This window comes from Megascapheus bottae, chromosome 22 (genome assembly GCF_031878675.1).
Source record: "Megascapheus bottae isolate mThoBot1 chromosome 22, mThoBot2.hap1, whole genome shotgun sequence".
NCBI classification, from domain to species: Eukaryota; Metazoa; Chordata; class Mammalia; order Rodentia; family Geomyidae; genus Megascapheus; species Megascapheus bottae.
This window is the reverse complement of record NC_143530.1, coordinates 30,487,361-30,775,718: the sequence shown is the minus strand read 5'-3', so window position 1 is coordinate 30,775,718 and position 288,358 is coordinate 30,487,361. Positions and strand designations below refer to the sequence as shown.

The window sequence follows — 288,358 nt, the reverse complement described above, 5'->3', positions numbered from 1 at the left end:
GTATTTAGACATTACCTTTGACTAGTAGTTCTCATCTGATGTTTTCTGTTGTTTTGTACCAGTACCAAGGTTTGAACTTGGGACCTGAGTGTTGTCCTTTAACTATTTAACAATTTTGGTCAATGTCAATTCTACCACTTGAGCTTCAACTCTCCTAGCTTTTTGCTTGTTAATTGAAGATAAGAAGCTTGTGGACTGCCTGGGCTGGCTTTGGACTGGAATCCTCATAGCTCAAACTCCTAAGTAGCTAACATTGTAGGCATGAGCTACCAATACCAGGCCATCTGATTTTTTTTTTTTTGATATCTTGAGGAAAAAGTTGAGAACAATCATGTGGTTTTTACAATGCTGACTATAAAGCTGTGATTGGAACTTCTAGCAGTTCTAAGTTTCATTTGAATATTTGTGTTGATCAAATAAATATAATATCGTGTGTAAGTGTCCCAAAATGGGACATGGAGCCAGAGTGAAGATAAACTTGAGACAGTGCAGTGTTTCTTAAGGAGACTCTGCAGACGGACTCTGTCTTTCCATAAAGAGACTTTTCAGTCTACTTAAGTATCGTTGCATATCTTTTCATTTTGATTTGCCAGAATCAACTATCAGATATTGTCTCTAAAGAGATAAGTCATTTCTAGAAGTACTGTGTGACACTGATATCTAGAAATGTATATTTCTGATTGTGCCAGAATCAGATTGGCCAGTTCTTCCTAAGTCCTGGAAATAATTGCTGTGTTTTGGGTATGCATCACTGGATACACCACGTGCTTCTTAATGGCTTGGTTCCCAGTCTTGCACGTTGATTCCCTGAAGGTGGTGGGGCCTTTAGATGGCAGAACCTGATGGGAGGTTAGGTCACTGAGGGAGTGCCATCAAAAGGGATAATGGATCCTGATCCCTATCTCTTTGTCTCTTTTGCCTCCTGGCCATGGAGTGGGTACTTTTACCCCACTGTTTGGTCCTGTGGTAAGTCAGCATATGATGGTGGAAGGAAGCAAAGTGACCAGGTCAATTAATCATGGACTAGAACCTCCAGAACTACAAGCCAAGATGGGCCTTTCTTTTTATTTTATTTTTGATTTATTTTTGCCAGTCCTGGGCTTGAGCTCAGAGCTCTAGCCTTGAGAAAGTCCAAGGACAGTGCTCAGGCCCTACCATTTGAGCCTCAACACCACTTCTCAAGGCTAGAGCTCTACCACTTAAGCCTCAACACCACTTCTGGCTTTTTTCTATGTATGTGGTACCAAGGAATCAAACCCAGGTCTTGGTGCATGCTAGGCAAGCACTCTACCACTAGACCAAACTCCCGGCCCTAGTCCTTTCTTTTTATAAATGAATTATCTCAGATATTTTGTTATAGTGACAGAAAACTAATGAAGAAACTTCAGTTTAACTACGGTGTTAAAGATCTCTTCATTTAGGCAGCCTCTTCCTGATCTAACCCTGGCTACTTCAAGTCCACAGAAGAGAATTCCTCCCCACTTGATACTTTGTGACTCCCATAGGCTCTTCTCAACCCAAGAAACTCAAATTGAGAAACTGTAGGCAGAAATGGACCAGTTTGATTTGCTTATGAACAAGTGCTAGGTAGACTTGAGAACATCTGAAGAGTCAATGACACACTTTAAACCCAGAAGTAGATTTTTTATGACCACACATGTTTGGACAGAAGGTAGTTAGTTCTGGGATCATGATTATAGTAGTCCTTCAGGGTGGTGAACAGCCAGACCCAGAGTCTTGGCCTAGACCACTGAAGCCTGGGTCCAACATATTCCATAAACCAAGTGAAATGCTGAGTTAAAAACTTGAAAATTAACTGCATCTGGAGTGTTAACTCTGTTGTCATTGTTTGGCTATCATTTGCATCATCTGGAATCAGTTTTGGATTTCTTACCTTGTTTCCAGCATTGGTTTAACAATAATTAGCCCTTTCTTTATATTATAAACACCTTAGTAACTGTATGGATAACTTTATAAGTTAACCAAAGGGAAAATAATCAATATGTCTATGAAACTTAAATATGCTGTCGTGGTTTAGACATTACTTTCAGAACAGACATTGCTTTGTGAATGATATAGCAATTTAATAAGATATAGTACAGCTTTATAAGTAAGAGCAAGAGTCTGCTAGTCTTAAGTAACTAGGTACATCACCGGCAAGAAAGATGTTTTTCCTCATGCTTAATTCATTTTTACTTTTTCTGAGTAGATACTGTACTACGCATCTGTATTTACCATACACATAAGCATTTTTAAACACAGGATGAAATTTTTCTAAAGAAGTCATTTTTGGCAGGTGCCAGTGTACATGTTTATAATCCTAGCTACACAGGAGACTGAAATCTGGAGAATCACAGTGTGAGAACCGCCTGAGAGGAAAACTCCATGAGATACCCTCTCCAAAATAAACATGAAAAACCGGTTTTAGAGGGGTTCAAGTAAAAGAGTGCTAGCCAAACAAGCATAGGCCCTGAATTCAAATTCCCATACTACCCCAAAAAAAGGAGTATTTTAAATTTCTGTTTTAGTGATTGAGCCCCTTAAATGCAAACATTTATCTGGTTCTACTGTGTACTTTTCAAAGCACAGGCGACATAAATGAAATAGGACATGTGGCTGCTGGTTGATCAAACACCTAGTTGAGGAAGCAAAGGGTAAAACTTCAATGAGATAGTTGGAAATCAATCTAAAACTAAATCACAGTAGGCTAAAATAGGTCATTGAAGATATTTTAAAAAACTAGTGTCGTATAATGGGTAGGAATGAAAGGAGACAATGCATTTCACTGATAGTAGCTTTATATACATGATTTTATTAATTCTGCAGCATAGACATTCGTATTTCTGTTCATCCTTGAGACATCGAACGATCAGAGAGATCAAGCAGTTTTCTCAAATTCAGGCAACTAGTAACGTTAATAAGTAACCATTAATGTTAGTGACTCTGGACTGGTGATATAGTTCAAGTAGTAAAGTCCTTAGCTAGTATACCAAAGACCTTGGGTTCAATCCCCACAACAGCAAAGTAAGAAAGTATTATGGATTGGTTCTGAATTCTTCATAGTTTGAGACATGAAGCACAGCCAAGTCAGAAGAAGAGCTGGATTCATTTGTTAGTGCTTTTTTAAATCTGTACATTAGGAAAAACAATAAATGCTGTTTTGGGTTGAACAAATTGTGCCAATTCTTTGTTTTATGAAGCAGTTTGTTCAACCCAATGCCTGTGAGGCAACAGTCTGTAGCCTACAATAACCATTCAATAATTGTTGAAAATAATTCACATAAGAGAAAATCTGCTTAAGAGGCAGAGCTCTGTCATGTCTAGCCCCCTGTCTATAAACTTTCTTTGTACTGACCGTACAGAGGGAGAAGTAGAAGGTTCTAGACAGGAGAACAAGAACAAGCAGATGGTCTTTCCAAGCCCCCTTCATGTGTGACATGGGGTTGGGCTGGTGAGGTTATGAAAATTGCTTAGCTGATGCGGATGGCAGCTAATTCTCGAGCACCATGACACAAGAACTTCAGTCCAGGTGCCCAAGGGTCCAGGCAAGCCAGCTGGCTCACTGCTATGGGCAGCTATGTGACTACACAGAATGATGTCTAAGACATGTTCTTAAATGAAAAAGCAAGACATGCTGGATGCCAGAGGCTCACATTTTGTAATTCTGGCTTCTTGGGGTGCTTGTGAATGGAAGGATTGCAGTTTGAGACCTACGCAGGTAGAAAAGTTCAAGAGACTATCTCAAAAAAAAAAAAAAAGAGGTGGAAGCCAGACAGGGGGGCTCACACCTGTAATCCTAACTACTCAGGATGCTGAGATCTGAGAATCGAGGTTCAAAGTCAGCCTGAGCACTGAAGAATGTGAGAGTCTTATGTCCAGTTAACTACTAGAGAACTAGAAGTGGCACTTTGGCTCCAGGGGTAGGGCAGTAGTAGCCTTGAGTTGAAGAGCTCAGGGACAGCACCGAGGCCCAGTCCATGACCAACAACAACAACAACAACAAAATGAGCTGGAGGCATGGCTTAGTGGTAGAGGGCTTACTTGATATGGACCAGGTCCTGAGTTCAAACCTCATTATTGTCCACAACAGGTGATTTAAAAAGAGAAATGAACACCTAGGCTTGGATATTGGTACTGACTGTCTCAGGGTAGAGCCTGGGGAGCCACAGATATATAGATTTGTATTGGGAGCAATATTGTTTATCAGATTGTCTAAATATTTGGAGTCAGATCTTGTACTACTTGGCCAGCTATTTTTTTTAAAACTAGTTTTGAAAAGGGGTTACTTGTTTTCATTACTATGTGGTCTAGAGGGTTAGATTAAATTAGCTAACTGGAAGAGGATGATGCAAAATGAACAGACTTTTTCCTTGTTTCCTTAGTCTCTCTGATGTGAGCACAAGGGGTCCCTAATGGAGTTAAAGCTGGCAAGTGAATTCAAAGGGCCAAGCTTTTGCTCCCAGTGTGCTGCTTGTCTGTGGAATTTACCATCACAAGCAGTCAAATCTTGTGGCTGCATTTTTTTTTTTCTTGGAAGTCTGGTGGCTCTGACCAGTCATAACATTTGTAGGTATGCAAGAAAAGATAAAGCTAATCAAATCTGGTGGTACAGCAAGTCTGTCAATGGGTGGATTGCTGTCGTGGAAGGAATTTCTCCCCATTCTCTTCTTTTTTGGCTTCTCCCGCTGCCTCAGAATAACATTACACAATGAGTTAGGCCTGCTTTGAAGAGTTGACAGTCCTTGCTCTGAGTCACTAGGTGTGATCCACAGCCAAGGGAAGAATTCCAGACCTGCCCCAGCAGCAGAGCTCTCGCTTTTTCAACCTTCAGAGTTCACTCAAGAGTGATGGCCGCTTCAGTTCAGAGTTGAGGATGGAGTAGGACGGTCCTCCCACTACTTGGGGTCCCTCCGCCACTCCTGAGAAATATGTTCTAAGTAAAACAACGGGTTTCAGTTCTCCTGTTGAGCTGGCACTATTATACAAACAACAGTAGATTACTAGGGGACTGAACGGACATTCAGGAAGTTAATTCATGCTTCTCTGTCTTTCTTTGACTCCCATTAGTAATGACTCTCTCCACCAGGGGGTAGACAGAAGACATAAAAGAAATGAACCAGTACATACCAATCTCATTTAGCCCCATCAATAGTTCTGACAGGGTGTCAGGTCTCTCATTCCTGTAACCCAAGAACTACACCCATGTACTTGTATCTTCTATTTGGAGGAAGTATCTGATTTGGATTTGAACAAGTAAATGGAGCAGAGATTAGCATATTGTTAGCAGCACCAAGCTTACCCTCACTGCAAATTGACTGCCTTTGTGCCTTCCATAACATGACCAAGCCAAGAGAAAACCTTGAAGTGCCCCACATGAATAAAAGGACTATTTTTAGAAGGATTTCTGCATAAAATGGAAGCCAGATTTGGATCTTGGTGGTTCATGCCTGTAAACCTAGCCACTCAGGAGGCTCAGGTCTGAGAATTATGGTTCAAATCCAGCCCAGGCCAAAAAGTCTGAGACACTCTTATCTCTAACCACCAAAAAGCCAGAAGTGGAACACCAGCCTTGAAGGAAAACAAAAGTAACATAAAACTAAGGGACAGTGCCCAAGTGCTGGGGTGGGAACCAGTGGCAGATGGACAGGCATGTTATATGCATGCAAATGTGCGCAGAATGTACCATGTCCTCTTTCTGTGTTCTGCTGTGCAGAATCTTTTCTTCAACTAGCAACTAAAGACAGGGACAATACAGTTGTCTCTGGCTGCCCTGCTAGTGGCTGGAAAGCATTTTGAAAGTCTCACATTCGTGATTCAAAGCAACCATCCTAATACACAAGTGCTAGATTTTTTTTTGTGTGTGTGTATGTGTGTGTGTGTGTGTGTGCGTGCGTGCATGCATGCTGGTACTAGAACTTGAACTCAAGACCTAGGCATTGTCCCTTAACTTTTTCATTCAAGGCTGACACTACCACTTGAGTGGACACATCTACTTCTAACTTCTTTGGTGGTTAATTGGTGATAAGAAATCTCATGGGCTTTCCTGCCCAGGCTGGCTTTCAATTTTGATCCTCAGAATCAGGAGGTTGAGATCTAAGCGTGAGCTATCAGTGCTTAGCTTGAGTTCATCTGACTTACTGCAGTTTTTAAGTGCATTTTTAAAGCAATCTCTTACATTTAGCTATAGAATTCATTACAACTTCTCTTTTGCTGTGTAAATCTATTGTGTCTGTGTCCAGTGAGTTTGCATTTTTTGAGCAGATCCATTCTGCTACCAGGTTATTGCCTAGATAGGGATATCCATAGCTGATGGGATGGCCCCCATCGTGTATCACTGAGGAGTCCTTGGGATGCAGCTGCTGTGACCAATGAACAGAATGTCTCAGAAGGAATGTGAAAGCCAGATGGCATTGCTGTTAACCAATGAATTAGCATGCAGTCCCTTATCACCAACCCAAGTGACCAACATCTAGCAAACATTCAGAGATGACATCATATTCTTCTTGACAGAACATTGTCCATTGTCTTGAAATATCGTTTTGCTGCTCTCATTCTTAGGAAAAATGACACCACCTTTTCATTCTGTATGGGAGCAGTTTCTCAGACACTGTCCTGATACCCTGATGACAACCTCACTCTGCAAACAGAGAGATCTTTTCCTCTAAGTAATATAACCTAAAATTTTTAAATCTAAATTTTACAAAGCCAAGAGCAACATACATGGGTTACCAGGAAATTCCAACAGTAGGCCAAACAACTTCTTGGCAGTAGAAATCTTGTCCTTTATCTATTTCCTTCGTTCTTATTGGAAATTTTAAAAGTGCTTCTCTCTCCCTCCCTCCCAGTACTAAAGCTAGAGCTCAGAGCCTCATGCTCTTTCAGATCGTGTTCTTGCTCATGGCCGATGCTGATGCTCTACCACTTAAGTCACAGCCTAGCTTTATCTTTAAAATAACTAGCATAGAGTCTCGTAGGCTTTTTTTTTAAATCCTGAGCTGGCTTTGAACTGCAATTCTCAGATCTTAGCTTCCCAAATAACTAGGATTACAGGTGTGAGCCTCCACCACTGAGCTAAGCATACTTGGGAGACTGAATTAGTAGCTCAGAAGGGAAGCTAGTAATAGAATAGAGACTTCTCTCCTTAGAGTTACTGCCCTCCTGGCAGTTTTCTTTATGAGCAGATACGTTATACAACATATAATACATATAACAACGTCTTGGACTTGTAGAAAAACAAAATAAGTGTAGCTCACTGACTATGAATGGGTGCCCTGTGTTTGTGAAGTCAGTGGGTCCAGACCAAACTCTCTCTTTTCCACAATGCATTTATTTGCTGCATAGGGCGCCATCTTTTTCATGCCATTTTTTTCCCATCTTGTGGCTGCCAGTGTCATGGTGAGATGCAGGACACGACATAGTCAGCTGCCTCCCTCCCTTACTCAAGACATATGAACATAATACTACAGTGACTCCTGCACTTAAGTGACACCCCCTCCCAATCTTTGACAAGATGAAGAATGTAGATAGGAATAGGAAAAGTCATCACTTGCCAAAATGGCCCATGAGCCTCTCCACTGAGGGTCAAATAGGTATATGTATCAACCAGACTAAAGCATGGCATATGCAGGTGGGAGATAACATTATGGGAATTGTCCATTATACTCCACAGTTTACATATCATATAAATTAGTAAGTTGAAACCTCCTAAAACTACTGTGGGTATCAGTGAGGGGGTGGATACACAGAGTGGAAAAGAAGATGAGTAATAATATACTCTGTGTATATGTGTGAAAATGGAACAAGGAAACTTGATGAACCTGGAAAGGGAAAGCAGGGAGAAGAAAGAATGGTGGAGGGATAACTCTGATCAAGATGTTTATACATAGATGAAAATGTTAAACCCCATTTGCACAACTACTTCATGCTAATAGAAGGAGGAGAAGAAAAAGAAGAGGAGGAGGAGGAGGAGGAGGAAGAAAAGGCAGAGGAAGAGGAGGAGGAGTGAGGGACATGGAAGAAATGATGGGGAGGGTAAAGTTGGTAAGGTACATTGTATGCATATATGGAAATGATACAATGAGACCCCTTTGTAACTAATGCATTCTAATCTTACAAATTCTATAGAAGATTAATTTAAAATATAACAATTTTATAAGTATAACTTGGCACATTTTTGAAAAAAGTTGGCATTTTTATTAAGGTTGAACATAGGTATCCCCAGAGACTTAAACACTGTTTCCAACAGAAATGTGCACCCATGTTTGTGCCCATGTGTGCTATAAGACACTTATGCTATTATAAGAGTTCATTTGTAGGAACTTAGAAAACAACACACATATCCATCAGCACTGGAGTGGAAAGATACACTATGGTGCAATATTCTATAGCCTCCCAAATGACATTACTCAGCCACCTGCAACAACATTGATGATTCTTACAATCAATGTTAATTTTATTTTGGGGGGTGGGCAGATTAACAACGGGATGAACTTGGAGTCCCAAGCCTAACACCCACGAAGCGCTACCACTTGAGCCATATCTCCCTTGCCCCCCCCTTTTTTTTTTGCTGGTTCCTTTAGATATGGAATCTAGAAAACTTCTCTGCCTGAGTTGGCCTTGAACCTCAGTTCTCTGTGTTCAGCCTTCTGAGTTCAGCCTTCTGAATAGTTTGGATGCTGGTGGCTTACACCTATAATCCTTATAATTTTTAACTTCTTTCAACATTATGATTCTATGATCTGGGCCGGTAGAGTGCTTGCCTAACATGCACGAAGACCTTGGTTCGATTCGTCGGTACCACATACATAGGAAAAAGCCAGAAGTGGTGCTGTGGCTCAAGTGGTAGGAACTCTAGCCTTGAGAAAGCCCTCAGTGCTCAAGCCTCAAAGTCCAGGACTGCAAAAAAAAATATATTATCCCCTTCCACTTTTTTTGTTCCAGTATTAGCACTTGAACTCAGGGTCTGGGCACTGTCGCTTATCATTTTTACACATGGCTGGCACTCTACTACTTGAGCCGTAACTCCACTTCAGGCTTTTTGTTGGTTAGTCTTACAGACTTTATTGTCCAAGATGCCTTTGAATCTTGATCCTCAGATCTCAGCCTCCTGAATAGCTAGGGCTGAGTAGCTAGGATGACAAGTATGAACCACCAGTGCCCTGCAGATTCAATTTATGTGATGGTTAGAATAGAAAGTCTAAACCCTGTTGTTATAGAAGTAAAAATAGTGGCTACCTTTGGGAACGTGGAGGAACCTCAGGAGAGACTTCCTAAATGCATGTCCTTTTCTAATTTGTAAGATCTGGTGACAAATACATAGGTGTGTTTATTCCAGGTAAGTTACTGAAAAATACTCCTTTTGGAAAAGATGCAAAAAGAGTATGATTGTTTGTGCCAACTAGTATTTAACAGGGCTGGAGTTGTGGCTCATGTAGGAGGGTGCCTGCCTGGCAAACTCGTGTTTAACATTTCCTCTACTAAAGACTGGAACTGGGAATTTGAGTCATTAATGGTGGGGTGTCTGGGAACTCAGTGTAGCCATAGACTTGTGATGCAAAAACAAGCTTCTATAATATGCAACTAAAGGCCTTATGGGTCAATGCCTGAAGTTGGACTCATTTTCAGAGGCACAGGATTGGTTTGTCTTAACAAGTTTACATGTGAGTTGGGTCTTTATGATTAGCCCTTTAGAAAATGGAGAGAAGGATGTTTTAGGTAGAAAGTGGATGAAGATAAAGTTAGTAGCGCAGGCACATCCACTTAGCCACTCTATAAATCATGAGAGAACTCAACACACATTACATCAGTGTTAAGAACTACTGAGAGATTGCAGGGAGCCTGGCCAGCTTCCAGCAGACACTCCTACGTAGACATAGAATCATGACGTCTTCCTTGTTAATCCTAAACTCCAAGTTTAGTGCCTTGAGCCCCAGTTTCTGCCCTCCACCACTCACATGTTCAAATCCTAACCCCTATGATGATACAGCCAGGAAGAAGGAGCTTTGAGAGGTGATTTGGTCATACGTGTGGATCCCCCGAGAATGGGATTAGTGCCCTTGTAAAAGAAAAGACTCAAGGGGTTTCCCTTCCACTTGTGAGAATGTAACACGAAAGCTCCTCTAGGGTCCTGGAAACAACCCCTTACCAGACACCAAAATCTGCCAGTACCTTCATTTTTTTAACTTCCAGCCTCCAGAACTGAAAAATCACTTTTTCAAGTATTTTGTTCTGGCAAACCTGAAAAGACTGGAAATAGTTGGATCTTAATCTTATTAGCTACTTTTACATACATGGTATCTAGAAACTAAGTATTTACATTGAAAACTGTGCCTCTCTTTAGAAGAAAGCCCACTTGTTCCGGGCCCTACAGAGACTGACTGTGCTTCTTGAAGTGTAGAAAGAAACAGGCCTTCTGCTTGGCATGATGGATTGCCCTCACTGCCAATGCTATCCGGTAGTAAACTGAGAATGCCCCAAGGGGAAATCCCAAACTGTCATAAAGGAAGGCACTGGGGGTTCATGTACCTACTTATTTTTGTGTATTCTCTATGGTTCTGATCACACAACCTTGTAATAATCTCTGCTTGCCTAACTTCACAAGTGATATCCATCACATTCAGCGCACAGGCTGATGCTTCATGACACTGACAAGGGTTTGTGGAAGTCCTATTAAGTGCAAGCCCAAGTGGGTGGTGAGCGTCCCACCTAGTGCAGCCATCTGTTGATGAAGGTCATCTTAGCTCCATGAGGGTATGGGCTCATTGATCATCTCTGTGAAGACATGATTATGAAAGTGTGTTACCAGTATGTATCCATGACATAACCCTGGCCATGGATTCTGGTTTCTAAGATGTTCTTGAGTCCCCTCAGCAGTCTCATCTCGTCCATGACCAGTCTCAGGTCAATGTCACAATGCATTGCTCTGACATGTTCTTACTCTAGAATGATACTCAGACCCAGGACCCATATTTCAGAGGGCACATCTTGCCCTCACCTCCATCTTGGCATCTTAATAGATGAGACTTTTCACCCAGTTTGGGAAAGTGCACAGGTGGTCAAGCTCCAGGGAGTCTTGCTCCAGGGAATTCTTGCCTTGAGTGCCTGATTGTCTCACCTAGCTTCCTTTGCTTCTGTAAACATGATTTTGCTAGGTTCAGGTTCCTCATACCAGTCGTGTGGGTTTTGCCTTTATAAGCTTTGTATCAACTGTGTTCGAGTCTGCATGGTTTTTTTGTAGTCTCCAGCTTTGTAATAGACTCTCCTGTTAGGCCTCTCAGTGTTGTTTCTCTGTATCTTACTGGTGGAATTCCTATATAACACTGCTCCCTGCATTTTTGCAAGACCCTCAACAGTGGCACTGCTTTTTCATCTCATGAGGGGCCCCTTGGGTCTTGTATTTGACCCTCCTACTGTGGCCAAACCAGTGGCCTGCAAGGCTGAGCAGCAGGATGCTGCAGCTGCAGGTCCCAGGTGTTTACCAGGACCCAGGCTTGGTAGAGTGGCTCCCCACTCCACCCACGGTGTCTGGTGTCTGCTTTGGAGCCAGAGCTTCCTGCCCAGCTGGGCTCTGTGAGTGTTAGGAGAGAACAGTTTCCACTGTGAAAACTGTACATACAGCAGGTGCTGGTGGATTGTGCCTGAATTCCAGCTGCTCCAGAGAGAGATCTGAGGATTCCAGTTCAAAGCCAGCTGGGACAGAAAAATCCATGAGATTCATCTCCTGTCAAACAGCACAAGGATGGAAATGGAGGTATGACTCAAGAGGTAGAGTGCCAGCCTTGAAGTGAAAAAGCCAAGCAAGAACATGAGGCCCTGAGTTCCACCCCACAAGAAGGAAGGAAGGAAGGAAAAGAAAGAAAGAAAGAAAGAAAGAAAAAAAGAAAGAAAGAAAGAAAGAAAGGAAGGAAAGAAAACGAAGGAAAGAAAGAGTACCTTTTGAAGCCTTGGGGAAATGACAAGGGGGCACTTACTTGAAACATCTGGACAGAGTAGGGATTTCCTAGAATATAAAATCTGACAGAAAGAGAGATGGATGACAAAGATGGAAATTTGCAGTGAATGAAAACAGTACCCCCAAACACCAAAAAATACTTTCCGTGCTATGTCAGTCAAGCATAAACAGAATCGAAAGTGAATTGGCTGTACTATCAACTTCCCCATTCTCTGATAGGAAGGCTGTGGAGTCTGATAAAGACAAGCCGAGTTGAGCTGCAAAAGACAAATACCGTGGCATCCAACAAACTTCAAAATGTCTCTTTCTTTTCTTTGCAAGATTGGTTGCTATTTCCTCCATGCCTCTTGTTTATTAACATGTTGGCTCCTCTAGCATCCAGTGCCCTGTTTCCACACTCCAGAGATGGACTTGCATCTCTGCCAAGTCGAGTTGGGGCAGGAGATAACATCCAGCCACAACAATGGTCTTCCTCATCCTCCATCCCTCGGCCAAGAAAACTCTTGGCACAGTAGCGGAGAATAACTTATCATCGGTGCCCTGGAAGATTCTGAAGTTCTGGATGCAGAGAGTGATGGCTTGCCAGACAGAGATAACAGGCAGGGTGCCCAGAGAGCCAGACACACTCTGAAATTAGGGACCTCCCCCCCCACACACACACACAACTCCTTCCCAGCAGACAAGGAAAAGGAGATGGAGCAGCCCCAGCCCCTTTGCACATGATTTCCTGGTCATCCAGTCCATGCCATCAACAAAATAGCCTTAAATTAGCCAGGAGGAATTCCTTTATTTTTGGATGATGTAGAGAATGCTTAGCATTTTTTTAAATTAGTACAATCACCTCATCTTGAGAAAATGATTTGTTTTCTATCACTCTTAGAAAACAAACATGTGATTGTGTGGCAGGGAAAGATTTGACAGTCATATAAATCATCCTCTCAGTGCTTGATCCCGTCTTGCTCTTCAAAGGATAGGTCTGGTAATTCAGAAAGGCAGATTAGAACAGCCAGGCAACTGGACTTGTTTTGAACATCTCCCAGTGAAATGAACTGTTCCACTGTGCCTTTCAGTGAACAGGAGGCACTGTGGTTTGAATCTGGAATGTTTATCAAAGTCCTCTATGTTAAAGGCTAAGACCCCAGAGTGGTGGATGCTATTAGAAGATGGTGGAGACTTTAAGAGGTGGGACTTATTGAGAGATTTTAGGCCATTGGAAGTGTGGCCTTGTAGAGGATTGTGGGGCCTTGGCTTCCTCATTCTTTTGCAATCCAGAATCCGCATTATAGGCTTGAAAGCAATGGGTCCACCTGCTTATGAACTAAAACCCCCAAACTATGAGCCAAAACAAACTCATTTTCTTTATAAATGAATCGTCCCAGGCATTGTCATAGTGAGAGGCACTGACAAACCATATACAGAGCTTCTGTTGTAAGGACTTAAAGAAATCTGCAAAGCAATCAAAGATGATGCCTATGATTTTTAAAAATGCCCTGCCTGCAAACACCAATGTTTAGTCCTATAATGCTAGCTAGTCAGGAGCTGAGATTCGAGATCACAGTTCAAAGCCAGTTTTGCTAGGAAAGTCCATGAGAATCTTGTCTCTAATTGCCAAAGAGCTAGAAATGAACTGTGTCTCAAGTGGTAGGGTGCTAGCCTTGACACACAAAAAAGCTCAGGAACAGCAACACTTCCATACCCTCAGTGCAAGCTCAGAACCAGCATAAAAAAGGTGGGGGGGAACTCATTCCTGCTTCAGTTACTATCTAGAAAGTTCTATGAGACATGAGACCAGGCAGACTTCCAGAAGAAGAGAAAGAAACTGAGTCACAGACCTTATTCTTCAGCAGTATCTCAGTATCACAGATTGCTGAATTACTGGAATTTTGATGCACAATTAGTATTTACATACTGGGGATTCAACATGGAAGCATCCATGGCAATAGTAAGTCATTTAATTATGGTGTATATAAATACAGTGTGTTCTTACCTTGTCTGACACCTATTCATCAGCCTGCTGGTATCACTATAAAATAATCAGCACCCAGGCATCTAGCAACGTCTGACATCTTTCATCAAGAAAGGCAGATCATTCCTTCAAATTCTTCAGAACTCTTTTTAAAAACTATTTAACTTTTTTGTGTGTGTTTTGTTACTGGAGCTTGAATTCAGGGCCTTGTGTTCTTGCTTAGCTTTTTCTGATTAAGGCTGATGCTCTGGCACTTGAGCTATACTACCATTTTGATTTTTGCTGGTTATTTGAAGATAAGAGACTCAGACTTGTCTGCCAAGGCAGACTTCAAACCTCAATCTTCAGATGTCAGCCTCCTAAGATTATAGGCATAAGCCACTGGTTCCTGTATAAAACTTTTTTTTCTCAATTGGTAGATAGGTTTCTGGAAGAACCTAAATGTGAGTCTCACCTCAATCAAAGCCAAATGTACAGCTTTTGTACAATATGTTTATTGCACATTTCTTCTTGCAAGTTACAATGAAGCTTAGTTCAATTGCTTAGGCTTGTTACCCAAGACAGTTTCTTACACTGATTTTATAGACATAAGAGAACTTCAAGATCACATAGTCATAAAGCCAACTTATGACAGCCTTCTGAGTGGCTATGATTTCAGGCATGAGCCACCAGTGCCTGAGATCTAAGGGTTACAGCTCAAAGCCAATCTGAGCAGGAAAGTCCATGAGACTTTTATCTCTAACCACCACAAAACCAGAAGTGGCTCTGTGGCTCAAAGTGGTAGAGTTCTAGCCTTGAACAAAGAGCAAGGACAGCGCTCAGGCCCTGATTTCAAGCCCCATAACTGAAGGTTGCGGAGGGGGAGCGGGGGGGGGGGGGTGGAACCAGCTTACTTTGGCCTAAAGCAGAGACTGTCCACAATCACCCTAGAGGACAGTAGGAAATGATAGAATTGTGTAAGTAGCCCTGTGATTTCAGAAGACTGCTGTCAAGTGGACATGCTGTCCACCTCGTATCCATTCTCTTTCACCATTGGTCTCTGAATGCTTTCTGTTCCTGAATATTTAGAACTGAAACTAGGTTTCTGGTCCCAAGTCCTGGAATCCCAATTTAGGTCTGGCCACTCACTCCCACATGCCTAATAAAGAAACCTGGTGAAGGCCAGAAAAAGGAGATTACATGGAAGGCATGAGAAGAGAGCATTTCCCTCCATCTTCAGCCCATCTTCATGGATACAGAAGTAGTTTCGGGTTAAACAGGGAGAATTGGGAACAGGGAATGAGGAAGGTATGCAGAGTTAAAATGGTACCAGATCACACGTGTGGCCTGGTTGACCATTATCTTGGTTTTTGTCCCAGGGAACTGAACTGTTATCACTTTGTTTCTGGAACAGAAACCAGATGGTTCCCAGAATTTTTGACTGTTTTTCTTTTCGAGAGGATAAGAAGAGGTTGCTTGTTTGAAGGTCACTTTGCCTTCTACTCAAAGCTGTCTGCAATCACAGTGGGCTCTTGGAAGAAAGTGCAGATGGTCTGACAAAGTGATTGCAGCAGATAATAGATCAAAGAGCACAGAAACTAAGTTAGGGGACAGTTTGTTCATTCACAGGACCCAGTAGAGATTTTCTTCTAAAAAGTTGTCTCTTGCCAGGCACTGGTAGCTCACACCTGTAATCCTAGCTGCTCAGAAGGCTGAGATCTGAGGATCACAGTTCAAAGCCAGCTCAGGCAGGAAAATCCCTGAGACTCATATCTCCAAATAATCACCAGAAAAACTGGAAGTGGAACTGTATAAGTCTTAGAGTGCTGGTCCTGAGCAAAAGAGTCAGGGACGGTTTGCAGGCCCTGAATTCAAGCCAACAACTGACAAAAACAAAAAACCAACCCCTCTCACCCAACAACAAAGTTGCCTCTTACAGAATGACTGATTTATATGTCGTTTATATTGTGTCAGGTATTAGAAGTCCTGCAGAGATGTTTTGAAGCACACAGGAGGAGATTCACAGATTCCATGCAAATACTACTGTATTATTTTGAGAGAGTTGATAACATGAATCTATGAGAGTCCTATGAAGAGAGCACTGTATTTAGGATTACAGTTTTTCTTATAGAAAGATACAAGTCAGGACTTCAGTCTTTGTACCTAGGCATTCCCAGACCTCTGAGTCCTTCCAATTCCCATACCCTCTCCTTGTCCTGGTCCTAGTACCCACACTCCTGGTGTTCAGAAGGTTTTGTTTTTAATCTGAGGTTTTATTATATTGATATAATGGATCAAATCTGTAGTCACAAAGTCTTACTTAATCCCTGCCCTCTGTGGAGATTAGATTGGTCCCAAATTCTAACCCTCTAAAGCACAAGGTTCTTTCCAGTGCTCAGCCCCCCACCTCCAAGCTGGGGACAGACTCTTCACTGTCTGGGGTTGGAGCGTGGCTCAGTTGGGCAGAGTGCCAGCTAATGAGCAAAAGCATCTGGTGCCGAGTTCGAGTGCCTGTTTCAGACCAAGATAAAAAAAAATGTCAGTGGTTTTTGAAGTTCTGCATCTGGACTTGGGAACAGAAACTAAATATGTGTTGTCTGTTACAGCACAGTGTAGAACCCAGACTTTTTTGTAAGGTTATCATTTGTGTATCTCTCATCTTCTGCTGACTTGCACCATGCTGCAGCCTCTGTGGGATAGCTTGTTATCTGAATCGCAGTGGGGTCAGAGCTATGTTTAGCACTCGGGAGTAACTATCTACCGTCCCCCTTGACACTAAGCTCCAAATTCCAGGCCCATCCTTCCCTCTCTCTTTTCCTTCCCTTCTTTTCCCTCTCCCCCTACTCTCCCCGCCACTTCTCTCTCTCCTCTCCCTCCATTTTAGGCTTCTCATTTGCACGTCTATGTTGCTTTGGGATTCTGAATACTTATTGGGAGCGAGCCTAGCCTGAAAAAGGCTGAAAAGTGATCCAAATAATGTGACCAGATAATTAATATCTCCATTTATATTTTAGAATGCTTACCTGAATTAATATACAAAAATATTTAAAAATCACTTATGTGTGCTGGTCCTGGACTTGAATTCAGGGACTAGGCAGTATCCCGGAGCTCTTTCTGCTCAAGGCTAGCCCTCTACCACTTTGAGCCACAACTCCACTTCCAGTTTTCTGGTGATTATGTGGAGATCAAGACTCTCATGGACTTTCCTGCCTGGGATAGCTTTGAACCCTGACCCTCAGATCTCAGCTTCCTGAGTAGCTAGCATTTGAGGTGTGAGCCACTAGTACCTGGCTCCATTGACTTTTTGACTGGTTCCAGGGTTTGAGCTCAGATGCTCATACTTGTTCAGTTGGTGCTCTGCCACTTCAACAAAAAGCCAGACTGGAAGCATGGTTGGTTTTGTTTTGTTTTTGCCAGCTCTGGGACTTGAACTCAGGGCCTGAGCACTGTCCTTGGGCTTTCTAAAGGGTAGAGCTTTACCACTTGAGACACAGCACCACTTCCAGGTTTTTTTCTCTTTAAATTAATTTATGTTATCATAGAGGTGATGGAAAGGAGGATTACAATTACATGAGTCAGTTAACGAATGCATTTCTTTTTTTTTTTTTTTTTTTTTTTTGCCAGTTCTGGGCTTGAGCTCAGGGCCTGAGCACTGTCCTTGAACTTTCTCAAGGCTAGAGCTCTACCTCCTGAGCCTCAGCACCACTTCTGGCTTTTTTCTATGTATGTGGTACCAAGGAATCGAACCCGGGTCTTCATGCATGCTAGGCAAGCACTTTAACCACTAGGCCAAACACCCGGCCCCACGAATACATTTTCTTTTTAAACAATGCCTTCTGGTCCCTCATTCCACATCCTTCCTCTCATCTTCACCCATGAGTTGTATAGTTCATTTTCCTTGGTGTCCAGTGAGCTCCACTGCTACACTTATTCACCTTTTTCCTTTCGAGTCTAATACCACTTTTAAAAATAAGCAATATGCATAAAAAGACATAGTCCTTGTTCTCAAGCAGCTGAATGAACTGAGATCTTGGAAGTTAACAGAGAGGAGAAAATATCCCAAAGGAAACTACAGATTTGAGAACAGGTATAATCAAAAGAAGTAACCCCTCTATACAATTTTAAAAAGAAATACATGTAAAGTTATCATTGAGATGTAACCATTTGCACTCCTAGAAAGCCTCTGAATTACAATGTTTGGAGTCACTGACCTATCACATATATACAACACATTGTGAAACAATTGTCACATTCAAGTTAATTAGCATGTCTATCACCTCCCATAATTTCCTTGTGTGTATCCGAGTGATGAGAATTTTTGAGATCTACTTGTAACAGATTGCAAGTGTACAAAAAAAAATCAATTCTAGCCCCTCATATACATTTGATCCTCCAAATTCATCTTACAACTTGACGTCTGTATCCTCTAACCTACCTCTCCCCATCCCCCACTCCCAACCTCACTTACCTCCCTCCTGCTCTCAGTTTCTCTGCCTTTGAAAACTAGAAACACTACTATTCAAACCCTAACAGAGGGCTCAAACATTATAAATAGATTCCCTTACTTGTGGATTCTAAAAAAAAATCAGTTATGTTTCTTGAAGGCTAAAAAATGTTATTTCTGGTCACTGGCACATCCTTTGATCTTTAATGAAGAGACTACACAGAAAAGTCTTAAGAGAACACGTATTTCCCACAAAGATTCTTTATATATGCTAAATATAAGGGCTTTCTCAAATTCATCTGTGATGGATCTTTTCTCCTAGTTTATTGCTTAGCCTTAAATTTTTCTTCATATGTATTTTTTCATGTTTCTAAAAGCTCTATGTGGTTGTCATGATATCTTCATTGCAATTTCATTGATAAACCACATGTGTTTAAAATTTAAAATATTTCTTAAGTTTTGGCTTATGTGCAGCTTTCTAACCATCATTATATAATAATGAACGTTTCTACTTGTTCCAGTTTTTAGTTTCTTTTTTTGTTGGTATTGAGGCTTGAACTGAGGAACTGGATGCTGTCCCTGAGCTCTTTGGCAGAGTACTAGCCTTGAGCAACTCTCTTCCCTCACCAAAATAGGAACTGTGCACGCAGCACTATGGCTGAGAGTTTTTGTTCTGTTTTGTTTTGTTAATATTAGAGTTTGAATTTAGGGCCTCTGCTTGCTAAGCAGCCATTTGAATCATATCCCCACTTCACACACACAGAGTTAACATTACAGACAGTTACCACCATGCCTTTCTTATTTGCAATATAAAGTTTCACTGATTTCTTTTGCCTGGGATGAACTTGAATTTTGACTCTCCAATTTCTGCCTCTAATACAGCTGGGATTATAGATATGAGCCGCCATGCCTGACCAGGACAGATACGTTTGAGGCACAATTTGCCAATTTCTTTTTTTTTCATATATTTTTATTGTAATTAATAGAAGGGTTACATTATATTCGCCAGATAGAAGGTGCATTACTTTATATACATTGATAGCCTTTCTCATGTCTTGGTACCCATTTCCCTCCCCCCACCCTCATCTTGTTTTCCCCCCTTCCCTATCCAATATGAAATAACCAAATACGCATATATCCAATATATCAGATAACAAAGTGAAATAATGTACTGTTATCTCTCATCTCTTTTGCTGTCCCTTGGTTATCTCATATTGTTACAGTAAGGACAGTTCTATTGCAAATCTCTGCTAGGAGAGCCCAAGGTTTCTACTGATTATGACAAATGAGGGAAACCATTGAGCCTATGTTCCTTTGAGTCTGTCTTACTTCACTTAATATGATTTTTTCTAAGTCTTTCCATTTCCTTACAAATGGGGCGATGTCGTTCTGACAGCAGCATAGAATTCCATTGTGTATAAATACCACATCTTGTTGATCCACTCATCAAGTGAGGGACATCTGGGTTGGTTCCATATTTTTGCTATGGTAAATAGTGCTGCAATGAACATCATTGTGCTAGTGGATTTAGTATGCCCTTGTTTCTCGTGGGTTGTGTAAATGCCAAGTAGTGGAATTGCTGGGTCATAGGGGGGCTCCATGTTTAGTCTTTTGAGGAACTGCCATACTGCTTTCCATAGTGGTTGAAAGAGTTTGCACTTCCACCAACAGTGTAGTAGTGATCCCTCCTGGCCACATCCCCTCCAGCATCTGTTGTTATTAGTTTTCTTGATACTGGCCATTCTAACTGGAGTGAGGTGGAATCTTAAAGTTGTTTTGATTTGCATTTCTTTTATGACCAGAGATGTCGAGCATTTTTGTTTCTTCTTCAGAGAAGACTCTCTTAAGTCTTTGGCCCATCTTTGGCCCATCTTTTAATGGGATAGTTGTTAGTTTGGAGATTAGTTTTGGAGTGATTCAATTTTTTTGAGCTGTTGATATATTTTAGATATGAGGCCTTTGTCCGTTGTATGGTTAGTAAAGATCTTCTCCCATTCTGTAGACTTCCTTATTTACTAGCTATGTCCTTTGCCTTACAGAAGCTCTGCAGTTTAATGCAGTCCCACTTATCCAGCCTTTCTCTGATTTGTTGCGATTCTTGGTCCTTAAGAAAGTTTCGACCTGTGTCAAGGAGACCTAGTGTGTCTCCTATTCCTTCTTGTAATGTTTTCAGTGTGTCGGCTTTTACCTCGAGGTCTTTGATCCATTTGGAGTTAATTCTAGTGCAGGGTGACAAAGAAGGATCCAACTTTAGTTCTCTGTAGGTGCTTAACCAGTTCTGCCAGCACCACTTGTTGAAGAGGCTGACAAGGGAGCCAAAAAAATAGAATGGAAGAAAGACAAAGATTAGGTGGCCATAGGTCTGTGGTTTAATATCTGGGTCCTCAGTTCTATTCCATTGGTCTTCAGGCCTGTTGTTGTGCCAGTACCATGCTGTTTTGACAATTATAGCTCTGTAATAGAGTCTAAAGTTTGGAATTGAAATTCCTCCTGCGCTCTTCTTTCTGCTAAGAAGTGTTTTTGCTATACGGGGTCTTTTATTATTCCACATGAAATTTTGGATTGCCTCTTCTATTTCTTTAAAGAATGACATTGGGATATTGATGGGTGTTGCATTGAATTTGTAGATAGCCCTTGGCAAGATTGTCATTTTCACGATGTTGATTCTTCCAATCCAGGAGCATGGGAGGTTTTTCCATTTCCTCAGTTCTGCTTTAGTTTCCTCTTTCAGGGTTTTAAAGTTTTCATCAAAAAGGTCCTTTACATTATTAGTTAAGATAATTCCTAGGTACTTTATTTTTCTTTGGCTAATTTGCCAATTTTTCTTACATGAGAAGGATTACTATATTTTCCAAAAATCTGTGAAAGTTTGTGCCTAAGCACAAATTAGTCTCTTACACTTTCCTTTAGAAATTTTGTGGTTTTGGACTGTACATTTAGGCCAAAGAACCATTGTAAATTAATTTGTGGTTACAGAGGCAAAAGTCAAGATTTCTCTCCTATGTGAATACCCAGTTGTTCAAACATTATGTAGTGAAGATACTCTCTCCTCTCCCCCTCTATTGAACTGCCAGGGCAGCTGGCCTCTATCCATGTTGATCAACAGGGTAGAATGATTTTTTTTGATGCACAGCCAAGGACTAAAGTCAGCTCCTTGCATTTGCCAGTCACCTGTTCTTCCACTGAGCTGAATCCCCATCCTCTCAAAACGGATAATCAACCCGTGCCTTGCATCAGCACCTCATTGTTGGCCACTATAGCTTTGTGATAAGTCTTAATTGTGATTCATTTCTGGATATTATATAATGCTAGATTTGACCTATTAATGTTTTTTATAATCCTGTGGTCAGATCTTGATGTATATAATAAGGGCAAAATTGTTCTGGTGAGTTGAGAAACTTGCCGTATTTTTCTGAGTTTAAGATTGTGATTTCTCTCGTAAGGTATTTTGAAGTAGAATCCATCCATCTTAACATTTATGTCTGGAGTCGTCTTTCTGATTTAATCATTACTGGGTTGTTTAGAGGAAACAGGAACCATACATAGTCCTAAACTTATTAGAGTCAGCTTTGGAGCTGTGTGCTTTCAACTCTCTTCGGTCAGTTCTCTCCGGTGAATCTTTTGTAGTATGCCTGCTGGTTTAGACCTACTCTTGGCACAGAACCTTCAGGACACTCTCATCTCCCATTTTCTTGTGGTGCTGGGGATGGAACCCAGGGCTGTGCGTGCAAGGCAAAGGCTCTACCACAGAGCCACAGGCTCAGCCCCTCTCTTGGCTCTTCATGGACCATCGAGGCTGACGTTCCAGCTCCTCAGGGTTCTTGCATCTTAGGCATAAGCCAACATTTTTTGCTTCCCTTCTCCTAATTAACACATGCTCTTCCCTTAAAACTTAAAAGGATTTCTAAGTGTTGGTGGCTCATGCCTGTAATCCTAGCTACTCAGGAGGCTGAGAGCTGAAGAGCCTAGGCAGGAAAATCTGCAGGACTCTTATCTGCAGTTAATTACCCCCCAAAAAAAATCCAGAAGTGAAGCTGTGCCTCAAGTGATAGGGTGTTATCCCCGGGCAAAAGAAGCTCACAGACAATGCCTAGTCCCTGAGTCCAAGCTTCAGGACCAGCATACATACATACCTCAAAGAAAGAAAAAAAATGGAGACCCCTTCTTTGCTCTTTAATCTTAGTCCAATCAGAATGAACACAGCACATTAGAATTGTCCTTTTTCTGCCCTTGCATCTTTTCATGGGAATTAACTACTTATTTGTTACCAAATGGATAGACATCAAGAAGGAACCTGCCACCGAGGGAGTTCTTAGTATTTGCTGAATGAGTAAGTGTTTGCTGAATGACTAATGCTATAATACCACTAATGGGTACTTCCACCTGAGGCTTATTTTTGTTTTCCTGTATAAAATTAGCATCATTACATTGTCTTATTATGCTAGACTATAGAAATAGAACTACAGTTCTTGGCATCCAGCTCTTACACAATGCTGACTCACTGACGTTGAAGGTTGTGTCTGTGTGTCTGTATGTGTGTGATGGGTTTAGCCCATACACATACATACTAAAACAGCCTAGAATGAGATCTGGAATGAGATTTTGTGACTTTCAACTTTTCTGTTCATTTAAGCTCTTTTATGATCTGTGTTGGTTTTTCTTTGGGTCTGACAGGTCACCTGGGAATCTGGTTACAGTGATATTCCTGCAAAGTGTCCTGTGCCCCCAGTGACAGGGTAGGCACTGCCCTCTGGAGCCTCTGTTCTAAACCTTCCACAATGGCTCCTTCCCTTGCCAGACAAAAGCCATCAGACATCCAAATGACAAAATGAAAATCAGGGCTTTTATTTTCCCAAGACTCCATTTGGTTGTATTCTAGTTTAGTAGTAGTCTGCCTTATTTTCTCCTTGTTCTTCCATTTGAGAGGGTGTGATTTCTTTAACTGAACTACTTTCTGCTTTATATAAACTTTCTACTTTATATAAACTTTCTACAAATGACTGGAAGGCTCCGAATTCAAACTCCAATGCTGCAAGAAAAAAAGAAAAAATAGTTCTTATTCAACAAGTGCTCAGCTACTTGAGCCTTGCCTCCTGGCCATTTTTTGTTTTTGTTCAGGAACATTCTTGTGTTTTTCTTCATCTTGTGTTTTTCTTCATTTTGTATATCTTTCTCCATTTGTACAGAGTAAGAGCTAGAGATCTAGTTTTGGTCTCTTACCAGTGGAAAAACCACATTTCTCCGCACCATTTAAAATGTTGAAAAGATTGTGTGGCTGTGGCTCTGTCTCTCTCTCTCTCCTTTCGGATTTTTGGGTAGTTTAGTGGAGGTAAGTGTCTCACAGATGTTCCTGCCTTTGCTGACTTTGAACCGCCAACTTTAGATCTCAAATCTCCTGAGTAGCTAGGATTACAGGCATGAGCCATTGGCACCTGGCTTGGGAGATTCTTTATTACTGCTCCAAACTCATTACACTTCAGACTTATTCTTTGGGTGTTTTATATACTCTTTGTTCAATTTTGATAGCTCAATTTTATCTAGAAAATCATATTCAGCCAAATTGGAAAATGGATAGATTTTCTAAATATTCCCTTTGGAGTTTTTGTGGTATTTCTTATCCCTTTTCTATCTCTAATTTGTCTTGTCCTTTGAAAAAAAAAGATTTATAATTTGATCCAAAAAAATCAACTTCTTGGGGCCGGGAGTTTGGCCTAGTGGTTAAAGTGCTTGCCTAGCATGCATGAAGACCTGGGTTCGATTCCTAGGTACCAAATACATAGAAAAAAAAGCCGGAAGTGGTGCTGAGGCTCAAGTGGTAGAGCTCTAGCCTTGAGAAAGTCCAAGGACAGTGCTCAGGCCCTGAGCTCAAGCCCAGGACTGGCCAAAAAAAAAAAAAATCAACTTCTTGTTTCATTGATTTGTTGTATAGTTGTGTTAGTATCCATTTCACCATGTAGTAATATTATATATTTGTGCATTATAGTTTGTTCCTTTTACAGAGTAGGAAGATTGTCTCAATATGTAACCCAGGCTGGCCATGAACTCGGTCTTCCAGTCCTGCTGGGATCACAGGCAAGCCCCCCACACCTTGCTTCACTTCTCTTAAATCAGTGATGAGCAGTCAAAGTTCTTTGGCCTTTTGAGGAACCATCGAACTGTTTTCCAAAATGTCTGTACTATCTTACCTTCCCACCCGCTATGTGTGAGAATTTGAACCCTCCACATCTTTTCTAGTGCTTGTTAGCATCTTTATTTGGTTATGTAAGTATATTAGTATCTCATTGTCATTTATATTTGCAATTCCCTAATAGCACAGATGTTAGATGCCCCTGTTATCTATCTTTACAGAACTGGCCCATCAGATACATCGACAGTTTTAGAACTGGCTTTTTGTCATTTTGAGTTGCAAGTGTGCTTTATTATGTTTTTGATACGGGCCCCTTATTAGATGTGACTTACAATTGCTTTCTCCTATTCTATGTGTTATATTTTTATTTTTATTTATTTTTTTGCCAGTTCTGGGGCTTGAACTTAGGGCCTGAGCACTGTCCTTGTGCTTTCTCAAGGCTAGCACTCTACCACTTGAGCCACAGCACCATTTCCAGCTTTTTTCTATGTATGTGGTACCGAGGAATCAAACCTGAGTATTTGTTCATGCTAGGCAAAGCACTCTTACCAATAGGCCGAAGTCTCAGCCCCTTTATTTTTACTTTAGTTTTTGTCAGTCTTGAGCTCAGGAACAATACCCAGGCCCAGAGTTCAAACTTCTTCAGCTCAAGGTTATTATTCTACCACACTGAGCCACAACAACATTTTCTGTGTCATCTTTGGGGATATTGTTTTCTGAACTCCTTTGATTTTTGGCAAATTCCAGTTTATTTTATTATTTTGGCCTGCTACTTTGCCTTGTTATCATACAAACGTGAGAAAACACTTGCCAAATCCAACCCACCCATGAGAACCTATGCCAAGACTTTCAGAGTTTTATAACTTGAACGCTTACATTTAGAGCTTGGATTGTGAATTTGAAGATGGTGTGAGAAGCATTCAGCTTAAATCTTGAGTATGAAAATCGAGTCATCCCGGTATCATTTCTTTCTTCTTTCCTTTGGCAATACTGGGGATTTGAACTCAGGGCCTCATTCTCGCTCGGGAGGTGCTCAACCACTTGAGTCACTCTCCCACTATTGTATGTTGATTATTTTTAGGATAAGATCCTGATTTCTATCTAGACTGGCTTGTGTTGCTTCCCCATTCACTCTGACTGGCATATGCCACTATCCCAGCCATTAATTGGAATGAGTCTCCCCCATTTTTTTTCTAGACTAGCCCCCCAAATCATTGTCTTCCAAGTAGCTAGCTAGCAATACAGGCTTGAGCCACCTTGCCTGGGCTTGGACTGTGATCCTTCTACCTGGACTGTGATCTTTCCATGCATGCTCCCTACCAAAGCTAGCTGGATGTGTTGGTGCCTATTGAGATAGAAATCTTGCAAGCAAGAATTTTTCTTTTTTTGGAGGGGGGTAGCTAGGGTTGGCTTCAAACTTGTCCTCCTGATCTCAGCCTCCAAAGTAGCTGGATTGATAGGCATCAACTACCACACCCAGCTTTTGGTTAAGATAGGGCTTAATGAACTTGAACCACAACCCTCAGTTTCCTCCTGAGTACCTGGCGAGTATAGCACCAGTGTCTGGTTCAATGCTCCCCCCCCTTTCTTTTGGAAACGCTATTCTTTTCCCATTAGTTTGAAATTTTAGAAAAGGTCTCTAAGGCAGTCTTTGCCACAATGAGGAGATCACTTCTAGAGTCTCTTCTCAGTTGCTGTGTATAACCTCACATCATACCACAATGTGATTTTTTTTTTTTTGCTTTGGTCTTTTTTTTCCTGCTAGTCCTGTGGTTTAGGCTCAAAACAAAATTTAAATTTGGTTTGAAAGTAAAGCCCCTCCCATTTTGAAAATCATTTGCATCATATTTTTTACCTTTTCCTTTTTTTTTTTTTTGCCAGTCCTGGGCTTGAACTCAGGGCCTGAGCACTGTCCTTGGACTTTCTCAAGGCTAGAGCTCTACCACTTGAGTCTCAGCACCACTTCCGGCTTTTTTCTATATGTGGAATCGAACCCGGGTCTTCATGCAAGCACTTTAACCACTAGGCCAAACTCCCGGCCCTTTACCTTTTCCTTTTTAACATATTTCAGAGATACATTTTAGATTCAAATATATAAAGACAGCATAGATCTGGACTATAATTTTGTTTTTATATATTCTGCCACTTTTGAAGTTATATTAAAAATAAATGTTATGCAATAATTTCTGGTAAGGGAAAGTTCCATTTTCTATTAGTTTTTTTATAGAATGCATATATAGTATGTATCCTCATCTATTTTAAATTTCACTAATTCTACATCCTCAGATTGCCTGTCAACAATCCTCAAATAAATAATCCTCAAGTATTTGTCTTTGATATTTTTTCATTGAGATATCATGACTAAGAATGAAACAAAAGTATGAAAATGATTTCATTCTTAATCATGATTTCATTCTTTAAGTATATTTTTAAAGCCTACTTAAAAGCCTTTGTCTAGACTAGTACATCCAACATCTGGGTTGTCTCAGAGACAGTTTCTATTGGTTACAATTTTCCTTCGGATGGACCTATAGTCTTGTCTCTTTAGAGGTCTCATTTTTTGTTGAAAATGGGATATTTAAATAATATGTGGCATCTCTACTCCCCTGTTATGTGTATTTGTTCTTATTTGTCTAGAGATTTGGTTTGTTTTATTGGTTTGGTGGTGTTGGTGGTGATGTGTGTGTGTGTGTGTGTGTGTGTGTGTGTGTGTGTGTGTGTGTGTGTATGCGCGCGTGTAGATTGAACTCAGCAAAAGAGCTTTAAGATAGTGCCCAAACCCTGAGGGATAATGCTCTACCACTTGATCCATAGCTCCACTCCCAGATTTTGGGTGGTTAATTGGATGTAAGAGTCTTATGGACTTTAATGTAAGGTCTGGCTTTAAACTGCAGTCCTCAGATCTCAGCCTGCTAAGTAGCTAAGATGGCACCAAACTCTAGAGATAGTCTTATACTTGTTTAGTAGATCTAGTTCTTGTCCATTAAATCTGTACATCTTGTCTGTCACTGATCAGTTCTTAGCTGACAATTAAAATAAGTGAGCCAGGACAGATACTTCTTTAAGCACTTACTCTGCAAAGACTGAAGGACACACATTGTCTCTGAGTGTTTGAAGGAATGCAACAGCCTCTACATAGACAGTTCAACAGTCTGCCTTGGTTTCCCACTCAGGCTTCTTCAATGCTTCAAGATTATTCTCAGGTATGGTAGAAAACAAGGCTCAAGTGAGAAGCAACAAATTCAGTGTACTACAAAATAACAGTGTAGGTTCTTGCCTATTTCTACACTTTTCTCAGGTTTTTATTGAATAAAATTGTGAGACACCAGAAGGCTGAGCATATATTAATCTCAAAATGTCCATGCACATTTAGTTCTCCACCTTTTCCCCTTTTTGGTCTACTTTTCTCTCACTATTATCAACTCTAAAGCTACTGATTGTTTTCATAATTCATAAATCCTCTCTGGAAAAAGCCTTTTAATGGGACACTAGAGATTATAGACATGAGCCACGACTACTCAGGAGGCTGAGATCTGAGGATCATGGTTTGACGCCAGCCCAGGCAGAAAAGTCCATGAGACGCTGATTTCCACAGAAGTGGTGCTGTGGCTCAAGTGGTAGAGCATTAGCACTGAAGAGCACTAGCATTGAGCACAAAGAGGCTCAGGGACAGCACCCAGGCCCTGAGTTCAAGCCTCAGGACTGGCTTTTGTTTTTGTTTTTGCATGTTAATAGTTGGTGAGCCGAGTCTCAAAGACAAGTAACATCTGCAGGATCAGGTGGTGGCTATTTTCTAGAATAGGGCTTTGAAGAAGACTCAGTGCCACATGATTGCCTAGCTGCTGCTTTTCACTGGGATTTGGGGCCTGTGTGTTTTCAAGGAGACTTAGGAGTATAGTGAGAAGACATGGTTATACAGTATTTGACAAAGGAACCAAAGATATACAGTGGAACAAACACAGCCTATTCAATTATTGGTGGTGGCAAAACTGGGCAGCCACATGCAGAAAACTAAAAATTGAGTTAATGCTTGCGCATGGCGAAAGGCTAGGATCAAAGTGCATCAAAGACCTCAGTGTCAGACTGGAAACCTTGAAACTTCTACACGATAGAGTAGGAGAGACTCTGGAACTGATAGGCACAGGCAGAAGATTCCTGAACAGAATCCCAGGGTCACAACAGATTGGAGAGAGACTCGATAAATGGGACTACCTAAAAATAAAAAAAGTTTCTGCACAGAGCAAACCATAGCCACAGAAGTAGAGAGATAGCCAACCAACTAGGAAAAGATATTTACCTATATTACACCTGACAAATGCTTAATATCCAGTATCTACAGGGAACTCAAACTAATCCCCCCCCAAACCCTATAAACCATTTACTAAATGGGCAAGGGAAGTAAAGAGAAACTTATCAAAAGGAGATTAAAATGGCAGGAAAGCATGAGAAAATGCTCATCATCCATGGTCATAAAGGAAATGCAAATAAAAACAACCCTAAGATACCACCTGACCCCAACAAGAATGGCCAAGATTTTGAACTCAGACAATGACAGATGCTGGCGGGGTTGTGGAGAAAAAGGAACCCTACTACACGGCTGGTGAGATTGTAAACTAGTTCAGCCACTCTGGAAAGCAGTGTGGAGGTTTCTTAAAGAACTGAAAATAGACCTTCCCTATGATCCCTCCATACCACTTCTGGGCATCTATCCTGAACATCATAACCCAAGATATGATAAGGACACCTGCTCAGCTATGTTCATCTCTGCACTATTCACAATAGCCAGGCGATGGAAACAATCCAGATGCCCTACAGCAGATGAATGGATACAGAAAATGTGGTATATATATACAATGGAATTCTACATAATCAACAGACAAGATAAAATAATGGCATTTGCAGGGAAGTGGATGAATCTAGAGCGAACTATGTTGAGTGAGACAAGTCAAGAACAAAGGAACAAAAGGTGCATGGTATCCTTAATATGTGGCTATTAGATCCAAACAGTACAAGAGCGAGGACTCAATGTTTACATACCCAGTGATATGGACCTAATACGGGAAATATAAACACAACTACATAGACATAAAAACTTATATTAATCAATGTAATAAAACATTGTCTATAGTCATATCTATGATATACAAACCCTTAGTCTAATTTTGATTATGTTCTAAAAATTAAGAGCCTGTGATTGTATATAGATTCCCTTCTTGAATATTGTTTGTTAAATACATCATTTGAAATGATGTAAAAATAAATGTTAATAAATTATTTAATAAAAAAAATACTTCCTGCCAGGTACAGTGCCTCATGCCTTTATCCTAGCTACTCAGGAGGCTAGGGATCACAGTTCAAAGCCAGCCCTGGCACTAAAAAGTCTGAGAGACTCCTTTCTCCAATTAATCACCAGAAAACCAGAAGTGGCGCTGTGACTGAAAAGGGGTAGGGTGGTAGACTTAAGCTGAAGTGCTCAGGGACAAAGTCCAGGCCCAGAGTTCAAGTCCCATGACAGGAAAACAAAAACAACAAAAAACCTCCAAGTTTTCTGGCTTTGTTTGTGCTGCTCCTGGGCTCTGTCTCTGAACCTGTTTGTGCTTAAGGCTAGCACTCTACCACTTGAGTCACAGTGCCACTTCTGTCCTTTTTGAGTAAATTTATTGGAGATTAAGAGTCTCATGAACTTTTCTGTCTGGACTGACTTCGAAACATGATCCTGAGTAGTTAGAACTATCAGGTGCGAGCCACTGGCGTCTAGCTCAGGTTTGCTTTTTTAACTGAAGTTCAGGCATTCTCTAACCTAAATGCTCCCCAGGTCCTATCATCTTGTTTAATTTCCAGAGTTCAGAAATTAACTTGTTCCATAAAAGCAATGAAAAGACTAGCAAAATTCATCCAAGTCAGTTTCAGAGTACTCCTTATCCTGCCATCCCACCCTATCACTCCCTTAAAAATATACTTTACATCTATGCCTCTTGCAAGGGACCTCTCCCTTTAACAGGGTGGCAGGACTGAGGTTTGAACTCAGAGCCTCACGCTTTCTAGATAAGACACTTGAAGATTCTTCACTGTTAAAATCCTACTGCCTCAGTCAAAAATATCCTAGATGATCTTGCTCCTGTTACCACTCTTCTTTCCCTCACTTGTCCACTTGGCCCTTCCTTCCATTACACAGGGTGGCTCCTTCTGGCCAATCACCACTTAGCTTATTTTCGCCTCTTCAAATAAGGAAATTGATGCCTTTGCCACATCTCCTTATTTCCCACATCTCCTTATCACATTCTGTTATCCATTGTGATTTTCATTTCTGTTGTTATTTGTGAATAGAATTTGTCTTCTGTTCATCCACTGGACTCAGAGAGGTGAGGAGTGCCCAAAGGAGGTAAACATCAGGGACCTTAAGCAGAAACAGTGGGGGTGCTGGTGGTGGGGAGGATCTGTGGGCTATGCCTTTATTTTTTTTTTTTTTTGCCAGTCCTGGGCTTGAGCTCAGGGCCTGAGCACTGTCCTTGGACTTTCTCAAGGTTAGAGCTCTACCACTTGAGCCTCAGCACCACTTCCGGCTTTTTTCTATGTATGTGGTACCGAGGAATCGAACCCGGGTCTTCATGCATGCTACGCAAGCACTTTAACCACTAGGCCAAACTCCCGGCCTGGCTATGTCTTTATTAATGTCCTATTTCCTTTATGTTTTGCTGCAGGAGTTGTAGGATGTTTTCTTGCTAAAGAAAACTCATGCAAAGGAGCAGTGTCTCAAATGGTAGAGCACTAGCCAAGTCCCTGAATTCAAACTCTGGTGCAGAAATAGGTAGAGTATGCATTTACATTATATATATGTGTGTGTATATATGTATGTATATTTACATGGTGATGTTCACTATTAGATTTTATCTTTGGGTCCAGTTTTATCTTTGTCAGTAGTTGTGGAGCAATCATATGGAGAAAAGAAACTGTTAATCAGGCCCAAAGTGTTGGGATACAACTGGCCTTCAAATAACTTATGTCAGAAGCTGAAGTAGATACCAGAGCAGCAACTATATACCAAACAAATTTCTGACACCCAGACTGATTTTATTTAAAATCTTTAGCATATGAAAACCATTATTTTTAAATGCCTGAATTTATACAAAAATTATGTATACTACACTTTGGAGAAATAATGCTAATGTTTCAGAATAGACATTTGGTGCATAATAGCATGACAAGTTTAAAAACTTACTTCCTCTTCCTTCCTGTTTCTCTTCCTCCATCCCTCCCCTCTCCTTCTGTCCCTCTACTGCAGTGCTGGAGATGAGAAACAGTGGTCATGTACTTGCTTAGCCTGCTAAGCTGCATCCATAGGTCTTTGCTTTGTAGGCAGGGTTTTTCAGATAGCATTTCATTGTTGGCCAAGGTAGTCCTCAGATTCATGAGCTCTGAGCTCTGAGATTATACAAATGCATCATACCAGGCATAATGCACCTTACACGTGCTAGGCAAGCATGCTCTCATTTTTAATGGTAAAATGGTATTATGGGGCAGATGTTTTAGGGATAGAAGTGTCATTGGCCATTCATTGCCAAGTGGTTATGGTACTTAGTCTCTACATATAGAAGGATGCTAAATTCCTGCCTTCAAAAATAGAATCCATCCAGGTACAATTTTGACAAAACTCCTTTGAGTACCGAAAAATCAACTGCTGACTTTCCCAAATTAACCTGGGAAATTAATCTTGGAAAACTGTGTGTGTATGTGTGTGTTTGTCCTAGGGCTGGAACTCAAAGTGCATGCTGTTTGTTATTTCTAAATGAAGGGGAGTGGAGAAAAACAAGGTAAATATATGCCAAGACACTTAAAAAATTGTATCTATTTCTAGTGTAAAACATCAATTTTTCATTTAGAGTTTAAAAGACAAAAATCTGTCATGGAATTCACTGTGTAGCCCAGGCTAGTCTTAAACTCAAATCTCCTGCCTCAATCTCCTGAGCATGGGATTGTAGCGTGAGATTACATTATACTATATATACAGCATGGGATTATATAACATAGTTTTTATACAGACTGATCATAAAAAGAAAATCCATAATAGTAACAAAATGCTCATGTTTTTCTCACCAGATACTTACCAGGTAAGTATTCCCTATGATCAAAAGCAGTATTTAAATTCAGATGATTCAAAAGCTCAATTATTGCTCCTAGAAATTGTTCAATGACATATTTCCTCTCCTAAATAAACATTGACTTTTTGACATCTGGTTCTGGGTCTGACATATGTGTCTACAGCTCAGTTCCTGGAGAGTGAAGTTATTACACAGAATGAGTCATTAGACCACACCTCTGTGTACTTGCTGCAGGGACACCAATAAAAGATACAAAATAATTTCAGACTGCAAGTACAGTAGTACCATGAGAAGAGGGAAAGACAGGTTCTTAAATGAGAATGGCAAGTTGGAAAGTTTCCTCACATTAAATTTAGATTTGGGCCAGATGTTGGTGGTGCACATCTAATCCTCACCTGTAGTAAGCAGGGAGCTGAGATCTGAAGATTCTGTCTGGTTCAAAGACTTTCCTGGAAGGGAAGTCCATGAGACACTTATCTCCTGTTCACTGTCAAAAACGCCATGACAGATATATGGATAAAGTAGTAGATAGATGGATCAAGTAGTAGAGTGGCATAAAGTAGGCAAGCTTGAGTGAAAAAACTAAAGCACAGTGCCCAGTCCAAGTTCCCAGTTCCAAGTTCAAGGTCTTTGTAACAGCACATATGACAAAAACAAAAAGATTTAGTTTGGTTACTCTATGAGCATACCATGTAGATCTGAATTCAGAATCAACAGATCTGAGGCCAGGAATGAAAGGGATTAAGAATACACACTTGCCAGGTGCCAGTGGTAAACAGCTGTGATTCTAACTACTCAACCACCAAGATGAGGATTGTGGGTTCAGAGTACTGCTAGGCCAAACTCCCAACCCTTGGTGCATAGTGGTTGCCTGGCATACATGGCCTAGTGGTAGAGTGCTTGTCTAGCATATATGAAGACCCGGGCTTGATTCCTCAGTACCACATACATTGAAAAAGCAGGAAATGGTGCAATGGCTTAAGTGGTAGTGCACTAGCCTTGAGAGTGCCCAAGTACAGTGCTTAGGCCCTGAGTTCAAGCCCCAAAACTGGCAAAAACAAAAAGCCCCAGACAGCCCCAGTAAGAAAGTCTATGAGAGTCTTAGTCCCAGTTAACCACCAAAAAGCTGTAAGTGGGACTGTGGCTCAAGTGGTACAGTACTACCCTTGAGCAAAAAAATTCAAGAATAGCACTCAGGCCTGAATGCAAGTCCCAGGACTAGGAAAAAAACATTTAACATACATATTTATAACACTGAACTATATGAAGTATATAGTCCATCTGAAATTTCTACTAACAAAGCCATCTATCCATTGTGCCTCCTTCTCCCACAAAGAAAAAATTAAAGTATTTCAATAAAGCACAAGACTTACATTCACCCTGGTTTTTATAGGAAAGTTAATTATATTTTGTAGAAAAGCCAGATGCTTGTAAGGGATTGATCTTGTACATGATAAATACCTAATTCATATACTCTTTATATTCTAAAATATATATTGAAACAATTTCCCCTGGGGTGTGTAGCTGATATGATTTCTGTGTTTTGTGTAGGTAGGACAAGTTCCTTAAAGCTCTTGCCAAATAATGTGCCCTACTTAGGACAGGCACAGATACCTGAGTTAACTTGGACTGATCTCTAACAGATGGCATCTAATGCTGGATTACTAAAATAGGCTTCCATCTCTCATGACCATCTTTTATTTCTGAGAACTGTCTCTTTCCTCAAGGTGGTTTATGTTTCAAGATTTTTGTTCCACAATATTTTCCCATGGAGATTGGTTTTGATATCCCAGAGGACCTGGCAACCAAAGAATTTTTGAGCCCTTTATATGATTGTCTGATATTTTACATATAACTTACATACTTCAAGTTCTTACAAATTCAAGTCCTTCCCCCACAGCCTGTACTCCAAATTTTCAGTATAGGTTCTATTGTCTTTAGTCTGAGGATATAAACCTCCACAATGAGACACAGTCTTTTTCACTCAAGAATGAATATTTATGACTATCTACACTGCTTAGTGGATGGTTTCTGGACACATTGGAGAAGATCATATACAAGAATAAGAACACCTATTCCTTCCTCTTAAAATGTTTTAAAATAAGCATATAGACTACAAGTCTATATGCTTATTATAAAACAATTTTAAGTCATTTCACTTTTATGCTATGGCTGGTACTCTACCAATAGAGCCATGCCTCCAATTTTGGCTTTTTGGTGGTTAATTGAAGATAAAAATCTAGTATTTGTCTGCCCCAGCCCCAGCAGGCTGTAAACTTCTCAGATTTCAGCCTCCAATTAGCTAGGATTATAGGCATGTACCCCAGTATAGCCCCCAGGTTGTTTTAACTGAAATATTATAGATACAAAACATTAAGAGGAATATTTTATCAATTATACAAATTTAATGTAAAAGAAAGAAACTGAGCCAGACTCTGGTGGCTCATGTCTGTTAGATCTCAGCTTCTTGAGTGGCTAGGATTGAGGCTCATGCTTTGAAGCCAGCCCAGGCAATAGAGTCCATGAGACCTTTATCTCCAATCAACTACTCAGAAAAAGCCAGATGTGGACCTGTGGCTCAAGCATTAGTCATTAGTCCTTCTTTGCTCAAGCATTAAAGTCTTTCTGTGCTTAAGGTTAGCACTTATAAGTCTACAATCCATTATGACTGAAATTCAAAAAAGGCTTTGAAATAGAATTTTTCCCGTAAGCTTTAAAACAAGGTTATTGATGGTCAAAAAGTCATTGGTGGGGCTGGGTGTTTGGCCTAGTGGCAGAGTGCTTGCCTAGCATGCACAAAGACCCGGTTTCGATTCCTTGGTACCACATACATAGAAAAAAAAGCTGGAAGTGGTGCTGAGGCTCAAGTGGTGGGTTTTCTCAAGGCTAGGACTCTAAGGACAGTGCTCAGGCCCTAAGCTTAAGCCCAGGACTGGCAAAAAAAAAAGTCTCATTGGTCTTATTGGTAAGGCTAGTATTTATTACTCAATATGTTTCTTTTTTTTAATTTTATTTTTTTATTGTAATTAGTAAAAGGGTTACATGATATTTGCCAGATAGAAGGTGCATTAATTCACATACATTGATACCCTTTCACATGTCTTGTACCCGTTTCCCTCCCCCCCCACACCCCCCTTAACATGTTTCTTATATAATAGCTTATTCATGTACACATTTACCAAGTACAAAGTTTTGGAAATCTGAAAATTTCTGGAAATCTGAATTTCTGATGTATCTTAACCCCAGTAGTTTTGTAAAAGGAATACTCTACCTTGTATTAATTTCTGTAGCTATGACCACAATAGGATATAATATAAACTAATGTAATAAAGTATTTTGTTCATGGTTTTAGGGGGTTCAGTCAATGTCAGTGCAGCTCCATGTACTTGGGCAGAATATCATGGTGGCAGGATCCAGAAGTACAGAGCTTCTTCATCTCATGGCAAACAGGAAGCAGAGTGCGAAAAAGGTTCTGGGGACCATGTATAACCTTCATACGCACACTGCCAGTGACCTAATCCTCCAGCCAGACTCTACCTCCTAGTTTCTAAACCTCAAATAGTTCACCAGCTAGGGGCCAATCTTTCACTGTTAAAAGAATCTTTTTGGAAAACATTTTCCAACCAAAATATTCTTTCCCAAAGACTCATAATACAAAATTCAGAAAATGACACTGTGGCTCGAATTGGTAGAATGCTAACTTTGAGATGAAAAGCTCAGGGGCAGCACCCAGGCCCATGACTGAAAAAAAAAACAATTCATCCAGTCCATTTCCACGAGTCTTCAAAGCCTCTGAGTCCCAGCATTGTTCAAAAGTCCAAATTCACGATCTCTTCTAAGTCTCAAGACAAACTCTATGAACCCTTGTAAAAATACCAAGATACAATGGCATGGAGTAAACATACCTGATTCAGAAGGCAGGAAGATGAGAATAGCAAGAAAGGAGCAGAACCAAGCAAATGTGAGACCTAGCCAGGCAAACTCTAAAATCTTGTGGCTCAGAATTTGGATCTTACATCTTCCTGATGCCCATATGTCAAAGGGGTTGCACAGTGATATCCATATGGCTTTGTCATTAGTAACTCACATGGCCTCTCTTGGTTCCCATTGCCCAAGGCTTTCCTCAGCAGGCATTTCCTGTTCCGTGCATGGCCGGCATCCTACATGTTCCATTGCAGCTAAGACAATCCTCAAAGCTTCATTCATTAGCTACTTGGGGGCTGCTATCTATTGCCTTGATTTCCAGGCCTTCCTTTGGTGCCTAGTGGAATCCTCCATGACTCTGTTACTGTCATTCTGCAAGCCTTCAAAGTCAGCATGGTATGAATTATGCCAACGTCTGCAACCCACATTCTCCCAACTGCATAGAGCTAAGCAACTATGGACGGAAGCTTTTAGAACTGAACAAAATGTATTACTTCCAGCTTTTCCTAAGTTTATTGGAGGTAAGTGCCTCACTGACTTTACTTCCCTGAGCTGGAAGTAAAGTCACATCTGTTTCCTGAGTAGCTAGGATTACAGGTATGAACCTCCAGCACCTGGCTTCTTTGATTTGTTTTTAATAGCAACCAAAACTTCCTTGTCTACAACTTTGATTGGAATACAATGTACACATTTGTGAAGATGTTATATTTGTTATGGGGGAGATGTCATCATTACATCTCCCCCATAACAAATATAAACTAATGAAAAAATATAGTCTCACTGTCACAGATATAAATGAGCTCCTGATCAGGCCAAACTACACATTTTTTCCCAAATATTTCTACTTTTTTGTTACCATTCTCATTTTAAACATGGCTACAAACAGTGAGCACTACCCATGCCATATTCTGATTATGTCATCTTGAAACTTCTTGCACCAAATTTAATCCATTACTTTTATATTCAGCCTCATTCAAAATGTCAGGTTTCAGGCAAGATAGACACAGATTCTCCGAAAAGTAACATGAATGGTCTCTAGTCCAGCTCCCAATAAAGTCCTCATTCATATCTGAAACCATATGAACACAGTCTTCACCATTCCCATTCCCATTAGTCCTTTGGCTTTCTCAACTCCCACTAGAATCACCCACTAAATTCTTTTATTATTTTAGGTTTTCCCAAGCTGATTTCTTCCAACTCTTCCAAGGCCCTTGAATAGATCAAGCCCTAGAAATGAGATCAATTCTATAAGTTTAGAACTATACAGCAATGAACTCAGGATTTGAGGCTAGCACTCTACCACTTAAGACACAGCTCTTCTTCTGGCTTTTCTGACTTTCCCAAGGTGAATCGGAGATGAGTCTCATGGACTTTCCTGCCTTGTCTGGCTTAGCTGCTCAGGGGGCGGAGATCTGTGGATTGTGGTTCTAAGATTACAGGTATGAGCCACCCAAACCCAGCTGTTCATTAGGTTTTATCCTTTCTGTGACCACATACAACTTGAGAGCAATTACTTGTTTTTGCTTCCTATTTGAGAGTATTCAATCCACGGCCACTCTACCTGTTTCTGGAGAGACAGATCATAGGAGCGGGAGCTCACTGAGAAAGAAGCTATTCACTTCACAGCAGAGGGAAAGCACAAAGACAATTGGAGCCAGTACAGCTGACAGAGCAATGCTGCCTTGCCTGCTCCTCCTCCATGGCCTGCTCCAAGGAGGCCGTGTTTCCTAATGTTTCCCAAACCTTTACAAATTGATAGGACTACTAGATAGGGGCCAAGCTGGTCCAATCAGCTTGTTGTGGACATTTCATATGCAGCCCATAAAATATCTGAATGTGCATGAATAAAATACTGTGCATATTAAGTTCATGAATAAAATACTCTAACTCTCTGGAAATGAGCCGTGAAGAGTAAATGTAAGCACTCATAATTCAATATGAAGGGCATAATTCAATACGACGAATAGTTACTGCATAGATATTTTATAGAGAAATATCAAAAGTGATTTTAAAAATTGCTGGGCACCAGTGGTTTATTCCTGTAATCCTAACTACTCAGGAGGCTAAGATCTGGGGACTGCTGTTCAAAATCAGCCTGGGCAGAGAAAGTCAGTGAGACTCTTATCTCCAATTAATCACAAGAACAAAACAAAACACCCCCCCTCCCCCGCCATCCCCGCCCTCCAACCCCACAAGTACAACCTTGGTTCAAGTAATAGAGTGTTAGCCCTGCGCAAAAGAGTTCAGGTAGAGTTCCCAAGCCTGAGTTCAAGTCCTAGGAATAGTACAAACAGAAGGTTAATAGTGCTGTTGCTTGCTTCCCTTCCTGCTCCCCTTGCCGAGAAAGTATAATAGAGATATTTCCATTTAAAAAAAAAAACGACATTGAGCTATGATTTGATAAAGTCAGGGGACAGCAAAGAATGTTTAAGGTCTACTCTTTTTTCCCTTCTAAGCAATACATCACACTGTTGACACCCTCTGAAGAGCTGAGGAGCCCCGTAGAATCAACATTCCCAAACGATTCCTCAGGGTGATGAGAAACACTGAACATGTGAATGCTAGAGGGATGGAGATATTTCTATCTTTACGCCTGAGTTTTCCTCACCAGAAGTGGTGCTGTAGCAGAAGGGCCTTCTTGCTCAGTTCAGGGACCAGAAAAGACAGTCACCTTTGAAAGGGTAATGTTAACCTCCTACTTGAGACACATTTGGTGCCACACCAGCCCCGCTTCCTCATCTCCCCCCAAATAAGTGATAGTACATAAACTAATTTAGACTAGATCAAGTCCTGGGAGAGTGTAATAGAGGGTACATGCCCAGGTCCCAGGACACCTTATAGTTTCAGTACTGATTGTGGCTTCTATAGCTGCCATTTCTTTTATTTCCACTTTTAAGATTACTGCTAAATATAGGTCCATATTCCATATTAGCATACTCACAGTGAAAGTCCATTTTGAAACTTTAAAAAAAATATTTGAGGGCCTGGAGTTTGGCCTAGTGGTAGTGCTTGCCTAGCCATGCATGAAGACCTGGGTTAAATTCCTCTGTACCACATATATAGAAAAAAGTCGGAAATGGTGCTGAGGCTCAAGTTGTAGTGCTCTAGCCTTGAGAAAGTCCAAAGACAGGGCTCAGGCCCTGAGTTCAAGCCCCAGGACTGGCAAAAAAAAATTACTTGAGGCTGGGTTTATAGTAAATTTGGTTCATGGTTCTGGAAGCTGGCAGGTCTAACAAGGGCACTATGGTGGCACTTGGTGGCCTTCATGCTATTGTCATCCTATTGGCACATAGAGAAGGGGCAGGAGAGTAGAGACCAGAGTAGAACTCATTTGTAGCAAGCCTATGCTGTGAACAGTAACACTCCCTCGATGATGACATTTATGCATGCATGAGTGCAGAGCCCTTATGACCTAAACCCGATTAGGCCCCTTCGCCAACATGGTTATGTTGGGAATGAATTTCTGAGGACACATTCAAACCTCACCAAGTCACAGTGAATGAGTGAGTGGTGCTTTTCGTAGAACGTAATTCAATATAACAAATAGTTACTGCATAGATATTTACTAGGGAAATATAAAAAATGATGGTGGGGGGAAGTATATGAACTGGGTGCTAAAAGATTGCTGTTCAAAGCCAGCCCTAGCAAGAAAGTCCATTGAGGCTATCTCCAACTAAGTGCAAACACACACACACACACCCCAGAAATGGAGCTGTGGTTCCAAGTGTTATTGCACTAGCTTTGTATAAAAAAAGCTCCAGGACAGAACTCGGGGCCTGCATTCAATCTCTAGGATTGGCACTAAGAAAGGGCATTGTGAGCTAGCACCCATGGCTTACACCTGTAATCCTGGCTATTTAGAAGGCTGAGATCTGAGGGCCATGATGTGGAGCCAGCTTGAGAAGATAGATCCATTAAATTTATTTTCAGTTAATCAGCAAAGCCAGAACTGGAGGACTGGCTCAAGTGGCAGAGCACCAGACTTAAGCAAGCTAATTGAGCCTGATGCCAGTGGCTTATGCTTTAATCCTAATTACTTAGGAGGCTGAGAACTGAGGATAGAGGTTCAAAGCAGTTAGAGCAGGAAGGGTTGTGAAACTCATTTCCAAGTGAACAGGAAAAAAAAAGCTGGAAGAAGGGCAGTGGCTCAAGTGGTAGAATGCTAGTATGGAGCACAAAAGCTCAGGGAGCTGGTACTAGTGACTCATACTTATAATTCTAGCTACTCAGGAGGCAGAGATCATAGGATCGTAGTTCAAAGCCAGCCTGGGCATGAAAGTCTGACACCCATCTCTAACCACTAGAAAATGGAAGTGGTGATTGGCTCAAGGCTAGAGCTTTACCACTTGAGCCACAAGAGCTCAGGGACATGAGTTCAAGCTCCACGACCAGAAAAAAAAAAAAGTTCAGGGACAGTGCTCAGGTCCTGAGGTCAAACCCCAGAGAGCAAGAAAGCAAGCAAAATGGGAACAGTTCCAGAGATCAAACCCCGATAGTGGCCTCAAGAAAAGAGCATGTGATTTTTTTTTTCTTGTCTTGGGGCTTCAACTCTGGGTCTGGATGCTGTCCCTGAACTTTTGTCCTCAAGGACAGCACTTGAGCTAAAGCTTCCTTTCGGATTTTTGGGCAGTTAATTGCAGATGAGTATCTCACTGACTTCCCTGCCTGGCCTGTCTTTGAACATTGATCCTCAGTCCTCACCCTCCTGAATAGCTAGAATTACAGGTGTAGGCCACCAGTATCCAATGAGCATATGTATTTTAATCAAACAGAACTTATGCTGGCCATATCTTTGATGCCTATCAGCAAAGAGAGCAGCTGCAGAATGTGCAGACAGGAAATGCCCTTTATGACCAAGAGCACCACAACTGCTGACCATAAACACTTTATGACCGTGAGTAAATAAGGTAGTATGTACAAACTCAGGCAGCCTCCCTGCAGAACCCTGAGCATTAGCAGGAAAACTCATGAAAAGGGGTTGCAGACAAAAGCTTGTATGCTTTAAATCTCTGTCTTCGGAGCCCCAAGTAGCAAAAGCTTTAATAGAAAAGGGTCCAAAAACACACAATTCCACACAGAGGGAGCTGGTGATAGGCTGTTCAGGGAGTTAATGTTGTCTTGTTACGATCATAATTTTATTGTAGGGGTGATTCCCAAACCCAAAGGAAAAATAATGGACGAGAGTTATGAAAATGTTTCCTCTGAAACAGCCAGAACTTGTTAATTTAGTTGGAGCTATGTTCCTTCTAGGTGATTCCAGCCATCTCCTGGGCTGTCAAACATGTAACATTTGTGGGTGGCGAGATGATGTCATCGGTGCTCCACAGCTGAGCAGTAATTTCCACTCACAGCCCTTTTCAGAGCTCAAGATGATTGCAGTAAGTGAACACAAGCTTACAGATGAGTAGTCTCACTTTGCTTTTCCATTGAGATCGCAGTATTCTTCTCCTGAGTGGGAAGACAATTGTGCTGTCACCAACATTATTACATCATGCTATCTCCCTTGCAATGGCATCATCGAGGTGTGAGCACAGCAGCTGTAAAAACAAAACACGTTTTCCTGTGAGCCTGGGAAATCTTCCAGGCATGTACTAATTGCTTCACTTTTTTTTAAAAGGTAATGTCAAAAAATGTAATGTAGGCAGTTCTGCTGCCATGACTGAGAAGAACCCATCCTCATGTCACCATGTCTCCACAGCTCCTGAACTCAACAATCCTATGCTTGTGCAAAGAAGTCCTTGTGTCCTTTGCTTGTGGGTTTAGAAGTACCTTGGCCAGCCCAGGGAGAAACCACCCTTCCACCATGCCAATCCAATCAAGGCCTGAAGGCCAGAATGGGGCGCAATTCTATCTCTAGTGATGGGCAAGAGGTTGATTTATCAGTGCTCATTTCATAGGCTGCAGACAATAGTCACCAGAACTTCTGTCAAGACCTGAAAGATTGACTAGCGATCTCAAATCTAGGACAGCTTCCAACAAACGATCTCAAATCTAGGAAAGCTTCCAACAAACATCAGTCATTGCTCACTAGCCAGTGCCAGGGGCCAAATAAAAGGGCTCATGGTGTTGCCAGAAAGTTTCAGCTGAGAAGGCAAGCTACACATTGATAGTAAAGAATGAATTGAAATAGAACCCAAAGGAATGCTCACTATCTAGCTAAAAATGCCTACCCAGCTACCAGAAATGAGTTCACTCCAAATATGTCTATACAAAGCAGGTCTTGTGGGAACCCTGGGACTGTGGTCTCAAAAGTCACAAGCAGAGGGGTATGAACATGGGGGGGTTCCCTTCACAGTAAAGACAGAAACTGTACCTCTTAACCATTTTGCTTCCTTTCTTCATTTGTCTTGTGTTATCATTGGGCTTTATCCCAGCCCTCACTATTTTTAAAACAAAAACACATAAGAGGTTCTGGTGGCTCATGCCAGTAATCTTACTTAGGAAGCTGAGATCTGAAGATCGCTGGTCAAAGCCAGCTTAGGCATGCAAAGTTCATGAGAGTCCCGATTACTCCCCCACCTCCCCAAAACAACAGATATGGTTCGAGTGGTGGTAGAGTACTAGCCTTCAGCAAAAAAAAAAAAAGCTCAAGGACAGCACACAGGCCCCAAATTCCAGCCCCAGGACAAAATGAATGAATGAATAGCACAGAGAAGGAATAAAAAAGTTCTGATCACAGACAAAAGACAAAATGCTGAGATCTGAGGATCATGGTTCCAAGCCAGCCTGAGCAGAGAAGACCCTGTGAGCCTTATTACCAATTAACCACACAAAAACCAGAAGTAGAGTTGTGGCTTGAAGTGGTAGAGTGCCACCCTTGAGCAAAAGAACTTAGGGGCAGTGCCTAGGCCCTGAATTTAAGCCCCATGACTTGGCGGGGGTGGGGTAGGGGGGTGGAACAAAGTATTCAAGTATTGACGAGCAGAAGCCCTCATCCTCACTTATTCTTGGAATCCAAGTCTCCATTCATGCCAGAAGGATATTCTGAGTCTTAGTACCACCCTGAGAGGGAAAATTTGTGTTTTAATTTTTGTTAAGGCTTTAGCAGACTACCAGAACTTTACTATTCTCACTTGTGGAGAGGCTAGGTTTCTCCTGGCACCTTTTTCTAAAGGCTGGAAGATGACAGTCATTGTCCCGGCATTGTGTCTGTGTGTGTCTGAGAAGTAATGTCCTCCTCTCATAAGGACACTAGTCAGATGAGATTAGGAAACATCCTAATGACCTACTGTAACTTAAATACATCCTTAAAGGCTCTTATCTTCAAACAGTCATATTCTGAGGACTCCAGCCTATGTATTTAGGAAGGGTGTGTAATCCCATTTGTAACAGGTAGCACCCTTGAGAACCAAGGCCTCTCAGACTGACGGGGCAGAATAACAGTGGTGTGATTAGGAAGGACCATTCTAGAATCACAGGGACAAGTTTTTCATCCCAGCTATTCCAGAGGCAGAAGTAGAAAGATCATGATCCAAAAATCAGCTTCAGATGAACTTTTCCAGACAGTGTCTCCTTATTTTAAAAACCTTAATAGCAATCATGTTATTTAATATATACTATGTGTGAAATGATATATGTAACTTGTGGGCAGGGATGACAGGAGAAAACTGGGAGAAAGTTAAAGAAATGTACTCATAATCTGACTTATGAAATAGTAGCCCCTCTGTACAACACCTTAATAACAATTATTTTACTTAAAAAAAAAACAGGGGCTGGAAGTTTGTGCATGCTAGGCAAACACTACCACTAGGCCAAAGAGCTGGGTTCGATTCCTCGGTACCACATACATAGAAAAAGCTCAAAGTGGTGCTGTGGCTCAATTGGAAGAGTACAAGCCTTGACAAAGCCCAAGGACAGTTCTCAGGCCCCGAGTTCAAGCCCCAGGACTGGCAAGAGATAAAAAAAACTATAAAGCACAAGACTGGGACATGTGATAAGTAGCAGCTTAGCAAATGCAAGGTTCTGAGCTCAATCCCCAAACCCTAAAAAGAAACTTGTGGACAGTTCCATGTGAGTTTGACTTCAAGCTTTATTGTAAAAATCAGTAGCCATCTTTACATTTAGAAAAAAGTAATCCCACTCTTTTACTTATACAAAGGACATAATTTTAAATTCACTCTTGTCCTAGAAGGAAAAATATTTCTATGTCAGTTTGTCTCTTGACTTCATCCAACAGAAGTTTCCAGGGTGTAGAACATTTCTAAAAATCCATGTGAAGTCCTCATAATTGTGTCTGTTTTGCAGACAAAACCCTTTGCCAGCAAGTTTTTGGCAAAGACAGCCCTGTAACTCAGAAATTCCAGACTCCTGCATCCTCGGTGACACAGACGTGAGTGGCACTGCTGTAGCTTCTCCTTGGTAGGGTTCACAACAGTCTCCTAGTTTCCCCTAGCAACCAAGCACAGCACAAAATGTTGCCATGAAAGGGAGAATGCCATAGTGTGTGTCCAGTTTTGACTGGACCAATAGGAATCATACCTCAGAGTGTATGAGAAACGGCTTTTCAATGGAGCAGAAAAGTTTTATTTACATCACTGAGGTTTGTCCACCATTAAATGCATTCGGTAGATTTTATGTCTGACATGTGTGAGGTTGTAGATTCTTCCATGTTTGGTTTAACATGAACAAGAAGGCACAACTGACTAATAGTAGACATTCAAGACCTAGACTGTTAGCCAAAAAGTTGGCCCAGCACTGTGGCCCAGTAGTGTGGCTCAACTTCTAATAGAGTGACTACGAGTTTAAACCCCTAGCAACACAGCAGTGGTAAAGGGGGTGGGTTGCTTGTGCGAAGCTCTAGGTTCAGCACTACAAATTATAGTCAGGTCCCAGTGGCTCATACCTATAATCCTTGCTATTCGGGAGGCTGAGATCTTAAGAATCATAGTTTAAAGCTAGACCAGGTAGACAAAAGTCCCTGAAACTCCATCTTCAAAATAGCTAGCAAAAAGCCAGGGTTGAGGCATGGCTCAAATGGTAGAGCACCAGCAGAACTAATACAAGTTAAGCAAGCTTGAGACCTTGAATTTAAACCTTAGCATGGAAAAAAGAGAAAGTACATAACTTTACAGGTCTTTTTTTTGTTTGAGACCTAAAGACCATCAATTGATTCAATTAACTTAAAATAATCGATTAACTTAAAATAATCACTTCTGATAGTGTCTTTGTTTTTTACATTTATCTATTAAAAAGATAAAAGATAATGAAATATACGGGAGATTAAATATGGGTATATATTCTTTAGATGTTTTTACTTCAATGGCAATGAAATTGTACTAAAATTTTGAAGAGAAAATGTTTGTCATAGTGTGTGTGTGTCCTAGAACTTCTGCTCAGGACCTGTATAACATCCCTGACCTTTTTCCTTTCTTTTTGCCAGTCCTGGGGCTTGAACTCAGGGCCTAAGCACTGTCCTAGGGTTTTGCTCAAGGCTACAGCTCTACCTTTTGAGCCATAGCACCACTTCCAGCCTTTTCTATGTATGTGGTACCAAGGACTCAGACTTGGGTCTTCATGCATGCTAGGGAAGCACTCTATCACTAGGCCAAACTCCTGGACCCGAGCTGTTTTTCTTAAACCAAGAGCTCTAATCACTTGAGGCACAGTTCCACTTCTGGTGTTTTTTAGTGCTAAATTGGAGATAAGGGTCTCATGGACTTTCTCGCCTGGGCTGGCTTTGAACTATGATCTTAGTCTCCTTAGTATCTAGGATTATTGGCATGAGCCACTGGCACTCAGTTCCATATGAACCCTTTTGATAAACTTTAAAACTAACCTCCTTGCTTTAGGTACAAGAAATCTTGACACTAGCAAATTTTGGATATATTCATTAAATGAAGTAGGTAGGTGGAGTGAGTTATTCTATGAAAGCATAAGAGGTAAACACATTGCTTTCTTAGACATTTGGACATATAGCACTGAAAAGTTCTCTCTTAAAGATGGATGGGAATTTTCTTGGTAGAAGTGATACAATATTGATAGTCAGCTTAATTAAAAAATTAAGATAGGGGCCGGGAGTTTGGCCTAGTGGTTCAAGTGCTTGCCTAGCATGCACGAAGACCCGGGTTCGATTCCTTGGTACCACATATATAGAAAAAGCCGGAAGTGGTGCTGAGGCTCAAGTGGTAGAGCTCTAGCCTTGAGAAAGTCCAAGGACAGTGCTCAGGCCCTGAGCTCAAGCCCAGGACTGGCAAAAAAAAAATTAAGATAGAACAGTAATACTTCTCATCCCCTCTCTGTGATGATTTTAGCTTTAAATTAGGGAATTCAAGCAAATGCTAACAAAGGCACAAGTATCTTCTACTGTTTTAACATCTACATTCCAATGGGAAAAATGGATTTTTTTTTTTGCCAGTCCTGGGGCTTTCTCAAGGCTAGAGCTCTATCACTTGAGCCTCAGCACTACTTCTGGCTTTTTTCTATGTATGTGGTACCGAGGAATTGAGCCCGAGTCTTCGTGCATGCTAGGCAAGCACTCTACCACTAGGCCACACTCTTGGCCCCAGAAATTCTAACTTTTCAAGTTCAAAAAAATGTTTGAAGGACAAGGAGTGGACGGGGACCTTGTCACAATCACTACACCTGAGAGTGTATGTTCTCATATGGGAAAGTTTTGTTCATTTGTTTTCTTGGTTTGTCCTGGGGCTTGAATTCAGGGCCTGCCTGCTGTCCCTGAGCCTCTTTGTGCTCAAGGCTAGCTGCTCTACCACTTCAGCCACAGTGCCATTTCTAGCTTCTTCTGAGTGCTTATTGGAGATAAGAGTCTTATGGACTTTTCAGTCCAGGCTGGCTCTGAAGTGTGATCCTTACATTTCAGCCTCTGAGTTACTATAGGCATAAGCCCAATGGGAAAGTTTTGAAACGTAATTTATGTCAAAACACTCATTCTCCAAATCCAAACAAGTAATCTAGAAAAAGGGTCTAGTTACACAGAAAGCTAAGGCAGAGGTAAACACTTTCCACAGTCATGGTGGGCTCTGGAAAGAAATGGATAAAACTCTATGGAGTATGGCCATGGAGACAGTTCTGGAGGAAAAGGTAGAAAAGGGAACTTGGTGGAGAACACTCACTGTTGGTGTCCCCACAAAATACACATATTGAAACCTTACTTCCAACTGGCTGGTATTAGGAGGTGAGGCCTTTGGGAGGTGTTGGGTCATTGGGTTGAACCCTTTATGAATGATTATAAAATAAGTCCTAAGATGCTGTCCTGACTCTTCTACTGGCATTATCAATGAACCAGGAAGTAGCTCCTCACATGCAATCCCCTGGTATCTTAACCTTGGATTTCTCAGCTTCAAGAGTGATGGCAGATTATTATACTTTGGACTAGACCTGGGAAGTGTCCGAGTACAATCTGTCTAGATGTGTGGACTGCTTAAGATCCCCTGAATGGAGTCAGTGCAGCATGCAGAGGCCCGGGGAATCATACGTGTCTTACAATGTCATTAGCAGATTGAAGAGGTAATGAATTGTAATTCTCAGCCATGTATGGGTAGTGCACAACTCAATGGTCATTGTTCTCTTCATTTACCTAACTTAAACTCAAATATTTTCCCCCTGCACCCATCACTCTGCTACCCTCACTCAGGTAAAGTCACAGATCTCGAACTCAGCTCCCTGCTTCCTCTGTGGCTGAAATACACAGGAAACTATCCTTGAACGAAACAGTATGCCGTATTGATTTCATGTGGACCTTTAACCGAGGCCACCAGGCAGCAATGCTGGCTTGGTTTGCCCACACTCTTTCTTTTCTAGATCTCTAGTATGGGGCATTCTCTGCTCTTCCCCATCTTCTTTTTCAGCATCTCACATTGTTTCCATGACTGAGAAATGCAAACACAGCAAAGAACAGGGCCCATGCCCTCCCCCACCCTCCACCCACCTTCTCTGCATCTGTGCTCCCCACTGTGCCTGTTTCCATTGCCCACAGCAGTCAGAACTCCCTGTGAGGCCAGCCTCATCCTCACCTGGCGATGTCTCCTGCACAACTCAAGACAGTTCCAGGAAGTAAGACTATTTTTTAAAAATCCTCCTCATGACCAGAAAAATACACCAAGTTCTTTTCTTTCATAGTAAGAGAACAAAACCCCTTGACCTGTCTTTTCCCTCTCATTACCACTGTGTTCCTTTCCTTCGCTGAACACAAGTTCATGAAAGTATTAGATATACTCATCTCCAATTCCTCTTTCTGCTTCTGCAGTCAGAAGATTTTGCTGTCACCCCCCCATTGAAACTACTAGTATGAAGGCCAGTGGCCACCTGACATCAGTTCAGAGCTAAGTGTTCAAAGCTTATCATTTCTCAGAACAGTAGGATGGCCCATTGATGCTTGCCTAGTCTGGGATATGTTTGAGAGTGCATGAGGTTCTATCTGATCTAAAGGGAATGTTCATTAGAAGAATTGAGTCTAGTAGAATTTGAGCAACTCAAAACCAAACAGGACTTTCACCCATCAGACAATTCTAAGAACAAATTCTGGACTCCAGAACTGACAATGTTTATGGGAAAACAATGCATCAGAAAACTTAACTGGCCAAAAGCCTAGCGAGCCAAATCAGTCAATGGGTTATAGCTTCCATAAGTGGCACCAGGGCCTCAGTCAATCAATCTTACTTGGTTTGGTTCTGTGGTCCTGTACTGGAGGCCAGTCAAACAATAACTGTGAAGTTTATCTAATTAAACCAAGTCAGTGTGAATAAAGATGACCCAAGGAAAAGCAAGATCAGCAGATTTGAAACAGCTATGTCTTCCCACTTTGACTAGGTTTTGGGTTTTTCCTCCTTTGCCGAGCTGCAAGATAGTGACATTCGCCAGGGCCTAGACCTTGAGCATCTGCTGTCCTACAGTGATCTCACTTGGTCTGAGGGCTTTAAAAACCATCCACAAGCTAATGGTTCTCAAATGAAACACTGCAGGCACCTGCAGACATCTCCAATCCATTATGATTAATACTGAGTGGAAAAAGTCGGGGGTGGGGGGACAGAGTCATTCTCCATTAATAGTGACTCAATCCACACCCTCCAAGTCCCCCTTAGGCCACATCTCCACATCTGTCCAGTCAGCAAGTCCTGTTGGCATTTATGTGGACAGGTCTAGAATCGGGTCTGCAGGCCTCAGTCATAGGCATTCTGGCTGTGTGATTAACAGCTTCCTCACTGGCTGCCTGACACCTGCTGTCCTGCGACTCTCCACGTGGCTGTTGACATGGAGGCCAGACCAGGTCATGTTCCTATTGGCCTTCCTGCAGTGACATCCTTTCTCAGGCACTGAAGCCAGTCAACCTCATTCTGTGTTCATTGCGTTACCTCATGTTCTCCCCCACCCCCTGCCATTTCATTCCTCTCAACTTCTTCACCATTGCTGTTTGCTGGACTAGAGAGATTTTCCTCTAAATATTCATGTGTGCTGTTCCCTCTTGTTTTCTCTTTGCTCCAGTGTCCAAATCCTAACATGTTTGTTATCTGACTACTGCCCATTTTGGGGCACTGGTGGCTTGATCAGAAAGTTATGGTAGTAGTGTCATCTGCAGATGGTGTCATCTGGAGATTGTTGGCTGCTGGCATTCTCTGCAAACTCAGTGTTGGTCAGATATATTGGAATCCAAAACCCCGCTTTTTGGAAAATGCCTTTTTTTTTTTGTCAGTCATGGGGTTTCAACTCTGGGCCTGGGTACTGTCCCTAAGCTCTTCAGCTCAAGGCTACTGCTCTACCACTTGAACCATAGCACCACTTTTAAGGCTTTTAACTTGGAAAGAGCTTCAGTGGGCTGCCTCCTCTCTGGGATCACCAAGGACAAACATTCTCATTGGGCATCAGCGAATTCTTGCATTTCTCAGCTCTGAGAGTTGGGCCAGTCCATTTGTATTGGTTTTTTTGAAATCAATTCAAGTATTCCAGTAGGCAGCCAGAATTGAGAAATGCTGGGTCAGAGGAGCCATTTTCCTAAACTTTGGATTTGGAATGGTGTTCTGGGATTCGGATAGCTATTAAGAGCTGGCTCCAAGTACATTCAGATCGACAGCTCTAGCTCCATGGCAAAGGCCATCAATGCCAGCTAGCACAGCCAAGAGATGAGTGCAAATGCTTAGGGAGCAGGCTTCAACCCAGGAGCTGATGGGTGAGCTTCTGCCTCAGGTGTTGGCTGTGTGCCCAGGTGCTGTGAGAGCAGTGAAGACAGACCACCACAGCCTCCAGCAGAGAGCTGGGAGATTGGGGAGGGAGCAGCCAGCATGTGCATGGCCTTAAGAGCTGCACAGAAAAGCTGGAGCCAGATTTCTGTGGACTTGGAGAAAAAGATCTTCCAGCCTGTGGTCTCAATCCACTCTCCCTCCCATTCCCATCTCCTGCCCTGAAGAGATCCCACACAGATTTGTAAATCTCTTTAAACTGCCTGAATTTTGTATACTCATTTTTGAATTTTGTATACTCATTTTTGAGTTTTGTATACTCATTTAGTAGGCCAAGTTGTCCAAGATCTTAAGTAGCAAGTGTAAACTTTCCCACCACTTTTTAAAAATTAAGAGTTGTACAAAGGAGTTACAATTCTGTAGTCAGATGGTCAGTACGGTGTTTGTTGAACAGTGTCACCCCTTTCTTTGCTTCCTACCTTTTCTGTTCAACACTGAAAACTGACTATGTCCCTGAGTGCCTAGGCTAGGAAACTGCTTTGGTCTTTTTTTTTTTGGCCAGTCCTGACCTTGAGCTTTCAAGGCCAGAGCTCTACCACTTGAGCCTCAGTACCACGTCCAGATTTTTTCTATGTATGTGATACCGAGGAATTGAACCCGGGTCTTTGTGCATGCTAGGCAAGCATTGTATCACTAGGCCAAACTCCTGGCCCTTCTTTGGTCTTTTTAAAAACATTTAATATAATTTCATTGTTAATGCGTTGAACAGAGGGGTTACCATTTCACAATTCAGGTAATGTGTACATTTGTTCGACATTGTCACCCCTTGCCTTATTTTCCCACAGGTTCTCTTTGTGTTTAGATTTTTTTTTTTGCCAGTCATGGGCTTGAGCTCAGGGCCTGAGCACAGTCCTTGGACTTTCTCAAGGTTAGAGCTCTACCACTTGAGCCTCAGCACCATTTCTGGCTTTTTTCTATGTATGTGGTACCGAGGAATTGAACCCGGGTCTTCGTGCATGCTAGGCAAGCACTTTAACCACTAGGCCAAACTCCCGGCCCCTGTGTTTAGATTTTTTTACAATGACAATTCACTAGGTTTGCTCCCTTAGCAATCACAAAAGCATAAAGAAAAGTTTCTATTTTAGGGCTAACTTCTAGAATATTCTGAAAAAGTTTAGAACAGGATGTTCCACTTTCAGTCCTGGCCTAAAAGTAGCATTTTTAGCCCTGTAATAACTCAGGATACACCTGTTTAAACGGTAGCATTCGGTTTCTGAATTTCCACTGAGGTCCTCTTTCAAAGAGACTCTTGTTTTCAATTAAGCAGCAGAAAGCCCAAACTGGTGGCTCAAAGGGCAGAGTACCAGCTGAGAAGAAAAGCGCTCAATGAGAATATTAGGCCTTGAGTTCAAGCCCCAGTACCAGCGTGTGCGCACGCGCGCGCGCGCGCGCGCACACACACACACACACACACACACACACACACACACACACAGTGAAAAGCAGAGAAAGCTTTGTGAAGCAGTACAGGTATTTCAACCCATCTTGTAACCTCTTCCCAGAACAAGCCATTTGCTATAGACACCAGAAGGAGTTGAGGACAAGAGAAGAGCTAGTCATAGTTACACAGGGAATGACCTGGAATGCACCTGTGACTAAGTCTTTATATGAAGAGAGATTCTGGAGAATTTTATCTGTTATTACTTTCTCAGTTGTGGGGTAAATAAGTCATTTATACCAGTCAGGTGTGTCTGGGTCTTTCTGGATTCCAAGATGGCTGTGAAGTAACTGCAGGACAGAGTATATCTCAAAGGACTTGGATGTAAAATAGAGTGGAGCTGCTTTTAATTTGTCTGTGGATCCAAGAAAGAAGCCAGTGCTTTTCAGCTAAAGCAGTTTGTAAGTATCTGTCATAGCACTACCCGAAGGCTACACTGCAAACACATGTGCCCTTGGAGACCCATATCCAAGGTTCAAACTACAGCACTCCTCTGCCCCTGGCCCCCGGCACCACTGGACATGGTAAGAGGAACAAGTGCCAAGGATGACGATATTTGTCATCAACAGAATATCCAAAATCTAACAGTTTCCCTTGGGAAGTGACAGACTGTCTGAAGGCACCAAAAATAAAGAGGAAAGGGGTGGCCAGGAATTCTTTAAGTCAGGAATCAGACTTTAGGAAATAAGAGGAATGGCCTGGAAGAAATGACAAAATCTAAATGGGTAGAAGGTACTATACTCAATAGCATTAGTTTAACAGGAGCCGAGGGTTTTTACGTCAGAAGAAATGATTTGGAAGCAGTGAGAAACAAGGCTCATCCCTCCCTTTCTCCTTGACTGAGAACAAGAAGGCAATACTTAAGAGCTACAAAGCTATCTTCTAGCCAGATGAGAAGTTGATAGTTTAAGAAGAGATCCTTTGTTGGTTTCCGTAGCACAGCAGAAAGCTCCAGGAGATATTAGAAAATGTAATGCTATTACAAATGAGAGAAGCCCTGGAGTTCTAGCCCGTCATTTTCACAGGGATACTTGCACATCATGGTAGGCCTGGAATGGTAGATGAAGGAATTTGCATTTTTAACCCCATAGGCCAAGATGTTAATGACAGTGATTATGTACTGGTCATATTGTCATAGTCAAAGGCAGGCTTTCTTTAGGAAAATTAGGTTCTGAACCCTCTGAATAAAGGAGACTTAAAGCCACTGCCCATAGGCAGACTAAGATCTGTTCACGGTATAAACACTGAGAACATAGGAAAGACGAGATAGATGCCAGAAATGTGCTTGAACTTAGAGACACAAAGAGATATAGTCATATCCCATCCACTTTCACCCACCATTTCAAAAAAAAAAATGGTCCTTAAGAACCCCTCATAAAAACCATCTCAGCGTTTCACAAAAAGGAGAATTTCATAAAGCCAAAGTTTGAGCAAGGATTATTTTGGCAAAATAGGGATAGAGTAGGAAAAAAAAACCAAGAGGCAACAAGAGACCTTTCTCGTTCCCCATGTCAGAAATGAGAGTGAAGAGCTCAAAATGGCTGCTCCTTAACAGTAGTTTTTATACTTTCTGAGCCGAGAACCAATACCTGGTCAAATCATAGCAAGTGCTAATCCTTAGGTGATAATTCTGTGAGTGAGGTGGATGAGGCCCACCTGGCTTCCTTTTGCCAGATTTTTTTTCTTTCTGTCTCTACCCAATGAGAAGGGTTTGCAGGTTTGTTTGTTTCCATTTCAAAGGAGACCTAAAAAGGTCAAGGAGATATGATGGCAGAAAACTGTGTCTGCATTAGTTTACTTCCTGCTTAAAAGTCTGGCCATTCTGCTATTTGTTAGAACTATTCCACCGTCTTTTTATCTGGGGATTCTGCCTCATAGGAGGAAGCCAGGGGGAGATGCTTTTCATATTTTAAGTTTCAAAAATTGATGTATCGTAGTTTTAAGAATAGGTACTGGAGGAAAAACTGATGGATTTGGTGTTGGGAAAACAGAGGTTACAAGTTCTGATGCTGGGGGGGGGGGGGGGGCTAGAGGAGAAAGACAAGTGATTCTCGTTTAGCTTCAGTGACTCGGAAAGGGCTGGAACCTCCTGTGGCCATCTGCTGTAAAAAAAAATGTGTGTATAGGTGTGAGCCACAGAGGTGTGGTTGCTAGTGTAACTTGTATGGTCCCCCAGGCCAGGGGAATCTCAATTCTGAGGATTCCTCTGTGTTCCAGAAGGCCAGTGTAACCAGAGAAGGGCTGTTGCTGGTTAATTACATAGTTTGAAGGAACTGTCTGTCCTAGCTGACTCCAGGCTGGGTCTACAAATCTTGTAGGTGTGAGCCAACCAGCACTGGCTGGCAGAGGGTGAGTTGGGGTGCACCCATCAGGAAAGGAGGACCCCTTCTTGTCTGGACAGTGTCTCTTTGACTTCCTTCTCATTTCACCATAAGTGAAGGCAGGGCCAGGAGTAACAAAGTGAGCTTGGGACGCAGTGTGATCACACCTCCGCCCGGGCCCCCAGATTACTGCCGACCTGGCCAACACTCTGACTCACTCCTAGGTGTCAGCCTCTCTGGCTTTTGCCCGCTGTCCCCCATTCTGTTGACCTCAGCTCCTTTCTTTCTCCGGCCGAAACCCAGCGGCCTTTGTGGGGGGCCTAGATGAACAAGGACTGTGGCTTCCCTGGCGGGCCTCGGCTCCCCGACGTCCCTTCTCCTGGGTTCAGGTGTGTGTGTGTGGGGGGGGGGAGGGGCCGCAGCCCGCCCCACCGCTCCCCGCAGGGCCTCGAGGCTCCCAGCCCCGCCCCGCTGCGCGCTCCCGGCCCGCGCAGACTCCGCCCCGGGCCAGGATTGGGCGCGCGCCGGGGGCGTGCCCTGGAGGGGGCGTGGCTTCTGCGGGAGGGGCGGGGCGAGCGGCCGGAGGCGGCGTCCGGGAAAGGACCCGCGTCGGCGGCGAGCGCGCGCCCCAGCCCCGCCGTGATGCCCCCGCGCCCCGGACGCCTCCTCCCGCTGCTGGCTCGGCTGCCGGCCCTGGCGGCGCTGCTGCTGTTGCTGGGCCATGGCGGCCGCGGGCGCTTCGGCGCCCAGGCCCAGGAGTCGACGGGGGACGGCGGCCCCGCGGCCGGCGGCGGGGACGGGCAGGAGCCGCACGCCAAGCACCTGTACACGGCTGACATGTTCGCGCACGGGATCCAGAGCGCCGCGCACTTCATCATGTTCTTCGCGCCCTGGTAACTCGAGCTCCGGTGACGCGGTCGGAGGCGGCCCCGCACTCGGCGCCGCGAGCTGCTCCGCCTTCCCGGGCCGAGCGGAGTCGAGGCGCGTGGGCACTGGCGCGGCCTGGGATCCTGGGGATCGTAGTTCCGGGTCAGGGGTCGCCGGGTGGGAGCTGCGGGCCGGGCGGCGGCAGCGCGGCGGGCGCGGGGCAGGCGGGGGTGGGGGCGTGGGCGCCCCGAGTCCGGCGCTCGCGGCTGACGTGGCGCTCGGCCGGGCCGGGGCGGTGCTGGCGGAGGCGCGGCCTCCGAGGGGCACGGCCGGGGACGGCCCACCCCACCCCGGCCCCCCTCCACTCCCAAGACGGAAGGGGAGGACCCAGCGGGGTGGTCTCTGGTAAACCTGTGGGAGCTGGGCAGCCCTCCACCCGTCCCCCTGCCCCGCGCGCCCCAAACTTCCCGTGCAGGCCGGACGCAGCAGGACCCGGGGGCGGCGGTGGACACGTGCAGTGACCCGCAGGGTCCTTCCTGGAAGCCACCAGCCCCACCCGACGCCCGGAGAACCACTTTGGGTCGAGTTGAAGTGAGACAACTCACCGAGGCCTGATTTCCCATTTGATGCGAGCTCCGTGGGCCATGGGGTAGTTCAGACAGGAAGGGGGGGGGGGTCTGTGCTACCTTAGAAGCTCCCAGCGGGGCCAGTGTTGGGGACACCATGTAGCGTGGTGTACACGAGAGTTGTGCTTTCAGAGCCTCCAGCTCCGGGCTGTCAGCCCTTCAGATGAGCTCTGGAAAGGGCCTGGTGGAAAGGCTGAGGTTCTCTGGTTGGGGTGTTGGGGGGGGGAGTCTTGAGTTGACCTGTGACACACAATAAGCACACGGTGTGGTGCTATCTGCCTGGGGCCTGGGTTCCTGGGGGGTGCCAAGGAGAAAGCCCCAATGGCAGAGCACCGGCCCTTTGTAGGGGACCGTTTGGCATTGAGGTTGATGAGGGAAAGGGACTTGAGAAGAGCTACCTGAGAACATAAAATGGGCTTATTCAGAAGTTGGAACTTCTGAAGTGGGAGAACGTTTTTTCCTCTCCCTCCCAGTTTGTTACAATATATCCGCTCATTTGGGGGATAATAAACCTTGGGGGCCAGTTTGGCTCATAACCATTGTGTCTTAATCAACAGTATATGTAGGGAATGTATTGTTTCAAGTTCCTAAGACTAGTAGGCTTGAATTCTTAAAAGTTCCAGTGGTGCACAAAATAATTCTGGAGCAAAATCCAATCACTCAGTGGTAATAGTTACTGTACTGACAGTAACAGTCCCAGTAGATATATTACTTATAGCTGCACGCCTCACTCAAGTAGAATTCCCACTTAACAGTTAACAAGCACAAGGCCCCGAGTTCAACACAGGTGCCCTCTCCCTACTTTCCAGTTAGGGGGCTTGTTAGGCAGGTGCTCTACCCCTTTTGCTTTTAGTATTTTTCAGATAGGGCCTCAAGATTGTGCCTTGGCTAGCTTCTCATGAAGCTAGGTCCTCCTGTTTCTACTTGCAGCCCGCTTCTCTTTTCCTCCCTCCCTCCCCCCTCCCCAATCTGTCTCTTGCCATTAACATGTAGGCAGTAGTGTAGGTAGTGTTTTTTGGTGCAGGTGCTTGAACTCAGCCTCTGGGTGCTGTCTTTGAGCTCCATCTCTGGCATTTTGGTGGTTAATCGAAGTAGGCATCTCATGGACTTTCCTGCCCAGATTGCTTTTTCACTTGTCCCCAGGCCACCTTCTGTATGCCAGACCAACTAGGTGTCACCTGTGGATCCAGCACTGCCACTGAGTGTGGGAGAGGCTTGGCAGAATGCTGATGGCAGTTTTCATTTAATGTTCAGTGAACTTACTGTTCATGTGCCGACACCAGGGCTTGAACTCAGGGTCTTGACTTTTTCAGTTTTTTTTTTTTCCACTTACAGTTGGCAATCTCCCACTTGAGCCACACCTCCAGACCAGCATTTTGCTGGTTATTTGGAGATAAGGGTTTCACAGATTGTCTACCCAGATAGGCTTTAAACTGTAACCTTCTGATTTCAGCCTCTTGAGTAGTTGGGAGACACACATTGAACTTATTTTTATTTTTATTTTTGCCAGTCCTGGGGCTTGAACTCAGGGCCTGGACACTGTCACTGAGATTCTTTTGCTCAAGGCTCGCACTTTACCACTTGTGCCACGGTGCCACTTACAGCTTTTTCTGTGGATGTGGTATGGATGGAGGAATTGAACCCAGGGCTTCATGCATGCTAGGCAAGCACTCCATCACTAAGCCATATTCCCAGCCCTGAACTTACTCATCTTTTTTTTTTTTTGTCAGTCTGGAACTTGAACCCAGGGCCTTGAGTTTTGGCTTGGCCTTTTTAAGGTTATTTGCATTTTAAGGTTATTTTTAAGTAGTGGTCTGCTGCTTGAACCATACTTCACCCCAGCTAGCTTCAAATGGCCATCCTTAGATCTCAGCTTCCTGTTAAGACTTCAAGCTACCAGCAGTCAGCTCTTTATCCTATTCTTTTGTGCTGGTCGTGGGGCTTGAAGTCAGGACCAGGGCACTGTCCTGGAGCTTTCGTGCTCAAGGCCCATTCTCTACTTGAACCACAGTTCAATTTTCAGGGTTTTTTTGGTAGTTAATTGGAGCTGAGTCTCCTAAGCTTTCCCTACATGGTGTGGCTTAGAATTGCAAACCTCAGATCTCGGCTTCCTGAGTTGCTAGGATTACAGGTGTGATCTGCCAGCTAAAAGAACCTTGTGGAAAAGACTAAAAAGCTCTAAAACCAGCTTACCTGACAAAATTCCCCTATCAGCAGACCTGGGCTTGCAAATCCCTTAGGCTACCTCTCCTAGGAAGTTCCTACTACGAGGTGTTTGTCTAGCTTTGGGGTGGACTAAATAACAGTCTGGTTCTTTAGATAGGTCCAGAATCTGGACCATCTGAGGAACAAAGTTCACACTGCCTATTGCATGCAGGATTCAGGTTCTGTGGACTTGGCTTTTTTTGTTGTTTTCTTTCTCCCCACCCCCTACTTTGCAAAAACATAATTTTATTGAGTTCACCAATGCAGTTTTGTGATTTTTTTTTTTCTCGTTCATTAAGCTAAGAAACTGCCAAGCACAAGTGTATGCTGGGGGCAGGGACAGTGTTTACCTTCTCAGCTCTGATACAAATAAATACAGGAGCTGTGAGTTCGGCCTAGTGGTAGAGTGCTTGCCTAGCATGCATGAAGACCAGAGTTTGATTCCTTGGTACTACATACATAGAAAAAGCTGGAAGTGGTTGCAGTGGCTCAAGTAGCAGAGTGCTAGTTTTAAGAAAGCCCAAGGACAGTGCTCAGGCCCTGAATTCAAGCCCTAGACTGTTTCCCACCCCCCCCCACCCCAATAAAAAATTAGAATTGGGTTGTTTCTCCCAATCATTTTCTTGCAAAGAGAATTTTTTTCCCTTGGTGCTACATGAGTTTGAATTTAGGGCCTCACACTTGGTAGGCAGATATTCTACCACTTGAGCCACTCCTTCCACATTTTTTGCTTTATTTTTCATATGGTATTTTTTTTTTTTGCCAGTCTTGGGTCTTGAACTCAGGGTCTGGGCACTGTCCTTGGGCTTTCCCAAGGTAGAGCTCTGCCACTTGAGCCACAGCACCATTTCTGGTTTTTTTCTATGTCTGTGGTGCCGAGGAATCAAACCCGGATCCTCGTGCATGCTAGGTAAGCACTCTACCACTAGGCTAAACTCCTGGCCCCACATATGGTATCTTTTGTTATTGCCTGAGGCTGGGCTCAGACTGAGATCCTCCTACCTACACCTGGCTTACAGCTGGTCCCTAGCTTTGTGCCTTGCCTGGCCTGACTGAATTCCTTATATTCACTTCATGAGTAGCCAGCATTCCTCTTATAGTCACTTCCTGAGTAGCCAGTATTAGGGGAGTGAGCTGCTGCACCCCATTTCGTTGAGGTGTCTTTAAAGCAGGAATTATCTTAGCTAATCACAAAAGTGCCACTCAGAAAAGCCTAAAGGAATCTTTTTCTGTGCTCCTTTAAATAGCTATCTTTGGAGGTCATCTGTCAGAAATCACTTTACTTATTTTTGACCACTCCCAGGGCTTGAACTCAGCACTGTCCTTGGCTTTCTCAAGGCTAGCTCTCTACCGCTTGAGCCACAGTCCCACTTTCAGCATTTTCTGTGTATGTGGTACCAAGGAATTGGACTGGGAGCTTTGTGTATTCAAGGCAAGCACTCTACCACTATGCCACACTCCCAGCCCCAGAAATCACTTTAAAAAGCATCACATACTAAATATTTACTTTGTAGGCATGAACAGCTTACTGGAGAAATAAAAAAGCCCATGTGCTATAATGCTTTGATTGTACTTGAAGCTTTGAGATGGCTTTGCAGGGTGGTTACGTTCATTCACAACTAAAGAAGTATGGCACTACAGACAGCGGAGAGTTGAGTTGATGATCTAGTGATGAGATAATAGTGGTGCTGTGCTGGAATGTGAGGAGTGGTGCCAGGTCATTACTCTTAGGTGACTGGCAATGGAAGAGGTGTACATCCACTCCATGAATATTAACAAGAGAGGTTTGATTGTATCAACCCTAGAACTTTGAGTGGCTAGTCTTTTTTTTTTTTTTTTAAATCTTCATTAGCCAGAGGAACAGTTGCAATAAGAAGTGCTAAGCTACTGCTGTAGAGGAAAAGCTCATTAGATTTGCAGAAGATGAAAGAATTGATACTAAACAGCCTGGGAAACAAGACAGACTTGGCATAAGGGATAGCCAAACTCGACTGGAAGGGCAAACAGAAATTAGCTTGGAGGTGTTGAGGGAGAAGGCATCAAGAGGAGAGTGTGTGTGCTGAGCTCCAGGATCAAAGCTTTGTGTGTGTGTGTGCACACAGGGGTGCTGATCTAGGGTTTGAACTCAAGGCCTGGGCACTGTCCCTGAGCTTCTTTGCTCAAGGTTTCTGCCCTACCACTTGAGCCGCAGCTCTACTTCCGGCTTTAACTAGAGATAAGAGCCTCTTGAACTTTCCTGCCTAGGGTGGCTTCAAACCTCTATCCTCAGATCTCAGGTTTTGAGTCACTCAGATTTCAGGCGTGAGTCACCAGTGCCTGGCAACCTATCCTTTTTAGAAAACTACCAACACTACAAAGGCCCAGGTAGAGAGAAAGGAAAGGTGGTTTTGACACGGAGATCCAAAATAATGCCTTGCTAAGTGTTGATTTAATGCTAAAGTGGCAGAGACAGGAGTAGGACTGAGGCCATTGTGCTGCTGAGAGAAGAAAGGCTGGGGTCTGTTGCCTGGTGGAACAGGTAGGCTGGGCACCCAGCACCTGGGACCTGGCACTCAGGCTGCTTGTTTCCCTTGCTTTGTTACAGGTGTGGACACTGCCAGCGGCTGCAGCCAACGTGGAATGAGTTGGGAGATAAGTACAACAGCATGGAGGATGCCAAGGTCTATGTGGCAAAAGTGGACTGCACGGCTGACTCAGACGTGTGCTCTGCTCAGGGCGTGCGAGGATACCCCACGTGAGTGGACCGAGGGTGCATGCGTATCCCCCGGGGCCGTGAATTCCCTGTCTATGTAGCCGCTACCTGCAGAGGTACCTTTGTGAAACTTTGTACATCTGGAGTGAGGAGACTGGGAATTAAAGCAGGCACCCTCCATTATTAGGAAAGATGGTACCTAGTTGTATATTTATTGCAGATTGCTTTTTTTTTTCATTTTTATGGAAAGAGACCTTTAATGAATCTGTGTTGGGTTTTCCTGTAAGAGGATGTGATAGGGAAGAGAGATGAAGAGGAGACCCAGGATACACAGTAAAAAGCCACAGTGAGACCTCCCTGGTACAAACTATGTGTGCTAATGAGAGAATGTGTTTGTGGGACAGTATTGGGGTCTGCCTGGGATCCTGCCCTATGTGGTACATTTCCCACAGCCTGTGTTACCCATTTTTTGTGTGTATGTCGATCCTGGGGCTTCAATGAGAGTTTGCCTCACAAATGAGAGGCCCCGAGTTCAGTCTCTAGTACCAACAAAACAAATAGAAATAAAACAAACCCACCATAATAAATGAACACTTCACAATGGGGATGAAATTTCAGCATGTTTAGAAGCGGGGGCTAGGGGCATGGCTCACCTGGTAGAGTGCTGGCTAATGAACAGAGGTGGTAGGTACTGACTTTGAGTCCCAGTCTCAAAACACCAAAACAGCAGGAGAGGGGGATGGTGTTCTCTGGTGGTTCACACCTGTTAATCTTACTCAGGAGGCTGAGATCTGAGGATTGAGGTTCAAAATCCACAGTCAAAATCCTCTAGATTCTTAACTCTAGTTAACCAATAAGAAGCTGAAACTAGAGGAATTTCTCAAATGATAGCACACCAGCCATGATTAAAAAAAACAAAGGAGAATGCAAGGACCTGAGTTCTAGTCTCAGTACTGGCACAAAAATAGACTGTGGGAGGGTTTCTGGAATCCGCCTGAGTGACTGTGCGCTGCTTTTACTATATGTGCTTTGTTTCCAGCTCAGATACCTGTTCTTGTGGAAGGACTGAAACTTGGGGCTGGTGGGTGGAAATTTTTCTGGGAGCAGTCCTTTGTAATAGGAGTGTAGACTCTTCTAGAAAGCAGCATCTCTATTCAAACCAGGTGGCAAGATTGAGAAGGAAAAGTGGTATACCAAAGACAGCGATGCTTTCTCTATCAGGGGGACGAGTTGGCCACTGTAGCTCCCTAATCAAGGAAGGAATTCGTTACCTGAGTGATGCACTGGCCCGTGATTATAAAGTGAGACCTTCTCTTCCTGGTCCCCCATTATGCGCTGGGCGGTTGGGTGACCACGACGCCCTCACCCTGCCTGTAACACTCATCCAGGTACTCTAGTCAATAGTGGATTTTCTCCTACATTTGGAAATTTAGTCTTCCCATACGGGGCTCTAGAGCTCTTAGTCTTCAGTCACTGTTTGCTAATCAAATGCCACTGTCCCAGCCTGCAATCCTGTCAGGTCAATAGAAACTGTGATCCTGTGTGTACTTAGACAGCGGGGCTCACTGCCCTGTGCTTGGACCTCAGTGTGGATCAGGTGTGTCCTCCAGAGACCCCTGGGAGGTACTGGGGCAAGAAATAAATGCCCCTGTTCAGGACCTGTTACTTTCAAGAGGGAAGAGTAACAGATTGGACGTTGCCTAGCCTGTGTACACTCCTGCCCTGCCAACTACAGGACAACTCATGTCACAGGAAGGCTGAAGCTGCCACCACTCTGGGGTGGGAAGGACCCGGGTCAAGAGGCTTCAGGGAGCCAAGTGTACAAGGTTTGTGTGGCACCACCACAGCATCGCCCTCCAGATGCTGTCTCACTCTCACATGGACATGCTGGATCATGTGTGCTGGACTGTTTGGAAGGTATAACTACCCCACGCCAAATGGGCCCTGGTGCTTAGGTTGTTAAAAAGAATGAAAAAGCTCTCATACTACAGCAGTGGGTAAGAGGACCCCTGGGACCACAGCCTGCAGAAATGTCCAAGAATAATTGCTTTAGTTTTGTATCTATGCTGACGCTTGAACTCAGGGCTTCACTGCACTGTGTGTGTGTGTCAGGGCTTCACTGCACTGTGTGTGTGTCTGTCCGTGTCCCCGTGGGTCCTATGGGACTGTCCTTGAACTTTTTTTTTGCTCAAGCTGGTGCTCTACCATTTGAGCTACGACCCCACTTCTGGCTTTTATTATTTTTTGGTATTTAATTGGAGGTAAGAGTCTCATGGACTTTCCTTCCTGGGCTGGCTTTGAACCACACGGTCCTCTGACCTCAGCCTTCTGAATAGCTAGGATTAAAGGTATGAGACCCCAGTGACTGCGATTGCCCCAAGAATTTTTGTTTTTAGCAAAGTGCAGGAGGAAGTATTGTATAATATAACATATAGTCAGATAGAGGCATTAGTGCATTTATTTTTTCTGTGTGTTTTTGCTTCCTTTAAAGTAGTACCCATCTCAGAATTGTGGGAACACCTGAATCGGGTGATTTTATGTTATTCTCACTCATACTTTTAGTTGAAGTGAAGAATAGGAGAGGAAAAGAATTTAGGCTCTCATATTCCCTAGAAAGGGCTGATTATATTCAGGAAAATGTTTTAAGGGAAATGATTCTTATTGATTCAAGAAAGAATCATTAGCCAGGCACTGGTGGCTCGCGCCTATAATCCTTGCTACTTAGGAGGCTGAGCTCTGAGGAGGGTGGTTCAGAGCCAGCCCAGGCTCAAAAGTGCATGAGACTCTTATCTCCAATTAACTACCAGAAAACCAGAAGTGGGGCTATGGCTCAAGTCATAGAGCACTAGCTTTGAGCTAAAGAGCACAGGGACAGCACCCAGCCTAGAGTTCAAGTTCCATGACGGAAAAAGTCATCTAAGAAACCCTAAGCCAGGTCTGGTCAGGAGAGATATTAGTCTATATTATACTTGGATGGCTAAAAGCATTACAAATACATGGTCTTAGCATCGAGGAGGTTAGAATACCAAAATTAAGCAATCAGCAGGGTCCTGCTCCCTCTGATTCCTGTGGGAGAATCCTTTGCCCCATCTCCACTAGCATATGGGTTTTTGGAAGACATTCTGGATTCAGACTAGCCCCTGGCAGCTCTTGCATCGCCTGGCTTGTATTAAGTCACTCCAGCGCTGTGTTCACCTAGCCTTCTCTCTGTACACATCTCTCTCCAAATGTCCTTATGAGAAGGACATTGTTCATAGTGAATTGGTGCCTGTTGCAGTGAACTCGTAGCTGATCACATCTGTGAGGATCCTGCTTCTAAATAAGGTCACTTCTGAGTTAGGGATTGGAATTTCAACAGCTGCATTTTAGGGGTTTGTTTAACCCCCATTACCATTTCCAGCGGTTGAAAGTTTCTACAATTTTTCCAGAGTGACACCTGAGTGGAGATTTTCTCCCCTACAGCCTCCTTGAAGGACACACAAATGCCTGTGTAGGTGTTTGTTAGTAGCAGAATCATGAGCTTGTACCCTGAACCCAGTCTCTGGCCGCCTTCACCACTGGTGGATTCCTATGTCCTGGACCAAATAGAAGGCCTGTGCTGGAAGCTCAAGCCCTCCCCTCTTGTTCTCTGAACATACTAAGGAAGACTATGAGTAGGTCAGATCACAGAGACTTTTCAGTTTAACAAGTGTTAACATTTTTACTGATTTTTGTTCAGTGTGGACCAAACAAATTAGGAAAAATTACAGGTTGTGTCTTTGAGTACTAGCAAAGACATAAATGAGTTTGATAACCCATCTCTTGGTGCTGCTAAGACCCTGCGTTTCACCCTGAAGCTCTTTGGTAGGAGGCAGGTGCCATAGCTGTAGGAGGTCCATTGGCTGGTGAGGGTGCGCGTACTGCAATAGAATATTTGGACTTGCTTATCCTGCTGGCTTTTGTATGATCATCACTGGAGGCACAGTATACTGTCTAATGCTAGTTAGAAGTTGGCTTGATGTTACAAATTAGAAATTCACCTTCTACATTATAATTGCAGATAGTCCTGACTCACTGATGACCCCCAGTGTTTAATGAGTTAAGGAGACATTCAAAACATGAGATAACAAGCTGTCTGTTACAAAATAGGAATATATTAGATGATTTTGCCCAAATGTAGGCAGTAGTAAGTTCTGAGCATGTGTAAGGCAGGCTGGGCTAAGCTCTGACGTTTGGCAATTTATTACTGAAGGCATTTTTAACTTAACCGTGTTTTCAACTCAGAACCCTATTGAAAGGAGTTCTGTGTATGATGTGGGAACGGGGGCTTGTTTTTCACCTTAGCCCCCCCGACCTGGCCTTGGGTATCTTACTGAAGCCTGGTTATGTGATTGAAGGTTCTCAAGACCAGGACTCCCATTGCACTCCCATTGAGTGCCTTCTCTGATCAGCCTGCTGCTCTTTCTTGTATAGCTATGAGTCTGAGTTATCAAACTAAGCAAAGTTAGCTATCTTTTTGGGCTTGTAGGTTTGCATCTTATAAGATTTTTTTAATTGTAATGTATAGAGGGGTTACCATTGTATTTGCCAGATAGTAGGGGAATTACTTCTCACACATTGATACTCCTCATGTTTCTGTCCCATTTCCCTACTCCCATCCTCTTCCAATCATCTTGTTTCTCCTCTTCCCTTTCCTATTTTACATATATATACCAGGTAACAAAGTCAGATTGACCAAAGGGCAACCAAAGAGAAGAGAAATAACAGTACATTAAGACCAACAATCACACAAGATAAATCTCTTGTTTCCATATCCTGGAGATCCTTTCATTTAGCCTCATCCTATATGACCTTATGTATCTAGGTTTTGCGCTATTGTAATCCTCTGCTAGGAGAGTCTTAGGTGTGTACTATTATTACAAATGAGGGAAACCATTGAGCTTATGTTCCTTTGGGTCTGACTTCACTTAATATGATTTTTTCCAAGTCTTTCCATTTCTTTACCAATGGGGTGATGTCATTCTTTCTGATGACAGCATAGAATTCCATTGTGTATAAGTACTACATCTTGTCGATCCTGTCATCTACTGAGGGATATCTGGGTTGGTTCCATATCTTTGCTATGGTAAATAATGCTGCAGTGAACATCGTTGAGCTTTAGTATGTCCTTGTTTCGGGACATTTGGGTAAATGCCAAGTAGTGGAATTGGTGGGTCATAGGGGAGCTCTGTTTTTAGTCTTTTGAGGAATTACCATACTGCTTTCCATAGTGGTGGAATGAGTTTACACTCACACAACAGTGTAGCAGTGATCTATCCTGACTCCATCCCCATCAGCATCCGTTATTAGATTTCTTGATCGTGGCCATTCTAACTAGAATGAGGTGGAATCTCTGTATAGCAAAGGACATAGCAAGTTAAATAGAGAGCCCACAGAGTGGCTTCATATCTAAAAATATATTTACAGCTAAAAAAATTGAATCTCTCCAAAACAAATCTTCAAAGAAACAACCATCCCAATAAAAGATGGTCTTTGAAGAAGAAATAAGAATGGCCCATAGACACATGAAGAAATGCTCGACATCTCTGGCCATAAAAGAAATGCAAATCTTCCAAGATTTTTATATTGAAATCCTACCCTGGCGATGGTATTAGTAGGCAGGGCATTGGGGAGGGGTTGAGGTCCTCAGGGCAGAGGCTTGTGAATGGGATTCATGCCCTTGCTGAAGAGACCTCAGAGGAGTGAGGGAGAAGCTGTCCTGTAGAAGGGAAAGCCCTCAGATGCAGACTATACCAGCACCTTCAACTTGGACGTCTAATGTGCACAACCGTGAGAGACCCATCTCTATGGTTTCTAAACATCACAGCCAATATAGTATGCTGATACAGCAGTCTGAACTGCCTGTGGCACTGTTTAAGCCTGTAGATCTTTTTGTCTGAATACATTGATTGGCGAAGCTGGTTCTGGACATGGTGCACAACCCCCACAATTGTGCCATGGAAACATAGGTGTTTCTTGAGATGAATGGGCCTGCCCCCAAGCCCTGCTCTGTATTTCTTTCCTTATTCCTCTGACAGTCGCCACATTTTTTGTCCTGCCATCATTGACATGGGTGAAGTTTCATGTAAAAGCATATTTTCCTATGACTAGTGGGATAGCCCTGTACAGGAAGGGCCAATTCCATCTTCAGGTTAGATCTGTTGTTTACCACTGAAAGACTATTCCTGCCCTTGCTAGATTCCTTCAGAAGCCAGTGTGTGTACAGAGAAATGAGATTCTTGCTCCAGGGAGAAGCAAGTGAATGCGCAGGATTTACTTACACTTGGAAACTTGAGTTCTGATAGCAACTAGTACAGTTGCACTTTGCAAGAGTCTGTTATCTGTCAGAGTAGTGTCATATAGCAAAGTCATGCTTTGTCTTCATCCTCTGCACATTCATCAACACCAGCAACAAAGAATGATGGACACCTTGCCAGGAAGGACAGCACACCTGCCAGGGAGGAGCTGCTTCAGAGTTCATGTACCAAGCATGAGCAGTGAGCACTAGGGTTTTAATTCTAGCAGGTTTTCACCTCCGTTTTCAGAACACCAGAAACTTCTGAAAATGTAGGATTACATACACATGTTAATTTTGTTTCCCTTTGAAGTTTTAATAGGATGTCAAGGCCAACTGCTCTGGCCTGCCTACCTCTCAGTGAATTTGATAACTCCTCTAACTTGGAAATGCCTTAGACTCCAGCCCTGCTTAATCTGTTGCTGTTATTTCAGCCTCAAGTTTTTTAAGCCTGGCCAAGAAGCAGTGAAGTACCAGGGTCCTCGGGACTTCCAAGCACTAGAGAACTGGATGCTGCAGACGCTGAATGAGGAGCCAGCTGTGAGTGCCCACCCCCTCCTCTTGGTCCCTTCCTACTCTTGGGGCAGCTTGTCCTCTGGGCCAGCCCCAGGCCAGTCTAGTGCTTTCTCCAAGTCTCCATCAGGACCTTTGCCCTTCACCTCTCAAACAACCCCTTGATATGACCAGAGTGTGGCTCTTTCTTTTTCTCCCTCAGTCTCCCAAGGCCCTGGATGGCTTTGCTGATAATGTAATTTACTACCCTTAGCAAATGCTTAGTCTTCATCTCATCAGTGCAGGGTACTGTAAGAATGTGGCTTAACTAAGAAAAATGTCCTGTCCTCCACTGCTTACCTACATTAGAAGTCTTTATTTTATTGTAAATTATTATGCTCATAAAGTATTCCTTAAGTATTCCTGTGTCTGGTGCTTCCTGATAAATGCTGAATGGGCACACAGGGATGAGGTGGTGTATGCCTGGATGGTGTGTGCCTGGATGACGTGTGCCTGGCTGGCATCCCCTGTGGAATATCTATGATGAGTTAATACCAAGAGCATCTAAGGTCTTTGAATGTGGCTTCAGTGTGAGCACTTAAGTGTGACTGCTTAGGTCAGGGCAGCATGGGGCTGGTGTGATGGGGGCCTGTGGTTACCTGCAGACCCCCATCACCTTGGAACTCTGCAGCTCACTGGTGTCATTTTCCAGAAGGTGTATAGGACTCCTCCACTGTCTTGTACACTCTGGATGTCACAGCTACTCAGAAACTCGGCTGCTGCTTTATAGCTATGATCGTGCATGCTTAAAAGCTCCATAACTGCTTGGAGAAGAATGTTGGTTCATGGCGTCAGGTAGCGGGGACACAGCCTCCTTTTAGGTAGTGGAGAAAATCCCTTTTATCTCAATGGTAGGAAGGCTGGATGAGTAACTTCCATACGGATTTAACTTCTATACCGATTGAGTCTGTATGGATACAGATTTAATTGAGCTCCATATTTCTCTGGGGACATGTTCTCCCTTGGAAAGGCGGCAGTTTAGGATCTGAGGAGAACTTTAAAGAGGAGTGTAAACCTCAGAGAAATTTTAAATGTTGCACCCCACAAAGCCCATCTTCTGTGAGGGGTTTATTCAGCAGTCTGGTCAGGATGGCAGAACTACCTTCTATCTGGCAAATATCATGTAACCCTTTTACTAATTACAATAAAAAATTAAAAAAAATAAAATCAGACATACATAATTTTTTAAAAAATTTTTATTTCCATATTTGCTTTTCTGCTTTGTTCTTAAATAGCTGTAATCTCAGGAGTATTTCATTAATGATTTATGTAGTTGTACGTCATTGTGCTGGTGATAATAGTGTGGATTTTTCATAACTGTTAGGGGATATTTAGGTTCTAATTCTTTGGTCATAGCCTTGCTGCTTATCTTTGTAAAGAATGTTTTTTGTATCTTTGTCCTTGAGAGTGACTTTTTTTCTCCTAGTCCTTGGGCTTGAAAGCTGGCCTGCACACAGTCTCTGAGCTTTTTTTCACTTAAGGCTAGTGCTCTACTACTTTGAGCTATAGTCCCACTTCTGGTTTTTGATGGTTAATTGGAGATAACTCTTAGTCTTTCCTTCTCGGGTTGGCTTCTAACAGTGATCCTCAGATCTCAGCCTTCTGAGTCACTATGGTTTTAGGTGTGAGCCACCAGTGCACGGCTCAGGTGTATTCTACTTAGGTAGACTATCCCTGATAGAAAATTATAAAGGCAAAGCAGTGTTTGGGGAGTCATGTAAGGCCAGGCATTGGTTGCTCATAATTGTTACACTGGGTATTCAGGAGATTGAGACCTGAGGATGGCAGTTAATAAAGTCTGTTCACCTATAGCTCAAGTGGTAGAACACTATAACCTTGAGCAAAAAGAAGCTCAAGGACAGTGCCCAGTTCAAGTCCCAGGAATGGCAGACACACACATGCAGAAGTCACAGTATGAGGCTGTTGGTTCCGTTTCTGTGACTCTGTGGAATCCCCAGGATTCTGGGGGGCATTGGCCGAGGAACCCAGAAACATTTCAGTGACTGTACCTTTCTCTCTTCCTATAGACACCAGAGCCTGAAGCAGAACCACCCAAAGCCCCTGAGCTCAAGCAGGGATTGTATGAGCTCTCATCTAGCAATTTTGAGATGCATGTTGCACAAGGTAAGAGGACAAGAAGGGTAGGCGCTGCTTCCTGACACCATAGACTGGGTGGGCTCTGAGATAGCACAGTTCCTATCCCCCAAGGAGGATCTCGTTACCCACCTGCTCTTAGACATCATTTCTCCTTTTGTCTCTGCCTTTGCAGATAGGTCAGGCCTGATGCTATAAGGTAAGGCCTCACAAACCACAAATAGACACACTTAATGTGTACACTAGCTGCCATGTACCTCTTGGGTAAGAAAGTGTTTATATTAATGCTAATCATGTATTTACTGACCTGAAACAGTACAGAAGGACTGTTGCCATTATTGGTCACATTTAATATTCTTTTTATATAAAGTATCTAATGTCTTTGCATACTACATCTCACTTTTTAGAGAAGGGCTCCTAAATACCAAACTATCTCCATGTATGAACAAGTACCCAGCGTCTCCTGTGAAGAAAAGCTTAGGATTGTACCTGACCTTGTAACTTGCATGCCGGAAGGTCAAGTTCACCCCTAGCTTATTAAAATAACTCCTGGCCACACCTTCAGCCTCGTCCAGTTTCTGTTAGAGGTTAACTTAATCTCACCCATTCTCCCAACAGTGGGACCTCTACATGGTTCCCACTGACTAGTATGCCTTCTCAGTGGTGGCCCCCTAAGTCCAGGCCAGCTCGCTCTGAGAGCAAGGCCCTGCTGAAGGCAGCATCCTGCTGCTCCAGGAGGCGCTTTCTTCCTAGGGAAGCCTGGCTTCCTGCCAGCCCACTTCCCTGTCAGTATTGAGTGGATTTCTGGAAATATGTCTCTACCTGCAGCCTGGGGCAGATGCTCTACCTGTCTGCATATGCTTTTAGCCTAGCATGGGTTCCAAATACTGCTTTACAGTTTCCCCAGTGCCTTGTTATGGTGATGGGCCGCAGCCACCAGCATTGGTGTGGTGGAGTCGAAGGCAGACCACCGCCGTCATTCATTGACTCATCCTGTCTGGCCCCACGTAGAGCAGCACAGACAAAAATCTGCAATATCCAGATAACGGCATTTGATAATTTAAGCCTCCCCCCCCTCCTGACAGGAGAGTAATAACTATTTTTTAACCATATATATATATATATTGCATAATGTAACATATAAAACACCAGGCTTAGTGAAATGCAAACACTTTCCAGGTCAAATACCTCAAACTGCCAGCCTCTCTTGTGTCTCCACCCCACAAGCCTCCCTCCCTCCCAGTGCTTCGCCCGATTCTGTAGAAATCATTCTACTAACCCAGGTGCCGGTGGCTCACACCAATAATCTAGCTACTCAGGAGGCTGAGATCTGAGGATCAAAGTTAATCACCAGAAAACCAGAAGTGGTGCTGTGGCTCAAAGTAGTAGAATGCTGGCCTTGAGCAAAAAGCTCAGGGACAGTGCCCAGGCCCTCAGTTCAAGGCCCACAACTAACCAAAACACACATACACACACACACAAAACCCCATTCCATTATGCTTTTAAAAAAACAAACAAAAAACGTGTTTATGCACCGTGTTTTGGTTTTACATACTGATGGCTCTTGACTGGCTCAACTGAACGAGTTTTTGTTTTACATTGGGTTTATATGTATAGTAAATGCTTGTTGATGTACAGTGGGCTTATCAGGACTTAACTCTGTTGTGAGTTGAGGAACTTCTGTATGTTCCTTTTTTAAAAAAATGTTATGAAGGTGATATACAGAGAGGTTACAGTTACATAAAAGAGCTAATGAGTACTTTTCTCTTTGGACAATATCACCCCTTTCCTTGCCTCATATGTTTGTTTTTAAAGGCTCTTTGACTTGCACATTCCTATTAGTATCTCTTCCTTCTGCATGTGGTTTGTGAGCCTGCAGAATTGGCCAGTTTGGACTTTGCTGCTGCTGATTTGCCCATGGTGATTTATACAGTCCTTTCCCAGAATTCTTTTTGTAAATTGGTTAGTCACGTTTAGGAAGAGTTTCCTCTCAGCCTACTGTGTGTCTAGTTGTGTCTGCGGTGGAAGCAGCCTTGACAAGTCATTGCATTCACTCCTGTGCAGTGACAGGGGCTCACCTCACATCCTTCCAGTTGTGTATGTATGCAAGTGTGCATATGTTGGTCCTGGGGCTTCAACTTGCCCCAGACACTGGCCCTAAGCTTTTCGTGTTCAAGTCTAACACACTACCACTGGAGTCACAGCTCCACTTTGGATTTTTTTGGTAGTTCACTGGAGTAAGTCTCCTGGCCTTTTCTGCCCAGGCTGTCTCCAAACTGTAATTCTCAGATATCAGTATTCTGAGTAGCTAGGATTACAGGCATAAGCCACCAGCACCTGGCTTTCCTTTGTTGTTTTAAGCAAGAGAAAAACTCAGCCTCATATATCACTGGATTATGGTTCACAAAGAAGACTGGCTAGCCGTGTGCAGTGGCTCATGCCTATAATCCTAGCTACTCAGGAGGCTGAGATCTGAGGATCAGGGTTCAAAGCCAGCCCAGGCACAAAAGGACATGAGACTCATAACCTCTAGAAAATGGGAAATGGGCTTTGGCTCAAGGGGTAGAGTGGTAGCCTTGAGCTGAAGAGCTCAGGGACAGCACCCAGGCCGAGTTCAAGCCCCATGACCCCCCCACCCCCCAAAAAAGGGCTAAATGCTCGATTTATTCCCTTTTCTTGCCAGTTTTTTTTCTGAATGTGAATTAACTTCCTGTTCTTGAAATTGACAGATACAGTTTTGAGTATCATTATGAACTCAGTATAAATATAGGTTAGTACTTCCCTCCTTGCCGCTTTAAAGGTTCAAGTGAACTGAGGTTTGCTAAGCAGGAGAACAAAGATCTGATTCTTCTGTTAAACCTCTTGTGCAGCACGATGTAAATCACAGATCTTCTTTCCCCTCCTCCTCTCTTGGCCCTTTCCTAAAGGCAACCATTTTATCAAGTTCTTCGCTCCCTGGTGTGGTCATTGCAAAGCTCTGGCTCCAACCTGGGAACAGCTGGCTCTGGGCCTTGAACATTCTGAAACTGTCAAGATTGGCAAGGTAGGTGAAAGCTCTTATTAAACTGGAAATTGACTGGGGCTGGATTAGTGGAGTAGCCCATTATTTATTCCGTGTGCAAAGTCGCAGCCTTGATTTATTAGTTCCATTTAGTGTGCCACTTGACAGTTCATTTCACCTCCACAGATGGCAGCCTGGGTTAGAGTTCGCTAGCTTTTCCGTAGCCTAGAGATAAATTATGGCTTTGGCTGTTGCTTGTTTTGAAGAGAGCGCCAATTCTGAACTGGAAGCCCTGAAACCTTTCTGTAGAGATACAGGGTAGCACCTTGTGTAACATCCACAGGACGCATGTGGAACTCACCTGGACACTTTCCTGAAGGGCCCTGGGCTGTGGGCTTGCATGGTCTTACTGCAAACCTTCCCTTCCTGCTAAATGGGGATTTTTTTCCCCTGCTGTCCCCACTTACCAGAAGCCAGAAGTGCTGTCTTAACAATTTCTGTGTAACTAGGCTTTCTAGAATTATCAAGAGCAACTTCTGGGCCATTATGCACTTTGAACTTGTGTTATGGCATCTCATCTAGCAGACTTTACCAAAAAGGGTGGGGGGGTACCAATTTTCTACTTCGCAGCACACGGTTGTTACTGGAAGGAGCTGTGACAACAGCTCTCTCCCAACAGGAGAACCTACCTAGGACAGTAGGGTAGACAGAAGTACCAACTAGGGGCTGGATAGTTCTGACTGCCCACCTCACTGAGGATGTCCCTGCCTCAGTCTGCCCCTGAGGTAAACCTGCAAGGGTAAAAGTGCCCTGCTTTAAGATGAGCATCAACTGTGATCATTTATTGCTGTTAGTAGATAAAGGGCTCCTTCCTACTTGTGTTCTGATTTGTGTTCTGATGACATTTTATTTTAGTATTTTATATTGAACATTTTATGGGCATAATTGTCAATCCTCTTCCCTCCTGTCTTGTCCCAGCCTCTGTATCTTTTAAATGGCTTCCTTGAGAAATACATCAGTTTCTCAGTTGAGGTCCCAGCAGAAGCAGGCATGAGAAGACTCAGCCTTACCTACCTCTCTTGGGGGGGAGAGGGGGTGGAGCGCAGCTCTTCTCTGGGCAACTTGTCTGGGTTACGGGGCCCTGAACCTGCTCATGCCCTCCACGTACTCTCCTGGAGGCTTTCTAGGCTTCAGTTTACCTTTCTTGGCTTTCACTACAGTGTAAACGTGTAAAATAGTTGTACCCTACTCTGTTGGCATGGTATGAAAAACACTTCAGTCCTTTGTAAGTTCAATTTAATGTCAATAGAAAAGGAAACGGGCATAATTGTTCTAGGAAAACATGGGGCAAGCAGAATCTTTATAAAGGATATAAATTGAATAAAAGGCTGGAGCTACGATTGTTGGCACATTACGGATGCATAAACTGAAGTGGATGTCTTCACTGTATGCCAGGTATACTAGAAAAGTGACTGCTTGCACGTGTGTACTAGGAGAATCAAACCGGGCTTGTGTGCACCAAGCACTTGCTCTATCACTGAGCCAAAGCCCAGGCCTGCTCTCCCGGATTTGAAATTGTCATTTTAAGTGTGAACATGAGAGTTCATTGTGCAAGCTGGCACTGGGAACGGCCCAGGTGAGCATCCTGCCCAGCCCTGTACCCACGTGTCAGGCAGGCTCCTCCACTCTAGCTGCTAACCTGCTCAGGTTACAGTATTGCTTCCCAAATAGCACCGTTTTCATGGAGCTCAAATCACATTACCCCACTCTGTATTTTGCCTTTTAGGAAAAGTCTCTCTCAAAGCTGCATCTTGCTGGCAAGGATGCTACAGAACCTAAATACCAAAGATTTCTAAAATACAAAATCCCTTTTCATCGAGAAGGTCCTAGGGAAACTGACCAGGAGCTCTTTCTTTTCAGGTTGACTGTACACAGCACTACGGACTCTGCTCAGAAAACCAGGTCCGAGGCTATCCCACTCTTCTCTGGTTCCGAGATGGGAAGAAGGTATGTCAGCATCTGGTTCCTGGGCAAAGGCTCTTCCCCAGCTTAGAGCTGCTGACCTGGTGGTGGTAGAAGGCTGCATCTGGTGTTTGCTCTCCACATGGAGGAGTGGCACTTCCACTGGAGCAGGTGTCTTTCACTTGAGGCTCTTGTCATTAAGAACTTGTCCTTTGGCACACTCTTTGGAGACACTGCCTCTTCCTTCCTTCCATATTTGGTCAGTTCCTCAGAGCTCCTTGGGTGGCACAGTGCCGCCCATCCTCAAATAGTGATGGGATTGGAGGGCAGGAGGGGGGCAGCATCTCCTCATGGCTCCTGTCCCCCACAGGTGGATCAGTACAAAGGAAAGCGAGACTTGGAGTCCCTGAGAGACTACGTAGAGTCACAGCTGCAGGGGCCTGAGACCGGGGCCCCAGAGACCATCCAGCCCTCAGTGGCCCCAGTGCTGGCTGCTGAGCCCCCAGGCGACCAGGTATGAGCCTGCTGCCATAGGTCACGGGTGGACTGGGTGGCCCTGGCTGCCCACCCACCTACAGAGAGGACACTGTCCTCAATCACACCTGTGGACAGAGGGCGTAAACTCTTGATGGTTGCCTTCTCAACACAAACATTCCCTCCTCAAATTTTGCATGCTAGAAAGGCACAGGTAAAGAGAAGTTTCCCTTTTAAAACCGAGGCACGTCTTGAAGCCTTCCTTCTGGACCTAGTCTACCTCGGGGTGATAAACGTGAGGGGGTTTGCTGTGGAGTCTGGGCTGCTGCCCAGCCGCATTGGACTTAAGTGCCCAGGGTCACTTCACCCTAGCACAGCAGGCAGTGTGGCTGTGGGCTTCTGAAAGTAGTGTGTGTATGCGAGGGTGTTTTCCACCCATGAAGGACCTTCTGATGTACCAGCGTGCTGTCTTCATTCACTCGGGTCACTTCATGGTTACCAAGGTCCTTGTTTTATTTCTTCCACTGTCCTGTGCTAGATACTGAGTGTGCAAGGGAAGGGTGTCGTGGCTGTGACAGCATGTGTGCACAGAAGTTGCGTGAAGTAGGGACCACAATGTTCAGGTCCACAATGAGCAGCTGTGCTGGTGGGATGGAAGCAGGTTGAGAAGGGCAGTGTAAAATGCAAAGATGAAGACAGGCAGAGCCTCTGAGAAGAAGCCAGGAGCTGAGAACTTGGTCCTAAGTTGCTGGGGAGCCCCTTGGAAGGTTTGGGGATGTTGCCTTCAGCCCTGCAAGACAGGGAGATCCTGAAGGAAGGGTGAGAAAGGAGACTGACAGGGCCAGAGGATGCAGCTCTTCTGACATATCGGGAGAAGAAGGGGCTTGAGGTGCTTCCAATTCTGGTGGTACTAAACACGGCTAAAGACTTGAGCAGGAAGGTGGTGTAGTGTGGTTTAAGGTGGTGTTTTTCTGCTCTGTGTTCAGAGATGAGGATGTGGAGGGGTGAGGCATATGGAAGCACAGTGTCTGTGTGGATTGGTAGATTTGTGTTGCAGGAAGTCAGAAGTTTCCCAGCTAACCCTCAGGGCTGCTTGTCAGCATATTTCCACTCACTGGAATTGAATCCAGGGGCAGCAGGGGGCCTCCTTGTTCTCCAAAGCCGCGCTCCTCATTCCACTTTCAGAGGATGGGGACAGCCTGGGTGTTAATAGCTCAAGCTTTGCTTTAAACAAACGATCTTGCCGTTATGTGTCATGGTGGTTATTGAAGGTCAGTCCCAAATTGCAGGTAATTACATGTTAGGGGTGTGTTCATCACCCAACCGTTGCTATTTATAATAAGGCTTTCCACCATGAAATGGCCTCTCAGTGAGTGTGATGGCATATTTCAGGATGTAAAGAAGAACAGTACTGTTCTCGGGCCCTACCTGGCCCGAAAATCCCTGTAACAAGTGACAAGGCATCTTCACAGACATAATCCTTCAAGATAAACTTTGTCTAAAGCAAATTGCTTTGGATTCTTTGCAATTCTCTATCTGGAATCAGGAAGAGCATTTTTCCTACTTATTTGGATGTAGGAATGGGATGCAGCCTGTGGTATGTAAAAACACCCATCCTCCGTGCCCGTAAGACAGGGCATAGCCCTGCACCCCCTCTCAGCAGCAGCTCCAGGGGTTGCAGCTTGCCCTGGTGTGGCTTGTGCAATACTAGCTCGGACTTTGGAGCACAATAGACACTGCATGTGGTTTCTGGAACATACCTCTTCTGCCTCAAGTGAACCGTGGCTTTCTCCTTACTCCCTGAAGGGCGCGGTGCTGGCACTTACTGAAAAGAACTTCGATGCCACCATTGCAGAAGGAATAACCTTCATCAAGTTCTATGCACCGTGGTGAGTGGTGGCTTTGTTCCCGAGTGCTCCCATCTCGGCGTGTTTCCCCTGCTTCACAGCACGGGTCACTGTCTGTTCCAGGTGTGGCCACTGTAAGAACCTGGCACCTACGTGGGAGGAGCTCTCCAGGAAGGACTTCCCTGGATTGACAGAGGTCAAGATCGCCAAAGTGGACTGCACAGCCGAGCGGAATGTCTGCAGCAAGTACTCGGTGCGTACCTTAGGGGCTATATCTGGAACACCGAGGTCACGACGTCTCATCCTGCACTGAAACGTTGAGTTACGTGGTTTTCAGAAGCAGAAGAGACGCTGCGAGGTAGCATTCTACTCACTAGACAAGGCTGTGGGCTGAGTGAGGCCGAGCTGCGGCCATAGATCCCGAGGTGCACTGTTGACAGGAGCCAGCACCCTAAAAGAAGGCATCTGTGCACCTGACCTTGTGCCAGCACTGAGCCTTCCCCCTGCACTGCTCACACAGCACCCGTGGCCTACAGTCGTCATTCCTGACAACCCTTTGAGGGCCTGCCCACCATGCCCAGAGCTGGTCCCTGCCCTTCCTCATTTGCTTCTTGGCAGTTGGAGACAACCACTTGATTCATACGCAGAGCCCCTTTTCTGCTTTTCTATTTTGCCAGCCCTGGCGAGCTTGAGCTTGTCGTGACATTGTCCCCTATGCTCTACCACTTGAGCCACAGCTCCACTTCCAGCTTTTCTAGTGCTTAGAGATAGTCTCCCAGACCTTCCTACCCAGGCTGGCTTCAACCAGTCCTCAGCTTCCTGAGCAGCTAGGATTACAGGTGTGAGCCACTGGTGTCTGTTGCTTTCTTTTTTTTTTTTTTTTTCCTCTTCTATATTAGTCTTAGATGGTGATCCTCATCCTGTACCTTCCACATAAGCTGGGCGCTCACCCCTGTAATACCAGCTGTTTGTTCAGCTGGAGATAGCAATCTTGAGTCCTAAATAGTTGGGATTAAAAGTGTAAGGTATCACAGATGGGCAGGTTCAGCAGGTCTCCAGTGTAAGCAGGCTTATTAGAGGTAGAGGGGTCAACATAACGAGCCCAGACTTGAGTGTATTTATTGTAGGTTGTCTAAACATCTTCCATAGTCAACTGCAAATCTTCCAGCCTCAGCTACGTAAGGTTATGCATTCTTAAGGAACAATTTGCATGTGATTTTTTCCTTCTCTCAAAGGTGCGGGGGTATCCCACGTTGCTGCTTTTCCGAGGGGGTGAAAAGGTCGGTGAGCACAATGGGGGCAGAGATGTGGACTCTCTGCACCACTTTGTTCTGCGCCAGGCGAAGGATGAACTATAGAAAATCCCTGCTGGATGTTGCCTGGCCTCTTGGACCCAGCGTGTGGACTCCCACCATACAAATGTCCATGTCTCACATGATTTTCCAGAGAGCTAAGTGTATACTAAATTCATACCTATCTTCTTCCTATGTGTTTAGGGCAACACACTAAGATTCATAAGTTTCTCTCATAACTCCAGGTTCACTGTGCAAACTTTTCAGGGGAGATCCATCCCTTTTCGACTTGTCTTGACAAAATGAGCGGTTTGAGCCAAAAGGAGTCAAGTCAAATGAACTATTTTTGGCAAAAAGCATTTAAGGAGCAGTGTCCTGAACTCATGAGTTCTGGAAAACTGTCCTTGAGACACTGTTGATTTTTTTTCTGTGATCTAAAGGCCACACCAACGTAATCATGTGCTTGGGCCAGAGTTTGGAGATTTGAAAACAAAGGCACAACTTCTAGAAGATACTGTGTGTTCAGATCAGATGCCGTCACCATCTTCTGTGGGCTTCATAGGCAGTGAGATTGAGCTGCTGGTTGTGACTGTTGTTACCTTTGTGTAGAAAATGGGGCTGCGAGTCACACGAGGCAGGTCCTCTTCCCTGGGCAAAAGATTCTGCTGGAATTTGCCATGAGTGACAGTGCCAGGAGGTTTTATCAGACACCATGTATCTCTCTGGGCACCTGGTAGAAATGGTTCCTGATTTGTACCCAAGTCCGTCCTTCAAGAAAGCTCACCCTATATTGTCCATTTCTAAGGAGTTCAACCTTCTCATGTGTGACTAGGATTCAGGTGAGCTCAAGACCAAAGACTGAAGTCAGCACTGATGGCTGGCAGCTCCCCCAGGTCGGATCAATGCTCCTGCCCCCATTTGCCACGGCCACTCTGTCCAGGGCCCTTCACACCCCGCACGCCCATGCTGTGGAAGACTCAAAAATCCTATTTGTCTGAGGCTGAAGGTAACAGCAGCTCCTCCACCTTCAACAAAACTTTATAAATACCTGGCTCACAGATGTCCTTTAGAAAGAAAAGCAACTTTCCAGAGAAGCCCAGAATCGCGAATGGCTTCAGCTTTGCATCAGGAATCTTGTATTGAAAGAATCAAAGTGGTACAATTTGTTTACACTATACTTTCTAAATAAATTTTTTTAAGAAAAAAGTCTGGTCTTTAAATGGTACACAAATGGGTATAAAACAAAATAAATTATAGCTTCTATGTACAAAAAACAAAGCTGTAAGTGCAAACAGATTATAAATGTATTATTTAATCAGTTTAGTATGAAATTGGTTTCCCAGTACATGATTGTGAGAAAGACTTTTTAAAAAATATTCTAAAGATTTCATCTGAGTCTTAACTTTCTACAGGAGACGTTGTGATTGTGGTTCATCATCAACCTGCGCGTGCTCTAAAGCCTTTTCTTGGAGGCAGGGTGCCCTCCCCCTGCAGCACAGTAAAAGGCAGAGGGCTGTCATGAGTGAGCTAGACTGGTTGTTTCTCGGAGCCAGTCCCATGAAGGGCAGAACTGCTTCCCACACTACCTGGTAGCAACTGAAGACGACTGCCTCCCGCTCTCCGCCTGCAGCTGCACCACTTTGGGTCCCAACAAATACAACTGTGCGAAGGACAAGGTGTGGGCATGGATTGTTTGGACTGAAAAAGTTTTATACTAACAACTCCAGCACAAACATAGCCCCAACAGACAAAAAGGCACTTCAGGAGCCTCTCTCACAGCCCAGGTTGTAGGAAGCTAAGCTTCCTGGAATGAGACTTATGAGCAGGAACACCCCCCCCCCCACTCTGCGAAGCCCATCCTTTTAAGATTAATACCACAAATAGCTTGATCTAAAGGATAAAACTAATTTGGGGGGGGCTTTAAAGTTCTATTTCTGCATTACCAAGACCTCATACTGCAAACATCTTACAGACCCCAAAACTACTCACTCGAGGATTTTTATCTAGTGAGCAAATCACTGAGATTCTTCTAAAGCTCTTCTTTGGGCAATAAGGCACCAGCAGGAGGTGGTTGGGCCTCAGCATCCCATCTCCACTGTGCTTCTACGGCTGGTAAGGCAGGGGAGTGGACGAATCCGAGTGGAATGGACCACCAGGGACTGGCTTTTACTTAATGGCATCCACAAGCTCTTACAACCATATTCCTGTATTTTTTCAAGATGACATTGGAGTTGTCATCAAAGTAAAGAACGGAGATGGCGTTTAGTTTTGTTGGGGCGCAGCACGGTTTAGGGACATATTCGGGATTCATAAGGTGAACCTGGTCCAAAACAGAAGGGGAAAAGGAAGCATTAGAAATGATGCATGGCCTGGACTGGGTTCCCATCTACAACTGAACCCCAGAGCTCACCAGGGTCTGCACGATGGCGTGGTTGGTGGCATTCATGTGGGCGTTGAGTGGGAAGGAGCACTCCCCATCACAGTAGTTGGCAGCGTAGCCCTTTGGTGCGATGATCCAGTCCTTGATGTGCAAACACAGGAAGCAGCAAAAGGTCAGCATACTTCTACAGCATCAGTGCTCCCCGGAGCCCCATGAGAAGGAAGCATCATGGACCGTTTGCCAGACAGGTGCAAGGAGACAGGCATTTGTCCCAAGTTCACAAGACAACTGGCAAAGCTGAGGTATAGCGCTCTGGTCTGATTCCTTGTTTCTACAGCCCCACATGGTCTTAGCTGTCTGGGACCACTGGTGGCTAGCTTCATGATCAACTCACGGTGAGAGACTAATGGTATACGAGATGAAAATTCCCTAACATATCTCACTTAGCCAGCACCCAAGCTCAGCAGCCTAGTGAATGAGAGATGCACTTAATTGGCATCTCCAGAATATGCATGTATCACCAGTTCAAGGCAAGTTCGAGACCCAAAAGTTACTGCTTCCATTGAATGTGTATTGCTTTGGTACCATTGTAAAGGTGGGAAAAAAAAATCCTAAATGAACCCATTGTAAATTAAGGACTGTATTTGGGTCCAAAGATCTTTCTAGAAGCCTACAGATCTTCTGAGATGGGAATGCAACTCAATGGTAGAGTGCTTGCCCAGCATGTGCAAGGACCTGGCTTCTATCCTCAGCATCAAAAAATAAAATTTAAAAAAAAGGGTAGTTGAGTAGAAAAGGGAAGAAGAAAAAGGAGGGTAAGGAAAAGCAAAGAATGCCCTCATTCATTACCTTTAGTTGAATTTGCTTCTTACAAGCCTGACAGATAGGAAGCAAACATTTGTGTTCTGTATAGTTTTGTTGAGCTAATTTATAGCCATCTGAGTAATTAGTATTTTTTCAATATTTTAAAACAGAATATTCAAATCTGTATATTTGCAGATTATATGACTGCTGAAATTGAAATATGTACTCATTTTTATGCCCTGTAGTTTTGAAAGAGTGAGGTAAGAATGTTGGAGGATGTGGGCACTGAGGCTGGGAAGCCAAGAAAAGTGATTATTACACCAGCAGCCCAGGCCCCCCTGGCCAGCATTTGTGGGTGCTGAGGACCTCCCTAGAGGAAATCATCGTAGCCCTGAAGCTCTAGGTCATTGCTGATAGCAGCTATTATTCAGGTGAGACCAGTAAGGAAGAACTTTTGTCCTCATAGGCAGAAACTCACCTGCCATCCCAGGTCTTGGAAACTCACATAAAGCTCATGCTTCCTGCAGGCTGTTTTCAGTTCACTGCTGTTGTAATCTGTTGGAGAAGATAAAGAGATGCCCCTTCATTTAAAAACTGACACACAAAAGCTGGGCCTCACGCTTGTAATCCTAGCTACTCAGGAGGCTGAGTTCTGAGGATCAAGGTTCAAAGCCAGCCTGGCACAAAACAACCTGAGACTCTAACTAACCTCTAGAAAAATGGGAAATGGGACTTGGCTCAAAGGTAGGGTGGTAGCCTTGAGCTGAAGAATTCAGAGATTGTGCCCAGGCCTAGGGGTAGGGTGGTAGCCTTGTGCTGAAGAGCTCAGGGACAGTGCCCAGACTGAATTCAAGCCCCATGACCCACAAAAACAAAACAAAAAAACCTGACACACAAGCTGAAGTGCCAGTGACTCACACCTGTAATCCTAGCAGCTACTCAGGAAGCTTAGATGTGAGAGGATCATGGTTCACAGTGAGCACAGGCAGGAAAGTCCATGAGACTTATCTGTGATCAGCTGTCAAGAAGCTGAAAGTAACAGAGCATTAGCCTTTTGCCAAAAAGCTCAGGGACAGGGCCCAGGCTCTGTGTCACACACACACACACACACAAAAAAAAAAAACCAAAAAGAGTGTACACAGAGTTTGTCTCAGACCAGGCACTATGGATGGGTAGCTGTGACATACATATAGTTACCCACAATTCCACTCTCCATGGTCTCCCAATAAAGTTTTCATGAGTGTTTGTTTTCCTGCACTCTCCTCTGAGTATTCTGGGGACACTCCTGGCTCCCTGTTGACTTGAATACACACCTTCAGGTCGTACAGCTAAGTGTTGTGCACCGACTATGGAGGCTTGCCTACCAGGTGGAAGGTACTATACTGCCATTCACAAGTGACTGTGCTACACAAGACTCACTGTTTTTCAAGCATGGGTCCACTTAGGAGCTACATGGGCTTTGAAGATAGGTGCTAGGTCAGGAGAATAAAGTGCTAGCGGGTAGAGCCATACCATGGAGCTCAGGAATGATACGGAGGGAGACACAATGTGGGGACCTGTTCACTTGCTTTGTACTCTTGGTACAGTTGAGCTCTTCTACTTGCACAAAGCAATGACTTTGAAGCTCAAAAGAATTTTCTAAAGCTCAGATACCTTCCCTGTGCAACTCAGAAATGATCAACCTGGCTTAACCTATTCCAAATCAAGAGCCCTGGGAATTCTCTAAGGGTCCGAGTTGTTCTTCCATGACATGTCTTTTTCTGCCTGGTCCCAGGAAAAGTAAGGAAATGAACACAAAGAGATTTCATTTTATCCTCCAAAAGCATCCACGGAGTGGTGTGAGAAGTGGATACAAGTAGCTCCAGTGCAATTCAGAATATGAATGTCAGGGGACCAATAGGTGCCACTGTAGTTAGAGCAGGGCCAGCCAGGGAAGCAGGAGGGGAAGAGAGAGTAGCTCTGTTGGAATGAAGGGTTGGGAAATAAAGTTGCAAAATGGATGACCCAGAATGCCATCCATGGTGGTATAAACTTTCTACTGGAGGCACAGTAAACATCTGATGGTTTCTGAGCCACAGTGATGTATTTAGCGTCTTGATTCTTCAGGGTTGTATCTGGTGATTGTATAGAAGAGTTCTAGAGAGGCCAGAGAGATGTGGGAGAAGGTAGGAGGAGGGTGAAGGCTTTGGAGAACAGGTTTTCCTTTAAACAGACTCAGTAAATACAGAGCCTTGATCCTGGGTACGCTGCCCTTGCCCTGTCAGTGCCTGCTGGAACTGGAGTTTCATGCTTGCATTCCTGGACATCCTAGCACTGAGTCATGATGTTTGTAAGGAAACGAGACAAACAGAACCAGTGACCTATACTGGGAAGATTCAGGCAACTTTTTTGAGAGTGTGTTCATTTTAAAGTTGCTCATTCTGTCCACTTGCTTACCCCACTTCACCTCACCAAACCACCCAAGGTATAGCTTCAAGCACCCAGTAGGAACAAATGAAAACCCGCACGAGAGGGAAGTTTTCACAGAGCCAAGGAACTCAATATAAGCCACTATAGTGTGGCAAGGCAAAAACCGCCTGCTGAAAATAACCCCTCAACCAAAATGAACCAGCCTCAAAAAGAAACTAGAGATTGAGGACTCCAGTTAAGAATTGTCCTCTGCACGAGGCTACACAGAAAGTACCTGAAGTGATGGGGTGGGGGTGATAAAATAAGGGCTAACTTAGGTGGTAAGGGCTCACACCCATAATCCTAGTTATTTAGGAGGCTGAGATCTGAGAATTCAGGTTTGAAGCCAGCCTGAGAAAAGGCAGACATATCTAAGCAATTAGCAAAAAGGTAGAAGAAGGTATGGCCCAAGAGGTAGAATGCTAGTCTTGAGTGAAAAAGTGAAATATGGATAATGAATCTAAGTAACACCATCTTGTCCTTACTACCATCCTGGCATCTTAATAGGTGATGGAGACTTTTCACACAGTTCTGAAAACTCTCTAGAGGTGAACTGGGCCATTCTTTGAATTGTAGACCTGTCATGTTGTTTAACTCCAGGAAAGTTTTGCTGCAGAGAATACTGGATTTTGATTGCCCCGATTGTTTCTGCTAAATAACTTGCTTTGCTTATGTATAACATAAGCAAAGGTTTAGTTAACACCAATCATTTGGTTTTTGCCTTTATAAGCTGTGTGATAGCCACTTTGGGGCTGCACATTTTGAAGAAGTGAGTTCCCTTGAATACACTGGCTTTCTAATAAAGACTCCATTCCACCTCTCAAAATGTGGCTTCTCTGTATCCTCCTGATTGAATTCCTGTATAACAAAAGCCAAAGGAGAGTGAGGAGGCCCTGAGGTCAAGACCTAGTGCTGGTAAATTTTTTAAAAAGAGATGAAGTCAGAAACTATAAAGCAGGAATATCATGACAAGAACCAAGATTTTTTTAAAAAAATAGATGGGAGTGAAGGATTCACTTCTGCCTTATTCCCCTACTCAAACAAAGCAGCAGGTGTGCTTGTCTGCAGGCAAGTCACTCTGACCATGGCCTAGCTGAAAGTCCCCCGTCCTATGAGCCTAGCATTGCTGTTGGCCCCCAAGAGACCACAGTCCATTTTTAAAATTTTCTGCTTCCTTGTTAAGATCCATGTAAAACAGGCCCCAAATCCAGATCCTCATATAACCTCCAGACCTGCAGGAAGGTCCTGTGCCTCCCTCAATGGCAGTAAAGAGTCCTAGCCTGTTAATAGCCTGTTGATGATCGAGTCCAGTCTATTCCTTTTTCATTCTCCATTTTCCTAACAGCAAGTAGGGTATAGAGGTGCACATCTGTCATCCTAACCCAGCTATTTGGGATGCCATCCAAGGCCAGCAGTAGACAAAAGCCTAAGACCCCACTGGAAAAAAGAACCTAACAAATTGACTGGGAATACAGATAAAACACCTGCCCAGCAAGCAGAACATTCCGAGTTCAATCCAAGAGTTAATATCACACTAGACATAACTGAAGTAAGGAACAAAAGAATTAAACATAGATAGGTTCAGTGATTCCTAAGCAGAACAAATGAATGCCTATCTATGCAAATATGGGGGTGAAACTGTACCATTATCAAACAGAAAGTCACAGTTACCTAGAGATTGGAAGAAAATTACTTACAAAGCTATTTAAAAATTAAATATCACTTAATTGGAGATAAGAGTTTCACAGAATTTTCTGTCCCATGTGGCTTAGAACTGTGATCTTTGCATCTTGGCTTTCTGAGGAAATGTGAGCCATGAGGGGAGGCTGAGCTGTGCTTTCCCCAGCTTGCTTCTCCAGTCTTTTCTTGTTGATTAGATCAGTTCCTCAAATAATTTTTCTCTTCAGTTCAGAGTCTGTTGCTACTACATGTGATCGAGAGCTCTACAGTGTTTATGTAGCTTTTACTGAAATGACCTCTGTACAAAGACCAACATATTCATAAAGTCACTCTGGCCATATAAAAAGCAGAAATTTCTATAGACACTTTCCTTCTGAGGTCAGGAAGGCACGGGCAATATGAAATAAGAATATATTTGGTCTTTCCTGGTCCCCAGTTCTTGGCAGAGAGCTGAGTTATACTAATCAAGCTCCTGGATCTTTGGCTCCAGATGAGTCCTTAGCTTTAACATGTGGGGAAGGCACAAGATGACAGGGCTAGAATTTGGGGCTAGTCTTATCTCTGGGAGAGGGTATACGGATGGAGATTGAATTCAATCACATGGATAATGATTCAATCCATTGCCTGGTAATAAAATTCCTACATGGTATGATTTTGGTAGGGTCTTCCCATAGAGGTAGAGCTAGGAGGAGATAATTAGTCTTGGTGGCTCCATCCTCAGAAGGAATCTCCCACTGTGAGACTGAGTTAGGATTAGTTACCTTGACAGTGGGTTGAGATAAAGAAAGCCCACCTCATGTCTGCCCCCCCGCCCCCCCCCCCAGTTTGCTACTCTCAGACATGTTCTTGGCATTCAGATGTTACGGCAGAGCACAAGGCCTTTATCAGATGTGGCTTGGCTAAATGTGCACTTTTTAGAGCCATGAGTTTACAATAGACCTCTTTTGCTTCTCAAGTACTAGGTACTAAGTATCTTTGTTAAAACACAAAGACCCCATATAAGAACTCTGGCTACTGAGGCTTAGTGGTGCTTCCCGTTGAGTCATCGTTTTGATGTTCTGAGAGCATGGTCCACTCAAGGAGGATGTGAAATCCCCAAGTCCTCCCTGTCCCAAGTCCTCTGTTCTATAGACATCTTCACTCACCTCTTTCTTGCAGAATTGTCTCCTTCATATCACCATTAAGCATAGAGTGTTCTTGAGTTCCCCAAGCTATTCTAGCAAGGTTATTAAATGGGAGTGAGGGCCTATTGGGACATCCACATTTTGTAGGCAAGTCAGAAGCATGGGTGACCCGAGGCCTTTCTCTGGCTGGCACCTGACTGGGGGACTTCTCCCTGGAGCGTGTTCTGTCTACACTGGCTCCATGTGGCTTTTGTCAGAACTGAATTGTGCAGGCCTTGTCAGAACAAGGAAAAAGTCTTCACATCTGGATTTCTAGTTTCTGTCTCTGTTGGTTGGAACCAAGCAGACACATAGGACTTTGCTTCTAACTGTGCCACAGTTCTAGCAGTCGGAACCTGCTGTTGAGCTGACTCCCTCTGTGCAGCCAACTTTCTGGGGAAAGAACAGCCATTTCTTTCAGAGCTACACAATAACAGTTTTGTTACTGTGTAGAGAGAGGAAAAGGCAGGAATTCAACCCTCTTGTTTTTCTTCTTACAGATACTCTCAGACTACACTAGAGTTTCCTTGTAGTTCTGGGGTAAGTGCTGGTGAAGGATGTACAAATATTTGTGAAGGTGATGCTCAGAATACTTGTTTCTGTGGCTCAAGGGCTGGTGCCCTGAGTACTACAACAAATTATGTGGATCTATTTTGATTTTTTTCTAGATTGACAGACTGCTGAAAATACCTTCCCTTCACCCTTTGATGTTTGTCTAGATGAGGGTCTGAAGGAGGCTGAGCTTGAACACATATATTCACTTGGATAAAGAAAGAATAATAACATGCTCTTGTCCAAATAGGGTATACAACCATCAAGGGTAAAGCAAGAGAAAGTTACATAAAAAGTGGGGAGAAGAAAGCCCCAAGTCACGACAGCCCAAGGCTGAAACTGACACCCTAGAGGGCACCCACCTTCAGCATTTGACTAGCAGGGAGCCCAAACCCAAATCACAGAAGTCATCAAGTAGTTTATGAATATGTATAGTGTAATACAGAGGAGACACAAATGGGTGTCTGACTGAACCCAGTCACAGCGAGATGTGAGCCACTCTCCCAAGACAAAGATTGTAGGGGAGAGTCCTCTCTTCTGTGTGGCAAGGGCAGAATGCCCAGCCTTGCAGGGAGCAGTTAGATGGGCCCTCCTGGAAGCCATATCCCCAGCAGCAGCCATACACACTGTTCCACATACCTGGAACATGGGCTGTGTGTTGATGTCATGGGAATGGTAAGCCACAGCCTTGCAGAGGGGGCCCAGGTAAATTCACTCAGCCACACGCACACAATGCAGGGCAAAGGAGCCATGTTAACAGCAGAGCTTGCAAACTGAGTTTCCTCTCTAAACAGGAAGCTCAGGAAGGAATGTCACCTAGCAGGGACAAGCCCTGCATCAGCAAGCAAGGAGCACACCTGGACTGACTCTCAGGGCCATCAGGGAAGCTGAGCTGCTAGGCACAGGCACCATGAACAGGTACACACACTACAGGAAGCCTAGCTCCAAGGTGGTGAATCCAGCAACTGAACCCCAGCCTGGGCTCCAGGGACTCAGCAGCCCCCCTGTGTTCTTTTCTAAGCAAAGGGAAGGGGGGAAGCAGGGCTTGAGTCACCATGCTGCCACTCTTACCTTTTCTAAACTTGAACTTGGGCTATAAACTTGCCTCAAAGGACACTCCCCACCCCCACCCCAAATTGACTACTTTTGTTTCCCTTTGCTCTTAGGATGTCAAAGACAAAACAGTGGCTGTGAAAATGGCACCCCAGTCTTCACTGACCTGGCTGTGCTTTCCTATCTCTGGCCTTATCAGCCCTGTCTTATCCAAAATACGTCTCTGGCTCCCACTCATACCACCACAGAATCAAAGCAGCCATTGAGGGACATGAGAGATGCCAGATCCTTGTGTCACTGACACTTGGAGAGGACAAGGGGTGACCACATGGGGATTCTGATTTCTGGTGTCAATCTCAGAGCAGCTTGATTTTCAAAAGTGGAGAGTTTTGCTTACCTCCCGGAGAGTTAGCACTAGGGGATAACAATGAGATCCTCTTCTGTTTTGTTCTAAGCTTTCCAAGATCTCACCATGTAAACAGACCATGAGAGGCTCAACTCTTGTGTTGATTATAAAATAATATGGACCTATTTTCTTTAAAACAAAATAGCACCATGGCTTCAGTATCAAATATCCTCCAAGGGGCTCATGTTGAATGTTTGGTCCCCAGCTGGTGGCACTATTTGGAAAGTGGTAGAAGCTTTTGGAAATGGCAGCTGGAGGGAGAAGGTGCTGGTGGTATGCCTTTGAGGTTCCTACCTGGTCACAGTCTGTTCACTTGGAGGTAAAGTACTACCTCTGCCATGTATTTCCTGCCCATAGATGGGAGTTAATTCAAACCATGAGCCAACACAAATCCTTCCTGCTTTAAATTGTTCTTTTGGATAGGTTGGGCACTTGACACAAAAGTAAATAATACAGAAAATTGATACCAGAGAAGTGGGGCTGTTGCTGAGACTAAATGTGAGATGTGACCAAGTGGCTGTGAGGCCTTTGGAACAGGTTTGTGGAGGAATTTGGTAACGTTTGGAAATGGGGGCTAGAGATACTACAGGATTTGTTTCCTTTATTGCATTGCATTCCCACACCTCCTACCCCTACTCCTCTTTTTTAGAACAAGAATGTGTTTCCTTTATCTTTGCATTTGGAAGTACAGGACTTCATTATTATTTTTATTGTACGAAGGCTCATAGCTAAGGATTTGCCTTTAGACCAGAGTGGAATTGCAACAATAGTAGAACTGTAGAGACTTTGGGGGAGTTTTGCAGAAGGACCAAATGCATTTTACATTAGAAGATGGCTTCTATGGATCTTTAGAGGCTAGAGATGGAATCCTATAGCTCGTGGGTTGAATACTTGGGCTGCAGCTGGTGGTGCTGTTTGGGTAGGAAGTGGTGTCTAGCTAGAGTAAGGGGGTGACTGAGGGAATGCCTCAAAAGATTACATCTGGTCTCTAGAACCTTCCCTGTTTTCTGCTTCCTGTCTGCTATGAGGAGTGGAAGCTCCGCTGCCATGTCTGTCCAAATCCATGAGGCCATGAAACCATGGATGAAACCTCTGAAACCATAAGCCAAAAGAATTCTTTCCTCCTCTAAGTTGTTCTCTGGTTATTTTGGTCATGGTGACACAAAAGTAACAAATGCAAACAACCAGCGCCCCCCCTTAAAGACAGAATTCAAAGATTCCCTGTGCTCCAAGCGTCCACCCTTGGCTCTTCCACTTCCTCGGCTGAGCATCTCCTGCACCCTCCCAGAGCTGGGTAATATTTGGTGAGTTATTTACCATCTTGCAGCCCTGTTTATGGTTTGTTACAGGTAGTACAGCCTTCATCTGAAATGCATGCCTAACTTTTTTTTTTAAGTTTGGGATATCTGTGTAGACTTTATCAAGTACAGTATCTCTAATCAGAAAATCCCAAATCTGGAACTTTATGAGTGCTCAGAAAGTTTGGGATTTTTTTGGAACGTTTCAAATTTTGGCTTTTGAGATAAAAAGTGTTCGACGTGTACTGTCTTTTCAAATTATAAGACATTTACACATTCCCAAGGGTTTATTACCCAGACAGGCAGTACAAAAATTTTCTAGTGTTTCATATCTTGACAACCATTGTCTTAAAATGATTTAATGAGGAAATAGAGTGGAGAATAATAAACATGGCCTTTGAAATAACTTTAAACTTCAGATTCACTAAGCTCATACCTATCCTCCACGTCTGTGGAAAATTAAGAGTACAGCTCATTAAGGATGGTATGAACAAGCCTTTGTTTCTTAACCAAGACATCTGAAAGCTAAGCTACAAAGTAACAATTAAGGGTATTTTGTTGGTCATGGGATTTAACTCAGGTCCTAGAGGATATCCCTGAGCTCTTTTGTTCAACACTAGCACTCAAACACTTCGAGCCACAGTGCCACTTCCAGTTTTCTAGTGTTTAGTTGGCCAAGAATCTTACAGCCTTTCCTACCTGAGCTACTTTGAATGGTGACCCTGAGATCTCAGCCTCCTGAGTAGCTAGGATTTCAGGTGTGAGACACTGGTGCCCTGCTCAAAATGACTATTAAATTTCGAACTTGTTTGAAGAGATAATGAATATAATTTGGATCACTAGGCTATATCAATTCCTTCCAAGCCTGAGATTGTCCAAGGTGAATGCATTCATCTTTGGCACTACAACTCATACAAGCCAAGGTTGAATTACTAGAAACACTATTAAGAATGAGATTCCCAGTCTGTGGTACAAAGTGAAATAAAGAGCAAAAATGTCACATGGCCTCTGGTGGCATATACTTGTAATCTCAGCTACTCAGGAGACACAGACAAGAAGATTGTGGTTTGAACCTAACCTGGAAAAAGTAAGACCTGATCTCAAAAACAAGCCAAGTGTGATGGCTTATGCCTGTGATCTCATCCACGTGAGAGGCCTATCTAAAAAGATCACAGTTCAAGGCCAGCCCACACAAAAGCACGAGACCCTATGTAAAAATGAAAGCAAAAGAGCTAGGGGCGTAGCTTACATGGTAGAGCACTTGTCTAGCAAGTCCAAGGTCATGAGTTCAATCTCCAATGCCACTAAACAAAACAGTTGCATAGTTATACTTCTCCCAGGGTCCCTAACCGGGACATGTTTGTGACTGGGAAAGAGCTGGAAGGAGAATTTACTCTAAGAAATGTTCACTGGTAGCATTGGGGACAAAGACAAAACATTCCCAGGAAATACAGGGCCCTGAGGGGGTGGCAGAGCTGGGTGTTGACAATACATAGATAAACATCAAGAATAACAGAGACAATGCCACTTTTATAGAAACTACAAATAGTGACGGACAGTGCTTCCACTTGTCATCTGACAAAATGAAGATACATTCTGAGTCATGAGCACCAGCAGCCAGTTGGTTGACAGGGCAGAAAAACCCCTCAGACTCAGTGCACCTGACTCACTAGTGGACTTGGTAGTAAGTACCTCCTCCTTGGAGGTGTCTTGTGATGATCTTAGAAATTTAGCTAGGTAGGCCTTACAAGTGTCTAAAGGAATCTTCGTTCAAGGCTCATGGACCTCACAATGGATTAGCCATGGGATATCACAGTCCCCAAGAGACAAAATACTGAATCTAAGAGACTCCAGGGGAGAAAGAGAGCACTGTATGTTGTCAAGAACTGGAGGCACAGGGCAGCCTGGTCCAGAGCTCCAGTTAAATGTGTAAAAACCATACACATGACTCTCCAGGCTCGTTGAGAAAGCGCAACCCACCCAACATCTATCATTCCTGAGGAGCTGACAGCTGCAGAGTCAGCAAGGCCACATGAAAAGCCTCCTGGGAGACTTCCCTTGAAACCACCCACAGCCCAGCACACGTGTTTGGAGAGGCCAGCTTGAAAGGCAAGCACTTATGTTAGAGTGGCTTTGGTGGGGGGGGCAGTGGGGAGGAGGGAGATGGATGCTTCTTTGCCATGGACTAGTCTTGCTCTCTCAGGTAGCCTTAGCTCAGTTCCTAAAATATCCCCTTATTTCCCTGCCACTCTTCAGCCTGATGACAGGCATTCTGATGAATGGTGTTCACTTCTTGACCCACTTCTGCACATGGTTGCTTCGGAGAAGAATCAGTTCCCTGGGAGTGTCTGGTAGAAGATGGGGGCAGCAGAGGCTAAGCAATCTCTGCCTTCAGCCTCCTGAAGGATTTATCAGGAGAAAGTCTGCTGGAGTCGCACCAGACACAGCCGCTATTCTGACTCAGCAACTGGAACTGGGTCACCAGCACCCCGTTCCTTCCCCCCCTCTCCCCAGAGGCCCCCCCATAGGCCTGGGGGAGTACAGGAGACAGATGCCCACCATGCCAGGTTATCCAGCTATCTTTCTGGAAATTCCTTCCTGAAGAGGAACCTGTGTGTTAACTCCCATGAACAGAAGAATAAAGAAAAGCGAGTATATAAAGCAATTCTTCCACAGCCAAATACAAGCAGTTTTCTAGATCACGGGAGAGGGGTCTTAGAAGAGAAGGAAAATCCCTTGTAAGAATGCTTTCTGGGGGCTTTTAAATATGTAAGGCCAAGTAAGCCAGGCTCCAGTGGCTCATGCTTGTAATCTTAGCAGCTCAGGAGGCTAAGATCTGAAGATGGTGACTGCAAGCCAGCCCATGTGAAAATGTCCATGAGAGGCTTATCTCCAATTAACCAATAAAAAGCTGGCAGTGGAGGTATGGTTCAAGTGGTAGAGCACCAATCTTGAGAGAAAAAGTTAAGGGGCAGTACTCAAGCTCTGACTTCAATCCCTAGTACACATACGTGTACACACACACACACACACACACACACACACACACCACCCATAAGGCCAGAAAGATTTGGTATAGACTCTTTTGCCTAGGATCATAGAAAGGAACAAAACAAATTTAGGAAAAATTGAGTCAGGAGTTAAAGAAGAATGGGAAGACCAAGGAAAAGTTGGGACGTTTGTCCCAAATCAGATCAATTTTAATATCCATAGCTCATTTTAACTTGTCAAAATTTTTTTTTAAAAAAGGTGAAAAGAACTTGGTATATAATCACTGTGTGACATTGTTAAAACCCAAACTGGACAACATGTTTTCTTAATGAAAAGAACTTGTTGTACATAGCAAATGAATTAATCAAGTGAAATTTTCATTTGAAAGAGCAATTAGCAATTCAAGAGATGCTTCCTGGTCTGAGCTCCCAGTATGAAATGGACCACAGTTCATGAATAAATTGAATTCTGCCACTGGCAAACTTCACTGCAATGCCCAGAGGAGCACTCAGATCATGAGCTCTCTTCAGGAGACGGCCTCTGGAAAGAATATGGAAGCATGCCTTTCTTTTTCAAAGTTCCAGGCGTGGCTGTTCACAAGAACACCCCTGCAGTGCGTCTAAGAAAACACTAGGACAAGACACAAAATGTCACAGCACATTGGGTAGTGGATTCTCTAGTTCTATATCCCAGTGACCAGTCAAAGAGATGGCTAAGACACAATCTAAAATTTGAGACACTTCTTCCCAGAGAGAGGGTGAGTACTTAGGGAAGTTAACTCTAGGTACTGAACATGACATGCGGAAACAATTTGGAAAAATACATATTCTCAAAGGATGATACTTCTAGCATACACCCTTAGTGCCTCCTTCTACCAAGGGTGTGATTCATCTTGAAGGGCTATTCTTATAAACTAGATCCATCGTATTTTCAAGGCATCCTAACAAATAGGCAAAGTGCTGACCACCCCCACTTTAGAGAGAAGAAAACTGAGGTTCAAACAGGTTGGCTATGTCCAAAGTCACAAGGCCACAATTCTGTGAGCCTGTTCTCTGACTGCAAATCTTAACATCCTACTTGCTTCCTGTGCTGTGGAAGCCATCAAAGAAATCCCAGAACTAGGTCTGGAGTAGGAAATGTCCGAATTTGAACTCAAAAGCACTTAGCTATATGGTCAGCAGTGTGTAGGGCATGTCTGGATTGCCTTCTCCTCTCCATTTCTACACAGGGATCTCATGCCACCTCCCCCAAAAGGCACAGCATTGGAAAGACCATGACAGGCTCTTGGGGGCCATTTCCTGTCTCATGCCCTTGATTTGCCTCTTTTGGCAAAATGGGGCTGACTCTAGATCCAAGGGTGAGCAGCCAGAGTAGACTTGGCCAATCAGAGTACATTCTGATTGTCCAGGGGACAGGACATAAGCATTAAAGAACATCATAGCCTGGCTTTCTGATAAAACTACTACAGAAAAGGAGTTCTCTGTCTGAAGTGAGGTCTCTGAGGATGATGAAATCTTAAAACTGTGGGGTGTCTATCCAGACAATGTCTTTCTGAAAATTCCACCAGTTAGGGAAATAGAAAGGGCAGAGGAGAGAGAGAAATTGTTAGTACCCTGTGAACCCATGGATCTAGCTGTGCTAAAGGCGAAACCTCTGAACCTCCCAGTTAAGTGGCTGAGGAAATCCATTTTAGAGGCTGTTTGAAAGTTTACTTGTCATCATTTCCAGCTAAGAACATTGACAAATACACAAACATATAGTTTGTAGCAGCTTGAACATCCTAATGTGAAAATACAGATTCCAAAATGCTCCGTAACTAGAGACTCCTCGGGTGAGGCTGGGAGATAGGAACGAATGATGGGTGACATCGACCAAAATGCAATTTCCTAATCACTGACACTGAATTTGAAGCTTGTTTGTACAATTATGTAAAGATAATTTTTTTAATGTTCTTTAATTCTAGCTACTCAGGAGGCTGAGATCTGAGGATTGCAGTTTGAAACTGGCTCAGGCAGAAAAATCAATGAAACTCTTACCTCCAATTAACCACCAATAACCAGAAGTGGAGCTGTAGCTCAAAGCCTTGAGCCCAAAAGCACCCAGGCCTTAAGTTCAAATTCCAGGCCCCTCCTTCACACATATACACAATACTACCATAAACTCACCCTCAGTCTATATCTCAAGTTACATGTAAAACATATGTTTCCTCAGACTCAGGTCTCTCTATAAATCAATATTTGATGCTCTTTTGACCTCAATAATTTTGAATAAGAAATGCACACTACTAAAAATCAAAATTAAGGTGTATCTATGACTTTGATATTAAAAAAAAAACACGAAGAAATCTAAGAGAATAGAACTCTTTCTGTTGTGGATAAAGAGGCAGCTGGGATGTCTGCAGCCCCAGTCTTTGGAGCAACAAGCAGTCCACTCCACAGACCTCCCGAGGGCCTGCCACAGCGCATCCTCGCTGTCTTTGTCACACAGAACCTGCTGGAGCAGCCGAAGCCCTGGGTACAGAACAGTGCATTCACACCCACCTGTAGCGCTAGAGACCCGAGACACGTCCTGGGAGTGAGTGGAGCGGTTGCGGTTCTGTTGTCGGCGCCGACTGGAAGCCGATCTGGTGGTGCGCACGTGGACCTCACTGACTTTGAAGAAGGCCACCATGAAGGGCTGCTTGTCGTAGGGACCGTCTCTGCCCACCAGGCCTGCCATGCGGGGGTTGATGTGGAGTCCTTTAATGCAAACCAAAGTATGCCTCTCGTTACCCGATGGCACCTTGCCCTTGGGGCTACACCCTGTGTGACCCTTCCTAGGATCCTGGCGACTAATACCCAAGACTGAGTGTAAGGAAAAAGCTTTGTGCCTTTCTCCACCATGCGTGCCCAGCTCTGAGTGGATGGGCAGAATCACAGGTCTCTGCCATATGTACATGAATCAAACCAAGGAGTTGTCAGGCTCTGCCACTGCAGCTCATTCAGCCATGTTCACCTTGCTTTCTGATCTTATTTCTCCCCAGCTACTGGGAATCAGGGGGAGCCATGGCAGGGACCTGCACTTTGCTGCTTCAGAAGGAGAGGGTTTCACAAGCATCTATTTGGCAAACCTTCTGGGCAGAGTTCACCGACAGCTCCTGCCTTGTGAGAAGAAAACTCAGGGCCACCTCCAAGCTACCTCCCCAGACTGCCTGCCTTTCTCTCTGGTTCTCCGGTCTTTCCATCTTTACTCTTGCATGGCAGGAGGTAACTTGGCCCCAGCTTTGTCTTCAAGTCCTTGCGAGGGGGTCACTAAAGGGAATGTTTGGTTTTCAATAGAGCCACAAGGGAACAGTAAGCGAGATCAGGTTGGGGCCCAGGACTAGATGTAAAGCATGATCCTAGCACAACTGCTCCAGAGCAATGAACGGAATCCCTGCAGGCCACCTCCCAGCCACCTGCCGCCCTCCGCTCACCATCCCCGGTCACCACACTCAGCTGGAGCCCCATGTTGTGTTGCGGTGTCACCACCCACAGGTTGCTAGTGGCTGTGATGTCAAATTCCAGCCAGCCTTCTTCCGAGGCCCACACAACTTGAGTGTCCAACAAAAACAGGTCAGAGTCTCTGGAAAAAAAAAGAAAAGAAAAAAACCGGAGCAGGATTACCACGTGGTTCCCTGGGTCTCACTGTGGTGTGTCTACTTGTCAGAATAAAAAAATGTCAGACTGTGCCCATCTGTATGACTGGCATGGTTCTGCCTGCCGGAACACCACTGGAACACGTCATGTGTCCAGACCCTTCAGGGATATCAGCTGTCACCTGAACACATAACACCAAGAGCTGTTTTCCTCATACCAAAGACACTTTGGAATTAAATTATAAGCAAACATAGCTCATCTGTTTTCATATCTGCTTAGTTCATTTGTTACTAAACTGTTTTTTTTTTTTTTTGTCTTTTTTGCTTGTTTTTTTATTGGTCTGAGGCTTGAACTCTGGCCTGGGTGCTGTCCCTGAGCTTTTCAGCTCAAAGCTACCATCCTACCTCTGGAGCCACAGCACCACTTCCCAATATACTGCTTGTATGATGTTTTATGATGTTATTGGTTAATAACTTACTGGATAGCTAATGAACTTTAAGAAGAGAAAGTAACAAACAGGTTGAAGATAAAAATCAGGATCCAGCTGAACACAAAGCTGTGATTAGCTTTGACTTCTAAGTCACTAAGTTAGTGACCATGAAATAAGGAGAAATAAGAAGCCCCATCTCATTCTGAGTAACCATCCATTCCTCTGTAACTAAGTCTCCTTTCTCAGGTAGACTATAAAATTCATCCCATCACTGTTGGGTTCTCTAATTCCTTTCCTTAGAGAAGATTTCCCGCTCCTTCATGTCCACCTCGACCTCCTGCCAACCTCACCTTTCAAGTAGCTGGTACCATACGTGTGTGTCATTTGTATTTTTGGTTTTCAACTAACATGAACCCAGAGGCTAGGGAAAGATGGTGTGAGGGTTTCTTTCTCCCAGTCCCCTGCCATGTGCCACAACAGGTGAGGTGTAGGGTTGGTTGCTTTGTGAGAATGTCTGGGAGAATCTGAACCTGGGTTCACATCTCAGGGCCTCCAGAAACAGAGTGACCTAGAATCCCCTTACTACTGGGAGAGGGTTAGGTGTTGGTCATGAAAGATGCAAATGCTCTGGGGGGTTGAAGAATTTGCCGCAATATCTTACAGAGATAGAAACTTTACAAGAATTATATATAAGCTGAGCATCCTGAATCTGAAAGGTCTTCAATCCAAAATGGTCTATGATGTTCTATCTAAATGCTTTAAAACATCCAACATGACACTAGAGTTTGCAAATTCCATACCTGACTTCAATATAATGAGGTTCAAACAAAGTCAGGCACACTAAAATTATTACATAAAAGTTGTGTGCCTGTCACAAAATCAAAACTCATAAATATCTTCAGTCTATGTGTATGAGGTACATACAAAAGTGAACTTTGTGTTTATACTTGGAAATAGGTCCCAATACAGCTCACTCTCTCTGCATGTATATATGTGCACATATACATATATATGTATACATACATATAGTATATATTATATACACATATATTATATAATATATAATTAGATTATATATATTTATGGACATACGTACACACTTAAAGATTTCTTCTTTCCGATCCAAAACTTCTGTTCCTATGCATTTCAGATGTTTACTCAACCTGTACTAAATGTAAGTTGAGCATCACAATACTAATAGCATAATTTTCAGTAAGTTACAAAGTCCTTTCATCTCCTATGCTTTATTCAGGCTCAGTAACACCCTAGCATTTAGGATTACTGCTATCTCTACTTTGCAGCTGTGGAAACTGAGGCTTAGACATTGTATGGTCACACAGCCAAGATCACAAGTCAGAAAGTTGAAGAACTTGGTGATAAGAAGAAGGAAAGCCTCCGCCGCCTCCTCCTCCTCCTCCTCCTCCTCCTCCTCCTCCTCCTCCTCCTCCTCCTCCTCCTTCTTCTTCTTCTTCTTCTTTTTCTTCTTCTCCTCCTCCTCCTCCTCCTTCCCCTTCTCTTTCTCCTTTTTCTTCTTCTTCTATCAGATTATTTTTTCAGAAAACCAGTGACAGTTGAACCCCTATACCAAATATTTTTGTGAGACCAAGGAAATATCCTAAGAATTCTCTCTCCCTCTCTCTCTCCCTCTTTCTCCCTCCCTCCCTCCCCCACCCCTCTCTCTCTGTCATGGGGCTTGAACTCAGGTCCTGAGCATTGTCCCGGAGCTTTTTGTTCAACAGCTCTACTTCTGTTTTCTGGTAGTTAACTGGAGATAAGAATCTCACAAACATTGTAGCCTGGGTTGACTTTGAATTTCAGTCCTCATCTCTCAGCCTCCTGAGTAGGTAGGATTACAGGCATGAGATACCAGCATCCAGTTTATGATTTTTAGATGTCTTAGACAAGAAGAAAATAGCCAATTTTCCCTGCCTGTATGGCTGCTCAGCATGAGGAGGTCATCTACTCTCATCTTCCCGAGTACCAAGGGCAGATACAGCTATGGGAGTTTACTCAGCTGCTCAGCAGAGTCTGTGATGGCTAAGCTCAATTGTGCTCTTTTTAAAGCACTCCCAGTCATGGATGTGTCACACCCGCTGTGGACAAATCACCCCCTGTGATTGGGACAACCATTGTGACAGGCAGACACGGGTGTTCATGGAAAACAGCAAGAGGGGAGCTTGAGTCCAAACCTTTGAAGTTCAGATGGAGAGAGACATAAATTCCATTCTGGACGGTCATAGAAAACACTTATCCAGAAATAACACAGACTGTATGAAGAGCACTGTGGGAAGGGAGCTGTGGGCCTGAAGGAAGCCCAGGGCACAGTTGTGCTGAAAGGACAGAATTGAGCTTGCCTCCTCTAGAATGAGTGGGAAATCTTACGGGGGAGGGGTGGAGGAATTTGGGGAGAGGAAGCTCTGGAGATGAAGAGATGCATGCTGAACCATGGCTAAGGGTTGCTTTGTTATGATTTACCAAGTGTTGATGGTGCAACGAACACCTGACATTCAAGAACATGGAGTTTGGAGGAGGCAGAGAAAGCCTGCCCGAAGTACACGTTGTGGAATGGCTGTGTAAGAATTGGAATGAGCTTTTAAAGACTAGAGTTTATGCCGGGAACCAGTGGCTCACACTTTTAATCCTAGCTACTCTGGAGGTTGAGATCTGAGGATCACAGTTTGAAGCCAGCAAGGGCAGAAAAGTCCATGAGATTATCTCCAACAAACTACTCAGAAAAATCTGGAAGTAATGCTGTGGCTCAATTGATAGAAAACTAGCCGTGAGCAAAAATAAGTTCATGGACAGCATCCAGGCTCAGTGTTCAAGCCTCAGGACTGCACCCCCCCACCCTCCAAAAAAGACCCAAAACAACAACAAAAAAACAAGACAGGATTATGCTGGGCACTGGTGACTCATGCCTATAATCCTAGCTGCTCAGGAGGCTGAGATCTGAGGATTGTGATTCAAAACCAGCCTAGGCAGGGAAGTCCACAAGACTCGTTATCTCCAATAAATTAAAAGAAAGAAAAAAAAAACAAAACCAGAAGTTGAGCTGTGGCTCAAGTGGCAGAGTGCTAGCATTGAGCAAAAGAGCTTAGGGACAGTGCTTAAGCTCTGAGTTCAAGCTCTATAACCACCACCACCACCACCAACAACAACAACACCAACAACAAAAGAGCAGGTTTTATGATGGAGGAAATAGAACCTATTACAGGAGAAAGCTGGGGATGGGACAGAAAAATGTCATCTGGAAAAAAAAAGGAAAATACAGGGGGGAAAAAGGACAGGGAAATGAATGGCCTGAATGGAAGAGGGAAGACATGATTAAAAAGGGTCACAGGGGATAAGGAAGCAAAGAATTGATGGGAAGAGTTAATATACACAGTGAGGGATAAATTAAGTCTACATGATTCATCACCAACATCAGCCAACCTACATGGGCAACTAACTTTACTATTTACCCCTGAATTAATGGTTATTTCCATGACATACTTTTCTTTGTGCCAATACTGGGGCTTGAACTCAGGGCTTAGGCACTGTCCCTTAGCTTTTTATTCAGTTATTTATTTTTGTATAAGATTGGCACTCTAATACTTGAGCTACTTGAAGCACTACTTCTCCTCTTTTACTGGCTAACTGGAGCTAAGACTCTCATAGACTTTCCTGCCTGAGCTGGCTTCAAAAGGTGATCTCCAAATGTCAGCCACCTTATGTACAGGTGTGAAACACCAGCACCCAGCAGTGACATACTTTTCTGAATGTATAATGGGGACTGTGCTAGGTCTAACATCTGAGCTAATGTTTCAAATTGGGTAGAAGGAAGATAGTAAAAACAGGACATTTGAAAACAGAGTACTACAAACCAGGGTAAATTTCTCTCTCTCTCTCCCTCCCTCTCTCTCTCTCTCTCTCTCTCTCTCTCTCTCTCTCTCTCTCTCTCTCTCTCTCTCTCTCCTCTTGTGCATGTGCAAGCATGTAGACACACATACATGTACACAAATTTGAGTATCAAGGGCAAGTAAATATTATAATATTGGCTAAGTTCTAACTGATTTTATGCCAATTGATATTAATTTTCACTTTAATGGTTACCATAAAGGGATATTTTCTTTTTTTGTCACTCCTAGAGCTTGAACTCTGGGTCTGGATGTTGTCTCTAAGCTTTATTTACTAGCTTAAAGCCAATGCTGTGCCACTTGAGTCACAGTGTTACTTCTGGCTTTCCCCGTAATTTACTGGAGATAAGAGTATCAAGAACTTTCCTGCCTGGGCTGGCTTTGATCTCAGCCTCCTGAATAGCTAGGATTTTAGGTATGAGTCACCAGTGCCTGGCTAAGAGAGATGTTTTAAATGCCAAATATACCTAGATGCTGTAAGTGCTATTTCATCTTTAACATACGTATAAACCACTTGGCTCAAAGACTACTAACAAAGCTTGGTGCTGGTGGCTCATACCTGCAATCCTCATTCCTCAGAAACCTAAGATCCAAAGATGGGGTTCAAAGCCAGCTTGAACCAAAATAAAAGTCTATAAGCAAAAATCTGGAAGTGGTAGAACACCAAGCCAAGTAAGAGCCTAGGACCCCAAATCCAAGACCTAGTAGCATCACACACACACACACACACACACACACACACACACACACACACCCCAAACTTAATAAACACTAACAATATTTACTCTGTGCTCTGGCATATGGCAGCCCCTCATTGCCCCACAAGAGATACATAACATTTATGCCAGCGCAGATTTAGAGGAGGAAACTGAGGCAACATGAGGTTAAGTAGTTTCCCCATTGTGGTAACATGGTTGGAACATACAGAGCTGGGATTTGAGCATGTCATTTTGCCCAAAGGTTGCACATGCATTTAACCATTGTGCCTGTAGTCCTTTAGCAAAGCTTACATGGGATTCCCCAAGGAGGCTCATTTTACACCCTGCTGCCCCTCACCAAGCCCTGAGGGCTCAGCGAGTCGGCAGTGGAGCCTGCAAACCTGCATCTCTAGCAGCTTCTACAGTGATGCTGGCACCCCCATATTTATTAAATATTGGTAGGGCCCAACTTTACTAAATATGGGAAGTTGCTTTGTAGGTGCACAGTGGATGACACCCTCGGATGCCTTGTCTTCCTAAACAGTGTAGTTTAGATGAAGGCTGACTCACAAGTACGTATTTGTTTTTCTTATGCATTAACCTAACCCTTGGAAGTTTTAAGATCAAGTCCAAAGAGGCAATGTTTAAGAACAGTTGCTTCTATGTACCCAAGACAGAGAGAGAGGCGTATGAGATGGATCCTTTATACTCTAAGTTCATAAGTACCTAAGCAAACTTCCTGTTTAGTCACATAAACAAGGTTCCACATACTGGAGTCTACTTTAGTCTACACTGGGGATCACTCAAGTGTGAATGAGGAATTCCTGCTACTTTTAAATGTGTCCAAACACTATATATTTTAATTCCCCAGTCTTACATTTCCATATCCTTGATTAATATGGAGAAATAAAATAGTTCAAAAATAAATATTTTGTAAAATAACCCTACGTACTACCATGCCTTGCTTCCCATAAAGTTAGAAAGCTTTGAATGGAGATAAACATAACCAAAACATTCTGTTTCTAGCAATTAATGATACACCAAAGGGATTCCAAAAATAAAAACTTATCTTTTCTTTAAAGCTTATCAACTGGATAAGCAGGTTCCCAAAGAATGGTGTCCCTACACCCTCCACCATAATAAAATCTTTGCTTCTGAGTCTACGTAACTCTCAGTGTCAACTTTAATTCTATACTGTGCCTCTCTCTCTCAATCTCTCTCTCTCATATATACGTACACACTACCAAAACAAAAAATATAAATAAGACTGAGAACTTCGACCATGCTTTGTTTTGTAGCAGACAGTTATAAGTGGAAGGGATATGGACTTAACTGGAAGATGAAACTAATTAGTTATATAACCTGAGCTATTTTCAAGAGCAAAGGAACAAATACTGAACAGTTCATTGCTTGCCTGAGGCCCACATGGAGAGAGCCAAAGATGACCAAGATTTCAGGAATCCCCAAGGGACCCAGGTGTGAAGCCAGACAAAGAGACAAGCTGGATGTAGTGATAAAAGGCTTTGGTTTTCCTCTCCTGAACTGTGATAGTGTCCTTCCAGCCTCGCTTTCTCAAGTTTGCCCTTCTCTTTAGAAAAAATAGAAAAAAAGAAACACATCTTGTATTTAAAAGGCTGAATTTTTTATCTTTACCCCAACAGGTATTACTCAAAACCCAGTGGAGTCTACAGAGCCACAGCTTGAAAGGAATGCTTTTCTGAAGACATGACTCACAGGTGCTGGAACCAGGTTTACTGCACCAGCAGATTTTGGTGATAACAACTACAACATCTGGTCCATGATACAGACTTGAACTTTTGTGGGGATTCATGAAAGAAGACTTCCAAATGAGGATAATAAAAATAATAACTAGCATTGTGCCTATGACATATCAGATAAACTGAGGAGTAACTAAAAATAATGGTTTAATCTGTCTGTCTGTCTGTCTGTCTGTCTCTCTCTCTCTCACATACATACACACACACACACACACACACACACACCCCTGTTCAAAGTCATCTCTGAGCAACTTACCAGATACAGGTAAGACTTGAGTTTGTAGTCATCTTGTTGTTGTTTTTTTAAACCAGTCCTGGGGCTTGAACTCAGGGCCTGGGCACTGTCCTTGGGCTTTCTCAAGTCTAGAGCTCTACCATTTGAGCCTCAGCACCACTTCTGGCTTTTTCTGTATGTATGGTAGTGAGGAATTGAACATAGGGCTTTGTGCATCCAAGGCAAGCACTCTACCACTAGGCCACGCTCCCAGCTCTGTAGTCACCTTAATTCAGATCATTTGAGTTTTCCTACCATGAGGCATAGACCAAACAGAAGACAGTCTTTAGGGAGGAGGAAAATGCGGACAAAAACATGAGAAAGGGTAGCAATGTTTGTGAAGTAATGCACCTTCTATCTGGCGAATATAATGTAACCCTTCTATTAATTACAATAAAAGTATATTTTAAAGAAGATGACAGTCTTTAACACACTTGGAACAAGTTTGGAATAACATCACTGACTTAATAACAACAATAATGACACCAATAACAACAACCAAAGTCAAGACAGCTAGATCATGAAGGGCAAGGGTCCCAGAGGCAAGAGGCTACATTGCTGTGAATGAATAAACACTACGTAAACAAGCTTGGGTTTGTGCTAGGCAGCTTCTTTCCTGAAGTTCTGGCTGCCTTGATCGCCACTGTTTTCATTTGAGATCTTTGCCAGTCATTACTCTGTGCATACATGGATTGAGAAGCTGAGAAAAACAAGCAGAAAGAAACTGGTGAGAGGATTAAGAATAGAGGTTTTTGGCAGCTTCAGGATACTGAGGATCAAATGTTAGAGTTCCGAGGCCACCAAAGAAGAAGGCTTCTAGGAAGCATCCTAGACTTAGAGCTGAAACCCCTTAGGGAGATTTAAACCTAAAACCCAGGAGTCCCCCCTGGGGGAAAAACTGGCTGAATTTTACCTGCCTTTCAAAAGAACATTAAATCCAATCTAGAAGGGGGCAGTAATATCTGGAATTGTGCTGTGAAAATAATATCCCAAACTTAATATATAAAAAATTGTCAGATGCCAGGAAAATAAAGGCAAATGGAAGGGGGAAGTCAAGGGAATGAAAAGATAATGGGGGGCCGGGAGTTTGGCCTAGTGGTTAAAGTGCTTGCCTAGCATGCATGAAGACCCAGGTTCGATTCCTCGGTACCACATACATAGAAAAAAGCCAGAAGTGGTGCTGAGGCTCAAGTGGTAGAGCTCTAGCCTTGAGAAAGTCCAAGGACAGTGCTCAGGCCCTGAGCTCAAGCCCAGGACTGGCATAAAAAAAAAAAAAAAAAGATAATGGAAATAGGCCCACAAGTCAGTAGATACCAGCTGTCAGGTATGAGATTCGAAGATGGTCTTATATAAGAAGGGTAATAAGTCATAAGTTAAATTTGTTCCAAGATTGTGAAATTGATTTGCCATTTGAAAATCATTTAAGGTAGTAGCCAAATCAAAAGTATGTAAGAGAAAAATCAGGTGATCATCTTAAATTCTGGAAAAAAAACAGATAAAATTTAATACTAATTACTAACAATGAATAACATTTAGAAAACTAAGAATAAAGGATACCTTCCTTATTCTGAGAGTACCCAGAGAATATTTCCATCAATCACCATTAACAATGAAGTAATAAATCTTCCTCCTAATCACCCAGATTAAAAACTTTACATGGCATGGTCTCCTTGATATGTGGATATTAGATCCAAACAGTACAAGAGCAATGACTCAATATTCGGGTACCCAAGGTTATGGACATGGTCTTGGTGATATAAACATAACTACATAAAAATCTATGATGGGATATATACTCTATAGACATAACGTTATATAAATTGATATGTATCTATGACACACAAACCCTCAGCTTAATTTTAATTATGTTCTAAAATCTACTCCCTTCCTGAATACTTGTTTGTTAAACATGACATTTGAAATATGATGTAAAAGTCAGTATTAATAAAATCTTTCAAGAAAAAGGAAAAAGCTTTACATGAGGGGCTGGGAGCATAGCCTAGTGGTAGAGTGCTTGCCTAGCATGCACAAAGCCCTGGGTTTGATTCCTCAGTACCACATACACAGAAAAAGCTGGAAGTAGCATTGTGGCTCAAGACGCAGAGTGCTAGGCTTGGGCAACATGTGTCCAAGGACAGTGCCAAGGTCCCGAGTTCAAGCCCCAAGACTGGCAAAAACAAAAACAAAAACTTTTACATGGATTTCTGAGATTAGAAGTATGATAGAATTCAGAGTGAAATTCAACAATGTGGTTGTGTTGGACATTCTTATCCACACAATAGAAGAAAATGAGAACAAATATAGGAATTAGGGAAGAAGAAGTAAAACCTTATAGATGGTATGATTATGCTTACAGAAATTCCATAAAGACCATTGTAGGAAAATTATTAGAATTAATAGGTAAATTACAAAAGGCTGCTGGATACAAGGGCATTACACAAAAATCACCTGAACTGGGCACTCATGGTTTATGCTTATAAGCCTAACTACTCAGGAGGCTGAGATCTGAGGATCGAGGTTCAAAGCCAGCTAGAGCTGGCAAATCTTGAGACTCATATCTCCACTAAGCCAGTATATAGCCAGAAGTGAGCAAAAAAGCATAGTGGAAGCATGAAGTAACACTATAAAACAAAACTACCTGCAAAAAAGCCACCTATTTTTCCAGAAATAATTAAACACTGAAAGTTCCCTAATACCTTTTACAGTAGCATCAAGAAAACCTAAAGTTAACTGAATAAAAATGATCAACACAAAACTACATATTATTGTTATTAAACCAAGATTTAACACCATATTCTTGGATGCATAGTCAATAGTGCTAAATACTGTAAATTCTTCCCAAATTCATTTTGGTTTGATGCAATTCGAATCAGAAGCCCAGAAAGTTTGTTTTTATGGAAAGTGAAAATTTAACAGATTTTAATGTTTACATGGGAATACAAAAAAAGGTCATTAATAGCCTCCCTATCCCCCACTCCCTCCATATATATTATATAAATTATATATAAAACAAATTTGAGAGATGTATACACCAGGCATTAGTAATCACTGTAAAATGGAAAGAATCAAGACAATGCCGTATTTGTACAAGAAAAGAAAAGTAATCAGTGGAACAAAATAAAGATCCAGGAAGCAGACCCACACATACAAAAGCACCTTATGTATAATAGGTACCACTGAAATTCCTAAGAATAGTATTTTTCTTTTTTGCCAGTCGTGGGGCTTGAACCCAAGGCCTGAGCTCTGTCCTTGGGCTTTCTCAAGCCTCAACACCATTTCCAGCTTTTTTTCTATGTATGTGGTACCAAGGAATCAAACGCGGGTCTTCGTGCATGCTAACCACTCTACCACTAGGACAAATTCCCGGCCAAGAATAGTATTTTCAATCAATGGTACTAGGCTAGTTAGATAAGATTGTCCAGAATAAATCAATCAATCAATCAATCTATCAATCTATCAATCTATCTATCTATCTATCTATCTATCTATCTATCTATCTATCTATCTATCCCTGGGCTGTCTTGTCTACTTTAGGGACCCAATTATGTCCCCACAGTCCCCATTAGTATACTACACTCTACTGATAACATGGTTTCTGTGTCTCTCTGCCTTTGGGGATCTCTACTATAACTCAATGTCCAGGCCTAACTCACCTTTGTTCTTCTAACTTACTTCTGTACCCTTTATTTCTAAGTAGCTAACTAAAACTTCTGGTCAATTCTGTGCATTTTCCATTTAACACTTTTTTTTCTGGGAAAACTTTAAAACATGTCTGAATCCAAGAATTTAATCAAAATTTAAGGTGATAATTCAATCTATATCCTAAGGATCTCAGAAAGCTAGACTGTGAGTTGACCTAATAAAATCTTTTTCAAAATATAACAGTTATGCCTAGTCTCCTCCATTATGGCTTTATTCACAACCTGCAGATTCAGACATTAGCAACAAAGATATAACACAATCTTTATACACACACATACAAGAGTACATATATATATATATAAGCATGTATATATGTATACCAGGAAGAAATGTATTTTAAATTATCGCTTTAAATGTCTTCCAAAGATTACAACATGATAAAACATGAGTAAGAAAAGTTATCATAGAGAAGATAGTCCGCTGCTTAAAAATAAAAAACCAGCTGCCAAAACATATTGTATAGAATGGAATATCAAAGCTATCAGAGGCTGCGTGGCCAATTTATGTGCCAAACAGGACCACGACTCATTATTCATCATGCCTCTTAAAATTTCCTACTGGCTTTCAAGAGATTCCCTTTGACTTCTAGAAATACAATTTAAATTCACTTTAAAACAGAAAGAGCATGTCCATAAAGAGTAGATAAAAACCTCAAAACTCTTCAATAAAAAACGCTCTAAAGCTGGGTGCTGGTGGCACATATCTATAATCCTAGCTACTCAAGAGACTGAGACCTCAGGATTTCTGTTCCAAGTCAGCTTGGGCAGAAATGTCCATGAGACTCTTATCTCCAGCAAACTCCTCAGAAAAGGCCAGAAGTGGTGCTATGGCTCAAGTGACAGAGCACTAGCATTGAGCACAAAGAGGCCCAGGGACAGCATTGCCCAGGCCCTGAATTGCAACTCCAGGACCAGCAAAAATAAACAAGCAAGCAAGCAAATAAACAAACAAGGAAGTAAATACGCTCTAGAAATAGAGGTCATGGGGATACATGAAGAGCAACATGGAACCACAGTGCTGGCTAAGCAAGAACAGGAAAGGTCGGATGGCAAAGACAGCAGAGTATGCCATACAGAGGTCAAAGAAGCCAATGGTTAGAACAACAATATTGTGAAGAAGTCCAATATGCTTGTCAAGTCTTTTCTAGTCTTTCTTACCCTCCTCTAGAAACACAGCTGATAACACAATAGTTGACCGAGAGAGCATAAAGATTGACTAATGGTTTTCCATAGAAAGAATTTGAAAATCCAAGTACCAGAGTCTAAAATCTTTCATTATTTATAGAGAGTAATTGCACAAAGTGAGAGGTTTCATCTTCACACTTCCATACTCGCATATACGATACTCTGATTATATTTACTATCAATTATATACTCTTATTCCCCACCTTTTCTGCCTCTTTTTTTTTTGGCAGATCCCCAGTCTGGAACTCTGGACCTGGACATTGTCCCTAAGCTTTGGTGCTTAAGGCTAGTGCTCTACCACTGGAGTCACAGCACCACTGTGGCCTTTTGGAGATGAGAGCCTCACAAACTTTCCTGCCCATGCTAGCTTTAAATTACAATCCTCAGATCTCAGCCTGCCTGCCTGCCTGCCTGCCTGCCTTTCTTCCTTCCCTCCCTCCCTCCCTCCCTCCCTTCCTTTCTTCCTTCCTTCCTCTCTCCCTCCCTCCCTCTCCCTTCCTTCATTTCTTTCCTTCATTTCTTTCCTTCTTTCTTTCTTTCTCTTTCTTTCTTTCTTTCTTTCTTTCTTTCTTTCTTTCTTTCTTTCTTTCTTTCTTTCTTTCTTTCTTTCTTTCTTTCTTTCTTTCTTTCTTTCTTTCTTTCTTTCTTTCTTTCTTTCTTTCTTTTCCTGCCTAGATGCCACACATAAGAGAAAACATGTAGCTGAATATTGATGGCTTGTGCGTATAATACTAGCTACTCTGGAAGCTGAGATTTGAGGAACACATTCACAGCCAGTCCAAAGCAGGAAAGTCCATGAGACTCTTATCTCCGATCAACCATTAAAAAGCTAGAAGAGGAGAACAGTGCCCAGGCCCCTAAGTTCAAGCCCCAGTACTGGCACAAAAAAAGGGAAGGGAGGAACTGAGGGAGGGAGGAGAGGAAGGGAGGGAGGGAGGGGAAGAAGGGAGGGAGGGACATACTGCATGTCAATTATATTTAAAAGAATGGCTTATTTCACTTAATCTATAATACCACCCATTTCCTGAATCTGACATACTTTTCTCCTCCACCCCTTCTGGTGATAAAAGGATTTGAACTCAGATCCTTGTGTTTGCCAAGCAAGTTCTCTGTAGCTTCAGCCATGTCCCTATTCATTTTTGCTTTAATTTTTTTTCTTTTTTCATATATTTTTTATTGTCATTAATAGAAGGGTTACATGATATTTGCCAGATAGATGGTGCATTAATTCCCATATATTGATGCCCTTTCTATGGTGTTGTGTTTATGCCCAAATTGGCCCGGATTATGATCCTCCCATTTACACTTCAGCATAGGTAGAATGACCAGTACAAGCCACCAGGCCTAATTTTTATTGTCTGAGATGGAGTCTTTTGCAATTATTTCACCTAGGGTAGCCTTGAATAATCTTCCCAATCTCCATATCCCAAAGTAGCTAGGGTTACAGGTGTGAGCCACTGAACCAAGCCTTTCCTTCTTTATCACTGATTCTCAAATTGTGTGTTTATGACTATTTTCTTTATCCATTCCTGGGCACACAGATTGATTGTAGGGTGGTGTTATATCAGGAATGTGCATATATCTCTACCCCACTGGACTCTGATTCTTTAGATATGTAGAAAAGAATATAGCTGGATCATATGGCAATATTATTAGTGTGTATATATGTGTGGATACATGTGCACACATGCTGGCCATGGGGTTTGAACTCAGGGCCTGGGCATTTTCCCTGAACTTCTATTACTTAAGGTTAACACTTTACTACTCAAGCCACTCCTGGTTTGTGGTAGGTAGTTGGGGGTAATGGTCTCACAGACTTTCCTGCCTGAGCTGGCTTCAAATCACAATCCTCAACTCTCAGTCTCTTGAGTAGCTAGAATTATAGGCATGAGTCACTGGCACCCAGCTATTTTTATTTATTTTTTTTTTGAGGAAATTGCATACTGATTTTCCTAGCATCCAGAGCCTGAATTCTGCCAGAATGTTCTTATACTACCAGTGGATCAGAATGAAGCCCTTTTGGGAAGTTCACATCGAAGATCATTTTTTAAAAAATGCAGACATAGAGACATGTCAGAGGGGATTGCTCTTTACCTCCTGATATCCTGTCTTTATCCCCAGTCCCTCTGTGGATTGGTGGCTGCTAGGAGGTCTCAAAACAAGAGTTGAGGCATTATTTGGTCTTGGCAAAGTTCCTATAAGCCCTGCTTCATTCTCTCAAAGGTGGCATGCCTGACTTGTATATCTGATGGGGCATGGTAAACTCCTATTGAGAGAGTGTAAGAGAATGCTTTTTCCAAGCTGTCTGACAGGTCTACATTTTTTAAAAAGTGTTATGGATGGCTTCCAGGGCCTCATATATGAAAGGCAAGGAATCTGCCACAACCAGACGTGAAGAAGATGCATGCCTGTCATCTTTGCTACTCTGAAGACAGAGATGGAGAGGATGGATCATGGTTGGAAGCCAGCTCAAGCATAAAAATTTTAAGACACCACCCCACTAGGAAAATGTAGGGTAGTGGTATATGTCTCTCATCCTAGCTATGGTAGGAAGCATAAATAAGATCATGGCGTAAGCTGGCAGACAGAAAAAGTGAAACCCTGTCCCTAAAATAACCAAAGTAGATCAGGTTTGGCTCCAATGATAAAGTACCTGCCAGGCAAAGTCAAGGACCTGAGTTCAAACCCCACTACTAAAACGATTAAAGCACACACTCACAAATATGGAGTGTTTTTTTGTTTGTGTCAATCTGGAGCTTGAACTCAAGTACTAGTATTTTTTCTTTTCTTTACTTTTTTTTTTCTCTCTCAAGGCTAGCTCTACCACTTAAGCCACAGCTCCACTTCTGGCTTTTTTTTTTTTTGGAGGGGGGGAGTGGGAGTGGAGTGAGCGGGTAGTTAATTTCAGATAAAGAGTTTCATGGGCTTTCCCACCTGGGCTGGCTTTGACTCATCCTCAGATTTCAGTCTCCTGTGTAGCTAACAAACTTTTTTTTTGGGGGGGGGGCAGCAGGACTGGCTTCAATGTGACCCTCCAGACCTGAGTCTCCTGAGTAGCTGAGAGTACAGGACTGAGCCCCCAGCACCATGCTTTTTTGTTTTCTAAAAACTTAACTGATACAACTCTTTCATATCAAACCTGAATCTTTCCTGTCCTTCTTTAACTCAACACACCATTTTCCTAAAGCATTTGCCTAGCAGGCCCCAGGTCCTAGGTTCACGCCCACTATTGCAGAATAAAAGAAGGAAACAAAGGCTTTAACCGAGAAAGAGAAAAAGCAAAGTATGGAACCCTGACTTCTCCTCACCCCTTTTTTTCAAGGAGGCCAACTATTTTGCAACATGAACATTTTCTAAATGATGTGAGTCCGTCAAGTGCTAGAAATTTCACTTAAACACAGATTAGACAAATACATTTCTTTTACAAACTTGGAAAAGGGTATGTAGCCAAGATACCCAAGAGGCACAGATGGGGAGATCAACATTCCCCCCCCCCCACTCTTCTGCCTCCAACCAAGGAGCCCTGCAGCTAAGTCTGGAAGCCTCTGGACGAAGCAGCAGGAGGCCTGGGCTTCTGGCCTGCAGATAAGAAAACCTTCCCCTGGCCAGCATACAACCCTTTAAAAACATAACTTTTTCCCAGTCCTCCCAATACTTTCCCTCTCTGATGCACAAGAATTAAACTTCATCCCATTGCCAAATGCTCCCATTGTAGGAGGCAACAAACTGACAGCTCTCTGCTTTGGGAGGGAGCCATCCAAAGTTGGGATTATTCAAGATTTTGTTTTCCAAACTCACTGAGGGCCTCAAGGAAGTATGTCTCCACCGTCGTGAGCACAAGGCAGCTGTTCTTTTCTGGCTGGAGTTCAGTATAAACCTCACAAAAGTTCTGTCAGCTCTCTTAAAATAATAATAATAATAATAATAATAATTTTTTGGGGAAAAAGTCTTAGCCAATAATTTACAGCATCAAGTTTTTACTATAATGCTTTCCCCATGGGACAGGGAAAACCATACACTCCAAAAAAACTTCACAGCTACAAAGGTACCAGTAGGTTATTCCCATCAGAGAAATAGAATAGAATAAATGATTATGCAGACTGAAAAGTCCAAGGCTAAAATCGTGCCCAAGAGTCTCTGAATACCAATTCTTTCCAAAGAACCAAAGACACATATATAGCAAGCAGTGACTTGTGGCCCCAAAGAGGCTCTCCAGTTTGTACACTGGAAAGCTATAGAACTGACTTTCACTTGAGGGATGAAACTCAGACATCTGAAAACTTCCCCCTCACTCAGAAATTTGGGTCCTTTATAAAGATACCACATGTTACTGAATAATCCCAGGTGGCTAAGCCATTGTTGTATGTTCAATACTATGAAATGTCCCCCAATACCTTGATGGGTCCCCAATATAAGGCTTTCGCCTCTCCTCCTAGTTTTTCCATCCACACATGAAGATACACAAGGGTGAGTAAGACTCTGTTGTTGCTTTCAATAAGGACATGAGTCATTCATAGGGACAGTTGCAGAGTTGTGACAGATCACGAAGTTCAGAAGAAAACGAAGTTATTCCTTAACTTTTCAACTGTATTGTGAAGTTCATATTCCAAGACTCAAAGCAAGCATCTGGACTTAATTTCTAAAATTAAAGTGAAAAATCACTTAGGAGCCTGAAAGCCTGAGCTTGCCTGTCCCTGTCTTTTCTTTCCCTTCATTATCATTTCTGTGTCTACAGTATAATTAGCAGACTGTCATGGCAATGGGTTGGTTTCTATGCATTGAAAACTACAATGCTGCTACTCTACATATCTGCTCTTCTCTCTCCTAATAAATGGATGTCTAAATACCAAGCCATGTTCAAAGACCTTCATTTCTTTTTGGTGTCCTACAGGTTTGAACTAACCCTTGCTGTACTTTGTCCTTCTGTTCTTCCCATTGTCTTCCAACAATTGCTCCCTGGAGGTTTTCTTTATTGCTAGAAGTTCCATGAGCATCCTTTGCTGGAGAATTTTTGCACAATGGTTTGGATTTGCTTTAGGAAATAAGAATAATGATGGAGGTGTGGCTTAAGTGGGTAGAGAGTCTGCCTAGCAAGGCCCCAAGTTCAAACCTCAGTATCACCAAACAACAAAAGAGAGAGGAGGAAGGAGAGAGGGAAGGACGAGGAAAGGGGGAAGAAATGAAGGTAAAGGAGGGCAAGGGAAGGGAAGGGAATAATATGCATATGGGAGGAAAAGAAAGTCTATTCATACTTTGGATCAGTGGTTAAAAAAGAAATACATCATACACACTTATCCAAACATATACACATATATATTAGCTGCAAAAATATCTGGCTGAGCCACCTGAGTTAGTATCTCTCATAAGTATCACCATAGAATTTGGGCACCAAGCAGTATCGAGTGATATTTTACCCTTGGGAGATGACACAGGTGTCTGATCTCAAAGGATGCTTAGTCAATACCACTCACTGGCTTGTGGACAAGAAGATAACTACGGGAAATGTACTCCACAATTCTCCCGCCTGCATGCTTGTGGCCACCCCTGAGCTCCAATGCACCTGCCACAGACATACTTGGGATGCCACGTGATGACAGGAGAAATGGGGGACAGTCCCACGTTGGGAGGGGGGCTTCCTTGAGCCTTCATACCTGTGCTGATGCTCCTGTAAGACTTGATAAATGCTGATAAGAAAAGTTTGGTTTTTAAAACTGCCCACAACACAGTCCTTGTAGATTCGGAATTCTGCAGCCGTCACCGCCTCACCCTCAGGAATCTGGGATAAGTTGAACTTGAACTCTTTGTGGTGTCGCTGGCGAGGGGAGAACTCCTTGTCGTACTCCACTATAGGGTTAAACAAGAGAGAGTGACAGCTATTGTTACTTGGCTAAGTGCCACAGGCTCACCTCACGAACTTTCCCCCACTTTGCTCCACAAGTGGATTACCAATGGCCAATTACAGCAAATGCCAGGCGTGCAGAGAAGAAACCTTGGCTAAAGTGTCAGACAGCCAAGATGCCAGTCCCTTGCCTCACCCAAGGAGACCACCACATGCTTCTGCCAAATTTACCTCAAGTACTGTCATTTGGAACTAATTTACACAAGATCAAGTCACTTTAGTGTATTGCCTAGTAATTAGGCCTTGTGCTTCCTCATCAGCAAAAATAGGCAGGTGACAAGGAAGCTGTGTTGTGGGGAGGTAGGGGAGGGTAGGGGTGAACAAATGGAGAGAGTGCAAATACAGTCATAATATTTCAATGTACGTAGGTGAGGTTTGGAACTAGGTAAATTGAAGGGGGCTGGGATGGATGGGGAGAACCAAGGAGGGGATGACATTGTTCAAGATGCATTGTATTCATAAACTCAAGAGTTAAATTGAAACCTCTTTGCAGATCTAAGAAAAACGCATTTAAATCAGAAGCAATGGCTATGGGGAAAGGTGTGAGAAGAAATAACCTGCCTGTCCATGCTACTCTTCTCCTACCCTCCTTCCCCATCTTTATCTGATTACTGTGTCACCATCTGTAGCTAACAGGACCATGGCTGGCCTGGAGTCAACCTCAGCTGGGTGACACAGGGTGGGGAAAGAGAGTAGGCACTGTGGGATGCCAGAGTTCCAGGAATCTGTGGCTTTTGCTGGCAATCCATGGGCATTGTTACTGAGGAGTTGGGGTTATTGCTTCCTAAAAAAGGGTGCTTGCTCCCCTCTGACTGGTGGAATCTGAGGGCTAGATGACTGAGGGGAGCTACCATCTGCTCCTAGAAGTGATAGAGGCCCATAAGACCCAGGTGGTAAACAGGAGAGCTTATAGGGGCATGACCCCATGGTGTCACTTCTTATTTTTCTAACTGACATTGAAAGAAAATGATGGAGTCAAAAAATTTCCATTCACGGATGAGTAAAGGAAATATGGTGTATATTCACAGGAATAATAGTCTTAACAATGTACATGAAACTGGAGAATGTGTTGTTAAGTGACATAAAACCAGCAGAGCCACATGATTGCCCCATGCTCTCCATCACAGAAGGAATTCAGAAAGGTCCAATTCTTCTATGCAGAGAGTACAAAGACTGTCTGGGGCTGGGAGACAGGATAGGAGTGGGTTAGGGTGAAGGGGGTTCCATTTTGCATGTAATGTACAGCATCATGATGAATCAATAATAGTAAATACTTAAAATTTGTGAGGAATGTTGATGTGAAAAGTGCTCTCCACAAAACAATCAAAAATGGTTACATACATTTGCTGAAGTCACTATCAGCTTGCTAGGGTAATGAGTTCGGAATAGATATGTGTGCATTGAAGCACATTATTCCCCTCCAAGAGAGAATCTAAACTAAAATACACCAGGACATGATAAATCATACAGGACGCTAGGCATTCACACACAGTGAATACCACACACAGTGATACTCTTAGGAAAGGAACACAAAGGTGAATGCCTAGCTACCTCTCTAATCATATAAAACAACATTTATGGAAACGAATTTTAGGAAATAGAATCTTTGTGTTTTATTTTCATTTTGTTTGTTCATGCATCCGTCTTTGGGAAAGCAGGTGGAACACAGAAATGGAGGGACAAAAGGCAAACAAATGCGGAATTGGTACTCACTAAATACTAAGTTGAAAATGAGCTATATAACTTGTAGGTGGGAATGAGAGGGAAAAACTGGTAGAGAGTGAGGGAAAGGGTGACACTAAAAAAAGTTGTATGCTTTACTTGACTTATGTACTCTTTAACTATAATCCCTCTGTGTATATCCTTATAATAACAATACAAATTAAAAATGTATTTTTCCTGAAGAAAAAGTAGAGAAAATTGTAATTACATAATATTGAGTCAGCCTCAGAAGTTTCACTCACAATGGCTGTAATAGCATAAGAGGAGGAGGGCTCTGCTTCCACCACCCTTTCCCCTGGAGTAAGGAAATGCTTTTGCCCTGCTGCTCCTGTTCCTCTTAATGGCAACCCCAAAGAAACCTCGTGAGCAAATTAATCTTTTATGGTAGACTTTCCCTAGGGCCATGTGAGGAGAAAAAAAATCAAATGACTTGTCATCTCTAATTTTCCATTTCCTCCTATGTGTTTGGTTTTCTGTAATTGCCAGAGAAAATCTTTAGAGATTTAGCACCTTTAAGAAAACAAAAGACTTCATAACTCTAGAAAAACCAAAGGCTTTGATGACATTCACAGGGCTCAGGAAAAGTTAAGCCATCTCCTCACACAGGGTTTCCAGTCAAGAATTTCCCAAACACCATGTAATTATTCAACAAATCCTTCAGATTTGAGTTATTTTTTACCCCTTTTCAGACGTGAGAGATTGAGAGAGAGGGCGGGGGGACAGCTTTGGCTTTGTAAGAGCTTAAATGTAAGAAAAAGCGGTTCAACAAGCAAGTAAATCATGGCTCAGCCCCAAGTAGACAGCAGACTCATTAATTACTGGCTAACCATGAAAAGCAATATTGTTGAAGAGTTCACCCCAGGACACCCACAGAGACAGCGTATCACTTTTCCCTAAAACTGATCTGCCTTCTACCTTTGATACGTTATCACTGTTGTTTAAAAATGAATCAAATCTGATTGTGCAAGAAGACTTTCTAAAATATAGTCACACAGCTTTGCTATAGGGGCGTTAGAGTGCTTAATTCCAATTTAGCTAAATAGAAATACAATTTCAGGATTCAGTAAGAGAGCCTGGGTAAGAATTCTTCAAAGTTACCTTTCAGTGGGTCTCACTATGAGCAACAGAAAACCATGGACATGAAGTGATATGAGACAGAAACTAAGATATTTCAATCATAGAGAAAAGAGAAAAGGGCCAACTATAAACCACACCCTCAAGGCTGGGTCTCTAATCTGCTTTGCCCAATGGAATTCAGCTACAGTGAGCTTTCTTCCATGCTACCATGAGCTACCATGTAAGAAAGTTCAATGTTGGAAGAAAGTTCAAACTGTAGAAGTACATGGAGAGAAGGAGAGAGGAGGGAGGGAGGGAGGGAGGGGGAGGGGGGAGAATGGTTCATCCAGTCAAAGCTCAGATGTCCAGCCAACTTGGAGTTTTGGGTGACTCCAGAATCAGCCATCAAATGATTCAACCCTATGAAAGGCTTTGCATGAGCCCAGTCATCTCACAGGAAGGATAGATGAAAAGGCACTATGGTTTTCAGCTGCTCTTTTCAGGAGGGTTTGCTTTGTAGCAACTATAAGAAGACAAGACAGGATGAAAGTGACTCAGACTGAAGGAAGAGAGAAGAAAAGGAAAGAAGAGGAGGGAAATCTATACTAGGAAGGGAGAGATTTCATATAATTCTTTATGGCAATGATTGTCCAGTACTTAGAGGAATTGGGTCCTTGCATAAGGGAGAAATAATTCAGTCAAGTATCGGGACACACATTTGTAATCTCTGCACTAAGGATCAAGAGGTAAGAGGATCACAAGTTCAAGTATAGCGTGGGTTACATGCTGAAACCTTATCTAAACGCTAAACAAAACAAAAATCCTGGAAAAAACGTGCAGAGTCCAAAAAATGAGAATACAAAGTATGGTCCAAAGCATTCATTTCTTAGTGTGATTTAGAATGCCCTGCCCTTTCAAACAGAAGCCTTGCCCACTTCTCCTCTGCAACGATAACACAGTGATAAATCACACTCAACATTCTCTCCATTCTTCCATTTTAGGGGAGACCCCTGGTATCAGTCACCCTACAAGTCTCTGATTCCTCCATCCTTTGCCTGGTCTCTTAGTCAGTAGTCTTGTCATTTAACTCCACACTGTGATACATCTGGCACGTACTACAAAGAAAGATATGCTTACTCTCTCCAGGATACTTCAGCCCTCATTTCCAAAGTTTGCTTGGAACTCATTCTTCCTTTCCTCAATCTTTTGCCTACAATTTTTATTTGCTAATGCATGGAAAGTTAGCATGGAGACACATGAAAAAAGACAAAATGGGGTTACTTCCATGTACATTTTGGAGATTACAGGTAAGGTCTGAACTTAGCCACTCAAAGCTATATGACTCTGGATGCCTGAAATTTAAGACAGTCCAAAAATGAGAGAGGAAGAAGAAGTTGGATTTTAAATTCAGTACTTACACTGTACCATCTTTTTTCTTGTTTGGACTTATTGGAGGTCAATTTTTTACTACTACTTAATTTAATTGTAATAGCAATATTTTAATAATGTAAGGCACTTTCTGATAAGTATTCTCACTGTTTGAATTATGTCAATTAAAACTCTCTAGAGAAAAATAAACATACCACCTTTTTTTAAACTGCAAATACACAAAAGAAAAAAGAGAATGGAGAAAAAGAACAGAAAGATGTGTTTAAAACATTTTTCTGTGTAATCACACACAAGACATCCTCACTTGCTGGGCTTACTTCCTGAGTCATTCATTCTAGATTAGTTAAGGCAATTCTAGCAATTCCCAGTAATTCCCAGTACATTTTACATTTCCCAAATGCTTCATATTTCTATTCAGTTAAATGCCAAACTTGAAATCCTTTTTTTTCATATATTATTGTAATTCATAGAAGGGTTACATGATATTTGCCAGATAGATGGTGTATTAATTCCCATACATTGATACCCTTTCACATGTCTTGGTCCCCTCCCCCCCACCCCCACCCCTCATCTTGTTTTCCCCCCTTCCCTATCCAATTTCAAATAACCAAATACAAATATATCCGATATATCAGGTAACAAAGTGAGAAACTGTAACAATATGAAATTCTTAAAAAAATAAAAATTAAAAAAAAACAAAACTAGTCTACTCCATCTACTAATGTAGCATTTTTTTCCTTGGTGCTAGTTCTGGGGCTTGAACTCAGGTCTTTGATGCTGTCTCTGAGGTTTTTTTCGGCTCTACCACTTGACCCACAGTTCTATTGGATTTAAGGGTCTCATCGGCTTTCCCGCCAAGGCTGTTTTTGACCCACGATCTCAGGTGTGAGCCACCAGAGTCCAGCTATACCTGTACAGATTCTGATAACTACCTCTGAGATCCAGATCCACAATTCTTCTGTCTCCACAGTGGAAATCCCTCATGCTTCCCATGACACAGCACATACATTATTAAGACCAACACTAGTCGTCTATATATCTCCGTCAGTAGGTAAGGGTAAAACCAGATCATATCTTATTTTCTAAATCCATTTCAAAACCATTTTTATGCTCATATATTGACATTCATGCTGCTTCAGGCTCGGATGATGCTTGGGGCTATGTCTACACACACCTTACCAGGGATAGAAGTCAATCTCAACTGCCAGCAAGGAGCATGCTAAGCATCTAATCAGCAGGAAAATTTAATAACTTTCTAACGTTGATGTTCAGCCACCAATTCCAGACAGCAGTTTTTTCACCTTTTAATATTTTTTATTATTAATGTTTAAGTGTCTGAATTGACATACAGCAATTATATACATTTATGGGATATAGTATAAGGTTCCAGAATGTACATACAATATGTAAATGATCCAATCAGAATACTTCCAACATCTGTCATTTCACTCTCTCTTCCTCCTAGAAGTTCAAAGCTTTCTCTAGTGTCATTTCTCCATCAGTTTGAAGAACTTCCTTCAGAATTTCCTTTTTGAATGAGTCTTCAAGTGATGAGTCATTTTCTTTATGTGAGAATGTCCTTATTTTATTGTCATTTCTATAGGATATTTCCAAAAGCTATGGAGCTCATAGATGATAGAATATATTTCCAGACAGCAGTATTTTGTACTATTATAAGGACCTTCTTAAAGAAACAACCACCAGTGCCAGCTGCTGATGGCTCTCCGGTGACAGCCTAGCTCCTTGGGAAGCAGCGAAGAGGACAAGATCATGAGTCAGATATTCACCTGGACAGAAATGAAGCCCTAGCTTAAAAACAATCAGGGGGGGGGGGCCGGGAGTTTGGCCTAGTGGTTAAAGTGCTTGCCTAGCATGCATGAAGACCCGGGTTCGATTCCTCGGTACCACATACATATAAAAAAGCCGGAAGTGGTGCTGAGGCTCAAGTGGTAGAGCTCTAGCCTTGAGAAAGTCCAAGGACAGTGCTCAGGCCCTGAGCTCAAGCCCAGGACTGGCAAAACAACAACAACAACAACAAAAAAAACCAATCAGGGTAAAAAGCAGGGCCAGAGGCATAGCTCAGCAATACAGTACCTGCCTAGCAAGCTTAACATACACTCCCCAACATCACAAAGGAGAAAGGAGGAGGAGGAGGAGGAGGCAGAGAAGGGGGGGGGGGGGAAGAAGAGGAGAAGGAGGAGGAGAGGGAGGAGAAAGAGAAGGGGGAGGGAGGGGGAGGGGGACAAGGAAGAGGAGGAGGAGGAAGAAGAGGGAGAAAGGGAGGAAGGAAGGGAGGAAGGAAGGAAGGAAGGAAGGAAGGAAGGAAGGAAGGAAGGAAGGGGAGAAAGAAAGAGGAAGAACAAAGAAGAAGAAATATCACATATAGTCAATATAGCCAGGTGCTGGTGGGCTCACACCTGTAACCCTAGCTACTCAGGGGGTGATATCTACAAATAATAGTTCAAAGCCAATCTGGGCAGAAAAATCTGTAAGATCCTGGTTTCCAATTAACCACCCTAAGTGGAGCTGTGGCTATGTGGTAGAGTGCTAGCCTTAAATTCAAGCCCCAGTACACATACAGGTACACACAGACACTCAAAATGCACAGCAGGCAATTTATCATAATTGAAAAAATAAGCTGGGTATGGATGGCTGGTGCCTGTAATCCTAGCTATTTAGGAGGCTGAGATCTAAGGATCACAGTTCAAAGCCAACCAGGCAGGAAAGTTCATGAAACTTATCTCCAATTAACCATCAGAAAACCAGAAGCAGCACTGTGGTTCAAAATGGTAGAGTGATACCCTTGAGCAAAAGAGCTCAGGAATACCACCCAAGCTCTGAATTCAAGCCTCACAACCAACAACACCCTACCCTTCCCCCCCCACGCAAAAAAAGGGAAATAGTTAACATCTCTAGCCAAACATAGATAAGGTAAAAAGCAAATCCAGGCCTATAGTGCATGCTCATCATCTCAGCGTTTGGGAGGCTAAAGCAGGAGGATTTTGAGTTCAGCCTGTGTTCTACCAAAAAATACAAGTAAGAGATGGGGTAAAGGAGGTGGATATGATGGCTTGGGCCCATGGCAAAGAGTTAATGTGCTCAACTGAAGTGGTAAGGTAAAACTTTGAGATCTGTTGCAGCAGAAGCTGGGTGGTGTTATGGAAAAAAATGTGTTGGCCGCACAGGGTTAACCTCTATGCACATTGGGCATGTGTGGTATGGTGGTCTCCAGAGAAGCTGGGAGCTGCAGATACTATGGGCCTGATTTTTCAATTTGTGTGCTAGCACTGGAGCTTAATTTCAGGGACAGGGCATTCCCTTTTTAGCTCTTTCAGTCAGCTTTATCACTGGAGCCACAGTTCTATTTCTATTTTTTTGTTGTTAGTTAATTGAAGTCAGAAAGAATCTCATGCACTTTTCTGCTGACCTGGCTTTGAACCTCGATCCTCAGACCTCAGCCTCCTGAGTAGCTAAGATTACAGATGGGAGTCACTGGTACCGGCTTCATTTACATTTTCTATTTAACCCAGAGTCTGTTCTCCAAAACATGAAACCTTCAGGGGTATGGGGTACTTAATTTTGTGCTGTTCTCTGCGCCCTCAAATGGTGCTTGTTTCAGTGGTTTATTTCCTTGTGCATTTGCAGATTTAAAAAAAAATTCTGTTTAAAGTTCACAGTGAATGTGTAAGTAACACTGTCTGTACAAGGAAACACACACATATACTATTGCTTTTTTAAGAAAAAAATCATGAACTAGAACTTCTGTCTGCTTCCGGGTGCCCTAGTTTACTGCAAGAACTTTACAGCAGCTACTCCTCTTCTCTGGCCCTGCACTGGTCTCAGGATTCACAATGGTGATGGTCTTTGCATTCCCAGAAACCCACTCCGAGTTCTCAAAGTTGTTTCAAGGCCCTGGCCCCCAGGCCCTTGGCTTGTTTGTGTTTATCCTGTTTATCTGGTGTAAGTTAGCAGGGGGCTCCACAGATTATCCATTCTGCAATACTTCCAGAATCCCACATTTTCAGTTTATCTCTTAGTGTTTGGAAAAGAACATTTGGGACACATTCCTCTCAAGCCCTAACACAAGCCTAGCATCTGAGGAGTTTAAGAGCAGATTCACATTCATTCTTATCACATAGGCTTTGTAAGAACAGAGTCCCAGAAGGAAAGCAGAGCAAAGTACTATGAGTTCCGCCAAATCAAGAGGAACCTGAGGCCCCAGGCAGTGGGGCAGCTCTCCTCTGCTACTCCTTAGTTTCTGTGTTGATCCCTGTCAAGTTCCCATCTTCCCACATGTATAAGATGAAACTGGCCATCTCCCTGTTAGCCTGCTCCTGTTAGTCTGTCTCTGGTCACTTCAAATCTAGAGGGTCCATTCACCTTCTGGAATGGCACTGTTCAATATCATAGCTATAGCCAATGGTAGCTGGTTTGTTCCCCACCCACCCCCTCCCACCGGTACTAGGGCTTGAAATCAGGACCTCATACTCTCTTGCTCACTGCTAGTGCTCTACCACCTGAGCCACATTCTAGCTTTTTGCTGGTTAATTAGAAATGGGATATTCTTGAACTTTCCTGCCCATACTGCCTTGGGAACCTCGAGCCTCCAGGTTTCTGAGTAGATAGTAGTTGTTTAAATTCAAACTGACTAAAAAGTTAGAAATGAACTTCATCCCAATAGCTTCAGTAAAAAAAAAAAGAACATATATTAGCAAGTGTAGGTGGCTCATGCTTATAATTCTGGCCACTCAAAAGACTGAGATCTGGAGACTATAGTTCAAAGCCAGCCCAGACATCAAGGTCCAAGAGACTCTAACTCCAATTAACCACCAGAAAACCAGAAATGACCTGTGACCCAAAGTAGTAGAGTGCTATCCGTAAGAAGAAGAGCTCAGGGACAGCACCCAGGCCCTGAGTTCAAGCCCTGTGACCAACCACTATCTATGTATCTATATCTACAGATATACATTTCCAGAAATTTAATCAGAAATAAATGCAATAGTGTTATGAGAAATGAAGGTAAAAAGTTAAGTGTTTTGCTTTACAATCCTATTCTTTTCTTAGTATTTAATTTGTGTTTTTGGAGCAGTCTGGGGAGAAAGCACAGAGATCCTGTATATCTCCCTAGCCTCCCTTCCAGTTTCCTGTCTCGCTGGCATTCTGCAATGTACAGTACATGCTGGAAGTGATGAGCCCATATTGACAAAGTATTAGAACCTGGCATCAGTGTTTACTTCACCATTCACACTTGGAGTACATGCAGAGGTTTAGATCTCCATGCATGACCACCGTGTGCCTGTATAACAGGATGGTACAGGCTAATGCTGTCTCATTTGGTGCTCATCAGCTCCACAGGAGTGGACCCTTTATTAGAAAGCACACCATCAAACATTTCACCACTGCAGACAGTTCTACAATGTTCTGGAAGTGTCTGGAAACACCTATCCTGCTCTGTTTATGACCATGGCCTTTGGGCAGAATGTTTATCCACTTTGTACTCCATACTGTAGCAAGCACCTCACGTACAAATCTGACAAAAGCTATGTCCAGGCCATGCCCCTGCTCACCTCCAGCTCTGCTGCCTATCTTCCCTGGCCTTGAACCCTGTTCTTCAAAGACATTTAAACTCGTCTAGTGTTCTTTTAGCCACACTTCCCAGGACCTCATTCTTTTTCCATTCTTGAACACTCTCCCTAACTTTTAGGGGTGTGTGTGTGTGTGTGTACACATTGTGCGATGTGTCTGTATATGACGTACTGGGGACAGAGAGAACCCAGGGCCCTCTCTATGCTAGGCACCCTCAGCCTCTCCCACCCCCAGACTAAGACCCATTACAAGGCTCAAATTTGAAAATGCTTTAGATGTTTACATCTTTCCAAATGAAAGTAATTCATTAAATCATAAAACAAAGGTTAAGTACATCCATGTTCCTCTGTAATTACTAATACTTTTTTGGAAGGGGCCATCAAACAAAGTTTAAAAATCTATAGTGCCCTTGATCCCAGCACGACACTCTTGGTGGAGTCCTTGCTGACAGAGCCATCTCATATCCCCAGATGCTCACCTCAAGGGAATAACAGGTCCCTGTCCTTTTCCATGTCTCCCTTCCGCTTTATACCCATGAAGTAAACGACTGTACCCTGCTATGCAATCATAAGATATAAACCTCACTGTGAGCCTAAAAGCAGCACAGCCTTATGGATCATGGACTGAAACCTCTAACTGTAGTCCAACAAAAACCCTTCCTCTCCAGACATTACTATCTCGGGCAGTTTTTAGGTTCTCGTTAGGGTCAGGTCCTAACCTGACCTACTTTCCTTCCTCTCCTCCCCTGTGGTTTTGCTGCCCTAAGCTTGAGGTTCACACAAGGATGATGTGCACTGTGGAGTCTCTAGAATTAGTTAACACAATGCGACACAACAGGTTGGGCGTGGGAGAATACTGGAGAAAGGGAAAAAGAAGCTACTGCTTCGTGGATTTTCTTTTGGGGTTATAGAAATGTTCTGGAACCAGCTAGAGGTGGTGGTCACACAACATTGTGAAATGTATAGAAAGCCACTCATTTGTTTACTTGAACATGGCTTATAGTATGGCACGTAAATCACATTTGGAAAGAGAGGCATGGAAGAGAAATAAGGAGTGTATCCGAAGTGTTTCTTCTTAATTGAGGATGTGATTTAGAAATTGACTCTGCCTTTCTTATGCATGGTGCATAATGCTTGAGTAATCTCATTAGATTGATTTCCTTTCTCTGCTTTTTAAAATTTAGCATGCTTGGAGATTTTTTTTTTCCTGAAGTAAAAAGCAGGTCAGTATGTGAATTATTTACTTGGGCCAGTAGGGCTGCTGCTTCAAAGAGACAAACTGGACAGATGTCCCAAAGCCCAGCTGTTTTTATTCTATAGAACTATCCCTGGTCTTGGGGAAAGATCACTGGGGCTTGAGGGTCAGGACTGAGTTCTATTTAGCTCAGAAAAGAGCACCAAGTCCTGCCGCTCATTCCCTACCTATTCTTCAACTCCACATTCTTAAGCCCACCACTGGGGACATGGAGACTGCATCTGAGGTGGGCTTGCTGTATAGCAGGTCATCTTTGTCTCATTAGAATGGTCACTGGGACTGGTTTCTCTGGTTAATGTCATGTTTTTACAGCTCATCCACATTGTGTATATGTATTACATCATTCTTCTGTGATTGAAGAATGTTCCATTGTATGTATAGCTCCCATTTGTTGGTCCACTTATCTGCGGATGACACTTGGGCTCACACTGTTCTGAATATGCGTGTACTTGTGTATGAGTGTATGTTAAGTGTTTTTCTCTTGTTTTGTTTTGGTCAGTTTGGGGGCTTAAACTCAGGACCTGGGCACTGGACCTGAGCCTCTTTATGCTCAAGGCTAGCACTCTACCACTTGAGCCACAGCACTACTTCCAGACTACTTGAGACTAAAGAGTCTCATGGACTTTCCCGACCAGGCTGGCTTAAAACCGCAATCCTCAGTTCTCAGGCTCCTGAGTAGCTAGGATTACAGGCCTGAGTCACTGGTGCTTGGTTTGTTTTTTTGCTCTTCCTCTTTCTCTCCTACTCATTTATTCCCCAGAGGTAAACTGGAGAGGGCCATAGCTGTCCACTGGTGTTTATTCACAGCCTGCTCTAGCATAAGGGTGACGAGTTCAGTGCCGTCTCTTCAGGCCTGGTGCACTGCACACCTGAGCAGAAAGAGTTGGAGAATCCACTCATACTGTCTCAACACCTCACATACAAGCAGGCTCAAAGGGAGCATTTGCGCGGTCTATTAGAAAAGAGATTAAGAAAAGATGACATAGACGGATGGTGGTCAAAGGAAGAAAAGATACCCACAGGTGAACACCGTGGGAAGGGCAAGAGAGGCCAAACCTCCAGGACAGATGAGAAAGGATGCCTCTTGCCAGAAAGAATTCTGGCAACACTGAAAAGCAAGAGACCTAATCAAGCAGCTATTGTTTCCTTTCCTGGAAGTGAGGAGTTCAGCAGCATGGGGGAAAGGTAGGCAAGAGAGACAGCAGTTTGAATGTGCCACTCAGAGGCAGGACTGTCTCTTCCTGGCTGTGTCGAGTGACTCAACCCTCTCTTCTCTCTCTCAGTTCCTCTGGGAAGCCATGAATGTTGAACACGGAGGCATACTAGTCTATATTATCTTATCAAGTATTGGAATATAATATCAAGAGCCTATTTATCCAGGAGTTGCCTGTATTATGATTTCTGGGACCACCCTTTCCCAGAAATATGATCTCTACACAGGTAGTGAGAAGCAATAAGTGCCTGCAGAAAGTTCTGGAATTATGTAACAGAAATACAAAGTAATAGATGATGTATTCCTATTCTTTTTCTTTCCTTTGCTCTTTTTTAAAAAAAATTATCTTTAAGTAATTGTGCAAAGAAATAGCAATTCAATGTACCAATTTATGAGTACGTGCATTCCTTTTCTTAAGAGTATTATTTATCAAGCATTCCTTTTCTTAAGAGTCTTGTTTATCAAGTACTCTATCATTAGTAATTTTTTTCAGGTAATTTACCCTCTTATCCAGCCAGTATATGTTATTGCTTTCACTCTTGAAGCCTGAGAGTTGAACTATGTTGGACAACAGCCTTTCTCACTGGGTGGCAGCTTAAGCAAACACTAAATCCTGCCTTTCTCCACAGTGGACTTTTGACCATGACAATGGAGCTATTTGGCTTAATGAAATGTTCAAGTTTGGAAAGTTAAAAAAAAAAAGTCACTGACAGGCAAGTTCCTTACTTAGGTTCCCAGGGTTATGAGGTTCATTTTTCTTCCCCCCTCCTTTTTTTTATCAAATTACACTGATGACCTATTATTATTCACCATGCAACAAACATGTGCCAAATATGAGGATGTGAGGAAAGCTCTTTCCCATGATCCCTTCCAACCTTTCCGGATGTGACCAGCCCAGGGTAGCTGGGAGAAATGCACATTCCTGAGAATGTGTGCCCCTCACCTGCACATGGTGGCTTTCACACCAATTTGTGTAACACACAAGCATGTTCTGGCAGAGGACCAGAAATCCCCTCCCACATGCCACCCACAGGGGCAAGGAAGTGCCCCTCATATTGCCTAGCAGGTAGCAGTGCTTGTTGAATAAGGGGTCAGTCCCTAGGGGCTCACACAGCTGCACTTCTCAAGTATTTCGTTGTCCTGACTGAAGCAAGAGAGACCCTTTCCTGGTCAAATTAAGGGACACGGTTCTAAATCAAGGTGTAATCTCAGACACTGGGGACCATGCAGTGGGAGGGGGGGCGGCTGGGGGAGTTATTGATGCCTGGGGGTTCTAAACACAAGAATGGAAAAACACCAGCCCTGTGACCCTGTGATCTGAACACACAAATACCGTGAGCTGAGCCATTCCTTTCCTTTAATAGACAAGACTTGGAAACCCAAAGCCTTACAAAAATACAACAAAATGCTTGTCCCAGGATTGTTCTGGGAGAATGCCTTGTCCTTTTGGGGGCAGAAAGGCCTTTGGTTTCTTGTGAACAGCAGCTGTCCTGGGTGTCTTCCCCAAATGTGTGGACTAGACAACACTGCTTATATCACAGACATTAAACAAGCGAACTCGTGAGGACTGAGCACTTAAATATATGCTTGAAAATAGAAAAAACCTGCACGAGGCTTAACAAGAATGAGGGCAAAGTCATGTCTTACCACTTCTATCTTCCCATTCTTTAGATGCCAGGTGCTGTAGCTCACACCTGTAATTCTAGCTACTTAGGAAGCTGAGATCTGAGAATCACCAATTCTAAGATAGTCTGGGCAAGAAAGTCAGTGAGATTTTTTTTATCTGCATTTAACCAGCAAAAAACTAGAAGTAAGGTATGGCTCAAGTAGTAGAGTTGGCAACACACCCAGGCCCTGAGTTCATTTCCCAGCACCAGCACAGACACACAAAATAAATCACATCTGAGCTAACAATCCTTACCTGTGTAATGTCAAATGACAAATGACTCCAATCCCTCAAGATGTGTTTAAGTGCCTTTATTCATACATGACAAAGGAAAACATAAAGCCAGAAAGACAGAAGAAACTGAGCTGGGAAACTTTTAAGTGTGACAGATTTGTGGTATGCACTTATTTATATTTTTCATTTGGTTTTGATTTGCTAATTAACAAGTGGGGCAAAGAAAACACATTTGGGTTGAGCCTTGTCTCCATTTCTCTGAGCCTTCGGTGAAATAAGTCTTGGATTTGCTATCCTGCAATAATTTCCATGTCTAACATGGCCTTGTCATGTCACTGCAAGATTGAGTTTAGGAAAAACCAGGCTGGAGGAGAAAATTCTTATCCAAGCATATATCTGAGGGGAGGCAAGGGAGCAATGACCAGCCAGGGTTTCTCAGTTCCTCCTTCCCTCCTTCCCTCCCTCCCTCCCTCCCTCCTCTAATTCAAAACATTATATTCATTATGGGTGCAGCACCAGATAGCACATTCTTTGCTCTGGTGATTCACTGCGCTTTCCTGGGAATGCAATGGAGAGAGGATCTCTGTGTGAAGTGAGTGATTTGTGTCTAGATGCCAAGCTAAACCGCTCACTTCACATTCTGTTTTCCTGCAGCACAGCAGGTCCACATGGTGATTGGTGGAGGGATGGGGGCACATGGCGGGTGGCTCCCTGTCTTCCCCCTGCCAAGTCACAAGATCTCAAATCACAGACAGATGAGATCAGCAAACACACTTCCAGGTTTGGGGAAGAAGGAAAGCCAGCAATAAAGATGGAGAGAGCGAGGTATCAAGAAATTCTGCCCTTGGCTTTGGGTTGGGAGGGTTCATTGAGACCAACATTCCCAAGTCACAGCTCACAGAACAAAAAGAAAAACTGGCAAAAGGAGATGAGTGGAGAGGGACAAAAAGTCACAGGGTCATCCATTGACCATGTAGCTGTGGCTAAACTGAGGCACCCAGACCCTAGGGCCCTGTTGCCACTTAATGGGCAATTAGCACAGGTGACAATGATTGACGCTTGGCACAGTCACTTCCTACATCTATGCTTTGTCTATCTCTTCCTGTCTGATATTGCCAGAGTGGACACTAGGAAAGCAGGAATGAGAAGTCACAGTTACTCCAAACTTTGACTACTAGTCTCTTTCTCACAAGCCTTTCCACCAAAGCCAGCCGTAATCAGTGCAGCAATGGCCCCAATTCTACTTCTCCTCCTTTCATAGCCTTCAAATGCCCAGCAGGTAGCAAGCAGGAGCCCACCAAGAAAGAAAGCACCGGTGACCCTCCCTGCTCACTCAAACCTAGGCTGACAAAGAGCAAGTGACTACACTGCCCAACCGCAGCCTGAAGCAGAAGCTATCCGGAGTCATATCAAAGGCTCATGCCATCCAGGGGAGGGAGAACAAGGAAAGTGACAGAGTTGCCTGCAACAGAGATGATCGGTCTCAGCTAGTGACTTACTGGAGTAAAAGAGAAAGACCGGGAGCTCACACTTAAAAAATAGTTGTGCAAAGTGGTTTCAGTTTGGCACAACAGATGGGTGAGTGCAATGCATCTCGATCAGTGTCATTCTCCCCCCTTCCGTCCCAATCCCATCCATGCCCCTCCCATTTTCCTAGTTCTATGTTCACATATATGCAGTGAATATTATTTTTTCCATATATTTTTATTGTAATTAATAGAAGGGTTACATTATATTCACCAGATAGAGGGTACATTACTTCACATACATGGATACCCTTTCTCTGCATTGAATATTATGATTGTATTTACCCACCAGGAAACTGGATCCCGAGAGCCCCTTTGAACCCAAGAGGAGCGAACCCACTCACTGAGGCTTGACCAAGAGAGAGCAACACAGCCTGGCTGTGCTCCATCAAACTCAAGATACCACTGGGTCAGGAGGAGCAAGGTCTCAGCACCCAGAATATATGGAGTCCGCTCTGTCCCTGACTCTGCTGGACACCTCATGAGATGAGGAGGGGCCAAAATCTGTTATGGGCTACAGTTGTTATCCAACATCTCCATTGTACATCTCCATTGGATAATGGATAACTCTGTGTGTGTTTGCCTCAGACAAAAAGCAGACCGAATATTCTCTTGGCCTGGTGGCCATTTCATCATGGTGGAGCCTCTGATGTGTGGCTAGAAGAAAACATGTGACAATTTGAAAAAAAAAATGTCTCTTAAAACTAGTTAAGTTTTGGAGCTGGCGGGTGGCTCATGCCTATAATCCTAGCTACTCAGGAGGCTGAGACATGAGGATCAAGGTTCAAAGCCAGCTTGAGCACAAAAGAACCTGAGACTCGTGTCTCCAATTAACCTCTAGAAAATGGGAAGTGGGACTTGGCTCAAGGGTAGGGCAATAGCCTTGAGCTGAAGAGCTCAGGCACAGTACCCAGGCCCAGGGGTAGGGTGGTAGTCTTGAGCTAAACCACTGAGGGACAGTGCCCAGGCCTCATGACCCACAAAAACAAAAACAAAACTACTTAAGTTTTGTAAGCTACTGAAAAAAAAATCCCATAAGAGCCACGGTACTAGTGGCTCACCTGTGAGCTGGGGATCCCACTTCAAAGCTGAGCATCCCAGGCAGACAAATAAGAGATGCTCTGCCCGCTGTGAATGGTGCAGCATGCAGAAGACCTTCCAGTGTGTTCTCAACCCCATCCATGGTGAATCACTGGCATTGTCTTAATCATCTTCCCGCTTTCCCATCTATTTCCTTGTTAAGAAAATTCTATAGTCACTGACACATACTTAATTTTTACCTGACAGTGAGATGAGTCCTACCATTAACATAGAAAAGAATTAAAATACACATATATTCCACAAAATGCCAATACTCAACAATGAAAAGTCACCAAACCCGACAAATATTTGCTGAATATCTAAGCTCTCCGTATTCTCAGATCACCTGCCCTATAGTTCACATTTGCATCCAAAATCATTTGCAAGGCCATCAATGAACAGTGAAAGATACAACAGAGCTGGGCACAGGTGACTCACATTTATAATCCTCACTTTGAGAAGGCTGAGATCTGAGGATCATAGTTCAAAGCCAGGCTGGCAAGGAAAGTCTGTGAGACACTTTTACCTCCAATTAAAGCCAGAAGTGGGGCTACAGCTCAAGTGGTAGAGCAATAGCTTTGAGTAAAAAAGCTCAGGGACAGCACCCAGGCATAGAGTTTAAGCCCCCCAGGACCAGTGTGTGTGTGTGTGTGTGTGTGTGTCGGGGGGGAGATACAAAAGAGGCTGAATGGATTCTTGCAGGTAAAGAGGAAAACTATAGAGACTCAAACCAGATCAAGATTCTGCTACAACTGGATTCCAGACAAAGTGTTCTAGAAAGACCATGGGGATACCTGGGAGAATCAAGACCAGACTTACTCTAACCAACCATCATTACCTCACTATTCTACCTCAGCTTGAAAGCTGAGCCAATAGTTCTCCAGTCGTCTTCCCCTCACAGTGCCAGGTCATTCAGCTTACCATCATTGGCTACTAAACCACCACTGACTCTTGTAATCCTTGCCCTACAGCCTATCCCCTGAATACCAGCCAGCATGACTCCTTTAACAAATAAATGAGATGACAGTATTCCTACTATGCAACCCTCCAATGACCCTCTTTCCAAGCAACATGTAATTCAAATCCTTTGCAGAAGTGCACAAAACCCAGTGGGTCTTAGGTCTTGGCTTGGGAGGACATCCCTTTCTACAACTGAAGCAGCGGGTCAGATCAATTCTGTAAAAGCATTCCATGCTGCCTCCAGTCACAGGATCTTTGCCTGGTATTTTCTTCAATGAGATGTTCCTAATGCAGATAGCACTTGTCATAGCTCTCTGATCAAATGTTATCTCCCCGATCGCTGGACAGAGCACACATGGTCAAATCCCCACTCCTTTCCATGCCTACTCTTTAATGATCTCCACTTGCCAATTCTTGGCATCACATTGAGCTAACTGATCTGTTTGCCTCCTCTTCTGGAATACACAATTTATGAGCATCTGCCATTTGCATTTTACATATCTCACATGTCTACAACAGTGCACAGTACATGGTAGATGGGTAATAATCCTTTTTGAAAAACTGAGAAACTACCTCAGTTTGCTTTTCCTTGTTTCACCCCAGTGGCTAAATTTGGGAGGTCATAAATCATTGTCCCCTCAGAGTGCTTGATGTTTTAATGAGATAGAGCAGGGGGAAACATTTTGCAAAGCATACAGTGTTAATACTGCATGAAAGGTGGGGTTTGTCTTTTCCCCGAGTGTCTTGGAACACAGCAATATCAACAACCCAGTCAGCCTTTGCTGCTCAAGGTGTGCTGCAGAGATGCTGGAATATGTGATTTGAGACCCATCATGTTGGTACCCTGGGGTCTCACAACTTAGAATGTGTTTCATGGGAGACAGAAAATCAGGGATCTGGGAGAACACTCAAAATGCAGAATGGTATGGACAACTCTGAACAGGCCTGCTGTGATATGTAATTCTATACTGACAAACTTTGGTGGATCACTGCCACAAAAAAGGAGGAGGCAGAGTCATTGGAATAAACATAGCCGTGCTCCATGCAGGGCTGAGGCGCCCCTGTGGTTTTGCAGAAGGAAATGGCCTGGGGGGACTTGTTCCCATGGCTTAAGATACCATCAAATCAACACAGCTCTGAAGACTGGCACCATGAGTTCTGAAACTCCAGGCGCTCAGTAATTTGTACCGTTTTTGCTTTGTTTTGTACTGCTGTTGGCAGTGGAGTGGGAACGATTAGAAGGACTCTAAAAGGTGGTGGGAAAAAGAGGCTGAAGGGGGTTAGATGGCATGTGAGGAGAAGATGTGTGGACCTACTGGGTTTTCAGGGAGTGTGGATCCACAGAAAACAGCATGGCAGGCTGGGATCTGGTGTGAGCTGTGGTGGCAGGAAGCAGGCTCCAGGCACAATGGAGAATGAGGAGGGACGTAGTAAGGACCTGACCCAATGTGCGTGAAGTGAACTGTACAAAGGTAGCAGAGAAGAAAAACGCCACCTATGTCCCCTCCCCAGTAGGGCCATTATGCAACATACCCTTCATGTCACAGAGTGGATGGAGTTTTAGCTGAATTTAAGTTAAATCTCACTCGCAGCTCTGCTCCTCCAACAGTTCAAGGCCTTCAGACATACTTTTCTAATATGACCAATGCCAGATATTCTTTGAGGAAACAGTATTCTACTTAAAACAAGAATGGGCAATGGAGTGCCATTGGCTCATACCAGTAATCCTAGCGACTCAGGAGGCTAAAATCAGAGGATCATGGTTCAAAGCCAACCCAGACAGGAAAAACTTGTGAGACTCTATCTCCATTTAACTTGCAAAAGTCTGGAAGTGGACCTGGGGCTCCAGTGGTATAATGCTAACCTTGAGCATAAACACTCATGGGCAGCCTTCTAGCCCTGAGTTTAAGCCCCAAGGTTGGCACCAATAAACAAATAAATAAATAAATACTACATGTGGTCCAGGCATGGTAGAATATACCTATAATTCTAGCACTCAGATGAAAGCAGAAATATTATGAGCCTAAGCTATATAATGGAGACCATATCTCAAAAGGAAGAAAAAAAATGCTTATACTAGACATAGACGGTGTAGCAGAGAGTTTTCTAAGTCGTTTATATGTATGGTCCTATTTTTCACACTGTTCATGATAGACACTTAGGTACCCAATGCACAACTGGGAAAAGTCACTCAAATAGGGAATTAGCTGTTGAAGACCATGTGATTAAAGAGCTTGGACTTAGATCCCAACTCCCAAACCCATGCAGAAATGGACACTCCAGAAATGGCAAGTCCGCAGGCCTTCTGTGTGACAGTGTGTATTAGTGCAGGGCTTGCACTCAGGGCATAAGTGCTGTCTCTTAGGGTTTTTTTTTTTCTCATGACTAGCTCTCTATCACTTGAGCCATACCTCCACTTCCAGCTGTATTTTGTATTGTATTGTATTATATTGTATTGTTGGGATAATATACGGAGAGGGGCTATAGTTACATTCATCAAGTAGTGGGTGCATTACTTCTCATGCATTGATACCCTTTCTTATATTTTTGTCCCCGTTTCCCCTCCCAATCACCTTGTTTTCTCCCCCTTCCCTTCTCTTCCCTATTCACTTCCAGCTTTTAATTGGCTGGAGTTAAGAATCTCCTAGAAGCTGGCTACTGATGGTTCACACCTGTAATCCTAGCTACTTAGGAGCCTGAGATCTGATAATCACAGTTCAAAGCCAGCTTCAGCAAGAAAGTCTATGAGGCTCCTATCTTTAATTAACCACCAAAAAAAGTGGGAAGTAGAGCTGTGGTAGAGTACCAGCCTTGAGAAAATTAAAAGCACTCATGCCTGGACAACATACATGCCTGGAGTTCAAGCCTAGGACCAGAACACACACACACACACACACACACACACACACACACACACACACACACACACATATACCACCACCACCACCACCACACACATATGCAGTGTGGGAGGTATCACCATTCCAGACCTCAAACTTCACTATAAAGCTGTAATAACAAAAACAGCCTGAAGACAGAACAGACTGGAAGATACAAACGCATAGACTTATACAAGGAGCTGAAAAATCTAAACTCCCCCAAACATCAATAACTGTATTTATAAGTAGTCAAAGGAACTAAATAGAGACTTTTCAGAAGTAGTAAATTGGACAATAAGTACATGCAGAAGTGGTTATAGGAGAAATGCAAATCAAACAACACTGAGATTCCATCTTGCCCTAGTGAGACTGGCCAGTATTGAGAATATGGAGAATGTGGATGTGGAGGAAAAGGAACCCAATTACATTCCTGGTGGAAGTGTAAACTAATGCTACTACTCTGGAAGGTAATTTGGAAAATCCCCCCCAAATAAACACAGAACTACCCTATGATCCTGTGATCTCACTCCTACGAACCTACCCAGAGAATTACAAGTCAAGATACAGCAAAGACACTTCCACATCCATGTTCACTGCTGCACAAATTCACAATTGCCATGTTATGGCAATGTTCCAAATGCCTTCCAATAGATGAGTGAGTGCACCAAGGAAATTTGTTTGTATATATACATACATATAGATTATATATATGTATATATACAATGGAATTTTGCTCATTTGTTAGAAAAAATATCATGTCATTTGCAGGGAAATGGCTGAATCTAGAAAAAATTATGTTAAGTGAAGTCAGGCTCTAAGAGGCAGTGCATGTTTCTCTTATATGTGGAAGTTAGATCTAAAATATAAACATACAGAACATGTTTAGGGTTTTATGATTGCACATACAAACAGACTAAAGAATAGCATATTTAGGGGAGGAGTTCAAGATACTTAGGGAGGACTCCTCTGAACAACTAATAAAGGGTTCAATGAAATGACTACCAAAAGCAGATACATGTGGGGGGTGGAAGCGGGACGCAGAGAGATAAAGGGTGGGTAAATTCAATCATCATGGCCATTATACATTATGTAAAAATTGAGCTACATAACTTGAGGGGAAGTATGGAAGGGGAAAATGGGGTCAAATGCGGAAGGGGTGACATTGACCAAGATGGACTACCTACGTTCAGAATGGAAACCTCTTTGGACAATTACTTAATGAAATAAATAATAAATCAAAGAATAGTGAACTTCCTCAGGAAGAAAGGACCACTCCAGAGACAACCTGAGACGATGTCCAATGGGACACAGGCACATAAGGAACAGCAAAAGCTCAGAGTGGGAGCTCTGTTTGTTGAGGAAGGGGAAGAGAGCCTAGGAAGGAAGAGGAGCTGTGTGGTTATTAGCAAATCCCAGGTTGCACTTGTAGAGCTTTTATGCCACCCAAACGCTCGATCATACATCATGCCATAAGGCACCCTCAACCTTCTAGCTACCCACTTAGGATGCAATCTCTCATGCCCAGGTATGAGTTTTGGTTTGAAACACAGACTCTATAGCACCTCAAACAACGTGAAGCAACAGGATAAAAAAACAACCCTTTAAAAAGTGCTTACAGTCAGGCACTGGTGTTTGTGTTTGTAATCTTAGCTATGCTAGAGACTGAGATTTAAAGTTTGCAGTTCAAAGCCAGCCTAGGCAGAAAAGTCTATAAAGACATCTATCTCCAATTAGCTGTCGAAAAACCAGAATTAGGAGTATGGCTCAGGTGGTAAAGTGCCAGTCTTGAGTAAAACAAATTAATACTATACCCTATCCCTTGTATCTATGGGGGTTGACTCTGAAACCCCAGACACCAAAATGCATATGCTCAAGTCCTTTGGGAATAATATCATAGTGTTGGCATAGAATTTACACACATTCTCCTGTGTGTAAAATCATCTTGAAATGACTCAAAATCATCTAACACACTGCAAGTCTATGTGAATTAGATGTTTTACTGTGGTGTTTAAGATATAACAAGCAAGGCAGTACAATGTCAGCACAGGTCTTATTTTTGTTCCCAGTGTTTTTCTACCCAAAGTTGCCCAGATTACTCAGGCACAAAACTAACTGAAATGAAGGTGGCTGTATTTACAAAATTATGTGTAGGGGTAATACTATTTATATGCACAAATACATTAAGATGTACATAGTACACTAAACACCTAAAAAAGATAAAACCTGACCAGATGTACACTTGGGATGACTGATTATGGGTAATTTCTATTTTCTTATTTTTTTGCCTATTTTGTAAATGATTCATCATGCATATACTACAATAAAAGCATATCTATATGATTTCAAACATTTAAATTGCAAGAACCTCCCAGTTGGGAAACCGTGATTTCTCCAATTTTACCAAGTCTTTTCTTTCTCAGAGAAGTTGTTGAATACTCTCAAATGACTGGGAACATACTTGAAATGCTTCTTTCCATCTGATTACAAGATTACTAACTGTACTCCAATTTATGGTAACTCCACCACAACCAAACAAAACCCGGGGCTTCTGTTTCAGGTTGAAAAAGAAAAACAAAATAAAACACTGAGTGACTTACCTCAACCTCCAGCTGGAAGATGGAAAACATTTGAGATTGCAAGCCCATTTTTATTTATGTGCTGAGTTACGGGAGGATAATGTGATTGGGGAAAAAGACAATTAAATCAAATTTAAAGAAGACTTCCAGAACAGATTGTTGGTCCCATGGCTGGGCTCATGTTGGTCTAGACTTTTGCTAGAACCTTTCTGACAGGGCCTACAGCTCTCCCTTTCCCAGCTTGCTCACTCACTTTCATTCTGTCTCTTTTTCCCTTTCCCTCTTTCTCTCTCTGTCTTTCTGCCCCCTCCCTCCTTCCCATCCCTTCCTATCTATTTGTTTATTTCAGCTTGCCAAATTCAAATTTAAACAACTGTCTTCTGGATCTGATAGTCAGAAGTACTGTTGCCAGGCATGCAATCAATCCCCAAAACATTAGCACATAAATTGACCTGGATGAACTCCAGGTGGCTAACTATGGGTAATGAGACAATGACATACATATGCAACCAAACCCTGTATACTCAGCTTTGAATTTCATCTGGGTCTTTCTCTCCAGCTGATCTTAAGATGACTGAAAAAGATGCAGGATGGTCAGTTATTCTGGTTTTGCCCAGGACTGAAATATACAGACTCTCATTGCTAAAACCAGGATGGTTTCTGGCAATTAAGCTTATGAGTTAGTACCCCACTCTCCTAGAATGCTCGGATTCATAAAACTATAGATCTTAGAAGATATCCAGAATAGAAGTCACGGCTGTGCACACAACAGCCATGGACTCCCACAAGTTTTCAGCACAGATGGTCTTTTTCCCTCATTTTTTTTTCTCAAGCCAAATCTTACAGTCTACCTTGTCACTTTGAGTGATCTCGTTCTCCATCAAATCACTTGTGCTCTGGTATTCTGCCCTGGCTGGACCTGGAATATCTCTCACTGACATCTGGAAAGATCATCTTGCCAATTTTATAAGTTTATGAAGTATAATCATCAACTCATGAAAAAAGTCTTTTTCTCCTGGTTCTGATGACCTTCTCAGTTTGATATTGCTATGGTTTGGATATGTGTTTTCCCAAGGGCCCACATGTTAAACGTTTGGTCCTCAATTTATGATGCTATAGGGATATGGTAGAATCTTTAAGAGATGGAGCTAAATGGGAGGAAGTTAGGTCATTGAGCTGTGTACTTAAAAGGAAATGGAGAAACTTCCTGTCTCTCTCAGCTTCCCCACTTCCAGGAGGTGAATAGACATCATCCACCTTATGATAATTCCTACCAAGATGTGCCCCTCAGGCCCAAAGCAACTGGCTTGAGGACCATGAATTGGCACTCTCTCTGAGATGGTGGGACAAATAAACTTATCCTCTCTCACACCTCTGCCTTCCCCCAGTACTACTGGGGTTTTATGTATGCCAGACAATTATATGAGCACTGACCTATATACCCTGAATCTCCTTCACCCTACCCTGTTTAGGGACAGGATAGCCTCTAGCTTCCAACTCTACATAGCTAGGACTATAGGACAACTGGCAACCTTTCCTTCATATTAATTGTCTCAGGCTTTTTGTCACAGTGAGGGAAAGCTGACTAGTACAGATGGGAGCTTCTGATTTTAGGGAACCTCTGGCAGTTATATGGATATTGTCCTGATGATCACAAGCAGCTTTGCACAAAAGGGATATGAAACTGAATCCAAATCTGCTCAGTCTCTTTCAGCTGTGGCCATGACAGCTAGAAAGAAGCACATCCCTGGCTGTTTTGTGATGAAGCAGTCTCCCAGAAAGGAAACCTCTACAGGCATCAGGCCACAATAAAGGACTTGCTCTAGAGAGTATGTTAGCCATGTGAGACTCTGAGAAGAGGCAGTCACTGCCTACAGCTGCCAGCATGGTCCGGGGAGGGAGAACTTTTCACAATCAAAATTACAAGTGCTGAAATCTTTCATAAGTTGTGGTAGCAAATTAAAAAGAACATGATTCTACAGGACATTAAGAATTCTAAAATCTATTTCTTCCCCCAGTCTACTTCAGCAGATGAGAAATAATCTGTGCCACAGGTATACAATAAGCACTCTGTAGCCATTCTTTCTTGACTGCAGTGAGATTAGGGAACCAGGAAGGCCTCTCTGGTTCTAATTTGTACACAGTTGTTCCCCCCCCCTTTGTTCTTTAATTTACTGCAGTTCTTTGTATTTTTAAATTCTGAGAAAACCCAGCAGAAAACAATCTAAGCCATGGATTTGGTCTATTTTATGCTTTTTAAATATTTTCAAGGAAGCAGTCCAATGATACATATTCTTAAAAAACAACAGCAGCAGTAATGTGCGGGCATGGAGACATATAAAGTGATTCACCTGCTTGGCCCACACTCCAACTGCCTGGAAACAAGGGGTCTGGCTGGTGGCATAACACTAGGCCAACAGCTCACCATTCATTTCCAGAACTCTGTGTCTTTGCTTTGCTTGTGGTAATACAAGATGATTCTCAAAGCCCATTCCAACACTGCATTTCCACAATTATGGGGGGAGCGGGGGGAGGGCGCTTTGGATAATCTAATAATCTGCTTTGCTAAAGGTTAAATGAAAACACACACGTAGGAATGCAATACACTTACTTCAGCTGTAAATCACAAGGCGATTTTCCTCCTTAATAGATAAAAAAAATCACATCTTTCCTTTTTATGGGAGGGGTGGTAGTGGTATGTTAGTTGTAGGACTTGAACTCAAGGTCTAGGTGTTCTCGGGCTCTTTTGCTCAAAGTTGATGTTCTACCATTTCAGTCACAGCTCTACTTCTGGCTTTTTGCTGGTTAGTCAGGAGATAAGAGTCTCACAGATGTTCCTGCTTGGACTGGCTTTGAACTGGGATCCTCAGATTTCAGCCTCTTGAGGAGCGAGGATTATACGACAAGAGACACCCCCCCCCGTGCACAACTAATCATATCATTCTTTAGTGATGTTGGCATTCCCTGTAAAGAGTTAAAAAGTCACTGATGTTGAATACCAGGAGACTGGGAATGGCAGCGTATGTCTGTCTTCCTCATAGAAATAATGTAAGAACAAATGAGTTCATTGACAAAGCTCATTGACACTTTGCAAACTGCAGAGTTCAAAGGCAAGGCACTGCCCAAAAATGTAACTAAAAGCTGGCATCTCCTATTTATAAAAAGGTAATGAAGCCTTTGTTTGAATTTGTTCCCTTCTCAAAGTAGAGTTTGAAATAACAGTTAATCCCAATTAACACACAAGTAACAATTTCTGCTCATATTCACGTAAGAATCTCTGTTCATATGTCATTCTACGGTATTTCCCCCTCAGATCACTGTGTGTGTGTGTGTGTGTGTGTGTGTGTGTGTGTGTGTGTGTGTGTGTGTGTGTGCGTGTGTGTGTGTGTGTGTGTGTGTGTGTGTGTGTGTGTGTGTGTGTGTGTGTGTAAACCTGGATCCGCTCTCCATTATTATCACAAAATACTAGGGATAAGCGACTTGTCATGAGAAAAGATTTGCTTTGGCTCCCAGTTCTGGAGGTTCTAATCCCAGGTAGCTAGTTCTTCTTGCCTTTGGGCCTGTGGCAAGGTAGCACATCAGGGAGGGAGTAGGTGGTGAAACAGAGATGCTCACCTCCCAGTTGCGATGTTAGAGAGAGGTTCCACTCTGTCACATTCAGGGCACAACCCCAGACTTCTACGCTCTGGCCTCCTAAAGTTTCCCCATCCTCAAAAGCACTGTCTTGTACACCAAGACCTTTAGGAAACATTCAGGATACACACTATAGCATAAAATCTACACTCTTTTCCTTTTTCTTTTGTATGATTCTGGGGATTGAATTCTGGGCCTTTCACTTGCACCTAGGTGCTATCCTCCTTGAGCCACACCTGTGGCCCCTTTTGGTTTTGGTTATTTTTGAATTTGGGTCTCTTTATACCCAGGCCAGGCTGGGTTGTGATCCTCCTGTGTGTGCTTTTCCTTGTTGCTAGAGATGACAGGTATATATACTACTGCACTCTGCTGTTGAGATGGAGTCTTAGAAACTTTTATGATTGAACTAGTCTTGAACCACAAATCACCTGATCTCAGTCCTACTCCCAGGTATGGAATAGTCTATATTCTGATGAGCAAGTGCACTTCGAGTTGAACTAGTTCACCCAGCTTAATCAACAGATGATTAGTTTGGGCGGGGGAGGGACAAGGTCAGCATAGACAGGAAAGTTATGGGTGGGTGTTTAAATAAAGTGCTGTCCACTGAGCGGCACCCTCTCAGGTTTCCCTTAACTTTATCGTCTGCTCTAAATTCCATGGCTAATGCCCCATGCACTTGCCTAGTCATAATCTTATTTTCAGTTGAAAAACACACGAGTGCTATCATCCTATAGAGAGTAGATTCTAGCACTTCCACTCATGAATTACTGTTAACTCCTAAGATTTCACTGACCTCTGAGTTGCTTCCTTATCCTCAAAACTGGGCAAAGACCTGATCTGGATTATGGAGGGGAATAAATAAATGTAAATGTATTATACAAACACAAATGTCATTTCTTTCACTTATTTCTAACTACTCTCACTTTCCCATGACTTCTTCCTTTCTTAAACTGGGACCAGCATTTGAACTCTAGGCCTGGTACTGGCTTGGATTTCTTGCTCACAAATGGCACTCTACCACGAGTCATGCCTCCAATCCAGGTTGTTGCTGATTATTTTAGAAATGAAATCTTTGGGAATTTTCCACTTGGTCTGGCTTTAAACTGTGATCTTCTGTATCAGCCTCCTGACTAGCTAGGATTGCAGGGGTGAGTCACTGGTGCCTGCCTCCTCCTCCCCTATGTTTATCAGGACCAATATTTTTCATGCAGCACCTTACATTTTAATGTAGAATGATGGTAGAATTCAAGTCCCAGGACAGACAAAAAATAGTCCAGCAACTGAATACAAAGGAAAATGTCAACACTAAGCACATCTTTGCCGTTTGGTGTCCACTGTTAGTTACAGAGGAATGGACTCATTCTTTCAAGTCTTATGTGTTTTCTCTATTTTTAAAATTCTAGGGAGCTTTGGGCTATCAACTGGTGGTAGAGCACTTGGCCTGTCATGCTATGGCATTGAGTTTATTCCTCAGCAACACATACACACAGACATAGACACAGACACAAACACATAAAGCAACTTCAACCAAAGCTAAAACTTTGCTCTAAGTACTATGGATTCTACTCATTACCATGCCCCCAGCAGAATGACAAGTTCTCACAAACTGCAACTACCTTCTCACAACTCCCACTGTCGTTCTTATTTATGAAAAACCTGCTCTAGTGCCTCAAGTTTATCAGTGCCACAGCCAGGATTTGAACCCCAATTTTATATTCTAAAGTTCATTCTCTTAATCACCCCGTTATTCAGCACGTATATAATGGTAACACACTCCAAAATATTTCCAGGTCCACCTGAACAGCACCTGGTGGAATGGTGCCATTACACTTCTGTAGGTGCCACCATACTTCAGGAAAGGCAGCCCTGGTTGACAACCAGCAGTCTATAACCACAGTCCTAACCACAACATAATTATTCCAACTTGAGAGATGCAGAGTGGCTGCAGTCCCCCGAACTGACCACCAGGGGAGGCACCATTCAAGAACAACAGGGTCTTCCTTCTGAACCCTGGATGCAGAAAAAAGGGAAGTCAAGGAATGGGGGTAAGGGGTGGGGCTGAGAAATGAGGAGTTAACCATACAGCTGGCTGTTTATACACCTATTTCCCATGCAAATGTTCAGAATTAAAGGGAACTCCTGGGACAAATTGAAGAGAGTTATTTTAATTTAGGGAAATAGCTGTAGACATTTCAAAACATATTCTAGTATATGAGTTCTGTTGTTTTACATTGTGATGGTTCAAAAGTGAGGCACTTTCAGTAGACACCATACATGAATCCCACCTTCCCTCAGCTAGTGATATTCCCTACTGTGTTTTATGGCAATGCTGAGCACAAACTGTGAGAGCAGATCCCCAGCAGCCACACCCATCACCACCAAAGCAGCCAGTGCTCTGAAGTGAACGGTCTGTGTTGCTGACCTGTGATGTTTGATGGGCACTCAACCATATTTTCCACGTACAATCAAGGAACATCTGTATATTTTATAGAGTGGTTTTCTTAAAACACATGCCATTCCAGGAAGTATTGAGGGTGTTTCACCAACTCAAATTACACACGCAAAAGAAAAGGAATTCTTATATGTGGCTCATGACAACATAAACTCATGTATCCACTGTGGAAATCTGTATGGAGTACTGTCAGAATATACAAACAGAACCACCATATGATCAGGCTCTACCATTCCTAGGTATAGACCAGAAATAGAAATCAGCTTACAACAGAGATACCTTTCAGAACCATACTGATCAAAGCACTATTCACAAAAAAACAAGCTGTAGAATTGGCCTTAGAGACATGTCAGTGGATGAACAGAAAATGAGTTGTTATTCAGCCATACTGAAAAGCAAAATCATATCACTTGCAGGAAAATAGATGGCACAGAAGTCATCATGCAAGCAAAGTAACTGGGACTCTGAAAGAAAAATATTGCATGTTTTTCCTCATATACAGAATCTGAATTTATTTACAAAAAAGAACACCATCAAGGAAAATAGGGAGCTACCCTGGAAAAGATAAAAAGACAAGAGAGGGTAATTAGGGTAAATATCAAAGTGTATTATAAGTAGGTATGAAATGCCACAATGAAACTCATATACTAATAAAAAGTATTAATTGAAAGTAGGTATGAGGGGCCGGGAGTTTGGCCCAGTGGTAGAGTGCTTGCCTAGCATGCACAAAGACCGGGGTTCAATTCCTCGGTACCACATACATAGAAAAAAGCCAGAACTGGTGCCGAGGCTCAAGTGGTAGAGTTCTAGCCTTGAGAAAGTCCAAGACAGTGCTCAGGCTGTGAGCTCAAGCCCAGGACTGGCAAAAAAAAAAAAAAGTAGGTATGAAATGTTACAATGAAAGTCATGTACTAGCAAAATGTACTGAGGCATACTAACACAATTTTAATATCAAATCACATCATGATAATAATTAATGAGGGTGGTGCACTGTGGCTTAAGTTTGTAATCCTAGCCACTCAGGAGGCTAAGATCTGAGGCTTGTGCTTCAAAGCCAGCCTGGGCAAGAAAGTCCTTGAGGCTTCCATGGACTTTAAAGTCCAATTAACCACCAAACACCCAGAGTGTAAGTTGTGGTTAAAGTGATAGAGCACTAGCCTTAAGCAAAAAAGTTCAAGGACAGTGCCTAGGTGCTGAGTTCAAGCCTTGAAAAAAAAATCAGTTTATAACAAAACAAAAACAAACAAAAAACTAAATGAGGAGTGAAGAAAATGAAACCAGTGACATACAAACTATGTGTTATTAAAAATCATTAACTCATGAGGATGGTGAGCCAAAGCCAGTTAGATAATTCACAGGGAGAAGTTGCTCAGAAAAGCAACCAGAAAGCCCTAGCAAGAGTTGTAATAAATAGAGGATGGTAGAATTCATAGCCACTGAAACACACACTAGTATTGGGGCTTGCACTCAGGGACTTGAGCTCTCATTTGGCTTTTTTACTCATAGCTTGAGCCATACTTTTACTTCTTTTTTATGATTAGTTGGAAATAAGACTGTTGGGATCTTTCTGACTGGGCTGGCACAATCTTCACAGCTCACTTTCCTGAGTACCTACGATTGCTGGTGTCAGACTCCAGCGCCCATAGACATTTCTATTTCTTTCTCAATTGTTTTTCATGTATTTTACATGTTTTAGTTCAATTTTAGTATTTTCTTCCTTGATTTACATGGCCCTTCTCTATAAAAACTACTTTGGGGAGCTGGGGGTATGAGTCAAGTGGCAGGGTACCTACTTAGCAAATACAAGATCCTGAGATGAATCCCCAGTACTGAAAAAAAATAATCTCTGGGGGATGGAGGTGTGACCCTCTGCTACAGAACTTGAGAGGCTCTGGATTTAATCCTCAGCACAGCAAAAGTCAATAGTAGATTTTGCCGTATTTATTGTCTATCATATTGGCAATCATATAGAGCAAAAGATAAATGTTACCCATGTATTCACCTTTTCTACTTATTGATCATCTAATCTGGTGATCAAACCCAGAGCATGGCAAGCATTCTCACATTAAACTACACCCAGTTTTTGACATATGTGAATTTAAATTCCCCTGCCCCTTCATGTGTATATATTTCTTACCCCTCATTATAGAATCTCATTACTTTATAGCTTGAGTATGTTTGTCCACCAAGAGGTCAGCAAAATAATCACCTTCATTTTCTCCCTGTCAACAGTTTCTAATTTTGCAAATTTCTGTTTCCTAGAAACTTAAATTTAAAAAATGCACTCGAGGGCTGGGAGTTTGGCCTAGCAGTAGAGCACTTGCCTAGCTTGCAGGAAGACCCAGGTTCCATTTCTCAGTACCACATACATGGAAAAAGCTGGAGGTGATGCTATGGCTCAAGTGGTAGAGCACTAGCCTTGAGAAAGCCCAAGGACAGTGCTCAGGTCCTGAGTTCAAGTCCCAGTACTGGCAAACAAAAAATGTATTCAAGGTTTAGGCCAATGTTCATAAAAAAAACACAACGGGGACCTGTTCTCTATATAAACCAAAGGAACTGTTTCTAACATTTCAAATCTTAAAAAAATGAGGATGTGAGATGATTTGTCTATCAATCTGAGAACCAACAGATGGATTCACTTACTTCTGCCCTTCTCCAAAGTCCTTCCATTTTTAAAAATACAATTATAACGCAAGTCTATCAAAATATATACAATGTAAAAAGCCTTGCTCTAACTCAACCCTCACCTAAAACAAGTCCATCAGTGTTGAATTTGGAAAGTAAACTGTGGGTTTGTCCCCTCCACCCCATTATCTGTATTTCAACACCTGCCTTTGTTGAGAGGGACTCCGCCCTGTTCTATTAAGCAGTCAGGTCCATGTAGACATTTTCCATTTGGTTAAGGATCCCAGTTCTAGACACACACACACACAGACAGGCATTCATCACTAGAGCTGTTAAGTGTCCGAAGAAAAAATTACGTGTTTCCATTACAAGTTATCTATAGAAAGAGTTCTCATCTCTGTATGAGTTTAACTGAGGGGGAAAAAAAAGAAGCCATGTTTCCATTACAAGTTATCTATAGAAAGAGTTCTCCCCATATAATGAATGATTGTTGTCTTTAATGTACTATGTTATCTCTCATCTCTTTTGCTGTCCCTTGGTTATCTCATATTGTTACAGTATCTCACTTTGTTATCTGATATATTGGATATATTGGACATATTTGTATTTGGTTATTTGAAATTGGATAGGGAGGGGGGGAAACCAAAATGGGGGGTGGGGGGAAGGGTAATGGGGACCAAGACATGTGAAAGGGTATCAATGTATGTCAATTAATGCACCTTCTATCTGGCAAATATCATGCAACCCTTTTATTAATTACAATACAAAATATTTTAAAAAAAGAGTTCTCACCTCTGTATGAGTTTAACTGAGGGGAAAAAAGAAGAAGCTATGTGAATTTAATAAAGGGTAGAGGGACATTGGAGAGACAATAATGAGAGCCTGGAATCAGTTAGGTTAATTGATACTTTGTGTTACATGTGTTAAACTCCTCCTGGTTTCAGGCAAAGGAAACAGCAGAGAATACAACTCTGAATTTAGACCCCATTTTAGAATGCAGAGTGCTTCATAAACAGCATCTCCTCAATCAAGTCAGTGCAGCTAGAGTGTGGTTCAGAAACTGCCAACTGCAAAAGCTTTTCTAGGAGAATATATGTTTGTTCTAAGGCGAAGAGAGGCTAGGTTCCATGGTAATTTAGTGACCATGTCAACAGGACTACCCTCCAAGTCAGACTTTCCTCCAAAGTACTCTTTTCCATTTCCTCTTCCACCATTAATTTCTTCCTATCTTACCACCTAGGCAAACATGTCCTGTTTCACCAACTGATGCTGAGCCCCAGTGAGGCTCAGAACTCATCTAACTTTTACCACAGGACCCTCCCTTAGGTCCCTTCATGTCCCTCAAAGTCACTGAAGATGTCCTGTACCTAAGTCTGGTGTCCTCAATTATTTCTGGTGCCAGAAGTGAGGGGGCATCTTGGGTGTTTCTTTTGTCTCAGGTGTCACCGAGCCCAGCATATGTAACAGTCACATCTACTCACTGAGCTTTGATGCTGCTGAGCATGGAAGCAATATCCTTAGGAAAGTGTGCAGGTCCAAGGGGTGAGCTGACCCAAGACAACTGCATCTGTGATGAGCCTTCAGGTGGCATTTTCCAACATGAGGCTCTAGAGAGAATTACAGCGGGGTGTGTGTGGGGGTGTTCACAGCCTGGGTTCTAAGCAAGGCTGAGGCAGCTGAGGATGGAACCTCCAGCATACTGACTCCCTGCAGTTGCTTCCCACTGCATATCTACAATTTAAGGGTGCTTCATCCAATAGACAGTGTTTGCTTTGGTAGCAGGGAAGTAAAGCCAATGCTCCATCTCTCACAAACATTGACATTTACCTCAAGAATAAGTGTACTTCAATGCTTTATAAAGTATCTTAAAAGCAACTATTGTAATAAACTTCTCAGAAAACATCCAAGGCTTCTAACAGATCCCTGGCAAGTTTTCCTATTTCTTATTTCCTAAGTGTCCAGTCTACAACAGGACAGGGAGGTAGAAACACAGCAAGTCACCCAAGAACACAGAATTGTCTTTTTTCTTTTTCTCTTTTTTTTATTTGGGGGGGGGGTGGCGTGCTATTGCTTTGGTCATTGAATGCTGAGTCCAGGTGCACTTCACTGAGTTTCATGCATAGAGACTAAGAATGTCTGCCTGGAAGGTACAAGGCCAAGAAAAGCCCAACCTCCTCATATAGCTACAATTGGGAAGGTCATCTGGTCTCAGCTTCCTGGGCGGGTGTGTGTTCCGTGGTCAGCTGGTATGATGAATTACATGTTGTTTCATACCCCCTTGGAGCCTTAAGTCTGTCATTCTGTGTGATTTTTAAAGCGATTTTTATTGCTGGGTGTCAGTGGATTGTGCTTGTAATCCTAGCTACTCAGGAGACTGAGATTTGAAGCCAGCCTGGGTAGAAAAGACTATCTCCAATCAGCCATTCAAAAGCTGGCTCGAAGTGGTACAGCACTAGCCTTGAGCAAAAGCGCTCCAGGTCCCAGGGACAGTGCCCAGATCCTAAATTTAAGACTCACAACAGGTTATAGATATATACATATATTTTAAAATTTATATATAGTTATATATATACATATGCCATATATAAGATATATATATATATATATATATGATCTTAAGTTGCTATACAAAGGAACTGCCTTTCAACAAAGCAGCTTCTGAATACAGTGTACCTTGATCAATGTCACCCATTCAACATTCCTACCCACCCCTCCCAACCCACATCTTCCATCACTTTTCTTAATGTTTAGGATATGTGTTTTTAAAAACTACTACTTAAGAAAGCAGGTTATGTATGCAATGCATCTTGGTGTCTTCCCTTCAACATTTTCATCCTACTTCAACCCAGCCCTTCCTATATTTTTCTTAATTTTGTGCTACATACAATGAGTTCTTGACTGCCTTCTCCACTTTGGACATCATACCACTTGCGTGTCACCCTTGTGTTATCTGTGGATACCATGAACAACCAGACCTGGAGAAAATGCTCAGCTGTTTTTCAGTGAACCAAATAAATGCATTTGAATATCATGACATTTAAGAATCCCCACCAGCTGTGAGCTGGTGGCTCAAGCCTGTAATCCTAGCTACTCTGGAAGTTAAAATCTGAGGATCTTGGTTTAGTTCCAGCTTTGAAGTTAAAGTCTTCTCCAATTAACCACTGAAAAGGTGTAAGTGGAGGTATGACACATGTAGTAAAGTGCCAGTCTTGAGAGAGTGGGAGGCCTTGGTTCAAGTCCCAGTATTGGCAAAAATAACTAAATAAGTATTTCCATCCATCAGTATATTAACCAAGAAAAAGCCAGGGTCTAGGAATGATGATCCATATCTGTAGTCTAAGCTATAGGGAGGCATAGCAGGCAGATCATAGTCTGAGGCTAGCTACAGAGGAATAATGTATGATGCTCTATCCTTTAAAAAAAACAAAGCAAAAAGGAGCTGGAGATGTGGCTTAAATGGTAGAGCACCTATCATGGGTGAGACACTGAATTCAAGTTCTAATACTGTCAAAAAAAGAATGAGAAAGAGAGGGGGGGAAAGAGGAAGGGAAGGAAGGAGGGAAGGAAGGAAGGAAGGAAGGAGGGAAGGAAGGAAGGAAGGGAGGGAGGGAGGGAGGGAGGGAGGGAGGGAATCCATAACTTCAGGGATTATAAAGAAATTTTTCAAAACTGAGTTAGTAATCCCAACAGCACACCAACTCCATGAACAAAATATATAAACATGAAGTGTCTTGATACAAGAGTCAATACAATATATTTTTAAGAATCTCCTTTAGTTATAAAGTTGAATACAGTATGAAGTCAAACACAGTCCCACATTGTTTATCCATTGGACTGTCAGTTCTAAGAAGAAAAAGAAAAAAAACACCCTGAAAGATAAAATTTGTAGTAATAACCACACCAATGGGTTTTACAGAGTTGAGATTTTTTTCTGAATGGTGGTGGGTAGAATCTGGTCCATGGTCAGGATCATCTCCCCTGAGTGCAATGTTTTCTGCATTCCAGAGGACAGCAGTTAGTCTGCATTTAATTTTTAAACCGCATCTCATCCTTTTCTGTCTGTACAGAGCCACACACACACACAGAGTGAAAAAAAATTGTCCTATTGCTCATGCTACGCATTCTTGTTCCAATTCTTTCTGGGCTGCTCGTCCCTTTTCTGTTTAGAACAGCTAATCTTCCACAAACCTTCACCAGTGAAACAGGCACATTTTGCACAACTCTAACCACACAAACATAAATAAGCTTTGGACCCCATTAACCCTTCCTTAAACAATGGCTTTTTCCTGGCTCCAATCCTAAGGAAGGTTCAGGAAACATATGCTATCTATTTCTTACATGTTCCTATGAGCTTATTACAGGTTGCCAAAAGCTACCAGAAAAGTTCTATTTAAATAAACTTAACCCAAAAGTTTTTAAAGGACAAATGTTTAAGCCGTCACCTTAATTTTTTTTATCAATGTAGACATTAAAAAGGGATATATTTCTGTGCTTTGCAACTATTGGAAGAAATGGGCTCCTTGCCCAAAGTCCTATATTTTAAAAATTTGCCCTTAATTTCCTTATGGTCAGTAATTCTCAAGAATCTCAAAGCAGAGCCAGGCACAGAGGCTCAAACTTATAATCCTTAGGAAGAAGAGATCAGAGGATCAAAGTTCAAGATCAACTGGGTATTAAAGTTCATGAGACCCCCATCTTACTTCATGGTTGAGTGAGTGGCACACATCTATAATCTCAGTTACCAGAAGGCATAGCTAGGAAGACTTCAGTTCCAGGCTGACTCATGCAAAAAAGATGAACTCTACCTCAAAAATAACTATAGCAAAAAGGGCCAAAGGAGGCATGGGTCAAGAGGTAGAATAATTACCTATAGGCTCTGAGTTCAAACTCCAGTACCAGGGGAAAAGAAAGACTGCCAAATTATCAAAATGCCAATGGGAAGTGAGGTGGTTGTCTGATTCGTGCAGTCAAACATTTGCCTGGGTTGCACTGTCTCCCACTCCGGAAATAAAATCTGACAAGTTTGGTGTTTGTTGGGGAAAAAAAAGGGGGGGGGGGAGAAGGGACTGCAAAGAGTAATCAAATCTCCTTCAACATCTCCCAAGTTTTAAGAATAAATGCAAAGTTTCAAACTGACAATTCAGAAATTGTAGTCTTGAGAAGGTGACAGTAGCACAGAACTTCCAGTTACAGACTAGGAAAAATACTAGATATGTAGAACAATAGCCTAGTGTTTTCTATTTCTAAGCCTAACAAGAAGAGCTGGGTGTGGTGGCACATACTTGTAGTCCCAGGTTCTCAGAAAACAGAGATAGGAGGATTGTAGTGGTACAAGGTCAGCCTGAGCAAAAAAGTTAGTTAGACCCTATCTCAAAAACAAGCTCTGTGTAGGGGCATATGACTGTGATCCGAAATACTTAGGAGACAAAGTTAGGACGGATGGACCATGGAGTAAGATTGGCTCAGGCAAAGGATCAAGATTCTCCTTACATACAACACAAACTAAAAGTTTTGTAGGTTTGACTGAAGGAGCAAAGAACTTGCCCATCAAACCCAAAGTCTTGAGTTTCAATCCTTAATATTACCAAAATTATTTTTTGAAAAATGAAGCAAGATATGTTTAGGTTAGACACGCAGAGATGCTAAGCATTGAAATGGGGTAACACAAAAGCCATAGAACGAACTGTCAAGTCTGAACTAGATGACTCTGGAATCAGTGTGCCTTCAACAAGACTATCTTCCTATTTTTTAAAAATCAATTTGCCTCTTAATAAAACATCGGGTTTTAGTCCTAAATATTTTTAACAATTATGTAACAAGTCAATCATAGCTTCAGAAGATAAACTACTTTAAGTAGAAAATACTCAGTTCATTAGGATACAAAATATTAAGTTACCCACCCCCTCCCAATAAAGAAGATATTTAAGTAAAAGTCCACATCCATAAAATTCCATGTAGGCCTCATTGATATGCTTGATTTGCTTAAATCCTACTGTTTTCTACTGCTCTGCAACACTGACACATGGGTTCCTTAGGATCAGAGACACAATCAAGGGCTGAGAGAATATAATCTTATAAATTATGTAGATCTGCATGAAAGAATTCCTATATAGGAAGGGAAGTGACAGGTCACACGTGAGAAGATACATCAATTTTCACGTGGAGACTATAGAGGATACTTGGATAATCAGTGGGTTAGCAGCCCTATAAATGGGAGGTGAGGAATTTCACTTAGGGGTTGTTTATGCTGAAGCATCAGCACCCACAATCGATCTCAAGCCAGTGAGCCAGATCACAGTGTAGGTGTCACCTTTATTTACGGAGCTGTTTCCCAAGTGTATGAAGGTCAGGGACAATCCTGAGCACAAAGGGGAAACTGGGACTGCAGTTAACTCCATGTTGTCAAGCAGGGCTTGTGGAGACATGTTCCACACCAATCTCCTAACGCACACAACTACACATCTCAGAATGCAACAGGGGAAAGTGCCAGATTTTTCTTATTAGCACACTTGAGTGGTGATGAGGCTGAATGAGACAAGAGTCAGGTGCCAGACTGACCCAAGAGAAACATTCAAAAACATCTTCCATGCTCACCATGTTCCATGTGTGAATGCTGACTGAAGTGCCTTGCCTTTTTGGAGGGTGGGGGAGGAGGGAAGCTCCTGGGGTACTGTCCCTGAGCTTTTCCACTCAAAGGCAGTACTCTACACTTAACCCACAGCTTCCCTTGTAGATTAACTAGAGATAAGAGTCTCACAGACTTTCCTATCCCAGCTTTGAACCACAATCCTCAGATTTCAGCTCCTAAGATCTAGGATCTTTACACATGGTGACATACCTAGGATTTTAATGGCCTTTTGATCTCTGTGCTAGGTATAACCACACCTGCCCCTCAGCAAGCTCTGTGGGGTTTTACTTTGCCTCCCACAGTCGTAATAAAGGCTCTACACACGTGTGCACACGCACGCACACGCACACGCACACACACACACACAGAGGCAAAGCTCTTGAATTGAATACTGACAATTTGTTTCCCCCCATTTTCAAGACATATGTGCTCACTAATTCCGTCCACTCGTTATTTGAGACCACCACACAATTCTAATGGAGCCAGCTCTCATTTTCTTCCTGAGTATCCAATGCAGCTATGTAATTAACATTCCATCGTCCTGAACCATTACAAAAAGACAGAAGGACAGGCTCAGTTCTTTAAATGAACCTAACAGAAAACCACAAAGAACAGTATCCTCTTAGTGTCTCAAAAAGAGATGAGTTTCATTCAACTTTTAAAAATGAGTGCACCCAAGACCACAAGCATGTGTGTTTGTGTTGCACAGCTACGGATCAATTAACATACCTGTATGTCAGTTTGGAACTGCATATCTAAAAGATAGCATTTATGCACACCACATTGTGTAAGAAGACATTGACTGATCTTGACAATTTCTTCCGGCTCTGCTGAAAGGGTATCAGATGAGAGACTGACAAAGCTCTTTTTCTCCATGGGGAAAGATCCCATGTGGCACTCAGGATCATTCTTGCTGCCGCTTGTCTACTAGGTCTAATCGTAGAGCTAATAGTTCAAATGGGCAAAATTTGTGCTAGATCAATAATAATATTATATAAATAGGGCAAACTTGGAACAAGTGTTTCAAATTTAATAACAATTTACTTTATACCTGAAAGACTTTGTATCACTCTCGTAAAACCTGAGAGTGAGTTTACAAACACCGGGTTGATAGGAAAAGAGGAAGTATGTTTATGTATGTGTGTATGTGTGTATGTGTGTATGTGTGTGTGTGTGTGTGTGTGTGTTGTTACTAGGATCTGAATTTACAGCCTTGTGCTCTCACTTGATTTTTTTTCACTCACTAGTATTCTACCAGTTACTGAGTTACTGAGTCACACCTCTACTTCTTGCCTTTTTTCTCATCAATTGGAGCATAAGAGATCCCACAAACTTTTCTGCCTAAGAAAGTTTTGAACCCTGGTCCTCAAATCTCAGCCTCCACAAGTAGCTGGAATAACAAATACAAATAAATAGATAAATATTTATATAAAATACATTTATATGAATATACATATATATCGAGAAATAGGGGGGGGAAGAGAATTAGGAGGCATTTCCGGAATTAGTCACATACTTTTGGGTTTAAAGTCTTCATTTCTATTAAAGTCCAGGATTATTAGGAATTTACCATTTAAGTATAAAAGATCTAGGTAGCTGGGTGCCAGGGGCTCATGCCTTTAATCCTAGCTACTTAGGAGGCTGAGATCTGAGGATCATAGTTCAAAGAGAGCACTAAAGTCCATGAAACTCTTATCTCCAATAACCACCAGAAAACTAGAAGTGGCGCTGTGGTTCTAGGGATAGGGCGATAACCTTGAACTGAAGAGCCCAAGTCCAGAGTTCAAGTCCCATGACCAACAAAAGAAAAAGAAATTATTTTTGGTACCAGGTAGTCACAAAGCTTCCAGAAAGCTCTGATCTGACAGTTGCTATGTGTAACACCAGGACCTGTAGTGAATAATTAAAAAATACTGAGGGGGGGAGGGCTGGGAGTGTGGCTTAGTAGTAGAGTGCTTGCCTAGCATGTATGAAGCCCTGGGTTCTATTCCTTAGTACCACATAAACAGACAAGGCCAAAGTGGCACTATGGCTCAAGTGGTAGAGTGCTAGCTTTGAGCAAAAGAAGGACAGTGCCCAGGCCCTGAGTTGAAGACCCAGGACTGGCCAAGATGTGAAGGCAGTTATAGGAAAAGCTTGTTGGTGGTTTAAGAAGATTGGATTACCAAAAAACAAAACAAAACAACAATAACAAAAAAAAACCAACAAGAACAAAAAATCTTGCCACTTGTTCCTCTAAGATCTCCTCTAATTTCCTACCCTAGTGCAGGATGATGCTAGAAAGGGGGTCAGGATTCTTCAGCAAGGCCTGGGGCGCCTGTTGGCTGGTCACTACCCATTCTAGCCACCTCCATCTCTTACCATGCTCCAGTTCAGGCCTCTGAATCCACTGCAACACATTCTCTAGTGTTTCCTGCACTGACCTCTTGTTTCTCACTTTAGGTTCATTATGTCAGAAAATGTGCTTAGACTAGATGCTGGTGGCTCACTCCTGTAATCCTAGCTACCCTGAGATTCGAGATCACAGTTTAAAGCCAGACCAGGCAAGAAAGCCAATGCAACTCTTATCTCCAATTAACTACTAAAGAGCTAGAAGTGGAGTTATGGCTCAAATGGTAGAGTGCCAGCCTTGAGTAGAAAAAGCATAGCTTTTCCAGGATGCCCAGTCCCTGAGTTCAAGCCTCAGTACTGGCACCAAAACAAAATGTGTTTAATTCAGATTACGAGGGTTATGGTATGGTCTCTGTACTCGGAGGTCTCCTCACTTTAGGACAGAAAGAAGGCAGTTAACATTTGATTCTAAAAGTATGCATAGATGTTCAATACATGTTTTATCCAATCTGAGATTATAGTCAGTAAAATGCAGCATTCATTTATGCTGACTGATACGTTAGAGGGCCTAACTCTTAGGCCCTCTTCATTGTTATGTTGGACCTCAGTCTGCTTTTTTATAACTTGGACTACTGTGTGTGGCCCAGAGTTCATTCAACACTTTCCTTCTTCAGTACTGAGGAAACTGTCTGCTTATCCTTGAAGATTTACCACTTAGTTTTTGCTTTGAAAAATTTGTACACACACATGGTTAGATACTGCATACTCACCGGAGTATAAAAAGCTTCCTCATGGAGCTCTGCTTCCAATCCCCTCTCCAATTCATTGCCTTTTATTATTATCTTGTAGATTCTTGCAAAGCACTTTATGGTCATAAATTTATGTATATATGCGTATGTTTATGCATGTGTAAGTATATAAACATCTATGTGTACACACACACACACACTTCAATTCTGGGACTTGAACACAACCCTCACACTCCATTGGCAAGTGCTCTATCACTTTGAGCCACGTCTTCAGTCCTTTATAGTTTGTTTATTTTGGGTTGAACTCAAACTTAACATCTTCCTGCCTATGTCTCACAAGTAGCTGGGACTAGAGGAATGTACTGCTACACTTAAGCCTCTACCTATTTATCTTTAATGCAAATGATAATATTCCAAAAGATCATGCATCTTGAACTGAATGAACTCTAATGCTATTTGTAAATTACAAATTACTGGTAGAGAAAGAAGATCACCTCTGGGCAGAGAAAACTATGTAAGAAAGGTATAGAGAAGAGGTTGCCATATCAACTGAGGCTTGAAGGGGGAGTTGTCCGTAGGTAGAGGTAATGGCATCCACAAAGCCTTGGGGAGCATAACGTGGAACGCAGGGGAAGCTGGCATTGGATTGGAGCTTTGCTTCTATGGTAGAAAGGACCAGCTGAAAGGCAAGTTGGAGGGCAGAGGGAAGTCATCAATATTTTCCTGTGGTATAACCCACCTGGACTAAAAGTCAAAACTGTTGATAGTCTGGCTGCCACCTCACTTTCCAACCCTTTCCTCCTCTCCCCTCTACCACCGCCTCCACCAGCCATGGTCTGTCTGAGTTGGGTGTTTATATATGCTGCTGTCTTCTTCTACACTGCTCTTCCTTAGCAACCCACATAGCAATTCCTCTCCTCTCCTCTCCTCCCCTCCCTTCCTCTCCCTTCCCTTCCCCTCCTCTTTCTCTCCCTCCCTTCCTTTTCCATTCTTTGCTGGCCAACCCCATCCTAAGTTTTGTTTTCCTCCTACTCAACTTTACATACTTGTTCTGTAGCATCAGCTTGAAGAAATTTATTTTAATCCTGTTTACTTGTCAAATCTGTCTGTCTGTCTCTCTTTGGAACAAAAGGTTAAACAGTACATCAACCACATCTCTTCCCACCTTCTGATCTACCCCCGTGTCTAGCAGCATCTGGCCTGCCACAGGCTCACGATGGGAATTTAGTGACTGCTGGGTCCATCCTCCTCTACAGCATATGGACTTAGATCCAGCATGCCAGATGGCCCCAAACCCACTCAGTGACATTGTCCGAAGCAAAGACATTGACTAAAGATATCTGACTGGGATGAAGCAAGTACAACAACCCTTTATCAATGGGTGACAACCAAAAACATGGGCCACCTCCCTCTCCTCTCAGACACTTGCTCAGAAGCAAGTGGTGGTATGCTGTTGATGTGGTCACGGAGGTGGTGGTGGTGGTAATAGTATTTGTGTGATAGTGTTGGTGGATTGATGAGGTAGGGTGACTATGTAGTGGTAGTGTCATTTTACGGACCAAGTGACTGTCCTGTTCTTTCACCTCCTGGATGGGGTCCAGCCAAAGTTGATAGAACAATGTTTCAACCCAACCAGGCCACCAGTCTAGCATCACAATGACCCCTGTGCCTTGTCATTCATTCTGACTGCTTTATCAATATCTCCTTTCTAGCAGCCATGCCAAGGGTTGATTCAACAGTGATACTCAGGTATCTCCACACAAAAGGCTGTACCTGCTTGGCTCTTGATGCCACAGCTGCACTGGGAACACAAGGAACTCCACCAATACCGATGGCTTCAACCACTGAAAACTTTGTAAAGACCTTTGTTTCCTGCTAGACTCAGTAATAGGATCACAACTTTTGAATCAGAAATACCAGTAAACAGACTTTTCCTTAAAGATTGATGCAAAAAAAAAAAAGATGAGTAATTAGTGGGGACAAGTGCTCAACAGATTTCCATCCCAGCTACAGACCACGAGAATCCCAGAAAACGACTCCTAAATGGGCCATTGGCAGGCCCTCTGTGTTCGGGAAGCTGATTTGGAATTTACTTTCTTAATTTCTGGCTAGTAGTATTTCTGACAGAAAGGACAGATTTTTGATCAGGCCACACAAGTCTCTTCTGAACAAGACCAAAGTGAACTTCGTTAGTATAGAACCATCTGCACCCCACTTTACTTGGATTTCAATCAGGCAGACTGTTGCTTCCATCAGCAAGAATAGCTGTTGTGTCTACTGTGGCTCAGCATGTCTAAATTATGACTCCCCAAGTCTCAGTTCTCTGGAGACTCGCAGCCTTGCAGCAGGCTTCAGACTCCACGCAGCATTTTGAAGCTACTGGAGCTTCCCCAATAGGAACCCAGAGGGAAAATGTTGTTCCTCCAACACTGCTCTATCATCTGGAGAGACTTGTTGGTCCTGAGCTCTGTCATGAACCCCCTGGGAGGCACCATGCAATTGTCCTGGGCTCCACTATGCATCTTAACAACTTCATGCTGACCAGACAGAAATGATTTCCTGTTCACCTGGGTTGGCACAGAAGGCCTGATTCAGACCCAGCATGACAGAGCCCACCCAAGAGAGGAGCGTCATCCCTGCAGGTGCTTCTCTATCGAGTTTCTCAGTGCGTCACTGCTCAGCCATGAAGAGCTGGGTTGAAGTCCAACAGTAACTGGCAATGCCAAAAATAAGAGGACTGAGCTTCCAGAAAACAATAAACAGAACACTTTGGAAATTTTGCAAGCCAGTTTTTAAGAGGCCCCAGTTTGAGTTCATAAATGCTCTTATTAAAAAGCTGGTGCTAAGCCACCGTAATGAAGGAATGCTATTTATGTACACAGAAGAGGTCATCAATTGAGAAATATTTTGCTTCATCATCTTTGCCGTGATTACTACATTCCAGAACGGTGATACATTTTTTTTTCTTCCAAATTAAGTGGCCAGATGAGGACTGTCTCACTTCTGGAAAGCTTACAGGGATAGCTCTCTCCAACCTGAGGCAAGTCTTTACCCTCTGTCATGGAACTGGAATAACTACAGTTAGGAATCACCAAAGCAACTCATTGCAGCTAAGGTCAAGGACTTTAGTCACATCTGATTGGTTTTACAGCCAGAATACCTAACGCTGGCCTTTACCATTGGTAAAGCCATTGGTATAAGATAGGCATTGGTGGCTCAGGCCTGTAATCAGGTTGAGATCAGAGGACTGAGGTTTGAAGTCAGGACAAAAGGCTGTGAGACTCATCTCCAATTAACCAACAAAAAAATGGGGAAATGGAGGTAGGACCCAAGTGATAGAGTACCAGGCTTAAGCAAAAAAGCCAATGAAGTATGAAGCATTGAGTTCAAGGCCCAGTATAGAGACAAACAGACACAGAGAGGAGGGAGCAAAGGAGAGAGATTAATGATAGAATAACATATGTGGGCCAACTGTAGTCTGTTTAAGTTAATGGTTTTCTTTCCCAGTTGTTCATGGGGTTTGAGCTCCATTTGGGCACTGCACCTGAGCTTTTGTGCTCAGGGCTAGCACTCATAATACTTTGAGCCACAGCACCACTTCCAGTTTTGGAATGGTTAATTCGAGATAAGAGCCTCACTGGCTCTGAACCACAGTCCTCAATTCCCAGCTTCCTGAGTAGTTAGGATTATCAGCTGTGAGCCACCAGCATCTGGCTAGATTAGTGAAGTTTTCTTGGACCAATTTGATCAGTTTGTAAAATAAAATCATTCCAATAAGTATAAACCAAGTTATCACTTCAACTAATCCTCTGAACATGGATATCAAAAGGAACTATATAGCCAGGCATGGTGGCTCATGCCTGTAATCCTAGCTACTCAGGAGGCTGAGATCTGAGGATCACGATTCAAAGCCTGCCCAGACACTAAAGACTGTGAGACTCTAATCTCCAATTAACCAGTAGAAAACTGGAGGGGCTCTGTGGCTCAAGGGATATGGAGGTAGCCTTGAGCTGAAGAGCCCAGGGACAACGCCCAGGCCCAGGGGGTAGCTTTGGGTTGAAGAGTTCAGGAACAGAGCCCAGGCCCAGAGTTCAAGTCCCATGACTGAGGAAAACAAAACAAACAAAAATAACACCCCCCAAAACACAATTATACAATTCCAAGCCTAAGAGAAAGAGAAGCTTCTTTACATAGTCGGATAATGTTACCTACTGAGCCCCCAAAACACTGTAAGGACTGAAGGAGATCCAGCTACCCACATGTGGTATAGACCTGGCTTTTCAGCAGTGTGGAGAAGACAGGAAGGAGGAGAGGGGGAGCCTGCTCAGGATACGTTAGAAAGTTTGTGGGAATGTGGGCTATGCAAACAGAGGCCAGTGTGGGGTAGTGTGAGATCAAATATAACAATTTTATGCACATTATTGATTATGTAGTTTTCCACTGGAATTACTGGACTCTAAGATATACTTAAGCCATATTTAAAATTGCACTTATGGTTCCAAAGAATGATTTGATTTTCTCCTTTGTCTTTATTATTATGAAGCAGGAAAGATATGGATTCTCCCCATGGAGAGATGAAGGATGACAGCAAATCTGCATTGTGTGGAGGTGGGTGTGTGCAGATGAGAAAGGAGTCTATGTGTCAGGGTGGGGTCTCTCAGATAATAAATGCACCTCACTCCCACACACCACCCTTTTACTATATAATATACTCATCTCCAGTAGAAGATATGCTGATACTGATGACAGATAACTGAGTAACCTGAAACGCATCTTACACTGTTAGCTGTCACCATCTCGTCTAAAAACACTGAGAATTAACTTAAGAGGAAAGATTTATTTTGGCTGACATTTCATCAATTCCGATCTAAGACCAGTGGATCTGTCACTTTGGCTTCACAGGCACTGTGTGATGGAGCAAACTACTCACCTCACAGCCAGAAAACAAAAGACAAAGGGGAAGGAGACAATAAATAATCTTCCAAAGGCCACTCCACCCTCACAATGACCTAAAGACCTCTCGCTAGGCTCCATGTTCTAAAGGTTTCAAACCCTCCAACAGTGCCAACTCTAACACACAGCACACAGGCCATTAGAGAACAATGTGAACACCAGAAACCTCATCGATTCAAGGCTCTGTGAATTTGGAATGGACTTCTTTAGTGATAGGAGACCCTAAATCATTGGCATTTACTGAGATCAGTTCACTAAGCAGATGGAGATGACAACCTATATTAAAAGGACCAAGCTCAACTGCTAGCCAGCATGGAGACTAAAATCAAGTCTCTTTGAATGGTAAAGATTCTAAGATGACATGCTTTTAAGCACGGTAGACATTCAAAAGGTAACAGTGCAACTATAATATTAGAATAGGGCTGGCTTGGTTCTTTGTGTCAATGGTAAATCATGCCTATTTATTTATTGAGCTAAACTGACTGAGCAGGGTTCCTTGGCTAGCTCCTTGCCAGGTACTGTTCCCGTTTTAAAGTCCTAATCCTACATTTACAGGATGTTGGCACTGGAAGAGACCTGGACTTTTATTGTGGTTTACCCTCCTGATTTACAGGGGAAATTTGAAGTCCAAGAAAGTTAAGTGAGCTCCATACTAATCAGCTAAAATCAAGCACCTCTTCTTTGAGGGAAAAGAATCAGAACTTCAATCTCAAAAATTTTCCAGTGCTCAATTCAGCCTCACATATACTAAATTTAGAATGAAGCAGAAGAGTAACATGGAAAAGGCACTGACCAAGACACATTATATTCATATAAAGGACCTGAATGACAGGTCCTTTATACAACTACTTAAGTATAATATTTATTTATTTATTTATTTAATACATCATGTAACATTTATTTCTTCCATGCCATGTCTTGAACTTGGGGCCTTGAAACATAATAATTTTAAAAGAAAGAAAAATGATTAACATGGTCTCTGCTCAAGGATAACATGAAAATTTGTACAGCATTTCATACTTTAGATAAAAATGAAAATGCTATATATTAAGTGAAGTAAGCCAGACTCAAAGGAACATAGGCTCAATGGTTTCCCTCATTTGTCATAATCAGTTCCCCTAGCAGAGATTTACAATAGAACAAAACCTAGATACATAAGGCCATATAGTGCAACGCTAAATGAAAGGACCTCCAGTATATAGAAACAAAAGCCATATAATGATTGTTGTCCTTAATGTACTATGTTATCTCTTATCTCTTTTGCTGTCCCTTGGTTATCTCATATTGTTATAGTATTTCACCTTGTTATCTGATATATTGTATATATGTTTATTTGGTTATTTGAAATAGGATAGGGGAGGGGGAAAACAAGATGAGGGGTGGGTGTGGGGGGAGGGAAATGGGGACCAAGACATGAGAAAGGGTATCAATATTTGTGAAGTAAAGCACCTTCTATCTGGTGAATATAATTTAACCCTTCTATTATTTACAATAAACAATATATGGGGAAAAATGAAAATGCTATGATTAGGAGGGGGTGGGGAAAGGGAAAGGAACAAAAACATTAGAAGGGGTATCAATGTTTGAGATGTACCCACTACCTGACAAATGTATCTGTAACCTCTCTATACACTACCCTGACAATAAAATATAATTTTAAAAAAGGAAGACTTGGAATTACAGATAGAGCAAAAAGGAAGAAAGAAAGAGAAAGAGAGAGGGGGGGGGAAAGAAAGAGAAAGAAAGAAAGAAAAAAAGGGGAAGAAAATGTTTTCTTTAGAAGCTACTGGAATTTACACTCTGTGGTATATGAAAGACATTTAGAAATAGGAATATCCAAAAAGAATTTTTTCAACAAGCTTCCCCTGAATGAATCCAAATTAAAAGCAGTTCTTACTAAATCCTACTTTATACACAATTACTGAAATAGCATCTGACTCTGCCCCCTGCTTTGATTGGCTGAAGACTCAGTGATTATTGACAATCCACCACATAAATAATCCCCTCAATGGATAATTAAGAACTGACTGTAGTAATCTTAACAAATGAGCTTGGCACTCAGGCTTTCCAATGAGGTTATTCAGTTGAACAAGCTGCCCTTTCCTCTCTGCCTGCTTTGGCATTATTTGCCATCCCAAATCATGGAATCTGCAGTAGCCCAAGTTTTGAGTATTCTATGTTGGAAAGTTGGCGTAAGCTTCTTACTCTTCAGCTACTGACCAATTAAAACCAGTCCATGATGTAGTGAGGGAAAGCAAGTGAATGAGGTCAAGAGGTAATAATTAAAAAATGATGTAATGAGATGATCCAATCTCCCTTAGCCTGCCAGAAGGCCCACTGGTGACCACGTTCCTAGTTCCCCTGTGTTGCTCGGGCATTTAGCCATGGAGTCTGTGAAGTCACCTCTAACCCTGGCATGGATTTCTCTGATTCCTCAGCTTGTTAAGAGTCTGAATCTAATGGAATTTGTTTATAGATCATCTTCCTTAGGTTACCTTATGGCCCAGAGGTCCAGGGATATTTTAAATATTTCTCACTAACAGGTGAATGCTCTGTTCTTATCCCTGCTTCCCATCCACCATCACTGGTCCTAAGCACAGAACGCAGTGGCACACACACAATGTGTGCATTAGTGTGGAATGCCGGGGATGAGTAGAGTTCACAGGATATTGTGGTCATTGAGGGTACAGACCATGGGGAAAGTAGGAACATGAATCCCAAGTTGGTATGCTTTTGCTCATTTATGACAACGTCGGATGTTTGCTGAGACCTCCACATACACTTTAGCAGGAAGTACTGGCCTGGAAGGGTGACCATTTAGCTCCAAGTCCAAGACTATGGACTACACAGGCACTTAGTTTCCTTGGGCCTCAGTTCATCCTCTTTAAGATAAAGTGGCCAGTTTCATCCACGGGGATTCTGTGGGGCCCAGAATCCTTACCTTCTGGTTCTGTTGTTTGGCTTTAATCCATGGCTCATAGCAAGGATTTGGCTGAACTGGCTTAAGGGCATACCCTATTCCATATGGCCTTCAAATGTAGAAGAACTAATGAGATTCGCAGTGAGGCACACTTACGTAAAATCTGGGTGATTCTATTCTTATTCAATCCAACACTTTTTACTTCATCCAACCAAACCAGCCAACTAATTAACAGTTCAAGATCAGACTGCTAGAAATCCAGCCCCTGGTGACTCAAACCTGTAATTCTAGCTACTCAGAAGGCTGAGATCTGAGAATCTTGGTTTGAAGCTAATCCAGAAAAGCCTGTGAGACTCATCTCCAATTAGCCACCAAAAAGCTGGAGCCATTGTCTAAGGCCCCCAAGTACTGACACTCATGTGTGTGCACACATGATTACTCACTCTCGCTCATACACAGCTATAGAGAATTCCAGAAGCTTATTATAATAGCTTAAAGAATGCAAGGGTGGGGGAAGGGAAATGGGGACCAAGACATGAGAAAGGGTATCAATGTATGTGAATTAATGTACCTCCTATGTGGCAAATATAATGTAACCCTTCTTTTAATTACAATAAAAATATATGAAAAAAAGAAAGAATGCAAGCAAAATCCAAGATCCAAAATACATTGACACACACAAGTCTTTCCCTCCTAGGGCAAAGATAAGCAGGAGGGCATTTCTGATTGTTCAGTCCTGTGGTATTGATGGAAAGATGGAAACAAATGATCAGAAAGACCATCTGGTACCAAAAATGTGCATAAAATTAAGATGTAGAATCTTTTTTTATTTTCATGCTGAGTTTCCCTAAGACTCACAGAAACCTACTTTTTTGTTGTTGCTGAATTTAGGAAAGTTGAAGTTAAGTAAGATATGAACCAAGCCATCTTCTGGCACCTGGAACTTACTACTCATACAATTTGTACTCCAAGAAAGAGATTTACAGACCCAGGGAGAAAAATAAATCAAAGGTACACTTGTGAATAACGTCCACTGAGAATAGTCATATAGTGAAATGTTACCATGTGCAGTCAGGTGGCTTATGAGTCCCTCTCAACACCCACACTTGTTTTTCTCACCTACAATCTAATTTCACATTGGTATAATTTATAAGCAAGTTTGCCAAGACCAGTTCCTAACCTTGACTTTTCACTCAGTGAATCTCCTATATTTAATGAGATTAAATGTATTAGAATATTAGTGCCTTAGCTTTCGATGCCAAAAGAAAGTCAAAATGACTATGTTTTACTGTGTGGGTTTTGTTAACAAACAGCCCGCTGGTATGGTGGATAAAAGATGGAGGTGATACCTGTGCTCGATTTATTTTGGAGACTGAGAACTTAGGGACACATTAAATAGAGCATATGTTTAAAAATAATCACCACCAGAAATCTCCAGTGTGTCATCTCCACAAAGAGCATATTTGGTGGTAGTCACAAGATTTCCTGGTGCTTTCACAAATATTCTACATTATGGCATTGACAGGCCTACGGGGAAACATACTATGAAGAGATGGCACTTTAATAAAGAATTCTTTAAGGACAAGACTTCAATCCAAAATTTTGCATTTATAGTGACAAAAAAAAAAGCCCAAAGCACGTAACAAAAAGAAAACGCTCTAAAACCTAATTGGGGTTATTTTTATGAGCCTTAAAGCTGTGATATACCTATAAAATAGAACCAATTATCCAGATTCAGGTACTGAATAAGATGACCATTTCCTGAATAAGTCCACTAATTTGAAAACATAAACATTTTACTGTTTGGAATCCAGCAAAATCCAGCAATTTGTTCGTTACCCCCTAAAAATGTTTGTTTGCTCACAGAGTAAATCTTGTTATGAAATAACATCTCACTATGTATTGATTAAATACTAAGTAGTATAGAAATTGGTGTTAGTAAAGTCATAAGGGGAAAAAACCCAAACATGACATGGTATTACTTTTTCTGCCAAAACTTCCTCACAAAGCATTTGAGTTGTGATGTTTAAACCATAAACATAACTATTCTCTAAGCAGAACGTCTGTTTGTTAAGAATTTAGGAATAATAAACTCAACTATTTCAGCACCAAGACGAAGCCCAGAACTAATACTGCTACGCATAAAGGAAGGGGAAAACATCATTCAGCATGCTTCAGTGCAACAATGGGGAGAGTAGGATAGAAAAAGTACTGTTTTCCCCCCAGCAACATCAGGACCAACCCTTCTCTGTCACCATGGCCGCATTCTGGCTTTGTCCTCACAAAATCTGCCAAAAATTCCCTCCCTCGGGCCACAAAGAAGCTCCCTCTGGAAAGCCAGGCAGCATTCTTTTTCTTTCAAGACCTCTTTACACAACAATGCAAAACCACTGAACACCATACTGATTCCATGTTGCCTGATTCCCAGGATCCTCCTCACCACTGGGTTCGTATCTGATCCAGTAACCACATTTGCACCATACATAAATTTTTCAGACAAATCTTGCCCAAGCTGTGGTGTTAGTTATTATTGGAGGCTGTAGATTCTAGAACCTGTACTGCTATTCTTGGTCTTTCTTGCAAATGTCATACCTGATTCCAACCTCTTGGTCTATTTCACACATCCTTCAAATTCAGCATATGTCATCTTGCCCTTTAACTTGTTCCTCATCATGCTCTCATTTTTGAGGTACCACCATCCATCCACACACTCAAGATCTCCACCTATATACAGTCAAGATCTTGAAGACAACATGTCTAGGACTCATCTTAACATTTCATCTCTTACTGCATGGTCCTCTTTCTACTCAGTACAAAGGCACGGCAACTGGACTTTTTGGGACTTTTTTTTTTTGCCAGTCCTGGGCCTTGAACTCAGGGCCTGGGCACTGTCCTTGGGCTTTCTCAAGGTTAGATCTCTACCACTTGAGCCACAGCACCATTTCTGGCTTTTTGCTATGTATGTGGTACTGAGGAATCAAACCCAGGTCTTCGTACATGCTAGACAAGCACTCTACCACTAGGCCAAACTCCCAGCCCCTTTTTGGTACTTTTTTTTACACTGTCTCCAGTTCTCCATCTGCACTGTCACCTATCTTAGCCCAGGGCCTCACTGGTCTCTCTGCAAAGGCAGTCTGGACAGTTTCTATCTCCAGGTTCTATTCCATCCACTCTGACTGGCAAAGTCTGAATGAAGTTCCCCGGGGAGGAGGGACATGGCTAGTATTTCCCCCATATGCTCAAGAATGAAATGTGCTGATGTGTATGTAGCCAGGTGCTCTGAAAAGGCCTTGCCAGATGACAGCAGCAGGTGCTGGCTTGGCTTAAGGGATGGGGGTCAAGACAGACATGTGGACTGCTATGGTTTTGGATATCATTTGTCCCCCAAAGGTTCAAAGATAGGAAGCTTGACCTTTAGTGCTGAGAGGTGATGGGACCTTTAAGAACTGGGCAGGGCCCAGTGATTGGTTATTACATACACTGTCCTGGAAAGGGATAAAGTAGTTTTCATGGCACCTGTAGGTTCATTTTTCAGAGAGCAAGTTGTGAGACTGGCACCTTCCATTCTGGGTTCTTTTCTTGTGGTCATTCTCCCATGTTCTCTCACCATTATGAGACTCAACTATGGTGGGAGCCAGCCAAGGGGCTCCTACCCTAAGGTTTGATTAATAGAGCCACCCGTTTTGGACTTTTGCTTTCCTAAAACTGTGTACTAAATGACTTTTGAGATAATATCTCACTAGCCCAGGCTAGTCTCAAACATGTGATCCTCCTGCATCAGCCTCCAAAGGCTAGGATTACAGAAGTAGACACCACACATACCAACTTTTCTTTCTATAGTATTCAGCGTCAGGTATTTCATTCAGTTACAGACAATGCCTGGGGACAAGCTAGGAAAATGTGCATCAAATGGATCCCCCCTCTACCCCAGGAAGATGAAAACAAAGATGATGCAGATCATCAGCAATCACTTGAAAACCAGTGAACTCCCAAAATAAGATGCAGTCTCCTGAGGTATGATTTATTTCTTCTTGTTGGTCTAGTCCTAGGGCTTGAACTCTGGGCCTGGGCACTGTCCTTGATCTTTTGTGTTCAAGACTAATGTTTATTAATACACAGATAGGCCCTGTGCCATCAAACTCACACCTGTAACCCTAGCTACTCAAGAGGTTGAGATCTGAGGATCAGTGTTTTCCTAGCCAGTCCTGGGAGGAAAGTCCATGAGATTCTTTTTTTTTAATTAAAGAATTTATTAACACTGATTTTTACATCATATTTCAAATGACATGTTTAACAAACAAGTGTTCAAGAAGGGAATCTCTATATACAATCACTGGCACTTAGTTTTTAGAACATAATCAAAATTAGGCTAAGGGTTTGTATGTCATAGAAACATTAATTTATGAAATAAAACACTATGTCTATAGTCATAGGTTTTTATGTCTATGTAGTTATGTTTATATTTCCAATACCGTGTCCATAGCACTGGGTATGCAAATAATTGAGTCCTCGCTCTTATACTGTTTAGATCTAATAGCCACATATTAAGGATACCATGCGCCTTTTGTTCCTTAGGTCTTGACATGTCTCACTCAACATGATTTGCTCTAGATTCATCCACTTCCCTGCAAATGCTATTATTTTATCTTGTCTGTTGGCTATGTAGAATTCCATTGTGTATATATATGTATATACACACACACATACCACATTTTCTGCATCCATTCATCTGCAGTAGGGCATCTGGATTGTTTCCATTGCCTGGCTATTGTGAATAGTACAGAGATAAACATAGCTGAGCAGGTGTCCTTATCATATATTGGGTTATGATGTTCAGGGTAGATGCCCAGAAGTGGTATGGAGGGATCATAGGGCAGGTCAATTTTCAGTTCTTTAAGAAACTTCCACACTGCTTTCCAGAATGGCTAAACTAGTTTACAATCCCACCAGCAGTTAAACTGTATTTTATTGTCAGGGTAATATATAGAGAGGGGCATGAAACTCTCATATCCAATTAACAACTCAAAAGCCAGAAGTGGAACTGTGGCTTTCGTGCCAGTTCAAGCCCTAGTACCAGCACACACACACACATGCAGGATAGGCAGATAGAAGGGAAACATCTGAAGAGGAGAAACTGATAAGATCTGGGCATTGGAATGTGGAGGAGAGAAACAAGAGGAAGAATCCAAGATGAAGTTTTCAGCTGGCTAAGGAAGCTGTACCCAGTGTTACCTCTCACTGAGCAGAGAACATGGCCAAGTCTCAGAACTGGGACCTTGGTGAAGGAAGTTCCCTGCCTGCTGAATGGTGGGTGCTCCTGGACTTTCAAGTAGTCATGTTCAGATAACAGCTGGGTGGAAAGCGTACGTGAATGCGTTCTGGATAAGCTCCACAACCACTGAAATCCTTAGAAGGAGGCAACACGGCCACGAAGATGACAAGGCAGAACACATCAAGGGCAGAAGCCAGAGAATGTTAATACTTCAGAGTACAGAGCAGTGACTGCAAGAGGTGGCAGAAAGAGCTGAGCAAATCCAAGACTGGGTAGCACAGACATCTGGTGGGGAGTTGGGGAGGGGGTATCCCTCTATGGAGGATACCACTGAGCTGTGCTAGGGAGCTGGGGAGTGATCACAGATGGACAGGGAATAGATGAGTCTTCACAACAGCAGGGAAAGAGAAATAGGCTCTGTTGGGGAAGGGGTTACTAATGGAAGTAGGTGGTTGGAATAGATGGCAACTATGAAAAGAGAACATTGGAACCTGTTAAAATTATTTTGGGAAAGGGAGAGTGGTTGAGGGGCAAAACTGACTAGAATATATTGTGAATGTGTACAGAAATGCAACAAGGAAATCCTTCTCCCTGCTTAACTGATATAAACTAATAAAAAGAAATGTGCCTAGTAGCTGAAATCAAGTTAGGAAAATTGTAAAAAGAGATGTGATTCTACTAGTGTTGGGATAAGAAAAAAATGGCACAACAGAGAAGGCTCCGTTCCCTCTCATGCAGGCCACAACTGCCCTCCCACTCTGACAGGGAGGGAAAGCCAGATGATGGGGTAGCTGAATGGATGGGAGGAAGCTAAAGGGAAGCAAAGAAGCTCGAAGACCCTTGAGAGTTTTTCTACAGGGAGAACCAAAGCAAGACATAGACTTTTAAGGATGAGAAGGGGGTCAAGGGCACTATGAAAGACACATAGACTTAAGCTGTTTCAACACTCCCGAAGAAGAGCTTGCATACAGGGTGCATATGGAAATGCAAGAGGCCTCTAGTGAGTGGTTCCAGGGGCAGGAAGAAGTAGGAGGAGCCAGATGCTAGAGAACCTCTCACAAAGTAGAAGGGGAAGGAAAGAGGGGCCTATGAAGAAAATCCTTGAATACACACTTGAGCAACACATGCATACACATAGACACCCCTCAGCAGAGGGGTGCATGTGTGTGGTCAGTACTCTGGGTTCAGAACTGACTCTGGCAATTGGTAATGCCAGAACCTACTATGTGTGGCTGGGAGTCACTCAGAACAATATACAGAAGAAATGACCCGAGCAATCAATCACTTGACAAGAGACAGAAAGGTGTGGTGTGTCTAGCACCTCAGACATAGTGTGCCAGCCACTTCACCAGCCCCACAGCCCTGTTCTGGGCAGGCGGAGAGTATACAAAGCAGCTGGTCTCCAGGTCCCAAAGGCACTTTTGGGATAGACCAAGACCCCAAGAACTATTTTCATCTTGTAAAGATAGGAAGACTTGTCTATAAAAGGCAAGAGTTGGGCGCCAATGGATCATACCTATAATCTTTGCTACTCAGGTGCTGAGATCTGAGGATCACAGTTTGAAGCAAGCCCAGGCAAGAAAGTCCATGAGACTCTTACCTCAATCACAGAAAAAGCAAAAAATGTGGCTGTGGCTCAAGTGGTAGAACACTAACCTTGAGTAAAAGGAGCCCAGGAACAGCACGTAGGCCCAGAGTTCAAGCCCCAGGACTGGTGGTGGGTGAGTGTGGGGGAGGAGGTAAAAACAGCAGTCAAAAGAGCTGGTGGCTCACGGCTATAATTCTTGCTACTTGGAGAATTGTATTTGGAGGCCAGACCTGGCCCAAAATTTCTAAGACCCCATCTCAACTAGCAGCTGAGCACAGTAGTGCATACATGTCATCACATCTACGTGGGAGGGTGATTGGGAAGATGGAAGCTATAGGCTAGCCTAGGAAAAGTAGTTCACAAAACCTTGCCTCAACAGGAAAGGCTGGACATGGTGGTTATCCCATACTGTTAACCCAGTTACAGAGGGAACTACGAGGAGGAGGAGGAGGAGAAGCCACGTCAACCCAGGCAACAAGTGAGATTATCTTAAATATGAACTCATTTCCAACTGCCCATTATATCTTTTGATTTTTTTAATGACTTTTAGGGAGTATGTGTACCAGTACGAGGGCTTGAGATCAGGGCCTCATGCTTTTGCCAGGCTTTTTGCTCACGGCTGGCATTCTTATCATTTAAGCCATGCCTCTACTTCTGGCTTTTTGGTGATTACTTGAAGAAATGAGTCTCAGATTCTTGCCCAGGCTGGCATGGAGGCTCAATCCTCAGATCTTAGATTCCTCAATAGCTAGGACTACAGATGTTAAATCCCCAGCACCTAGCAATATTGTATTGTTCATGTTAAGTTACAGGAGAGATGGGGCTGGGAATGCAGTCTCCACTACACTGGATAAACAAGAGCTAGGAGGAGACAAGATCTAGCTCCGTGACTGTGGTGAGTTAGGCCATACTGCACACTTGATATTTGCTAAGGGGGTGAACTTTCAGTCTTCTCATCACACACAAGCTAGGGCAGCCATGAGGGGAGGGGCATGTTGCTTAGTTTGGTTCTATTAACTACTTCACAATGTTTACTTGTGTCAAAACCAAATCAAGTTGTACACTCCCCTTCCCCCTGTATGTTTCAACTAATGTGCCCAACACTTGTTGGGATGGCATTCTACCACAGGAACCACACATAGATTCTCTTGCTTGCATTACTTTTTTTAGGTAGGATCTTGCTTGATGAAAGTCTTCCCAAATAGGATGGAGAAAAATTTCTAATTTTGGCATTTCAGTAAAGTACACACTTAAAGTAAATACACTTAAAATTTGTAGGATATTATGTGCACCCTTTATAACTATCCAAACTTTTTTTTAATCATTATGTCTTATCCAGGTGCCAGTAGCACATACCTGTCATTCTAGCTACTCGGGAGGGTGAAATCTGAGAATCTGATTTGAAGCCAGTGTGGACAGAAATGTACAAGATTCTTAACTCCAATTAAACAGCAAAAAGCCAGGAGAGTAGAGTTATAGCTCAAATGGTACAGCATTGGGTTTGAGAGGGGGGGAAAAAGCCAAGCAAGAGCAGAAGGCCCCAAGTTCAAGCCTCAGAAATAAATAAAATTTAGTTCTTAGCCTGGAGATATGGCTCAAGTGGTAAACATCAGGCCTTTGTCAGGCCCTAGAATCCCAGTATTTCAAAAATACCATCTTCAGTGCTTGCCTTTAAAAGACATGAAGCCATGAGATATTCAATATTGGAACAGAAGACATTTAGTATGTATGATCATTTTTTTCATTTGTAGCAGTATACAAAAGCACACATTTATTCTTTGAAGTTGAGTGGTTCTTACAATATACAGCTCAAGCTGAGAAAGTTGATGCATGATTGAATAGTTCCAAGGATTCTATGTTACCCAATTCTAGAGTTATGCAAAGCCCATCTGTACCTAGGGGCTCTAACTAATAACTAAACATTAATCATCATGTTATGGTATCTATAATAGGTCATGTTTATTAAGAATTTATATTTAAAACTATCAGTCTGGATTGAATGCCTATTACATGGAAACATTTTTTTTTCTTTTGTGCTGGTCTTTGGGTTTGAACTCAGGGCCTGGATGCTGGCTCTGAGCTTCTTTTGCTCAAGATTTTCACTTTAATACTTGAATCACCATTCCACTTCTGGGTTTTGGCAGTTAAATGGAGATAGAGTCTCACTGACTTTCTTACCCAGACTGGCTTTGAGCCATGAGCCGCAGATATTAGTTTCCTGAGTAGCTAGGATTATGGGCATGAACCATCCACGCTCAGCTAACAACTTGATTTCTAAAAACCAGGTAATAGTAGCTCACAACTATAATCCTGGCACTCGAAAAGCTGAGGCAGGGGCACCATGGAGTATGAGCCCAGGCAGGGAGCACAAGACACTGTCTAAAAATGACAAACTAGCAAAAATACTACCATGGTCAGCAATCTGCAAGGAGAATCGGTGTTGCCAAGCGTGAACGCATACCAGCCCATGAGCAAAAAGACAGAGCTTTAGAAAGGAAATGTCAAGATCAAGTCATTTTGTGGGATTCTGGCTAAGAATCTTATTACTATAATGAAAGTAATAAACATTCCATAGGAGTTAAGAAATACAAATTCCAGGGTCTAGTATTTACTAAATTGCGAGTTCATTCCAATCCAGCACAAAAACATGCCAGGCCATAGCCATGTGGCATCCTGCACAAGGCCCACAGCACCCAGGTTTGCTAATGGCAGGGATGTTCACCAACAGACCTTGCTCCACTGAGGAGTCTTGCACATTTCAGAATTTAATTTTTTTTCTTCACAGCCTGCAACAATTCATCTGTCAAAAAAAAGTACATGAATGGGAAAAATCCAGCATCAGAGCCAAGGACTGTGTTGCAACTGTCTAAGATTTTTGAGAGCTGGCCAACCCTTTTTATGGATTGTTTTCACCCTCACAGCTTTGAGCACCTCAACCCTAAATACTTGATTGCTGTTTTAGAGGTGTGACTCCATCTCAGACACTGACTCACTTCAGGGCTTCTAGAGAAATCCATGCACAATTTTCAGCACAGATGATGTATTTGCATATGCACCACTGACTAGGAATACACACACACACACATTTTCCTTTTGCTAATAGTTACTTTACACTCTTTTTTAACTGCTTTGTTTGGGTTCTGGGATTAGTACTGGATTTGTACTCAAGGTACAAATCCTGCTTGCTAAGCATGTGGTTGCTGTACCATCTGAGCCAGGTCCCTAGTCCAGCACTTATTCAACAAATGGTTTACCAATTCATTCATCCATTTTCCTCCATGATGTCACCCTTGTCAATTAAACTTAGTATTCTCTTCAATATCTTTTCTTTTGCCAGTCCCGGGGCTTGAACTCAGGGACTAAGCTCTATCCTTGAGCCTCTCTGTGCTCAAGACTAATTCTGATATATTGTATACACATCTATTTGTATATACGCCTATTAATTTATTTGAAATAGGAAAGGGAAAGGGGGAAAACAAGATGATTGGAAGGGGGTGAGGGGAGAGAAATGGGGCCAAAAACGTGAGAAGGGGTATCAGTGTGTGAGAAGTAATGCACCTACTACCTGGCAAATGTAACTGTAACCCTCTATACACTACCCTGACAATAAAAAAAATTTTTAAAGGACTAGGATTCTACCACTTGAGCCACAGTGCCACTTCTGGCTTTTTCTGATTGTGTGGCACTGGGCTTTATGCATGCTAGGCAAGCACTCTACTATATTCCAAACTAGGCTATATTCCAAACTACGCCCAAATATCTTTATAAGATCAGCAGAAATCAGACTAAGAAGACAAGTCCGTGCACAGAACTAGCTTGCTATGGCAGCTCTGGGGCAAACTATCACAAGAAGAGGATAGGAAAACTATTAACAAGAGTTTAGGATTATCCATGGATCTTAATTCTTTCACATCCTATCTCTAATTCCCAGAGGTTGCTGGAAAAGTGGAGGGTGCACAAGCTGCCAAAGCACTGTACCTTAAAGAAAACACCCCCCCCACTTGATCTCTGACCCCATAAGTCACCTGCAAGGAGTTCTAGGTGATGCCTCATGACACACATGAGCAACTTGTAACTCTCCAACAGCAACCTGTTTCATCCACGGTGGTAGGTAGAAACAGGTGCTGGTCAAGAGCTTTGCCAAGGACATGAGCTGAAGAGTTTCCAGAGGGATTTTAGGGAGGGAGGGAGGGAGGGAGGGGGAAGGAGAGAGAGAAAGAGAGGGAGAGGGAGAGAGAGAGACGGAGAGGGGGAGAGGGAGAGGGAGGGGAGGGGGGAGAGGAGACTACAGAAGGGGAAAAACAGCTGTTTGGAAATAAACTGTAAAACATCTGTAACACACGACCAGCATTCTCTGTGTGACCATGAAGACTGATGGGGATTTTCAGAGACAACACTCTGATACCATAGGCAATAAATCCTCTCAGGTCCTCCCAGGAGGACTTGGGGGAGGGAGAGCGCTGGATGGGCAGAGGTGCCACCCTTGGGGAAAACCCCAGTTTCCTGGAGGCATCAAGTACCAGCATCCTTAACCAAGGCAAGCCACAGAGATGTGAGCCAAGCCAGAGGAAGCCCAGCCTTGGCGATCTTCTCTAATTGCAGATGGTTAGAGAACCAGACGTAATACGGATCTGCTTGCACTCCATCAGTGGGAAACCTGCGTTTCTGTCTAGTGTATTTCTGAGACTCTTTGGGGGTGCCTCAGATAATAAAAGGGCAAAGAAACTTCCTGCATAGTTTCTTTGACTCATCTACATCACTGCAATAGAATTCAGAAGGGTATTTTTTCCCTTTTCTTTCTTTCTTTCTTTCTTTTTTTTTATAATCAAGGTTCAAGGGTCTGAGTAGCTCAATTTATTTTTCAGTAACTAAGTTACCAGAAACTTGTAGCGTGGCTGTATTTACTTTCTGCAGGAGGTTCCAAGTTGGCAAAGGGGTTCTCAGAGCGACATATTTCTTCACGTTCTCTTGATCTTAGTGAGTGGAGGTTCGCTGAACAGCTGTTTTATGTACAAGATTTTTTCCCCCAGCCACATCCTCCCCCTCCATAAACAGACTTAAAGGCCAAAAAGTTTGTAAGACACAACAAAATGATAGGCTACTCCATGTGTCCCTGCCAGCAGCAGACGTGGTAAGACTTTAAGAAGATCATCAAGATAGCCTCCCTTTATTCCTTTGGGTAACTTAAGTAGGAATTGGAGTTGCAAACAAAAGCAGGCTGGTTCTCCCAGTGCATCTGCATCAGCCAAGCAGGCCTTCCCCAGACATATCATGGCAATGTAAAAATCATGTGATAAGACATGGTGGGTTGTATTGAGCAAGTACAAGTCAAGTCTGAATTTCACACATCCACACACTCTCTTCTACCTTACCAAGGGAGCTAATGAAAAGCATCTGAAGTCATGGACCAAACAAGCAAGCCACTCTCACAGTCTCTGTATCTACTTTTGCTTCAGTAATAATTCCGTGCATTTTACCATTTTTTTTTGCCAGTCCTGGGCTTGAGCTCAGGGCCTGAGCACTGTCCTTGGACTTTCTCAAGGCTAGAGCTCTACCACTTGAGCCTCAGCACCACTTCCAGCTTTTTTCTATGTTTGTGGTACTGAGGAATCAAACCTGGGTCGTTGTGCATGCTAGGCAAGCACTCTACCACTAGGCCAAACTCCCAGCCCAATGTTTTACCATTTTTATAGAAGAGTAGCTCTGTAGCAGTTATCTTCTTTCCTTTTAATAACATCAGGAGTTACAAAAAATTCACTACCAAAAGCTATATGGTCACAATTATGCTCTTCAACCTGAAGGTTCCAGCTACCTGGAATAGGTGTTGAAAGTAGAATTAACAATTGTTTTGGTCCAGAATTCCATATTTTATCATCTCTGTGACTATTTTTTTCTTGATGTCCAAGTCTTAATCAAAGGCTTGAAAACTCCCAATTTCTTGACTATCTCTAAAATTTTCCTCTGCACAAAATATTGCATAAAATTACCATCAGGTTAGATATATAGACTTATGAAACACAAATAAATTTCATATTTAGACTTGGGTCCCATCCCAAGATTATCTTCCTATGTCTATCCAAAGTTTCCAAAATCAACAAAACTCCCAGCCTGGAAATATATCTGGTCCCTGGCATTTTGGATTAAAGGTACTCATCTGTTCTGTACTTGCTAAATAGGAAAGGTTCTAAAGGCTTTTTCCCATTCTTGGAGTGAAATAAAGCACCTCAGAATTAACAAATACAAAACGTTTTTCACTTTCACAGTCCCGGTTTGGATCCCCGGGGAAGAAGAAAGGAACCATGCAATCCCCAGTGGGGGAAGTGACAGAATGGTTTCGTGGGAACCTCTCTCTCCTCCCCGTGGGCTGTTCTGTAAGCTCGGCCTGGACATCCAGCTGCCCAGAGGGGTGACTTCCAAATACAGTCCAAGATCAACACTCCATTGTCTCTCTTCCGTGTTTGATCTCCTCCCATGCTCAGAGAAAACACTAGCATTTGCAGTCCAAACACAAAGTGAATTTCAACAGGCATGCTAACATTTTTTAAGGAACTCTGGGAGGAAAACATGTACGAATTGAAAATAAATTTTTTGTTGGTGGTGGTGGACATGCAGCTTGAACTCAGGACCCAGGCTCTGTCCCCGAGCTCTTCTTTTGCTCAAGGCTAGCACTCTACCACTTTGAGCCATAGTGCCACTTCTGTTTTTGTGTAGTTAATTGAATATAAAAGTCTCACAGGAACTTTTCTGCCCAAGCTGGCTCGAAAACATTATCCTCAGATCTCAGCCTCCTGAGAAGCTATGACTATAAGCATGAGCCACCAGAGCCCAGCTGAAAATAAATTTTAAACTATATCCCACACCAAAACAATAGCTTTATTTTCTAATAACACTGTGATACCAAGTACTTTACTGTCACATGGTATGAACAGGACACACACACACACACACACACACACACACACACACGCACACGCACGCACATCAAACAAGCCCAACTTAAAGAGAGAGTCAGAGACTATAATTACAGAAATAAATCATATGGGGCCCAGACTATGGCTTAGTGGAAGAGTTCTTGCCTGACATGCACAAAGCCCTGGGTTTGATTCCTTGGTACCACAGACACAGAAAAGGCCTGAAAGTGGGGCTCTGGCTTAAATGTTAGAGAACTAGCCTTGAGAAAGCTCAAGCACAGTGCCCAGGCCCTGAGGTCAAGCCCCAGGCCTGACAAATAACAATAATTATAATGATAATACAGCTTGCTCACTAAAAAAAAAAAAGAAAAATCATATGGATTTAAATAGCAAGTGGGAGAAACCTAAGAAAGTTAATCATAAATTTAATGATAGAATACAAGGAAAACAAACACAATCCATGATACAAGGAAAGGCAGAACATTTTAGGTGTCCATGAAAATTCCAGAGCAAGAGGGAACTCCACACTCACGTAAATCATAGAAAGTGACTTCAACAGATTACTGCATAAGACTGACATCGCCTTAGGCAATAATAGAATATAAACTGGATTTAAAATGGTATCAGAGAGGATGTTAATTGACAGAAACCTTGTTTTCTTTTTAAAGGAAGTAAGGACAAAGCAGTATCAAACACACATCATTAAAACAATTCATAGCAGAAATGTGGAACTGGGGAAAGGATCCAATAAAAATCTCCATCCCAGCTGAAGGCAGATCATCAACAGCTCTGGGCACTTCATGTGTTATCTCATTTCACTTTCCCAGTTCTCTTATTTTTCTATTTTATAATCTCAATAATCTATTATGTCTCTTAGGGTCAACTGCTCCCTTTTGCCTGGGTCCCTCCCAGGGATAATTTAAACACTCTAATCAAACTCCCCTTCTCTCTGAAGTCCTTGTTCCTTGCTCTCTACCCCTTCCTGCCAGGTTTCATAAAAGCTGCCTGGTATAAGCTTAACCTCTTAAGTCTCACGCCCAGCCCATTCCAATGTGACTGCACCTGTCCGTCAGCGCACCCCAGGACACCAACCTCCACCTGGCCAAGTTCAACGTTCAATCCCACATTCTCAGCCAAACATGCAAAATGCTCCAAAGTCAGCAAGTTTCTGAGTACCAACAGGAACCCTACAGGGGAAAATGGCTGAGCTTGTGTGATTGGGTCAGAGGTTCCCTTTATGTTCAGCTCACATAAAATGTTCTACTCCAAATGATTAAAATACTGTTTTAAATCATCTTCTGGCTCTGTGCATAAGGTATGTATGAACCTAACTTTGTGCTAGCTTGAGTCATCTATCTCTCTCACATATATGTATGTGTGCATGTATCTGTGTGTGAATATCCACAAACATGGAAAAATACAAAAATCGAAAACATCTGATCCCTAAGGTTTCAGGTGAGGACGCTAAGCCAATTTGACTGAACTCTATTGTACTTGCTTGGTGAAGCCCCCCTCCTCCATACATCTGCTCCTTCCAGCTTCTTTTGTAGGCTGAGTACTGAGGCCCCCCCCGCCCTCCTTATTCTGTCATCTCTGACCACTGCTTCAATTACTCTCACTCATTGAGAACACCAAACCCATTCTCACTCCTTTCTCCCCTTTCTCCTCTACACATCAATGCCCACTCAACAGTGCCCCTCTGCCTTGTCACAAAATACTTCCAGACTCACCACCCCGATGCTCTCCATCTCTGCAATAAATTCCTACTCTTGCGACTCCTCTGGTATTGAGCTACTCCTCTTTTTGTAAAAATTAGAAAGGTGCTGTACAAAAGGGTTACAATTACCAAAGTCAGGTAAAGAGTACATTTCTTTAACAGTGTCATCCCTCCCCTCACTCTCTACTACGATTTTCCCTCCGTTTTCACATCACCAGATTAGCAAGAGTCATGGCGGAGGAAGCAATTCACCTTATGGCAGATAAGGAGAAGAGAATGAGAGGAAAAACAGGACCCAGGATAAGAAATGTATATTCTTTTGCCAGGCACCAGTGGCTCATGCCTGGAACCCTAACTACTCAGGAGTCAAAGATCCAGAGATCTTGGCTGAAAGCCAGCCTGGTGATTAAAAAAAAAGATCAGCAAGATTCCATCTCCAAAATAATGAGCAAAAACCTGGGTTGAAAGAGTAGTTCAACTGGTAGAGTACTGCCTGAGCAAGTGTGAGTTCCCGACTTCAAACCTCAGTGCTGGCATTCAAAGACAAACCTCTAGTACTTACTTCCTCCAGCGAGGCTCCAGCTCCTAATGGCACATTCAGCTATAAACTCATCATTGATGACATCAGCAGCCTTACAATCCAACCTTTCAACCGCATCAAAGGCTGGAGATTAGGCCTTCAACTCTTGAGCTTTTAGGGATATTTTATAGGAGAACCATAATAGGAACTCAATAAAAAGCTGAATGAATGAATGAATGAATGAGATGTGCCTGATCAGTGGGTGTCAGTGGGGAGATTCAGAGCCACATCCCTTACTCTGCACACCCAGACAGGCACAGCGAAGGGCTGCCAGGGGTGTGTTGACGTTGAATCTGTAAAACATATAGAAAAGAAACCAGCTCACTCCATCTGGGACCCACATCATCAACAAGCAGGTATGCATCTGGCAGAAAACAATGCAGCAAATATGTAGGAGACCCAGGACCTGCCATTTACACATTATCTGCCTCAGTTTCCTCATCTATAAAGTAGTACTCAAAATAACAAGAGTTCAGGCTATTATCTGAAAAACTTGGATCTAAAAGTACTTCGTCTTTCTCCCCACCTAGATTTTATGAGTATTTGCACTGACTTTACTGGTTGAACACTCCAAATCTGCAAAGTCTGATCTGTTTCAAAACATGAAAATCCTGAGCCTTATGTCAGTACTTGCAAAGTTTCATATTTCAGAGCATTTCTGATTAGGTATGCTCAATCTGTACTTATAAAAATGTGGTGAAGATTAACTAGAATGAATAGCTTTTGATTTGAGAGGACTACATGCCACCATGGTGATGGCTTTAACGGGCTAATAACAGAGGGCAGCAGAGAGTGGTGTGCCCTTTGGGGAGTAGAAATTTCCCAGGAGGTATAGGTTAAAAATAGGATTGCTTTACTCATGGTAAACAAACATATAGTTATCCCTTACTAAGTCACAAGTTGTTTGGGGAATAAAGGATTCATGTTACTTTAAGAATTAAGGGGACTCGGGAAGGCAGAGTGTTTACTCAGCATGAGCAAAGCCCTGGGTTTGATCCCCAGCACCCCAAAGAAGCAAACACAAAGAATGAAGGAAAATAGCCAGGCATGGGTGGCTCAGGCCTGTAATCCTAGCTACTAGGGAGGGAGGCAGAGATCTGAGTTAAGGGTCACAGTTGGAAGCTAATCTGGGCATAAAGGTCCCTCAGACTCTTATTTCCAATGAATCCCTCCAAAACACTGTAAATAAAACTGTGGCTCAAGTGGTAGAACACTTAAAAGAAGTGGTAGACTTAAGAGAAAAGCTAAGGGAAAGCACTCAGACTCTAGTAGAGGCAATGCCCAATCCCCGCTGCCCCTCCCCCCCAAATTAAGGTAAACTAAGTTTTAAAAAGAATCAGAAGAGCCTTATCCTAGAGCGTGTATACAAATATTCCAAAATATGAAAACCTTCAACATCTGCAGTACTCCTGGCTCCTCATCCCCCTCCCCCCCGACACACTCGCTTGAGCATTTCAAATAAAAGATCCTAAACTTGCAGCATTCTGTTACCTTCAGTCCTTCCCCTGTTCTAAGATGCCAGTACCCAAAAGATAATGTCAGGTCTTCTGTCACACACAGGTTCATGTGGCGCTCGCATGGTTAACAGCAGTCAGCAAGTAGTTACTCAAAATAATTCCCCAAAGGCACACAACTTCTCCAAGAAGGTGCCCCTCAGTGTGGAGGTCATTTAAAAGAGGCACTCGTTCTGGGAGGGGCAACACCATGACTGTGTATGCTAAAGAAAGCCCAAAGGAAGGCGGGTATGCAGCAGTGATTCAGTGGCCCAGCCCCAATGTTTGGAAGCAGCGTCATGGCTGGCTGCACACAACCATGCCAAGGGAGTCACTCCCCAAACTCTCCCAGCTCCGGACCAGACAACTTGGTAGTTCTGGGTTTACTAGGTTTTAGGCTCCCCTTTCAGCTTTTTCTCCTACTGAGTTTTGCTAGTGATTCAGAAAGACTGAGGTCTTCATTTACAGGTGGACGTTTCTGTTGACAGTCATCCATGTCCCTCTCACTGCCCCCTAGCCTCTCCTCAAGCGGCAAATGTCAGAAGTCCTCTCCAAAAGAAGGCATGTTACTTTCTACCAATTGGCTTGCAGGCAATCTGCTCCTTCACATGGTCCATTTTTCAGTACTTGTACTGGAGAAGCTACTGATAAAGCCCTAGGGAGGGCTTTGGAAGTGACTAGAGATGCTCTCGGTAAAGCCAGAGGTCATAGGTCATATATGGCCTGTATCTTTTTTGGGGGGGAGGGGCAGCGGAGGGTATCTGGAACTCGAGGCCTGGGTGCTGTCCCTTAATTTTTTTGCTCAACACTGGCATTCTACCACTTGAGCCATAGTTCCACTTCTGAATTTTGGGGAGTTAATTGGAGATTTAAAAAAAAGTCTCATAGACTTTCTTGCCTGGGTTAGCTTCAAACGATTGTCAGATCTCAGCTTAGACTACAGGAGTGAGCCACAGTGATTTAAGAGCTCTAGCTTAGCCCCAAGTCCACAATAACACTGATGATTCCTGTCTTTAACATGTGCGTTTAAGGCATATAGATTTGTAATGACCTATTTAACTTTCATTTAACTTCATTTTATTAATGAAAATAAAATGTTCATGTCCATTTAAGACAAATGTTCAGCTCTTCAGCATTCTAGTAATATATCCTATGCTTGTTTTAATTAAAAAAAATGTCTTAAGGTTTTCATCCTTGGGAAAACTAGAGGTCTTGGTGTTGATCTCTTATGTCTTAAGAGCTATGACTTAAATGTCACTAGCAGAACTCATGTTGAATTAATCCCCAACATTAAAAGGGTAACATGAAAAGAAAGGTAATCTGACTATAGTATCTAAGCAGTAGGACCTTCTGGACAGAATTAAATCAAAAACAGCCAGGTAACAGTGGCATATACCTGTAATCTTACCTACTCCGAAGGTTAAAATTTGAGAATTACAGTTCAAAACCAAAGCCAGCCCAAGCTGGGAGGGTGGGAAGAAGAAAGTAACATCTCTGAGACTCTAATTTCCAATTAATCAGCATAAACCCAGGAGTAGAGCTGTGGCTCAAGTGTTAGAATGCCAGTGTTGAGCAAAAAAGCTCAGGAACAGTGACCAGAGATGAGTTCAAGGCTCAGGAATGGCACGCACGCACACACACACACACACACACACACACACACACACACAGAGAGAGAGAGAGAGAGAAAGAGAGAGAGAGAGAGAGAGAGAGAGAGAGAGAGAGAGAGAGAGAGAGAGAGAGAGAGAAATCAAATAGAACATAAAGTTGGAACTCTATTCCAGTGGGATAGGGAGAGGACAAGGACAAGAGCCCTGAGCTGGTCAGACAATGGTATGGCCACATGATGCCCTGTTCTACTGCCCTGTCCTTCTGAGTTCTCACCAGCAAAAGAGTTTTACCAGATGTGGCCACCTGACCTTGAACTACACAAGCTTCAAAATCATGAACAGAGTCAGCATTTATTCTTGATTAAATGCCTGAGCTTTGATCTTCAGTTATTACTATAGAAAAGGAGGACAGGAGAGCTCCAAGCATCTGTTCTATAGAAGCAAATAGAAAGTACCCTACACTGGAAAGTGAAAGATCTAGGCTCAATTCTAGCTTCTACCACGGGCCAGCTGTAGACCCCAAGCTAACTGCTACCTCTTTGGACTAGATGAGTGCTAAGGTCCTGCCACTTTCAAAACACTCCAGTTAGAATTCCACATGCGCTACTCACTGTCCTCACCCCTGCTGAAATTCTAAGAGCAACTGACATAGACTTATTAGACTCATTTCTCCTTCTATTTTTTTAAAAAAATAAATCCCAGAGTTATTGTTGTGAGGGCAAGAGGGAATAGGGGAAACACTATGATTTTAAAAAAAGAAAAAAATACAAGTTCACAGGCCACTTAGTGTAAAAAGCCTTTAAGGCCTTGCATTCAGTATTTTCAATTGTTTAGAATCCTCTTTTGCAAAAGGAAAAACATTACCCTTCTTAACATTGCCACTAGAGTTTTCAACACGTTGGGAAATAGCAAATTGACTGATAGCAGTTCAGGTCCTAAACTCCTGGCATCTTTCTCTCCTCCTTGCTGAGTTTAAGTTGCAGACACTGGGCATATAGGCTATGATTTTCCAGGTAGCCACACAGAGGGAAGCAGATGGCTCAGCTCTTACTGAAATAAAGAAGTGACATCTCATTTCATGGTGTCCCCAGACACTGGTGTCTATTGTCAAGGCAACAATAGTGATGGAATTATACCTCCTTACTTCAATGCCCTCCAAGTACCCTTGGATTTCAGCTAGAACTCAGCTGGAGGAGCCAGGATGCTTTATCCTCTGCTATACGCTGAAGACATGCTTAAGAAAAACCAGTTGATATTTCTCTCATTCTCTAGCTTAGAGAGCAAGAGCCTTGCCTCTCCAGCATCCCCTCTCAGTGTCCAGCACATGAAAACATCCACTCAGTTATCTGTAGAATCTGTAAGCGAATCGATAAATAGATGAACAAAAGGCCAAAGTGGCACTTGACACACTGGAACTTTCCATTCTGTGAATTCTGACTCAGCCTCTCCAGTAATATGGTCAGAGTCCATTGTAGAGGCGTTGCCCTCCACTGATCAAGCTTTTTAGTTCAGGACAGTAACAAGGAATAAAGATCCTCGTAGGATCAGAAGAATGAATGCACATGGATGGCCTGCATATTAACTCTAGGGTTGACACAATGGATGACAGCCAATGGAAACACTTCTAAGGTACAGCTGGAACTAAACTCAGTGGGGATGCCTCTGTCAGTGTGTGGTGAGCCAGTAGGGTGGCATCAGAAAAAAAGAAAAGAAAAACTGAATTCAGAAGGCAGCATATCTACTACGTGCAATCATACAATCATTCGGCCTGACCGCCTCTCTAATAAATTAGGCCATTTATAACCACGAAGAACAGCAATAAACATAGACTGGAACATTTAAGGCCCTAGAGAGGATTCTAGAATGATCTACTCAGCCCCATTCGTCCACAAATGAGAACACCAAGGCCAAGAATTGTTTAACAGCCCAGTGAAGGCTTAGGGTTTCCGTCAGGAGCACTTCAGGGCCCTTCTCCTGTGTTTTTCCAAAAGCCCTACTTGTGGCCTGGGCTCTGAGCTCTCAGTCAGTCCTTCAACCTCTCACTAAAGCCTTCACACAAATGTTGTGAAACTGTTTCAAGAGATTCTTGGAAGCATGTGCTTGCATTCCTTCAAGCTGTCAGAGTATCCCGCAGAGTTCTGCACACCCTGTGAGGTATAAAGTTACTGATTATGTAGTGTGTTCTGTTGCAATTACTTATCCCTATCAGGACATCAGTACATCGGTACCACCACTGTTAAACACCATGGCCAGTACCTACCTCCTCCCTCTGCCTTCACATAAAATCACTACGAAAGGTATGTGGTCAAGAACAGTTTCCCTAGTGGAGCTCCCGGGAGGCAGAGGAGCCGACATTACTACACACAGCCATGTGACATCTCACGTAATGAGGCTTTATTTCTTCCCCCAATAGTTCACAAATACTTTGTGTGTTTGTGTGTGAGACAGGGGAGACAGATGCAAGAAAACATGGGAGTTTCAGGTTCATGCTGCAAATAATAAGGGTTTTGTTGTGGTTTTCCTTCCCAAGAGTTCAAACCATTTCAAAAAGTAACTCAGCTGAGCAATCATGGTTCACACCTGTAATCCAAGCTCAGGAGGCTGAGATCTGAAGAGCAAGGTTCAAAGTCAGCTTAGGAAAACAAATCTGAAAGACTCCTATCTCCAGTTAAGCAGCAAAAAGATTGAAGTGGAGATGTGGCTCAAGTGGTAGAGCTCCAGCCTTGAGCCAAAAAAGCTACGTGAGAACAGTGAGGCTCTGAGTTCAAGCTCCACTACTGGCATACACTGAACACTGTGATTCAGTTTTGTAAAAATCTAAACTTATTTTAGACTTAAATATGTATATATATAACTTTTGAAAAATGTAATGTAAGAAAGCACAAAGATAGCAAGGGAAGGGGGCCTGGAATATTGCCTAGTGGTAGAGTGCTTGCCTAGCATGCATGAAGACCCGGGTTTGATTCCTCTGTACCACATACACAGAAAAAGCCAGAAGTGGTGCTGTGGCTCAAGTGGTAGAGTGCTAGCCTTGAGGAATGCCCAAGGACAGCGCTCAGGCCCCGAGTCAGAGCCCCAGGACTGGCAAAATTAAAGAAAGCAGAGGAGGAGAGGAGGGACATAGTCCCATGAGCACACCATCACCTGCTCACATTCATGTTCCAGCACCAAATGCCCGGATGCTACAATGTACTCAACCATCTGTATCACAGTTCAGAGATATTAACAGGACCCAATCTTGTAGACTGGGGCTCACATGTGAAGAACTTGTTTAGCATGCATGAGGCCCTGCATTTTACCCTCCTCCTATCCCAGTGTGGCAAAAACTTTGCAACATGTACAAAGGATAATGTATATACTCTCTAAACATACCTCTGAATACATATACCTACATATGTAGATAAATATACATCTATATTTAAATGTTGGGCTATGAGTTCTAATATTTGTCTTATATGGCTGCCCCCATTTTAAAGAAATTGAGTTCCACGAGGCACAAATACAAACTTACCTCCATACCTCCATAACAGTAATATATTTTGGAAATTGGGGAGATTCCTCACCTTTGCCTGGTGTGTAATCCAAAACTTCTAAAAGGTCAACAGCAGGGCTCTGCCACTTAAGTGCCTAATAACATATTTGTAAAATCAGTTTTTCTTTAGTGGCACTAACGTTTGAACTCCAGAGCCTTGAACTTGCTAGGCAGAAACTCTATACCACTTGAGCCATGCCAGCCTTTTCTTGATTTAGTTATCTTTTAAATAGAGTATTGTACTTTCACTCATGGTAGTTTGCAACCACCATCCTTTTACTCATTCTTCCTGAGTAGGTGGGATTACAGGTATTTACTAGCAGGCTAAGCCCAAAATTAAATCTCACTTTTGTTTCCTACCCAAATGAACTGTTTGTTGACCACATAGAAAAGTTCAACCCCTTTATCTCACAAGTGCTTACATTGCAAAGTCCAAGGCAGCCAGGTTCCCCCCCCCATACCTTCCCTCTTCTTTGCTCTCTATCCTATTCTCTAGAGTCACCCAGAAGCCTTCAAGAAACTTAAGAAGGCAGAGTTCCAATTCCTCCCCATTCTAATCTGACAAGGCTTTTATCTAAAGCAATGGGATGCTTACCAAATCACAGAAAGGACCAGAGGCACAGACTCAAGGCTCACCTTCCAACAAGAATGTCCAGAACAGCACTCCAAAATTAGCCTCCTGTCCTGACACTAGCTCCAGGACCACAAACCCATCTTAGAATCAGGGAAACATTAGGCTTTGAGACAGGCAGCAACCCATTCCAACATCCTCTGCCATCCTCTTATCCTCTGAGGTGTTCTCCACAAGCGTATCTCACTGGGGGAAAAGTGAGTCCTACCAGGACAGGCTACAGAGAGGCCTGGGTGATGACAGGTAGGCCAGGAGGGTGGGGCAATCTCAAGGAAACCAGACTGCTGTCCATGAGGCGCCCCCCCACCCAGAATCCGTCTTCCACCCCTGACACAGTCCTTTGGGAGGTAGCGGCCTAGACGTCCATGCTCACTCTGAATCATCATCTTCGGAGAGTTTTGCAAATCCAGGACAAGCCCAGGACTTCTTCAAGCTACCTCAATCTCCACAGAGCAGGACACACATCAGCCTTGCAGTGACCACATACCAGAAGGCCTAACCCTCTCACACCCCATACTCCCTACGCTTCCCAGGAGGAGCCCAACATAACACTACCAGTTGTTCTCCATTCCCCACCGTACTCATTCTTCCTCCCTCTGCAAACTAAGCCTTCCCTGACACTGCTTTTGAGACAGGCCTTGTTCTGCTCTGCCTGCCTTCCTAGAATTCCTAGGAACCACTGGTCATCTTTGACACAGTGGACTAGAGGTGTGGTTTCTGTCACTGAGGGGAGGGGGAGGTAGGGAGAATACAAACAACTTTAATGTGATGATAGAACCTGGGAATTTTCAGTCCAAGAAATAGGCTTAAATCCGGTTTCTGTCATCCACAGCTTTGGTGTTGCAATACGTACTAACATCATGCAGTTCTATGCAGAAGTGTTAAAGGCTGAAACAATATCTCCTCAATGCCAGATGGGCTGGCCTATGGAAGGATTTCTAATGCTTCTCCATGCTTGCATTGACTGGAGTTTGCTTACTACCTATTGCTTTCTCTCAGGCTTTCTGGTCACCATGGGCCTGGTGACAATTAGTGATCAACCCGTCACCAACTGCCCACCTCTCTAGACTGTTTGACTGTCACTGAGCAGTGAATGGACCCATCCATAGCCCCTGCCGATGCCTCGTTAAAGCTTGCAGCATTCAACCACAGGAAATCATAACCAGATGAATAGTTTTGCTAGCAGAAGACTTACATTTTCAAGTAAATTAGGTGATCTAAGACCCTCCTGTATCCAGAGCAGTCTCACTCATGTGGATTTGTGTGTATAGGTAGGGTGTGTGTGCAGGGCCTTTGCTGTTGGTTGGCTCTTTCACTCAAGACTTGTGTTCTACCACTCCAGTCATACCTCTACTTAGGTCTTTTTGTTAGCCAATTGCAGATAATCTCATGAATGTGACTTCGTGGACTGACTTTAAGCCATGATCCTTAGATTTCAACCTCCTGAGTAGCTAGGGTTACAAGTGTGAGCCACCAGTGCCCAGACCTACTTGATGTGATTTCTTGGATAGAAGAGGACGAACTGAAATGAGAGCTAGAGAGAGATTTCTGCCACAGCTCTTCAAGAAGGTACCCTTCTAGAGTGGACTGGTATAATGGATCACTCTTCTTCAAAAAGCAATGTCTTTAAGAACCCTATTCTAAGCAGGGCTCATGTCTGGTGGCTCATGTCTGTAATCCTACCTATTTAGGAAGCTGAGATTTGAGGATCTCCATTCAAAGCTAGGCCAAGCAGGGAAGTCCATGAATCTCTTATCTCCAATTAACTATGAAAAAAAAGCCATTGGTGGAGCTGTGGCTCAAGTGGTAAAACAACAGCCTTGAGCACAAAAGCTCAGGGACCCAGGCCCTCAGTTCAAGTCCCATGACCTACCAAAAACCAAACCAAAACAAAAAAATTCCCTATTCTAGTCTGCAAGACCCATTCCATGACACTGCTAAATGACAAAGGTGGTGAGCAACCAAGCACATTCAGGCTCTTTCACACAGTCCCAAAAAATCATTTGCAACTAATGGATATGTTATAACCCCCAAATTCCAATTAGTTTCAGGAAGAAGTATCTTCCCTAAAAAGAACAGAAATGGAGAGATCTGTCTCATAAACTCTCACCTAAATATGAAGCCCAAGCATCAAAAAGGAGATGTAGAAGTTTCAGGTGGGCCTACTTAGCTGCTTCTGAAAGAGTCATGTGTGTACATACCTATTAAACTAAGAGTTGTTTTAGAAATTAAAAATAATAAATCTTACGGTTAAGCCTCTGTTCAAAGGTCTCTTTAGCCACTGCTTTTTAAAATGTCTTACATTTTTTTTTAAATCTACTATGTATTTTCTGGGATCATTTGTATATTCTGAGTATTTGCCTATTCATTGTAAGACTATGTTTATATATGCTACAAAGTTAGGCCTTCCTGTCCTGTCTCTGTTTTCTGTTTAAAGGATTCTTTCCACCCTGAGCCCCACTTTTCTGATACCCTCTCAACAACCACCATATCTAGAAAAATGCACTGTGCTGAGTAAACAATATCAGTTCCAGATGTTTCCCACTGTATTCCCTAATTCCCTTTGGAATATGGGGAACTCCTCTGACTTTGCCTGAAACACCAAAATTAGGAGTAAAACTGGTTTTACAGGGGCTATTACCCAGTGGGGTTTGAAACAGTCACATGTAGTAATACAGAAATAGCTTTAGTTGGGCAAAAATCCCATGAAAAGAGCCTCCATTAGGATCTACTGTGTGTTTACCTTCTGTCACTTTTCTGATGGAACTGAAGCTGTATATAGGGGACACGGAGAGAAATTTCCTCTTAAAAGCTGAAAAGAAAATTTGCCCTCCAAATACTAAAAATTTTTAAATCAACCCACAAAGAATCCAATTAAGCTAAGTCACAATAAATAAATAAATTAGTTTCCAGGTCTACAAGGCGTGAAAGTAATCAGATCATATGCTCTACACAGTATTTAAAGAATGAATATAAGAATGTGCTAATCACAGATGCAAAGCTCAATAAAATACTAGTCAACAGAATCCAGAAACAAATTTTTAAAATTATACGCTATGATCAAGTAGGCTTTATCCCATATCACAAATCAATTAATGTAATATATCATATCAATACAGCTAAGGTTAAGAATCATATGATAATTTCTCTGGATGCCAAGAAGGCATTTGACAAAATACAACATCCATTCATATTGAAAGCACTAGAGAAAATAGGAATAGGAGGTACATCCTTTAAAATAATTAAAGCCATACATGACAAACCCACAGTCAGGATCATACTAAATGGAGAAAGACTAGAAACATTTACCTTAAAATCAGGAACAAGATAGGGATGCCCACTCTCTCCACTTCTCTTCAATATAATGTTGGAACCCTTAGCCAGAGCAATAAGGCAAGAGAAGGACATCAAAGGGATCCACATAGGGAAAGAAGAAATCAAACTATCCCTGACCACGGATGACATGATTCCACTCCCAAACTCCTAGAACTAATAAATCACTTTGACAAAGTGGCAGGATACAAAAATGAACCATCAAAAGTCAGTAGCCTTTCTGGATGCCAACAATAAGCAAACAGAAGGAGAAATCAAGAATATGATCCTATTTGCAATAGCCCCAAAAGGATGAAATATTTAGGAATTAACCTAACCAAAGATGTAAAGGAATTATTTAATAAAAACTATAAAAGCCTAAAGAAAGAAATCAAAGAGGATACTAGGAAATGGAAAGACATCCCATCTAATGGATAAGGAGAACCTACATAGTGAAAATGGCCATACTGCCAAAATTGATATACAATTTCAATGCAATCCCCACCAAAATCCCAAGGACATTCTTTACTGAAATAGAAGATGTAACCAAATAAACATATATACAATATATCAGATAACAAGGTAAAATACTATAACCATATGAGATAACCAAGGGACAGCAAAAGAGATGAGAGATAACATAGTACATTAAGGACAACAATCATTCATTATATGGCTTTTGTTTCTATATCCTGGAGGTCCTTTCATTGAGCATCATACTATATGGCCTTATGTATCCTTATGGCCCAAGATTTCTAGGGACCATGACAAATGAGGGAAACCATTGAGTCTATGTTCCTTTGAGACTGGCTTACTTCACTTAATATAATTTTTTCTAAGTCTTTCCATTTCCTTACAAATGGGGCGATGTTGTTCTTTCTGACAGCAGCATAGAATTCCATGGTGTATAAATACCACATCTTATTGATCCACTCATCAACTGAGGGGCATCTGGGTTGGTTCCATATCTTTGCTATGGTAAAGATGAGGGGTGGGGGTTGGAGGAGGGAAATGGGGACCAAGACATAAGAAAGGGTATCAATGTGTGTAATGCACCTTCTATCTGGTGAGTATAATGTGACCCTTCTATCAATTACAATTAAAAATATATAAAAATAAATAAAAAAATAAAAGGAAAAAAAAGAATTGCCTAGTTAAAAAAAAAAGAAATAGAAGGTGTAATCCAAAGGTTCATATGGAACAACAAAAGATCTAGAATAGACAAAGCAATTCTAGGCAAAGGACAAAGGATGACCCAATTTAAAATGATATTCAGACAATGTCTGAGAAGAAATGGACTCACTATGTTATACATCACCTTGATAATATAAATAAATAAAACTTTGACTCCTGGTAGCACTAGCCCTCAGGCTAGATAACATCCTGGCCAAAGGACACTAGGGTCACTGTAAATTAATCCACTAGCTCTCTTTAACCCCCACCTACAGAAAGAGAAGCTTCCACCTGTTTCACTCAACTGGTCTGGTCCCCTTGGTCATTATAATGCTACTATAAATCAATGAATTCATTACTGAAAGAATGGGCCCTCAGTCCTTAAGACTACAAAACAAGGAGTCCCTGTGACAAACACAATGGTACCCACAGAAGTTAGAAAAGCCAGGTAGGGGAACTTGTCCTTGCTACCAACACTGACAAACATGAATACCACTAGGGCATTATTAGCCAGAGGCCCCTGATGGCTCTGGAGGGGGAGGAGTTTGATGCTGCAAGTTTCTGTACAGAAGTCCTCTATGTAAAATAGAGAAAGGATAGGCAGGTGTAGCCACAACTGCAATCCCAGTGTCCAGGAGGCTGAGGCAGGAGGACTGGGAGTCTGAGGCCAGGCTGAGTTGAGGCCACTGCCAGTTTGAGCTACATGGCAAAATACTATCTCAAATGAAATTAGGAAGGAAAAGGTGGCTTACCCAGGGGTGATCTGAGGTGGTGACAGGTTCATATTGCCAAGGTTGCAGACCCAGTGACAAGCCCTTGAGTGGCACAACAGCTAAAGGGGTGTGTGAGAAAATGAATGACTAATGCACAGTTTCAGGTTTCCATTGCTCCTGTGTGGCATCTATCCCAGCTGGGGCCAGGCGTGCAGAAGCTGAGTTATAAAAAGCCTCAGGACAGACTTCAGGACCAAGGTACCCAGGCTCAACATCTTGCTCTACCACACACTGATGCTATGATCTCAGAAAAGGTCCTGCAACTTGTCTGACCTCCGTTACCTCAATGACATTATTACAAAGCTGTGTGTGACACAACTGAATTGACATCAGAGTCAACTCAGTACAGAAGACACCTGGAGGCACACAATGGCCACATCCATCCACCAACCCAGCAACTGTTTCCAGGATTGAGATAGGAAATGCAATACCATCAAACCTCAAGCATAGCTGGCATCAGTGACTCATGCCCATAATCATACTCAGGAGACTTGAGATCTGAGGATTACAGTTCAAAGCCAAGCCCAGGCAGAAAAGTCTGATATTCTTATTGTCAATTAACCACTCAAACACTGGAAGTGGTGCTAGCATAGGCCTCAAAGTGGTAGAGCACTAGCCTTAATCAAAAAGTTCTCAGGGACAGCGCCTGAGCCCTGAGTTCAAGGCCCCTCAACTGCGAAAAGAAAAGAAAAGGAAAAGGAAAAGGAAAAGGAAAAGGAAAAGGAAAAGGAAAAGGAAAGGAAAGGAAAAGAAAGAAAGAAAGAAAGAAAGAAAGAAAGAAAGAAAGAAAGAAAGAAAGAAAGAAAGAAAGAAAGAAAGAAAGGAAGGAAGGAAGGAAGCAAGCAAGCAAGCAAGCAAGCAAGCAAGCAAGCAAGCAAGCAAGCAAGCAAGCAAGCAAGCAAGCAGGCTTCAAGTTTAGGATGCTGGACCAGCCTGGATTTTACCATCAGCAATAAGCTTGTACCGAACATTTACCATGTGTTAGGGACACATCTGTGTCTCTGCAAGGCTTTTTAGCCTGACCAGTGTAATTTTAAGTAGAATTACATTCAGGAGAGACAAAGTAAATAAACACTAAAGCAGGACATAGGTCTCAGTGTCATTCCTATTAAGCAAAAACACATTTTGCTCAATTATACTCTGTCTTGATTGCATGTGGTTTCCATCCTTCCTCAGTGGGGAAGGGGGTGGAGATGGGAATAGGAGAGAGAAATCCCTCATTTTAACCAAACCACCAGGCCCCAGCATTTAACAATTATGTAAGCTCACTTATCACTGAGGATAAGCACTTAGGTATCAACTCACTTGAAAGTTATTTCAACTGCTTAAAAACAGGATGTGGCTCATTCCCCTATTTTAAATAGGGTTTAGTCTATATGATCTGAACTATTTTAAAAAGAAAAAAAAAGGCAGAAAGCTTCCAAGCTCATTCTTTATCTTTATTCTCTAGCTCCCTAGCTCTGGATAGGCATGGGGGGAGGAAGAAGGTAAGTAATCTCATTTGATTCTATCCAAAGACACGAATGCACAATGCAAGGATGAAACAACGAACCAAGGTGAGATGTTCACACAAAGCACTACTTTCAAGGATGACCACTGTCGTCGTTATTACATTATAACATCTTGCCAGGGGCATAGCTCAGTATTATGACTCAGTCTAGCAAACACCAGGCCCGGGTTCAAACCCCAGTACCATGCAAAGGGATATATAAAACAATAAAAATACACTGTTTTTTTATTGTAATTAGTAAAAGGGTTACATGATATTTGCCAGATAGAAGGTGCATTAATTCACATATATTGATACCCTTTCACATGTCTTGGTACCCATTTCCCTCCCCCCCAAAATACACTGTTTTTAAAGGTGACAAGCTGAGAGACTTCAAAAGGGGAGAGACGTTCACTGCTTTACACTATTTTTGTCTTGACTTTAAAGAAATGACTGTAACACTACCTATTAATTTACAATCTATAACAATATTTTAATTTGTAACTTTGTGTGTTGGGGGGGTGGTCATGGGGCTTGAACTTGGCCTGGGCACTGTCTCTGAGCTCTTCAGCTCAAAGCTACCGCCCTACCCTCAGCCAAGCCCCCCTTCCCATTTTCTAGAGATTAATTGGAAATAAAGAGACTCTGATCCTTTTTGTGCCCTGGCTGGCTTTGAACCTTGATCCTCAGAGCTCAGCTTCCTAAGTATCTAAGATTATAGGTGTGAGCCACTGTGCCCGGCTTTAATTTATAACTTTTAACAACATTTTTTCCCTCCAAGAATTCCAGGCAACTTGCCATATTTTCTCATGCTTGATTACTGTATTTGATCTTTCAGGCATTAAATTTATGAACCAGAAAATGCTGAAAATTACATTTCTGCGGGGGTCATGTTAATAAGAAAACTCAGATACACCTGGATTGCACTTGACCTGCAAGGCAGCACTGGAGACAAAAGCCAAGTGGTTTACAAATTGGAACGTACAAGAGAAACGCTCAGAAAATCTTTGAAGAATTTGGTGACGAGCTCATAACCACCATACATTGCACCCCAGGCATTACAATTAAATCATGATACCACACTCTAGATGAGACTTCATTTGACAACAAAAGAAAAAAAGGGCCAGGAGTTTGGCCTAGTGGTAGAGTGCTTGCCTAGCATACACAAAGACCAGGGTTTGAATCCTCGATACCACATAAATAGAGAAGGCCAGAAGTGGTGCTGAGGCTCAAGTGGAAGAGCTCTAGCCTCGAGAAAAGTCCAAGTACAGTGCTCAGGCCCTGAGCTCAAGCCAAGGACTGGCAAAAAAAAAAAAAAAAAAAAAAAAAAAAAAAAAAAAAGAAAAAACCAGGTGATTATAATGTAAAACAAAGTCTAGAAACCACTGGCTTTAGCCAGGTGATTCATCATTTTGGCTAGGCCAGGCTAGGCAGAATGAGCTGGTCAGCTTAGCTACCTGGATTCTTCCCAATTCCTAGCTAGTTCATTCCCCTTTTTCTTAATCTGCCTCTTCTAATTCAAAACAGAGTGCTTTGCTTTGTGTTGCTTTTTATATCTGAATTACTAAATTACTAGCCTATAAAACACTTCCCAATTATATTTGGTTTGGAGATGTGTGGGAAGTATTTCATCAAGTCAGTGCATCTAAACAGCTGATATAGAAGTGGATCTGTGGCTCGTTCAAGTGATAAAATGCTAATCTTGAGCAAAAAGCTAAAGTACAAGCACCCAGGACCCAAGTTCAAGCCAGAACAAACAAAAGTCTTCTACTTACTAATGGCAATATAATATTTAAGGCACCAGTGTCATAGCAGAGAGGAAGGACCCCTATCTGGTCCCCTGGTTTTATAGCTAATTCACAATCATGGTAGAAAATGATACAACAATAACATGGGATCCGATGTAACAAACAACCAAAGGATAAGAAGAGTATTTTTTCACCCACATGATGAGGAAGGATAGAAGAGTCACTCTAGAGGAGCTGATGAAATAATACACAGCCTAAGTAGACTGAGACATCACAAGGTGATGCTAGATTGTTTTGAGTGAGGATTTTCAGAGGAACAACTATAGACCTCCCAAACTGGACAGATAAGAATGGTGAGCGCCCTTGCTGAGAGAACTGAGGCAGGGCTCACCCAGCTGGGGAGCTGGCTATGCTCAGAAGCAAGTGGTGCAAAATCACTGATAGTTCTGAGAAGGGGTGCAAGAGGAATGGAATCTGAGAGACCCCAGTCTTGCAGGGCACCAAATGCAAATGACACAATAACCTCAATTCTGGCTTGCAAGGCAGCTGATAAGGTGCTTGTCTCAAGCCTAGGGAATGAGGACACAGGCCAACTTCTAGCCTAGACAAAGGGGATACAAAAACAGCTGAGAAGTGAGCTCCTTAGGCTGTTTACCTACCCCACTCCTACACATATTGAGCCCAAATTTTCAGCAAGGGCACTTAGAAATCTAATTTGGGCTTGGTGCTGATAGCTATTGCCTGTATGCTTAGCTACTCAGGAGGCTGAAATTTGAGGTTTGAGGTTCAAAGCCAGCCTGAACAAGAAAGTCTGTGAGATTCTTAATCTCTAATTCATCACAAGAAAACTTGAAGTGGAGCTGTAACTGTGGCTCCTCCGTGGTACAGCAAAAAGTGGCCTTGAGCAGAAAAGCTCAGGGACAGCACCCAGGCTGAGTTCATACTCCATAGTTGAAAAATTAATTAAGTGAAATAAATCTAGACTTGGTGAAGCATTGGTTCTCTCATAATCAGCAGTCTGGAAAAAAAAAATGTTCTTTCTTTTAAAGACAGGGCGGAGGGGGTATGGGGGGGAAGTGCCGGGGGAGGGGGAGAAACCCAACCAAGAAACAGTTTCTAGCTTTTTGGTGGGGATAGGGGGCATGGAGGATTGTTCATGGGGCTTGAACTCCAGGTCTGAGCACTGTCCCTGAGCTTTTGTACTCAAGGCTAGTGTTCTACCACACCGAGTCCCTTGCTCCACTTCCAGTTTTCTAGTGGCAACCTGGAGGTTAAGAGCCTCATGGGTGCTCCTGCTTGGTCTGGCTCTGAACAATGATCCTCAAATCTCAGCCTCCTGAGTAGCTAGGATTATAGACGTGAGCCACCAGCACCAGGCTAGTTTCTAACTCTACACAGAGCTAAGAACCCAGTCAGAAATTTTGGCTATTTCTCCTAACAAGTCGTTCTGCAGATGATTCTTCTCAGGCTCTGATTCGAACAGGCCAGAGGAAGATTCCAGATACCATAGTTTAGAGGCTCGATTTTTCGTCTTTAGCTCTCCTGTCCATAGACTAAACAGAACCACGGCACTCTGTACACTGGCCCATCCCAGCACAGGCTCACAGGCTGCACAGCACCACCAGCTTTCTCTGCTCACATTCTGTCCCACAGCAGCACTTCCGTATTCTGTCCCCTAGGCCCTCACACCCCATCCTCCAGGTTAGCCTGTTTGTACCCCCACGAGGCAACAGTGGCCTTCATCTTGTCACCATACAGCGAGAAGGCCACCACCACTATAATATCTCAATTACGCAGGAGGAAGAAAATAAAGGGAGATTACAACCCAAGCAAACAGTTAGTGCTACCCCATCTCAACAAATAAAGTCGACATAGTACCATGCACCTGCCATCCCATTACATGCCACTAAAGGGTAGTGGGAGGGGTATTCTTAGTAATATCGTCTGCAATGGGAACAAAAAAGAAAGTCTACAATTATATATCCAATAATTAATTATATCTAATAATCTTCTTTAATTCATCATCAAAGGTAGAGTGCAACACCACTCAGAAAATCCATCGACAAATGTTGGGCATTTTTATAGAGGCTCTTCCTTTCCTATGCCATAGACACCAACTGAAAGCACACAACAATGCAGAGAAAACCTCCTGTTGAGAAATTGTGAGTCACTGCAAAGATATTAAGTGTGATGTGAAAATCCGAATAAAGACACCTCTTCCCCGCTCCCACAGACATGTCCTCATCTTAACCGCTGACACCTCTAGGTGTTTCCTTAGGTGACTTAGGATCTTTATATGGTACAATTAAGTGAAGAGTTTTGAGATAGGATAATCTGGTACTCTCCAGTGGGCCTAACCAATAGAATACAAGTGCCATTAGAAGGGGGGAGGGGAGCGGGCACAGGAGAATCAGAAAAGAAATAGGACAGCCAAAGTAGAGATGAGAAGCTAAGAGATTTTGAAGACAACATGCTTCAAGATTTGAATTTGAAGAAAGAAGCCACTAGCCAAGTACTGCAAGTGGCATGTAGGAGCTAGAAAGGGCATGGAGACAGATCCACCTCCACCACCACCCTCTGTGCCCCCAGCTTCCAGATGGAACCTGTAGTAGCTTGATCTCAACACAGGGAAATGCACTAGAACTTCTGTAAGAGAAAAGCTTGGCTGTCTTGAGCTGTGAGGTGATGATTCCTCACAACAGCCATCAGAAACTCAGATGCCATCTACCAGGACGTGTGTGGTTCTATCCCCAGCACCAAATTTTTTCAAATGTGTGTATATATATAAATATATATTATACACATATTTTATATATGTATATACACACATTATATATAGGTACCTAAAACATCAGGCAATGCATGTAGTTAAAGGCACTGGGGTCGGTCTCTTCCTCTGGGAAATTTGGACCTTGTGAAAATAAATCCACAATCTGGGCGCCTCATAAGCATCCTTGCTTTGACCAATTAATAGGGAGAAGTACAAACCAATCACTGGGAAACCCAAGTCTGCAAGCCTCTAGGATGGACCAGAGATATTTATAGACTTCAATAAATATGCAGTGGGGCCACGTGGCTCTGTGGTAGAGTGCTTGCCTAGCATGCATGAAGCCCTGAGTTCCATTCCTCAGTAACATATACACACGCAAAACTGAAAGTGGTACCATGGCTCAAGGGCTAGAGCACTAGCCTTGAGCACAGAGAAGCCCAGGGACAGTGCCCAGGCCCTGAGTTTAGGTCCCATACTAACTAAATAACTAAATACATAAATAAAATAAGTATGTGATGACCAAAAAGGGATCCTTACTGTTTCTCTCTCCTCATTTCTTTATGTTTGGAGACTCCACTGAAAATACCACAGGCAGGCTCAATGGCTCACACTTGTACTTCTAGTTACTGAAGAGGCAGAGATCAAAAAGATCAAGAGGATCAAATTTCGAGGACAGCTCAGGGAAAAAGTTAGGGATAACCCAGACTCAGTCAACAATCGGAACATGGTGGCACAAGGTAAAAAGGCTGGCTCCAGGTAAAAACACAGGGCCCTACCTGAAAAATAACTACAGCAAAAAAGGGTGGAAGTGACTTGAGTGGTAGAGAGCCTGTCTAGCAAGCACAAGGCCCTGAGTTAAAACCCAGTACTCACCAATTTGTGTACAAAAATAGACCATCTATTAACAATGGCCGGTTCCAATTATTATCAACATTGTGCCAGCAGAAAAGAGAAAGCAGCAGAAAGAGAAAAGAAACAAGAATTGGACCCAGGATCCAAGGTGTGGTGTGGGGAGGAGAGGGGGAGGAGAGGGGAAGGAGGAGAGAGGGAGGGGAAGAGAGGGAGGGAGGAAAGAGAGAGAGGGGGAGAGGGGGGGAGGGAGGGAGGGAAGGAGGGCTCCAGTACTCAGGGCCTGGGTACTGTTCTTTAGCTTTGTTGTATCAAGGCTGGTGCTTTACTACTTGAGACACACCTCCATTTCTGGCTTTGGGGGTAAACTGGAGAGTCTTATGGTCTAATTGTCATCCTCACACCTCAGCCTCCTGAGTAGCTAGAATTACAGGACTGAGCCACTGGCACCCAGCCTGACTGCATTCTTAGCAGAAAGGGATGGATTTCAACATAACCTGGTGGATTTCTCATGTTACTTAAAGTTGTAGATTATTTTTAAATAACAATACATAGAAGAGATAACGGTTCACTTCTGTTACCTCCAGAAAGACATAGCCAAGGTCTCAAATAAGGAACAAAGGTTTAGTTCATGGAAGATGGGTGAAATTTCAGCCTTTGTATGACAGAGTAAGTGTGAGTGCTTTATCTGCCTCAGCTGAACACACAGAGCTGGCTCTCCTACCATCGTTGGTCCAGAAAATCGAGGACGACACAGGGACCAGCCTTCTGGGCCTTGCCTGTGTCTGCAAGGCCCTGGACCAACTCTCCCCTGCTGAGCACTCCCTGGCAGGCAGGGCTGTTTCCTCACTATTTCTGAAGCCCGACCCTTCACTCAACAGCTGTGTTTGTTTACAATGAATACAAGGCCCATTCGCTTGATCCAGCAGTTATTCTTTTGGCATTTCCCCTCCAGACTACACAATATATTAGTCCTTGTAGCCCAGTTATAACTTGCCATCTATGAGAGTCAAGAGGGTGGTAGACAGAAGATCACTATGGGCGGGAATCCTGTTTTGTTTACTCCAAATGCTATAGATAGACCGATTCCCCCCCTTGTAATAGGGCCAAGGGCCACACCTGCATTCGCCATCTGCACCTGACACTTGTTTACAATGGAGAGACAACCGTACCCACTTCTCAAACCCAAGGGGATAGTCCGGTAAATAGGTCTGTGGAGACCATCAGGAGACACGACAGGGCAAGATTGGGTGTCAGTGATCACAAGCCACTCTTCTACAAATGGCCCATTGTTCCTTTCGGAAATAGTTGTTTGAATGAGAATAACAAGCCCCTCTATTATTATTATTATTATTATTATTATTATTATTATTATTATGTGGTGCTTAAAAGGGAAGAGAGTATGGTGGCTTATGCCTGTAATCCTAACTGCTCAGAAGGCTGAGATGTAAGAATCATGATTCAAAGCCAGCCAATTCACCACCATAAAGCTAGAAGTGGTCAAGTAGTAGAATACCAGCCTTGAGCAAAGAAGCTAAGGGACAGTGCCCGGGCTATCAGTTCAACCCCCAGTACTTTTAAATAAGAAGGAAGGAAGGAAGGAAGGAAGGAAGGAAGGAAGGAAGGAAGGAAGGGAGGGAGGGAGGAAGGGAGGGAGGGAGGGAGGGAAGGAAAAAAAGTAAACCAGAAAGGATAATAGGCTAAGGTAGGAAGGAAAATAGGGGGTGTTTCCTTGGAGCTTCTGTTTCTTAAAGGGTGATGCAGGTTTTGTATCTCAAAATATTGGTTCCTACAGACCAAGCTTTTCATACAAGTTTTGCAGAATCCTCATGAGTGCCTACAGACTGGAGGACATTCAGAAGTTGAAGGGTCCAGTAGATGAGTGAGCTCAACTGCACTATCACCTCGTTGGGGCTATAATGACATCTCACGGGTGGAAAATTTTCCCAGGGTGCCATAATTGCAAAAGTGGACTTCAGCAGGGTTCACATCTGTGTCTCCAGGCATTCCACACAAGCTAGCTACTAAAGTCCAGCCATCACCCTTGTCTTTATTCCCTAAAGGAGAAATGTGAGAACATCCATGTGTTTATATTCCATAGGTTTGCATATCCCCTGTCTATAATGCTAGTGACAAGACGTGTGTTCAATTTGGAATTTTTTTCCCAGGTTCACAGCATTTGCACACATAGGAGAGACGCTGTGAAGGAGACCCACGACTAACTATGAAATACAATGATGTGTCATGCACTCTTTTCATAGTTAGATGAAGGTAACATCGAACAAAGATTTTCAGTATATTCTGTCACATGAGACCAGGTGAGGAATTGTGTTGTCATGTCAATGCTCAAACACTTACGAAAGAATTGAGACTTATGCTTTTCTAATCAGGGGTGCTCAACCTGTACGATAACTAGAAAGCCACTTGACGTATGTGGATGCACTGGGGTCCACACAGAATTACATGATTAAGACAGACTCTGAGCATGGTGACAGGCACAATCATATTTGAAGCTGGAGAAGAAAATTTGTAAGCTACAAAGTAAGTAACTTTCTTTCTTTGCTTCCTTCCTTCATTTCTTTCTTTTTGTTGGTCATGGGGCTTTAACAGAAGGCTTGGGTGCTGTCCCTGAGCATTTTTGTTCAAGGCTAGCACTCTACCACTTGGAACCATAGCACCACTTCCAGTTTCCTGGTGGTTAACTGGAGATAAGGGTCTCACAGTACTTTCTAACCCATGCTGGTTTTGAACTGTGATCCTCAGATTCCAGGCTCCTAGGATTATAGATGTAAATTTCATCTCTACAGGACTTACTTACTCAGCTAGTGTTGTGAGCATAGTACTGTCCTTCCTTTGCATTATATATTTATCAGCCCAGATGCATTGTAAACACAGAGAAATGGTTGACATAGACACAGAAGGCTTATCAGTAAGTTCACATCACTATGAAAGAGAGTTCATTATTAATGCAACGTTGCAAGGTTTTACCCAGGAAGTCACTGACTTCACCTAGAGATATCCTTGGGGAAAATAAAAATGAAAATAAAAACTTTAAACCATGGCTGGCCGGTCCCACCATAATCAAATTTAACCAAGGTAAGACTTTTTGCTTATCACGATTTCCAGCTTGAGCACATCAACAGTCCTTGTCCTCAAGGTAGTTACACACTGGGGACAGTGACAAGTTAACCAATGACAACTAGGTGATTGGGGAATATAAATAAGGTGCTAAGAAGACAGGAAAGAAAGTCTGGGCCAACTATGAAAATGTCATGAAAGAACTAGCATTTGAGGTTGTCTTAAAGGGTGGCAAAGAGCCAATATATTAGAGCCAGGGCTGAGAAAGCACAAGATGGTTTCAGACATACAGTACTCTTGGCTCCCCCATTTCAGAACTTTTGTTAGTTTTTCTGTACTGACCCATCCCATCCCTCTATCCCTGACAGCTCCACAAAACAAATAGCAACCACAGCTGGACATTTTTTTTCCTATGCTACCAATTGATCACACAGAGTCTATGACAGAATATCACTTGTCCTTCCCAATCTTACAAAAAGAAAAATGCACTTGGCGTTCTATGCTAAAATAATATACTGTGCTCTCTCTGTCTACCACCCAATTATATTATGTTGGAACAGTTGAGTGGAAAACTTACTATCATGGCTGGAAAGTGCTGAAGGGCATAATGTTTTGATTGTCAGACAGGTTGGTTGTACATGATGCAAATAGATGACTTAAGAAGTGATTTCACAAACATTTTGGTAACAGCAATCTGACTCATAAACTCCAACATAGTCTCATAAAACAGCTGTGTGTATAAGTAATCCAAAGATAGACTTGGAGAAATGTTACAGAAAAAAGCACAAAATAAGAGAGTTGGAAACTTGAAAATAGATATTGTTTCGTGTTGTGACTTTAAAGATTTTATAGGCTGGGAGGGCCCAATGGGTTGTTGATCCATGGAGAGAGAAAAATCTAAGATAGGTACAGGCTTATACTTTATAAAATTAACTGAAGATTTACTTCCCATTAATTACAGTGCTGAGTAAAGAAAATTCACTTGGGAGACCCTACAAAAAAGAAACATTTCTCCCATAGAGCACTTAATGCGCCTAAGATTTTAATTTTATTATTATTATTATTTGCCAGTCCTGGGGCTTGAAACTCAGGGCCTGGGCAGTGTCCCTGAGAGCTTTTCGCTCAAGGCTAGTGCTCTATCATTTGAGCCACAGCACCACTTCCAGCTTTTTCTGTTTATGTAGTACTAAGGAATCAAACCCAGGGTATCATGCATGCCAGCCAACCACTCTACCACTATGCCAAATTCTCAGCCCAAGACTTCTATTTTGTTTGCCAGGCCCCACTTTCAGTTGGGATGCTCCTGTGGTCAGGAGAGTCAAGTGACTTGACCAAAGTTACCCAGCAGCAATGTTAAGGCAGGAAATGCTGTTCTTCTCTGACCCATTCATCCACATGCCAAGTATTCCTGTCTCCATATCACAAATCATGCCAGCTCAAAAATGAAACTAAAAGTTCTTGCTTCTCATGTGTAATTAAGGTGCCAGGTAGAGTGGCACATACCTGTAATCCTAGCTACTTGAGAGGCAGAGAAAGGATCAGGTTCAAGGCTGGCCTAGGACAAAAGTTTGAGTCCATCAGAAGTGAGCTAAATCACATAGGCATTGGTGGGGCTCAAGAAGCAGAGTACTTTTACTTTCCTGGTACTTTCCTACCATCATCAATACTGTTGGAAAGCCATCAACACGCAAACCGCAAACCACACACACACACACACACACACACACACACACACACACACACACACACAATATCAAGGTATCAATACGCTTTAAAATTTTTCTTTAACAAATTAAGTTCTACTTTCCTTAACCTTTTCAACTTTGATCTGATCTGGGTATGGTGGTGTCTACCTGTAGCTTCAGCTCCTCAGGAGATTGTGGCAGGAAGATCCAGACTGGGTTAACACTTTGATAGCTTGTCTTTTGTAAAAGAAAGAAAACTGCTGTGCTGGAGACAGAGCTCAGTGGTAGAGCATTTTACCTAAGATGAGACCCTGGGTTCCATTCCCAACATGACAAAAAGGTAACAATAAAGTAAAATAAGTACATATGATTCAATTGTTCGCATAAGTACCCATTACTGAAAACTCATAGTTAAGTTCCAGGCAAGGGTTTAGGGTTCAATGGGTCTCAAAGAATATGAGCCTTACCTATGAGGAGACTGGGATCTAGAAAGGTGAGTGGTTCCAGCTGAGCGGGAAAAGCAGACTACACCATTGAGCTGGGGATGTGGGCATGCTGGTGACTGGGTCACTGGAGGAAAAATACCTGAGTACTAACAGGCCATAGCATCATATGCTCCCCCACACCCCAAGACACATCCTTACAGCTCCCCTGTGGGTGGAGCCACCCAAGGAATCATGGGGCAGAATTCACACTGAGAGGGGTTATTTCCTGCTAGAGACACCGATAAGAGGGATGGCAGACAGGCACCCATGGCTCATGCCTGTAACCCCAGCTATGTCGGAGGCTGAGATCTGAGGGATGCGGTTCCAAGACAGCCCAGGAAGAAAAGCCAACACTCCTCTCTCCCCTGCCATGAGACGTCTATCTCTAACTCAAAAACCAGAAGTGGGGCTGGGGCTCAAGTGGCAGAGCACCAGTCTCCAACACAAACAGGCTCAGGAACAGCACCCAGGTCCTGAGTTCAAGCCCCACAACTGACAAAAAAAAAAAAAGTAAAAACATCACTACAGTGTTAAATACAAGGGAATGGGAGAAAAGAGAATACCTCCGGAGTCACTGAATTTCAAGTCCCCAAAACAGTAGCCAGAAAGACTTTGAATAGCAGCCTTCCACATTGCACCATTTAGCCAATTCCATGGCTAGTGTGGGTCTGGCTACCCCTAAGGTTCAGGCAGGTCTAAGGTACGTCCTGCCTTCTGGGGCTCTGTGGCCTTGAGAAGCTCAGAAGAGAGCACTGACCACCCATGTTAGTCTCACCCGTCCTACCTGTACCACGCAGCCTCTTCTCAAATCCATGGGTATCTGTGGACAAGCTAAGCACCCTGAGAAGGGAACCCTGGCTTGTGCATAAGAGCATATGGAAGGAAGGCAGGTGGAGAGAAGAGGAGGGGCTTCTATGGCCAGACCACAGCAAAGTCAGGGTGGCAACATGGTTAGACATAGAATGACCCCAGGGCCTCAGTTTTCCTAACTATCAGGCTGGTCACCCTTGTAGGACTGATGCCTTTAAGATGTGCCAAAGCCACTGCCACTATTGCTATACAAAAGCAATCCTAAGTACTCAGGAGGCTGAGATTTGAAAAACAAGGACCAAAGCCAGCCCAGGCAGGAAAGCCCAGAAGACTAGCAGCAATTAACCACCAAAAGCCAGAGGCCTTGATTTAAAAAAAAAAAGGGGGGGGGGGTAAAGTGCCCAGGTCAAATCCAAGCCCCAGTATCAGCACACATGCATTCACACACACACACACACACACACACACACGTGCATACACACACAGTCTAAATGAGTTCACAGAATACATCATGGTAGCGTAAGGAAGAGGGGTTTAGGTTGCAGAGTAGAGCATAGTGCTTTGCCAAAACAGTGATCCAGCCAGGTCCTGTAAGGACCTGAGAGCCAAGTGGTCATTTAACTCCAGGTGCCAAAGGCTCAACCTGCATTCATATGCTCAATGACTTCCTATAGATCCAAGACCTGCACGGATTATCTTTTCAGAAAGAAGCTGAGCTGTCCTTGCAAGGAAAGTCATGGAATTCTTGGGAGAAAACAGTATCTCTTTGATTGATGCTTCTTCCCCTGCCCCCCCTCCCCACCACCATACCATGGCATTCTTCTCTACCAGCAAGAGTAATTTGTCATCATTCTGTTTCTTATCTATAGAGCTTTGATGTAGAAAAGGAGTCATTGCTAGGGAGGGCATCACAAAGGAAACTTGGAAAGATAACCCAAGTCAGGATTCGAAAATATGTGAGCTTTCTGAGAGCATCCACGATAGCAGGGGTAGGGAGTGGAGCCCGGCAGTTATGACTAAGCCTCATGAAGAGGAAGGAGAGGAGTGTGAGAAGGAATATCCTCCCTCTTCTAAAACACAGGGGTATCTAGGGGACCTGACAAGAAACAGACACTCCTAGTAGAGGAAGATGACGCTGGGGGTTCATTGTGTAACACCGCTGACTTGTGGGTAGGGTGTGGAGACAGGCAGTAAAAGAGCTAGAAATGGAGCTGGTCTTGTTTTTAACACAAGGAATCTCCTTACTACTATGCAATGGTTGGCTCATAACCTGTAAATAATAGCTACTCAGGAGGCAGAGAAAGGAGTTATGGTCCAAGCAGTAGAGCCCAAAGCTTGAGCAAAAAAGTGGACAGAACTCCAGGCCCTGAGTCAAGCCTCAGAACTAGCACACAACTGTTTTTTTTTTAATAAAAAAAAATAAAAAGGCTGGAACCTGAGTATCACTTCTTGAAGTCAGCTTAAAAAAAAAAACACTCTTATCTCCAATTTAACCAATAAAGAGCCAGAAGCCAAGCTATGGTTCAAGTGATAGAGTGCCAGCCTTGAATGAACAAACCAGGTATGAATGTGAGACCCAGAGTTCAAGCTTCATTACTGGCACTCACGTGTACACACACACATGCCCACACACAAAGGCTTATCAAATTAATATTGGAACTCACAGTTGCCCTGTGTAACCCCATTAAATAGTGTGCTTCACCAATCTTCAGAACATGAGGTTATGTTGAAATCAGGTTTTTGTAGCTACAATTTTTAACATGAAGTCATAGGGGAGTATGGTGGACCTTTTACCACTCTAATATACTTCTAAGAGGAGGAGAGGAAACACAGAAATAGGTACAGAGAATGCCATAAAAGACATAGGCAGAGACTGGAATGATGCTTCTACAAGCCATGAAAAAGAAAACCCAGATTCTTCCTAGAGCCTTTAGAAACAGCATAGTCTGCCACTCCTTGAGTCAGACTTTTGATTACCAAATCTAAGAGATTAAATGTCTGCTGCGTTGCAACAGCCCATTTTTTAGTACTTCATGATGATAATCCTAGAAAGCTAATACAATGTACCATGCCACTCTATCATCCATCCATCCATCTACTATCCATCTACCTACCTACCTACGTATCTACTAATTTTTACAGTCTCCCTACGTATCCCACAGTAGTTTCAAAGTCATAATTCTCCTGCTACAGCCTCCTGAGTACTGGGATTAAAGGCATGATCCACCGCCATGCTATGCATTTTATAAATATTATTTGATTTTTTTATTCTCTACAATATGACTTCTACTTCTGTTAATAAGTAACTGTTATAGAAGTACAGTACCACCATAAGTCACTAGAAAAATGATACTTAAGACATTAAAAATACACAATGGATGGGGCTGGAGTTTGGCCTAGTGGTAGAGCTCTTGCCTACCATGCATGAAGACCCAGGTTCAATTCCTTGGTACCACATAAAAAAGCTGGAAGTGATGCTATGGCTCAAGTGACAGAGATCTAGCCTTAAGAAAGGCCAATGACAGTGCTCTGGCACTGAGTTCAAGCCCCAGGACACACACACACACACACACACACACACACACACACACACACACACACACCCCCAATGGAGAAAGGAGGGGAAAATTGGGAGAAAGCAAGGGAAGGACTGACATTGTCCAAAAAGAAATGTACTCCTAACTATGTAACTGTAACTCCTCTGTATATCACCTTTATAATAACAATTAAGAAAATGCTAAAAATACATAACAGATATGGCAAGAGGATCGATATATAAATAGATAAAATATACAAGCCTTTTTTCTTATGTTTGGGAGAGTAGCTCAGTGGTAAAGCACTTTTCTAGCATGTGCATATCTGAGTTCCAGTCCCAATTCTGAGGGGAAAAAAACACTTTTCTCATTTTTAATTTTTTAAAAATATGAGGAGTACTGTGTCTCAAAACATTTAGAGCACTAACCTTATGCAAAAAAAAAAAAAGCTCATGGATAGTGCCTAGGCCCTGAGTTCAAACCCCAGAACCAAAAAAGAAGAAGAAGAAGAAGAAAGAGGAGGAGGAGAAAAGGAAGAAGAAATTTTTTAAAAAGATTCATTTGCCGGACATGGTAAGCTCACATCTGTATTCCTAGCTACTCAGGAGGCTGAGATCTGAGGATCAAGGTTCAAAGCCAGCCCTGAGCACATTGAGACTCTTATCTCCAGTTAACTACCAGAAAACCAGAAGTAGTGCTATGGCTAAAGGGGTAGGGCAGTAGCCTTTAGCTAAAGAGCTCAGGGACAGTACCCAGGCCCAGAGTTCAATCCATGACCAATTAAAAAAAAAAAACTGACTGTAGAATGAGCAAAACAACAGGGCATGAGGGTCTTCTAACCTATGTAATACATATGTACTGTATGTAGAAAAAATATGTAGAAACAGAATATGTACAAATAACATGTAAAGGGCTGGAAGTATAGCCTAGTGGTAAGAGTGCTTGCCTAGCATGCACCTGGGTCAAGAAGACCGGGGTTTGATTCCTTAGTACCACATACATAGAAAAACCCAGAAGTGGTGCTGAGGCTCAAGTGGTAGAGCTCTAGACTTGAGAAAGTCCAAGGACAGTGTCCAGGCCTTGAGTTCAAGCCCCAGACTAGGAAAAAAAAAAAAGAACATATAAAAATACACTTAAAATCTATCTGGCGAATGTAACTGCAACCCCTCCATACATTCCAATAAAAAAAAGTACAAAGTATACACAGGGGAACCAAAGTACACACAGTAGGAAGTCCCTGTATTTTATGTAGAGTCAGAAAAACATTTGTAAACATACTAAGACAATGTAAACACTGACACTAAAATCCTCAAGAAACTATTGAGAGAAAGGTATGAGATAAAATACATAGAAGTCAAAAATAAAAAAATAAGCTGGGCCTTGGTGGCTCATACCTATAATCCAAGCTACTGAAAAGACATGAGACCTGGAAGACTGAAGTGTGAAGTCCACAAGATTCTATCTCCAATTAACCAGCAAAATACCTGACCGGGGGCATGACTCAAGTGGTAGAGCACGAGCCATGAGCAAGAAAGGCAAGTGAGCTCAAGGCTCTGAATTCAAATCCCAATACTAGCATACATGAACACAAAAATGAATCTAAAAGAAGACAAAGAAGAAAAAAGAAGCAAGGAACCTAACAACAATAATCACATTAAATGTAAATATTCTAAACATTCTAATTAAAAGTCTTATGATACCATATTGCTTGAAATAGGAAACAAGAGTTGACTAATACTATTTATAAGAAACAAACTATAAGCATAGGTTAAAAGTAAAAATTTGAGAAACTAGAACATACACACACTACTCAAAAGAAAGCTGGAGGGCTGGGATGTATCTCAGTGGTAAAGCACTTGCGCAGCAAGTACAAAGTCCTGGGCTCAATCCTCAGTTTCAAAAAGAAAAGATGAAAAAGAGAAAGAGAGGAGGGAGGGAGGGAGGGAGGGAAGGAGGGAAGGGGGGAAGGAGGGAGGGAGGGAGGAAACAAGGACACAGAAAACCAACAAGGCTATGAAAACTTCAACTAACTCTTCCTGTCAGTCATTAAATTCTCCACCACCGACAGTAGTATATATTTTGGGGGATTTTGTGAGCACATGTTGCTTTGGTTTTGTTTGGGGGTCATTTTGGACAGTGCTAGGAGTTTTCACACTGACTTTCATGTTTGCCAGGCAGGTGCTCTACTGCTTGAGCCACCCACCCAGTCCTTTTTCAGGTACAGCCAACCTCAGACTATGATCCTTTCACCTGTGAATCATAGATGCATGCCACCACACCTGGTTCACTGACCTCGAACCAAACTGAGCTCAAATCAAAACCTTCTAGATAGGGCTGGGAGTAGGCTAAGACCCTAAGTTCAACCCTAGTACCTCCTTACCACCTCTTGCCAAAAATAAATAAATAGGAATCCTATGAAATCAAGATTCTCCCTGTCCCTACCTTCCAAGTAGCTACGATTATAGTTACGCTATTACAACTTGTAAATTATTTTAAGTGCCTGAGTAACACCCAAAACAATCTATACCCATAGCCTCCAAATAAAACTCAAACTTAAAACAGTTGAAACCATACCATGGTATTCTCCAATTACAGTGAAATTATACCAGAAATGAGCAGATCCCCAAACATTTCAAATGCAAGTAGCATATTTCTAAATAATCTGCAGATCAAAAAATAGGAAATCACAAAGGACATTTCAAAAATACTTAGAACCAAATGCAAACAGAAAGCACAGCATATCACAAAAGATCCGTGGTTAGAGGAAAATCCATAACATTTGGCATTCCCTGAGAAAAGAAGAAAAGCTCAAGGAGAAAAGTCACGTGAGGACTTACGATTTTGGTGCCAGGAAAACTGAGCAATGTCAATGCCACTGGAAGAAGGATTTCTCTCTCCTCTACCTTATCTCTCCTCAACACTTCCAACTGTATAATAGCAGCGTTTCTAAAATCAGGAGAGCCCTCCCTGTCACCTCTACACAAATGGAAGGCTATGAACCAGACCTGAAATGCCTAGGAACCACTTAGGGATCTTCTGAAAATCCAAGTTCAGAATGGAGAGGAGCAAGGCTGAGCTGAGATGCTGCATTTCTAACACACACCCTAGCGAGAGACTGCTGCTGACCCACAGACCACATTTATAAGAGCCTCCTTGACAAGCCTCGTTTTTTACCTAGGAATGACTTTTCCCAGCTAGTCTGGCTTTCCATTTCCTCTGGAGTTTTCTCTGTTCTCTGGAGAAAGGGTCAGTGGGTGGTCGGTGTGAAGTTACTAGAGACACAGACAGGGCTTACCAGGGACATTTAATCAATTAAGTAAGCAGGTGCTTGACTGAGGTCAGGGCTTGCTTTAATAACTGTTGCTTAAAACGTTCTAAAATTTTGGAATTAATCCAGTAACCTTCTTTTAATTTTTTTAATCAGTGGTGTTCTTACCATATATAATGTGAAATCTTTTTTTTTTTTTTACTGGAGCTAGTTCTGTGCTTCTTTATTACCAGCTTCTGTACTAGGACCGATGCTAACTCTGTCTCTGTCCCCTGAGCTAGATGAGAGTAATTTTTAATACCCACTGAATAATAGTCTGACACCCCTTTCATCCACTGGCAGGGAACAATCAGTAAAGAAGAAAATACAAAAGACAGAAAGAAAGGGGCAAAAACACCATTCCATGCACCATCCAGATGCTCCCCAGCTCTGAAAGGTAGTTGCATTCTCAGCCCTATCCTTTCTACCCCTATTCACACTCACCTCATCTTCCACAAAATGCTCCATCTAAACTAGAGCTGGGTACCAGTAGTTCCCATCTCTAACCCTAGCTACCCAGAAAATTGAACGATTTTGCAGTGCTCAGGCCAGCTCTGGGGAAAAATGTGTTAGACTCCATCTCTAATATAACTGGCAAGACTCAGGACTGGAAGCATGGCTCAAGTGATAGAGCATCTGCCTAGCAAGCACAAGGCTAAGTTTGAAATCTCAAAACCAGCAAAAGAAAGAAAAAGAAAAAAGAAAAAATACCCTCCTTTAAAAACAAAACAAGGGGCCAGGAATTTGGCCTAGTGGTAGAGTGCTTTGCATAGCATGCACGAAGACCCGGGTTCGATTCCTTGGTACCACATACATAGAAAAAAGCCAGAAGTGGTGCTGAGGCTCAAGTGGTAGAGCTCTAGCCTTGAGAAAGTCCAAGGACAGTGCTCAGGCCCTGAGCTCAAGCCCAGGACTAGCAAAAATAAAAAAATAAAAAAAAAATAAAAACAAAAGTAAAAGAAAAGATACTGAATTTTATGACATGGATATTTAATCATCTGATAGTTCTGGTTGCAGATTCATTTCTTGTAGGATCACATTTTGGCTGTGGTTTGACCCACCAAAGTTCATGCTGAGGCTTAGTAGTTGTGGGTAACTACTGAGATGGGGGAGAGTTAAGAAGCTTTTGGGGGGGCAAGGTGTCTGTCTTCCCTTGTGAATGGCTGGATCCATGTTTTTGTCCAGGTTGGGTAAGGTCTCAAGGATTGGCTCCATTATCTAGAAAGCAGGCTGTTTCTAAGTCAGCTGAAGTACTGTTTCTACTTTCTGGAACTTGTGGTTCTTCCCACATGTGCGGACCCACTGCTCTGTGACACAGCAGGGCCCCTCACATCACTCTAGGGCCATGCTGCTTTGCACAATGCAGTCGCCACCATCATGAATAAGCTCCTTTTCCTTATAAAGTACCCAGGTCCAGGCAAACTTATTATGGTGACAAAAAGACATTTAAAAAGTAGACTTTCTGGGGCCGGGAGTTGGGCCTAGTGGTAGAGTGCTTGCCTAGCATGCATGAAGACCGGGGTTCAATTCCCTGGCACCACATAAACAGAAGGGGAAAAAAAAGACCGGAAGTGGTGCTGTGGCTCAGGTGGTAGAGCTCTAGCCCTGAGAAAGCTCAAGGACAGGGCTTAGACCCTGAGTTCAAGGACCAGGACTAGCAAAAAAAAAAAAAGTAGACTTTCCTAAGCAATTCATCAGTACTACAGGCCCTTCATGTGTATATTGGAGACCTAGTTTAGAATATGTTTGCTCCATTTGTCCCTCTCTCTTTTAATATTGTATTTTACTGCTCCATTTCTCTGGAGACAAATTATATAAAACCAGAAAACTACAGCTCATGAGCTGGCTACCTAGTTCTATAGAATTTGTCAAAGTATAGCTTCAGCACTATCACAGGGGAAAGATGAATAGTTGGGACAAAGATTAAGCTAACGAAGTTGAAAATATTTGTTACCTGTCTCTAAGAAAACATTCTCCTGTTCTACATAGATGATGAGTATCAAGAAATTTTAAGAAAGAGAAAAGGGGCTGGGAATGTGGCTTAGTGGTGAGTGCTTACCTAGCATGCATGAAGCCCTGGGTTCCTCAATAACACATAAACAGAAAAAGCTTGAAGTCATGCTGTGGTTCAAATGATAGAGCCATAGCCTTGAGCACAGAGACTCAGTGACAGACCCAAGGCTCTGGTCAAAAAAACTAATGTTCAAGCCCTACAACAGAAAGAAAGAAAGAAAGAAAGAAAGAAAGAAAGAAAGAAAGAAAGAAAGAAAGAAAGAAAGAAAGAAAGAAAGAAAGAAAGAAAGAAAGAAAGAAGGAAAGAAGGAAGGAAGGAAGGAAGGAAGGAAGGAAGGAAGGAAGGAAGGAAGGAAGGAAAGAGAGAGAGAGAGAAGAGAGGAGAAGGGAGGAAAAGGGAGGAGAAGGGGGGAAGGAAGGGAGGGAGGAATGAAGGGAGGGAGGGAGGAAAGAAAACAGAGAAGAAAAGAGAAGAAAGTAGAAAATACAAGAATTGTACTCAATGCTTTACTTACATAACTGTAAGCCCTTTGTACATCATCTTTACAACAAAACTAAATTTTAAAAAATGAAAATAGAAAATGATTCAGCTGAGCAGGAAACTATGAAAGACCACAGTATAAAATTCTATGATCTGTCTTTATGAAGTAGTCTCCCATAATCGGAAGTATGTAAGTGGCTCTTAGATTACTGCTATCTAGCAAATGGGGTGAAAGGGGTACGTACAACACACCATCCAAAGGGGGTAGGTACTTCAAGCATTTCTGAGAATCTACATTGCTTCACGCTATCCACTGTGCAGAACTCCAAATTACACTCTCACTTTAACCAAGAAAAATCTTACTTTATAGCTGAGAAAAGCCATTTAAAAATTTCATCTTCAGGGGCCAGGAGTTTGGCCTAGTGGTTAAAGTGCTTGCCTAGCATGCATGAAGACCTGGGTTCGATTCCTTGGTACCACATACATAGAAAAAAAAGCCGGAAATAGTGCTGAGGCTCAAGTGGTAGAGCTCTAGCCTTGAGAAAGTCCAAGGACGGTGCTCAGGCCCTGAGCTCAAGCCCAGGACTGGCAAAAAAAAAAAAAAAAAAATTTCATCTTCAAAAAGGAGAACCCTGGGCATCTTCTAGTAGCCAGTTCATCTGTAACTGGTCCACTGAAGTGAGTCTACTTGACAGAAGCCATGCCTAATTCTGTGGCCATAATAGCTCTTAACGTACTGTGATTGCCCCATCACGCTCTGTAAACATGATTTAATGGCATCTCTAGGTAATCCAGATTGCCAAATCTGTCTTCAGTTCTATAGAGAATGCAGAGATGGGGAATACACACATCAACTCAGTTCTTGAGTATGAAATCACTACTGGATACTCTTAGCATCTTTCTAACAAAAGCACTGTTCTCAAATCCCTAGGGGGGAGACGATTATGGAAAATTCAGGAAGGCTTACATTGTCAATCACTTCTCATTTTTTAATCAAATTGCTTTTTTAATATAACAAGAGTCTGAGTACTTTCTTTTTGAAGTTTCCAATTACAGTATTGACATGTCTACTACATTTTAGTTAGAGAGTCCCATGAGACCAAGCTAAGCTCCATTCCTTGGCCAGAGGAATGCACTATGCAATTCTCTGTTCAATTCTTTCTTTGACTGATTTGGCAATGTGATTGGCTGAGCTTACAGGTAGTCCAGGCGCTCTTAGTAAAACATTCATTTTTATGGTGTTGGCTTCTACCTAAATACCAGCAGGAGGCAATAGCCCTTGGTCAAGTCTGCCTTTCAGCAACATCAAAGCACTGAACTTAATGTGGCCGAGAAGAGAGTAATCCAACAACATTCCCAGCTTTGGGTTGCAGCCAAGGACAAGTAGATCGAGAATGTTAGCCCCTACTCTAGATTAGAGGCACCCAAGCAGTATCCTGAGACCAGTCATGCACCATCACAGCTAAGATGCATTACAGCTCAGGACAAGAAGCAAGGGTGAGAGAATGAAAAGCCCAGACACTGCACAGAATGGGCAGGGGGTGGGGGTGTCTATTGGAATCAAGAAGAGAGGTTCCTTGACCTTTCACCCTGAAGTGTTTCAAGACCATGGAAACCGGGCTGAAAAAAGAAATAGTAGCCAAGTTCTTAAAAATCTTGCCATTTTTAATCTTTCAAATAGAGAATGTTTGCTTTGTTTCTTAAAGAATGGACGGATAAAAAGTCCAAAGAGGCTTTTGATTTAAAAAAAAAAATCTAAGTTCCAAAACCAGCTGGGAGAAAGTCTCAAAATATACCTAGTCAAGGTCACTATATTTATGAAGCTCATATAATACATTTTTTTAAAGAGGATAAGTAAAATGAAAGCAAACTTGCCTAGGAAAATAAAAGGTTTATTGTTGGTGCAAAAGTCACTGTGATAATCTCAAGTTAAATCACTAAACTGCACAACCTCAGAGACTCAAAAGAGAAAAATGTATTTAGTTAAATTTTTCCATTTTGGAACCTGCCTTTACCACTTCCTAATTGGTATGCCCCCAAATACATTTTTTTGCCAGTCCTGAGACTTGAAATCAGGAACTGAGCATGGTCTTTGGGCTTTCTCAAGGCCAGAGTTCTATCACTTGAGCCACAGCACCACTTCTGGTTTTTTCTATGTATGTGGTACTGAGGAATCGAATCCAGGACTTTGTACATTCTAGGCAAGCACTCCACCACTAGGCCACACTCTCAAGCCATCCCAAACACATGTTTACCCTAGTGCTAGTATAGTGCACACATCCTGGGCATCCATGTAGAATCATCTTCCTTCCAAACGACATGCTTCCAACAGTATGTGGGCTAAATGTTTTAGTATCATTGGCACCTGCCAACATGGCCAATTCAATTGACCCTAAGATGTTTACATGACACAAAACATATTAAATGTTCAAGTTAGTTGCTATAATTTGGGCCCAGAATGTCGCCTAAAAGCCTATGCATTAAAAGCTTTGTTCTCAGCTTGTGTTGCTAGTGATTAGAGGTAGTCCATTTAAGGGATGGGATATGGTGAGAAGTTAGAGGGACATATATTGGGACTCACTCCCTTTCACATCCTGGCCACCATGTAGTAAGCAGATGGCTCCAACATATACTGCATAGACCCAAAGCAATGGAGACAACTAAGAAGGGCTGAAGCCTCGAAACTGTAGGCCAAAATATTTCTTTCTTCTTTTTTTTAAGCTCAATAACTCAGGTGTTTTGTTACAACAATGGAACTAACACATTGGTACGAACAAATATTTTTTAATATTTTGGTGTTTATGCATAGAGATAGCACTGACAGTGAGTAAAAGTGACTCCCTTTGCATATGTGGTACTAACGTCCCATCCTCCTGACACAGCCAGTTTGTCCTCAGTTATAACCTATGCCTTTTGTTTCTGGTAGTTCTAGATTGTGTATATACCTTCTGCTTCTTGGACGCCAATCTACCTGGACTTCTCAAAATCTTCTCCATAAATCATTTGATGAAAAAACATGTAGAATTCTTAAAAACAGACATATGCCAAAATCTCTGAGCACAAAACCCAGAATGCTACTTTTTTTTCTCTTTTTCCAGGTCTGGAGCATGAACTCGGGGCCTGGGCATTGTCCTTGAGCTTTCTCAAGGCTAGCACTCTACCACCTGAGCTACAGCACCACTTCTGACCTTTTTTTATGTAGGTGGTACTGAGGAATTGAACCCAGGGCTCCATGCATGCTAGGCAAGCACTCTACTGCCGGGCCACCCAGAATGGTACACTTGTCTCCTCAAATTGATTCTGATGCTCATTCTCTAGAGACCACATTTTAAAACATTTAATACCTGGAAATGGAAGTATGACTCAAGTAATACAGCTCCAGTGGTCCAAGAGCCTAGTTAGAGCTTTGAGGCCCTAAGTTCAAGTTCCAAGATCAGCACAAAAGAAAAAGACAGAGAGACAGACAAGAGAGAGGGAGGGAGGGAAAAAGAGAGAGAGAGAGGAAGGGTGGAAGAAAGGAAAGAAGGAAGAAAGAGAGGGAGGGAAGGAGGGAAGGAGGGAGGGAGGGAGGGAGGGAGGGAGGGAGGGAGGAAGGGAGGAAGGAAGGAAGGAAGGAAGGAAGGAAGGAAGGAAGGAAGGAAGGAAGGAAGGAAGGAAGGAGAGGAATAAAGGGAGAGCAAGGCAGGGCAGGGGAGAAACCGGAGAAGAGGAGGGAGAAGGAAAAGGGAAAGAAAGAAAAAATTAATGTTAATCAACCTTGCTAGTGATACTTTATCAATCAACCAACCAAGCAATGTCCTCACAAGCACTGGGGACTATATTCCACACACAGACAATCCACAAGAACTCCAACCCCACATACAAGGTCACATGACTCACGAATCTCCTGAGCAATGGAATCAGTGTTTAGATAAAACACAAGTCAAATGCACTAGTTGTCCACATACAACAAGGCTAACCTTGCTGGTCTTTGCCATTCCTGGACCTATGACTTCTAAGATATTCATATCCTCTTTCACTTTCCCAAAGACCACATGCTTACCAACTAAGTACCCAGTCTTAGCAGCACAGATGAAAGACATGACTCTTTCATGTTCAATCCAGTATTTGCCATGAGCATGTTCAATCTAGTATTTTCCATGATCAAGACACCAGGACCTGTAGGCTAGAGGGTGAATTTCTCATCACAAAATTACTCCCAACAGGTAGACTTGAACCAGCACTATTACAGCACATGACGTCACCAGCTAGGCACATAAATCCTACAATCATTCCGTGAAAGTGGGAACCCCTTATAACCAAAACCTTTCTCTCCAGGGTTCAGAGCACAAATCTCTGCTATCTTTTAAACACTGCCCACAAACAGCTTCAAAGCAACACTGCTCAGGACAGATGGCAATGGCAAATGTCAAAGAACACAGTGCAGTTGACCAAAGCTGTGGGCAGCTCTGGATGGCAGAGGGGTCTGCAGAGCCTGGCCCAGCACCTGCACATTTAACCCTGCAAGGCTGCTCAGATTATTCTCACTGAAAGGGTCCCCAGAGAACAAAGCCCTATACAAAGAACAACACAATTCTTTTTATTATCATGATCGCTGCCAGTATAAACTTTAAGCAACTTAAAACAACACAGATTTATTCCCTCACAGGGCTACAGGTCAGAGCCCCATCAGGGTCTCTCACAGGACTAACATCAAGATGTCAGGCAGGACTGCATTCCTTTCTAGAGGCTAATTCCCTTGCTCATCTGGCCGTTGATAGAATTCAGATACTTGTGGCTAAAACACTGGGGCCTCCTTTTCTTTGCAGGCAATTGGATCAAAGCTACTCCCAGCTTCTAGATGATACTATGTTCCTTGGCCTATATCCCTCCCCCATCTTCACAAATCAATGCATAGCATCATTCTTCCTTTTTTAATCAAATCTCTAAGTTTATGTTTGCAAGCATCTATATGGAATAATAATCCAGGACAATTTCTCTATTTTAAGGTCAGCTGCTTAACCATAATTCCCTTTGCCAGGTAACCATATTCACTGATGTAACACCAGGAGGAAAGACCCAAGAATCCAAAACGCTGCCTGCAGTAAACACCAACCATGAATGTTATGAATCATGACTGTGTCATGAAGTGATGATTGGGTCATGAAGGCTCTGACTTCATCCATGGATAAATCCTTCAACAGATTCAAAATACGATAGCATTACTGGGCCAGGGATGGAGGGAAAGATGAGGTGCTGCTTAGTTGGAAGTAGGTCACTAGGTGTGTGCTCTGGAAAAAATATGCCCTGTCCCCACCCCCTTCCTGTTTTTGTTTCCTGCCATGAGGTGAACTGCCTCTCTCTGTAATACACTCTGGCCACATATTTTAGTCCTAAAGCAATGGATCCAATTGACCGTGTGGACTGAAACTCCTGGGAAAAGAATGAAGCAAAATCTTTCTTCCATTAAAAGCTGATTTTCTTAGATATCTGTTCCAACAACCAAAAGTCTAACAAATGTCCGTCCACATATGGGTGGTTGCTCTTATTTTGGGATACCAATGTAACAAGTCTGATGAATGGTACTCTCTAAATAAAACTTTCTTTGGAGTAGGTACTTATGTGCCTAATTTGAGAGGTAAAGGGGAGAAGAATGTGTCATCCATTTTAATTGGCACAAGTGAACTCTAGCCTCTGGAGATGATAACACCAACCTTCTCTACCACCTGGACCAGGTGTGGGCTGGCCAGCACAAGAGAGATTAAAATAGGTGGAAAATAAGGCTGAACTTGAATTTGGTCATTTCAGTCAGCTGAACAACCTGCAAACAAGGCCCTGATCACTGAAGCCTCCTTGTGGGCCAATTAGTGTCACACACAGGAAAATTCTCTGCACCCTGACCACAGATGACAATACTAATTCCAAGCAACCAACTCCCCAATGGGTGTTTTTAATGGTAAGAAGAAATGAGAGAAAAGAGTTCCAGAAAGACAATCTATTTAAATCATTGAAATCGGAACTTTTCAAATTTCAGTTGTTGGAACTAGTATGTTTTCTACAAGTTAGAATACCTTAGATGCTATGCACAAATCTGTCACCTAATTTCCCTACTTGATTAAACATACTAAATTTAAACTATAGGAGATGAAAAATGCAGAGTCTTCAGTTTTCAATGAAAACCTTCAAATGATACAGATACAGACAATTGCAGGTCTAGACAACTGCAAAAAAAAATCCTAATTTCTTTATTCCTTTTCTTTTCTTGCTGCCAGAAATACTTTCCCCAGACACGCATCCATCATTCCAGTCTTACTCAAGAGTCATGAATAGCTCCTCATTGCTACCAAATACAGTCGAGTTTGAATGAAAACTGGTAATCAATGGGGAATGGGGAGGGGTAAAAAAGAGAGCAATAGAGGGTTATTCTGAGAAAAATATAATATATGCATGTCTGAAATAGCATGTGAAACCACTTGGTGCAATTAAAATGCACTAGAAAATAATAAAGGACAAGAAAGTAAAACGGGCTCGGGCCAACAATGGGATGAATAAGAATGAATATGGGTCTAGTTGTTTGTGTGCGTGTATGAAAAATACAATGATGAAAGGGTAAGGGACAGTGATGGAGGGGGTGAGGTTGACTGGGATATTATCTTCAGATACATATAGTATATGTAAGTTCAAATCCATATATATGTATATATGGGGTATACATACATAAATATAGATATACATATATATATGGAAATGTCCCACTTAAACCTTCCCTTGTAAGTATGTGCTAATAAAAAAGAAAGAGGTCAGGAGTTTGGCCTAGCATGTACAAAGTCCCAGGTTTGATTCTTCGGTACCACATACACAGAAAAAGCCAGAAGTGGTGTGGTGGCTCAGGGTAGAACACTAGCCTTGAAGAAAGTCCAAGGACTGTGCTCAGGCCCTGAACTCAAGCCCAGGACTGGCAAAATAAATAAATAAATAAATAAAATAAAAAAGAAAGAGAAGAGGGGAGGAGGAGGAGACAAAGAATAAAGAAGAGAAGGACAAAGTGGAGGAAGAAAACAGAAGAGGAGAGACCAGAAGTAAGGAAGTATAAACTTCACAGGTCTGCTTCCAAGCAATGTCTTTCCACTTGTTTGCCTGCCTTTCTACCCTCACCCCCATCTGAATCCCAACACAGAGACACAGAGCTGGTACCAACAGCTCACCCTGGGAACCAGGTACCAGAGACATCTTGCAGTTTCTAAGGCACCATAGCCACATGCTCAGCTAGGCTTGCCCCTTCCATCCTCTCCATCCTGCTTTCCCACACACACCTAGATGGCACATGCCAGTGAAACATGACCCCATCCTTCAGGTGGTTTCACCTCTGTGGTAGACCCCAATATGTTGTGTTTGGGGCTGGGGGACAGGGCAGGGCCCATATAAACAACCACCTCGCTCTCTCAACTCAAGAACCTACATCTCCTTGCAGTTTGCATCCTCACCTTACTCCTTCTGTACCCCAGCCATGAAAAGGCTCATCGAACACTGGACAACCATTTTAAATCATGCCCACAAGGGAAGACACCCTCTGACATTAAGGAACATTTGTTTCAGGGCATGCTAATAGAACTTGAAATTCCATTTGGTGACATATACCACTGCTGTCCCTTCTGCTATATAAAATTATGTGATAACATAAACTTTCCATGGAGGAGGCTACATGCTGATAAACCCAGGGTTGGTTACAAATGCCTTGGAAAAACCAGGCACTGGTGACGCATACTTGTAATCTTAACTAATCAGGAGGCAGAGATCTGAGGATAGCAGTTCAAAGTCTGCCCAAGCAGGAAAACTCCATGAGATTCTTATCTCCAATTCACTACCTAAAAAAAAAAAAAAAACAGAAGTGGAATTGTGGCTCAAAGTGGTAGAATATTAGCCTTGAGCAAAAAAAGCTCAGGGATAGCACTCGGGCCCCATGGCCACCGCCTCCCCCCCGCCCCCACTCCCGACAAAAGAGCCTTGGATACATCTAAGCTTGTGAACATCACAGCGTGGCAACCCAGAGCCCTACCAGACATGAGTAGAGAACCCCTTTGAATGTTTATAACATCATTTTTAGGGCATACAAAATTTTCAATATAGGCCAAAGGGCCAATGGGCCAATAAGAAGCCATTTGTGTCCATTCCATCATGCACCAAATGAGTTTGTGGGCCTTATACATCCTGTGGTCTGGATATCCCTCACTCTGCTGGTGGAGCATAGGCTGTTTCCTCTCATGATCAGGGCCGTCTAGGAGTGGGGGTTCTCAGTATCTACCATTGCCAAGTACATATTACAAGCCCAAGAGAAAATCCAAAGTCAAAATTCCAAGTGCAGGTTCTGCTTAATATAAATTGTTCTTGCTAGAAAACTCATGAGGCCAAATCATCCTAAGTTCAAAATCGCATGTAATATCCATAAACATCAACTGTTAAGAAAAGTTAACAAGGTTTTATTTCTAGCCATGGCCATCATATTGGATGAACCTTCTAACTGAAATTATAAACTGTGGTAAAAGCAATTATTCAAAGGATGCTGCTACCCCAAAGGCTCTGGAGATTGACCAAAAGTAAGCATATCGTAGGTATTACACTTGGGAGGGGAAGAAGCAAAGAATGGATTTCTCAGTTCTGCGACTTGAAGCTTACAATTCAAGCCCAGAGCTAGCCCAACCCCTACTGGATCATTCACATTCTTCCTGCTTGGAAGAACCACGGATGGGGGTGGATCCTAGCAAGGAAATAGATGTCAGGGGAGAGACACTAGAACAAAATTCTAAATCCTGGGTGACCCTGAACCACCCATGTCCAGGGCAAACAGCAAGTAGCATTTTGGGCACAAGTTGTATTCTAGATTTTGACAGGAATGTAAGTTATATAGGCATCTACACTGGCCCAAACTCATCAAATGTTACACAAGGAAAGTATGTTCAATACTACACAAGTTTCACCTACCAAAAAAGGAAAGTATACAGAAGAAGAAATACCAAGAGGGCAATGTCCTGATGATGTCTACAACTTTCAGCATGCATCTAAAAACGAAAAGAAAAGGGCTGAGGAGCGGATAGAGGTATAAACTGTGTCGGTCAATTCTGACAGACTCTAAGCACTGGGCTTTACAGATGATGGCTTCCTATTTTTCTGTAAGCTTGAAAACCTCCCCACATAAAATGGTTGAAAAATATCAAGGGATGCATCACAACTTGGGACTTGTTACCTCACAAAGGTGTGGAAGGTCCTCATCTCTGTGAAATGTTTTGGTGACATATTTTATTTTTGTAGTATCAGCATGGCTATCCCAGCAGTCTTTGTGCTTAGTCGTGTCAGGTGGCACCTCAGGAAAAAGTTTGACTCTTTAACTTCAGCTTCCTATTGGCCAGGCCTTAAGTACTAGAAAGGCCTTAATAGTAGATGCGAGGAGAGACCTGCCTAAAAATGAATGGATCTTGACCTAAAGGGCTAAGATGTAGCTCAGTGGTAGAGAGTATGCTTAAACATACTCAGGATCCTGGGGCCAGTCTCTAGCATGATCCCTGCAAAAGAGAAAAAGGAAATGAGAAAAAAAAAAGAACTAGTCAGAAAATAAAGGTCTTCTACATAAGCAAGAAGTCAAAGGCAAAAGGGTGTCCAGTGACTTAGGCCTGTACTCCTATTCAAGAGGCTAAAGATCTGAGGATCGAGATTTGAAGACAGTCTGGACAGGAAATTCCAAGAGACTCTCCAATTAATAAGAGAAAAAGACTGAAGTGGAGCTGTGGCTCCAGTGACAGAATGCTGGCCTTGAGCAAAAGAAGCTCAGGGATATTACCCAAGCCTTCAGTTCAAGCCCCAGAAACAGCGTGTGTGTATGCACATGCACGTGTCAAAAGGAATGCTCAATCCATTTATTCTAGAAAAGAGAATTTCATAGAATGAACCACTCAGAGTACACAAGTGACATGGCTAGACCTACCTCCCAGAGATGAGAAATTATTCTAACAAAGCCAGCCAACTGGAGAAAGTAGCCACTGATACCTCAATAGTCGAGGCACATTTATAAATGCTGAGCAGTATTTATAGATACAATAATATTATACACTGTTAATTGCTAAACAGAGACAAAATTAAAAGAGTAAAGCATTTACATGGGGGAGAAAGGTAAACAACAGCGATGTGTAGTGCAATAGATCTTCCTCTAGGTGTCCATGTATTATATGAAAGACACAAGACAGGCTGGGGTGTAGCTCAGTTGGGAGCACACGTGTGTAGCATATGCTAGGCTCTGGGTTCCTAGTACCAAAAAAAATAACAAAGCATTAGAATAGACAAGACAGCCAGATGCTGATGGCCCATCCCTGTAATCCTGACTACTAACTACTCAGGAGGCTAAAATCTAGAGGATCACGGTTTAAAGCCCACATGGACAAAGGACTGCCAAAAATAGCCAGCAAAAAACCATGCAGGAGGTATGGCTCAAGAACAATAGCTATTAAGCATGCAAGCTAAGCAATAGTGAGGCCCCTGAGTTCAAGCCCTGGTACTGCAAAAAAAAAAAAAAGTTAAATAAAATAAAATAGACAAGATTACCACTTGGTTGGCCTTACAAATATGAATCTGAAATTGTTTCCATATTTTCCTTCCATTTTATTTCCATATTCCATTTCCATCAAATAAAATGTGAAACACATCTGGATTTTCTACTTCTGTGACCTGTGTCCTCTTCTCCTTTCTATTTTTCTCATTTTTTCTTCCCCTTCTTCCCTCCCTCCCTTTCTCTCTCTTGCCTCCCCTTTCTCCATCCTGTAAATGAAAAATGTTTATGCCTTACAGATGCCAGTAGACAAGAGAGAGCAAAGTGTATAGGATAAGAAGAAAAAGTTCTCTATCCCAGAATCTACCTGTCTCATTAGATATAATTTAAGTATTAAGAAGTTGCTTACTCCTTTTTTTTTTGCCAGTCCTCGGGCATGAACTCTGTCCTTGGGCTTTCCTTAAGGCTAGCACTCTATCACTTTTAAACAACTTTTTATAATAGTCTATACATAGAGAAACATCATCTTGTAGGTAACTCACGCTGAGTTGACATTCCTTCCCCACCCCCCCCCACCTATTTGGACACATTTGCATTTACTTAAGCAGACTCTCTGGATTGGCTCCTTTGGGAGTTTCCTTCTGCTGGATTCACTTCACCCATGATCTAGAAATGGCACTGGGTCAATAATGCCTGGCTTAGGCACCCAACAACAGCCTCCCCTCCCCCTGTGCAGAAGTATCTCAACCCTGCCCACAGCTTTGATCTGATTTCAGTTTTGAAATGCTCCCTGCTGCCTGGTAGAGAACTAAGTGGCTTTGCTTTGATAGACATTATGTTACCCCCTTGGCCCTTAAGTAAACAGAATGTCTAACACCTTCCCCATGTGAGCCAAGCAGAGCCTAAAGAAGCTGACAAGATAAGGATTCTGCATCAGCATCTGCAGGAGTAGCTGGGCCTGCTTCCATGCAAACTTTCTGCCTGGCACTAGCAAGAAACTTAATTTAGACTCAGCAGCAGCAACTTCTTTCTCTTAATACCTATTCAAGTCATAATGACCTCAGATAAGAGGCTTTGTTTTTCCCAAACCATGGAGAAAGTCACAGAACACAAACCCTGAAAGAGAAGGCCAACTTCTCTTCTGCTCAGAGGTTGACTGTGCATTTCCCCTATCTGTATGCAGGGCTTCACAGTTTATAATTTCCTCCACCAAATATTTGACGTTATCAGATTTCATAAGGCTGAAATGTGGGAGGGGAGTCTCTGATCTCAAATTAATTACCAAAAAGTCAAAAGTGAATTTAGGGCTCAATAGGTAGAGTACCAGCTTTGAGCAGAAAAAGCTAAGAAATAGTTCTAAGGCCTTCAAACCAAGTCCTCAGTGCTACTGGAGATAAAAAAGGGGGAAAAAGAGTAGAAGGAGAAGCAGAAGAAGGAGGGGGAACAAAGGAGTAGAAAGGGAGAGAAGGAGGAGGGGGGAGGAGAAGGAGGAAGAGGAGGGGGGAGGAGAAGGAGGAAGAAGAGGAAGAGGGGGAAGAGGAGGAAGAGGAGGAAGAAGAGGAGGAAGAGGAGGAGGAAGAGGAGGAGGAAGAGGAGGAGGAAGAGGAGGAGGAAGAGGAGGAGGAAGAGGAGGAAGGAGAAAAAAATATTCATTTAAATTTCATTTAATTTTTAAAAAATTGACCTCAGTATGCCAGGAGTTTCGCCTAGTGGTAGAGTGCTTGCCTAGCATGCACAAAGACCCAGGTTCGATTCCTTGGTACCACATACATAGAAAAAGCCAGAAGTGGTGCTGTGGCTCAAGTGGTAGAGCCCTAGACTTGAGAAAGCTCAAGGACTGTGCTCAGTCCCTGAGTTCAATCCCCAGGACTGGCAGAAAAAAGAAAAGGAGAAAAGAAACTGACCTCCACTTGTCTACTAAGTATTTATATCATCTAAGGTATCATGCTAGGAAATTGAGGATGGGCAATCAGTCAAAGATGAACCAAAACAGGAGGGGAAAAGCTTGGAATTTCACTCAGTGATTCAGTGCTTGCCTAACATGAGCCAAGGCCCAGTGACTGGTCCCCAAGATGAAAAAAGTTAACTTATTCATGAAAAGAAGCCAAGAAGTCGGTGCTAAAGGAGCTGGCCCAATCCCCACAGTTGGGGGATGCCAGGGATAACACTGGAACTCAGTATCAGGGAAAGGACATTTGATAACTTAATGGAACAGACATGTATGCACCTGTCCACTGCTGTCTGCCTGTACACTGATAATACTGTATGACCCTGGAATATTGTTACAAATATCCAAATTGCCCTTTGCTTAAGAAAAAGTTCCCTACCCTGCCAGAGCTGATGTGTACATAGGCATCTGAATTAGAACACGGTCCCGTACTTTCTAGATTAGGGGAAAACCAATTGCACTTGACACCATTGTTCATCATGGTGTATCATTAGCGAATTTCAGAAAAGCTCCCTGAATGAGATGATATCTTAGGCTTTAAAAAGCCAGGTAGAAGCCAAGGCACAGTGGCTCATGCCTGTATCCTAGATACTCAGGAGGCTGAGATCTGAGGATCAAGGTTCAAAGCCATCCCTGGCATAAAGAACCTGAAACTCTTATCTCCAATTTACCTCTAGAAAATGGGAAATGGGGCTTGGCTCAAGGATAGGGTAGTAGCCTTGAGCTGAAGAGCTCAGGGACAGTGCCCAGGCGGACTTCAAGCCCCATAACGTACAAAAACAAAAAACAACAACAAAGAAAAAAAAAACAGGCAGAATTGACAGAGAGGAATGGGTAATGTTGCAAGGTAATCTGAGATGTGGAGCAGAATCAATGGACCAGAGTATTTGTGACGAGAGTGTTGCTGAGAGCTCAGTGCTGGAAGTCAGAGCATTCTGGCTTCCTTTGGTGGACCATAAGGATCCAATGAAGGTGATTAGGGTTGGGGAAGGGGTAAACTGATCACATCTGGGCTACAGGAAAGCAGAGCTGGCAGAGATGCTGGGCTGGATTAGCAACAGAGAAGCCAGGATAGAAGTCAAGGCCAAGGATCATAAAGACCTCATCTGGGAACCTTAGAAGCCATGGAGAGAGGCTGACTTTTTAAAGCAGAAAGTCAATCTGGCCATTGATTGGATGTGGGAGGGCAGAGATTAAACTTCAACCTGCAGAACCACCAGTAGTTTAGCTGTTCTCAAACCTTAGCCACTCCCCTTGGTCTATGGTCACCAAGGGAGATTGTTAAAAGGCAGATTTCCCCAGCCCAACTCCTTAGGGCCAGGGCAGATCCAAGAAGCAACTTGTTAATGCTGTTACTGGCTAGCAATGAGGTATGAGCAGAAACAGTACAGGGCTGAGGCATGACTCAGCAGTAGTGGCTAGCTAGCAGACGTTAGGTCCTAAGATCAAATCCCAAAGACTCTCTACTAAACACTTCAAAGGCAATGTAACCAGTAATTTTATGTGAATGGAATGAAATAGTTGGAAATTGAGGCTTGGTTTTTTACATGTATTTAAGGTTTTCTACATCAATTTTCATAAATTTGCAAAGGTATGGATCCACAGAAATGAAAATGCTTTTTAAACAACAAAAAAATGGTTCTTGCACCAAGACAGTTGAGTAGGTAAAAAGACAAGGAAAACAAATGGATGAGATGGTGATCAAGACCGGGACCTCTCCACAGGTGACACTGGCTTTCTGAACATTTCACATGGTCTGCTGGCTCCCTGTCCAGGACACAAGTCACCCTAAAGCCTGGTATTTGCCTCTCATCATGCCCAGTAGCCATTATCACTTCCATTCTGCACCTGGATGCCACCTCCTTATGCCACAGTACTTTTGAGTCCCCTGCTGCATCTCAGAAAATATTCAAATTACACCAGATCGGGAAGTGGGGCTGTGGCTCAAGGCGTAGGGTGGTAGCCTTGAACTGAAGAGCTCAGGAATAGCAACCCAGGCCCCAGAGTTCAAGCCCCTATACCAACCAAAAAAAAAAAAAAACCCAAGCAAACAAATTACACCAGAATGAGCAGGAGGGAGAAAAAGAGCTCAAAGGGGCTCTCCAGATGAGGGCTGGTAAAAGAGAAAAAAAGAAAGAAGAAAGAAAGAAAGAAAGAAAGAAAGAAAGAAAGAAAGAAAGAAAGAAAGAAAGAGAGAGAGAGAGAAAGAAAGAGAAAAAGAAAGAAAATAATGAGCACACTGGGCAATCATTGGTTGCCTTCAATGGAGTATTTTCAGCAGTGATGGGGACTTCTCAGGCTGCAAGGCACGTAGAAAGGAAAGAACATCTTCCCTGAATGGCCAGCAGGTAGGAAATGACTGAGTAATTTCCAAAGCTATCATGGCATTCATTGCTATTTGGAACATTCACTTAACAATGTCTTAAATATTTTCTCTTCTTACTATGTACCAGTACTTACAGCTGTATGAGATATGAGTTTCTGCTTCGCTGAGATAAAAGTAGAATGACATTAATCAGCCTTTAAGAAAAAAAATCATTACAAAAATACAATATTTAAGGTTGTCTTGAGGGAAAAGAAGCGGTATCTATTTAAGCTTACAGAACACTTGGAGGAGGGTGAGCACAGGGGAAAAGTTGGGAGTAGGTTGGAACCTATTTTCTTAAAGCTCTTGGATCTGTGCCCTACCTAAATTGTCTGAATTTAAAACAGAAACGTGTGGAAGCAGCTTGTGTTGTTCTCCAGCAGGATCCAAGCTTTTCAACTTGAGTTTTTAGAAACAAGATGCTGACAGGGCACTAACAACCCAAACATACCCCGGATGTCTGGTCTCAACATTTTAAAAGAAGCCTGCCTAGTTTTCACTACGATTCTTTCAAAACAAAATAAATAAATAAGGAAAAGTGAGATACAGGATTAAGGCCAACCACAATTGCAAAGAGCAGGCTTGACCCTACAGAGACTTGACCCCATGAAGACTTGACCCCACAGAGCTCTGATCCAAGAAAGCCATTCACAAACATCTTCAGGACATGCCATCAGGAAAGAGAGTTAAAGCCCTTGAGATAAAAGAGAAAGCAATGGCACAGATGAAAGCTGGGGCTTAGCACTTCCTGTATGTTTAGATTGCTTGCTTCAAGTAGATAACCATCACTGTGAAACCATCACTGGTGTCTCCTATGTACAAGTTTATGAAACTATAGGCTATTAATTGTTATGTCAATTTTACCTTAATAAAGCTGTTTTGCAGGAGAATGGCAGAGGAGGGGAGAAGAGGGGAGAAAGATCACTCAAACACAGAAAGCAATGTCCCTAGAATGGAGATTTTGAAATTATCTACCCTGAGGTTTCTTAACTGTATCCCAGGGAAGTAAGAGGTTGGGGCTATAGTTTGGAACTGGCAGACTCTAGACATGGTTCTCAGCTTGGTGCTGTTGGAAGGTGGTAGAACCTTTAAGAGATGGAGCCTAGTGAGAAGTAGGAATGACACTGAGAATGTGCCTCTGGAGGGGACAGTGAGACCCAGCCTCTTCTTCCTCTATTTTATGTCTGCCCCTGGGGTGTAAGTTTTGCTCTGTGATGTGCTCCCATTGTGTTCTGCTGCCTCAACACAGGCCCAAAAGCAAAGGCGTCAACTGGTCATGGATTGGAACCACCAAAACAGCCAAAATAAAGCTTTTGTTCTTATGAGTTGATTATCTCGATTGCCTGTTATAGTAACAGAAAGTCAACTAACACAGGAGCTGTTGTAGCTGAGATCTGGAAGGTCTGTATTAAAGCTTGATCCTGGGGCTGGGAATGTGGCTTAGTGGTAGAGTGCTTACCTAGCATGCATGAAGCCCTGAGTTTGATTCCTTGGCACCATATAATCAGAAAAGGCCAGAAGTGGTCCTGTGGCTCAAGTGGTAGAGTGCTAGCTTTGTGGTAGAGTGCTAGCCTTGAGCAAAAGAAACTCAGGGTCCAGGCCCTGAGTTCAAGCTCCAGAACTGGCAAAAAAAAAAAAAAGTCAAAGAAGCTTGGTCCTCAGCTCTTCGAGCTCTGATATCCTCAATGGATTAGTCCGCTGATGGGTTCATAGTTGAATGAACTACTAGGAAGTGGTGCAAACTGGAGTAGACAGAACCTAGTAGAGGAAGCAGGACACTGAAAGAGAGCCTTTGAAGAGTATCCCCGTCCTTGGCCCCTGAACTCCTTCCTGGCCATTATAAAGTAAGCAGCTTTTCTCCGTTGCCATCCTCATCCTGAGACTCTACAGGACCCAAAATAATGATGGAGTCAACTGACTGTGGACTGAAACCTTTGAAATTGTTCGCTAAAATAAACCTTTTCTCCTTTTAAGTAGTGTATCTCAAATATATCATCATAGCAACAGAAAGGTGAATACACAGGGTCCAACCAGGGGAAGAAAACCCCTGCGAGCGGTTCCACTGGAAGGGATTTAAGGCAGGGAGCTGGTGGCAGGGAAGTGGGAGATAGATCTCAAGAGCCAAGCAGGTCATGGAGCAGCAACCCAAGGATTAGCAAGAGCAGGAAGCCACTTCCTCCTCAGGAAGGAGGGGAGGGAGCCCAGGGGTCACCAGTACAAGACAGAACAAGGAAGCCCACTGGACAGAGTTGGAGCCACAGAAAGGCAGTGACAGCTGGCTAGGCAGCCTCTGGGGGGGTCTGCCCTGATTCTATGAGAAGGGGGCTGCCAGGAATGGGAAAAGGGGTGGGGAGTGGGGCACGAAGAGGCCTGGATCTGTTACCAGAGAATTTTACCAAAAAGGAGAGGACAGAAAGCAAATGCAAAAAAAAAAAAAAAAAACATTTCAATAAGTTGGCAGATTTCTTTGCTGCTACTCTCATTACAGCTTTTAATAGTCTGATAGACACAAACATCTAAAAAAAAAAAAAAAAACAGGAAAACATAGTAAGTACTTCCATAATCTTTTCTTGCAGAGTATTTTGGAAAAGTAGTATTCCATGAGTCTCTTTCTGGGAAATGCTCATCTAGCTCAATATCCACATTTACAGTCAAGGAAAGAAACCTAGGAACTTAGTTAAGTGTCTTGAACAATATATTATTCTTAAAAGGACTCTACTAAGACTAGGGACTGACTTCCAGCCTCCTGAATCTTAATCGCATGCTCTTTCTTCCATACTTCCAAGGTCTTATGCACTTTGTAGTGCTATCAAGAAACCTACTATTAATCATAATAGTGAGCCGTGACTTGTTTCTGAGGCTCAAAACTCCACAAAAATGGTGTGTAATCTGTGTGAGAAAGACACCAAGAATTATGGGAAATGAACATCTGTAAAAGAGGAATTCAAAGAGATGAAGTCACTCAACTCAGTAATGAGAGGAAAAGAAGAGAAAGAGGCATGGAGAGCAAGAGAGGATGAAGAATCTAACAGGCTTTGTGGGACCACTTACTTGGCCCTATGTACCTCGTATCATTGGATTCCATATTACACAGTAATGGCCCAATATGTGCCTGGATATCAATGAAAGCAAATAACTTCAATTAAACAGATGAGGTAACTAGATTTGTGACTCATCTCCGAAGTTTCTTTTCCTTCCTTCACTTCAAACCCAATGGTGTTGTCTTGGCCTCAAGCTCTTCTCTTATTTTTAAGATTTCATCTGTGTGGATAGGAGATGGAGTGGGCCACGAAGAGTGAGTAATTTGGTTAAAATTCAGTGTGAAATCTCCCCACCATGATGGGTAAGTCCACAAAGACAGAGAATTCATAAAATGTATCATCTGCTGAGCACTAGTGGCTCATGCCTATACAGTTACCATAGCTATTCAGGAGGCTAAGATCTGAGGATCACAGCTGTGAACCAGCCTAGACCAGGCAGGAAAGAAAGTTAGAGACTCTTATCTCCAATTAACCACCAAAAAGCCACAAGTGGAGCTATGGCTCAAGTAGTAGAGTACTAGCTGTGAGCAAAAAGTGCCCAAGTCCTAAATTCAAGCCCCAGGCACATAGACACAAAATAGCATCTATACAATATTCTCAAAGGAATATTCCCAACACCTCTCAGGAGAAGAGCTAGGCATATGTTCAACTTTCCAGTTACCTTGTTTCTTGTTTGCATTCTTTCATTTTCTTATTTACCAGTGATATGTATAGAGCCCTTTTTCACAGGAAACAGTTCTAAGGCAAATGAGCCTGTTCTATGTAGTATTTACAACGACCTCTAGATTTATGGAATCTGAATTAACTGACTTTTACTTCAATCTAAATATTCTTTCCTGAAGAAACCTGAAGATTCCTGGATTCCATCTCTAGGACCAAAAATATACTTTGATAGTTTCTCAACCCCATAGCCACATTAAATTTTAATATACATTTCAGAATGGAAAGGAAAATATTTAATCTCTCCCCTAACACCCCCTCCTCTAGATTTCAATAATTTAGCATGCACAGAATTATGGTAATTCCTGCTCATTCTTCAGACTTTATTTTACTCCCTCAATTCCTGCCAGGCATGGATCAAATAGGGCTCCAGCCAGGGAGAAATTTAATCACTCGTATCTCTGCCTGTGGGACTGTCTAGGTACTATGGTGACAGACGCCTCACTGAAAGTATGCAGAGGAAAAAAAGATTTTTAGCTCCTAGTCTTAAAAAAAAAATAAAACAAAGGAGAAAAAAAAAGAAAAGAGGGAAAACAATAGGAAAGGAAACGAGAGAGAAAGAGTTTTGGTAGATTCGTTGTCATCACATAAAATAAAACCCAGCATTGTCATAGATGATCAAAATTACTCCTTTATATACCACTTGGGTGAAACCCTAGAAAAAAATATTACTCAACAAAGCTATTTTATGGCTCTATTCACAAAGATTTTCAAGGATTTACTTCCCTCAGAGGATTCTTGGCACAGTAAAACAAGTCTATGGCACAGTGATGGTCGCACATGTCATGACACATAATGCCTGCCCAGGCCCACAGAGCAAACACCACCAAGAGCGAATCCAAGTAAACTGTTCACCAACTCTACTGAGAGGACAGCTCTGCAGTCACATGAGACAGACACTCAAAAGGAAGGAGAGGTGGCCAGGATGATATGAGAAATCTCTGTAACCTTCTGCCCAATTTTGCTGTGAGTCTTAATCTGCTCTAAGTAGAAGAGGAGGAGGAGGAGGAGGAAGAGGAGGAAGAGGAGGAGGAGGAGGAGGAGGAGGAGGAGGAGGAGGAGGAGGAGGAGGGGGAGGGGGAGGAGGGGGAGGGGGAAGAAAAAGAAGAGGAGGGGAAGTGGAGAGGAGAAGGAAGGGGAGGGGGAGGGGGAAGAAGGGGAGGGGGAAGAGGAGGAGGAGGAGGAGGAGGAGGAGGAAGAGGAGGAGGAGGAAAAAAGGGCCAGGAATGTGGCCTAGTAATAGAGTGTTTGCCTAGCATACATGAAGACCCAGGTTCAATTACTGGTATCATACATATTAAAAAAAAAATCAGAAATGGTGCTGTGGTTCAGGTAGAGCTCTAGCCTTGAGAAAGCCCAAGGACAGTGCATTCAAGTCCCAGGACTGTCAAAAAAGTAAAAAAGAAAAGTACATTTCTTCTTTATACAACTTCTTGGTCATGAGCTGAAATGGGAATATGCAAATAAAACCTGGAAAGAAATAAAGACTTTCAGCCTTCCATTTTATAATTTGTGGATAATTTAAATGGAATTCACAGATTTTAAAGAAGGGAGGAGCAAAATAACTGGTGTCAGGAAAAAAGGCAAAGTCAATATTTTATAGATTGCAAAATCCAGCTTCATCAGCACTAGAAACAATGTCACGTGACAATGACACAGCTAATCTCACCCTCTGCTGAGACACAAATGGGATTTTTTTTCCTAGCTTATATTCATGTACAGGAAATCAAGACAGTAAACACAGGAACAATAATCAACATCAACAAACGCAGATGTTTGGGGCTGGAAGTCACATTCTGGACAGGGTAAAAGGGTAAGTGACCAGAGTGATAATACAGAAGGAGGTAGATATTAAAGGTCAATTTGGGGTGCCACTCCCCCAAGAATCCCCCTGCCTCCTCCTGCCTTGAGTTCACTCCATTCTCCCTCCCAGACAAAAGTCTCTCCAATGATGAGAAAACAATCTGGGCAGAAACGGGCTTCTTGAAGAGCAAAGACACTTCAGACCCAGGACAATCAAGACCTATTTAGCAAGATCACAAATCAAGGGTGTATGCCAATGAACTTGAAAATCAGGAAGTCACTCAGAACCCAGAATCTCATTCTGTAAAAATGTTCCAAGGAGATTTTTCAACCCAATCATCTGGGACTGTCTTAGAGATAACAAGACCGTGGGGAGCCATGAAGGAATTACCTGATACAGTTTAGATACCATCTCTATTATGGATCACATCTCTGGAATAATGGAGATGGGAAGGGCAGGAAGGGAATCGAGGCCTGTGAATATCAGGGGAACAATGCTGTTCTGAGCAACATGGTTTTCAACTCAGTCTCAGGGCAGAAAACAATTCTTTGGGGTCAATGGTCCTCCGGCATACCAGAGGATATTTATAGAAATAAGTTGCATTATCTTTTCTAAAAGCAGAGTTCCACAAAATCCCCAAAGAGTTGGGATTCCCTATCCTCTTACCCAGGATTGTGCCCTTGAATGCTTTTGTAATTCTTCTAGATTTCCCACTCATACCTGATCAGCAGCCCTACTGTTCTGTTAGAATTTACGGCAATACTCAAGCACTTTCCACTTCTAAATTCTGTAGATAAACATAAAATCATAATGCTAAACTAAGCTAATGAATAAACTCAGAACCAGTTATCTATTCTTGGTCACGTTAGTTCACACTGTGAGTTACTATCCCACGTTTTTTAAATATTAAAAAAAAATCTATAGAGAACAATGCTTTCAAAACCCTTGTAATTGAACAAACAAACCAACCAAAAAAAAAAAAACCCAATACATTTCAGTGTCAAAAATGTGTTAAGTGTTGGGGGGGGGCGGAGGGCTGGGAGTTTGGCCTAGTGGTAGAATGCTTGCCTAGCAAGCACAAAGACCCATGTTTGATTCCTCAGGACCAAATACAGAGAAAAGCCAGAAGTGATGCTGTGGCTCAAGTGGTAGAGCCTTGAGGAAAGCCCAAGGACAGTGGTCAGGCCCTGAGTTCAGTCCCCAGGACTGGCAAAAAAAAAGCTCAGCCCTTCATTCAAGTCCCAGAACATGAAGATGTGCCTGCTCATGCTACATACATCCAAACACACATACATACACATACACACACATACACACACACACACACACACACACACACACACACACACACACGTTAAACTGATTTCTAGTACTTGTGGATGGGCAGTTGGAACTCAGGTTCTGACAATTTCTGGCTCTCAAAAATGAAATGTTTTAAGAGCGGGAAGAATAGGGCACTGAGAAAGGGATGAGGTGCACGTGACCCAAGGACTTTACATGGTAGTAGGAAAATGACAACTATTTTTTAAGGGAGGATGGATAAGAGAAATAGGGATAATTCAAACTACAGTATATACATTAGGAACATAATACAACGAAAGTCCTTTGTGCAATACTAATAATAAACTTGAGGTTCTTTAGTAACTCTAATTTTTACTAACAGTTGTATTAGTTTCCCTTCTCTTTGATACAACTGTCAGCAATTTTGCATTCTCCAGGCGGAAGTAAGCCCCTGGCAAGATACATATAAGTGCTAAACAGGGGTTATGGGTATGAAAAAAGAACACGAGTTGGAATAAAATCAATGCTGCTATCAGAATGAAAAGAGATAAGGACTAGAGAAATGCACTGGTTCTTAAGGACACAAAAGAGGATTGAAGTCATCCCCACCCACAGGCCCAGGTAGACAGTGTGAGGTCAGGGGAGCCCACTGCCAGCACAGCACGTGGTAGGCAGCAGGCCTCAGGAGGGCGGGACAGGGCAGTTAATGTGTAATGGCCACTTACTCCGCAAAGCCTTTCTTAAATAACTGCTTTACGGATCTTACAAGTTCCCACACATCCTTGACTCCTTTTGACCAGATACTTCTAAAATTCAAAATCAGAAACACATTCTTCCGATTCAAATATTCCAGTGCTGGAGCGGCTAGATTGTAAAGACCTAGAGATGTGTGGTTGGTGGGCAAAGTGCAAGATCACTTCTCTCATACCCCTAAGGAAGCTGAGTTCCAAATTAAGCCAAGGTAAGCTCTGAAGCAGAGACACTAACCATGATTCAGCATACTTAAAAAAAAAGGACTTATACCCATTCTTAGAAGGATAGCCAAAGGAAACCCCAACAGAGGCCTGAAACAATGGTATCTGCTTGCCCTTTGATCTTAATTTAAGAACACTTTGTGCAACCTTTTTCTTTTTGTTGTCCACATACCACAGAATTTCACATTTAAATTTCTTTGTGAGAACATCTACAGCTCTTTTGAGCCACAGCCTTGCAAAATTTCCCATCTACTCTTGCAATGAGTAGCTTGCAGGCAAGGATTTATTCTCTGCTAACAAAAAACTTCAGCTTCAATGAAAAATCGTACTGCTGATCCTGTGTTTATGAGGGAAAGACAGTACAATGTATCTGGTTACAAAGACAAGTAGGGAGTATTCCATTTTTCTTCTAATTGATGTTCCCCAAGAGTAATTTTGTTGAGAAGATTGCCAGTATTTTTAGTACAATAAGTTTCTTGTTACTTGTACTAACACATATTCACTCCTTTCCCTGAGCACGGTTTTTTTTTAAATTTCATTGAATCCCATCTAGACATCAACACCTCATTAACTCCACATAAATAAATCTGAAATGCAAAAATGTAGAGACCTGCCTACTCTCATGTCTAATATATACCACAAACTGGTGTACATGGGAAGAATTCAGGTTCATAGAGGTATACCAATAAATAGCACTGGGATAAACCTCCACATTCAAACCTTCACTTCAAAGTTTCTGCTCAAAACAAATCTGGTCTTCCATTTCTAGTGTGTAGTGTTTCAGATTCATGGGAATGTGAACATGAATGGTGGGCTGTTGTTTACGTGTTCATGAATTCAATCTGTCTGGGGCACCTACGTAGCAGGCTTAACGTGGGTTGGGTATGCAGGCGTCAGGGTGGACTGGTGACATCAGCCCACAGGCTGACATCCTGAAGGGGACACAAACAAATGAGTAAGCAAATTTGAAAAGAAAAGAGAAAAACTCCCTGTGATCAGCACAAGGAAGGAAATAAGCAGGGTGTTGTGATGGTAAGGCCAGGGGAAGGTCTGTAGTGAACACTGAAGGGTAGAAAAGGTCTCTCTCAGAAGGTGCATTTTTCCACCAAGATCTGAAGGATATTTCAGGGTGCTTCTCCAAGGTCACCAACTTGGCAGGCTTGCTTCTTCGGCTGCCAAGATATTTTTTCAACAGTAGAAAACAAATAGGGGGAAAAAAAGTGGGGGCGGGGAAGTGGGGGGGCACAGGCATCTGTAGCCCGGTTTTAATGCAAGTTCACTAGCTCACCAGGGTACTCAGCAGACCAGCCACAGGGGGCAGAGGTAGCAGACAGCTAAGCATTACCCATGCCAGGTTGCTCACCCAGAGTTGAAAACCATCGACATAAACACAATGAGCTGGTCAAATGACCAGCTTTTGGACTAAGAGAAAGATTCATCCTGTTGATTCATACTTCCTGATAGTCTTGCTGGCTGACAAAGCTCAGGGTGTTTCAGATGTATTTCATGAGTAAATTATTCCTCCAGTCACAGAGAAGTGGCATGTTTACAACTATGTCACACTTTCCCTCCTCCTTCCAATGTGTAACTTTTTTAACCCAGTGGACAGACTACTTTTAAACACAGTGGTGTAACGTGCATCCCTCTGTAGGTTAACAGATGAGTCATCAAACACAAGCATTAATATGACATTGGCACCAATTGGGAAATCTCCAACACCCTTAGTTTGAGAATCCACATTGCTAAATGATTACTTTCTTCCAATGAAACTGTCCTTATTACACCGGGAGGCATGGTAATGCATTTTATCACATTAGCCTCTCATTGTGAAATCTCCCTTGCCTACTGCTAAATGGATTAAGATTAAACAGAATGGCTTGATTGGCAAGTTCTGTTTGGATTCTACTCACCTAGGAAAAGATTTGCTCCTTTAATTAAGAAGACTGGCCCTATAGTAGGTGCAAGATTTATCAGAAAACCCAGTAATGGGACATGAGGAGCTTCTAGTTCATATAATTATAATTTTGAAAACTGTACTCTTTGTTTCTTTAGACTTTTTAAGACTGTTATGAAGGGCTGGGGGCATGGCTCAAATGGTAAAGTGCCCGAGTATCAAACTCTGGACCCTGAGTTTAAACTCCAGTTCCAAAAAAAGAAAAAAGAAAAAAAATCTTTGTGAAAAACTAAGTTGGGCCAGATGCTGGTGGTTCAAAGCCCTGGGTTCAATTCCTTGCTACCACATGCACAGAAAAAGTCAGAAATGGTGCTGTGGCTCAAGTGATAAAGTGCTAGCCTTAAGAAAGCTCAAGGACCATGCCCAGGCCTGAGTTTACAGTGCCCCCGCCCCCCCCCAAAAAAAATTAAGACAGGGAAGAAAAATTAAGGAAGGGAAGAAGAAAGAGAAATGAAGATGCCACACTAAACCTTTGCCTTAACAAAATTAGCTGTCAACCTTTTCAGTGTGACTCAGAAGCTGCATGTACTAGTAGACCACAAAAGGTCAGAAAAGCAAGGAAGGAGGGGAATTTGGAGGTCACTAAATAGAACAAATGTCAGCATTACAAACTTGCCTCAAGCCAAGTCTAGACATTTCCAGTATCACCCTAGGCAGTGGTTTCTCAGGCCCCAGCAGCATCCGGGGGCCTTTTATGGAGTCTGATTACTGATTCTGTTCTCTTACATTGGATTAAAGCGCAATCCAGCGCCACCTGGACATTTGGGGTTTTGTTTAAGGTGCTGGGATTATTCTTGGAAGCTTACATCTTAGTCTGTTACTGGGATGACAAATCAATTTTCTTCAGCTGTCAAGACCTCCCTTCAGTACCTGAGGTTCTTGATCATGATAGCATATTGAAAAGTCTAAGGCATTTTAAAGCAAAATAGGCCCGACCCCCCAAGTGTTCTGAGGTCTCTGGACACCTAGGGAAAGCAGCCCCAGAATCCCTTAGGTGTACAAGGTGAAGCTAATCAGCTAGGCTGAAGTCTGCAGACCAAACCCAGGAAGTTTTCCTGGGGAACTAAAACTTCCTCTGCGAGGGGGGCAGATACCTGTCTCTCTCCACTTTTATCTCAGCCTGAGAGGCAGTTACACTTTTTCCTAAAGCTGTCAGAAAACTTGGAGGAAGGATGCATTGAGGAAGAGAATATGGGGTGGAATGTATGAAATCAGAAGCAGAAAAGTTATAATAAGGAATAGCAATGGTTCCCTGCTAACCCTAAACCAACACCATCACGAAATTGTCTTCACTGACACAAGAGTGAATTTCCTTAGAATGCTTTCTGGAGGTGGGTCAACCTTGGATTTGGTTCCTACAAATTATGAAGTTCTCCAATCAGATCCTCTGGTAGTTCAAGTAGCCAGACTGGCAGGCCCTGACCCTTCCTCTCCCTGTGAGATTCTGTTTCATGAATTTCCCAGGAGGATTTCTGGGCCACTGGGTTGTCAATCTTGTTGCCTGGGGGAGGAGAGCCCTCCCCCAGGGACCCCTGCCCTCCTTCCTTCTCTCCCCCACTAAAGCTCAGGGGATTGGGGGAGCACAGGCACAAATGTAAAGAAATCACTTAGATTACACGGGAATCATGCATGCAAACAAGGCTGTTAATAATGCAGGTGGCTCTGACATAGCTTGGAGACCTGTGTGTCTGCTAACCCACTCCTGGGCCTGGGGATAGGCACGTGCATCACAAGAGGTTGAAGACTCACCCCCCACTGCATCCCTGTTGGGGACAAGGCCGTGCAACCCCAAGTCTTGGTGCAGAAGACTCCATCCCTGTCTTTGCTGAACTCAGTCAGCCTGTAGTTCCCATCCCACTCCCCTTTTTCCCCTTCCTGAGGCTTGAACTCAGGGTCTGGGTGCTGTCTGTTCCCTGAGCTTCTTCAGCTCAAGGCTAATGCTCAAGTCCTTGAGCCACAGCTCTACTTCTGGCTGTTTTGAAGTGATTAACTGGAGATGTGAGACTCACTGAGCTGGCTTCAAACCGCGATCTTCAGATCTCAGCCTCCAAAGGAGGCTACAGGCGTGAGCCATTTAAAGAGGGGAAGGGGGGGGGAAACTTAAAAAGGGGGTAAAAGGTAAGGAGATGTAACTCCATCCCAGCCGCCGCAGAACGTGTGTGGCAGAGGCCGATTTATCCGCCCTTGAATTTCCATTCCGTTGCCTGGCAACGTGTTCCGGCGAGGAGCTGCACGCCGCCCCTGGCCCCTTCTCCTGGAGCGCGCGCGCGCGCGCGCGCGCGCGCGGCGTGAGCTACCTGGAGGAAAAGTTGGCCTCCGGGAAACATGGCCTGGGGCCTGTGGGGCCCGTCGTCACGGGGCGGATTCCCAGCGAGGTCGTGGGGGGGGGCGCAGGTCCAGTCCAGGAGCGAGCCCCAGCCGGCAGGATGGGACTGCGTGGCGGGGGCCCTCGCGGGACCTTGTGGAATCCCAGCGCCTCCTTCCCCAGCACCTTAGATTCCGCTGAACACGCGCACAGCCCCTTCCCCAAGGGGTTCAGCGGCCACGGAACTCTCCAAAAAGTCTCCGTGGGAAAAACGATCATCCAAGCATTGGGGATTGGGGGGGGGGGAGCGGTGGACAACAGAGGAGAGATGGCTTTCTTCCCAGGATGGCTCCACTCGGGGACGGTTTTTGTTTTTCCTTAGTCGGGCTAAACGTGGCCCCCGAGCTGGGCAGGAGTGAGAGGAGGAGCGCAGAATACGTGCTCCGGGCGCCCACGAACACACGGTGTCGTCCTCCCCACTCCACCCCACCCCGGGGCGGCGCTTTCCTAGCTGTCCCCGCGCGCCCGCCCGCCTCCTCCCGCCGAGAGCGCCCAAGCCGCCCGGCGCCGCACAGGTGGCTGGAGCGCGAGTGCTCCCCGCATCCCCACGGCACCAGCCGGGCCCCGCGCGCCACACACATCTCCTCCCCCCACCCCCGACACACACACCCGGTGCCCAGGGGATTAGGAAGGAGAGGTGGGGGTGTTCTCACCATGACGCTCCCCCAGATCCTTACCCAGGTTCACAAAACTCATGACCATGTCCGCGTCGTTGAGGAAGGCGCTGTCCTGCGCGCTGGTCAGGGGAGCCGCGCCGCCGCCCCCGCCGGGTCCCGGGGCCAGGAGGTTCCTGCGGTGGAACTGGTGTGTAGCGCCTGGAGACGGCTGCTGCCGGAGCGGGGGCGAGCTGGCCCCTCGGTGCAGTCCCGGCTGTCGCCCGTTCCCCTCCGATGCCCCGTCCTCCTCGTCATCGGTGGACAAGGCGTTATATAGATCCAGCATGAAGAGGGGCGCAGACTTCAGCCGCCCCGGAGGGGGCTCCTCCGTCTGCTGCTGCGGGAGTGCCGGGGGATGCGGCTGTTGGAGGCCGTGCAGGGGCCGGGGCCTGTGCGGGAGCCCCAACACCGACAAGATCTCCTTCTGCATCTCCCGCTTCTCGTGAGTCTTAAGCCGCCGGTACAGGAAGCCCGAGGATGGGGACTGCGGCGGCGGCGGCGGCTCCGCACGGGCTGGGCTCCCGCCGTCCACCAGCAGCTGTCCCCCGGGGGTGGCGGCCGCCGCCGCGGGCACAGACGGCCAAAGTGGCGGGGGCCAGCAGCAGCTGCACAGCAGCCCCCACCACCAGCACAGCCACTGCGCCCTCCGCCCCAGCCCCGGCATCCCAGCCCGGCTGGGCTAACCCCGCCGCGAGGCGTCGAGCTGCGGAGCGAAGCCGGAGCGAGGCCGCGGTGGCCCTTGATGTGATCAGCCCCCTCCACCTCTCAGCGGGCTCGCTTCCCTTTCCTGGCCCTCAGTCCTTATCTCTCATGGTCGTCCGGGGGCGCCCCCAAGTAGCCCAGGCGGGAGGGGAGGCGAAGAGGCGATCACTCGGGGAGCCCCGCGCTCTCGTGCAAGTCTCTTAAAAGGAAGGAAAAAAAAAAAAAAAAAGCGCACGGGCCAAGCCAGGTGCGTCCAATTCAGGACGGCGCTGCGGCCCACGCCCTTGCCCCTGGGCGGGTCACTGCGCGGTCACTCCCCGTCTGCACACGTGCGCTGCCTCGAGCTCTCCGGAGCAGCTGGCTGAGGCTCGGGGTGTCGGGGGAGCGGGGCTGACTTTCAGGAGCTGGGGGCGATCGTCCACGCGCACGCCTCCAACCCGGCTGGCAAGGCTGCGGTGAAGTTTACTCCGCCCCAAGGGCCTAGGCAGTGGTTTCAATGCGTCCTGAAATGCCAATCTTCTCCCCGGAGCTTAACTTCCTTCTGGCCCGCAAACTCCGCGCCCCGCCGCCCCCGGGGGGCACGGTGGCTCCCCCTTCTAGACTCGGCGCCCCGCGTGCCTCCCCAAGTGGAGACGGCAGAGATCTTGCTTTCCGTTCTGTGCTCGCTCGGCTGCCCAGCAAACCCCGCTGGCAGACGGGATGAAAAGGAAAGGGACCTGCCTGCCGAAAAAGGGACTCGGCGTCCGCTCTGGTTTTCACAGTCTCCCGCTGCTCGGCGCGGCGCTCCGCGCAGCAGCCAATATGGGCTTTCTGCTGTGCGCCTAGCTCAGGTACAGCGCTCCAGCCACCGGACTCCCCGCCCTCCGGGGTAACCGACAGTCTAGGAGCCAATAGGAAGACGTATGTCAAAGGCTATTTAAATAGACACGCCCCCTTCTTTCACCCTCCCCTCCTGAGAGGCAAAGCCTGGCTGCGCATAGGTTTCAAGTGCCCGGAATTCTTTGCAGGCACGGGAGGAGCTGCGGGGTACCAAAGGCGAAGGGGTCGTGGCTGGTTTAAAACGTTCTGATCACCATCGCCGTCCGAACTTTCCTCAGTAGCAGAGACTTAAGTTGTGTTAAATAGAAGTAAGCGCCTGAATTGAGGGGAGATTGGAGGGGGAGCGTTTTCCCCTTCCCTCCTTAGATTCTCTCATTGATGTAATGTAGGCGTTTGCGGACACGTGGCTTTCGAGGACAGCTGCTGGGAGTTGAGACACACCCTCCGGGGAAACTGCCTAGCAAGCCTGCCAGAGTCCCGAGGATTTCGGGTGGAACCTTTTGATTTGTCTTGAGCCTGTGGGGCTTTCCTTTGGTTTTTTTCAGCTAGCACTAGAAAGGAGAAGGGTGAGATCCACTAATATGATTTAAAAAAAAAAAAAGCCATCCTTGGGCGGGGAGTGTGGCCTAATGGTAGAGTGCTTGCCTAGCATGCACGAAGCCCTGGGTTCCTCAGTAGCACATACACAGGATATGCCGGCTCAAGTGGCAGAGTGCTAGCCTTGAGCAAAAAGCGTCCAAGAACAGTGCCTAGGCCCTGAGTTCAAACCCCAGGACTGGCACACACACACACAAAAGCCATCTTTACCTTCTTATTACTGTCTCAGTGGTTCTTCATATTCTCAGTTACCATTGCATTCCAACATACTGACATACAATATCATTTATGTAGTGGAAAGTAAAGACAATCACACCAAGCATGGGAACGTGTACTCTAAATGAGGGAGGGGGGACAACAGACAAGACCCTCAAACACAGACTGTTGTAAGCCATAGACAATATAACCAACACCACCATCTGACAATATAGAGAGGAATTCATTTGCCAGTGTGCTATTCAGTCACCAATAGACCCTAGAAGCAATTTCACCTTAAAACATTGGGTTCTTCTAACTGGTCAAAAGTGGCATAGGACTGGGAGTTTGGCCTGGTGGTAGAGTGCTGGCCTAGCATGCACGAGGATCCAGGTTCGATCCCACAGTACCACATACATAGAAAAAAGCCAAAAGTGGTGCTGAGGCTCAAGGGCTAGAGCTCTAGCCTTGAGGAAGTCCCAGGACTCAGGCCCTGAGCTCAAGCCCAGGACTGGCAAAAAAAAAAAAAAAGTGATTTGGGTTAACCTGATGAATGTAGCTGTAACTTCTCTCTACGTTACTCCCACAATAAAATACTACAAAAATGTATACATATTCAAAAAATAAAATGTTTTTTAAAAAGGGGGGGAAAAGTGGTATGGGTTAGAAAATAACAACTGCAGTTTGCTGACTTGGCAGCCCAAGTTCATATGATCCAAGGTATTTGAGAATAAATACATAGATATAAACTATGAGTTAGATATAAACTATGCAGATTTAGAGACCATGGGATTTCCATGCCTTCTTATGATAAAGAACCTGTTTTAAGTAAAGCTCATTACCTCCTGCCATCTATTGGATCCCTTCTAGATCTACCATGGCTCAGGCGTAGTGGTCATTCAGGAGTCTCTAATTCTAATAATGCACCCAAACAGCTGATTTCTGGCCATACACTTTGGAGACCAGTTGTAAACCATCTTCAGGGATTTAGTTCACCTGAGAGGAGAATACATGATTAGGCCAGGTGGGGCTAGAATGCCAGGATTCCTACAATTAAAGAGGCAGCTTCATTTATTTCTTCAATCTAAGCCATGGTACCCTCAGCGGCCATGAGTTCTAAGCAAATATGTAGAGGTTTCCTGCCATGGGCCTCCTTTTCACACTCTTCATAAGACTCCCAGGAGCCTGGGAATAAAAGCAATAGCAAAGCCAAGAGTTTAGCCTAGTGGTAGAGTGTTTGCCTAGCATGCACAAAGACCCAAGTTCGATTCCTTGGTACCACATACATAGAAAAAGCTGGAAGTGGTGCTGTGGTTCAAGTGGTAGACCTCTAGCCTTGAGAAAGCCCAAGGACAGTGCTCAGGCCCTGAGTTTAAGCCAGGACTGGCCAAAAAGAGAAAAAAGCAGCTTCAACCTATGAAAGTACCAGAAAACCATTAAACCCATTAAACAACTGTGAAGGCAGTAAAGCTTGTCATTTAAGACACAAAAAAGGATTGTGACTTGGGTGTTGTACAGAACTCTATAGGGATAAATGTCATGGGAAACCTGTGCAGATACAAATACCAGTGCCAGCTTACCTTTTCTTTAGTGTGTGTGTGTGTGTGTGTGTGTGTGTGTGTGTGTATGAGAGAGAGAGAGAGAGAGAGCGAGAGAGAGAGCGAGAGAGAGAGAGAGAGAGAATATATATATATGGGCTGACTTCAAATTGTGATCTTCAATTCTCAGTCTTTTGAGTAGCTAAGATTACACATGTGAACCATCAGCATCCATCTTCTCTTTTCTCTCTCTCTCTCTCCCCTCTCTCTCTTTCTCTCCCCCTCTCTCTTTATCTTTTTTGTGCCAGTCTCAGGGTAGGTGCTGTTATTAAGCTAGAGGCTAGTGCTAGAGGGAAGTAGAGCTACAGCTCTTCTTCTGGATCTTTGGGGTGATTAATTGGAGACAAGGGTCTCCCAGGCTTTCCTGCCCAGGCTGACTTTGAAATACAATCCTCAAACTTTAGTTTGCAGAGTAGTTAGGACTATCGGCATGAACCACTGGCACCAGGCTCATCGCCCCTTTTCTTAGACCCTCAGAGAAGAGTTAAAAGTGACTCTTGATGAAGCATTATCCATGAAACATTTAAGCAGCAACCCTGATCCAGGTCTGTCAGGGGCACCTCACATACCTACCCCCCACCAAGGGGGGACTCTGCAACTGCTGAATAAGGGAATAAGGGAATAAGAGGTGCTAAGGGAGCCTCCAGATGATGAGTACAAGAGCAGAGACTTCCTTAAGGGACAGTGGAAACCTGAAAAGAAGACCTGAAATGGATGGCAATGAGTATAAAGACAGTGACATCCCACTCAAGACCAACAGATGACATGTTCTTCTGTATCTATTACCTACTATTCCTTTATGGCTGTCGTATTTGCCAGGAAATAAGGACAAAACGTTGTTCTAACACTTTGCTAATCTCAGCACTAAATGAAATCCTGAGAGAATAAAGAACTCTTAACCACCACTTCACCTGCACCCCATTTCTCTGTCCCTATTTGATTCTCCAGGAGTCAAGAGAGTAGGGGTGACTTGAAGGGAAAGGAAGCAGATCTCCCTTTGCCATTCCTCTGCAATGTGTGAATGCCTTGAGAAAATCAGGGGTAAGTCGCCCCCTGCAGGACACCAAAACATTACTGCCCCTTCCTCTGTAATAAGTCCAGGAGGAGCTTCAGTAAATTCTTTGTAGGATCTCTAAAACATCTGGGGCGGGTGAGAGAGGGGAGGAATTTGCTCAAGAAGCCAGATGTGGGAGCCAACCCCCAGCAAACATCTGGTTGCTTTGGCTGACATTTCCTGCAGATGGCTTCAGTTTCTGGAACTGGGTTGTCTGTCCCACCCCCACCCCACTTCATGAAGAAATGAGGCACCCTTACCCTGAGGCCCTGGTCTACTGACACTGAGGACAGGGTGGGAAGCCTGTATACGCATGTTTGATACACTGCCCCAGTGTGACACACACAGGGAATTCCTTAAAATGTAGTTGTCTGCAGGAAATCAAGAACTCATGCCTGGCATCCTACCTACTCAGGAGGTTGAGACCTGAGGATCATGATCTAAAGTAATGAACCATTAAAAAGCCAGAAGTGGAGTTATGGCTCAAGTAGTAGAGCACCAGCCTTCAGTTAAAAAGCTCAGGAATAGCACCCAGGCCTTGAGTGCAAGCCCCAGGACCAGCACACACACATAAAATAATGTCATTTGTATTCCTTATATGTTGTGAAGGGTTGGATTATACACTTCCAACATACTCAGCCAACAATTTTTTTGTATCAAAAAGATGCTGCCTATTCATTTGTTGTGTTAAATAGTCAACATTCTAAATGTGCTGTGAATTATTTTATTAGTAATAAAGTGCAAGAAGTCTTTGATTTTACATTGTCATATATTGGTCCTATTCAACTGCCTTTTAAAGCTGTATATATGGATTTTAGAATTAATTTAGCATCAAAGTACCCAAAACTATGTGGCTTCAGTGTTTAAAAGTCTCAGTTTTGTCCTTCGAGAGTCCTTGGGAAATTCTAAATTTTCATCATTGCAATTAGAAAAGGTTGGAGCCTTTTCAATGTTACTTTCCAAAATATAATCATTTCCTCACATTAAAATATAAATTTGGAGTTATGAAAAGAAGGAACTATGCTAGGTCAATGTTTGCTGGATATGAGAAATGAAAATTTAAGTTACATAAATATGACTTCTGAATGAGACACCTGTACAGCAGCCTCCAAAATATATGGTTTATTTGTTTCTAGTCTTGGGACTTAAACTAAGCTTCCCCCCCACCTCCTCCCAGCCAAGGTTAGCACTGTACCACTTGAGCCACGGCTTCACTTCTAGCTTTTTGGTGGTTGGCTGGAGGTAATTGTCTCATGGACTTCCTGCCTGAGCTGGCTTTGAACCATGACCCTCAAATCTCGGTCTCCTGATTAGCTAGAATTACAGGTGTGAGCCATGGGTACTCAGCTCTATAATACTTGCTGCATTAACCAGTCTGTGATCCCCAAATACTCACTCCTCACTCCTTCAGATACACCACACAGTTACTTCAAAATATCATTGAAGCCATCATATTTTCCTACTCATGAAGGACATCTGGTGGCAGAGTGAAAAACTAATACATAAATCTATTTCCAGAGGGTTTTTTTAAAAATTTCCCCACACTGGCACCCAAATAGCAAATCTGTTACTTGTGTATTTCAAATATTTAATATAAGCTTAGCGCTCATGGCCATAGGATTTAAGTTGTCTACATAATATTAAACAAGAAGTATTTGGAAGCATTGTGGTGATTTGATCAGTTTTTAATTTTAAAATGGATCATCAACATTCACAGACTCTTACTTTTTTTTCTTTGATAAGCAACACAATACATATCACATTTCTAAGGCTAGTTGATCTCCAACTTTTCTTCTAAGAAAGGACTCTCATCTGAGCTGGGCATAGCATGAGGTTTCCTAATCTATATTGGCCTTTGGGTGTCACTCCATTTTGTGACCAACTCTGTATCTTATTTCCCAAATAGTCTCAATGTCCATGACAAATTACAGCAAAGCAGGGTCACATCTATCACATTTGAGAAAAAATGTGAATGTCTGCTATGTGGCAGGCAGTCTGCTAAATTTTGGGACACCAAACAGTAAGAGGCCCATTCCCTCCAGGGAGAAGAACAGTAAGTAAAGTAAAATGAAACACCGTGGTTATCCACACAAAAGGCCAGCACCCACAGTTAGTGTTCTAGACATTACACCTGTAAAAATGTGACCTCAGTTTGCAAAGGGAGCCTTTAAGATGAAATTAAACTGGTTAAGAAGATGACCTCAAAATAAGAAAGCTGTCTTGGATTATCCAAGAAGGCCCATATAATTCCAACAATTGGAAAAAGAAGTGGAAGGCAGAGGGATGTCCCCAAGAGATATTTCATTTATCTTGCTGGCTTTGAAGATGAAGAGACCAATGTAGATGGCCCCTGCTAGTTGAGAACAAACCTCACCTGACAGACATCAAGGAAATAGCACTCCTGGTCTTCACTCCAAATTCTGTCACCAACCTGCATAAGCCCAGAAACAGATTCTCACTCAAAGCAACAGACCCCTTCATTTCAGCCCTTGGGGACCTGTAGCTCCTGACCTTCAGATAAAGGAAACAAGCCACTAGACTTCCCACTTAGAAATCCTGTTTTAAGCCATAGACATGTATTTTGTTTCAGCAGCAAAAGGAAACTAATAGCTTGTTAGTATTTATCATGCTGTAAAGAAAATTCAAACTTGGAAAGGGGTTAGGAAGTTTGTGGATGGTCAGGAAAGCTTGATGAAAACAGCAGCATTTGAGTAAGATTAGAACCATCCCTGAAGGTTTCTTGGGAGACACCTTTTAGTTATTAGAAATGGTCAGGTCAGAATCCTGCAGCTAGGGATAGGCCTCATAAAGTGAAGGAAGGGCAAGGAGGTATACGGAGGCTACCACAAGGGACCAGGAGGGAGCAATAAAAGCAGGGAATTCCATCAGAAAGGATAGGAATTAGAGCAGAGGTGGCAGAGGCTCTACATATCCTGGTGAAGGCTTATATGAAAAAAAAAAAACTAGCAACAATGAAATGGTGCAATATAAAGGTGGGTGATCTCCTAAACACAGCATTGAAGAAAAAAGGTAGACAAAGAAAACTACATCCTCTATTTTCATTTATGTAAACCCCAGAATCAGACCAAGTGAATCTAGAAATCGGATGCGTGGGTCCATTTGGAGAGAAGATTAGGAGCAGTGCTGGAGGCCTAGTTCAGGTGATAGAGTGACAGTCAATAATTGAAACTGTCAGATACCAAGTTCCAGTCCTGATCTGAGAGGGGGCGGGGGAGGGAATATATCAGTGAAATAAAACCATATGCAAGCTTCCCCAAGAAGTAGTAATTTACACAGAGAAAGTGAATTTTAGTAATTTAGTGAGTGTTATACATATGACACATATACTTATCACTTAATGTTGTATTACAACAAAAAGTTGATGATGACTAAGGGAAGGAAAAGCAATTACATAAATATGAGATGAGGGTCACTGAATATTTTTGAGCAGAGGAGGGCTACAAACGGGACTCAAATTTTAACAGGCTTTTCAGGCCTCCAGGTTGAGAATAGACTATATAAAGAGTTAACTACATAGTGAGTAGACTGAAGTCTGGATTTAGGAAAACCAGCTAGAAAAACCTTGCTGTAGTCAGGTGAGAGATGATGATGGCTTGTAGGGACCTTCCAAGGGAAGCAGAAGATGGAAAGAAAAGTGGTGAGATTCCAGATACATTCCAAAGACAGAGCCCATTCCATGAAAGCTGTGCCAATGAAATTCAGAGGCTTGCTATGTATCATCACAGCTCCATTTCTGAATAGAAACTGTTGGCTGGAGGTATGCCTCAAGTAGTAGGCATGCTGCCTCCCAAGCACAAGTCAATCCCTAGTGCCAGAAAACAAAAACAAAAACAAAAACTCCCCATGTACCCCTCTGTACATCACCTTTTTAAGAACATTAAAAAAGTTAAAACTACTCCAAGATACGAAGTTTGATCATCTACGTACTTGTTTACTTATTATCTTAAGAGTTCATGATACTGTATGCTTGCAGTCTCAGCTATGGAAGAAGCTGAAGCAAGATTACTTAAGCTCTGAGCAATAGAGTAAGGCTGTATTTACAATAGAAAACAGAAAATACTTCAATAAATGTGGTATATTTGGTAAGATACTGCAACAGGAAAAGTGATAATAAAGAAAAACTGATGGAATTAAAGTATAAAGTTTAGTTACTAAAATATATTATTGTTGATTCATTGATTATGATAAATGTACTATAATAATATAAGAAGATTCATTATAACTGTAGGAGACTCCAAGCAACAGATGCACATACATTCCCTGAACTATATTTACAGTTTTATTCTGAAAGTTTAAAATTATGTCAAAAGTAAAACTTTTTAAAAATAATTCTGATTTCAATCTTAGGTTATAACAAAATTCAACTATATCCTTTCCTATAGAAAGTAATGTTGCTTTATTTCAAGTAGATGAATAATAGATTTTATCATGAGGTTTTACTGAGTAAGTAATAAGTTTACCTATTAAGCCACAGTGTTTTTTTAAATTTTTATTGTCAAGGTGAGCTATAGAGGGGTTACAGTTGCATTCATAAAGGAGTGAGTATATTACTTCTGGGGCTTGAACTCAGGGCCTGGGTGCTGTTCTTAGCTCTTTCACTCAAATCTAGTACTATATTACTCTGAGCCACAGGTTCACTTCAGATTTTCTGGTGGTTAATTGGAGTTATAAGAGTCTCACAGACTTTCCTACCTGGGCTGGCTTTGAACTGTGATCTTCCGATCTCAGCTCCCTAGTTAGCTAGGAGCCAACAGTGCCTGGTTAAGTTTTAACTTTAAATTATTGGGTTGACTAGATATATATGAAGTTTATACTCCACTTTCCTTTGGGATAGCTACGGGGTTTTTTGGCTGTGGTTTGATTGGTTTTCATTGGGGATTGAAATCAGGGCCTGGACAGTGTTCCTGATCATTTTTGCACTCTACCCCTGAGCTACAGATCCACTTCTGTGTTTTTGGTGGTTATAAGAGATAAAGAATCTCATGGGCTTTCCTGTCTAGGCTGGCTTAGAACCATAATCCTCAGATCTCAGCCTGCTAATTAGGATTACAAGTGTGAGTCATTGGCACTCAGCTCAGTACTTGAGTTTTAGAAAAAAACAAGCTGGGTGGTGGCTCATGCCTGCAATCCTAGCTACTCAGGAGGCTGAGATCTGAGAATCAAGGTTCAAAGGTAGCCCAGGTATAAAAGAACCTGAGACTCTTATCTCCAATTATCCCCTAGAAAATGGGAAGTGGGGCTATGGCTCAAGGGTAGGGTGGTAGCCTTGAGCTGAAGAGCTCAGGGACAGCGCCCAGGCTGAGTTAAAAGCCCCATGACCCACACAAAAAAAAAAGATTCCAGGGGCCGGGAGTGTGGCCTAGTGGTAGAATGCTTACCTAGCACTCAGAAAGCCAAAACTCTTGCCAGTAATGCTAGCTACTCAGGAGTCTGATATTGTGGATCAGGGTTCAAAACCAGCCTGGGCACTAAAGTCCGTCTAAGACTTTTATCTCTAATCTCTCTAATCACCAGAAAACCAGAAATGGTGCTGTGGCTCAAGGGGTAGGGCAATAGCCTTGAGCTGAAGAGAGCAGGGACAGTGCCCAGGCCCAGAGTTCAAGTCCTATGACTGACAAAAAAAAAAGGAAGATATATATTTTACATTCATTATTTCTTCCCCATACAGAGTGGTCTCACTGCCCTGAAAATCACCTGTGCTCTGGTAACAAAAATGATAACATCACTTCCAGAAGACAATGGGTAATGAAGCTTAAAAGAAGTGGGAAAAGGGTACAGGGAGTTTGGCCTAGTGGTAGAGTGTTTGCCTAGCATGCATGAAGACCCGGGTTCAATTCCTCAGTACCACATACGTAGAAAAAAGCTGGAAGTGGTGCTGAGGCTCAAGTGGTAGAGCTCTAGCCTTGAGAAAGTCCAAGGACAGTGCTCAGGCCCTGAGCTCAAGCCCAGGACTGGCAAAAAAAAAAAAAAGAAGTGGGAAAATGCAGGTGCTGGTGGCTCATACCAATAATCCTAGCCACTCAGACACTCAGAAGGCTGAGGTCTGAGCATCTGGGTTTGAAGCCAGCCCAAGCAGGAAAGTCTCTGAGACTCTTCTCTCCAATAAACTACTGAAAAAAGCTCAACGTGGCACTGTGGATAGAGTGATAGAGTGCTTACCTGGAGCAAAATATGCTCAGAGACAGTGCCCGGGCTCAGAGTTTAAGCCCCAAGACCCCCCCCCCAAATAAGTAGGAGAGTAAAGGGGACTAAGCAGAAATAAGCTTTCCACACCTCACATGAAGTGGGGTGGAGTCAGGCCTTGGGCCTTCAGAAGCTTCTGCAGTCAGTATCCACACATCCAGATAGCTGACTGTCTATAGAAAATGTTTGCCCCTGAACTGTTTCTTCTGATGACCACATAAAGACTGTAGCCCACTGATGAGTAATGCAATTTTTTCCTTTTACCTGAATAAATATATTAACTGAGCCAGAAACCACTGTTGGGCTTTTGTGTAGCATTATTTCCCCCCAATTTTTTTTTAATATAAGCTAGTAAAATTTACTCCGCAAACAAGTAACCCAAAGCAGTGGGCAGAATATGTAAAAAGCAGTCAACTTTTAAGCTTTTCCCAGATAGACAGTTTGACTTGTGCAGGTGAGAATCACCACACCCACTTCCATCTCTCCGAAAATCCAGACTGTAGGCTCTGTTGTATCCCAGCTCTTAGCACAGTGCCTGGCACATGGTAAGGTGCTAGACAAATATTTGTTGAATGATTGGGTAAGGTGTTAGGTTGGGGAGCGAATATATAGGATGCCTCTTAATCATATTCTTTCTGTACCATGAGAAGACAACACCAAAACAAAGGATAACATGTACATTTATATAGTTAAACGGTCTGCTGTGATAATAAAGATTAATTTATCCAATACACCGGCCAAGATCGCACAGACTTTCAATTTGTATTATTCTCTTCCTATGTAGACATTAGCCAGAGGACAGAAACTGATTTTTTTAAAAAAAAGTTACTTCCACCAGCTAAATGTGTGTAAATCACACTTCTAAAAATGAGACTTTCATACAGAAATAAATCTAAAATTTGCCAATATACCTCAGAGTAACATGTTATTTAAGGATTGGTAAAACATTTATTTTCCTAGAACCTGAATAGGACACTTGTTCTTGTAACTTTCCTTCACATCCCTTGGCCGACCTGAATCTTCTGGAATCTGGAACAGATCCCTTCTTATGCATACCTACACCTGTCAGCCATCCAACCTCCCCACCATTAGCCAAAAGGAGGTTTTCCAAGCCATGGTAGCAGGGTGGGGCTGTTGTCACCAGGTCCACTTTGCCAAGGAAAGAATGCAACCTGTCCATGCATGAGATGAGAACTGGAGGGGGAGAAGAAACTGCTTATGGCCAATGAATAACATGATGTCATCATTTACAAGTTTGGGAAAGTGCCCGCTCTACACTAGGCATTTCACCACCGTTACCTTGGCCCTGTGTCATTTTTCTCTTATCTTTTAACAGAGGAACTGAGGCAACATTCTTTGCAAGATGACCTTGTGCTTTCCACCCACAAGTATATATTTCCCTCCACAAAAATCCCAGGGCCTCAAAGGGACATTTTCCAGTGAGGTTCCCACTTGGCTTCAGATTTGCTACAAGCTCCAGGAGGAGGCAGTTGCAGAGCAGTGAGGAGACTGAGTTTTGTGCTTGAGCCAGGAAAAAACATTCCCTTCTTCCCACCCCAGGGCCAAGGGAGGACTGTGACCAGCACCCTAGGCATCAGATCGTTAGACAAATACATGTCAAATAGCACCTGCAGACACCAGACTGGTGTCACAAAGCAGGGATCTCTAGGCAGGCCTGGAGGATTCTGGGAAAGATTTCATGGAAAGGGAAGATTGTTGGGAAAGAGACATGAGTTGAGATTTGAAGCATGACTGTGGGATCATGTACTCATATCTGAGTCTTCGATTAGTGCTTGGTGCTAAGAATGTAACTCTGAACAGAGCAGGACTGGTAGCCTCTGTCCTTACAGAGTTGGTAGTCTAACAAGGCAGGCAACAAAGTGAATAAATCCATAGTTACTAAATAGTAAGAAATGCATGAACTAGCCATGGCGGGGAGGACATGGGAGAATTTCAAAGGCCCAGGGAGATATGCCTTCAGCACTTGACAAATGCTGAAAGCTAATATGGTGTACCTATAGTAAGTACAGGTGAATGGAAGGATATCAGGCTGAAAAGACAAGAAAGAGATACATCATACACGACCCTGAGAATCCAGATTTTCAAGGATGAGGCGATGACACCTAAAAGGTTCCTTCACCAAGAGAAATATTTCATTTGACACGTAATTGAGCCATTGGATAGGCTGTATTGCTAGGCATAAAAATCAGGGGACTCAACAGAAAACTATCAGGCACCATGTGGCCAAGAGGAGAAGATCACAGGAAAAATAGATAGATCCGGCACATATTAAAGACAGGAAAACTGCTGGATTTGGTGATAGATCAGAATGGGGGACTAAAGGATTAGAAGAAACAGGACTTACACTTGAACAAACAAAGGGCTCTGGGTTCACTTACTAGAGTGGAGAATTCTAGGGTTACAGAAAGAACTCAGGAAACACAAGTTCCCTGTGAAGAACCCAAACAGAATTACCAAGTAAACAGATAGTGAAATCAGTCCAATAGTTTCAAAGTCAGGCAAGCCACAATCCAGCCTTTGGAAGACTGAAGCAGGAGGATCAGGAGTTCAAGGTCAGCTTGGGCTACATAGTGAGATTGTCTCAACAACAACAACAACAATAACAACAACAAACAAACAAATAAATGTTAGTTTCAGGTTCATCTATATATAAGTGGTACAGTAGCACCCTTTTATTTGCAGTTTTCCATTTCAGTTACCTGTGGTCAACCACAGTGTAAAAATATGGCATTGAACATTTCAGAAGAAAATACTTCTTCATTTTAAACTGTACACCCTTCTTAGTAGCAATGAAGTCTTGTGCCACCTTGTTTCATCATGCCTAAGACAAGGACCATTGCTTTGCCCATGTATCCATGCTGTGTACGCTACTCACCTACTAGCCACTTAGGAACTAAGTTAGTAGATTGACCACTGTGGTATTACATATGAGGTTTGTGTACAAGTCCCCTTTACTTTACTGACTAGTAACTCTCAAATCCAGAGTAGTGATGCTGGAATTTGAATATGCAAAAGAAAAATCACAAAATGCTTGCTTTAAGTGAAAAGGATGAAAGTGTTTGACTCAATAAGGAAAGAAAAAAATCATATGTTGTGGCTGCCACAACAGGTTATGAGTGCCTGCACTGTGTGTGTGTGTGTGTGTGTGTGTGTGTGTGTGTGTGTGTGTGTTGGTGCTAGGGTTTGAACTCAGAGCCTAAGGGCAGTCCCTTAGGCTTTCTTGCTAAGAAAGCTTTCTGTAGTAGGCTAGCATACTACCACTTGAGTTACAGCTCCCCTGGCAGTTAATTAGAGATAGAGACTTACAGACTTTCTTTCATGGTCTGGCTTTGAACCACAATCCTCAGATCTTAGCCTCCTGAGTAGCTAGGATTACAGGTCCAACCTGGCCTATGCTCTTGCTTACTTTTTTTTGCTCAAGGTTGGCATTCTGCTATTGAGCAACACCTCCACTTCTGACTTTTTTTTATGGTTCACTGGAGATAAGAGCCTTGGGAATTTTTCTGCCAGAGCTGGCTTTTAACTGCAATCTTCAGATCTCAGCCTCTTGAGTCGCTAGGATTATAGGTGTGAGCCACCTGCGCCCAGCCAAGAATGTCTCTTCTATTTTTGAAGAACAAAAATCATACTCGTTTTACTGTTGTATCTCAACAAATATTATGAAAAAAGGATGTTGGGAATGGTGATGCACACTGTGAGGCCAGGAAGACTAAGTCTGCGTTACCTAGTGAGAGGTTTGTCTCAACAAAACAAAACAAAATATGGCATGAAGTATCTGTGTGTATATATAGGGAAAACAGTATATCCAAGGTTCTGTCATCTACTAGGTGTTTTGAAATGTATTCCTGTGGGTGACAAGGTACAACTGACTTTATAATCCTAAGAACAGATGAGGTCACTTCTGAAAAGAGAGAGAGAGAGCAAAGGAAGACATAACCCCAGCCCCAGGATACACCAATACTTAGAGCCTAGGGAAGAAAAGAAGCCAACAAAAGATACTAGAATGGAATAACCAGAATAACTGGAAAACAAACAAACAAACCTGAAAAAGAGAAGAAGGAAGGGCCAAGCCTGTCCAATCTAATCAAGGACAGGGAAATGGTCTTTGGATGTAGCAATAGGGAAATTAATGATGACCTCGACAAGAATAGTTGTTATGAAGTGAAGAGGGCAGAGCATAATTAATTAAGGTCTTGGGTAAGAAAAGGATAGTAAAGACCAAAGTTTCCTGTAAAGGGTAACAGAGTAATGAGATAGTGGGAATGAATTGCTAGAAGACAAAAACAAAATGTTATCATCTGTTTCATAAGGAATAGGAGTCCAGGTGGAGAGATCCAGTGCCAAAGAAACACAGGAATGGAGACCTGCCAACCCCCTAGGAGGGATCTTAGAAAAGAGCCTGCTTCGTTTGCACCATCACATGAGGCTGCAGTTTGACTGCACACTTATGCGAGACCATGACTTCCAGCCAAGCCACCCCCAGTGCCTGAGCCACACACAGGGAGGTATACGTGTGTGTTTGTCTTAAGCTGCTTGATTTGAGGAATGAAAGAAAATGAACACAGAAGAGTAAGTAAGGAACAAACCAAGTTAATTACAACAATGGTTAGAATCAATATTGAGCATTTTACAAAGAACCCCTACTTATTACCATATCACAAGTCAGTGGGATCAATGTACAATGTAAAACACTGGACTTCCCCCCCCCCACCATGCGCGTGCGCGCGCATACGCGCGCGCGCGCACACACACACACACACACATACACACTCTTCAAATTCAATGGCGTGTTTTCCAGTGCCTCTGTTGCTCACCCCCAAACATAGATGGAGATAGTTGAACATTAACTTGCCCCTCGTTTAGTCTAAGAGCCTATCTACTTCAGTATTTTAATGAATTCATTAAGTGCCTGACTCATATTTTGAAGGAGCACCCCAAACCTAAGGTTTGGTCCATAGCTTGAATAAAAAGTGGTTTAAATCTTCTAATAATGTTTCACAAAGGGTAGCCCACAGAATATTACTCTTCACCCCTGGGTGCTTCTAAATTCTGCCAAATCTCAACAAAAAAAGCCTATGCTATTTTCACATTGATGGGATAAATATAAAGTATAAGTACAAGAAAAAAAATTAATTGCCACTATAAAGTTGCACGTGTCTTACATCTTAAATAATTGGCCTTTAAAATGAAATGCTAAGCCTCCCCCCTCCAAACAAAATGCTAGACTGGATGCTTCTTACCCCCAGATGACAGGTGGCTCATGCTTGAAATCCTAGTTACTCAAGCTGTTGAGACCTGGAGGATTGTATTTCAAAGTAAGCTTCAGCAGAAAATTCTGAGAGACTTCATTTCCAGTTAACCAGAAATATGCCAGACTGGAGGGATGACTTTAATAGTTGAGTACTAGCCCTGAGCAAGCAAGCTCAAACTGAGCAAACCTGAGACCTTGAGTTCAAATCCCAATACAGACAAAAATGCTGAGATTCATGACTATTGCAGCCTCCTGCATGAATTCATAGTGTTCAATCAGTTTACTAGTAGACACAAACATTTAAAATTCATTGTCACCCTGGTGTATTTAAATCTCAGTTTTGCATACTTTGATTTTCTTTCTTTCTATATTCCTAATGTTTAATATGAATGCATTTGGAATAATTTCTTCCAAGAGTTAATTCATCACTGAAACAACATTTTACTACCTTAGTCCAAGTTCAGAAAAGATTTTCTGTGTTTCCCCAAGTGTTGTGTCTAATGTGTAATTTAAGTGAATTCAACATTCAAAAAGACTGGGGTCAGGCATGGGTAGTCCATGCTTACAGCACTTGGAAGTGTGAGGTAGAATCAACATAACTTTGAGGCTAGTCCCTGTCTAAAATGAAAGCAAAAAGAAAACCCAAGATAGGCTCACCTACTGTAGCTCTCCATCATGGGAATTTTATTTTCTCCCAAATATATTGTCTTGACAACTAAAACTCCGTTTTGGACGTTTTCATATGTTGTGGTTGTGCACAAGTGTTTCTGGCACATGCATTTGTGTACATGCATTTGTATATTTGTATATATAGCTGTGTTGGGTATGCATATGTAACTACATGTGTGTTTCATAAGTATGTATTCATATGCATATATAGGCAATGTGTTTAGGTATGTTTGTGTTGTGTGTGAGCAGGTAAATAATTTAAGGGGGTTTGTGTGTGTATGTGTATGTGCACGTGTGTGTGTGTGTGTGTGTGTGTGTGTGTGTGTGTGTGTGCCAGCCAGTCCTGGGCACTTTTCTTTTTTTGCTCGAGACTAGTGCTCTGAAGCTGGGTGCCTATAATCCTAGCTACTCAGGAGGCTGAGATCTGAGGATCAAGGTTCAAAGCCAGCCCCACCACTAAAGTCCATGAGACTCTTATCTCCAATTTACCACCAGAGAACCAGAAGTGGCACTGTGGCTCAAGGGTTAGCATGGTAACCTAGAGCTGAAGAGCTCTAGGTCCAGGCCCAGAGTTCAAGACCCATGACCAAAAAAACACAAAAAACAGCAACAAAAAAAAAACTAGTGCTCTACCATTTTAGCCAAAGCTCCACTTCCAGCTTTTTGCTCATTTGTTGGAGATAAGAGTCTCATGAACTTTTCTGCCTACAATGGCTTTAAATTGGGATCCTGAGATCTCAGCCTCCTGAGTAGCTAGAATTACAGGTGTGAGCCACCAACCCCTAGCTACCCACCAGCCTTGGTTGCCACATCTGGAATTGGACACAAGCATATGGTCTGCTCCAGAGCCCCTCCCCCACTTTGTGTGAATCAGGGATAGCTGCTGTTTCCTTAGGAACAGTAGGTGGAAAGACAAGGAAGGCTGAGGTGAGCACCTGATGTCCTGATGGTGCTGATGGTGACCACTTTTGTTCCATTCTGGTCTGGCTAGGTGCTGGTATTCTTTATGACATGATGGTTTCTACATATACATTGTGCGTGGCTTTGTGATTTTGCCATCACTGAAAACCTCTTTGGAACCCATTACCACCACCACCTTCCATCTCTGCCTCAGTAACAGATGACTTATCCTTGTGCCCTAATATCTGTGTGTGTTCCACTATAGAAATCTTTTCCCTTGCCACTATTCCCTACACAATACAGTATAACCTGAAAGGGATAGCACTACACTGATGCATTGTTGAATTGAAATTCCTTTGTACAATGGCGTAAAGGTCATTTAAACTGGGGGCTGATGACTTATCCCTGTAATCCTAGCTCCTCAGGAAGCTGAGATCTGAGGAATACAATTCAAAGCCAGTCCAGGTAGAAAAGTTCATGAGATTCTTGTCTCCAATAAAGGAGCAAAAAACTGGAAGTGGAGCTGTCGCTCAAATAGTAAAGTGGCAGCCTTGATTGAAAAAGCTAAGGGAGAGCCTAAGCCCTGAGTTAAAGTCCTAATACTAGTAGGGGGGGAGGGGGGGCAGGGAGAAAAAAAGAAAAAAATTGAGCAGGGCCAAAATTTATAGTGGCTGCTTGGGTCTAGTTTGCACTTGGTATTTTTTTTTCCCCAACCCTCTTGGTAACACATACTGAATATTCCCATTGAGGATAAATTATTTGGGGAGTTTATTTTCAGAATAACCATTTTTTAATGCAATAATTGCACTCAGTTCTTGAGACCATCAGGTTGAAAAGTAAACTCAACCTACACTTTAACTTGAGTTAATAAAGGCAAGAAATTCACCCATCAAAAGTTAAATAAACAAATCTCTGGAACAAAAGGATTCCTTTGTGATGGGAATACCCAAAAGCTAATCTAGCTCAAAGGGCAGTATACTTGAGAAAAGAGATAGGGCCGGTTTCCTTGCGGGAGTCTTTTGAAATTGTATGCTTCTGAAGTCTCCAGAGATAGCTGCATAAATACTGGTAGGAAACTGATAAAACTTTCTACAAGTGAACTTTTTAAAAAGCTAAGCCTCTTGAGAATCTAAGTAAGTTTCACTTGAGGAAAGCAAGCATACCTTCTGTCCCCCGCCCCTTATACACTGTTCCCTCTTCCCTCTGACCCCCCCACCCCCACCCCTTGCCCAATGCCTCTTTGCCACCCTTCAAACCAAGAAGAGGGCATTTGACAATCAGACCTTGATTTCTAACCTCATGTAAACTTTAAAAGGTATCAGCTATTCAAAAATGACCTTCTAAATGTCAACATACCTAACAGACTCCTTCTAAAAGGGTTCTTATTTAGGTAGGATTTTCCAAAGCTAACTTGCTAATTTAGAGAGACAAAGCGTCAACATTATATATTTAGGGGATCATGCTAAAAGTGCTCTCCTGAAGTTGGTGAAATAATTCAGTTGACCAGCATCATGGTTTAATTTTTATTTTTTTTTCCACTGAAAAATGTTCAGCTTAGAAGAACATGTGTGTCTGAGCCTTCCAACCTCTGTATGTCTCATCCCCACACGCTCTGCAACTGTCAACAGTGTGATAAAACTGTCAAAAAGTCTACGCAGGCAGCTGTAAAACTATGAAATAGTGGAGTTCTATTTATTCCATGACAGTGTGAGGGTTGCAAACTTAGCAGCAATATGGAAAATAAAAGCTCCATCTCAAATCTTTTAAATTTACACTGTAGGAATTTCTTCCAAGAGCAAAATTCTTATTAGCTTGTTCTCTGCCTATGGTGAAATGGCTTAGATAGTTAAATTTTTATTGAAGCATAGTATACCTTTGCAATCCAATGAATTTTCATAAAGTGAACACTCATAAATAACCTGCACTCCAATCATGAAAAACATCTGTCCCTCAGATCTGTTCCCATAACTTCCAGCAATTTCGATAACCCATCCTATCAATGACAATTCTCTTGATGACTGTTAATTTTGCTCTTTTTTCTTTGCATAACAGGATTCATCATTATGCTAATGCATACTTGGCTATTTTTTCCAACAAAGTGTTTTATATAGTTATTAAATGTCTAAAGTTACATGATAAATTATGGGTACTGTAAATTTGGAGGGAGCAGTATCAGGGCCTTATGCTTACTTGACTGGTACTCGACCACTTGAGCCATGCCTCCTGTCTTGCTTTTAGAGAAAGTCTCAAGGATATTTCTGGCCTTGAACCAAGATCTTCTGGCTCTCAGTCTCCTGAGTAGTTATGAATGAACCACTGGTGCCCAGCTTGTAATTTTTATTTAATCATCCAACAACAATTTACTAAGCTTCTAATGTGTTCCAGGAACAAATCAATTATTTCTATAGGTAACATTTTAGTGATTATTTGCTTATAAAAACAAATAAAAAAATCTTAGTTTATTAATATGTGTTTCAAAGTTAATTGCTTTGCAAAAATTGAACTTCAGTAATTAAAAAATCTAAAATTACATGAGTAAAGATAGAAGCATCATCTCATAATTTATCTTTAAAAGGGCAAAACTTCATTTTACATTAATATTCTCAGTGTTTGCTCAGTGTTCTCAGTGATTTCCCTCATGTCACTTTCTGATCTAAATAATTTATTTGAGGATTTATGAGTTCTAATTCTTTGGACCAATTTATTCTTTTTTTTTGCCAGTCCTGGGGCTTAGACTCAGGGCCTGAGCACTGACTGTCCTTGGGTTTTCCCAAGGCGAGAGCTCTACCACAGCACCACTTCCAGCTTTTTGCTGTGTATGTGGTACCGAGGAATTGAACCCAGGTCTTCGTGCATACTAGACAAGCACTCTACTACTAGGCCAAACTCCCAGCCTGGACCAATTTATTCTTAAGAAGTAGGTCATGGTATGGTTCAAACCCAGATGTGAATCCCACACATGAGCTGCATACCTTTAGGCATGTTCTTTAACCTTTCTCTTCTACTTTCTGCATCTACAAATAAGGCAATAACCCTACATGATTTTTATCAGGGTGCTGGTGGTTCACTAGCACTAGATTTGAAGGACCAGAATCTGAGGATTATAGTTCAAAGCTAACCTTAGCAGAAGAGTCCCTCAAGACTTACTGCTAAACAGCAGTGAGACTGTGGCTCAAGTTATACCAACAATAGCCTAAGCAAAAAAGCCAAGCAAGGTCCTAAATTCAAACCCCAGTACCAACACTAAAACAAAAACAAAACAAAAAAAACCAACATAGTTTGTGCAGATTCTCTTTCAATAATTCTAATTTAAAAAAAAAATTTTTCAAAGGCCGGGAGTTTGGCCTAGTGGTTAAAGTGCTTGCCTAGCATTCACGAAGGCCCGGGTTCGATTCCTTGGTACCACATACATAGAAAAGAGCTGGAAGTGGTGCTGAGGCTCAAGTGGTAGAGCTCTAACCTTGAGAAAGTCCAAGGACAGTGCTCAGGCCCTGAGCTCAAGCCCAGGACTGGCAAAAAAAAAATTTTTTTTCAAGTAAAAACTTGCTAAGGAGAGAGCCAGCTGGTGCCAGTAGCTCACACCTATAATCCTAGCTACTTTGGAGTCTGAATTCTGAGGATTGTGGTTCAAAGCCAACCCAAGTAGAAAAAAGACCATGAGACTTTTATTTCTAATTAAGGACCAAAAAGCTGGAAGTGGTATTTGGTTCAAGTGGTAGAGTGCCAGACTTGAGCAAAAAAGCTCAGAGACAGTACCCAGGCCTTGAATTCAAGGCCCAGAACTGGCATAAAGCAAAGAAAGAAAGGAAGGAAGGAAGGAAGGAAGGAAGGAAGGAAGGAAGGAAGGAAGGAAGGAAGGAAGGAAGGAAGGAAGGAAAAAACCAGCCCTTGAAGGATTTATATCCATATATCCAAAGGGCAGCATAGAAACAGGTTCTTTAAGGCCAACACCTTTGCATTTGGTGCTAGTCAGTTTTTACCACTGTGAAAAGAATCAGTGGTAACAAGTTTCAATGAGGAAAAGTTCATTTTAGTTCATCATTTCATGGTTTAGTTTAGTTTGCTGTTACTTGCCCAATGTTGCTTGGTCCTGTGGTAGGTTGCTTTCCAATACACTATGGAAGGAATACATGGTAGAGGATGTTACTTACTCCAGCAAAAAAAAAGAAGAGGAAGAGACCAGCATACCAATATCTCCTTAAAGGTCATACCACCAATGACCTGACTTTCTCTTACCCTCTTCCTGGACCCAAACTTTTAATACACAGTTATGGGAGATAATTCCAGGTCTAACCTATAGCGCAAGCAAATCTCCAAAATAGTGTTTCTACATCTGAACTTATCCTTAAGTTCTCAAAGGAAGTGCTGAGTCTAGTCTCAGATATGGGCACCATCTTCTAAGGAAAAAGCTTGGGCAAGGAATATAACTATCAGACACAGAATCTTTTTTCCCAGAGAGAAACTGATGGGCTAAAATGCCAAATTCTAAGATCTATAGTGGAGCAAATAACAAAAATTAACTTCTTAATACTTAAGGTGTTAGAGTATATGTGTGTGTTGTTGCGGGGAGAGCTACTCAGACTAAATTTAAGGCTCGTTGCCTGCTATTCAAGCATTCTGCTAAGCCATACCTACAACCCTGTTTTGTGCTGATTATTTCTGAGAGAAGGTCTTACTTCCTGCCTGCACCAGTACCTGGATCACAATCCACCTGTTTTAGGCTTTCTGAAAATGAAATGACAGGTGATATACCACCATACCCAGCTTCTATCAATAGATGGAAATCCAGTGAGTATTCTTCCAGAGTTGACTAAGAACATTCATCCTTCCAGTCTCAGTTTCTCATGTAGGTAGAATGACAGGTATAAGCCATTGGTGCCAAGCTAGCTCTTTAGAATTCTTAAGCTTACCATGAAGCTTCACAAGTAGTACTTAGAAGATACTTTTGAGTGGTTATCAGGATAATCATGGTTTTAGGTTGGCCTAGGAAAAAATGTTTAGATCCCACCACAATTGATAAACCAAGCATGGTCGCATATACCTCTGGTTCCATAGAGGAGGGCAGGGGATTATAGTTCAAACTGGTCTGGGCAAAAACATGAAACCATGTTAGAAAAACAAGTAAAGCAAAATAGACTAGGGACATAGTTCACGTGAGATAGATCCTACCTAGCAAGTTTAGAACACTTCAAGTGTAAGTAGTTGTTGATACAATGAAGGGGGGGGGGGGCTTGGGCGTGGGTTTCTGGTAAAATGCTTGTCTAGCAGATGCCAGGCCCTAGGCTCCATTCTAACCCTTCAATAGCAAGTGTGGAAATTAATGGGAAGGCACAAGTCTAAAGGATGTTGATAAACATGCTAAACAAATTACTTCATTTTATTAACAGAGGCAGAAAGGCAAGACAGAGCCACAGTTTGAGTGACACTCGAATTCACTCGAGCTCACTGTCTTCGTCCTGGAGTAGTTGTGAGTAATTAAAACAGATCTTCATTCTATTTTGGGTTTATTCGAGAGAGAAATAGATCAACACAGAATTTTGGCGTGTGTGTGTGTGTGTATGTGTGTGTGTGTGTGTGTGTGTTTAACTTCTGCAAAATAAGTCACTACTTACGTAAAACAAACACCCCCAAAGGAAAGCTCCCCTCTTGCCCTGGACCTGCAGTGGGATTTAGGAAAGATTCTGATGAAGTCACAGGCTCTATGTGCCAAACAACAGCCACTTTGTGTGTGTGTGTGTGTGTGTGTGTGTGTGTGTGTGTGTGTGTGTTTGCGTATACGTGTGTGCATGTGTGCACATGTGTGCAGGACTGGCTCTGAAAGGTAATCGACAAGGCACATTTCGTAATGACCCTCTAGGGAAAAGGGCCTTTCTCACTTTGCTGTTCTTTCAACTCTGAATTCTTGCTTCAGTGGCTCTGTTGAGTCACAGCAGTGATCCTTGTTGGCTTGAACCAAAAATAACACGACTAAACTGCAAAAGGTTACAGGGTTGGGGCCGACTTTTGCAGCCACACAGCAGCACCTTTCTGTGGAGTGGAAATGTAACATTTGGCTTGTAAGGGAAATTTTTTCTCAAGCAGGTTCTTATTCAAAGTTGTCTTAGGCTTGCTCAGTGTGTCGTTGGGCCTCTGCTCTAAGCTGGAGGGTTAGACACGAAAGTAGAAGAGATCCCCAAAGCAAAGAACACTGCTTATCTCCCAGGGACTTCTGAGCATCCTAAGAGGAAGAGGGCAATAAGGGATGTGAAGCATGATTTCACAGTAACATAACATGAATGTCACATCTGACTCCCATTAGAAAACATAAACCCTTTTCAGAAGCTTCCCCTTTCTCCTCCCTCTCCCTCCCCCACATGGAACTACAGAGCGCTTCACTTTTTCCAATTGTACAGCAATATTTGGAAAGTTCCATTTGCTTCCATTAAGAAAAATACAGAGAAGGAAAAAGTACATAATAGACATCTATCATTTTGAATGTGAGGCTCCCTCAGTGATGGGATCCTGTCCTCCCCACCCTCATCCAGCCCGGAGAACAAAAACTCCAGTGTGCTATGTGAGTCATTTAGATAGCACAACAACATCTTTTTTATTCTAAAGAAATGACTTGACTTCCAAATAACATTCAACTTGGTACTCACTCCCAGGGGTTCACTTGACCTTGATCTTCCTTTTTCATTCATTCGTCATCTTGTCATTTATTCAATAAATATTGATTGACTTCCCATCACCCTATAAGTACTTGAGAGACTGCTGTGAGTGGAATCAGATACTGTCTCTGCCCTGCCCTCAGGGAAGAAAATGCCATGGGTTCATCTGCCTCGCTGTGCCTGGCTTATTCCACTTAACTCAGGGTCCTCTAATTTCATCCATACTGCCACAAAAGACAGGATTTCACTGCGTTAGTGGATAAATAATAGTCTGGTATGCTCGTTCGCACATTTTATTTTTGGTGCCAGTACAATTTCATGGTTTCTCCTCATGGCTGGTTCTCTACTACCTGAGTCATGCATCTAGACTAGCATTTTGCTAGTTAGGTAGAGATGGAATACCACAGATGTTTCTGCCTGGGCTGACTTTGAATCTTGATCTTCCAGATCTCAATCCCTGGGTGGCTAGGGTTACAGCTGTGAGCCACTGGTGCCTCTCTGTTACACACACTTATTTTTAACATACATCTGTGGGTGGAAACTGGACAAATCCACTATCTTGGCTATTATAAGGAAACTCTACATGGGACTCACTAGATACTGTGTTGAAAATGAACTCCAACTTGTGGGTGAGATTGGAAGGAAACAACTGGAAGAAATGTACTCATTCCCTTACAAAATTGTAACCTCTCTGTATATCACCTTCATAATAACAATTTAAAAATTTTTTTAAATGAACTCTAAGATGGGAATCTTATTGTACACACATATCAAACTATCACATAATACCCAATAAATATGTGTCATTATAGATCAGTAGATTTGTAGGATGTTTTGAAGGAACAACAGTGATAAAGGTTGCAAAAGGGAGCATTACACATCCTACAGAGTAATATCTAGAGGGATGGACTGGAGTTAGGAATGACATCTCTAAGTAAGCAGCATCCACATCAAGATCTAAAGGAAAAGCAGTATGAGTGGGGAGGGAGGAGGAACTACCCTCCTGAGGCAAAGACCCAGGAAGTACTACAAAGAGGTCCATGTAGCCCAAGGGCAAAGAAGAGACCAGAGAATAAGGTGGGGCTGAGACTACTGGGAACGGGGCTGGAGAAGTAGAAAAGATAAGAACGGCCACCAAGGCATGCACAGTACCTGATCAGCATGGCCTTTTGCTAAGGAAATCAAGGAGCCATGAAACGTGTTCTCAATAGTGGGTAACAATCGGGCTTCAGTCTTATATCTGCCATAAAAAAACTAACAGTTGAGTGGTTGGTGGCATGGCTCAGTTGGCAGAGTACTAGCCATGGAGCAAAAGTGGCAGGTAATAAGTTTGAGTCCTGATCTCAGATCAAAAAAAAAAAAAAAGAAAAACTAGGGCTGGGATTATGGCAAAGCACTTGCCTTGCAAGTGCAACCCCAGCACCAAAAAAGAAAACTAATGGTTAGTCTAAATACATAAAATAAATGAATAACTATATATTCCAGGATACCTCCAAATGAATTATTGCCTAAGTTATCAATTATGGCATGAGAAAATCTAACAACACATATTAAGAACACACTTGGCCTACTCCAGTTTCCTAACAAGGACTAACAGTAAATCTTTCCTGTCACAGAAAGTTGCCCCAAAGTCCTGTGACCTTTGCCATGGGTCATGTCGGTGCCCATGGCAACTCACCTGTTTCCAAAACACTGGGGAAGGGCCTTGACAGCTAGTCCGTGGCCCTTAGTGAGCCAAGGAACCTAAATATCTTGGAACTTCTATAGGAAAATGCAAAGGTCAGATGCCAGTCCCAGGTGGCACAATGTACAGGCACCAGCCAGAACAACTCTTTCAGCCTGCAAGCCTGTGTTTGTTTTTACCTGGCATGTGAGAACCTTTCAAAATTAGAGGGCAGCTGAGCTATGGAAGGCTTTGGGCTTCTGTCCTTCCCAAAGAACATCCTGCCACCAAGAGGGAAAAGAATTGTATGTACAGTTCTTACCAAAAAGAAAAGTTTAAAAAAAAAACTTTTTAAAGTCAGGTGCAGTGGCTCATGCCTGTAATCCTAGCTATTCAGAGACTGAGATCTGAGGATCTAGGTTCAAAGCCAGCCTGGGCACTAAAGTCTGTGAGACTCTTATGTCCAACTAACCACTAGAAGACCTGAAGTGGTGCTGTGGCTCCAGGGGTAGGGTGATATCCTTGAGCTGAACTGCTCAGGGACAGAGCCCAGGCCCAAAGTTCAAGCCCCATGACCCCCCCCCACCACACACACACACACACACACACACACACACACACACACACACACACACAAGTTTTAAAAAGCTTGTAAAACACTTTCAGGAACGAAAATAAAACCAGTAGGCAATACCATCCTTTCCAAGCTCTTTGCACAAAGGTCCCTGCAGAAGAATCCAATACTTTTTGCTACAAAAACCAGAACACAAAGAGGATAGTCTTAGAAGGGTGTCTTCTTCTTGTTGTTATAACTGTTGCTACTGAAAATAACTTCTTATGTGCTGCCTTTCAGCTGCCTAAGTGAAGCTTCTGATTGTCTGTGTCATGTTACATGGCTCACAAGGGAATCCTGTCCCACATTTTGCCTTTCAGTTGAGCACAATCAGCTAAACATTGGGACTCTCATAAGACCTAGGCATTGTTGCTTCTGGGCTCCTTAAAAGTACACACACACACACACACACACACACACACACACACACACACACACGCTCCCCAAGTAGGCCCTAAGTATACCAGTGGATGCTAACTCAAGTCCCTAACAGAATGTTGTGAATTATTTGCATTGTATCTACACTCATCCTCCCACTTGCTTTCAATACCTAGATTGCTTATAATACCCACTACAATATATAAATAGCTATTATTCTTTATTCCCTAGGAAATAACAACAAGAAGAAACACCTATGTCTGTTCAAGATAGATGCAAATTTTCTCCCAAATACTCTCAATATGTGTAAATTATATTCTATAGTTACATAGGTACAAAGATGAAATGTTAATGTTATACACTAAGATAAATTACTTGACCTAGAAGTTTATCCTTTTTTCTTCCGATTTTAAGAGAGCTACAAACATCTCCAGGGTGCCCCCATGAGTGTGAAGGCTCTCTGTGCTGCTCACACTCCAGGATGCCCTGTGGCTGTGATATCTTTGTCTCCAGAAACAAACACATGATGATGGTCCTTGCACTCAGGCCTCCACACAAATCTTTGCCATGGCACTTGATGTAAATAACAGGCACATGTCCTCATTACCCTTAGAGTTCTCGGAGCAGAGGCATATTTTGAGAAAGTTTTCCTCCTCAACCTTAGCAAAGTTCCTGCCCTTGATAAGAAGTCAATAAAATCTGGGAAATGAGAACATCTAATGGGCTGTATATGGGGCTTGGCTAAGATGCAGCTACACTCTCTGATGTACTCTTGGCTGGAATTGAAGTTTGGAACCATACTACATGGGAAGATGGGTGAAGAGCAGGCTGGAGTTAGACTGCCTGTGTGAGAACTCAGTCTGTGACACTTCACAGTCATGCAGTTTCCTGGCTTCTCCAAGCCTCAGTTTCCTGACCTATATGATACACATGGAAAACATAGCATATAGCCTGACACGTAATAAGGAATCAGTAAGTGTTAAGTATTATTTTCAGTTAGCTTGATTCTTTTCATTTGCATACATTTGCAACAACATGTGTTGTTTTGTCATTATGAAAACAGGGTGAGATGATATAGGCTGACATGCTTTCTTGTGATACAATGAGAATACTGAGATGGCATAAGGTTGCGTTCCCCCAACTCCAAAACTCCCAAAGTGCAATGGTTTGGATCTTAAATGTCCCCAAAAGGCCCTTTTGTTGACGGCTTGGTCCATAGGATAGCATGATTGGGAGATGGTGGTCACCTTTAGGAGGTGGAGCCTAGTGGGAGGAAGTTAGGTTATTGGAAATGTCTTTACACAAACTTGGAGGATTCCAGCCCAGGCCCTTTCTTTCCATTTTTGTTCTATGCCTTCCATAAGGTGAACAGGCCTCCTTTTTTATGTATTCTCACCATGATGTTCTGTCTCACCATAGGCCGAAAGGGACAGGGCCAAGAACCATGGACCGAAACCTATGAGCCACAATGAGCCCTTTCTCCTTAGAGTTACAGGTTTCAGATCTTTTGTCATTGTAGTGGAAAACTGACTATCACAATAGGAGGCTTGAAATGAAATCGTTACCTTACTGATCTGCCTTCTATCCATAAAATGCAGATGAGGGCTGCCTCAGAATGTGGCTTTGGGGATGAAGTGACATCCTGAATGTGAGCACAGAGTGCTATAGCCTAAAGTGCTATAAGAAAATATGACTACAGTGATGCTGCTACTGTTACCAAGTACTCAAGCCAACACTGTTGATTAAGTTAGGCTTAATGATCTCAACCATTGGTCCCATCTTTTTCCTTCTCAACTCTGTGAGTCTTTCACTTTTCCCCCTGCTCCGGTAAAGCTACTTTGGTTTTAGCAAAGTTGCTTTAATATTCATACCCTTTCACCTCCTGCTTTTGTGGGTAGTGGTTTTTTGTGTCAGTCTTAGGTCTTGAACTCAGGGCCTGAGCACTGTCCTTGGGCTTTCTCAAGGCTAGAACTCTACCACTTGAGCCACAGCACCACTTCTTTTTTTTTTTTTTTGCCAGTCCTGGGCTTGAGCTCAGGGCCTGAGCACTGTCCTTGGACTTTCTCAAGGCTAGAGCTCTACCACTTGAGCCTCAGCACCACTTCTGGCTTTTTTTTCTATGTATGTGGTACCAAGGAATCGAACCCGGGTCTTCATGCATGCTAGGCAAGCACTTTAACCACTAGGCAAAACTCCCGGCCCCCACAGCACCACTTCTGGCTTTTTCTATGTATGTGGTACCAAGGAATCAAACCCGGGTCTTTGTGCATGCTAGGAAAACACTCTACCACTAGGCCAAGCTCCTGGTCTCCTGGGTTTCTTTTGCTCAGGGCTAGAACTCTACCTCTTTAGCCACACAGCTCTATTTCTAGCTTTTCTGGTGATTAATTGGAGATAGGAGTCTCCTGGACTTCCCTGGCCTGGCTGGCTTTGAACCACCATCCTCAGATCTCAGCCTCCAGTGTAGTTAGGATTACAGGTATGAACCACTGGCACCCAGCTCTTCACCTCTTTAACGAGATCTCTTTAAAGAGATCTATTATGGAATTTTTTCAAGTTCTTCATTCCTTCAACTTTCTCTGACTTGAGTCCTTTTCCCCTACATGTTCCTTTGCTAGCCTTAAGCCAATATAATTTTCCCTAGCTTGAAGTCTCTCAAAATGAGCTTGCTCCCGTGGAAAGCTGGAAGTGTGAAGCTTGAAATTCCCCATCTCTGAAACTCACGGGCACCCATTTGCACTGAATGACCTAAAAGGCATTCACCACTCTATCTCCTCCCCTTCTCTGCAGAACAGCCGAAAAGGCTCAGAGAGGTCCTCCCTCTCTATGAAGCCACAGTTCCCAGTTCTGCTGTGAAAAAGTGGAGCAAAGCCTTGAAAGATTCATCCTCAAAGGTCAGGCTGACACCACCCCTCCTCTTGCTGCATCAGACAGTTTCAGCCCCCAAGAGTCATCTCTGACTTTGCTCTCAGACTTCAGACACTGCCACCCCAAAGCAGTGACTCACCCTCCCAGAGGAAGGGTGGAGCTGGGGAAAGTAAACAGAAAGCAGGCACCTGAGTCTGGAACCTTGAGAAAGTGCTGTCTTGGGGAGGAGGTTTCTGGCCCTCACAAAGGTTATCAGTATGGAGATTTAGGCTTGAAAGAGATCATTCAAAGCCACTCTAGTTAATGTTGCCAAGTTTTACTATCAGGCACTATAAAAATAGCTGCCCTGTGGTTTAGCAAAGAATCTCTTTTGGTTTTATGGCTGAGGATTTCCTCAAATTTCCACTGGAGCAAACCTTTAGAAGCAAGACTTCTAACCCATGACATCTACTTTCTCCCTTCCAAACATCCCCTCCATGTGGCAGGCCCGCCAACTAGGCAAGGGTACAAGATGACTCCTTCCTAGCTCATCACCACATCCCAGTTCCAGATGGGGGGGGAAGGATGGGGGGACCGCGGGGGGGAGGAGACTCAAAATTCTTCCTCTAATGGTGCAGGGTGGGTGGGAAGTGGGGGAGAAGGGGAGGGGATTCCTAGCCTCATTTCTATAAGAACTGTAGGCTGTGCAGTCACCACCTCACCCTATGTCTGACACATACATGCCCTAACAGCTTTATCTCTATTGGGATTCGTCTCAGAGCAGACACCAGGCGCGGATGACCAGATTCCACTGGGAAAGAGGAATTCAAATCAGAGACTACTCAAGGGAGAAAGGAGGGAAGGGAGGTGAGAAGAGGAGGAGGGGACTGAGAAGAGTTGGAGGAAGAGGTGAGGAGAGAGGGACAGCAGAGGGGAACAGAAGGAAGAGGATGGAGAAGGAGGGGAGATGGAAGGGGAGTGAGAAACGTTAAGGAGAGGGAGCAGGAGATCTGGATGACTCTGGTTCTTATCTTTCCCCTATGTTCCGCAGCTCCAAGTCGTAGTGAGACCAACCAGTATCTGTGAAGAAATCCCCACCCTTTGTTTAAGCTAGTTCCAGTTGATTTTTGATATTTCAATTATAGCAGACATTGAGTCACTCCCTTATATGCACTTCCCCTTTCTTAGCAATTACCTGCATTCTTATTCTGCTAACCACACTTCCTCTTTGGGAAATGGGACTTCTGAATAGCACCTATGACTCAGACTTAAGTTAATCAGTATAACCTAATCCCTTGACCACAGCTGAAGGTTCAGGGTAGATACATCAGCCAGGGAGATGTGAGGAAAAGTTTGAAGAAGTCTCCTGGAAACTTCCAGAATGACCCTTAACTCACTTCTTACATCCTAGAGAAAGAGCATACTGAGTATTGTACTATAATCACAAAGAGATGACTCCATGTCAAGCTAAATGGAGATCTCCAGCTGGGCACTGCCGGCTGACATTATAAAATCCTAGCTACTGAATCGGCTGAGCTCTGATAATTTATTCACTTGAAGAAGGAAAAGCCTTCCACTTCCAGCACTAACATTCTATGGTTTTATTGGTAGACCCTGAGTGCCAACATGTCTTACGTCCCATGAGAGTAGTTTATATTATATATTGGAATTATATCATGTTTTCAATTTAGAAACTAATGATATCCACAGGAAGAAATAGAAACCACTTAGAATTCTCATCATATAGCAAGAAACAGTTGAAATTCTGACATAAAGAGGTAGAGAGAATACCCTGGAAGGATCATCTAGCTGAGTCTATTCACAAAGAACAAAAGTTTTAAGCCAGATATCCAGGTTTGGTTCTCAGATGGTCCCATGGCCACACCCACCTGGTGTTTCAAACCACACCTACCTGGAGGTGAGGGGTAATCTCCTGAGCTGTGTTTGTGGAATACGCAACTAGACTATAAGACTATGAAAATATCTAAGGGTGTAACATTTTTAGGTTCTAAGCTTGAATATTCAGTACCTATTTGTTATTGATATTACTTTTCAAGGCAATTTTTAATTGGCAGGAATTATTTTGTTTTGTTCCTTTTTTTTTCTCTCCTTTGTAGTCAGGTTACTGCTAAGAAAATAAAACCTGTCCCAGCCCTGAAACTCAAAACTGACACTGCAGGTTCTCTACCTGGAAAGAATAACAAATACCAAAACCAGCATAATTGGCTTCTGCCACAAAGAGCACATACACAACTGTGCATGCAAACATGCTGACACTAATTCACCAAGGAGCTTGGACCCAACCTTACAGGAATCAAGCTGGGAGCAGACCTTCCATATGGACTTACTTTTCCTAAAGATTTCCAAATATTCAAGATTTCTAAATATTCACCTACAGCAGGCTTGAGGGCCATAGTTTTCAAAGTAGTCTCCTCTCCCGCTGCTTTAAATATCACTGAGCAGAAGTCAAACATGGCCTCAAAAGAACAAAGCAGGCAAAGTTCACAGATCATCATCTGGTGGCAGACCAAAAATGTATCCTGTAACCAGATCAGCAAGTGGAGCCAAGTAGAAAGCTACTATCTGCCTGTGTTAGACACAATAATGCTGGGGAAAATATTAGGTGTAAAAATCAGGGTGGTGTGCATTTCTCAAATACCTTTAGATTGCCTTTTTAAAAAAAGATTGGTAATTTGGTAAGCCAAAAATACATTTTAAGTAAAAATTATGCCCTAATTCTTTCAACTTTCAAATTCCAATTGAAGACCTAGCCAGTGGCCAGGCACCTGTGACTCATGCCTGAAATAGTAACCATTCACGAGGATTTGTGGTTCAAAGACAGCCTGGGCAGACAGTTGGAGACTCTTATCCCCCATTTACCAGCAAAAAGCAGGAAGTGGCAGTGTAGCTCAAGTGAGAGAACAAGCACCTCAAGTGAAAAAGCTAAGCAAGCACATGAGGCTCTTAGATTGTGCACTAGTGCTGGCACAAAGAAAGGAAGGGAAATCCATGATTCTCCAGTCTGCACTCCCCACTGTTCATTTACACATCTAACACTCAGTTGTTCGTGGAAAACTAAAATATAGTATTCAATGCTGAGAGCTGTTATTTATACAAAGCTTAAGAATTGACAGAACAACGATATTGGATCTGAAAAGAAAAGCAGTTGGGGAAGGATTTCTGGCAACGTTTTGTCTCCCATCTACCTTGGGGACAGTTAAGCACAAAGGTTGTGGATACACTTCCTCAAGCTCTCCATTTATGGTCTCTACACCTCTGAATGTAAGTTATACATTAATATGTAAGGGATTTATTTGAAGAAATTAGAGCACAGACAATCAATTCTAAGTTTTTTTAAAAAGAAAAATAAGATGTCATTTGGTTTTTATTCCAATATTTAGTTTGTAAAGAGTTTGGCCTTTTGTTCATTTTTTAAACTTCTGCACAGTAAAACTCACTGTTCTGGTGTAGCCTTCTGTGATTCGGACCACCTCCGTTAAAATTCACAACCAGTGGGGTGTGGTGATACACACCTGTAATTCCAGCATTCAAAAGGTAGAAGCAGGAAAATCAAAGGTTCAAGGGTAGCCTGGAATAAGACCTTATCTCAAAACAGTAATTTTTTTAAAGTTTTTAAAGATTAACCATCTATCAACCCAAAGTTTTCCACAGGACCTTCACTGTAGTAAAGTCTTCCACAATCCACCCTAGGAAATCACTCATTTGTTTCAATAATTTTGTGCTTCCCCAAATGTCTTGTAAATGGCATTGTATGACCTTGGTCTTTGGAGTTTGGCTTCTTTTCTTCAGCAAGAGGCATTTGAAATTCATCCATGCTACCACATGAAACATTAGTGTAGTCTCTTTTAGTCCCAAAGGATATTCCATTATTATGTGAATGTGCCATAGTCTGTTTATGTATTCATCAGTGAAAGGACATCCAGTTTGGGGGTAATTATGAATAAATGTACTATAAAACATTCCTGTAGGATTTTGGGGGTACCTGTAAGTTTCCTGGTTTTGAGGAGAGAAATCTAGGAATGGCATTACTGGACCGAATGGTAAATGGATATTTAAATTTCAACTATCAAAGTGCTTTATAAAGTGAGTATAGCATTTCCTTTCTACTAGCACAAATGAGAATTCATCTGGCTGTGTCCAAACACACACTAGTTCTCTTCAGCTATTTGGTAAAGATGTTACTGTGTGTGCTAAGTTTCAAATTAAGGAAGAGGTCAGGTGATGTTTATGGTTCTAGCTATTCAAGAGGCCAATCGGGGCAGAAATGTCTGCAAGATTCCACTGCCCATTAGCCAGCTAGAAATGTGACTCAAGTGGTATAGTATCACTTGTGAACAAAAAGTAGGGCATTGAGGACTTGAATTTAAGTTCTGGTCCAGGCATGAAAATAAAAATAAAATAAAATAGGGGCAGATATTATATGTCCTAGATAATATAGTATTAAACTCTCTTAAACATAGTGAATTTTCTTCTCAAAAGTGAAGATTTTAATGTGAATTCTTTAGTGATTAATATTTTGTATCTTACATTCATTGTCCACTGACATTTCTCTTAATTGAAACTACTGTTTAAAATACTTTGACCAAAATCTTTGCTCAATATCTCTTGGAATTTTTTTTGTCGCTTGTGGGGCTTGAACTCAGGGCTTGGGCACTGTCCCTGAGCCTCCTTTGTGCTCAAGGCTAGCACTTTGCCACTTAGCCACAGCGACACTTCCAGGTTTTGAGTTGTTAACTGGAAGCAAGAGTCTCACAGGTTTTCTGCCCAACAGGCCTCCAACCAGGAACCTCAGATCTTAGCCTCCCGAGTAACTAGGAGTCCAGGTGTGAGCTGCTGACACCCTGCTCCTGTTAGAATTTTTTAAACTAATTTATAGCCAGGTACCAGTGACTTATGCCTGCAATCCTGCTGTTCAGGATGCTGAGATCTGAGAATAATGGTTTGTAGCCTACCTCAGCAGAAAAGACTCTAATCTCCAATTAATCAGCATAAAGCCAGATGTGGAGCTATGGCTCAGTGGTAGAGCTCTAGCCTTGAGCACAAAAGTTCAGGGACATCACCTAGGCCCTGAGTTTGAGCCCAAGAACCATTACAAAAAATGTTTTTACAGAGTTCTTTGTACACATTGTAGAAATCTGACTGCTCACTGGCAATATGCTGGGTTTTTGTCTTTTGAGAGTTTATGTTTGTTTATCCGTATATGTATATGTACAAATATGTGTGTACACTCATATATACATGTACATACATCTGTCGTATTTGGGTTTGAACTCATAGTCTTGAGCTTACTGGGCAAGACTCTCTACCACTTGACCCACACTTCCAGTCTTTTTGGCTTTCATTATTTCTCAAATAGGGAGGGTCTCCCTTTGCACCCAGGTCAATCTGGGCCTCAATCCTCCTGTTCATTCTTCCTGTGTAGCTGGGATAACAAGCATATACCACAGTGCCTAGCTTTATATTTGTTGCAATGAAGGGGTCTCACAGACTTTTTGCCTGAGCAAGCCTCAAACCACAGCCTTGTCTATGGCAGCCTTCTGAATAGTTAAGATTATAGGCATAAGCCACCTTACCTGGCTTGGGAGTTTTGTTTTGGTTTCTGGGTTTTGTTGTTGTTGATGATTTTTGTTGTTGATGATTTTTGTTGTTGTTGATGAATTTTGCAGCAGCCTTCCTATTGCTGGAATTGCATAGTTGTATACCACCTTGCCTGGCTTGTCATTCTGTTCTAAATAAAGTGGTTATATAATTGTATATGTTTTTCTTTTATGAAGTTTTTGGCTATAAAAATATTTTCTTAAGTTTATAGTAAAATGCATATTTTCTTCTTGTGTCCTGAGTTTAGTATTATGATTAGGATATATTTCACAATGAAAAGATTATAAAAAGCTGGCACCAATGTATCCTATTATGATTTTCCTTCTATCTTTGTAAGCACTTGTCTATCTAGAATTAATTTGGGGTTCATTAAAATAATGATCTCAACTCAAGTAAGAAGTTAAAACCAGAAAACTTAGGTTTTATAGATCAAAGCTGTAAAAGTCCTTAATGTTTGCCTATTTTTTTCCTAAAAGTGATATTTTAAGTTAAGGTTTTTTGTTAAGTCATTTTTATCTGATATAATTCTTATTTGCAGGCATTTTTATTATATGTCAACAATCTTTTGGTGTGTGTGTGTGTGTGTGTGTACAACAAGTGTGTATATATGCTGGTACTGGGTACAAGAATCTGCTGGGCTTTTCCCTTTTCTACCTGGGCTGAGTTAGAACTTCAGTCCTCAGCTCTCAGCCTCCTGAATAGACAGGGTTACAGGTGTGAACCACCAGTGCCTGGCTATCTCTTGACACTTTTATCTTTTTTTCAGATTTATTTAAAATTGAGGCTTGATAATAAAATCTGATGAGTATTTTTTTCTCAACTTCTATATTTGAACTATAGATGTACATTTAAATGTCGTCCTTTGATTCTGAGTTGCTAAACTGTATCCCAACACTATTTATTTTCTTTAAAAAGTCCACTGAGGAGGGGCCAGGAGTTTGGTCTAGTAGTAGAGTGCTTGCCCAACAAGCATGAAGACCTGGGTTCAATACCTCGGTATCACATACATAGAAAAAGCTGGAAGTGGTGCTGTGGCTCAAGCGGTAGAGCTCTGGCCTTGAGAAAGACCAAGGACAGTGCTCAGGATCTGAGTTCAAGTCCCAAGACTGGAAAAAAAACTCCACTGAGAAAAAAACATAAATTTAAATGGCAATAGCTTGATCAATAAATATAAATTCAAATGCTTGATCTTGTCCTAAATAGAAAAGTGTATTTCTACACTAGTTATTAGGTGACTCATTTCCCTACTCCCACTGAATTGAAATGACACCTTTTTAATATAATAAGCTCTTATTTTTCTTAGGTTTATTTCTACAGTCTCATGATCTTTCCTCAACCAGTCTGTGAATGAGACATTCAGTTTCATCACACCATGCTTTAAAATGGAAAGACATTATCTTCCACTTTTATATTTTTGTGTATATCTAGATATATGTATATCTAGAGAGAAATATGTAAGATATGTCAGATATGTAAGATATGTCAGAATGTTTAAATACATAGTTATAAACCAGGAGACTCCTGAGACTCTCACTCTCATTAACCACCAAAATTCCAGAAGTAGAACTGCGGTTCAAGTGGTAAAGCACTAACTGAGCAAAAATGCTCAGAGACAGCACCCAGGCCTGAAATCAAGCCCCAAAACCAGTACACGTGAGTGTGTGCACACACACATGCACTCATTGTAATTTGTGTACTTTGGCACTTTGAACAAATACCCTACTTTGAGGAGCCTTATGTTTTAGTGTGTGTGTGTGTGTGTGTGTGTGTGTGTGTGTGTGTGTGTGTTCCATGTAAAGTAAGGCCTTCCTGCCATTTCTTGAACTGTTTGGAAGAACATTAATACCATAAATGGAGCTGGATAGCCACCGTGGAAGCATCCTATCTGACATTCCAGAATAGGAAGTGGGCTTCAGAAGCAGAGCAGCCAGCCACAGGGTGGAGGGCGGGGTGGCAGGGGGGGAGACAACACTCTACAGTGTGGCCAATACTGTCTTTCCAAAGAAGCGAAATGCCCCAACTAAGAAATTCTAAGATTCAAAACAAAATCAGAATGCCATTAAAATAGCAGTTGCCAATAAAGCCAAATTAGCTTTGAGAGTCATCCTTGTTTGAGAACAGCTGTTGTTACATCTGTGTCAAGATAGCCAGGCATCTTAAAACTGACATGTGAATGAGCTATTGTTTAATCTACAAAAAGGGAACACCCATATACATGAAAATACTGTATGGGAGGAAAAAGGTAAAAGTCAAGAACCCTTCTGATAAAAACTCAGGTTTGTATTCAGCAAATGAACAACACAAAAACAAATAAGCAGACATTCTGCGCTTGAGTTGTCTAAAAACAATCATAGAAAGGAAGAGGGATCCTTGAAGCAAATGTAGCTGGAACAATGCCTATCATCAAGAGTAAACAAGATTTGAACCATCTAGAACAATCTCCCTACCAGAGTCCCTCCCTGATATAACTAATTGATGCCCTGCAACACCCCAGCCCCTCTATATGGGCTGGCTATTTTTAGGTCCTTGCTGAACAAAATTTCTAGGACTGCCATGTCAAAAAAAAAAAGCATACAGAATGTCCAGTGGCTTAAAAGGCAAACATAAAAACAGGCTCATGCCCATAAGCTACTCAAGAGGCTGAGATCTGAGTATCCCAGTTTGAAGCCAGCAAAAGCAAATAAATTCCTGAGATTTTTATCTCCAATCAACAGGATAAAAGTTAAAGGTAAGTTGTGGCTCAAGTGATAGATAGAATGCTAGCCTTGAATGAAAAAGCTAAGCAAGAGTGCAAGGCCAGGCCTGAGTTTAAGCCCCAGTCACCAACATACACACACATGCAACACACACACACACACACACGCACACGCACATGCACATGCACACACGCACAGGAGTCTATTAAACAGAATTAAAGAAAACAAGAGTTGGAAAATCCAGGCTGCTTATCTTCCTAGTCTAACAGCAAGGATCTTTTAGTTCAATTGCAAGAATAGATATTGCAATCCCATTTGCCTCCCCATCAAGGCCAGCCAAAAACATTGTTCACAAGCAATTAAGTGAACAATTAAAGGCAAAAGGGATCTGGATTTCTCATTTCCAGCCCTGCCTTATGATGCAGTATATCCTGATGAAAAGGAAATAAAAAGGATTCTCAGGGGCCGCTCCCTTCAGAGCCATTGTACCCAGACAGGCACCAAACTTCTGCTAGACAGCAATGGGTGATGGGCCAGAAGGGAAGTGAAATTTCCCACAGGGGGTACGTCAGTGACAGACTTGGAAAACAAGACTATTTCCAGGACAGGCTGTAGCAAAACAAGCAGTCACACCTTTAGAGGCACGTAGTCTCGGCACTGATGGTTTACCTCCATCATCTTCATTTACCACATGCCATTTTTATAGCATGATCTTGTGGCTTAATCCGGTCCTCAGTTAAGAATCTCTCCCATCCTCCGGCTGACCCCAACGTCTGTCTTTCTCATTTGGTGTGTCCCTTAACCTCTCTCTGTGTCTGTTTTCCAACTGATCCTATTGCATGACAATCTCTTAGTCCCTTCACAGAAATGCTTACAGTCCTTTAAGTGCATTCCCTGGGTTGAGCACCCAAGGCCCTCTGCAAACTGCCTTGTGTGTACCAATTTGATCTTACTCTCCCCCTCCGGCTGTGCACACTCTGCAGTCCTAGTGATCTTTATCCATTCTGCACTGCTATGAAGAAATACTTGAGGCTGTATAATTTATGTAGAAAAGTGGCTTGTGGTAATGGAGCTAAAATCAGGTGACTATAAAGTGAGGGCCTTGTGTTGTGTCATCACTTGGCAGATGGAATTCCAAGACAAATGGGAGGTACCAGGCGTGATCGTGACCTGCTCTTACAGAGAGCAGTTCAAAACCTAACCCACCCACAAGGCATGGCCTTAGTCCATTCAGGAGAGCAGAAGCAACACAACTCTACTCCCCCACCTCACACTAGGCTCCGCCTCTTATGTTTCACTCCCTTCTAGCAGAAAATGTGCTTACCATCTCTATCTGAATCAAGACCTGAGTATTTCTCTCAAAAGAATACTACACTTCCCTGAAAACACTCTGGATTTCCATCTCCCAGCTCTAATATTACTTTATTTTACTTTCCATCTTCAGCCTATAGGCAAGCCCCTACTTCAAGCTTAAGAATGCCATCACCTCAGTAGAAGAGCACAGAATTTCCTGGAGGAGTTCAGGCACCTTACCATGCTTACCACAGTGCCGCTTTCAGTTAATTGGAGATGAACTGGTGGTTAATTTGAGCAAAGAGTCTCACAGACTTTTCTGCCTAACTTTTCAAGATAGCCATTGATTTAAAGCTAAAACTTCTCTTTCAGAAAGTACAGAGAACAACTGGGAGATCAGGAAAGAAATTTGCACGTACAAGAAGGAATAAAAAAGGTAAGTTAGGGGCCTAGAGTTTGGCCTAGTGGTAGAGTGCTTGCCTAACATGCCCAAAGACCTGGGTTCGATTCCTCTGTACCACATACATAGAAAAAAGCCAGAAGTGGTGCTGTGCCTCAAGTGGTAGAGTTCTAGCCTTGAGAAACCCGAGCACAGTGCTCAGGCCCTGAGCTCAAGCTCAGGACTGGCAAAAAAAAAAAAAAAAAGTAAGTTAAAAACATTCAGGGCTTGGAGTTGGGCTCAAATGATAAAGCACGTGCCTATCAAGTGTGATGCCATGAGTTCAAACAAAAACAAATCATATCATTTACAGGAAAATGTATAGAATTAGAAAATGAGGATCAATATGATTGCCAGGCTGCTTTACTTCTTTAAAAAAAGAAAAGAATAAGATATTGCACTGTGAAATAACTTTAAAATTACACACACACACACACACACACACACACACACACACACACACACACACATGATATGGCTGGGCACTGGTGTCTCATACCTGTAATCCTAGCTACTCTGGAAGCTGAGGATTGTGGTTCAAAGCCGTCCCAGGAAGAAAGGTTCCCATAAGACTTTTATCTCAATTTAACCAGAAGAGGAGCTATGGCTCAAAATGGTAGAGTGCTAGCCTTGAGCAAAGGAACTCAGAGACAGAACCTAGTCCCTAAGTTCCAACCTCATGACCAGCAACAGAAAAAAAGTATGTGTGTGTACACGTGTGTGTATATATATATCTATACATATATATAAACATGCAAACAAACTCCAATCATATTCACCCTCACTCTTCATCCAATCCCTCCTGCTGGAACCTACCACTTAACAGAGTCTGTTTCTCTCTCCTTGTACCCCCAAACCCTTATTGATCAATGGTCGTCACTAAGATTCTTTGTGCATTGCAAAATTATTCACCCTCCATCTTTCTTTTTTCCCTTTCCCTTCCTCTCATTCTCCCAATCAGTCCCCTAGTTAACAACATGCTCTGTGTGCTTGTATGTGTATATGGTGTATATGCATATATACATACATATATGTGTATGTATGGTGTATGTATATATATATATACATATACAAATACATTTGTGTATATACTCAGATGTATGTATGTATATGTCTTTGAGTATGTATGCCTTTCAGGTCTAGCTTACAGATATGAGTGAAAATATGATATCTGGAGTTTTGAACTTGCCTTATCTTACCCAAAATGGTATCTCCAATTTCAACCATGTTCCTTTTGTTTGTGGCAGCAGTACTGAAATTTGAATTCATGGCCTCAGAGTTGATAGACAGGTGCTTTACCGCTTGAGCCATACGCCCAGCCATGAATGTTTTCATTTACCTTTTTTCTCTGTACATGCAAATTTCTTTTCTGTTCTCCCAGTCGGTCTTCTCTGTACTTTCTAAAAGAGAATCCTGAGCTTTAAATCAATGCCTATCTGTGTTGTGTTCCCTTGTCACTTCTCCAACACTAGTTCCAGTAACGGCTCATGCACTACAGTCTATGCCTTTAATGTGATGATAAAAAGGACTTGATCTGCTAGCTTTATGAGGTTTACGAGGGGCACTTAAGTCTAGAGGCTATATACTAGCCTCCTAACTTCCAAAGGGAGTAAACAAGAATGATTCTTAACTCCTAATCTGGCCTTTTCTCCCCCAATGCAACCTTCCTTTTTAATCTTTTCCAACAGTCCTCTAAAATAATAAGGAAAAGAACAAGGTGCTTCTAAAATGTACTCAGAGTTCATCATCCATAAGCTAATGTCTGCTATCTATAAATTTTCACTGTTCCTTATCTTTCCTTCAGTTTAGCATCTTCAACAGCCATAAGTTCCTCTGACTGCCACAGGACTGCCCTGTACTCGTGTTACATTTCACAGGACATCATTCATCTGTGTGCATTATAGGGGAGCTCATCCTCACACTATACAAATCTATAAGGCCAACATTTTATTCTTTGCTCAACCCAGCTTGTCCAGATAACCACAAGACTTCAAGCATGGAAAATTACATGGAGCTTCAAACTCAAGCCAAGCCTGGGTGGAGAGAGACAGGGCAAACAGAGTTCCAATCATATTTTATATTTTCATATTATCTCTTGGCTTATCTCTGAATACTGGATAGTGCCAGTTTTGTCTTTGTTTCTGAGACTGTGCCTAAGGTGCACCTAATATGAATTTAATTTTTTTTCTTTGTCTTTTAGTACTCAAAGTCAGGGCATGGGCATAATCTCTTAGCTTGTCTTTCTTTCTTTCTTTCTTTCTTCTTTCTTCCTTCCTTCCTTCCTTCCTTTCTTTCTTTTTTGCCATTCCTGGGGCATAAACTCAGGGCCTGAGCACTGACCTTGGGATTTTTCCTCAAGGCTAGCATTCTACCACTTGAGCCACAGAACCACTTCTGGCTTTTTTCTGTATATGTGGTAGCAAGGAATTGAATCTGGGTCTTCAGGCATGCAAGGCAAGCACTCTACCACTAGGCCAAACTCCCCACCCCCAGCTTTTTTTATGTAGTACCTAGGAATCGAACCTGGGCCTTCATGTATACTAGGGGAGCATTCCTACCACTAGGCCAAACTCCCAGCACTCAGTTTCAATGTCTACTGAGTTGAATCCTTATTATAAAAGCACCATCACAAAAACATCTAAACTGGTATTTGATCAAAAGTCTGGGCATCATGGATTATCCACAATGACATATACTCAATCTGAGGTTCTCTATTAGATAATGAAACCATTATTCTCTTTTGTGAGATATCTTATGATTTTATAGCATTATTTTGACATTTAAGGCATGATAGTGTGAAAATTTATGATTTTATCCTCTTGGACATTGAATAAAAGGGGCCCTTTTTCAGAAGTTCAAGTCCTTTTTTCATGATTTTGCAATACAGTTGCAACAGCCAATGTAACAAATGGATCAATTTTACCTACCGTATGCCAGAAACAGTTAACACTTGAGTCCGCCTCATTATTGTTTATAACATTATATTTATGGACAAGTACATTCTAAGCTATAAATAGAAATAGCTAGTGGGGGGTGGCAGTAACAACAACACTCTCTTATACAATTATTGTATGCTCTGTGTGTGTGTGTGTGTGTGTGTGTGTGCCATCCTGGGACTTGAACTCAAAGTCTGAGTGTTATTCCTGAGCTTTCTTGCTCAAGGCTACTGCTCTGCCACTTGAGTCACAGCTCCACTTCTGGCTTTTTCAGTGCTTAATTGGATATAGGAGCCCCACATTTTCCTGGTCTGGCTTCAAACTTTGATCCACAGATCTCAGCCTTCTGAGTTGCTAGGATTACAGGCATGAGCCTGGTCAATATATGCTAATTTCAAAAGGCTGGAAGAAAGGATGGCAAACGTTTTTCCATGCATAAATGATAAATGGGAAATGCATGCTTAACTGGAAATTGAAGTTTTTACTTGTTTTTCTTTTGGTACTGATCTTGGGGCTTGAGCTTAGAGTCAGGACAGTGTTTCTGAGCTTTTGTGCTCAAGCACTCTACCATATTAGCCACAGCTCCACTGCTGCCTTTTTTTGTTATTTAATTGGAAATAGAGTGACGAACTTTCCTGTTCTGGACCACAAACCCCAGCTCTCAGTCTCCTGAGCAGCCAAGGTTACAGGTGTGAGCCACCATCACATGGCTGAATTCTTACTCTTTTTTTCTTTGGCAGTACTAGGATTTGAGCCTCAGGGCCTCATACTTGCTCAGCTGGTGCTCTGCCACTTGAGCCATACCTCCAGCCTGGCTTTTTGCTGGTTACTTTGCAGATGGAGTCTAGGGCACTTTTCTTTCTGAGCTGGCCTCCCCTCATGATCCTCCAGATGTCCACACCTGGAGGTGTGGGGAGTTGTGGGAGACTATGTAAGTCACTTCCAGGTCTGACCAACAACCACTCCACTCCCACTAGTAGGATGGTCCACCACACTGTCTCCTTTCTTGGCAATCTCCCAGGCCTTGCATGGAAGGCCTCATGTCATTAGACAGAGAGAACATGAAGAAACAAGAGTCACCAAAGATGATCATCTAATCCATATGACAAGAGCAAGAACACTCCTTTGCGACATGAAGTCACTAAAATCTGTGGTCTCTTTATTACACAGCGCACTTATCCTTTCCCATTGGAATAGCCCTGTGCCACATAAGAACACTTTGGTCAACAATGGACCACACATGAGATGGTTGGTACAACAAGATTACAATGAGACTGACAAATTCCTATCACCTGACATCATAGCCACTGTCATATACACAATACACTCATCATATGTCCCTGGAGCTGCTGGTGTAAATGCACCTGTATATACAAGTATAGCATGTACAGTGATGTACAGCGTAGAATAATGGAGGCGGCAAGTGATCGTGTCACTTCTGCCTGTGTTTTAGAAAGTATTCCTATTTATTAAAAAGTAGGACTGTGAAAGTGTGCCACATGAGGCTGACAGCAGCCTCGTCCACCTCACCCATGCGCTGTCTTTTGATGACCTCAGTAGCTACGTGGAGTGACAGGCTAACTCCACCTAGGAATGTTCTGAGAGTACCAAGAGAAGAGAAAGCCCTCCACACAGTACTCACAGTCATGAAATCCCTCAAAGTATTCCTTCAGTTTCAAACTACGACACATGAGTTGTATGGGGAATGTCACTGTGACATTTCTACACATATATTCGCTGTATCCCAGTGAATCTCACCCTATCACTCTCTATCACTCCCAGCCTTCCTTCCCCAACACAACATCTACCAGCCTCATTCAAACAACTCATTCTTAGATGGTATCCTCAACCTTAAGCAAGTCAAGGCCTTGTATTACCTAATTCTTGTCACGTACATATTTTTTTAGAATAGTTCACCAAAGCAACAAACAATCCAATGAAATTAAATAGGCAAATGAGTAAAAAGTATAAGTGACCAATAAACACACTGAGAAATACTGAACATCCTTAGGCATAAAAGAAATGGAAATTTACTCCAGGACACGAAAACAAGAGCTATATAATGTGTGATTGTTGTTCTTAATGTACTATGTTATTTCTCATTTCTTTTATTGTCCCTTGGTTACCTCATATTGTTACAGTATCTTACCTTGTATATCACTTATACAGAATCAGCCGAGGTGTCCATCAACAGATGAATGGATAGAAAAATAAAAAAATAATGACATGTTGTTTGGAAAAAAATAGATGTAAATGGAAATCATCATGATAAGTGAAATAAGTCAGACAAGAAAGACAATATCACCATGTGTTCTTTCTTATGTGTTCTAAACCTAAAGAAAGAAAGAAAACTATAAATGAGAGACTACATGGGAAAGGCAATCAGTGAAGATGGAAAGAGAAAGTAAGCCAGGAAGCCGGTGGGTCACACCTGTAATCCTACCTACTCAGGATGCTGGGATCTGAGGACTGAAGTCCAAAGCTAGTCCATGAGACTCTCATCTCTAATAAACTACTCAGAAAAGTGCAGAAGTGTCACTATGATTCAAGTGGTAGAATGCTAGCCTTGGGTGGAAAAAAAAGGACAGAGTTCGGGCCCCAGACCAGTGGTGGGGCTTGGGGAGGGAGAGGGAGGAGAGAAGTAAGAGCAAGAATATGATAGACAGTGTAGGTACACATGAAGTGAAGCTCCTATAAACATTTCTTTTCATTTTATTTTTTATTATCAAGGTAATGTATAGAGGGGTTACAGTTATGTTCTCCAGATAGTAGATACAATACTTCTCACACATTGATAGCCCTTCTCATGTTTTTGTCCCCATTTCCCTCCTCCCTCAATCATCTTGTATAAACATTTTTTTGCCAGTCCTGGGAAACTCAGGGCCTGAGCACTGTCCTTGGGCTTTCTCAAGGCTAGCACTCTACCACATGAGCCACAGCACCACTTCTGGCTTTTTCTGTAGATGTGGTACAGAGGAATCCAACCTGGGTATTTGTGTATTTAGGCAAGCACTCTACTATTAAACCAAACTCCAAGCCTCCTATAAACAATTTTTAAGTAAGTTTAAAAGGAAGCACAATGGAGTCCATACAAAATGTCCTGCAGCTTCCACACGTGTAGGAGCTTTCTTCCTTTATTCAGCTGTTTCTTGTATTTGCTACACTTTCCTTCAATTCCTTTCAATGGCTGGGACTTTTCCTATCACTCTCCTCATTTTTTTCCCTCTGATGTTCACTTCATTTCTAGGAACACCAAGCTTCTCTTACTTCCCTGTGTGTCTTCACCATTTCATGACTTTGCCCATTCTTTATTACCTGCCTCAACCATTATTTTTTTTTGCCCCAGCCATCTTTACTGATCCATCTACCAATCAACACTGAGAGAGCACCATTCAATGGGCACAATAGCAAACGCGTCCAGGATTTCATCCCTTAACAGAGCTGGTTAAACAGTTTGGGTGTGAGAGCTGTTTCATTATCCGGTGCCAAGCCTTTGGTCAGCAGGCTGGGCTGCTGGGAAGGAAAGGTGGGCACGAAGCTGGAGAGAACAGGACAAACTAGAACTTACTGCATTCACTGGGCACCAAAGGAAGAAGTGACCCTGGCTAGTCACTGTGTCTCTAATGCCAGGAGTGAGGGAGGAGAAGCTGACAGCTTCCATCACTGAGCTAAACACACACCTGAAAGAGCTCAGCCTAATGCAGGCTG

The 288,358-nt window shown here is 42.8% G+C and overlaps 2 protein-coding genes and 1 non-coding gene across 4 annotated transcripts; 2 read left to right on the top strand and 1 right to left on the bottom strand.

The window, feature by feature from the left end:
- Positions 1–55,036: 55,036 nt before the first annotated feature.
- Positions 55,037–80,076, top strand: Txndc5 (thioredoxin domain containing 5). Of its 2 annotated transcripts, none has more exons than XM_090356448.1 (10): positions 55,037–55,330; positions 60,720–60,869; positions 67,575–67,680; positions 69,720–69,816; positions 72,714–72,829; positions 74,708–74,794; positions 75,120–75,263; positions 77,030–77,112; positions 77,194–77,323; positions 78,306–80,076. In XM_090356448.1, exons 1-10 carry the CDS (start codon positions 55,080–55,082, stop codon positions 78,426–78,428), a joined length of 1,287 nt encoding a protein of 428 aa, XP_090212574.1. In that variant the 5' UTR covers positions 55,037–55,079; the 3' UTR covers positions 78,429–80,076. The 2 variants fall into 2 exon arrangements, with proteins under 2 accessions (XP_090212574.1, XP_090212575.1); XM_090356449.1 differs by lacking the exon at positions 55,037–55,330 and adding an exon at positions 55,834–55,895.
- Positions 80,077–80,509: 433 nt separating this feature from the next.
- On the bottom strand, positions 80,510–242,964 carry Bmp6 (bone morphogenetic protein 6). The gene is made up of 7 exons (XM_090356447.1): positions 241,531–242,964; positions 114,368–114,560; positions 96,592–96,740; positions 95,678–95,875; positions 82,025–82,101; positions 80,773–80,883; positions 80,510–80,682 (listed from the first exon to the last, which is right to left on the bottom strand). Exons 1-7 carry the CDS (start codon positions 242,171–242,173, stop codon positions 80,533–80,535), a joined length of 1,521 nt encoding a protein of 506 aa, XP_090212573.1. The 5' UTR covers positions 242,174–242,964; the 3' UTR covers positions 80,510–80,532.
- On the top strand, positions 162,046–162,151 carry LOC150048464 (U6 spliceosomal RNA). The gene has a single exon (XR_016539363.1). It is a non-coding gene; the product is annotated as a U6 spliceosomal RNA (small nuclear RNA).
- Positions 242,965–288,358: the final 45,394 nt, after the last annotated feature.

Coding starts and splice junctions, on each gene's coding strand:
- Txndc5 (XM_090356448.1), top strand. CDS start 55,080: ATGCCCCCGCGCCCCGGACGCCTCCTCCCGCTGCTGGCTCGGCTGCCG. Junction 60,870..67,574: donor GGCGTGCGAGGATACCCCAC/GTGAGTGGACCG, acceptor CTGTTATTTCAG/CCTCAAGTTTTTTAAGCCTG. Junction 77,324..78,305: donor ATGTCTGCAGCAAGTACTCG/GTGCGTACCTTA, acceptor CTTCTCTCAAAG/GTGCGGGGGTATCCCACGTT.
- Bmp6 (XM_090356447.1), bottom strand. CDS start 242,173: ATGCCGGGGCTGGGGCGGAGGGCGCAGTGGCTGTGCTGGTGGTGGGGG. Junction 95,876..96,591: donor GAGTGTGGTGACCGGGGATG/GTGAGCGGAGGG, acceptor TTTGCATTAAAG/GACTCCACATCAACCCCCGC. Junction 80,683..80,772: donor ACGCCATCGTGCAGACCCTG/GTGAGCTCTGGG, acceptor GTTTTGGACCAG/GTTCACCTTATGAATCCCGA.